Here is a 288,358-nt window from a genome sequence, read left to right as displayed (position 1 = left end):
TTATTTGTCTAATGTTAATTTAATGGGTGTTGTAAGCATTCTAAGGCATTTGGTATTTAATATGTGTTACAGGCTGACTTGCGGCTCAAATATGTATTTAATGTAAGGGTTTATTTAATTTTTAACTTGCTAGGTTGACTTGTGGCTTAGTTGGGTATAAGTAACAGGTTTAGGGGAGTCTTGAGTCATGATTCATTCAACATGGAGTAGCTAAGAGGAGCAAAGTGTAGCAAAGCTAGTAGTTGTGGCTTGGGAAATAGGGAGATTTATTGGAGGCTTGCAAGCACAAGTTTAAATCTCACCGAAGGTTTCTATCAGAGTGTTGTGCTATAGATCTAGACTAGCTAGGGTTTGGGTTGGATCTTGAGGGATCTTGGAAAACTATTACTTGTTTTGTATTTGGCTATAACTGGGAATTCCTTATAGCTCGATACATTGCATGCAATCAGTTGTTTTATGAATAAGGAGTTGGTTTTGGTATCAAATCTTGTATCTTGTGTTGTGATTCCACTGTGTGGTTTTTTGTTGAGCGTTAGGACATCTCCTTTGGGGATTCTCTGGCCTTGCACTGTGTCAAAAACCTATTACGATCCTTTCCAACACATTAACCATCGTAGAACACACTAATGTATCTTAATGTATCATAATATTAATCCCTGATTGATTTTTACATATAAGTGACAATATACTTAAGTCATTTACTTAGTTCATGCAGAACAAGTAATACATGTCAAGTATAAGTTGTCAGATAGTATATGTTGAGCAAAGGATATTTAGTATGTGTCAAGTGACTAGTAAGTGTTGAGTCACTCAAGTGTCGAGTAGACAATATGTGCCAAGTTATTCAGATGTCAAGTGATCAATGGACGTCGAGTCATTCAGAGGTCTAGTTACAACATTAAAGTTACAGTTGATGTTGAGCATTAGGGACTTCAAGTGTCAAGTTATATAGTTTTCACATAGTTGTTTTTAATGGCAAAAAAATTCTATGTAAACCATTTTTGGGCCAACTTAAGGATTGTTTTACAATCTTAGATGATAAGGACGAATCTTAATTGTGAATCCCTATGCATTACATGCATCCAATCAAAAAAAGGGAAGGATTAAGAGAGAATATGGGTGAATCACAACCGTTGATTCATACATAACCCTAAGTCACCTAGGTCTTCTTAAGGAGGACAAACCCTAAATTTTTTATGAATGTTGTAAGGAGAAAGGAGATAAGTTTGCATGTGCAAATAGAGCATTCATGGTGACTAAGGAGTTATGATTTGAGTTACATTGTAGAACTAGTTAGAGGAGAACATAGGAAATGAATAAGAAGACAACAAAGATACATCTAATCAAGAAGGATCAAGTACAATAGGAAAGGGGTGATTTGACATCAAGCAACATAGTGCTAACTGAAGGATCACTATTGAGACATTCTAATAGGTGAATCAGTTAAATCTCTTAACAAAGTAATCTTGACAAGCTATTGTAAATCCTTTAACAGGGTGCTTACTTCATTGTAAATTGAAGTCCTTTTACCAAGCACACTTTTAACAGGGTGTTGAAATCCTTTAACAAGGTAAGATCTAAACATCTTGTAAGCCTTTAACAGGGTAGACCTTTCATAGGGTAGATCATGTTTCATGATCAAAACATTGTAACCTTCATTGGATACAATTTATTACTGCAATAGTGAAGATTTGTGAGTTTCATCCCCACCCCAGTTTTACCTTCTCCTTGGAGGGTTTCTAGGTAACCAAATATCTTGTGTCATACATGTGTTGAATATTTTACTTTCATGCTATGGATGTATATGCTTAATTTCGTATTTCAGTATATATGCATAGAATATGAGATGGATGTGTGGTGAATGTTTTTGAAGTTGAAAGTTTTAAGTGTTGATTCAAACCCCTCCTCCCCTTTCAGAGTTTACTTCCCTATTGTATTTCCAACAATTGGTATCAGAGCCTTGTTCCCTGAAAGTAAAGCTTCACAACTTTGAGGAACAATTTAGAGATGGAAGTCTACAAGTTGGGAAAGACTATTGAGAACCAAAAAATTGAAATACAACTTGCCCTACATCAACTAAATGAAGCAAGAAATGAGTTAAAGCAATCATTGAAAAGAAGGAAGGAAATAGCTATTGAAGAGAATGAAACACATTATCAAGAGATTGACACTACTAAATTGTTTGTTGATGGAAACACCAATGAATTTGATGTAGCAGTTGCAGATCTGATGGAAAAGAATGGAACCTTAACTGAAGAGGTCAAAAATCTTAAGAGTGAACAAGAAAAAGAAAGCTAAAGAAGACAAAGTCATGATTGAAGATGACAAAAGGATTTTGACCAAAATACATAAAGAGAACACATCAGAGGTAAATAAGATTGCTAACATGCAATTGGAAACTTTGAGTCAAATGATGATTGCAAATCATGAACTAAATACAAAGGATATTGAGATCACAACACTGAAGTTGCAGAATGAACAACTGAGAAATGATTTGAAATGAGAAAAGGAGTTTGCTGAAAGTTCCAACAAACCTAGTGAAGCCATCAAGTATTTTGAGCAATTAACGAGATCTCCTAGATCCAACAATGATACTTCTAGATTGGGTTACACCAGTACTAAAGAAGGAGAATCATCCAAAAGTGGTGAAGAAAGAAGTAACAAATGTAAGAACTCCAAACCTAATTGCCATAATTGTGGTAAGATAGGTCATACTTCCAATGTTTACAGAACAAGACTGCAAATTAGAATCCTAAGCAAAAGTTCATGGGTCATTGGCACAAATGCAACAAACAAGGACATTAGGCACATAAATGTAGAACCAAGACCATAAGCACATAAAGATTTGAAGGATACTGCTATAATAGTCAGAAGTATGGACATAGAGCATATGAGTGCAGATCCAAGCCTAAATGGTCATCAAATAAGCAGACAAAGGTAAAGCACAATGTAAAATCTTATAATTAAGATTATAATACTAGGAATAGTTGTCACTATTGTCAAGAGTAGGGACATGTTGCTAAAAATTGCATAAGAACACATTTCAAAAGTGACTAAAAAAGATGGTTGACTCAAACTACATGTTTTAGTTGTTTGAAGACTGGTCCATAAGCAAGAATTATACAACAAGGTCAAAGGAACCAAGTAGTGAGTTCAACAAAGGAAAAGGAAAGATAGATGTTGAAAATATTAGAGATGAGATGAGCAAGACATGGAAAAGAAAGGAAGATTGTAGCACATCAAGTGCAGATGGGATCAATTCACCCAATGGGTCAGGTCATCACACCACCTCCAATTAAGCAATCAAGAGGTATATATGGGATTGATATTTAAAATATGTACTATACATCAGTTTGAAGGATTTAGTTTTGAAAATATTATATATGCATGAAGAAAGATGCAAGGTGTTGATTATAACCTAGAAGAAATATTTAAGTTTTGTCAGTTTTCATGTTACTGCTGAGAATGAGAAGTTCCAATATGGTTGCCAAGTAAAAAGTTAGTTTATGTTGAGCTATCAAAGGTGATAGTATTGACAAGCTCGTAGTGGTTGCCGAGCATAAAGGAAACTTCATAGAAAACAAGTGAGTTGAAATTTTTATTGAAGCTAAGCTTACAGTTGTGTAAGCACTGATCATTAATTGTGAGGTTTTAAGGTCTATGTGATCCATCTGGTGCATTGTCGATGATACCACCACAAGTTTTAATGGTTTAAGGCATGAGATGTTGCTACACATGCAAGGTGGGTAGCATAGATGACATGGAAATAAGACAAACCTATGGGAAACTATGTGAAAATGGAGTATTGAAAGACGAATTCAAAACTATAGAGAGAAAAGGGTTAACCTGTGCCCTAGATTTCCTGAATGTCTTCAAAATAGAATGGATAAAGATAGTTATGGTTGGATAATGTGTTGGAAATCTTTAGAATAACTAAGAGGGGGGGGGGGGGGTGAATTAGTTATCTAAGGTCCATATGTACAAATAAATTTTTCATAGGTTAGTGAACCCATAAAACATTTATCATCATGCATGTATCCATAAGATTATGCAATCAGTTAAAACTTGTAGGTTATTGTCAAATCAATTTGCAGAAATGTAAACATGAAACATAACATATTAAATAACACACTTGACACAATGATTTACATGGAAACCTAATTTGGGAAAAACCATTAGTAACATGCTACTCTTTCTCACTCTTCTGAAGTGATACCCTGTGAAAGGCCAACCCTATTAAAGGTTACAATACACATTGTTAAATGTGACACAGTTAAAGGATTTCAATCACCTTCTAAGTAGTGAGCCTTATTAGAGGACTTTAAACCATTCGCTTAGATTGTCACTTGGTTAAAGGATTTATAAATGACTGTTAGGTCAACTTTAATCCAAAAGATTTTCCCTAGACTGATACAATTATTAGAGAGTAACAGTAAGGCTTGATATGTTAACAACTTACAACTCCATTTACAGATTAAAAATCTTTGTTTCATTCTTCCATTCTACTTGGCTTTCACATACTTCAGCTCTAATAGCTTGTTCACCCTTCAAGCATCCATACCATTAGTCCTTCTTACTTAACTTGCCAATGTAGACTCTTCACTGAGGTCACTGAATGAAGCAATACCCTAGATTCCTTGTCTTCCTTAGGTTCTTGTACATGACACCCTTTTCTTCTGACCAACCATCCCTATAAATAGAGAATTAAGATATTTTTCTGTTCATTCTCCATTGTCCAATTTAGGGTTAGGATAGATTAGGTAGGATTCAATGAATCTACCCCTTATTTCATTTCATTCCCTTCTAGAAAATTCTCCTTCCATCCTATTTGAATTCACCTTAAAATAGTTTACCATGAATCCTGTGCCACCAACTCATCAATCTTATCTTCCACATGGTTAATACAATCTAAGAAAACAAACTTGTAAGCTCAGATCTATCAAATTCATGATCTTTCAAATAATGCTGACACTTGGCGTTAACTTGCTTTTGATGTTTGACACATACTGCATTGCTCAAAATCCTCTATAAAATCACTCGGCATGAACTAAACTTTACTTAGCATCAACTATTTTACTTGTCATACACTAAAATAGATTTTTACTTGGCTCCAACTGATTTTTTCTCTACTTGCACTAACTTTTCTCGGCACATACTGTTCACTCAGTCAAGCTTGGCAGACAAACTTTGTTTATCTTGTTCTTCTAAACTTGCTTAGTGTAACCAATCTTTGCAACCTTAAGTATACTATCAATGCACTATGATATCACTATCTTAGCTAATTCTTGTACTCTGTTTCATATCATAACTCAACCTTTCCTCTAGGTGCTATTATTACATCATTTGATCAATTCCTCTTCATCAATCAAATAAGTGATAGTACTTAAACCATATAAGTAGTTGTCTTACCAAAAAATAATAGGTTTGACATCAGTGACAAAAAAATGATTGAAACGCGTTTATCATACTTGTATCAATCTATTTTCAACATTATCCCTCTTTAGCATTGATAGCAAACCAAACTGACTTTCTTTAAACAGTAAGACCAACAAAATACAAAAAAGAAAATAATTTCTTGTACTGAAATCTCTTCCTCTATCAACAACTTTTAATTGACAATCAACTCATCCTTATGACTCCCTCTAAATTACTTCTTATATCTTGTTCTACATTATCTTTCTCTTACTAGGTAGATTTAATCAGTAGATACACTTTCTTTCTCAATAGTCAATATTTCTCCCTCATATTGTGCATTAGGAATCTATTTGTGTGTTGCTTAGTTATATTTCCCTCTTTGACAACAATGCCAAAGACTTGTCATCTTAATATGCATATAGGAACTTCTTAAATTTCTCCCTTTGTCACCTTGCTTGTGACTGATTTGTAGTTTTAGCTTTTTGATTACTTTAGGTAGCTCCTAAAGTAAGGTCCACTACATCAATGTGTAACATATGTCAATCAACTTGTTTGATGTAGGACACTCCTCTTGTTTCTTAGATAGCCTTTGATAGGGGTATCACCCCTAGTTTACCTCTTAGGTACTCATGAGAATCCTTAGGTAGCACTTTAGTCAAGATATCAGCTATTTGCTCTTTTGTGTTCAACATATTCCATCTTCACCTCTTTATCTTGAACTAATTCTCTCAAGTAATGATACTTGATTGCAATGTGCTTAGTCTTTGTGTGCATCACAATATTATTCGATATATTTATAGCACTTGTATTATCACAATAAAATATCACTGGTTCAATGATATCTTCCTTCTTTCCTTTGAGTAGCTATTTGATCCATACCATGTTTATACAATTTACTGCAGTAGCAACATATTCAGCTTTAGCAGTAGATTAAGAAGTGTTGTACTATTTCTTGTTAGTCCATGTAACCAACCTCTTGCCTAAGAAAAATGCTCCTCCATTGGTGCTCTTTCTATCATCAATATTTTTAGCTCAATCAACATCAGTATAGGCCCTTAATTCAAATTTCTCATTTTTCTTGTAGTATAGACCATATTCCTCTGTTCCTTTCAAATATCTCACTATTCTCTTTACAACCATCAAATGATTCTCCCTAGGATTATGAGAGAATCTTGAAACTATCTCTACAAATAGGGTCTGATGTGTACTACATATTGTAATTTTCCAATCATAGATCTATATAAATTTTTATTAGCCTCAGCTAAACCATCATTCTTTGAAAATTTATGTTCTATTACCATAGGTGTACTTACTGGCTTGAATCCAATTTTTTTTAGTATCTCCTTAACATACTTTGACTGAGTGATGTATATACCATATTTCATCTGATGTACTTGCAAACCCACAAAGAACTTGATCTCTCCAGATATAGACATCTCAAATTCTTACTTCATTTCATTTGCAAAATCCTTACATAAATTATCTTGACCTCCAAATATGATATCATCAACAAAATTTTTAGATAACAAAATACCTTTGCATTTTTGTATATTGAAATATAGATTTCTATTATCATCAATCCTTTCGAATCCAATCTTCACAAGATAATTATGAAGTTTCTCATACCATGCTCTTGGTGCTTGCTTCAAACCATATAAAGCTCTATGTAATCTACATACCATATTTTTATTGTTGACAACAACAAATCCTTTTGGTTGTTCTATATAAATTTCTTCCTCTAATATACCATTTGAAAATGTAGATTTAACATCCATTTGATAAACTTTGGAACCTTTCTATGCAGAATAAGCAAGTAGAGTTCTTACTCCTTCCAATCTAGCGATAGGGGCGAATGTTTCTCCATAGTCGATCCTTTCTTCATATGCATATCCTTTGCAGACTAATCTTGCCTTGTTCCTTGTAACTTCACCATTTTCATCTAACTTGTTTTTGTATACCCACTTGGTGCAATCACATTTTTGTCTTCTGGTCTAGGAACTAGAGTCCATGTCTTATTTTTTCTCAGTTTGTTCAATCTCTTCTTCCATGGCTTTACTCCTGTCCACATCTTCTAAGGCATCTTTCAATGTTTTGGGTTCTTTCATGCTCAAAAAACATGTATCATTTCATAAATTTTTGCTTGCCATTGGTCTAGCATATTTATCTCCAATGATTTGTGTAGTAGGATGATGTCTTTTGACATATTTAGACAATCTTGGTTCAGCTCTGGTTTCTTGATTTGGTCTCTCAATTTCTGAATCACTATGTACATCTCTATCAGGTATTTAAGTATTTCTTTTATGTACACTAATCTTAGAATCAGAATGTGCCTCAACTTCATTCTGTAACTTGGCACTTGAATGTAGCTCAATTCCAGAATGCAAGTTGACATTCATAGTATATGACTCGGTAGTCAATAAAACTTTTTGTTGGTTTGTAACTTGATTTGCATCATCTTCTTCAACAGGCATACCTTCACAAAAGTATAAAAATTATTTGTATTCTTTTGGTTCCTTCATAGGTTCAGTCTCATATACTTTTGAATATTCATCAAATTTTACATTTTCACTTTCCACAACTTTGTTGACTTGTACACGGTTCAAGGTATAGATAGCTATACTTAAAACTTCTCTCCAATATTTCAAAGTAACATTTTTCTCCATCATGAGTATCCTAGCACAGTCCATTATAGACCTATTCCTCCTTTCAAAAATTCCATTTTGTGGAGGGGTTCCAAGAGCAGATGTCCGTCTTTTGATTCCTTTTTCATTACAAAACATCTCAAACTCATTTGATGTAGATTCTACTCCTTTGTTAGATCTCAAACATTTCAGATTTTTACTTGTTTCCTTTTCAACTCTTGCTAAGTACCACTTAAACATTTGGAAAGCATCAATTTTATTTTTTTTAAACATAACTATCATCATTCTAGAATAATCATCAACAAGCAACATAATCTACTTATCTCTTTTGTAGCTTTGCACTTCAATTGGTCCACACAAGTCAGCATGAACAATCTCTAGTATTCCTTTAGAGGTATGAGTTTTACTTTTAAAACTTGACTTTGCCATTTTTCCTAATTGACATTGTTTACAAATTATATTGTTAGGCTTTTTCAATTTATGCAAACCTTTAAATTTTCTCACGTTATTGATACTAACTAAGTTATCAAAATTAACATGACATAACCTCTTGTTCCATAGCCACACATCATCAAATTCTACAACTAAACAAGTAGCATCTTCTATATCAAGGTATAATAGATTACTCCTAGTTTGATCACCCTTTCCAATCAATTTTCCATTAGTATCATATATCTTAGCAATCTTGTTTTCAAACTCAACCTTACATCCTGAATTATTCATTTGTGACACACTCAATAGATTATAGTTAAGTCCTTCCACATAGTAAGCATTGTCACATAAAATATTTTCTGTGAGTTTGATAGAATATTTTCCTTTTAGCAAATATGGTGCATCATTACCAAATCGTACACTATTTTCATCATAACAATTCAAACTAATGAACTTACTTTTATCTCCAGTCATGTGATGTGAACACCCATTGTCAATGATCCATCTGTGATTCTTGTTCACACAAGACACAAGTGTAGTTGCCTCATCTTCATTAGATTCATCCTTCATTGCAACATACACCACTTCATCATCATGTTCATCAGATTCATCTCTTGTTTTTGCTTTAGCAATGTAGCAAGCCTTCTTGCCTTTGTCTTTGTAATCTTTGTTGTCTTCATCTCTTCTACCTTTGTACTTGTCACCACCTCTATAGTTCTTCTTCTCTAGACATCTAACAACAATATGACCAACCTCATTACAATTGAAACAAATGATAGGTAGTTTACCTTTAAACTTTCCTTTACCTCTATGAAATCTCCTTGCCAATAGTGCTTCAAGTTGATCTACATCCTTCTCATCTGTCTCACTGTCACTAGACACATATTTTGTCTTCTTCTTCTTCACATTAGGTTCTTTCAATGATAGCTTAGCTTTGAAAGTAGATTCAATATTTTCAGGTTTGTAATTATCAAAGTTAGATAGCTCAAAAGTAGTGAGTCTACCTACCAGACCTTCAAGAGTTAGAATATTCCTTCGTACAAATCTTAGTTCTTGTATTGCAAAAACTCTAATAGCATATATAGGTCATAATGCTCCCAAAACTTTTCTTAGTACTGTATCATCATCTATTGTACGAGTAGCTCCTCTTATTGCATTAACAACATCTTTTATCCTTGAAAAATATTGAGCAATATTTTCACCTTCTTGCATTCTCATATCATCAAAATTACCTCTGAGACTTTTAACTTTGGCTCTTAGAACATTCTTGTCTCCTACATGGACGGTGTGTAAAGCATCCCACATTTTCTTTGCACTATCAAGAATTTTGATATCATCAAACTCAACATAGCTTAGGGTAGATGCAATCTCCACTTTCTTCTTTTTCAAATCCTCAGTAGTTAGGGCTCCAATAGGATCAACATGCTCAACAATAATGGTAGATTGTGCATGATCTCAAAGTCATCCAAGGTGTAGCTTCATCACACTTTTCCATGTAGGAAAGTTATCTCTATTAAGCTTGGGTACTTCTCATTTTGATATCTTGATCTTTGTGCTTCTAGTACCTTCAAACTAGTCCTCTTAAGAAGATGGCCATGGTACCAATTGTTTAAATTCTTTAGAATAATTAAGAGGGGGGCTGCATAATAATTTATCACCGTTAGCCACCATGACTCTAAACCCATCATGCTCCTCTGTCTGTAACCCTCTCCTGACTACCAACTGTGCATCTATGAAGTTATGTGTAGCCCTAGTGTCAATAAGAGATATCACTTTCTGCCCCTGGATAGTACCCCTGACCTTAAATGTGATTGCCTCTTGGGCCCCTGTCAAGCGTGCCAACGATCTATCATTCTTAGGAATGTTGTTGTCCTCTATAGTGTTACCCTCATCTAAATCGGAGTGCTGATACCCGCTTATTGATGGAAGATATTATGGTAAGATTATGGAAGAGGTAGAAGGTCGTGGAAGAGGTAGAAGGTTGGGGAAGGTAGGCCAGAGGTAGGGTAAGGTATTATGGAAGGTTGGGGAAGGTTGGGTAGGGTAAGTTATGGCTACATAATTGTGCAAAACGGCCCTAAAAAAAATGGCTAGATAAATAAATGGCTAGATAAAAAAGTCCCAAGATAAAAAATCCTGAACTAGAACGAGCCTAAACGAGGATGCCGGCAGTGCCCTCAACGCAGCGCCGATAAGGCTTGAGGCCCCTCTGACTCTGAATCTTCTAGTTATCCAAGGTCTAGATGTATAAATAAAAAATCACAGCTAGTGAGCCCATAAAATATTTATCATGATGCATGCATCCATAAGATTATGCAATCACTTAAAACTTGTAGGTTACTGTCAAATCAATTTGAAAAAATATAAACATGAACCATAACATTTTCAATAAAAAACTTGACATAATGATTAATGTGGAAACCCAATTTGAGAAAAATCACCAGTAACATGCTACTCTTTCTCACTCTTCTAAAGTGATGCCTCATGAAAGGCCAACACTGTTAAAGGTTACAATACACATTGTTAAATGTGATTCGGTTAAAAGATTTCAATCACCCTATTAGGAGTGAGCCCTATTAGAGGACTTTAGACCATTCACTTGGAATGTTACTGATTAAGGGATTTAAAAATAACCGTTAGGTCAACCTTAATCCTAAGGATTTACCCTAGATTGATACAATTATTAGAGAGTATTAGTGAGGCTTGATTTGATAACAACTTACAACTCCATTTGTAGATTACTAATATCTAATTTGGTCCTCCATTCTGCTTGGCTTTCACACACTTCAGCTCTGATAGCTTGTTGACCCTTCAAGTATCCATACCATTAATCCTTCTTGTTTAACTTTCCAATGCAGACTCTTCACTTAGGTTACTAAATGAAGCAATACAAAAGATTCCTTTTTTTCCTTAGGTTCTCGCACATGACACCCTTTGCTTCTAAATAGTCGTCCCTCTAAATAGAGAATTAAGATATTTTTCCATTCATTCTCCATCATCTAATTTAGGGTTAGGACAGATTAGGTAGGATTCAATGAATCTACCCCTTATTTCATTTCATTCCCTTCTAGAAACTTCTCCTTCCATCCTCTTTGAATTCACCTCAAAACAGTTTACCATGAATTCTATGCCACTAGCTCATCAATCTTATCTTCCACATGGTTCACACAATCCAAGAAAACAAACCTATTGACTTAGATCTATCAAATTCATGATCTTTCAAATAATGCTGACACTCAGCATTAACTTACTTTTGATGCTTGACACATACTACATTGCTCAACATTAACTTGCTTCTAATGCTCGACACATATTGCATTGCTTAGCATCCTCTATAAAATTGCTCAAAATGAACTAAATTTTACTAGTGCTCGGCATCAACTAAACTTTACTCACCACCAACTCTTTTACTTGGCATACACTAAAATAGACTTTTACTTGGTTCCAACTATTTTTTTTCTCAATTTGCACTAACTTTTCTTGGCACCTACTATCCACTTAGTCAAGCTTGGCAGAAAAACTTTTCTTTTCTTGTTCTTCTAAACTATTTTAGTCTAACCAATCTTTGCAATCTTAAGTAGATTATCAATGCACTATGATATCATTGTTTTAGCTAATTCTTGTACTCCTTTTCATATCATAACTCAACTTTCCTATATGAGCTATTTTTACATCATTTGATCAAATCCTCTTCATCAATCAAATAAGTGATAGTACTTAAATCATATAAGTAGTTGTCTTACAAGCAAATAGCAGGTTTGACATCAGTGAAAAACAATGATTGAAATACATTTATCATACTGGTATCAATCTATTTTCAACATAATGGACCAATGAAGATTAAAAAGAAGATTGTACATTGAGTAACAGGGTATCCAACCCTTGGCCATCCTAAAACTATGAGGAGTGAAGCTAAAGAAGTTATTGAGAAGAATACAGGGACAGTGTGGAACAAATGAGGAATGCCAATTGACACTATCTCAAATTCCCTAATTGCTTTTGTAGTGAGGATTAGAGCACACAAATTCTTTCAATCCAGTAGGCTCAACAATGTACCTTGTATTACTATTGACATGGGCTACAAGATAGTTAAGAAGGATCATACCTATGACCTTGCCAAGTTGTAGATGCAACAATTGTCAAAAAATTTGGGAGCAATAAGGAAGACCAAGAGTGCACAATATAAATTTGGTTCAACTCTTGTATGTATATTCTTTTATGTACAAAATGCATTCCCTACTTTTGTTGAAGTTGCATGGAAAACAAACAAATCTATTGTAATACAAATAGGTGAATTTATTAAGCCATTAGGAGAGAATTTTGAGTTTGTAATGACTAGCTACCTTGAAGATTTTAAGTAGACAATGAAGAAAAGACTAAGGATACTAGTTTCACTAGTTGAGAAACATTGCAATGATGTTTTCTTTCTAGTTGACAGTAATTTTACATATGTTCAAGCTATTATTCCAAGGGTAAGGTGGCTAAGGCCACTAGGTTATGAGATCAATGTGGATGAAGCCTCTACAAAATTACAACATTACTTGCAGAAGATGTAGATGCTAGGGCTACTACCTTTGGGAATTATGATGTGGCTAATTCTAAGATAACAATGGATTTGAAGACTAACTCAATCATAAGAAAGAAAAATAAGATTGTCAAGAAGTTGAAGGAGAAATTTGGTGAGGGAGCAGATGAAAATGAAGAAGAAGGTGATGATGTTGAAGAAGAAGATATTCATGCTCAAGCACCATTGGCCTTAACTCTGTTGGCAAACATATTTTTTCTTTCTAGTTTTGACTCAAAAGTGCCCTAATTTGTGAACACATTTTGATTACAATAGTTTGGAAAGTGGCTTCTTGAAGACTTACTTTCCTTTGAATTGTTAGGTACAGCTCCCTATTGTGAAATTTGCAATTAATTTTGTTTATTCCTAAATCTAAATATGGTATATTCTTAATCAGAGAACATGAGAGGTAAACTAGGCCAGTCCTATAAGAAATTCAAATTAGGCAAGAAGTAACGTTTTGAGGATTAGTTAAATCTATGAACTCACACATCTTATGAATTCATAGTTAATATGCACTAAGATTGATTGATCTATCTAGGAACTAAATTGTAGAGAAAGGTTATATTGAATGAAAACATCTAAAGGATCTCTTTGAGCTTAAAGTGACAATTCATATCATATTCAGCTCACTGTATTAAAAAAAGGGTAATAAAACTCTATTTATTCCTCATTTCAATCCAAGATAAAGAGAAACAAGAAGCAAATAACAATGATTACAAATGGAACAAAAAATGATTGATACAAAAATACCATTCAATTGACTTTGCAACATCAAGTACTTCACACCAAAAAAATTCTAACCCTTTATTAATCTTTCATTATCATACATATAGGATTCCGAGATGACCATTACAATGGAAGTTTAATCGGTTCATCTTCTCAAAAATGACAAATGGAAAAGAGCTAGTTTGCCTATTACAACGATTACATATCAAAAATGGAAGGGACAGAATATGAATTGTTTCGCCTTCTTCCCCTTTTTTGCCTTTGTCCTATAGGCTTTGGCAACAATAATGATTGGAATCAACTCTTCATGCTTATGGACATGCACATTTGTGTACTTTAAGAGCCACTTAGAATGCTCCCAAGCCAGATCTCTGATGGTGCTCAACCGGTCTTGTAGTTCATCCATGGCCACGTGTACACATCTGCCAAGCTTTTGAAGCTCAAAAATTTTGTTTTTACAACTAGATATTATTCCTGTTAGCTCATCTATGAAGTTTGTGAAGTTTTCCTACATTACAGTTACTCCAATTATTTCCTTATGTTTTCCACTAGACTATGAATCAATATGCAATCCTTTTAGCAGTTCATAGTCTCTGTCCTACTCTTTCTTTGCTTTAGCTTTAGTTTCTTTAAGTCCTTCTTCCGCCGCCATAATCATTTCAGATTTGAACTGCATACTCTGGAAGCACTCAACTAGGGGCTCATCTCCTTTGGATAAAATATTCACTTCAATGGCCTTCTTCACTTTCATGTGGATGATCATTTTCAACAAAGAGACATAATCATCACTCTTGACCTTTTATGCAGCCAAGGTGGCCCTATTTGATGATATATTATCTTTCTCCATTTCCAATCTTAAAATAGCATCACCTTTAGAATTAACTTTTGCGAAAAACATACTTCATGGGTCGAAAACCCACCGAGGAGAAGTCAATTTTGAGTTTTTTGCCTAGGATAATTTTGAGAGCCGTGATGAAACTTTAATATTTCCTGAGGTAGAAAATCATAAGGGAAAAAAGAATTTATCATAAGGTACCTCATCATCCTCTTATTGTGGCTTTTATGCATCATTTGGTGTTCTTTACAGGAAATCACCTTCATGGGTTAAAAACCCACCAAGGAGAAGATGATTTTCAGATTTCTACAAGCTTCTCTTTTCATGGAGAAAATGATGGGTTGCAAGAAAATATAATTCTTGTGAATGATCTTTGCATGTTTCATGAATCTCCATCAGATTAGGTACCAAACTACACGCAAAAACTCACAACACAAAAGGAAAACCACCCAACTATGAAATGTGGGGTAGGGGAAGATGAAAAATTTGATGAAGAGTCCTTCCACCTAAGGGGGGCTTGGACTTAGACTCAGACGTACCTAGGACTTTACTAGGACACAAAATTTCCACATTGTAGAATGGTTAAGGGATAAAAAGTGAGGCAAAAACTACCTCTGACTGGGGACTTGGGTAAGCTATGCCCAAGCAAGGAATCCAAAATCTCTGGTTTTGCAAAAGCAAAAGGTGGCACATGACAAAACAAAAGCAAGGAGCAACAAGAAACGAAAGAAAACAAGGGAAACCTAACTAGGAAACCAAAAATAGGAACTAAACTTAACTATTGTACACTACAGGGGTTACCTATTTTTCAATTTTAAATTTAATAAAGCTTCGAATCCTGACCATTGTAGGTTAGAGGTAGCACCTCACCATCTGCATATGCCAATTTAAATGAATTGTTTTTGAACGACTGATGAATAGTGAAAGGGCCTTTCCACAAACTGTCAAATTTCTTATGCATACCTTTTTGAGCTCTCTGCTTATCCCACAATAACACACTATCTCCTATCATGAATTTTTATGGCCTTGCCTTTTTATCAAATAAGTTCTTCACATGCATCTGATGTTGCGTGATATGATCTATGATTGCTTCTCTTTCTTCTTCAAGCTTGCTTAAGTACATAATCCTCTTCTCTAAGCCATCCCTATAGATATCATCTTTAATTACTATTTTGAGTCTATTTGTAGCTAATTCCAAGGGTAATGGGAGACTAGCTTCAGTCCTATAGACCAATTCAAAAGGAGATATGCCAATTGTCCTTTTAGGTGTCACCCTGTCAACCCACAGTGCCTTGTGAATTTTCTTGTGCCAAGTATTATGATTATCCAATGCCAATTTCTTGACAATATTCATCAAATTTTTATTACTAGACTCTACTTGACCATTTCCTTGTGGGAAATAGTCAAATGAATGAGTAATTGTGATTCCATGCTCGAAGCAAAAAATGGTGATCTCTATTGAGGAAAATATGCAGCATTGTCCATCACTAGTTTGATGGGGACACCGAATGTAACTAATATGTTTTCTTTAATGATTTTGAATACTACTTCAGAAGTATTTTTCTTGGTTGCTTTTGCTTCTACCCACTTGGTGAAATAATTAGTCATAGTTATCACATATTGGTGACTAGCACTAGATGCTGGGTTGATAGGCCCAATGAAATTGAGACCCCATTGTTGGAAAGGACCTTTGATGATGAAAGGCCTCAGAGGCAAAGCAACTAACTAGGGACACCCAACGAACATCTTACATTTCTCACAATTTGCCACCCAGGAGTAGACATCCTTAAACATTCCTAACCACTAATAACACTGTCTCAATATGTTGAAAGCTAAGGCTAAAGATGAGAAATTTCCTCCATAGGCTTTCTCATGAAATGTTATCAACAACTTTTCTTGTTGTTGTTTGTCTACACACTTGAGGAAAGTGCCATCTATAACCCTTTTAAACAATTTTTCATCCCAAATTACATATTTATCTACTTTCAACTTGAGATCTCTTCTTTGTCTTGCCGGCATGCCTTCTGGACATTCTTAGTAGGTCAACAAGTAAGCAATATTCTCAAACCAGGAATCTTGCATGCCCACTACTAATACTAGCTTCTTTTCTCCTAGTTCCTCTGCTTCTTCAACAATTCTATTTTTTACAATTGCTTTGCACAAGGCATTGCCTCTCACTAACTTACTAGACTTGATTTCAATACTATACTCTTGAATTTTTGCTATCCATGTCCCTCTGACATTACACCCTACATCTTGTTGTGTCAGCACACTTTTTACTACTACATCTAGGACATGGACCATTAAATGCGAGTGCAAGATGTAGAAACAAAAATTCTTAAGCACTTTGACTACTACAAAGGCATGTTTTTCAATTTGTGAGTATTTCAACTCATGATTTTTCAGAGGTATGCTCATAAAAGCTATTGGGGCTTGTATTCCTTCTTTGTTATCTTGCATAAGTATTGCTGATAAAGTGTGTTTAAAGGCATAATAGTAAATGATGAAATCCCATTTATAATTTGGATGACATAATATTGGAGTGTTAGCAATGAAAGTCTTAATGTTTTGGAAAGCTTGTTTCCCAGCTTCATTCCATTTAAAAATTGAATTCCCTTTCATCATATCTACAATACATTTAGTAGTTTCTGCAAAATCTGGGACAAATCTTCTAAGGAAATTTACATGTCTAAAAAATCACTTAAGTCCTATTTTGTTTACTGGTAGGCTTAACCTTCGAATGGCCTCCACTCACTCTGGATCAATTCTAATACCTTCTTGGGAAACTATATGACCTAGAAGCTTTCCTTCTGTAATACGGAAAATGGACTTTTTGGGATTAAGGGAGATTCCATGTTCTTGACACCTTTGTAAAACTTTCTTCAAATCTTCTATGTGATTTTTCCTTTTCTTTGAAAACACAGTGAGGTCATCCAGGTATATGACTATAATCTAATCCTTTAGATCTACAAATGTTTTGCTCATGCATCTTTGAAATGTAGCACCAACATTAATGAGTTTGAAAGGCATTCTATGGTATGCAAACTTACCCCATGGAGTAGTGAAGGTCATTTTGTGTTGATCCTTCTCTTCTACTTCTATTTGATTATACCTTGAGAAACCATCAAGCATGGACATCATTTTAACTCCAACTACTATTTTCAATAGGTAATCCATATTGGGAAGGGAAAATTTTTCTTTCAAAGATGCTTGGTTCAAATTTTAGAAATCAACATAGATCCTTATTTCTCCATTCTTCTTCCTAACTAGCACTATATTGGCTACCCAGGTGGAATGATGAATGGGATAGATAATCCTTTCTTTTAACATCTTGTCTACCTCCCTGAATATAGCATCAGCTACTTTAGGATTATAATTCCTCTATTTCTATTAGAAGGGGACTACATCAGGCTTTAGGGGAATTTGATGTTTTACCTTCCCACCCGTATAACTTTTCAAGTCCTCATAGCTCCAGGCGAATACATCTTGGTATTCTATGAAAAGATGTCTAGCAACTTCTTTCTCCTTTGGTGAACAACACTTTCCAATATTGATGAATTTAGGATTATAAACATCTCCAATATTCACTCCATACTCACCAATAGTAGGACCCTTTTCTGCCCTCTTTTGCTTTATGTAGGCATCATGTCTATTAAACAATTTCTCCAAAGATACAAAGTATGGGGAAATGATATTACCTCATAATTAGACTTCACCAGTTTGATCTTCTTTTGGCTCATGATTAGAGTCTCCATTATTGTCTTCATTAGACTAATGTTTGCAAGTAGCCTTGCTAGTTTCTAAGAATAGTTGCAAGCTCTTGTCATCTTGAAAGACTTGCCAGGATTCTATATTATCTAGAACAGAGGCTCGATACACAATCTCAACCTAGTATTTATTATCTTTGAATTCAGGATGGGGTAGCAATAGAGAAGTAGAAACAACTAAGGAGTCAAATTTGGTGTTCATCTCCCTTGGTACTGCTTCAATAGAAAAATCATCTAGGCCTTCTATTTCATCCCAAACTCTATTTCTGTAATTTTTCAACTTGTGGCTCTTTACAGAGTATTGCCCCTTAATTTGTCTCACAATAAGTTCTGCATCACCTCATGCTTTCAAGATCTTCACTCCCTTTTACTTTGTGGTTATTATCCCAAGGAGTAAGGCCTCATATTCTATGGTGTTATTTGTGTTTACAAACTCTAGTTTGAAAGCCATGGGTTTAGGTTCTTCGAGAGGTATTAACACTACACCTGCACCAAATCCTAAAGAGGAATAGCTTCCATCAAACTCTAATGTCTAGATATCTGTTGACTCTTCTTTCTCACTGAGGATTTCCTTTCTTAAGTCTCCACTTCTTTTTTCATCTAGAGCTTCCTCAGTAAACAACATATAATTACCAAACTCCAGCTCTTGGTAGAGGATCTGAGCTTTAGGATCATCTGACTTTAGCACAATAAATTTTGCCTTTTCTTCATGTTCCAATTTAACTTTCTTATTTCCTATGGGTATGAATTCTTAAGACTAGTCTAACTTTATTCGTCCTCTTAAATCTTGGCAAAAATCCTGCTTAAGAGAAGCCCATAGCTTGCTGGAATATCCGCCACTAGGATAGTCAATAATAGTTTCTTTTTTGGATGAGAAGCTAAGGCTACTTGAGCATCTTTGATCTATCCGAGCAAGGGGACTTGTTTGGCATTCATAGAGTAAAAAATTCCATGAACTTTAGTGAGATTGAAACCCAGGGCTTTAGCTATAGAATAAGGCATCACAATGTCTGATGCACTTGAATCTATTATGCAATTGCTCAATTTGCATCCATTAATATACAGTGAAATATAGAATGGGTCAAGTTTTTGCTTGGGAGAGGTTTCTAGGATAGTAGAATCCTCTTGGTTAAACATGTTAGATGTCAAAGTTTCATCCCCTTCTTCAATGGTCACATTGTGATTCAAATCTAAAGCATTTCCTTTACAATGATGTACTAATCTTTTCAACTCAGAGGGATGAGATTTCAAATAATCTATAGGGGAATATTGGATTTTTGACTCTTCATAGAATTGGATGAAATCAAAATGGATTTTTTCCTTACCTATTTGAGTCATCGATGCTCCTTGATCGATATGAATATTATTTGATGAAGAATTGGGGTCGTTTCTTGGAGCATGACTGGAGAATTGATTCTTGAGATTTTGACCTTGAGTCAACACTGTGTATGAAGTTCCATCAATGGTCACATAACATTCACCTTTGGGTTTAGAATTTGACTCATACTCTAAAAATAAATTTCCAGAGTTTCCATTTAAGTACAAATCTGACTCTGAACAAGGAGTTGGAGTATTCAATTCATTGGTGGATAACAATTGCATCATACGAGTGGTTTCCACACAACTCTCACTATCATGATCTGTTGTCAAATGAAACACACACATGTTTCCTTTCTTTGGCGCAACCTCAATCACCAACCTTGATTGTGAACTTTTTGGAAATTTCCCATCTTTATTCCTTCCTAGTGGATTTTGATAGTTTTATTGGTTAGATTGATTAAACCTAGGTAATTGTCTCTTCACTGCTACCAACTCATTTGATAGCTTTTGAATCATTTCATTAGATGATGCAGTATTACTGGAACTTCCTTTAGTTTGAATTTTTCATTTCCATTTTCCTGTAGAAATCAAGTCATCTTCAAATTCAATTGCCTTCTTTTGTGCATCTACCAAATCTGTGGGGTGTGCCCTTCTTAGGTCATAATTGATATCTGGGGGCATCACACTTATGAAGAATATTTTTAGATTAGTAGTAGTGGGTTTGTCAGTAGTGAGGATTCTACTAGTGATCTTATTGAAAGTAGCAACAAAATCCCTCATACTCATGGTGGGTTGTTTTTAATGGATGTCAGTTGTGTTAACAAGACATGTTCATCTTTTGCAGTTTTGAATCTTGTCTCGAAGGTTGTTCTCATTGTGTCCCAATTGGTGATTGAGCCATCATCTAGATGATAAAACCAGTTTGCTACACTTTCTGTCAAGCTCTCTACAAATAATCTTATAGCAACATCTTCATGTGCAACCCCTAGGATGTGAGTAGCTGCAAAAAAGGCCTTAATATGTTCATCTGTGGTAACCTTACCATCACCTAAAAATTTAAGAAAATTATTCCTTTGACCAGCTAGGAGTGGTTGATAGGCTATCAGTGCTAATGGACCTATTTCTATAGCCCAAGGAGCAGTCATAATTGTTCTAGCAAGGTATGGCAGAAAATTAACAGCTGTGGGAGTAGTAACTCCATGCAAGTCCAATACTTGGCAGGTAGTATGTGAAGAGCTTTGATTTCTAATGGGTGAAGGTGGTCTGCTCTGGCTTTTCTTTTCACCTTTCCGCTTAGGAATATCTAGGATGGGAAAACCAAGTTCTATGAGTTTATCAAAAATAGGGTTTTGCCCACCCTGTTCTTTGCTACTTCTAAGGAGCCTTGTTTGTTCCAGGGTGGTAGGTTAATTTTTTCTTTGAGCTTCATGTCTCAACTATCTTTTTTCCCTTCAGATGTCTCTCCTCTAAACAACTCTTTCTAATGCTTCCACTCTAGATTCTTCTTCTTCCAATACTTGACTAGCTTTCCTATAGTGTTCAACCTTCCTCCTATTTCTCCAAACAAATGTATTGAGAGATGAAATTATGTCTTCTTGATCGTCTTGGAAACCAAGGTTAGGTTGGAGCACTGCGATAATATTCTCATGAGGTACCATTTTTCCTCATGTTATAAGATCTATTTAATTAAGCAACTGTTTGTCTCCCCAATAGAGTCATAAAAAATTTGTTGGTAAATAGATTTATTCTTTCCAATTCTAACTCACAAGTGCCCTAATTTGTGAATAAATATTGATTACAAAAGTTTGGAAAGTGTCTTCTTGAAGACTTACTTTCCTTTGAATTGTTAGGTATGGCTCCCTATTGTGAGATTTGCAATTAATTTTGTTTATTCCTAAATCTAAGCAGGGTATGTTCTTAACTAGAGAATAGGAGAGGTAAACTAAGCCAATCCTATAAGGGATTCAACTTAGGTGAGAAGTAATATTTCAAGGATTAGTTAAATCTATGAACTCACACATCTTATGAATTCATAGTTAATATGCACAAAGACTGATTGATCTATCTAGGAACTAAATTGTAGAGAAAGGTTATATTGAATGAAAACATCTAAAGGATCTCTTTGAGCTTAAAGTGACAATTCATATCATATTCAACTTGCTATATTAAAAAAATGGTAATAAAACTCTGTTTATTCCTCATTTCAATCCAAGATAAAGAGAAACAACAAGCAAATAACAATTATTACAAATGGAACAAAAAATGACTGATACAAAAATACCATTCAATTGACTTTGCAACATCAAGTACTTCACACCAAAAAATTTCTGACCCTTTATTAATCTTTCATTATCATATATATAGGATTTCAAGATGACTATTACAATGGAAGTTTAATTAGCTCATCTTCTCAAAAATGACAAATGACAAAGAGCCAGTTTGTCTATTACAATGATTACATAACAAAAATGGAAAGGGTAGAATATGAATCACTTCACCTTCTTCCCTTTTTCTACCTTTTCCCTGTAGGCTTTGGTGGCAACAATGATCGAAATTAGGTCTTCGTGCTTATGGACATGCACATTTGTGTGCCTTAAGAGCCACTTAGAATACTCCTAGGCCAGATCTCTGATGGTGCTCAACCGGTCTTGTAGTTCATCCATGGCCACTTGCACACATTCATCAAGCTTCTGAAGCTCATAAATTTTGTCCTGAGAACTAGAAGTTATTCCTATCAGGTTTTCTATGAAGTTTGTGAAGTTTTCTTGCATGAAAATTGCTCCAATTATTGCCTTCCCTTGTCCACTAGACTATGAATCAGTATGCAATCCTTTTAGCAGTTCATAGTCTCTGTCTTGCTCTTTCTTTACTTTAGCTTCAATTTCTTTAAGTCCTTCTTCCACCGCCATAATCATTTCAGATTTGAATTGCATACTTTGGAACCACTCAACTAGGGGCTCATCTCCTTTGGGTAAAATCTTCACTTCAATGGCCTCCTTCACTTTCATGTGGATGATCATTTTCAATAAAGAGACACAATCATCACTCTTGACCTTTTCTGCAGGCAAGGTGGCCCTATTTGATGATATATTATCTTTCTTCATTTCTAATCTTAAAATAGCATTACTAATCTGGTCTATAATAGAGAGTCCTTCCACCTTGATCTTCTCACTCCACTCTTTTTTGATTTGCGCAAAATGCTTATCTTCTTGAAGTTGATAGATAAGTGCCTGGACATTTGCAACAGTGGGATTTCTAGTAATGGGCATCCCAGAAATGCTTGCCAATTGAGTGACCAATTGTCTAATATACCCATTCAATTCTTGTATCTCTACTTTCATCTGAACCTTTGACAACTTAAGACTTTCTAGTTGTCCTTCGATCACCTCGTTCATGGACTTCCATAAGCCAACTTTGGTATCATGTCTGGCTTTCCTTTTTACTTTACTTTTTGACTTATTGCTTCCTTTGAGTTTAGAGATGTCCGTAAGGGGTGTGAAGCTTCATTAGGGACCCACCTTTTGTATCATTTCCTTTAGAATTAACTTTTGTGAAAAATAGACTTCATGGGTTGAAAACCTACCGAGGAGAAGTCAATTTTGAGTTTTCTGCCTAGGATGATTTTGAGAGCTGTGATGAATCTTTAATACTTCTTGAGGTAGATAATCATAAGAGAAACATGAATTTATCATACAGTACCACATCATCCTCTTATTGTGGCTCTTATGCATCATTTGGTGTTCTTCGTGGGAAATCACCTTCATGGGTTGAAAACTCGCCGAGGAGAAGATGGTTTTCAAAATTTTGAAAGCTTCTCTTTTCATGGAGAAAATAATGGGCTGCAAGAAAATATAACTCTTGTGAATGATCTTTGTATGTTTCATGAATCTCCATCATATTAGGTACTAAACTACCCGCAAAAACTCACAACACAAAAGGAAAACCACTCAACTATGAAATGTGGGGTAGGGGAAGATGAAAAATCTGATGAAGATTCGTTCCACCTAAGTGAGGCTTGGACTTAGAATCAAACATACCTAGGACTTTATTAGGACAAAAAATTTCCACTTTGCAAAATGGTTAAGGGATGAAAAGTGGGGCAACAAACTCAAGGTCAAGGGGAAGATCAATCGGAAGAGGTAGAAATTAAAGAAGGTGCTAAGGGATAAGAAGAAGGTGAATCACCTGAGAAAAAGAAGAGGAAAGCTAAAGCCCCAGTAGTTAGCAAACCAAGGAAGGTTGTAAAACCTAAGCCTATAGTTCAAGCAACTCAAACCAGCACAAGAGCTACTACCAAAAAGGCTCAAGATGTAGAAAAGCCAAAAGAGAAGAGAGCAAGATTAGCTACTAAAGAAGAGGAGCTTGAGAAGAGACCAGAGAGGAAGTATATAGCTCCAGCTGAATCTAATGAAGAAAGGACAAAATCTAATGACAACAACCAATTCAAAGAGGTAAGTCACTATCCTTCCTCAAATTCAGATAATATATGTGAGAACATAAAGAATAATGTTTATTTATCTAGCCTCAAACATATTGACTTTGACAAACTTGGAATATTGAGATGAACCAACTAGAGGAGTCAATATATGCCATGATGGAAATATTTAAACAAACTCCAATTGTGATTGCCAACTCATTACCAAAAGATCTATGTGAAAGAGTTAAGAAAAAGTGGTAATATAGTCTCAATATAGAAAGAAAAATCAGAGAGACTACACTTGCACAAGTGATGTCAGAATTGGATAGGGAAATAATGGCTAAGGAAATAAAGAAGCACACTAGGAAATTTGCACCTAAATACAAGGCATTCTGCATATTGAAAAATAATATTGAGGATGTTGTATAGAAGACCACCCAGTTGTAGAAGTCATTATATGGTTTAACAACACCCAAGGGAATAATGCAGACACCTATTAAGGTAGGTGAGGACAAAGATGTACAACAACAAGCAAGTGAGGTTACCACAATTGACACTGAGATAGTTGCACATGAGGAAGGCACTAAGACACATTAAGATACAATGACACCAGCTGAGGATGAGCAACAAACAAAGTAGAGTGTACTAGATAAACTAGTGTCGAGTGCCAGTCCTCAACATTAGTTGAACACAGACACCAATTCTATAAAAATTAAGGATGTTTTTAATATTGTCACTCAAAATAGAAATCCCCTTACAGAGGAAGACTTGAAGAAGATACTGGTAGAATCCATTACCCAAGCAACAATTTGTGAAAATTTTGTACTAGTGAGTGTTGATGAAATTGAGAAGGTAGCCAAGGCATTTGTAGGGGGAGGAAGCTTAGAAAAAAGAGACATCTACAATCTCTCCTCAATTCACCTTGATACAACCTACATTACCCCTTGTAGTATATCAAAGGAAAGAGCCATCCATGACCCATATCAGCAAATTGGTACACACTATGTCTATACCAAAAGCTACTATAGATGCAGAGGAAACAACATAAGTTCCAAAAGTTCAAGTAGATACTCTTGCACCTATAGTACAAGATCAAGGTGCTACTAAGAATGAAGAGAAATAAAAGGATAGGACTAAAGAGATAGATTTGACTACAAAACCTTAGGATCAACTTGCAATACAAACACTGGTGACTTTAATAGAAACTGCTACTCCTCTTAGTCAAGCTCTTCAAAGGCCAAATATAGAAGTTATACCTTTACAATCATCAAGGCCGAGTCCAAGCACATACAAGGTAGATGAAGTTACATCATTTGGTGATGTGAACTTGGATATAGTAATTGAGTTACCAAAGTTTAATCTTGAAACCATCACTATTGAACAAATGGGAATACTATAGGATGCTCTTGAAAGGAAAAAGGAACAAGAACTACTCAGAAGGGAGCATAGGCAAAAGCAATCTTTGATAGATATCAAGGAAATTTTTCTTGATGCAATTGCCTTACCAACACCAGAAGAAACAAAGCCTATCATAGAGTAGCTAACTAGCTTAGTTGAGAAGGTAAATGACATAGACTTGGATTCAAATGTGAAATTACTTGAATGGTATGAAAGAAGGTTTTAGAATAAGGTCAATGAAAAGATATCAAGTGCTATTGCACTTTTACAGGTTGAGTTAGCAACCAAAATTGACAATGTGAAGAAGGTACTAGAGAAAATTTTCTCTTTATACACCAAATTGTGCAATCCAACACTCTTCATATAGGAAACTAAGAGTCACATAATGAGTTTGGAGAGTCGTATGTAGTCCTTTGGTATAGCTCTGCTAGGGTCTCTAGCCCAGAGTGAGAAACATTTCAGGAATCTCCTAAACTCCTAGAGTTAGTTCGTAGTGCTACATATAGATAAAGCAAACATTAAGGATAAACTGATTAGCATCCAGTCTATCTTGACTGCACGTATGGAGATATTGCACAAGGAACTAGCCTTTGATGAAACACTCATGAAGAAAGATCTGCATCTTTCTACTCATGAAGACTTAGTACACCTTGTTGCCAAGCTGACCATCCAAATCAAATCATTGGAGGTATCTTGTGAAAATTAGGATGCTGCTTTGAAAATTATGCTTGAGGTCCACAAAATATTTTTGGACAAACACGATATAAGTGTATAACCCTTTGACATAAGTGTCAAAAAGGGGGAGAAATAAGTATGGGGGAGATATTGGAGGAGATAATATTTTTGGGGGAGCAACTATTTTTAAGAAAGAGGGAGTCAATGATAGAAACAAAGTGCACAGATCAACTTATGCACATCTACTTAGTAGGAGGAATGATTTTGGATCAGATACATAACAACACAATTAACTCAAGGGGAGTTATTAAATTTTGAGGTATCATTGATGAATCATAAGTTTTTGCAAAATTTTGAAGTTTTGAAATTTTGTATGTAAATGGATATTATCTAAGTTATGCTTGAAAGGCTTAGAGTTATTAATGCATGAGCAAGTATTTTTTCCACTCATGTCAAAGGGGGAGATTATTAATCTCAAATTGGTTTTGACATATGAGTGACAATATACTTATGTCATTTAATTAGTTCATGCCGAACAAGTAATACATGCTGAGCATAAGTTGTTAGATAGTACATGCCAAGTGAAGGATATTTAGTGTGTGTTGAGTAACTAGTAAGTGCCAAGTCACTCAAGTGTCAAGTAGATAGTGTAAGGAAACTTGACAATAAAGAATATAATCGTTTCCACATAACCCATAATAGATCTGAAATAAACACGAAATTAAAATCCACATGCAAGAGAATAGACAACATACCCACAAAATTGTGACACAAGATATACCCTGGGAAACAAAAACCCAGCCTCCAAAAGCATCCATCATCATGTATTATTCAGCAAAAAATACCATTGCCATATAACCATGGAAGCCTTCATGGCCATAGCCACAACCGAGCAAACTATGTGAACAAGCATGAATCCACACATCCCATGCCATGCTTCCAACCTTCACAAATGCTCCCTTGGCTAACCTTTCAAGCCTTATCCCGCTCGACTCTTGCCTTTTATGTTCTCCTTGTCACTCACTCTCTATCTCTCTCTGTACAACAACTACCCTTGTGGCTGCTTATATAGTAGCAAGTCCCACAAAACCACCAAGTGGTATTACATAAACCATGTGCTACCTAACCCACTGACCCCACATTTAATATTGGGCATTTAATTCTTTTCCCCCAATATTAAATAATTACATGAAATATTTTCACAATGTTACAATACAACTCATCAAAAATATTCCATGGGAATCTTTACATGTTGCACGTCTATCTAGGTACAACATTACATAATAAAATAACAATATTATGCAATGTGTGCAACACCCATTATCTCAACAATCTCCCACTTGTTGTATACATTGCATAGGGTCAATCCATAGCCACACAAAATGAACAAGGGAACAATCCCTCCCAGCACATCCACCATCATGGATCAAAATACACCAAGTGCTCCATCCTGGTACCCGCAACAAAATCAAAGTATCAAGCATCTCGAACATGAATGATCTCACCTCCTATTATGCCACTCCCACTGGACATACATAGAAGCCATCCAAAGAGAAAACCACCCAACCTGTTGCATTAGAAGATCATAAAATCTTGTACCAACTAAAATTCCAAGCACAAAAAATCTGATCCAAAGGTAATCACATGTATCTGTAATTGTCAAAATATCCATAGCTAAAATAGCACCCACAGTAAAGTGCCAAACCCATCCAACTATCCATACCTCAAAGGTATAACAAGTGAATCTCATATCACCGACATATCCAATCTATAACCTACAATCACAAGCCTCAAGAGCAATACCTGTCACATATATACCAAGAAGCTCTCACTACAAAAGATAATGTCAAATCTATAACCAATCCACTCAACACATCTCAAAGAAGTGAATCCGTGTAGTATCAAGGACATCCACAATACATAAACTGATATCCTGCAAGAATAACTCTCATAACAAGTCTCCAATAGTCTCCCAAGTTCTCCACAACCAACAAAGGAAAGAGATAAAGAAATAACCATGTCATCTCTCACATGACATACATGAGCACAAACCAATGATCACAATCTCCAACCAATCTCAAATCCAATGTAGGCAAAATTGAACATCCAGGAAGATAACCAAGACCAGAGAAACCATGCAAATCATAACCTGTATCATGTCCTTCTACACACACCTCTAGATGTAAACTGTGCAAGTATGATCTCCTCCATAAAACCCCAACAAGAAGCCTCAACAACACCCAAACCATACCATATAACTAATCATGGATGTCAGCCTCTCACAAGAAGATCAAACTCAATAAACCATTCCTAAACCAAGGAATAACCATTCCTAATCCAAGGAAAATGCCCAATATAAAACCATCTCCCAAACTCAACCAGCATAACAACATATGCACATGGAGATAACCAATGCTAAAACCATCTCTCAAATGAACCCTCCAGAACTAACTCATGTACCATAGCTCAAGATCCATATCCATGAAAGACAAGCATAAATATAATGCAACTGAGAGAAACAATGGGCTATACCTCTCAAGTAGCAAACCGCCGAGTAGACCAAGAGTGGGGAATGAGAATGCTCATCAAGATACCCAAGTCTCCAACCAAGACTCATCTAAGAACAATATCCTCTCAAGTCCATATCAGGTGACTGCCCCTTAGACTTCCTGCTGAAACCATCAACCGTCCCAACAAATACTTCTCTAATCCAAGAGAAATCAGCGTCACCACCGTCTCTAAGTATCCATGAGCACCTATAACCAATCAATCCATGCCAACTCCAAATGCAACATAGCAATATCATGAAGTATCCAGCTTATGATCAGTATACTCAATACCAAGAAACTAAACCAAGATCAATGTCAAAGTTCCAACCATGGCCTCAGGAACATAAACATGACAACATGATCTTACCATCTCAACTAAAGAGATAACATGCTCCACATGAACACACCATAACATGTCACAACTCTAAACGCGTATCAAGAGTATACCATGACATAATAATGAAACCATCCTTTTACCAAGGATAACATGCCAAATAAAAGCATAAACCACACCTTTGCCAAGAACCTTGTGAGTCCTCAAGATGCAACCATCTCCACACACCATGAAGAAAACCATCTCCACATACTAGGAAGAACCATCTCCACACACCATGAAGATAACCAAGAAATCCATGAGTTCTCAAGATCTAACCATCTTCATACACCATGAAGATAACAAGTGCACCATGCAAATGTCAAAGACGCTTCTGCAGCAACAGGATCTAAGACAAACCTCCAACATCTGCAAACACTCAATAAATATATCAATGCCAACAACTCCCACTCAATCGTGGTACCAAGTCACCTATGGCATCATAAAATCCATCTCCTACATGAAGATCCAAATCAAACCAGGAACTAATCTTGCACTGTCACCCCATCACTGTCACAAGCTCCCACTAAACCGTGTATCCAAGCTATCCATGACATCATAATGAAAAAATCCATCCTCTAACCATGAGAATCAACCAAAACATCAAACCATCAAAGAACTCAAAGTGCACATCATGAGCTCCTCAAAAGAAACCAAATAACCATCATCCTCAACCTAGAAGATATACCACCATAACTGAATCAGCAATCCAAGCTAATAAACATCAAGGATGTACCTATATATCCAATCATGTCATGCCAAAATCCATGACACCATGATCACATCCATGAACTGAGCATCTGGCTCTCAATATGTCCAACCTGTCAGCATAGTCAACCACAATCCTCTGCCATGACTGTACCTGGTAACAACATCTCATCCCTTCTACATGAATAAAATAGTAAATCATGTGACTTAGGGCATAGACAACCCAAATCCAAGTCACCAATCTGAATATACATCAATAATGAAAGATCAATGGGCAAAGACAACCCATAACCAAGCTATAAATGCAACCTGTAAGTATAGACCGCTTACAACACTGCACAACTTGTAGACCCAACAAGTCATCATGCATATCCAAACCAAACACTGATAACCATATCATCATGAGACCAATCTAAAATATGAATTGAGTATACAATGACATCAAATCTTAAATTTCCAATGCCATAAACTCACAATGTTACCATAGTCAAAATATATCTATAAGCTGTTCAAATAAATATATCAACAAATAAATTATGCCAAACCTGCACCAAATCTAAACCAATGTGTAGAGCTCTCCAAGAGCTTTCCGTTGACTACTTGAAGTCCAAAATCCGACTTCGTATGCCCAAGTTATGCCCCAATTTGTGCTCAAAATAAATAACATATGACTTTAGGGCTCTTAAAACCTGACAAAATTTCAAAATCATAGAACCAAACCTACACCATCTTGTAGTGCTCTGAATTAGCTTTCCAACACCTATAAGAACTCTGAAATCCGATATTTTGAGAGAAAGTTATGGCCGTTTTACTAAGACAGTCTTTTTACCATTTTCAGTACGATTTTTCATTTTTTATTTTTTCAGTGACGAAAATTCTGACGGGATTAAATTTGACGGCCATCATGGGCTGAAACCAAAAAATTCTTTCATTTCCTCTGAACATGGCCAAACTAGGGCATACTATATATCAAAATTTATAGAAATGTCGACCCGGATCCAATGGTGAGGTCTGTTTTTACCCAGGAGGTCATTTCTGCATGCTACCCCCCAAAATCCTCATTTAAATGAAACATCCGAAAAACTCTTTTGTCCAACAATTTCCCATGCCCAAATCTTTTAACATCCCATCATAACAGAAAATCCAAAACCCTCAGATCTGCAATAAAACATTCATATATCTTGCCCTTTTCTTTTATCCTCTCATGCATTCCCATGGATTCAATCTAGGGTTACAATAATAAAACCATAGCTCTGATACCACTTGTAAGGAAACTTGACAATAAAGAATATAACTATTTCCACATAACCCATAATAGATCTGAAATAAACATGGAATTAAAATCCACATGCAAGAGAATAGACAACATACCCACAAAATTGTGACACAAGATATACCCTGGGAAACAAAAACCCAGCCTCCAAAAGCATCCATCATCATGTATTATTCAGCAAAAAATACCATTGCCATATAACCATGGAAGCCTTCATGGCCATAGCCACAACCGAGCAAACTATGTGAACAAGCATGAATCCACACATCCCATGCCATGCTTCCAACCTTCACAAATGCTCCCTTGGCTAACCTGTCAAGCCTTATCCCGCTCGACTCTTGCCTTTTATGTTCTCCTTGTCACTCACTCTCTATCTCTCTCTGTACAACAACTACCCTTGTGGCTGCTTATATAGTAGCAAGTCCCACAAAACCACCAAGTGGTATTACATAAACCATGTGCTAAAACCATGTGCTACCTAACCCACTGACCCCACATTTAATATTGGGCATTTAATTCTTTTCCCCCAATATTAAATAATTACATGAAGTTAAAGTTGATTCTGAGCATCAAGGACTTCAAGTGTCAAGTTATATAGTTTTGACATAGTTGTTTGTAATGGCACAAACTTTTATGTAAACCATTTTTGGGCCGACTTAAGGATTGTTTTACGATCTTAGATGATAAGGATGAATCTTAACTATGAATCCCTATACATTACATGTATCCAATAAGAAAAAGGGAAGGATTAAAAGGCAATATGGGTGAATCACAATCGTTGATTCATACTTAACCCTAAGTCACCTAGGTCTTCTTAAGGAGGACAAACCCTAAAATTTTTATGAATGTTTTAAGGAGAAAGGAGAGAAGTTTACATGCACAAACAAAGCATTCATGGTGACTAAGGAGTTATGATTTGAGTTACATTGCAAAATAAGTTAGAGGAGAATAGAGGAAAGGAATTAGAAGACAACATAGACACATCTGATCAGGAAGGATCAAGTACACATTAGGAAAGAGGTGATCTAACATCAAGAAACAAAGTGCTAACCAAAGGAACATTTTTGAGACATTCTAATAGGTGAATCAATTAAATCTTTTAACAAAGTAGTCTTGACAGGCTATTGTAAATCCTTTAACATGGTGCTTACTTCATTGTAAGTTAAAGTCCTTTTACCATACACACTTTTAACAGGGTGTTGAAATCCTTTAATAGGGTAAGATATAACAATCTTGTAAGCCCTTAACATGGTAGACCTTTCATAGGGTAGATCATGGTTCATGATCAAAAAATTGTAACCTTCATTAGATACACTTTATTACTATAGTAGTGAAGATTTTTGGGTGTCATCCCCACCCCAGTTTTACCTTCTCCTTTGAGGGTTTCTGGGTAACCAAATATCTTCTGTCATACATGTGTTGAATGTTTTACTTTCATGCTATGGATGTATATGCTTAATTTGGTATTTCATTTTATATGCATAGACTGTGAGATGGATGTGTGGTGAATATTTTTGAGGTTGAAAGTTTTAAGTATTGATTCAACCCCCCCCCCCAAGAGTTTACTTCCCTATTGTATTTCCAACACATAAGGCATCATAAATGGTCCTATGTGGTTTGATGAATCACTAGTACCTGTTAATATCCCTTGAGATGCATTAGGACCAATTAGAACACATTAAAACCTATTGATACAACTTAGACCACCTTAAGGGGCTTAGGACACACTAGTAGTTTATAATGTGTCCTTATAGGGCCTAATGTGTCCTAAGGGCTTCTAATTTTAACTAAATGATCCTTTGACCCCTTAGGCTCATTAATACCCCTTAATATATATTAGGAGTCATTATGACACATATGAACCAAGTACAACCCTTTATAACCCAGTAACCATCATAAGACACACTAATTTGTCCTCGGAGGTCATAATGGGTTCTAAATGGTTCTAATCAGTCCTAATGTGCCTATTTAGTTTTAATGGTCAATTATGTATGACACGGGATCATAATGGGTCATAAATGGTCAAGTAGGACCCCATTAACATGTTAACCATTATAGGACACATTAATAGAACATGAATGATTACAATGTATCATAAGGGGTCATAATGGATTATAAGTAGCCCTAGGACCTATTATGGCCCATTATAACCACGTAAGACACATTAGGACCAATTAGGGCACATTAGAACCAATTAGTGCCCTATAGAAATAATTAAAGGGCACATGATACACTAGTATACATTTATATTTGCCAGAAAATTGTAACATGTCCAAAGGAACCATAAGAGGTCCTATAATACATTATTATGTTATAGGACCCATAGTAACCCCTTAGGACCCCTTACCATATATATTATGGTTTCAAAAGGTCTAAATGGGTCATAAGGTGTCCTAGAACACATTAATGCATCCTATAACCCATTAAAAACCCTTTAGTAGATAATAAGGGTTCCTAAGGGATATTTAGTGGTCAGACAATACAATAATGTGTTCACATACTGTAGTGCCTACCCCTACTTTTCTTTTTATGGTATATTGTTGAATTCTTTTAGGCTAGCCTTATGGTTATGTTTTATGTTTTAGTGGTACTCGGTTACCTAATTTGATTGGATGTTGTTTCATACTCGGTTTAAATATTTGATGAGCTACTTGAAACTCAATTATTTCATGTGTTCATGTTTATTCATTCAATGATAATGCTTTGTATGCTCATACAATTATTTTAGTTGTTTCATGATGATAGTTAGATGGATGATTTATATATAGTTTTCTATGGTTACTTACCCTGTACTTACATGTGTATGGTATACATGTATGTTTTACTTTATGTTTGACATTTCTGATGTGGTTGAGGGAGGGAGTCATAGTCACCTACTAGTCAGGATCTACACAATACACAACTCCCTGCCATTCAATGTTTAGTTTAGATATATATATGCATATGTACATGTTCAACTTTTATACAGATTGCAGGTGTCGAGCATCGACTTCCTTGAATTGCCAGGATGAGCGTGCCCTATGGTAGTATCTCAATGGTAAAGAGGGGAGATAGTTCTCAAGTCCAAATCCTAACCATAGGCCGATTGTCCTAGAAATATAGGACAAGTATCTGAGTTATTTACCCTTCCAAATTCATCAAGTGACCTAAATTCAAGCTTTTGGCCCTTGGACTTGATTTAGTACTTTGTCTTTAAAATGGGTTTTCTTATTTAGGTTTGTGGGCCTGTTGTGATTTTCAGTTATAATTAAATCAAATTAAAAGAATATTAAAACTTAACAAAAATTTTATAAAGAAAAAACAAATTTTAATAATATATAATTAATTGAGAAATTAATTAAATGAAAGAATTAAATTTAAAAGATTTAAGTATGGTTCCAAATCTGGCGTAATTATATTCATTTAATTTAATAATAATTAATTTAGGAGTTTCATTTTAATAATAAACTCTAAATATTACTATTATTTAAATTAATAAATAAACTTTTAAATACATCTTATTATTTTATAAAAGCAAGAGAGAATAAATTAAATAAAGTTTATTTTAATTAAAATGTAAAAAGTTTGCACATGAAATTAAAATAAATTAATAAATAAAAGAAAAGGTTTTGCGTGTTCTTCATAAAATTGAAACCCTAAATGAGAAAGCTCTTTATTGAGAAATTGGAGCTCATTTCTCCACACATAGGTTTGGAGGATCAAATTTCGAGAAAGGGTTTCAAGAGAGGGGAATTCTTTCAATCTTTGACCATTCATCTGGTTAGCATTAGATCAAGGTAGGAATTTTGCTTGAGATTATCACAGTAGATTGCTTTGAATCTTTCCTCTGTCTTCTTCGTGCTTGTTTGAGAATCTTGATTTAGAAATAGTTTTGGGTGAAACCCTTGTATGAGAAATTGTTGTTATTCGTTATTGAAATATTTGTGTGAGAAATTAATTGAGAACTCATATTGGAAAATTAGAGTTTTAGAAAACTAAGATTGGGATAGGGTTTGAAAATGAAAACTACTTTGTAATTTAACAATTTTGATTGTTTCAATCGTCAGATCACTGGGTGTAATGAGATTTCAATCTACATCCAGAGTCAAAATTGTTAGTTCATCAGGTAGCAATCAAATTAACAAAATAGAAAAGGAGAAGAGTATTATCAAGAGGGTTGTTTACTTTAGAGGTCTTCAAGGATAATTTCTTTGACTGCCTTTTCTAGTAACCCTTTTAGATCGTATTCTTCTATAGCTAGACATCGTAGCGGATCTGCTTTTGCGCAAGTATTTCGATCAATTTCTCATTTAGCCACACACTAGAGCAGATTTTTTTTTGCACAAATATTTATCCACAAATAATCAATGTATACCCTAGAAATGGTGAAGTCTTCAATAGATTATTAAGCAAAAATCCTTTCAAAATTCCCTTCTCTTTGTCAATCAAATCAAATGGCAAGAAGAGTGCTGGAGATTCAAAAATGAAAAAGAAAAGAGGAGTAAATTTTACAAGAAGCAAAATATTTGTGAGGAGTTATCATTTTAAGCACAACAGGACTATAGCTGAGAAAATTAGGTTTTCAATTCACAAGACAAAAGTGATTATGTAGAGAATTGTGAGATATTTGAATTCCTTGGCTTGCAGATTGAAAAGATTTGAGCATTTGAAGACTGGATCTACAGATTTATTTTCTACAAAAGAGCTTGTCAATCATAGAGTTTTAAATATTTTCAAAATATGAAAAACATTGAGTAGGTTTCCTGTGCTCTTGTAAATCCTTTCTTACCACTTTAGGAATTGATTCAGGGTAAGCAGTAGGGGCATCTTCCTTTGACATTGCCTCAAAGCACTAAAGGGGAAAAAAATAAGTCAGGGAGAATGTGCATTGATAACCCTCCCTTCATTCGATCTCCATTTGCAAATTTGAGGTATGCTATGAAGACTGCAAATTCTGTTTTGGCTCTAAGACACATGTTTAGGAAAATGCAAATGTTTAGCAAAAGAATCTCAATCATAAGGCTTAGCATTACTAATCAATATTTTTTGATGAAATATTCAAAGAGATTAGGGTTTTAGTTAGTGGTAAATCCAAATGGTATTATCTGGGCCAAGGCTTAAAGGAATTTAAATCAAATCATTTCACCGCAAAATGCCTAGGTTCAAAATAAGGCAAGTAATCGTAAGTTTTATCACCAAACCTTTAATAGTGATGATTTCCATCAATTTGTCAATGCTGCTGCTCAGAAAGGATTGAAACCTAATATCATTTTTTCCATTAAAGTCTTGGTAAACAATTTCACTTTTTTAATGACACCAAATATGCTACCCATAAGAGATTTCCCCTATATACCCAGCAAATAGGTTTTCTAGTTGATCCCTATTCGAATTCCCTCATGGAACATTGTAATAAGTCAAACAAGTCAAATTTCAAACTTGCATATAACCTGGCTAAAAGATACATCCCCCCCACCGTAAGATTATTTTTCCTAAGGCTACTTCTCAATCCCCTATTCTATCCTTATCAACTCCACACCCTAATGTTAAAATTGAGGAAAAAATTCTAATTATTAGCAATCAGGATAGTGAAGATCATTGACAAGATTGCTAGAATGTCGGTGTATTTGCATTTTGGAATGAGCCAAAACAAGAAATGTTTAATCTCATCAATTGGTTAAAGGATTTCTGTCAAAATTAGGTAAGTATATCTCACCATTTGGATAGATTAGTTTACATTCATTGTAGTGATGAATATATCAAAAATGATTTCCTCTTTATCTCTATTTTTTATTTTAAAGGTCACGTTGTTAAATTCTTGGAATGGACCCCATATTGTAAGGAAGGATTGTTAAATTTTGTCATCCCAACTTGGGTCTCAATTCAATCTCTCCCTCTGAAACTTATGCATTTAGAGATTCTTAGGAATATAGGTTCATCAATTAGTAATCTGATAGGAATAGATGCTTCTTCTAAATACTGTAATAATATTAATTTTTTTTTATCAACTTAGAGACTAAAACTCCTGAACTTCAACCTATTAAGGTAATAAAAAATAGATCTATTTATAACTCAAACTTTTATAGATTTGAAGGTAAAATTTATGAAATAATCAGACTAAATAATGAAAGGAAAATTACATTTAAAACTTGTCATCCAACCTCATATCTTCCAAATACCTTCCTTATGATGAATATTAGGATCAAAAGGAATTCTAGGGGAAGAGCAACCATGTCACAACAGGGAAAGAAGTTTCAGATTTGGACGATGGAGAAATAAGAAAAGAAAAAATAGTAGTCATAACTCCAATATCAAAAATCAAATACAAAGATTAGAAGAAAGCTACAGAAATACTACTAATAGTAAAAGAAAACTAATCTCAAAGCAAAGATAAAGAAAAATCTCTAATATCAAATAACAGTAAAGACATGATTGAATTGTTAGATACGAAAGAAAGTAAAAGGCACTAGTTCATAGTTGGCATTTGATCCTACCTATGATTACCAAAGTCCTAAAGATATCAATAGAAGAGAAGGAGAAAAAATAGAACCTAATACAATTAATATTAAGATGCTAAAAATAGCAAAGAGAGGCAAAAGGTTAAACAAGAAACTAAAAAGAGCACATAAATCCAAGGATACAAAAGAAATCAATGGAAAAGAAAAAACATCAGGAAAAGAATCTAGGTTCTAGGACAAAAATATCTTAGCTAATTCTAATAGCATTCTTGAAGAAATTAAAAACAAAGGTCTTTTCTCTGATACATCTCTAGAGTGAAGGATATATGCACAAAATAATTATTAGAGACACCATTTCAATAGAAAGAAGATTCTATGAAGGAGATCATAGATCCTAATAAAAAGGGAGTCAAAAAGCGGTCCAAATTTTGGCAGACATGAGACACAACACAAGAATCTCCTATTAATAATGTTAGTGGGCACACTGTAAAGTAGAAGGACCAGAGTAAGACAAAATGAATACTAACACAAGATTTTCATGACTTCTTGAATAATGATATGTCAAAGATTAATGATATGGAAATTTTAATTTCAGGTGAGGCCAAGAAAGAGAACCTAGAACTTCTAACAGATGAGTTGATCCAATTTTTTAACCTACACAATATTAAAAAAAGCAGCGATGAACAGAAAGAGGAATTAATGCGACGAGTTCTGAAATTAGGTGGAGATAAATATACCTTTGAAGATTTAAGAAGAGATTTGTTAATCATTGAGGATGAACACAAGAGAAGTAAGGATGTACAAACAATCAAAGATAAAACAATTATAGGATAAGGAGATGTTCCTAATTTGGGTAGAACGTGGAGTACACCAGACTTAGTGAATAATATACATATAGGAGCTTAGATAGCTCTTGTAGATCAGATAATGAAATAATTAGAAAACAAAGAAAAAGATGTGGATGAAGGTAAGCAATCGAAAAGTGTAGTTAATGCTCAGGATAACATAGAGCTATTAAGTATTATGATGAATCAAGAAGGGATAAGTACTCCCAAATATGGCAGAAGGAAAGCTAAGAGAAAAGACCAACAAAAATATAAATTAGCTACTTAATCCTAGGAAGGGAAAGAACCGTCCCATAGCAACATGAAGATCGCCACCTAGAATGCTAGGGGCTTAAATGCACCTAGCAAGAAATAACTACTAAGACATAATTTAAAACAATTTAATTCAGAAATTATTATATTACAAGAAACAAAACTGAATAAGGAAGAAGGAATTAAGCAAGTCAAAAAATTAGGAAGCTGAAATGTTAACTTACATGAATCTAGAGGAGCCTCAAAGGGATTAGGAATGATTTGGAATCCTAGGAAAGTAACCCTAAATATTCTAAAATCAAACAACTCATGGATGAGTAGTAGAATTAAAAGCATAAAGACTAACTTACAGGTAATGTTATTAAACATTTGTGGTCTGAGCCAGAACACAGACAAACAATTTCTATGGGATGAAATAAGTCTATTTATTAAAAATCACAGCAATGAACTTATTCTTATAGGTGGATATTTTAATACTATTATGAATATTGACGAAAAATGTGGAGGCATCCAGCAAATTTTGTAAGCATTTGTGGAATTTAAAAAATGGATAGACCTTAGCAACCTATTTGATATACCTATTAATAATGGTAAGTTCACATGGAATAATAGAAGGAAAGACTTTTCCTTTATCACCAAGAAATTGGATAGGTTCTTTCTCAAAGGAGAATTAAGTGAACTAGATGTTGATATTCAAGCTTCAATTCTACCTATAGCAGGATCAGACCACTATCCTATTAGGATTGAATTTTGTGAACCTAATAAACCTATCAGAAATCCTTTTAAATGTGAAAAAATATGGTTTTTAGACAAAAAAAATTGATGGAGTTCATTAGAGAATGGTGGAATCAAGACAATTTTAAAGGCTCCAAAATGTATATATTTGTCTCTAAGATGAAAAAAATTAAAGAAAATATACTTAAGTGGAATAAATAACATTTTAACAATATATTTAAAGAAAAAATTGAAATCAAAGAAAGCTTAAATTAAATACAGAAGTAATTAAAGAAGGTATGAATAATTAGAACTACTTCCTAGAAAAAGAACTTCTCGCCAGATAGAAAAACATTCTAGCAAAGGAAGAAGTCTTCTAGAGGAAAAAATTAAGAGAAAAATGGCTAGAAGAGGGAGACCGTAGTACAATTTTTTTTCATAATAGTACTTTACACAATAGAGCTAAAAGGGAAATTATTAAAACTAAAGAATTGACAGGCTTTATCACTAAAAACCCTAACAGTATATCAAAGATTTTTGTAGGTCATTTCTATAATTTATTAAATAATTTTGAAAGTTTGAATATGATAGCTCCAGGAAAAATGCTTGCAGATATACCAAAAGTGGTTTCTATAGAAGATAATAAAGCATTAAATTCACCCATATATCTGGAAGAAGTCAGATCTATGTTAGTCAACATGAACCCTAATAGTTCTCTAGGTCCAGATGGATTTCAGGCTTTCTTCTTCCAAAAATGTTGGGATATTATCAGAATTGACCTTTCACTAGTACATTTGACCTCATTTTTTGACCATCTATTAAAATGTTTGAGATTGGTCGTAATATGGAAGGAAATTTTTTTTTTTTTTTAAATCCATGCCCGTGTTGGTCAAAATTTTGACCAACACAAGCTTAACATGTTCAAATGAAAAAGGGTTTCCTATTTCATTGTTATGTTTCACAAAGCATGCAGGGAGCTGCACAAGCATTCGATTTGGTTTTAATCCAGAGTCTAAGAGGTTTTTCATTACTATCCAGAGTCTTTGCTCAACTTCTTCTCAGTAGAAATGAGATTCCATTCTCAAACAACTCCATTTAATTGAAAAGTCCTAAGGGTTAAGGCTTAACCTGATTCTGTTGGGTAAGGTATAATATTGTACTCTTGCATCTTTCTTGGATGCAAGTGCTAGTAATTAATCTTTTTGAATTGGTGAATGTGATCAAGTATTACTCACAACATGATCAACTGAACACTTTAACAATATCAAGGTAGGAGAAGAAGCAAGAATTGAGGAAGAGGCCTCAATCTTGGGATTATTTCAAACTTTTTCTACATACTGACATCTTGGGCCCTATATTCCTATGGGATGATCAAAACCACTAGCTATTTTGTAGAGGGCATCTAGTCTCTCGTCAGCACATATGGCATTAACAGTTGGCTTCTTTACATATTCTCTCCACATATAGGGGAGCTATGTGCTAAGTTCCCCTTAAATCATTACCTTTTTTATTTTGGTAGCTGCTTGATAGATTACAAAGGTCACAGGTTGAGTGTTTAAAAAAAAACTATACTTGTGGAAGCTAAGGAGACTATAGAGTGAGCAGCCCAGAAGATTAAGGGCATCCTCAACATCTTGTATGCATTCTCTAGGTATTTTAATATTATGGTTTGCAATTTGACTACCTCTCTCTATCTCTAAGGTTTATGGTTTCCCTGACTTACAGCTTCTTTTGTACTTATCACATTTTTCTACCATTGTTGTTGTTGATTTAATGCAAGATTTGCATAAAAGATATCCCACACTGCCCTAGAAAAAAAAATTCTCCAAATTTAATCCTCTTCAACAACTATGTACAAGGAACTTCAAGTTTTCCAATCTCACAATATTTCAAAAGAATTTTTATCAATGAACATCACTATGAATATCTTAGACTCTCAGTAAGTTACAATATAAAATAATAGAATTTGCTTGCAATATAAAATTGTAATAGCCGGAAATAGTCACAAGGAAAGACCAAATAAGATTCAAAGCTTTCATTTTATTCATGACAAATTATCCTAGACACAATAAGTTTGCATATAAAGCAAGTGCATATGTTGCCATTACCCATAAACATGTTGCATATTCCATCATTATCTCTACATGTTGTGTGATAGGGCTGGTCAGCCTTTACTTTTAGCTTGTTTTTATTTCTTAACTTATTCTACTTATTTCTTATACCCATGAATACATGGTTAATCACTACTTCCATGTATAAATATATCTCATTATGCAAACTAGTATGGTTAAATATCACTACTTTCATGTATAAATATATCTCATTATGCAAACTAAGTCATTCAATTGCTCTACCAATATTCAATATGCTATCAGAGCAATGCAAATCCTATGCCTTGCCTGCTATCTTGTGATGTGAAGAGATTGTTGGCACTAATTGAGATGCGAGGGAAGATGCAACATTTTTTTATATGTTACATGGTGGAGCTAACCCCAATGCACTCGATTAGGCTTGGCCTTGCACTTAACTTATTGTGTTATTTTCATGCGATGTGACAAAAGGTTTTGTCACTCTAAATGTGGCCCCCACATTCTTCCAACGTGTAGCAAAGTAGTCACTACCCATCACGATAGATAGTTTAGAAATGAGAGACAAGAATACTTTTGGCAGTATTTAATATGAATTGGCACACCAGCTTTTGAGTTGGCTCTTAGTAAGAGCATTAGAAGAGGTGGTCGCTACCAATTTCTCCTAGGTATCTCAATTTGATGCACCCTAGAAAAATTGATTAGCTTCTCTGGCTTGTTCATGTACTCTAGTAGAGAAACTACTTTGTACTTGGCTCTTGCTATGCCACTTTGGGTCAATTTTTTTCAAGGTTCTAAAGCTCCATGGTCATATATGTAAGCTTCCACACTGCTCATTCATTTTTCATTTTTAATAGATTTAGATGTGATTGCTCTTGATGACATTAAATTGGTATGTTTAGTTGTCGTCCTTGTCTAGGGTGTAAAGCCCTCATTTTCCCAAGGCGATTTTTATCAGGCTTGCATTTTGCACCTACTCACAAATATTATCAGCTTTGGTTTATTCTCTCAACCAGCTGTGTATGACATTTAAAAACCACTATAATGCCTGACCACAACCTATGCACCTCTCATTGGGAACCATATCAAGTCAGCTCTTCACAAAGCTTGCATATTAGTAGGTCATTAAGTTGGCTTTTTTCTTCAAAGTGCCTAAGGAATTTCCAATGGATTGATGATACTATGTCAATGTCACCTTGAACTATACCTTTCCTCATTTAGTCATGAGAAGAATTTGACACAACCTTTCTCTCTAGGGCTTGGAATTTTTTTCATTTCTGATGTTTACCTGTCAACTCTACATCATTTTGCAACAATATAATCTATATACATGTAGCTTTTTGAAAATAAATAAATTCTTTTATTGCAAAGTCTAAAAATTATTTTCGTCTGTATTTTAGATTGAATTCATCATTATTACCTCTGAAAGTGTGATTTCTCATTTCGGCTCATATTAACTAGAAAATTATAATAAATGTGAGTTTCCTTGTAAAATTTGAAATGTAAATAATTTATACTCTTTTTAATATTTATCTGAATGATTTCAACATGTTTAAATGGTGATTGCAAGGGGGAAGCCAAGGAACTGCCAGGATAGAAAACAAGGAGGCTAGGAGGAAGCCAGTAAAAAGGTGCAAGTAGCAAGAGAGTTATTTTTATGCTGATTTTGTTTGTTGTCATTTTCTTGATTGTCAATAGTATCAAATTATTGCATAGGTGCACACACATCCCACAACGTAATTATATTACATTTGAAATATCAGTTTCTAAATTTATGATTTTATGAGTATAAATATTGTTTAATCTCATTATAATAACTTTCAGAAGGAAGCTCACATTCTATCATAAGGCCTTGTAAGATTTATGATGTTACTAAGCTATGTGAAATTTTATTATGTTACTCAGTTGTATGGATTTATGAGGTTGCATGTATTTTAGGAATAGGTCGTGACCCCTCATTTACTTATGGCTTCACTCATGACTATTATAAGAGATTTGATTTTGCTATTCACTAGTCTTGAATTTCCTTTTTGATCATTGTCTTCCAAGTTTTCCAATCTCCCTTTTTGCATACCGTGCATTACCCATTGTTCACTCTTCCATTATGATTTCACGTTATTTGTTGTTTGGTTGAATTTAGTATCAACTTTACCATCTCTAACTCTTTTCTAGTTGTGACCTATATTATTTTTCTTGTCCATGTTCCACATGTCTATCATTGTGTGTTTTGAGCCAAGAATCTAGGGTTCAGAACAAGCAACTACTTGCAAACATTCCTTTCTATCCACAATTAAGATTTGGATATGATTTTCAAGATTGTAAATAGCTTTACCAATAAAAATATCCTTTTAGGCGGATGTGTCAGCTCTGTGAATCAATTTACTTGTCTCTTCATTTTTTGAACATTTGTTAAACTGTAGGCTAGGTGAGGGTTTGGACTTTTGTACATAGTCATGTTGATCCAATTATAAGTTCAATGTTTTCTATTTGCCAAACTTGTATTTATGCACTAGCTTCTGCTTGTTTAGTTTTGTAGTCTCTTTCTTAACACATTTCTTATATAGTCTTTGTTCAAATCATATATGAAACCAACATTTGTGGTCTGGAAGAACTTATCTTTTACTCTATATGCAAAGTGATATTTTAGAGCTTCTGCAACATAGCAATTGAGAATAAGGATATCGGAGCGGATTTTGACATTTTCCTATCAGTTTTGGAATTCTGGGAATGTGAGAATGTCTACTACAACAATATCAGGGATCATAAATTCTAGGTCATGGAATTCCTTTCACACCTCCTCTCTACATTTATTGTGGTAGAAAATTGCATATACATAGCATCTTCTACCTTTGTTTCTCAAAATAGCACAGTATTGATACAAATTTTAGATTTGTGCTAGCTATTTGATACAAATTTTTGTTTCTCAAAATTGATGTGTTTTGCTATTTGATGGTACATTTCTTCAAAAAATCTCGTGTAAGTTTTTTATATCTTGCTTAGCAAATCCATCAAAGAGAAGTGTGGTTCCTAAGCTAAAAGGCCTTAAAAAAAGTATTACAATACGTATAGTAAGAGTTAATGCATGCCATGTCCATTCTTGATTATATGAATTGTAGGATTGTACGCCTTCTTTGAAACCAAATCATTTGATGAAAACCAATGAAATAAATGTATTAACTAGTAGTGAACTATAGGATCCATGTTCTATGAAGATGCATGCCATTAAGGCTCATGGCTATTTGAAAAGGAAATTACTAAAGGGCTCACTTGGATTAGGTAGATCATGGCCCTTGTCATACCAGCTAAGATTTTCGTAAGATAAAATGTATGCATTTGAACTCCCAAAAGATTTTGGAGTATCATGTGTCTGGTTATGAGATAGAGTTATTAGGTGAAACTCTTGTTATGTTTATGGTTGCAAGACAAAACCATTTCCATGATAGAATTTATGTTTGAGGCTCTCATGCCCAAAATATTTTGGTGAATCATGTTTACAATTGTAAGATAGAACCACTAGATGACACTTTAGTTATAATTGCACATATTTTTTCGTCACACAATCACACATTTTTTTTGGAGTATCATGGTTATAGTTTAGTTTCAATTGGAAACCTCATGCTTACAATTGATTGTTAGCATTGACAAATATATATTCTTTTGGATTGCTTTCACATTGGCATTCTATTTTTAAATAGATTTCTCATTTAGCTATATTAGATTTCCACAATTCATATCAATGGATTATTTTTTCTAGGTTTGATTGTACAATGGTAATGTTTTAGATGACACTATATGATCTAAAATATGACAGTGTGCATTTTGACTAATGGTAATATTAAAGTTTATCATTTTTAATAGGACTTGAACTAAGCATTGTATTTAATTTTTGCCATTGACAAATATATTCTCTAGGATCGCTTCACCATAAGGCATTTTCTTGGCATCCCATTGTTATATAATATTGAAATATGACTAATAGTTTGGCTAATTGTATTTGACATAGTTTGGGCAATAGTATTTGACAATTTGCCAATTTAATTAGTAATTGAACTGACTAAAGTCATAGATGAAACCCTGTGAAATAATAATTCTACACAAAAACTAGCAATGGAGTCAACTATGAAATAAGGATGCGAAGATGGCATGTCTGGGCTACACATGATCTTATATAGGAATAGCTATATTATGGGCTATGCCATAGTCATTAAGAGATCCAATTGCAAACTTCAACTTTATGCACTAGAGTTCTAGAGATGGTTTCAAAGCATCACGTAGTGTGCCACAACAGAGAATTATTAAGGTATGAAGTATATCATGTTGTTTCTTACTCAAGTTTGTCTCTTGTGTTTTGATCGTGAATAGTTAGAAATTAGAAGTGATTTGATTATTTTGCTCTCATTATATTATATAAGTCATCCGGAGTCTACACGATGTGACAATCTATTCAGCGAGGAAGGTTGGAATAAGGTCTATAAATTCTCTAAGATGTGTTTGATGTAAGAGAGAGACAAAGATCTAAAGAGTTGTACATGAGATACAAAGTGAAGTCAATAATAAACAATTTTCTTGAAAAGTTAAGTTTGTCGCATGATTTATTGATTCATTTGAGTAATCAAACATTTGGATGTAGTTGTGAATTAATCTAAGATTTTAATACTGACTTGAATGTTCTACTAACAAATTTCCATCAGAATTTCCATTTTGTGCTGCTGACAGATTCATTTCATGCTACTGCTTTTTTTGATTCGGAATGGTTTTGATGGTAACTAGGGCCATTCTGTGAGTGTTGTCTCTGTTTCACCTAGAATGGGTCATTTGTAACACAAATGAGATATTACTAACCTAATATATGTAGGAAGTGTGGTTTGACTAGTGTACACCAAGAGAATTGACAAGTAAAGCTAATGAATTTGAAGCCAACTAGCCTTAATAAGGGGTTTGTTTCATGTTGGAAGATGTTAGTACATGTTGAATGAATGGTGAAAAACCTAATAGCAGAGTAATTGGCCTTTTTTATTGATGCAGACAAGCTTTTGTCACAAACATGCTGAGTCTTTGTAAAAAAATTGGTGAGGTTTTAGGCATACTCTATCAGTGAAACAAATAAGTATGCCTAGTGGTAGTCCCACCAAATAACAGGATCTGATAGCACCAAATCAGCATGATATATTCTTTGCAATAATAGTACTAGGGAGACTTAATATATATGTGAAAGAAGTTATCCAATAGACCATAAAATGGAAGATTAGCACTTTTCTAGAAATTTAGACTATTGGTAAAATTAAATCCTGTTCATGTAAAAACTTTTGCAAAAATAAATTTGTGGCAAATGCAAATGGTTGAGGAAGCATTTAGTTCAAGAGAACTCCAGACTTAGCAGCAATGATGGTGGATTGTCCCAACAATTTGAATATAGGCTCTGAAAGAATATTTGGTATAAACAAGAGAACTACAGTTGTTGAAAGTATCACAATAGATTGTTGTATGTAAATGCCAAGCATATTGAATTGTCTCGTTCCAAAAGCCTGTCCATAAAATGTTCCTAGAGTAGTTCCTATTCCTAGCTAGCCTCCTAGGATTGGTAAAACCATAGAAAATGAATTATCTAATTACACTTAGTCTGTAGTCCTTAAGATAATAATCTTCAGCAACAATGATAACTATCTCTTACTCCAGTCTCAAACTGTACAAACCTCTTAATAAATTGATAAAAATATGATGCACCTATTGAACAATTTTCAAAAGGTAATGTCCATCTTCTTGGAGCACACATAGATCACATCTAATTCACATTTCCTTTTATATCTTACTGAAGAGCATATATTTCCTTGAGAAAAACATTGCTATACATTAATATGTTTCAATATTTTATTCATCTTCATTAGTTGATGCATTAATCATAGTAGTCATTGCTATCAGGATTAGCCAAGACATGTTGCTGACAACACCTGAGTAACTTTCACCTTGTGACATCTCTTTGAGGCATTTTGCAAATAATTAAGATACTTTGTCTATAACTCCACATTTTGCAAACATCTAGGCCTTCTAGAAATTATAGGATCATTTTAGTTACATTTGAAAACATTAATCAACAATTTCCATATGTGCAGATATAAACATTAACTACAACATGTCCAATTTATTTGCAGATATATTTCCTATGAAGAAAGACCATGCATGACAATATGAACCCAGAAAAAAATAATGAGACAATGGTTGCATTGTGGTCTTAGTTCCAAAGAAAACCTGATAAATGTTATTATCCTTGAAAAAAGTCTAAGGGCTTAAAGAATCAAAGAATTCTAATGACAATAGCCCAGAGTCATTGTAGGAAACATGGTCACGTTGAAAGGGGCCACAATTTTTGTCCATTACTGAATGTGGATTTCCTACTAGAGGAACATGGAGGTGTGAATATCCAAGCTGAGGATAACACTCTCATGGAAGAAGATGATAATGTGCCAGAGGACCATAATTGAAGAATATGGTATTGGGGTAGGTGATGAAGAGGCTCACAATGATAGTACTAGTGAATATGATAATGATGATGAAGATGGTCTTGATATATCTTTACTTGAGAAGGAACACGAGACCTTATACGAAGGCTCCCAAACAACTCTACTCTCAGCTATAGTGTTGTTGGTGAACTTAAAGGTTATGAATGGTATATCCAATGTAGCAATGTCACGTATGCTAAGGTATGCCATTTTTGTCATCTTCAATGTTAACATACAATTACAATTCATTATATTAACAATGCATATTTGTTGTTGTAGGTTGATAGGTGAGTTTTTGTTATCAACATCAAACATTTTTCCTTGTCCATACCAAGAATTATCAACCATTATGAATCAGATTGGAATGAAGTATCAGACAATACATGCATGTTCCAATGATCACATTCTATATCATAAACAACATGAATTTGTAACAGAATGCCCTGGTTGTCATATTAATAGATATCAGTTAGATCAAATAACAAAAAAGGTGCCTCACAAGGTTCTTTGGTACATTCTCATTATTCCACATCTTCAACAATTATTCAGATGCGCTAGCTTGGCACAATTTATAGATTACCATGCACACAATAGAAGTCAAGATGACATTATGTGAATGCTTGTTGATAGTTCTGCATTTAAAGAGATAGAAGAAACATGGTCACACTTTAAAAAAGAACCTCATAATCTAAAGCTTTCATTGGTAGCGGATGGTGTCAATCCATATGGAGATATGAGATCTATTTACTCAGTGTGGCCATTTTTTGTTATTAACAATAACATTCCTCCTTGGATGTCCATAAAGAGGGAGCACATAATGTTGTCAATGATTGTGCCAGGTATTTTTTTCATTTTATAGTTATCTAAATTAATTTATAAATAGTGCATGAAAATGGTCATAATAATTATGTAATTTTTATGTTCATTCAATTATTAGGTAAGTACCAAGTTAAAGATATGAACCTGTATATTGAGCTCCTAATTGACAAGTTGTTGAAGTTATGGAATGGTGTCACTATGTATGACATCTCTAGACTAATAGGGCATCGACAATTTCAATTCCATGTAATGCTTATATGGAAAATACATGATGCCCCTAGGAGAACTCATTTTTGCAATATGTTATATTGTTAAGATCACATATTTTTGGTCTGTTATAGTGCTTACACATTAATATTGTATTCCTAAGTTGTGCATGATAATTGTACATGATCTTTTAGGTATTTAAACAAAGGGAAAATTTGCATGTCCAGTTTGTGATTTGAAGATGAAATCTCGTCATTTGAGAAGTTTAGGAAAGCAGGTGTTTGATGAGTTTAGGAACTTTCTCCACAATAATCATAGGTATCAAATTATCAAAAAATATCTTTTCAATGGGAAAGAATAGACATCATCAAGGCCACAAAGAATGACACCTCATCTATGAAAGTTGAAATATGATCGACTAAATGATCTAGGTAATGTCCAATTTGTCATTCGAAGTTTAAAATTTGTATTTTGATATTGTCTTATATTTACTAATGTTGTAATTGATGCTCATGAAGGTTGTCAAGGCATCAATAGCCAACTTCTTAGAAGAATGAAAAGTTATCCTACTCAATTTAGTAGGCTACTGTACTACAAAGATCTCTCAATCGTGCATTTGTTTGATGCTATGCATATTGAAAATAATGTAATAGAGACACTATGGAAAATGTTGGATGGAAGGTATGATAGAGAACAAATTGCCAAAATTTGTATTGACATTCATGAATCCAATCATGCACTAAAAGATTTCATTGAATCAAATAGCAATGGAGACTGCATAAATGCAAGTGTTGTTCTTTCGTTATTAACGGAGCAACAAAGTGATGTATTAAAAGAAGTCATAAAATAAAATAAAAAATCCAACAAGATTTGTTGCCAATATAAGCACTCTTCTATCAGAGAAAGGTGATTTTGGGCTAGGGTTGAAAACACATGATTGGCATGCCTTTGTCAAGGTAAGTCATGTTCTCTATTTACAATATATTTGTAAAATTGAATGTACTATCTATTGCATTATTTAATAATATATTGAATGGTCATTTTTTAATGATTGCAGTATGTCCTACCACTCTCTCTTCCACACTAGTTTGACAATAGCATTAAACAAGTTATATATGATTTTGGAAAATACATGAGGTTAGAAGTGTTTTTTCTTAGATTTGTATCTTTTTATCTGAAATCTATTGTATAATTTTATTTGAAATCTCATTTATGTGTTTTTGCATGTTGAATATCTTTTAGGTGGTTATCATTTAAAGAAATTGATAAAAAAAAAAATATAAAATATTGGAAGAGAAAAATTCCATAGCTTATCTGTGAAATGTAAAAGTGTTTACCTTCAACCTTTTTGAATGCTCAAAAACACTACTTCATACATCAAGTTAAGGAGATTGAATTGTGTGGACTTGTACAAACTAGGTCAACGTGAATGGTTGAGAGGCACTTAAAATTTATGAAGGGCTTGGTTCGACAAAGAGCGCATCTTGAGGGTTCTATGGTAGAGGGATATATGGTATACTAAACCATGGTGTACATTAGTGAATATTTTTCAAAGTTTGTAGCAAATACCCATGTAGATCGCATTTGGGATCCCAACTCTAATGACAAATTCAAAGGGGAGTACCTGACAGGGAAAGGTAGATTGAGGAGAGTGAGAGGTAATTATAATTTTTATTTTTATTTTGTAGTTTAATAATTCTTATCCATCATCAATATATATAAATTGTTTCTAATTGGTGTATTTGTTTTCTTTATAGTTGGTCATGAGTGGGATACACTACATTTGTATATTGCAAACAATCTTGATTGGATGACAATATGGATTGAACAGTCTCAAGAAAATGGTCACTCATTAACATGGGATGGTATTGCATCGTTGGTTAAAGAAGCTCATCGTAATGGAGATCCCAATGTTACGGTAATAGTACTTGCTCTAGTATATGGCTTAAGAGATACAAAGGTACGCATAAGATTACTAATCATGAGACATAAGTTTAATATCAACTCACAAATCAATGCAATTAATCTTGACATGTTTGAATAATTGCAAGCCAAAAACCACAAAGCTATGTACTACCATGGCTATAAATTTCACACAAAAAAGTCAGATGAAATGAAGAAAACGTGTGATTCTAAGATAAGTATTGTCTTTGCGGTAAACAATCTGAAAATTGATACTATGGAATTTTGGATGATGTACTTGAGTGTGACTTTAATTCATTCAAAATAGTTCTATTTGTAATCAAATGGTACAGGCTACGGCTGAATCGAAATGATCCTGATAAGACTATTATTGAACATGATAGTGGATTTAGTATGATTAATACAAGGTCATTTGAGCTAGTCAAAGATGAACCCTATGTTCTTCCAAGCCAACGCGAGCAAGTATTTTACTTTGGTGTTCCACAAAAACTAGGTTGGTCATTTTTTGTTAGACATGACCCAAGAGGAAGGCTGATAAAGTATAATGTGATGGAAGAAGAAGATATTGAAGAAGCACAAGACGAAGTAAATAATTATCAGGAACGATAGTCACCCAGTGATGAAGAAGAAGAAGATGGTGATGATTTTGGTCATGTTGATGATAATGGTGATAATGATGATGATGATGCTGATGATGATCATGATCATGGTAATGATCATGGCAATGATGGTCATGATGATGATGGTGATGAAGATAATGATGATGGTAATGAAGATGGTGGTGGTGACGATGATGATCAAAGTGACAAGTACGATGATGGTGATGAAAATGATGATGATGACATGGATGAAGATCATGATGATCAATGAAATATATAGGTAGGATCAATGTCAACTATGATGGGGTCATGTACGACCAAAATTTTGTTTCCAAACCATATGTGCAGATATAAAAATTAAGTAGAACATGTCAATTTTTTTTTTAGATATACACATTAGTTATGTCAAATTTTTGGCTAACTTAAGACAAATTATTTACATATACAATCTACTTTATTATTAATATTTTGTTTTGGTAAGTCTCTTACTTTAATTTCACTGCTGATTTTTAAGACTTACTAATCTTTTTCATAGGGTGACATGGATGCACCATCTCACACACCTTCAACGGAGGTAAACATTAATTATTGTAATTTTTAATGTTAATATAGAAACAAATGTCATATTATTGTGTTCTTATCTTTATGGATTTGGAGTTATTTTTATGAAATTTTATTGATATTTGATGTCACAAATGATAGGAAAAAGCTAGAATGACAGTTGATCAAATGTGATCTAAAATACGAGCATCATTTCTACATGACATCGCTCTTAGTGCTGACCCTATATTCATGGCCCAGCAACTCAAACAAAGATACACTAATGAAATTCTTAACATTATCATCAAGGGTGATACAAGCGAGGAGAAAGAGGCACTGAGAAAAGAATTGGACCATAAGGGTCCAATCTTTGAAGGTAAGCAGTAATTTGACTAAAGCAATAATAGAAGTTCAATAGATGTTAATATTGTATAGTATCTTATGGATCATGATCTCTAATTTTATGTGTTCTTGTATAGAAATATGTGACAATTATGATATCACATGGTGAACATGGTGAGGGTTGTAGTGCACAACCTTCATGTAAGTAACACTTTCTTTATTTGTTTTCATCAATAGTATAACACTTACCTTTTTTTTTGGGGATGCTTCTAGCTAGTATCCCATTTGATCTTTATCCATTGCAAATATCTTTGCTAACAATATTGTATTCTTCAGCTCATGATGAAGTGCGGATGCCTCCTTTGGTCGGTAGTCTAGTATTGCCTTGTGCATTGTTGGAAACAAGGACCATGCGAACATCCTCGTCTATGCCCACTACAACTGGTAAAACCTTGTTTTGCTATATTTTGTAATGTGCTAATCATGCATTTTTTTTTGTTGGGTGGATTTTGTACTCATGTACCTATCATATGTACTAGAGTACAAAATCTAGTGATTAGTACTTTGGTACGTGTGACTAATCCATTTCCTGGACCAGTCCGTGTGATTAATACTTTAGTTCCACCATCAACAAAGCATTCCTCATCACTATTATTTTCAGCCTTATTTCTATATCGCTATGTATAACTGATGGGGACACAACCCAACAACTAGAATAGACACAATAGAAAGGGGAAATTATATTAACTGAGAAAATAAGCTGGTACAAACAGTGCAGAGAAAATAAACTCAAAATATGCCCAGCGGGCTTACAATAGCATAAATTTGGAGAATATTTCTCCTTTTAGCACCTCCTCTCAGACTCCAATCCGAACTGCCTTTTACAATGCCAGAAATCTCCTTAAATAGACCCCGGAGGGTTAAGGACTAGGAGTACATTCTAGAAAGTGCTAGTAGGCATCCACTGACAAAATAGAAGGTTCCGGAAGCTGTGTTAGAAGTCGGTGCGATTCTAGAATAATCCAGAAATGGTAGCTAAACTTTCGAGAGGCATAACTTTTGAACCGTAACTCCGATTGACGAACCGTTTACATTTTCGGAAAGCTCTCGAAGCGCTCTATAGCCCTATGGACCAGCTTCGCTCGTCCCCCATTTTTTGACCCTTTTCGAGGTCATTTAATGCCCCAAACCTGACTCTGAAGCATTCTTAGGGGGTCTCCAAAACCCGAAAAACTGCAATAACTTTCAAACCGTGGGGCCTTTTGACCTGATTCTTTTTCTGGAATGCTCTAAATCTTGATTACATTCATCTGGCCAAGTCACACCTTCTAGGTCACCAAAATGATGGTCAAATTGCATGCTCCTATTTTTTCGGGATTTTTAAATGCACTGATAGTTGAACTATGAGAGTTGGAACCTTTATTTGAGCCAAATGGGTATCCAAAAATGCAAAGACATAAAATAGAAACTAAGTCTAAGTACATTTTTTTGGGTGACACAGGATTGCCCTTATACCTCTGGATGCTCCTGCATCAGACACCCAGGGTAGATTGAAAAGTGACCCTGTCACTTTATGGATGGTAGAGGAAATCCCAAATGGGAAACCTCAGCTGCTGAAATCCAAGTTGAGTCTTCGATCGGTCGTCCTTTCCATTTGACCAAATACTCTTCATACTGCCTGTTTCTGGTACTCCTACCCACACGATGATCTAGAATGTCTTCTATCTCCTCCTTCTTAGAAGCAGGAATTGGACATGGCTCTAAAACCAGCTCCTCATCAGTACCATCATCATGATACTCTGTCAAATCTGCAATGTTGAAAATGGGAGAAATGTGAATACCATTTGGCAACTCCACCTCATATGCATTTTCTGAGTTATGTTTCTTCAAAATTTTGCAGGGGCCAAATTTCTTCATTTTCAGCTTGTTGTAAGTACCAACTGGAAATCTTTCTTTTCGTAAGTGCACCATGACAAGATCCCCTACTTGGAATTCCTTATGTCTTCTCCTTTGATCAGCCCTAGCTTTATACTCTTGATTCATCTTGATAATGTGTGCTTGGACCTCCTCATGTAGACGCTTGATGTGTTCAGCAAAATCCTCAGCTTCAGCACTTGTTCTCTCCCCTTGTTCTATCTTCCTCAATTCTGGTGCAGTCCTTGGGCTTTTTCCATATACAATTTGAAATGGTGATTTTCCAGTACTCCTATTTACAGAGTTATTATAAGCAAACTCTGCTTGTGGTAGAATCAAATCCCATCCCTTAGGCTTATCTACAACTAAACATCTCAGCAAATTGCCCAGACTTCTATTTACCACTTCTGTTTGGCCATCAGTCTGTGGGTGATGCGTGGAACTGAATTTCAAGTCTGTCCTCAACTTCTTCCATAATGTCCTCCAGAAATACCCCACAAATTTAGTATCTCGGTCAGAAACTATACTCCTTGGAAGACCATGTAGTCTTACCACCTCTTTGAAAAACAAGTCTGCAATATGGACAGCATCATGAGTTTTATGGCATGGAATGAAATGTGCCATTTTGGAGAACCTATCAACCACCACGAATACTGAGTCATTACCCCTTTGTGTCCTTGGCAATCCAAGAACAAAATCCATACTTATGTCCTCCCATGGCCTTGATGGAACAGGCAATGGCTGATATAGGCCAATATTTTGACTAAACCCCTTGGCAACTTGACAAACCTGGCAACTCTGTACAAACTTCTTCACATCCTGTGTAATTTGAGGCCAAAAATAATGTTCTCTAAGAATGGCAATGGTCTTATCCCGACCAAAATGTCCTGCCATCCCTCCACTGTGTTTCTCCTTAATCAGATTTTCCCTCATGGAACTCCTTGGAATGCACAATTGACTACCTTTGAACAACATGCCATCCTGAATCAAATAGTCTAACCACTTGGTTCTATCTACAGCAACAGGTTCTTTACAAGCTTTCCATGCTTCAGCAAAATCAGGATCCTCGGGGTACAAATTCTTGAGTTCATCAAACCCAACTACTTCAACCTGCATTGTTGTAAGCAACAACTGTCTCCTACTTAATGCATCTGCAACCCTGTTAGATTTTCCACTTCTATGCTTTAACACAAATGTATAACTCTGCAAGAATTCTACCCACTTCATATGCCTCTGATTCAATTTACCTTGGCTATTTAGGTACTGTAATGCCTGATGATCAGTATACAAAACAAATTCCTTTGGCAATAAATAATGCCTCCATTTCTTTAAGGACTGAACTATTGCATAGAACTCTTGATCATAAACAGAATACTTCTTCTTTGCATCATTCAATTTTTCACTAAAATATGCAATAGGCTTACCTTCTTGGCTTAATACAGCCCCAATAGCGCTACCACTAGCATCACAGTCCACCTGGAATACTTTTCTGAAATCTGGAAGTGCCAACACAGGCTGTTCAGTCACCTTCTTCTTCAGCAATTCGAAACTTCTTGCAGCTGCTGCAATCCATTTGAACTCTTTTCTATCCCCTCTTATTGTATCAGTTAGGGGTGCACATATGCCACTGAAATTCTTAATAAACTTCCTGTAAAAACTAACCAAACCATGAAATGATCTTACCTCAGTAGCAGACCTTGGAGTAGGCCATTCCAAGATGGCTTTTACCTTCTCTGGATCCATTTTGAGACCTTCAGGTGATATAACAAATCCCAAATAGACTAACTCCCTTTTTGCAAAGACACACTTCTTTAGATTAATTAACAATTTCTCTTCCCTTAGCCTTTCAAAGACACTACGAATATGCAGTAAATGTTCTTCCAAAGTCTTGCTGAAAATTAAAATATCATCCAAATAGACAATAACAAATTTTCCCAAGAACTTCTTAAGTACCTCATTCATGAGCCGCATGAAGGTGCTTGGGGCGTTCGTCAATCCAAAGGGCATGACTAACCACTCATAAAGACCCTCCTTGGTCTTGAAGGCTGTTTTCCACTCATCTCCTTCTCGAATCCGTATCTGATGATAGCCACTCTTCAGATCTATCTTTGTGAAGTACTGAGCTCCACTCAAGCAGTCCATAAGATCATCCATCCTTGGTAAAGGAAACCGGTACTTGATGGTTATCCTATTTATAGCTCAAGAATCTGTACACATCCTCCACTCTCCATCCTTCTTTGGTGCAAGTACTGCAGGTACTGCACATGGACTCAGGCTCTCTCGAATCAAGCCCTTCCTCAACAGCTCCTGAACCTGTCTATTTAGCTCCTCTGTTTCAGTAGGAGTCATCCTGTGAGCAGCCTTGTTAGGCAAACTAGCTCCTGGAATCAGATCTATTTGATGACTGATTTGCCTTACTGGTGGCAATCCATCTGGAACATTATCAGAGATAATATCTCCAAATTCTCCTAGTAAATCTGAAACTTCAAATGGTATTTCACTACTACCTTCTTTATCTTTTCTAGGAATCAAAGCATAGCACATGCGCTGATGTTTCATGCCATCTAAAAACTTCCTTCCATCAACAAGACAAATCCTAGCACTGCTACATACCTTTTCACCTTCCTTTTTCATGGGCTTCAATTTGTGGCGAACTCCATCCTTTGTCAGAGAGTATGTGTTTGCATGTCCATCATGTATTGCATGTCTATCAAACTGCCATGGTCTACCCAACAATAGATGGCAAACATCCATTGAAATAACATCACAAAGAACTTCATCATGGTAACTCCCAATTTTGAATTTTACTAAACATTGTTCACTTACCAGGACCTTATGATCATCTTTTACCCAAGAAATCCGATAGGGCTGGGGATGTTTCTCCCTCTTCAGCTTCAGCTTAGAGACCATCTCTTCGGATACCAAGTTATCCGTGCTACCACCATCAATGATCACATCACAACATTTATCCTCACACTTGCATTTGGTACGGAACAAACTCCTCCGTTGTCCTGGTTCATTTTCACCACTTAGTAGGACTCTTTCATTTACCAAGGTCTCTCCTCTTTCTGCATCCTCTGAATGTGATGATTGTGCATCCTCATCCACATGAGCAACCCTAGCTTGGCCCTCAGCTCTCCTATCTGTCCTTCCTTGTCGTTGAGGGCATTCAAAGGCACGATGACCTTCTTCATTGCAATGGAAACAGGTACCACGGAAGCCTCCTCTTCCTTGCCCACGTCCTCTACCTCTTCCTCTTTGATTTCCAAAATCTTGATCATGGGAGCGGTTGAAACCCTCATTCCTCTGGTTCCTGCTAGTACCCTCATCTTCATTTTTCTTTTGAGTTTCATTGCGGCCTCCAGATGATCTACCGCTTCCCCTTCCTCCTTGACCTCGCCCTCTTTGTCTTCCTTCAAACCTTTTACTCAGCTTCTCTTCAACTCGTAGGGAAAACTGGTATGCTTCTTCAACGCTGGTCATTCTTACCAGACTTAATTCCTCCTGGATGCTAGGTCGTAACCCACTAATATAACGAGCAACCTTCTCCTTATTTGCTTCTGCATGCCCCGCTCTAATCAGGAGTCGGTAAAACTCCTCTGTATATTCTTGGACTGATCTTCTTGCTTGCTTTAACCCGTGCATCTTCTTAAACAGATCAAGCTCGTAGTCCACAGGAATGAACTGCTTCTTCAATTTGTCCACCATGCGATCCCATCTTGTGATCTTCTCCTTTCCTCTTCTAAGTCTTTCCAGTTGAATCTCTTGCCACCAGATTTTGGCATGGCCTTTTAGTTTTGCCTTTGCAAACTTAACCCTATCTGGGTCCCTTATATCCTCATACTCAAAGTATTCGTCCAGTTCATTGATCCAATCGATCAACTCATCTGGTTTCAAATTTCCCGAAAATATACCCACTTCAATTGTAGGTCTTTTCCCAAACCTAGAAATGGCCCTAAAAAGCCTTTCCTCTACAGGATTCAGAACTTCCCCGTCAACTTCCATTACTTCCTCTTCATTGTCATCCTCACTATTGTCATCTGCGGCAATATTTGCTCCTCTACGAAGCTCCTCTTGCAATGCTTGTACCTGTCTCTGGAGGGCTCTAACCTCCTCAGGATCAACAGCTCTGGCTCTTCCACCACGCTCTCTTCGTGGAGGCATCTTCTAACTTGAACCCACAACCACACAGTCCCGGTGCAAACTGCCTCACAGTCGGCGCTCTGTCTACACACTCAGAAAAACCTGCTCTGATACCACTTGATGGGGACACAACCCAACAACTAGAATAGACACAATAGAAAGGGGAAATTATATTAACTAAGAAAATAAGCTGGTACAAATAGTGCAGAGAAAATAAACTCAAAACATGCCCAGCGGGCTTACAATAGCATAAATTTGGAGAATATTTCTCCTTTTAGCACCTCCTCTCAGACTCCAATCCGAACTGCCTTTTACAATGCCAGAAATCTCCTTAAATAGACCTCGGAGGGTTAAGGACTAGGAGTACATTCTAGAAAGTGCTAGTAGGCATCCACCGACAAAGTAGAAGGTTCCGGAAGCTGCGTTAGAATTCGGTGCGATTCTAGAATAATCCAGAAACGGTAGCTAAACTTTCGGGAGGCATAACTTTTGAACCGTAACTCCGATTGACGAACCGTTTACATTTTCGGAAAGCTCTCAAAGCGCTCTATAGCCCTATGGACCAGCTTCGCTCGTCCCCCATTTTTCGACCCTTTTCGAGGTCATTTAATGCCCCAAACCTGACTCTGAAGCATTCTTAGGGGGTCTCCAAAACCCGAAAAACTGCAATAACTTTCAAACCGTGGGGCCTTTTGACCTGATTCTTTTTCTGGAATGCTCTAAATCTCGATTACATTCATCTGGCCAAGTCACACCTTCTAGGTCACCAAAATGATGGTCAAATTGCATGCTCCTATTTTTTCAGGATTTTTAAATGCACTGATAGTTGAACTATGAGAGTTGGAACCTTTATTTGAGCCAAATGGGTATCCAAAAATGCAAAGACATAAAATAGAAACTAAGTCTAAGTACATTTTTTTGGGTGACACAGGATTGCCCTTATACCTCTGGATGCTCCTGCATCAATAACTATAGATAAAAGCCTGGGACAAATTCTATTTAAGACATTGGGATTTGAAAACTTGAGCTATTAAGCCTTGCATGCAAAACATACCTTTTTGACTTTTCATTTGTATCTTTAATGGCAACTTTTGTTTATGTGTTTAAAATCCTATTGAACTTTTGTAAGCCTATAGATCATTGATGCTTTCCACTACTAGTATGGATATCAACACATATTAAATTACTTTCTTTCACATGCACGCTATTAGTCAAATCTATCTACTAGAAAAAAAAAAACATACATACCAGAATAGGTTCCTCCCAACAATATTAGTATTGGATGGTGAAAAAAGAAACTAAACTAAAAAACATTGAGATACAGTGAAATTCAACATAAGTTGTGTTATGTCTGCACTCTGGTTACAAACTAGAGATAATAGTGATGCTTAATGGATGTTTCTTGGGAACCCAAGTACTCTAGATGCAGTGTAAATCAACTATTTCAATTGCTGAAAAGTAATATTAAATAAAACATTAAATATGTTGTCTCCTATAGTGACATGCTTGAGGTATAAAACTCAAATTATGTAAAACAGTTTCTGGGGAAAACTGTATATGCTTTTTTAATCAACTTTTCCCTTCCTGATGATTAGAAAAGACATTGTCGATGTATATAGCAAGCCAACCAAGATCCTGAGGTACATATAATATTGGTTTTACTGGAAAGACATTGTCCCTAAATATAGCAATGTATGCTATATCTGTAAGGCAAGATGCTTCGTACCATGGTCAGACAACACAAATTTGGTTTTATTAAAGAAGAAAGCATTCTATTGAAGAATAAAAGACATCTGAGGATGGAGGATTTTACATTCAAAAATACAATGAATTTGCATCTTATGTTTTGATCCATTAAGGCTTGATGTCTTAAAAGAAACTCAATTTCACAATCTAATAAAGATTGAGATTAAACAAAAGAGAGCACTCTCTTGGCAAAAAACTCATAGCCAGATTATTCCAAATCAACTAGTTTGACATTGAGGGAAGCATATATATAAGAAGGAATTCAGAATGTTAATAAAACCATGGTCACAAAAACAGACCTGAAATAGCAAGAAAAACTGTTTTCCAATACTGTCAATCATAAATGAAATAATAAGGAAAAGGATAATATACAAATCCTACCAGTGAATCAGAGATCTAATAATAATAAAAATATGATTTAAAAAAAATATTCATAGTGAAAAAGGGGCTCACGTTTCAATATCAAATATGGATCTTATCAAATGTCTGCAATCTCACATATATCCATTGCCTTCTAGATAGATGGGTGTGTAGTGCCCAGCTAATTAATTTGGTCAAATTCAGATTATAATGTTTATATGTTTATATGTTTTCCTACCTTGATTTTCTCACGAAAAAATTGATTAAAATGCACAAGATTTTTTTTGGATTTCAAGACGGTTTTGCAAAAGGCTCAAAAGTTATATATGTTTATTAACAAACCAATTTGAGCTCTAGGTTTTTTAGAGGCAGTCTCAATGAGCCAGGGATTAGAGTTCTCTGTCCTAGGCTTTCCTCAATAGTTCAAGCTTCACACAAGACATTTGTAATCCATTCTTAAGCTTCCAATACTAAACTTGCTTCATACAATCTCAAAAACATTTGTAATTTTTAGTCCCTCTGTCTCCCTTTTTGTGAACTCAAATTTCATATAAAACCACTGAGGTGCTTTCTTCTTAATTTCAATGGAAGAATGTACGTAGCTTCTATTTTCAAAAAAAATTAGTCTAAGAAGATTTAAAATGTAATTTTTAGAGGCAATCAATTTGGAAAGACATGGACTCACAAGAAGTTGTGTTGTATAAATGTATTTCAAAAGAAGACATGTTGTTAGTAGATATGTTTTTCTAATAGATGCTCAATGAAGAACAAGTTATTTTAATTCCATTATTATCATTCCATTGAAATGTTCAATCAATTTATTTCATTTCTATTAGATAGATTAATATGAAAATTATTTTGCTTCTTACAATTTGAAATTAATACAATAATAAATTCTAATCAACAAACTCTTTGCTATATACATGGAAAATTTGAATTATTTTGGTTCTTAAAATTTGAAATTAATATTTTAAATCTTCAAACTCGTCATGAGGAATGGTAGTAAAAAAATAGTATGGTCTATAAAAGTTATGCCAGATAGATCTTACTTTAGTCCTATTTTGTGCACTAATAGATAGACCTTCAATTGATAGAGCAACAGAGAGCAGTACTACTGAAGCTGATCCATTTCTTGGAGCAGTCCATGTGATTAGTACTGGTTCATATGCAAGGACATTGTTGTTGAACAAGAAAACTATGTTTCCATTAAAAGAACGAAAGCTTCTAGGTGCTTTAAAATTGTTATTATTTAAAGTGTAAATTTAGTTTACTTTTACATTACTCATTTTGGACTAATAATCCCTTTATAATTTTGTAGGTAATGATGTTTTCTTTGATCATCTTTTTGATATGACATTGAGACTATTTGGACCCATCATATGTAAAAGGTACGCAGTTTCATATCATTGCTACATAATTTTTCTTTTCTTCTATTTATTGTACTATATTAAAGTTATTGATCTAACAATCTAATTTTATTTTTTAAAGGTGGAATTTATAAGCTATGAAATTAAAAAATTAGTTGATTACATCTTTTGAGGAGAAATTTGGAAAAAATATTTTTGACACTGACCTACTTCTTAAAAGAGCATCAAAGCATATAAAGACTATGAGGGATCAATATAGAAGGGGTCTTAAGGAGAACCCAAAGTACGACTATCCTATGATTCCATCGATGGAGTGGAATGAAATAATTGAAGATGCAAAGGAGAAAAGGCTATGTGAAAATAGAGTAAATGAAGCAGCACAAGGCAAAAAAAGGTATGTCATGATAGTATTAAGTACCTGTAATCATGCACTAATTAGTGATATTTGTAAATATATAATCTAAGATGTTTGAAATCATTCATAGACTGCAAGACACATCCGTGGCTACAAAAGCAAGACTACAAAAGGTTGGCCAACACAAACTAGGCTCTGGTGGCTATATGAAACTTCAGTCTCGACTTGTAAGTAGGAGCAATAAAATTTCATATATTTTTTTTATATAATGTTGCAAACAATTTTGTTTAATGAAACCATAGATGGAAAAATGACGATATTAAGAAAAACATAAAGGGCACAAAATTCAATGTGGAGCTCACAAATGAAGATAGAAAAATTGCCTTGAAGGAAGGCTATAAAGTCGTGGCTGCATGCCTATGCAAAGAATCTAAGAGCCTTGCCCAAGAATCCAGTGTGCCAAATGATATCTCATAGGTAAATTAGTCAGATGAAAAGTAAATGAAATTGAATAGTTGAGAAGATTCTTTTTTGATGTTAGTTTTGAACGTAAATTGACTGCATAACAATGTGCATAACATTTTACTACATCCTTCATATCCTATCACAGAACCTGCTCGTGACAAAGGCCATGATGTGCATCATAGTGGTGGAGGTATTAATTTGCTTTTGGAAATTAATTATACAATTATGGATACAATTTAACATCTTCAATTGCAATTTTACATGTATCCTTTTTCTGAATATTTCAGAGCATGTTAAACATCATGGTGAAGGAGTGGAGCATGTTCCAAGTGTTCAACATGTTGATGTGGCGGTGGATCAAAATGTTAATGTACATGATGTGACATTGTTAGGTAAGAAAAATGCATTTTATGTTTTACTAGTACTTAATTACAGACTTGTAATAGTTAAAAAAAGAAAAAGAGTGCCAATTTATCCCATTTACTTGTTCTTGCAATAGAGCCCCCTGTAGTGCAGTAGCCATCTGCTCCTCCAAAGAGAAGGAGCCATCGTAATTTGACATTACATGTGCCAGAAGAGGGTGAGAATGAAGAAGATATGGATGCTCCTATGAGTGTTTTTCTTAAGAGAGCTAAGAAAAACAAAAAGAAGAAATGATGTTTTAAAAATGCTCATTAAAACCTTGTTGGATAATGAAAGAACTTTGTTTAAAGTAATTATCTATGAATGATGCATATTAATATTGATTTTTATTTTATATTAATGAATATTGTTATGTGTTAATGAAGTCTTGATTAGTATTGTGTATTAATGAATTTTATATCATATTAATGAATGTTATGTGTTTGTATTGATTGAATGTTATAGTTCATAAATGGATGAATGAATGAATGAAGTATGTAATTAGATGATAATGGGTAATTTAGATTGATATTAGGGGGGGGGGGGAGGGGGGGTGAGGCCAGATGAGCTTCCACCTTCACGTGGGTGGCCTTGTTAAGTAGAGAATATTATAGTATTCTTGAAACCAAGTGAAGCTCAAGTAGAGAATATTATAGTATTCTTGAAACCAAGTGAAACTCAAACTAACATACCAAGGAATCACAAAACCCTGAGCTAGGCCAAGTGGCCACTTGGCCAGAGCCAAAACCCTGAAAAAACTACAACCCTTCAAAATATTTATGTTTTCTAAATTTCTTCTCTCCACTTTAGATGTTACTAGTTGTTTAAACAATAAAATTTCAAATTAGTCATTAGTTATCCTTTTGTAATAAACATTGCAAAAGAGGTAAAGAAAAATGATTCTAGCTCTTTCCCATACATGCTTTTATTGATTTTGGTACACATTTGTGCAATTGGGGCCATCTGATTTCTAAGATTTGGAGATGACACCGAATTTGAAGGGGAAACTGTGGATATTTGGGTTTGGAACTTTTGATAGGATTATATTGGTTATTTGCGATTTATTTGATCATTGATGTTCTTCTCCAATAAGATTTATGCATGTAAGCTCTGAGATTAATAAAAGAATATCTCTATTAGAGAACCATACAAATTTTCTCATGTTTTCCAAATTTCGATAGTAATATTTAATGCATTTTGATTGTCTTTGTCAATTTACAATAGGGTTATGTTGTCACTACTATCATGAAGGTCTGCACCTTTGAAATGGAAGCTGAAAAGAAAGTAGAGCTAATACCAGAGGTACTGAAGCTCCATATATGTGTACTTTATGTCTTTTTAAATAATCTTAGAATTCATCACCTTTTGCAAAATAACTTATTTTTGTTATGCATTTTATTTCTGTGGTTATTCTTATCCAATGTCTACTTTTACATACAGGTATATACTTCTATGTGCCAAAAATTACATTACCATATTATAAAATTATATGTTGTATTTGTATGTGATTGAGGCTTTAATTGGCACTATTTGTTTGCTTATGTTTCCTTTATAAATTCAAGATTGTACCTACAAGAGATCCTCAAGCTAGCTTCGTGAACTAGCTTTTTGTAATATTTACCTTGATTGTCTGATTCATCAGTAGACTTCTGAAAGGAGAACTCATACCTACCTTCTTGTGTGTTGTTGTCTAAATAATACTTGTTCTGCATTCTATCTTGTTAACTTTATTACATAGATTAATTTATTTTGTTAGATTAATCTGATAGAGACACAGTGAAATCTGTCTTCATCATTTTGACTATAAGCACTAGCCTACAACTATTTCTAAACCTAAGAATCATATAATGTTGATCATAAAGAAGCTTATTAAACTGGATTTATAATTATCAGAGAGTAGTAATAACTTCTATATAAATTGGATATGGTGATTTCAACTTGGATGCTTTACGTTAAATATATTAATTATCATTTCACTATTTAGCTTTGATTTTCATTTAGCCGGGTGGGTTGATGACAGTATCGACAACTTCTTTATGGTTCTTTTAAAGTGAAAATGGTAGAATTCACTATCTATGCACAAGAATGGTTTATATAAGAGAATAAGAAATAAGTTATGTGACCAAGAATTATCCCCCTCCAACAACTAGCACTTTATTCTCCCATCCTAAACTAAATGAAAAAAGGAAATAAATAACTGGTATAATAAGATTAAAGTTTAGATATGAGTTTGAAACATGTGTAATCCCTACAAAAAATTAGTCATGATCATACTTGTTGGATTTGACTGTAGAACAGATGTGGCATGCTGAGTTTGAACCCAGACTTGGAGTCAACACCTTGATTTGGTAGACACTTGGCAAATTGAAGAAAGCTTTAAATATAGAGGATTTTTAGTGAAATAAATGCTTTTTTTGTGCACACTTCTCCTAATCAGCTTTAAAAGAGAAAAAAGTGGAGAATTACATGCTACCTTGATCACATACACAAGCATATATTAGACAATTGTGTACAAAAGCATATTTGAACTGATGGAAAGTTGTTCTATAAAATATTACTATTAAACATTCTCAAATATTAAATATTACTATAAAAAATTTAGGAAATAAAAAGTGGCTGCTTTTCAATTATGGGATGGCCTAAAAGTGATTTTATTTTTTGTTTTCTAGAACTAGAGTGGGATTTTTTTGGTAGTAACCCGAGGAGGGTTGAAGGCATTTGTACCAAATCTCTTAAGGTAGGTCTCTTCTTGAGTGCTGGGGATGTCAAAATTAGGGCCAAAACCTGCCACATTGTGACCAAGTAGTGCCCTTTAAGACCAATTATTAAGGAGGGTAGGATCTCCTCTTCTGGCGCTGGTTGACCAAGGGGGACATTCCTAAGGTGTACTGCAATAAATTTGACTGCAATGACTAAGCACTTACCATGACAAAAACCCTACTCATTGTGGAGTGCACCTCTATAATCATCATTTCCTGCTTTTCACACCCAATTACACAAAGGGAATAACTAACTATTTGAAATGCCTTTTAATATAGCCACTTCCATTGATTCATGCATTGATATGCCTAGAACTACTAAAACACAAATAATGCAATGTTTTAAGATTGATTGGTCTAGTGTGTTGTGATCTCCAACTAAAAAAGACTTCCCTTATGGAGTGCACATGGCTTATATCAGATTGGATCAATAGATAATGTGGCAATTAGTAGTACATGCCCAAGAATTAACAATCTTTGATGAATTTAAGTGTGATTTATCCCTTCCTCATGAATGCGAAAAATTGTACTTTACACTAGCAGTTGTAGTCCTCCATCCTTTCTATAGTGGATGACTATTCATGAGAGGAAGCCAGGGATATATTAAAATTTTAAGAAAAGTTGGGCAATTTTTCTTCTCAATTAATATGGAGGATGAAGGTAGTTGAAGCTAGGTCGGGATTGGATTCCTTTTTGGTTTGAGGTCTTCTAAATAGGTTGTGTATGTTGTAGTCTAGCATGTCTATAATTGATGCCTTATAGTTTTTCTCTATTATTGCTAGCAGCTATTATGCTCAAACTGTATTAATTTTGAATATAATTTCATGATTGTAGATATGAATCAATCTTAATTATTATTTTCACAATTTTCCCATGTAGTGTTGAACTTAGTAGTTTTCTAGGCTAATTTATTGCCCCACATTTGGTAATCATTTTTTGCCTTTCATGGATTTGTCTAATTAACATTTATTTCAAGATAAAATTCCCTTCCATAAATAAATTACTATATATTTATTTGATCGAGAGGCTTAAAATTATTGCAAATCAATTTTTATAACGTCTTTGAATAATCTAAAGCTACACTTGGTTTCTTCTTGTTGTTGAATTCATCACTTTTTAAATGTTGTTTCTAGTGTTGGACTTATCACAGAGAACTGAGATAAGTGTTCTCGTCTGGGTCAGTTTGGAGGCATTTTCATTTAGCCTATAATGCCATTCCTAAAATCTTACCACTTGAAAGTTAAATCCCAAGAGGCTATGCACATACTACATGAGCTACATAGAGATTTTGTTTTCTTTGGTTTGTGTATAGTATTTTGTTAAGGAAAATGTTATTGATCTCTAATTTATAGTTGGAAGCATCTATGAAGTAGGAAGTTAAGTCCTAGAGCCTTCCTTGCATTTCATTTTGAAAGAAATTTTATCTTTTCATTTCCCATTTTAACTTTAAAATCTTGTAGAAAGATCTAGAATTCACAGAGGCTATTCGTGGGGATAACTTAGATGCTTTTGAAAACATTCTTAGAAGACGCCATCAAGAAAGGTTGTAGCAACAACGTATATAACAGGAAGAATTAGTAAGTGATTTTTTTATTCTTTATTGATCTTGCATATTCTACTTATGGTTTTGAACTTCTAGGCTATGCTTGTCTGAATGAAGGTTTTCCTGGTGGAAAAATTAATTCTTTGCTTGCTTTGGCATTTAGATTTTCCATGGTAGTGCTTATTGTGCTTGATGAATTCATTTCAAGTTTTCATGTATTCTTGTAGATGAATTAAATAAGTGATGTTGTTGCTTAAATATGATACTAATTGTATGTTTCTCTGTTTGTTGAAGAATTTGTTTTATCATGAAAAATCCTCTTTTGATTTTGATATTTACTTAGAATGTATAGCAATCTGTAATCAGTACTTATATTAATTCTAACCTTCATCTTGAGACATACAGAGTTTTGCTTGTTTAAGGTACTGCCTCTTTTTTCTTTTCTAATTCTATAAGGGCTTTGAACATGGCAGGCACTTCTTAATGCCGATCCTATTGATATTGATGCACAACGGAAGATTGAAGAAATGATTCGATAGGTATGAATAATTTGAGCACAGTGAAGATTATAGAAGAGTCATAGAAGCATAACTATATTTTTTTTTTTATATATGGCTAGTATGCAATCATACATAGCATGTTGAATACATTATAGATAACAGTGTGAGTTAAATGGTTGCTTTAGTTAATTTACCTTATGAAATGTCCCTTTTCTGATTTTTCATGATATTTCCAACCTCTAATCAGATCTTTAAAATCAAACAACTGCTATCACAAAGATCCACCAAATTCCTTAAGAAACCCCAAATCGGGTATGTTGAAAATAGTGCTAAAAGCTTCACAACTTCACAAATTATTAATGAATCTGAAAATGGAAATTTTTACAGAACTTTCAGCAGCATAACAGCCTACAAATTGATATTTCCAGATCCGTATAGCCTTTACACAACAGCTCGAAAATGTAGGACCAAAACTATGCTCATCGGGCTCCCGAAATAGCACAAAATATGCTCGGAAACACCACAAGAACACTAATAATCTATCTCAGAAGTTTAATCACGTCCCAATATATATATTCAGCTCTATTTTAACAGCTTAAAGTATAAAATACAGCAGCAACCAAAACTGATATGAAATACTCAACCGGAAACACCAAACTCTTACAAAAATACACCCGGAAACTCACAAATCTGCACTGTTCAGCACAAAGGCAAACTCTGTATGAGCATGCACATGGAATGGCTTCAAACTCCCGTCCTTAGCCTTCCTGGAAACCTGCAAACTCCCGTTCTTGGGTCTCCCTGGAAACCTGCAAACTCCCGTTCTTGGGTCTCCTTCTCCACAGGTTTGGCAGCCTCTGAAGAATAACAAAGAATGAGTGAAAATCAAGTCTGGAATCCCCCCAAAATGCCTCCAAACCTCTTTAAAAAGGGCATAACTGTAACTCACGTCCAAGAGAGGTTAATGAAACATATTTTAATAATAATTATCATTTATTAGTCCAACGGTTTCCAAAGATTAACTCCCTTTTTCCGAAACTTCACTTTCTTGGGCCTGCCTGTCTTAGCAAAGATTATTATTTTTTAATTATTTGAAAAGGGGACATGACACCTTACTAAAATGTATATGCATCCTTGAAGAAAAATCAACAGACCACAATGATCTAACTGAAGTACTGATTTCTAGGACCTTCAGGATTTGCCTATATTTAATGTTTGAAATCTGGCCATTTTTACTAGACCCAATAGGACTTCAAAAATCAATCTAGAGGAGAGGCCCAAAATTCGCAATGTGTGATTACAAATTATAAAATTGCCTGTAGACAGACATTTCTTAAAGAAAGGTAGTACAGATTATATGCATATTTTTCCATAGCTTCTTAAAAAAACCTTGGATAAATATTTCTATGTAATTGAATCATTTCCATGATCATCTTTTGATGTTTTCTATAAATCCATTTTCTGTAAATGAAAGTTTTATTGATATATAATGATCTTTGCTGTATATTTGATTTGATCGTCTATTTTATAGTTTGTATTGCAAATATATCACTGAATCTCCTACTCGTTTCTAAAGCATTGTGAAATTACTAATCAAGATAGTTCGAGAATATATCCTAATAATAAAATGACCAAAATCAAAGAAATGATGCATCTTTAATATAATTTTGGTTCTAAAGTGGAATGTATTTCATATCTTTTGTCAAATCCAGTGGCCAACTTATTTTAAAAGCATCAATTTGTGTCTCTAATACATTGTTGATCTTTCTTTACCATTTATTTTCTTTAAAAAATCATGCAATGCTACCCCTAATTGTCGAACATTGAAGAATTTCCCAGTCCATAGCCCTTAAATAAACAATGTTGACCAAGTTGAGATTAGAAACCTTATTCAACACACTTTCACTTATTTTTTCTTCTTCGGCTTTTACATCAGCACTCACATAGGAGATAGGAGCCCACAACAAAGATGAAGATTGTCAGTGTGTGGTGTAAGTTAATCAGTGAGGAGGAGTTCTTAAACCATATTGTGCAATCAACAAATATGAAGTGTCTCACACCCTTGTAAGTATTTCAATATTCTTAGCTTCTTGAGGCATTCTATAAAATAGTTCACATGCCTTACCTATGATTTGACATTTTGCATGCATCCTGCACTCTCTCATCTGGCTAGTGATGGATTACAGAGAGTGATATGAAATGATGATGCTAAAAAACTCACACAATCAAATCCAAAATGAACTTGCATTACAGATGGATTGTGGAAATCTGATATTGTTAATTTTGCATGCATGTCTACCAAGACAATCACAACTTAAACATATATCTAATAGATTTGATGAGAATATATATATATATATATATATATATATATATATATTCTCATCAAATCTATTAGATATATGTTTAAGTTGTGATTGTCCTGGTTGACATGCATGCAAAATTAACAATATCAGATTTCCACAATCCATTTGTAATGCAAGTTCATTTTGGATTTGATTGTGTGTGTTTTTTAGCATCATCATTTCAGATCACTCTCTATAATCCATCATTAGGATGAGAGAGTGCAAGATGCATGCAAAATGTCAAATCATAGGCAAGGCATGTGAACTGTTTTATACAATGCCTCAAATAAAAATTCAACCAAGCATTGGTCAAAATTTTGACCAAAAATGGTAGTTTTCGACTAAGAATTGGTCAAAATTTTAACCAATTCCTGGTAGTTTTCTACCACGCATTAGTCAAAATATTGACCAATGCCTGGTAGAAATTGCACCAATGATTTTGATAGATTTTGACCAATGGATTGGTCAAAATTCTAACCAACCAGTGAGTTGGTCAAAAATTTGACGAGAAATTTTTTGACAAACTGGTTGGTCGACATTTCGACCAACCTAGGTCAAAATTTTGACCAATATTTGTCGAAAAATGAGGTCAAATGTACTAGTGTTTGGAAAGCCTTTGAAGTATCAAGAAATGGTGGGTCATTACTATCAAAAATTAATAATACATTTCTTACTTTAATACCTAAAAGAGATGATCCTGAAAACATAGGGGATTTTAGACCCATAGCTCTTTGCAACACCATCTAGAAAATTTTAGCCAAAATTTTAGCTAATCGAATGAAAGTGCTTCTTCCTAAACTTATAATAGAAAACCAAATGGGTTTTGTACCAAGAAGATCGATTTTAGATGGGATACTCATTATACAAGAAACATTACACTTTGACAATAAAAATAAAATGGCAAACATGTTCATGAAACTAGATATTCAGAAAGCATATGATATGGTTGACTAGAGGTTTTTATGCAAAACCCTAGAAGCATTTGGATTCTCTCACCAGTGGATTAATCTTATCTATCAATGTATTTCAACAAATAAAATTTCAATTCATATTAATGGGACCCCCGAAGGCTTCTTTGACACATCAAGAGGTATAAGACAAGGAGATCCCCTATCATCTTTCCTTTACATTATCATGGCAGAAGCCTTCGGTAGAGCAATCACCAAAGCTCACTCTGACGAAAAAATCAGGGGAATTACCATAACCAAAAATGTTTCTAATATAACCCACCAAAAATATGCAAATGATACCATTTTATCAAGAGAAAGTACAATCAATGAGGCCCAAAACTTCAAGATGATCATACAACAATATATGGAATCTTCAGGTCAAAGAGCGAATGCTGAGAAATCAGATTTTTTTTTTCATTAACACCAAACCTGAAATAGAAAGACAGATCTATAATATTATGGGATACAAAAGAGGTACATTCCCATGTAAATACTTAGGAATAGAGTTAGAAAAAGACAATAAAACTAACAAAGGATGGCATAGTATACTTCATAGAATGTATAAAAGAATAGGAGGTTGGAAAGATAAATGACTTACAAAAGCAGGTAAAGTTACTAAGATCAAAGTACTTTTATCTGCTCTACCAACATACCCCCTATCCTGCTTACCTCTATCTAAAAGTATCAATAAGAAGCTTGAGGCAAAAGTCAGAAGCTTCCTCTGGAATGACACTGACAAACAAAAAAAAATGGGCTCTTATAAAATGGGAAAACTTATGTAAACCAAAGGAATTAGGAGGCCTAGGTATCAAAAATTTAAGCTACCAAAATGAAGCATTAGGGACTAAACTAACATGGCATCTTTTTTCAAAAAGAGAACAAAAATGGGTTAAAATTATGTATAAAAAATACCTTAATGCAGCTAATCCCTACTCATTGTTTAGAATGAGGAACCTTCCTAAAGGATCCAAAAGCTAGAAATTTCTAGTTAAAAGAAGAGTCTTGATTAGTAAATATCTCACATGGGATGCTGGTAATGGAGATGAAGCTCTCTTCTAGGAGGATTCATGGGATGGCCATCCACTAGTAGATAGCATGGGCATCCCAACTATCCTTAAATAGAAATTAGTTAAACTTTGGGGGTATAAGGTTAGCAATTATAAAACTAAAAAAGATATTAATGGCAGTATAAGATGGGAATGGAACTATTTGGATAATATTGACTTGGAACCAATAGTTAAAAATGGTTTATGAAAAAATCATTCATAAGAGGAAATTAAAGTAGTTAAAGAGAAATGACAAACTCATATGGGAAACATCAAAAGATGGTAGATATAGTGTCAAAAATGAAAATAAAGTAATCACTCATTCCCAAAGGTGGGAAGAAGTGAATATTCCCCTTAAACTTTGTTGAGACTCTTCCTGTCTACCAAAGGCAGGTTTCTTTTTGTGGATTGTCTCCCAAAATAGGATTTTAACTGTTGACAAACTTAGAAGGAAGTGAAAATACTGATCATCTCTTATATAAATGTCAATATACACAATATTGTTGGGAGTAGCTCAGACATATGTTAATTGGACTGCTCTTTTACCAAAATCTCTGGATGATCTTCTTAAGGGATGGCCAACTGATAGTTATAGCGGTATATATAGCAAACTATATAATATTGGCCTATTTATCCTTGTTTGAGAAGTATGGAAAGAAAGGAACAAAAGAATATTTCATGACCAAGATATGACTATAGGTGAGATTACTAATAAGATCAAGGCATGTATTGTTGAAACCTTAAACTCTCACCTTAGGAAAAGCTAGAAAGAGGAAGGATCATTTTTAGAATGGGATGGTCTAGTAAAAAAGAGATGGAAGAACCTAATTAATCCCTCGCTCATATATAAAAAAAAGAATAAAGAGGCAAGGGAAAAATGTAGATGGTTTCCACCACCTAGAGGTTGGACCAAATTAAATTTTGATGGAGCCTTAAGAGGCAACCCTGGTACTACTGGAATAGGATGCATCATTAATAATGATTCTCGCAGTTGGATTGTGAAAAGGGCTAATTCTATAGGATCTACCACTAACAACCAAGCACTGAATTAGAAGCCCTTCAAGAAGGTCTCCGAATTTGTCAAAATCTAGGTATCTCTAAACTTATGATTGAAGGAGATTCACAGATTGTCCCAAGTGCCATTAGAAAAAGGGAGACACCAAATTGGGTTTTAAATTCTAAACTGGAAGAAGCTCTAAATCTCCTGGATCACTTCGCAAAGACTTAGATTCTACATATTTTCCAAGAAGGGAATAAAGAGACAGACCAACTAGAAAATAAAGGTGTTGACGGCATAAATATCTCAATCTATAAGTATTAGTAAGACAACCAAAATTTGAATAGCATAACTCTCATTCTTTTGAGCGAAATTAGTTCAGACAAATAAGTCAAAAAATAAGAATACTAACAAATATAACATCTCAATAACCTCTAGATATCTAGGTATACTTATGTATACAATATTGTACATGTATATATATACACAAAAATCTATATATCTATGTGATTGTAGACATGTATAAACTTTGGAGCATAAGCTCCCGTAGCAAACAAAGGGGCAATTGGAGAAGAATTTATAATTATTAATTATGATTCTGCAAGATGCAAAAATGTAATTTTAAAAATAATAATAATAAAGGTTTTTGATCTAAAAATAAAACCAATTAGACAATAGTAACTTCATAAATGAAAGTAAATTAGTGTAAGAATTAGGATATTAGTAAGTTTTTGTGGGTATATATTATTGATCCCTATTAGTTTATATCTTATGCGCGACTGCATTTTTTAAAATTTATTTTGTTATGTCAAATATGTTTTTTATTACCACAAACTTCTCATCATTGCGAGACACTAGGTTTCATTCTATATCACTAACCTTACTTGGAAGTGAGTAGTGTTTTTGATGTAGTTTCTAGCCAAATAAGGAAATCTAGAAAGGAAGGCACATTGGTGGGCTAGAGTTTCATTTTTCCTCATCTTCTCAAGGAAATATTTTGATTAAAACACTTTTATGTAAATTAAACAAGATAATGTAAACTGGGGTATGCCCCTTTTATTCTGTATAGTATAGGACTTTGATCCTGGGCTAGATTGGAGATTTTCCTACTCCGTTCTTTCCTACCAGTGCTCATTTGAACGAAGAATCCACGTAATTTTATTTATTAAATTATAATATAAGGCTTCGGTCATTTATTGATTTTTTTTAAAAAAAATTGATTGTTTCAATTAATTATCCGTATCAAATTTTATTGAAAATGTTTTTTTTTTTAAAATGTATTAATACCATAGTAATAAAATTATTACTCTGGTAATTAATACTAATAAATTTATTAAATTCATGATGTGTATTTTGTTGGAGGAGATTATTTTTAAAAAATAAAATCAATATAAAAAAATGGAGGGGTTGTGACCTCTTCCCCCTGGTTGCAATGGTAGTGAACGCTGCCAAGGCAATGACTGCCAAAGCAACTAGGCCCACTAAGCAGACACCCCATATTTTGGGATTGTGATTTTATAAATCACATTGTGTTTTATAATATATTTTAAATTATATTAATATAATAATTATTATTATACTATTTAATTTAATAATTATTGTTAATAAATTAATATATATTATTTTATTAATAATTTTTATTAAATTTTAATAATAATATTTAATTGTAAGCTTTTGGTTATATAATCTATTATTAAAAAAAAGATGTGTTTCAATCTTATTTAAGAGAAAATTTTCATTTAAAATTTAGGTTGTTATTTTAAAAATGGTTCAGTTTATATGAAAATAGTTTTTATACAAAGGAATTTTTATTATACTTGTGAACTCAAAAGCTATATCAAATGTGACGCTTTGAAAATGAAAACTTGAACACATTTGTATATTAAACTTTTATGATTTCAAACTAAATGAACTATGAAACTACACTTGTTTAAATACTTGATGTGATGTACAATTTATTTTGTGTTGGGGTTGGGTTTAACTTAGTACATGGACTAGTTTTAGATGTTTACCAAAGGCCTGGGAATTATTTTTTAATGATGATGTATGTGATGTCATGGTTATTTGATTTGATCTTTGAGATATGGATCAATATTTATATTGTGATTTCCAGTTGCTTGTATAAGACTGGTGTGGTTATTGTGACTTGTTGATATTTTTTCTTATGAGCTTAGGGTATATTATCTTTATGTATGTTGGGAAGTGGCTTGCAATGGAGGCCGGAGCCCTAAAGATGTTGCATAGGTAACCAATTGTAGGTTGTATTAATAAGAGATAATATTTCATTAAATGGGTTTAAAATTAATTAATAAGAGTTAGTAGATTACCTCGCCCATGCCTCGAGTGCTAGTACAAGTTACGATGGGAGTAGAGAGGATTCTTGGTTGTGACCTTGCCTCGTTAGTATGTCTTGTCTATTAGAAATGATAGTGTTATCGTATAGAGTCACAGGGCGTCAGAGTCCAGAGAGGCTGCTAGGGTAACTTTAGAGTTGGCTCATGCAATGACACTTGCTCACTTCGTAGTAGGTTTCCTACGTGTCTTTGTTGCCTCTAGGATATGTTACTTGTGTCTTGGAACCTTTGAGATAGATTGCTATCAGTATTTCCTTGACCTAAATGATGGTTATGATTGTTGGATTGTTATCCGTATGGGACTTGAGATTATCTCCTCAACATAGTGAGAGTGGGTCATTTAGGTTCCATGAGGTCGAGTGGTAGTGTTTCTTATACCATTGAGATCCAATAGTTGGATGTACTTGTGCAGTTGTTCTATTCTTCTGATCTTGTGATTATGTTCTTTGGTCATACTTTGATGTATTGTACTTGATTATTGGAGATCTTATGAGACATTGTATTTATTCATGAAGTATATTATTTTAGCATTTCATACCTTGTGACTTGTATAGAGGATGATTATGCATTTGGGGCTTATGTATTTGTATATTATTTCATTTGATTCATACTTATGGATATTCTATGATGTGGATTTTGTTGTGTATCAGTTTTAATCTTTATAAAACATATGTATGTGATTCAACGTCATGGAACCCTTAAGAGATGTAATCTATTTATGGATTATTTGTATGTATATGAGTTATTGCTTCTGCTATATTATCTCTTGTTATTTTAATCTTTAAAAAGAAATGTTTGGCAAACTTAGTGACATATTAGGTTAATTTCTTTTGGGTTCCTTGGTTTGGTGTTACATATACCCCTTATGACCCTTGAGGACCATATAGCATACACTACTACATGGTAGGGTGTTAAGAAATTGTAGGAATTACTAATGTGTTCTAGGATCCATTAAGAACCCTTGAAACCCCTTATTATACATATTAAGGGGGAAAATCATGACATATTAATGTGTCTTAGGACCCCTGAGGATGCCTTACCATGACTAATTTATGGTAAGTAGTCCTACGACATCATAAGGGGATCTAAGACAAATTAATGTGTTCTAAGATCCCTTATTGCATGTTAGAACTACTTGATCTAAATCATAGGATTCTTATGAGTTATTAGGGTTCCTTAGGACCCATTATAACTCTTAGTCCACCCCTTACTTTACACTAATAAATTAAAATGGATCTTTAAGGTATTGTAAGGGTTCTTGAGAGCTTCTAAGATTTAATATTATGTTGTAGAACTTAAGACCCCTTACAATCTACTACTATACACTAATGCATGGTAATGGGTCATGAAAGGTCTGGAGGTTGTAAGAAACATTAATATGTTTTAGGGACACTTAAGACATCTTACCATACATTAGTGTATGGTAAGGGGTCCTAAGATCCGTTATGACCCCTTTAGACCCCTTAGGAACAACAACAACAACAACACACACACACACACACACACACAAATTGAGTTGTTCTAAGGTGGATAGGGAGGGAGGGAGGGAGGGTGGGTGGGAGGGGAAGGGGAGGGAGGGGGGGTGGGCTTAAGGTTATAATTAGTAGTTCACTAGAAATCATGCTAAAGATAATGTTTCAATTTTTGAAATTTAATTGAGTCTGAAATCTCTTTAAAATACTCAAAATCCAAAATATTTATCTTAACTCCTATGAAGTTGAAACCACTCTCAAACATCTTGGAAGTACATACATAAAATTTAACATATGCAACTTACACTTAAATATTACATTTTATGTATTTGATCCCTATGCTAAAAGTGGCATTAGTGAGACCTATTTAAAAAGGTTTCCTAATCTTTATTTATCATTGTATAGGACATCCACACTATAGCATGTGCACCCTATAGTGCACACACACTATTTAATCAACTAGTTTTGATAGTGCGCCGCTCACACTTTTGGGCAAGCACACTTTTTAATGCATTTGGTTTTACCAAGCCAAGGACTTGGATTTGCCTTGGATATCCAATCCAAAGGCTTGGTGGAGTCAAACATGTCTAAGATGTGCTTTCCAACAAACATAAAAAATTTGCTTAACTTTTCTTTTGTGCTCTCCACTAGGTTTCCTCATGGATGAGTATCGATAAAATCAGGTTACATGATATTGTAGATCGTTAGCTATCTAACCATATATTTTATTTTGAATTTAGACTATATTAAGCCTTTTAACTATAATTTCTTTTGAATGTATTTCTATTTTTGTTGAAAAACCACCATGCAGTATTTGGAGGTTAGATTTTGGCCTGTTTGTTGGATTTTGCAAAAAGTTAGTTTTTTTAGAAAATAGACTCCATTCTACACAATTTTTTAAAAAATGATTTTTTAATTAGTTTTCAATAGTTTCTAAGGGGAGCACACTAATATTTCACATTTTTGGGATGTGTCCACTTAAAAAAAGATACACTAAAAACTACCCAAAAATATGGGATAAACTACATGGTGTTAGGTAACTTCTGACAAAAGTGATTAACGAATTTCAAAAGTAAAAGTTAGCATTTTAGGGAGACCACACATGACACTATGTTATGTTTTTACTGAAAAAATAGTAACACTTTTTGTGGTCCATTTTTTTAGGCTCTTAAGATCCACAATTTCAAAATAAATATTAGTAGTTTAGAAACTAAATTCAGAGGACTAAAATTTTAATTTTTGTCATATCTTGAAAATTTGAGTGTAGCTATCTTCAAGGTCTTGTTGAAGTTTAGAAATTGTTAATTTTAGAAAAAAAAAGTTACATCTTATACCCCCTTTTGGTACCACAATTTTGGGCACTTACTCTAGTGTATTTCTTATGGGTACCATCCCCACTGAGGCTTTCTCTTGGCTAGGATTTTCCTAGTTAACAAACATAGTGTAATGAGTTTATGGTGTTGTGTACTTTATATTTTAATTTATTTACTAATGCATGTGTATGGTTAAGAAATTGGATTAAAAGTGGTAAAAAGTGTTAAATACTAATTTACCCTCCCCCTGCCCCTTGCCCACCCTGCCCCCTCTCAATATTCCCTATTTCTAACACATTTCACTCCCTAGGAATATGAATAAAATTAACATATTCAGAAAAACCATAGAAAGTGAGATTTAGCTAGCTACCAACTAACATCACCTAACCATTACTTATTCAATAGGGTCACCATCACTTGAGAGTCAAATTCACATATAACCCATTTGTAGCGAATGAGACAACATCGCTCCACAACATACAAAACGGAAAGAGCCTTCACATACTTATTTTGTATGAAACTATTATTGATAGAAAAAATAAAATGTTTATCTCCAATGCTATCATGTCCTGCTTCATCATTACCAATGTGACCAAGATTTCCTGAGAAAAGACATCAATATCAATTTTCAAAGCTCCTTGAGGAGGAGGGATCCACTAACCCTCCTAGTTAATGTTATGCAAAGTATGTTTGCTTATATTCCTCATGACCAGCCCACTAGTCCTCACCCCAAGAAAAGGATCACTTCCTCAAAGAAGGAAATTTAATTGAGCACAGATATCAACATCTTCAAGACCCACACCTTGCTAAGATAGTCTCATGAATAGGATGAATAATTTTCTACCCTAAATGTTAAACAACCATCCTAACATCATGAATTGCCAAGATAGTCTCATGAATAGGATGAATAATTTTAAACAACCATCCTAACATCATGAAGATTCTTTTATTCCTATAACCTAAGGTACCTAAAAAAGTTCAATGTTAACTAGAGGCTATTATTTGTGTTGTTTCTAGATTCAAACATATGAGATTCTTTTGCATTGATGTTTTAGACCACACTCCATGATACATCATCATGATGTAAACTCTCACACAATAGAATCCATAATCAACACAAACAATTTCACTATAGATTGCAAAAATTTAATGCCTTTAACTACTATTACTGAACAATTTTCCTCCATTCCAAAATTTTGTAGGATAAAATTCCTTTTAACTTACATTCTCTTTATATTTAATTTTAACAATATATAAACATATGTTCTTATTCCATATCATTTAATCAATTCAATACCAAATATTGATTGATAAATAGGACTATCATTCTCATAAAAGATAGATAATAGATCCATAAATTTGACATGAAAACTACATAACTAAATCAAAATACTTGTTATATATTTTATTTATATTTTCAAAAGGAAAACCATTCCTCCGTTTTGTGCTTCTCTTGACAGTAATCTTATTGCTCTAATTAAGGAATTAGCTAAACATTTGTATAAATCTACACCACCGTTTCCATCAACTTTGGTTCCCATGTTTTTCTTGGTTGGGCGAGAGGGGTGTCGGTTCCATTTGGGTACACACCGAATGGTTTCTATACATAGAGCGATAAATCGTGAGCAAACTTTACATAATACGGGAAAAATTTCTCTTCAACCTTGAGAAATCTCAAGAAATTCATTTGCTCAAAATCCACATAGAACAGAAAGAACATAAGATGTCTGCTACTGAACCAAAACAGAGCATCACTCCCCCTTCCCCTGATCAATGTCTTGATAGAGCAAATGATGAGCAGTTGAAGGTACGAGTGGGGGCAAGAATACGTCCATTCCTTCCCAATGAAATTAAGGCTGCCAAAAGGGAACCCAATTCTTGCTTGACTCTAACAAAACCCAATGGAGATTCAGAAATGGGACATTTACTTCATGTTGAGGAACATGAAACCAACATTAAAACGTCTTATAAGTTAGATTTTTGCTATGGTCAAGAAGATGAGGTGACTCAAATTTTCAGCAGAGAAGTTGAAGGCATATTGGAAGGGCTATTCAGGGGTTGCAATGCCACTGTATTTGCCTATGGTGCGAGTGGTAGTGGCAAAACACACTTAATGCAGGGGGACAAAAGAGCACCTGGTCTCATGCTCTTAGCAATTAGCAGCCTTCTATCAAAAACCCATAACTCGGAAATTAGACTAGAGATTTCCTACTATGAAGTTTATATGGACAAATGCTATGATCTATTGGGCCCCAAGAAAAAATCACAAGTTCCCATTTCATTGCTTGAAGATGGTGAGGGTCATGTACAACTCTTGGGGCCTAAAAAACAAGAGGTTTCTTCTATGGAGGAATTTGAGAAAATACTGAGTTATGGGTGTCTTGGTAGGAAGATTGGTCACACGGCTTTGAATCATGTGTCAAGTCAAAGTCATGGAGTTCTTGTCATTTGGGTAACTTGTGGAAATGTTGTTGGGAAGTTCAATCTTATTGATCTTGCAGGCAATGAGGATAATAGGAGGAGTAAAAATGAGGGACTTAGTCTCAAGGAAAGCTCCACCATAAATCAGTCACTTTTTGCCCTTTCAAATGTTATTCATGCTTTGAATGCCAATGAGAAGAGAGTTCCATATAGAGACAGCAAGTTAACTCGTATATTGCAGGATTCATTGGGAGGAACGAGTCGTACTTTGATGATTGCATGCTTGAATCCAAGTTCCTTCTCTGAAGCCTCGCATACCCTCAACCTTGCAGGGCGTTGTACTCAAATTGTAAATCATGATGTCAAAGCCAAGGTAGACTGTAAGATGGTTAAACCCAAACAAAGTTTGGGAGCAAAAGAAAAATCATGCCTTGAGGTTGAAAGGTCTAAAAGTGACGGCAACTACAAATCTAGTTATCCTAGTTCAGATCTCAATGACAATGGCAATTTAATTCTCAAGACTGAATATACAACATCTAAAGAAAAATCACCCCTTAACTTTAGAAGGTCCAAAAGTGATGGTAACTACAAATCAAATAATTCCAAGACAAATTTCAACACCTTACATCCAACATTTGTAAGAAAATCTTGTCTTGATGTTGAAGGTCCCAAAAGTGATGACAACTCCAAATTGGATCATCCCACTTCAATTTTCAATGCTCCCCATTCAACACCCAAAGGAAAAAGAGATTATGCTTGGGACATATTTGCCACAATTTACAATGCGGACCATCTTTACAAGATGATGTTTAAGAATGGCTTTAAAGAGAAAAAGATTTTGTGTAAAGCACACTAAGGAGCTCTCCTCATCTTTAAGCATAATTAAACATAGTTTTTAGATATTTATGACATATTTTTGAATTATGTTTCTATTTTTCTAATAAGGTCAATACTTGTTTACAGAAAAGTTCTCATGATTCTTTTGACCTTCCTTTCCTTTATTGATTTCCTAAAATTGTATTATAGATTTTTTAGGCTTGGAAATTTGTATTTTCTCAAACATTTTGTTTAACTATGCAATAAAAAATTTCATAGACATCGACCCTTATAAAAATTTGGAGTTAATTAACATTGAAATCAATCTTTTAAAAAGGCAATATATCTTAATTGTTCACAAACTTGTTAGAAGAGCTAATCCCTTTAACATAATCTTAAAAATTCTTAACCTTGTTATTACTATAATCATACCTTGACAAAAGCCATCAAGATATACTCTATCTTTCAAAAAGGATGAAGGTTGTTTAATAATTTTGGAGTAGTGAAAATAATAGAAATATTGGGGATAAAACCTAACCTATCAATATTCTGATGCTTTAAAAATAATTATATCTAGCTTAAAAACCTAACCTATCATTTACAATCATTATTACTTGCCTATACTTAGCTTAAATAATGGGAAAAAGTGAAAAAAACCTATCGATTACTCATCTAACTAATTGAACCATCAAAGAAAGTGAACACATAAGCATTAGAAATTTTTTTTGTATCAGTATACCTACTAGATCTGAATCTCCATAACCATGAATATGAAGGAAATTATTTTATCCTATCAAATTACCATGATAAAAAAAAAATACTTTATAGTACCAAGAATATATCTAAAACCTCTTTTAACAAAATTCCAATGAAACCTACTAAGAAAGAACTATATATGAAAAGAATTACCAGTGCTTGGGAAATGTCTGATCTAATATAGACCATAACATACATCAAAATTCTAACTATAATCTAGTAAGGTAATCTACAAATGTCTTGGTGTAGGGAAATGTGAAATAGATAGCTTAATTCTAATTGTAAAAGGAACACATAATGGACTATAATATTGCATTTTGAACCTCTATAAAATTGAACTCACATACTTATTATGACTGATTTGTATCTTTTTGTTAACTTTATCTCTTCTAATTTCCATACCAAGAATGTGTTTAGATGCACCAATCTCTTTCATTTCAAATTTAGCAATAAGTTAAGATATTAATTATGAAATCATGCATTCCCCTTTTCCAACGAATAACATATAATGAAATGCATACGAAAGAATCACCATCATATAAATAAAATGATCTAATTTACAATGCTTAAATCCCAAATTGAAAACATACATATCGAATTTTTGGCAACACGTGCTAGGAATCTATTTGATTTCATAAAAAAATATTTTAATTAAAAAACCAAATTACTTTTACCTCTTACCACACAGTTCTTTGATTATTTCATTGTCATCTAATAATCATGATGGAAATTATTTCTAACATTCATTTCCTTAACCTCCAAATTATATAATAAACAACAACAAAAGAAAAAATCCAATGGATTCTATTTTTGCAACAAGAGAAAATTCCCCATTATGATCAATCCTCTCAACTTGATAGTAGCCTTTACGGAAAACCTTTGTTTACACTTATCAATACTTTTATATGAACCAATCTTTTTCTTGAGCATATATTTGCAATTAATAGGTTTTTGTCATTTCTGCAATAGTACATGATCTCGTGTATCATTCCTTTTTCATGCTATGATTTCCTCATGCATGTAATTTGTTTTACATTATGTATGATTCATACCTAATGCCTCTTTTAAAGATCTAGGCTTGTCTCATTGTTTCCCCATCCCCTTGTCCCCAAGGCGGTGTAACTACGAAAAATACATCTCTAATCACCAAGCGAATACCTTTCAAGTGGTTGTATATGCCTTGTAGAAAATCAAATTTGAACATTATAATGTTGGCATTGGAGATTGTATTGGGAGATCATCTAAAGGAGAGATTAAATTGGCATTACCTATTAGAGATATTACTCATCTCTAACAATACTAAAGGAGTGAAGAATTATATGGTTTTGTCATTGATGGTAATCCATAATATCCATAACATTGATTGGTGATAACTAAGTCAGTTTATCACAATAGGTTAAGTAGTAAACACAAAGGTTAATTGGTAAAGGAAAATACCAGTGATCAGATGAGATGATTAGTGACTATAGAAAAAAGGTTGAAAGGGTTAAGAGAATTTGCAACTGGTCAAGGAAGAAGATAAATCTAGAAAGCCAATCACATTGGATAGTGAGATATAATAAAATGGAGGGTGAGAGATGTCTACATTGGATCATTGGATCAATACAAGGAAAAGGCACAATCTTACATTCGGAAAGGTAACACATTTTGACTAGTCCAAAAGGTTGATAGGTAAATCAAGTTGGAGGATGACATATGATGAAGAGTAAATTGGAATGAGTCTTTGAGATATGTGTGAAGCTTAGATAGATGGTTGGGAAGCTTAAATATTTGAATGGATGGTCAGGATTAAGAGGCAAAAAAAAGTATAGGTAAACAAATAGGTTCTAAAATGGAATGAGTACTATAGAAGTAGTAACGAAAAATATCAAGTGGTGAGAAAGTGAGCAAGTGGTGAAGAAAGTAGAGAAGAGAGATCGAGCAATTGCGATCAAGACTTTGAGAAGAGAAGAGAAATGTTTAGTGGTAGAAGATGATAGAACTAATTGGATCTGACAAGAAAGGAGTGCCACAAGTACTAGATTAGAGATTTTAGTTGTTTCCTAGTAGTAACAACTAATAAATCCCTAAATTAAGGGAACCCTAATAGGCTTTAGTTGTAAATTCCCTAATAGGATAGACTCTCAAAATAGTTGTGAAAACCCTTTGGCAAAGGTAGATCCTAGTATATCTATTTGTACTTCTAACAAGGACATACACAACCACTCCTAACATGATGAATCCCCAAAATAGGTAATTATATGCTCTTAACTATGCATCTCATTTATTGTAGTAGTGAGCTTTATGGGGATTATCCTCATTGCATATTTTACCTACTAAAAAGGATTTCCAAATAACCAAAATCTTTGTGTTATGTGTGGTGGTTTGATATTTTTATTCTTTACATATTGATACCAATCATATCTTTTACTATTCAAAAGTTAGTAATCAAGTTTTTTAGATTGGTGGTTAAATTTTTTAGTTACCTATATGTATTGATTCAACCCACCCCCACCCCCCCATCCAATATTTCATAATCAAAACAAATAATATAAGATCTTTGGTCCTCTTGATAAGCATAACAAATTGAGGGAAATATTTTTCATAATGGAAAATCATAGTATGAAAGACAACTTGAAAAAACTAATGAGACTATTCAAGAGTTATAGAAAAAGATGAGAAAATCCATAGCTGTGAGAAGGGAACTCACTAAATGGTTGAATGAAATTCATGATGATATTGATCAATTTTTTGAAGGTTCCATGTCTGAAGATTTTGAGAAAGCCATTGAAGAGTAGATAGAGAAAAATAAAATTCTGAAAGAAAAAATCAAAAACATGAAAAAAAAATTGGAAAGCCAATCAACCATAATGAGTGAAGACCTACATGGAAAAAGAGTTGTTAAAGATGTTAGGAAAATTTAAAAAGATGTTAAGACAAATGAACATAATTCACTACTTGAAAAGGATGAACAAATTTTCACTATATCCTAGGAGAATGTTATCATGAATGAACACTCACATGCAAAAACTATGGAAAGTTAGGTGATTATAACTGAGAATCTAAGACTAAAAGAATAAATTGAGAAAAAGAACCATGAAATGAGAAGGATACAAATGAAAAATTAAAGAAATAAAATAAAATATTACAAAATCTTGAAGAGAAACTAGAGAATCAGAGAAGACACAATGATACGATCAATCTTGGATAAAAAAGGTAAGAAAGAAAACATGATCGGTGAAATAGCTAAAGGTGAATCCAAGAAGGAAAAAACATAGCTCAAAGGGAACTACAAAAAAGTAGGTAATATTCTTAACAAATCCACTTATTTCAGTTGTGGAAAAATAAATCATACTATAAATGTGTGTACAAGAAAACCAGTCAATAAGTCAAATGCATTTAAAGGTCATTGATATAACTGTCATAAGTAAGGACATGTTGTATATGAGTGTAGATCCAAACTTAAAGCTAGTAGTAATAATTTTAATGGTTATTATTATGGTTTCAATAAGTATGAACACAGAGCTCATGAGAAATGTAGGTCCAATGCAAAAATCCCTAGATCACCAATTCAACCAATGAATTCCTATAAAGGGAATGACAATTCAATCCCACATGTCTTGCACGTGGAAAATCTAGGCATGTAATAGAAATTTACAAGTTTAGAGAACATAGAGACAACTCTAGAGATTAACTACAATTACTATGTTTTTAATGTAACAAGACCAGGCATATTGTAAAATATTGTAGGTTTAGGAACCACTCACAAAAAGGAAAAATAAAGAGCCATGTGAGTCTTGATGATATCAAGAATGAAATGAAAAAGACTTGGATTAAGAAGGGATATAAACTAACATCATTGACTTCTAGCACAATGAATTCATCTTTAAACTATGCACAACACTTCTTGTTGGAATTCTTTAGAATAATTGAGAGGGGGGTGAATCAATTATCCAAGGTCTAGATGTACAATTAAAAAATTTCATAGCTTAGTGAACCCATATCTACAAAAAGAATTTAATTAGGCATGCATCCATCAGATCATACAATAACTTAAACTTGTAGCTTACTATCAAATCAACTTTGTAGAAATGTAAGCATGAAACATAATAGATTCAATAACACATTTGACACAATAATTTAACGTGGAAATCCAATTTGGGAAAAATCACTAGTAACATGCTACGCATTCCCACTCTTCTCAAGTGATGCCTTGTGAAAGGCCAACCATGTTAAAGGTTACAATGCACACTATTAAATGTGACCTGGTTAAAGGATTTCAATCACCCTATTAGGAGTGAGCCTTGTTAAAGGAATTTAGATCATTTACTTGGAATTTCACCCAGTTAAAGGATTTACAAATGACTATTTGGTCAACCTTAATCCAAAGGATTTAATCTATATTGTTAGAATGATTAGAAAGTAATAGTAAGGCTTGATCTGATAACAACTTACAACACATTTTCACATTATAGATCTCTATTTTCAATCCTTCATTCTGCTTGGCTTTCACACACTACAGCTTTGATAGCTTGTTCACCCTTCAAGCATTCATACCCTTAAGCCTTCTTTCTTTGATTGCTAATGTATTCTCTTTTCTTAGGTCATTGAATGAAGCAATACCCTAGACTCCTTGTCTTCCTTAGATTCTCACACATGACAACCTTTGCTTCTGACCAACCATCTCTATAAATAGAAAATCAAGATCTCTTGTCATTCAACCTCCATCATCCATTTTAGGGTTAGGTTGGATTAGGTAGGATTCAATGAATCCTACCCATCATTTCATTTCATTCCCTTCTAAAAACTTCTACTTCAATCCTCTTTGAATTCACCTCAAAATAATTTATCTTGAATTATGTGCCACCATCTCATCAAGCTTATCTTCCACACGATTCACACAATCCAAGAAATCAAACTTGTCAACTCAAATTCATCGAATTCATGATCTTTCTCATAATGTTGACACTTAGGATTAACTTGCTTCTAATGCTTGACACACACTGTGTTGCTCGACATCCACTAACAAAATACTCGGCATGAACTAAAGTTTACTAGTGCTCAACATCAACTCAACTTTACTCAACTTACACTAAAATTGACTTTTATTTGCTCCAATTGATTTTTTGCTCAACTTATACTAAATTTTCTTAGCACCTATTGTGCAAATTGTTAAGCTTGGCAGACACAATTTGTTTAACTTGTTCTTCTGAACTTAATCAGTGTATCCATCCTTTGCAATCTTAAGTAGATTATTAATGCACCATAATATCACTGTCTTAATTGATCCTTGTACTCCTTTTTCATATCATAACTCAACCTTTCCTCTAAGTGTTGTTGTTACCTCATTTGATCAAATCCTCTTAATCAATCAAGCAAATGATAGTACTCAAATCATATAAGCACTTTTCTTACCAGCAAGTAGTAGGTTTGACATCAATGACAAAACAATGATTGAAACCCATTATCATACTTGTATCAATCTATTTTCAACACTTTCTTAGGGGGAACATGTACAAAAGAAACTTATGTATTGATGCCCATAGTTGAAGAAAGGAAACATGAAGTTGCAAGATATGGTGCAAAGGTATGTTATGTTGATTTTTGAAAATAAACTAGAAATCTTGACTAGTCATGGATTGAATGCTCAAAGATTAAATAAAGTTACCTTCTATATTTTTAACTAGTGATAATTGTTGAAGTAGCACTAATTGATAACTATTTGCTAACTGGTGACAAGATTTATTCCTACAATTGGTAAAGGTACTTCTTAAATTGTTGGTGGCTTCAATGTCTATTTCATGATGATATTTAGAATACAAGAGTGATACATTTCACATCTTTTACTTTCAATTGTATTCAAGAGCAACATTGAGAATTTTCAAATGATTGATTGAGATGTGCATTGATATTTATTAAGAAAATTTTCTATTTGCTATTGTGATTTTCATGAGCCCTAACGGGTTTGTCATGAATTATTTGTTTAACATTTTGATCATCTAAGTTAAAGAAATAATGGCAAAGTGGTGAAACAATTTCCCTAATTAGAAAGGAGGAAGAATCTCAACCAATTTACACACCACAAGTGAATAGAAAGTTTGAAGTGGACATGTTTAGTGCATTGTCTATTATACAATTGAGAGTCTTGATGTTGGACAATATTCAACCATACATCATATGCAAGATTGTAGAATTAGGATGTGAAAATATAAAGAAAAGATATGAGAAGATGTGTTCTAATGGAGTGTCCAAAGATGAACAAAAGAATCTACACACAAAATCTTTGACCTATATGGTGCACATTCTGAGAATATTCCACTCAGAATGGATAATATTTGAACTCAATCAAGTCCATGATTAGTTCATGTGGTTAGATAAACCACAAAGATTTTAAAAAATAATCATTCATTGAGTAAAATGTTTCTGAGCTAAGGGAGAGAAGTGCACGATAAAGAAAAGTCAACAAATAATTGACCTAACTAAATCAAGGTATGATGGGAGAGCTATGATAGTCAATCATAGATTATGGAGAAGTTTGTTTTGTGTCAATGGTGATGGGATATTGAGTTTACTATTCAAGGAGAACCAACAATATCCTGAGTGGTTTCACTCTTGTCACTTACCAAATTGTGAAGAATAATGTAGCCGATGACCTGTGTGAGATGGTTAAAACACAAATACTAGAGAACTTGAAGAGAATAAAGAGAGACAATAAGAAATCATTGAAGTTTGGATCCTTACTAGTATATATTTTATCTTACATTCAAAATTATTTTTTAACAAGGCCACTCTTGATAGGGTAAATCTCCTAACACATCCCTTGACCAAGTGGCACTTAACAATGTCTTTGTAACTCCTAACAAGGTATACTTCAAAAGACTACACAATTTGTAGGTATTGATTCTCATCGTGGTTTTCACCCAAGTTTGGTTCATGAGACCAAAATATTTGTTTTAATTATTGCAATATTTGTGGACATGTTTACATATTTAATGCTTTCATTTGTTGTTATTAGGATTATGTTGTGATAAGGGTTTAAATGGTTGGAAAGTTTCATAATTGATGTATTACTAATCAACCCCCTAGCAATATAATCCCTTAGGACTAACCAAAAGATCTTACAAAGTGAGTGTACACATTTTAAGATTGTACAACTACTTACTTTTCTTGCTTTCTTTTCATCTAGTCTTTCTACCTAACAATAAATATTATTTTGATTGGTCAAATTTTCCTATAGTTTAATGTTTTTTTACAACCACATGGGTGCTTGAAGAAGATCTCAAGAAAACCAAAAAGAAGGTCCTTAAGTAGGGATTTCAATGATAGAAACCATATTATTGAGATTGTTTTTGGGAGTTAAATAAAGTATTTATTATCTATTGAATCATCCTCATTGATGAAACCAAACAAAATGACTTACTTCGGAGACGGGGATCTAGAAAAATATTTCCCGATCAAGGATAGTCACCCATCTTGATCTTTTTTTCAACCAATTGACTAACTTCATGGTGTGTGTATAGATTCACTCAATGTTGGACCAAGTATTAGTTGTTTTTTTAACATGATTTCAAAATGAAAAAATGAAGAGTATCATGAAATAATATAAATATGGAAATATGGTGTTCATGTGGGTATAGGGCTAGATGATGATGCTAGATTCCATGTGTAACATTCCCATTCAAGCTAGATTTTTTCTATAGATTGAAGAAAGACTTGTATGGATTAAAGAAATCCCCAAGGAATTGGTTGGGGGATGGGGGATATCTTCAACAATAATGATTAAAATGAAGGATTTGAGCAATCTGCAAAACAAATCCACGAAGCCCTCGAATACTTGCATGTAAAAAACCTATCACAGAGAAGAAAAATACAAGAAGAGGCAAGGGTTTTCTCTAAAAATATGCAAATTGTATTCTCAAAAATGAAAAAGATGAGAGATAATTACAAATGATCTATCCTTATAGAAGGAGATCGAAACCCGAAAAGGGTAACCTAAAAGGTAAAAGCCATTTAATAATTACTAATTAATTATTAAATGTGAATGCAAAAGTACATAAAGTGAAATCTTAAGAAGGGAGAAAAGGTAATTTAATTAATTAAATTAAATTAACCTTTTTCTCTAACACCCTCCCCCCTTAATATGAGCAACAATGCAGAAAGAGAAAGGAAACTACAATGCATTGTTTCATAAGGGGGGTGTTAGAGAAAAACATACTCCAAAAGTTCTCAATGACGAGTTGGAGCAGTGAAGGTGTGGTGGACAGGAAGAATGGATTTAAAATGTCAGGGGGGAAATGAGATAGAATCATCTAGATCAGGAGTGCAATCAAGGACAATAGGGGACATTTCTAAAAAGGGGAAGGATCCTAATGATAGTGAGACAATGGAGGATCCGGGGGGGGGTGGCTAGCTGGTTGTTGTTCCACCAAAAAAATGGTCAAGTCTGTTCGGCATCAAACTAACAGGAAAGTCCTCCTTGCCACCGGTAAAGAATATTTCTTTGAATGATAAAGGTATGTTTACACTGGAAATTCTAGATCAAATCATTGATCAAAATATTTCTAGGATGGACTCAACCTTGGTTGGAAGGTTCTTAGGTGCTAGGCCCAACATTGAGGTTGTTAAGGCCTTTGTTCAAAGGAAATGAGCTCTAAAAGGCCAAGTGGATATTGATGTGATGGCAAAAGGTTGCCTTTCCTTTGGTTTTTCTTGTGAAGAAGATAAATGAGAGATCCTTTGTAATGGTCCCTGGGTTGTGGGTAAACATACATTGATTCTATAGAAATGGGCTCTAAACTTGTATTCTCTATATGAATCTAGGATTCAAGCTCCAGTTTGGATTAGATTGACAAGGCTACCACTGGAGTTTTGGGTGGAGGATGTGTTTCAAGGTATTGCTAGAACCTTTGGTGAGCTCCTCTCTATGGATCTAGTCATAGTGTCGAGGAGAAGAATGAATTATGCTAGAATCTGTGTGGGAATCCTTCAAGGTACAGATATGCCAGAAGTTATTTTGCTCAAATCTAAACTTGGTATATGGAAGCAAAAAATTGAGTGTGAGACAATTCCCTTTTCTTTTTTCCATTGCAAAAAATCTGGGTATTGGGCTAAAAATGTCCATCTTTGAATGGAGTTCCCAAAAAGGTTTAAAAAATTTGGGTTCGCAAAGTATTGAGTGATCAAAATGGAGCTGAGAATAGTAGCTACAAGGAAAGGAACACCCAAGAGGTTAGTGGTTTGGTGAAGGGAACTTTGGTGGTTGATGAAGAAGCATCTTAGCCAAAGGTGAATGTTGAAGGGGAGAATCACATAAGGGTTCCACTGGATCACAGTAGTGAGGCTAAAGTTTTGGTTCATGATGGTAGTGGGATCATTCCTAATAAAGGGGATGAAGAAGAAAGTGGGGAGATCCAGATTGATAAAACTATTGAAGATGTTTCTGTATCATTTGATGAACCCGATTATACCATCATGAGTAAGGAAACTCAATATCTGACTGAACCTCTTGCAGATGTTATTTCCATAGAACGTAACCAAAGAAGGGGGTATGTTGAGAAAATCTCTAAAGCTCTACAAGGGGCAGAGGAGGAATCTATTGTAGACTAGACTCAAGTTGGGGGTAAAAGAATCACTAAATCTAAAAAGAAAAATGAGGTTGTATCTTCCAAAAATATTAAAGAGAATGCTTTCTTAAATACCAACAGTAACAAGAAAGGAGATTTCCCTAGCACACCTTTGGGAAAAGGCAATTAAAAAGGTGAATTTAAGAACAACAAGGCCAGGGACTGTTGTCTACTTGCAACACCATCGGGTAAAGGTTTTAAGGTTGGAGATGTTGGTTTATCTCCTTCTTCAGTAGGTAGACCATCTAATGTGCAGAGAAGAATTGTTGAGACTAATAGAAGTATAGCAGATGATGGACTATCTTAGACTCAAAAAAATTCCATAAGAAATGAAGTTCATATCACGGAATATCAGAGGATTAAATAATCCTCACAAGCAAGATATTATGAAAAATATGATTAGGGATAACAAACCGGATATTGTACTAATTCAAGAAACAAAAATGTTAAAGGATAAAGTGGAAAGTCTCTTGGTTTTTTGGGAGGCAAGATTATTGGGAATGATTCTAATGGGTCCTCAGGTGGTATGGCGATATACTGGAATGACAAATGTATTAATGGGAAACTTATCTCTCAAAATAGAAATATGATGAACATTAGATTTACTGATTCTAAAGATGGCTTTGTATGGGTGCTTACTATTGTTTATGCTCCCAATTCTAATTGGGGTAGAAAGGCACTTTGGGAAGATATCACCACTTAGAGAAAAACTTTTGTGGAGGAGAATTGGATCATTATGGGGGATTTTAATACTCCTTTGAAAGAAAATGAAAAGATGGGAGGAAGTCAGACTAACTTGGATAACAGATTGGATTTAATGGATTTTATTGACTATCATCTATTGCATGATATGGGTTTGCATGGGATTGATTATACTTGGACCAATAGAAGAACTAGAAAGGAACTCATTCAGGTTAGGTTGGATAGAGCTCTTATTAGTAGTGATTGGTTTTTAAAACATAAATGCTCTCTTTCTACTTAGTTTCGTATTGGCTTAGATCACTACCCCATTTTTCTTGTGGCTGATCTATTATCCTTTAAGAAGAATTATCCCTTTAGGTTTGAAAAAATGTGGACTCTCCATCCAGGACTGGAAAATCTTGTTAAGGAATGGTGGAGCATTTGAGTGGAGGGTACTGCAATGTTCAAAATTGCAAGTAAGTTGAAAAATGTTTAAAATAATATCAGAAGATGGAATAAGGATACTTTTGGGAACATTTTTTAGAATAAAAAGAAGGTTTTGGAGGAGCTTGAAAAAATTTAGGACAGTATTCAGGTTGATAAATATGGAACTATTTCTAGGGAAGAAGAGTGTGAAATTGATTGAGATACATGATATTATTACTAAGGAGGAGATGTTCTGGAGGTAGTGATTTAGAAAAAAATAATTTAAAGGAAGGGGATCGGAATACTAAGTACTTCCACATGACTACTTTGAAGCATAGGGTGGCTAATAGAATTTCTAGACTCAATGCTAATGGGGGTACTACAGAGGATGAGGAGATCATTAAAAGGGAAGCCATGGATTTTTTCAGACACTAACTGCAAGGTGATCCCAGTTTGGACAAGGAGAAGTAGAATATGTTTCTAGACTATATCCCAAGCTGTATATCTAAGGATCAGAATAAATTCCACACTTCTATTCTGTCTATTAAAGAAATTGCCAAGGTTGTTTTCTCCTTTGATGGAGACAAGGCAACATGGCTAGATGGGTCTCCTTTCTTATTTTTTTATAAGTATTGGTTTATCATTAGTGTTGATGTTTGTAATGGGGTTAAGGTGTTTTTTGGTTCTAGAAAAATTCTTAAAGAATTGAACGGTACCTTCCTTGCTTTGATTCCAAAAAAGTCGAGTGCTAATAGTATGGACCATTTTCGATCAATCAGTCTTTGTAATTCTTTTTATAAAATTATATCTAAAGTGCTAACTCTCAAAATTTTGTCTCTTCTCCCTAATTTGATTTCCAGGCAATAGAATGGTTTTGTTCCTAGTAGGTAGATCTTGGATTCAATTATCTCAATGCATGAAAATATTCACTCTCTCACTTTATCCAAGAAAGAGGGGTTCCTCCTTAAACTTGATCTATCCAAAGCTTATGATAGAGTGGACTGGGCTTTTTTGCAAAGAGGGCTCGAAGCTTTTTGTTTTAACAAGAGCTTTAGGGAACTGGTCCTTATGTTGGTTTCTTCTGCTACTTTCTTGGTGCTAGTGAATGATTTTCCAACTCCTTTTTTTCGAGTTTCTCGTGGTTTGAGGCAGGGGGATCTTCTTTTGCCTATCCTCTTCATTCTAATGGTTGAATGTTTGGGAAGATTTGTGGGGAAAATGGTGAATGTGGGGGATTTTGTTGGTCTCAAACCCTCGTCTAAAGAGCTGATTTATTCTCATCAACAATTTGTGGATGATTCTATAGTGATGGGAGAAGCTTCAGTTAGAAATGCTAGAAACATAAAGAATGCTCTGGAGGATTATGGGCAAGCTTCTAGTCAAATTATTAACTGCAAAAAAAGTGTGATATATTTGATCAATATTAATGATATTAGATAGAATAAAATTAAAAGAATTATTGGCTGTGAGATTGACACCTTACCAGTTTCTTATCTGGGATTACCCCTTTGTATGGACCCACCTGAGATCTTTTGGAGTTCACTGATTGATAAAATTCATTCAAAGTTAGTAGGGTGGAAAGGTTCCCTCCTTAGTCAAGTTGGTAAGGTTATTATCCTCAAATCCATATTACAGAATGTTTCACTCTATAACTTGAGTGTTTTTAAGATCCCTAGAAAATTTGCGCTAGTAAATGAATAAATTCAAAAGCTTTTCTCATGGATAGGTATCGAAAAAATTAAAACATTTCCCTTGATTGCCTGGGAGAAAGATTGTATGCCTTTGAATAAAGGAGGCCTTGGCCTTAGAAGAGTTACCACTATGAATGATTATTTTCTTGCCAAGTTGTTATGGAGATGGCATAAAGAGGAAGGTGAATGGTCTGATATTTGGAACGATAAATACAATAGGGAGAATCAAGTTCTTAAACACTTTCTTAATAATGAGTCTTTGCAAGGGGGTTTAATGATTTGGAAACATGTTCAAAAAAATAAACAGATTATTAAGAAAGGGGTCAGATGGAAGGTGGGAAATGGGAGGATTGTTCATTTTTTGGGATGATATTTGGATTCTTGATCACCCACCTAGTGCTGATCAAAGGTGGAATAGTTTTATGGAGCAATGTAAGATTCTCTTCAGGATTTTTTAAGAAGACTATTAGGAGGAGAATAATTGGTTGGACTTCAAGAGAGTGGATATAAACCTGAATGATCTCAACAAGATTTTGAATGTTGTCATTTTAAGCCATGAGGAGGATGCTCCGATATGGAAATATAATCCTAATGGATTTGTTTCAATGTCTTCGGTGTATGCTAAAGATTTTGAAGAGCATCATGAGCCCTGTTGGTCTAAGTTTGGTTTAAAGGTATGACTCCCAAAGTTAACATTTTTTTTTGGATTCTTCTGTAGGAAATTTTTTTGACAATGTATAATTTATTGAAGAGAGGGTTCAACATAGTTAATAGATGTTATCTCTATAAGAATGATGTTGAATCGGTTAACCATATGACTATTCAATGTTCTTATACTAGAAGGGTATGGGAAAGGGTCTATGGTTTGCTAATATTACTTGGGTTTTCCTTGTTACAATTCAAGATTTTTTCAATGGTTGGAAGTCACCCTCTACTAACACCTTGGTTATGAGACTATGTGATTTTATTCTCTTGTTCCTTTTCTGGGGTGTTTAAAAGGAACGTAATGATAGGGTGTTTAGGGGTGTTGAATCTAAGCTAGATCGGTTATTCTATAAGATTAAGAATATGGTGACTGAGAATATCATGTCCTGTGGAAAAGGACAACAACCTCAGAATGATTGGGAAGAATCTGTGTTTTAGAATTGGAATTTAAATGGTATCAGTTTGGTGCAATTTGGTCTTAACCTTAGGGATCTAGCTAGATGGGATTACCCCCCAATGGACTGGTATAAGATAAATTTTGATGGGGCCTCAAAGGGAAAACCAGGAATTGTTGGCTATGGTATCATCATTAGGAATTTGAACGGGGATAGAGTGGGTGGAATAGCCATTCCTATTGGAGTTCAAATTAACCATGTGGCAGAAGCTAGTGCAACCCTCTATGGTCTTAACTATGCAAAAAGTTTGAATTTGAAGAAGATATGGCTTGAAGGGGACTCCTTTAATATAATTAATTATCTTAATAAAGTTACCAATTCTTCTTGGACTATTAATAATATTATAGGTAAGGCCATAGATCTTATTAAATCCTTTGAAAAATTGTGTTGTCACTCATAATTATAGAGATATGAATCAAGTTGCTAACTGGGTAGCTAATGTGGCATATAAGAGTGATGAAAAGGTAATACAGAACCACAATTATATCATACCTATTGAGGGGTGTTTACTAATCAAACATGACAAAGCCAAAAGTAAGAAAAAGTGTTTCATTAATGATGAATATGCCAAGAAGGAGTAATTATTATATGGGCAGAATTGGGAAGCGGTGGACTATTATGAGAAGGATAGTGTATTACCAATCAATACCACATGAATTGTCGACCTTTTTTCCCACAAATTTCCTTGGCTACGATATCAAATATGTTTTTCTATTGCAGAGGGTTTTTTTGAGAATAGAGAAACTTCGTCTTAGAGAGAAGAAGATGAGAGGAAAGCAAAAAAGAATTGAACTGGAAAGTTGCAAAGAGTAGAGGAAGAAGAGGGAAATCTGGGGTAACTAGAGCAAGGGAATTTTACTATTTTTATGAAGAAATTGAAAGGAAGCAACCCTGCCATTACCCAACATTTCATAAAGACTTGGAAAGAAGGGAATTTTTTGGTGGAAAATCAAAGGATGGAGGTGTCTGAAGACATCATAACTGAAGTTATGGGGCTGGATATGGAGGGAATTAATTTCTACCAGGACAGGAAGCTCTTAGACCAGGCTGTCGATGAGTTTACAGATTCAGCTAAGGAACGCAACAGATTGGTGAAAATAGGTAACTCCTACATTAGCCCAGCCTCCATTTCGCACCCTTGGAGATTTTTTTATGTTTGTGGTTATTGAGCATCTTACTTTAGATGGGCACTTCACTAAGATTTATGGTCATCATTTCATGTTAGTCAACTATTTTAGGCATGGGGTTAGGATAAATTTTTCTTTTTACCTCAGATAATCTTTGGCTAATTTTATTCTTGTCTTTCAAAATGATCCTAAGGGAGATCACGCCTGCCACGAGAAGTTAATGGTTTTAATAATGAACCTTCTAAAGTCAAAAAAGGTGGATAGGCCTAGACATAGTAAGATATTACTTCATTATGAGACTGAGGGCAGTGATTCTAAGGAGGATTTTGATAAGGATACCGATGATTAGGTGGGTGGGGTTGATTTGAAGAAGAAAATGAAAGGGGATTTGGGAAGCTCTTCCAAGAAGAAATGGAAGGGAAAGGAGAGCGAGTCAGATCAAGATAGTGATTACGAGGAGTAGAGAAAGGGTTTTCAGAAGAGAGGAACCATAGGGAAAGTCTCGAGAAATAGGAGAAAGAATGCGGAAAGGTTTTGTCCCCTCTAATGATGAACCCTTAATTAAGAGGATGGAAAGAAAAAGAAAAAAGGTGTTTTCTCAGGATGCGGGTGATGACAATGATCTCAAGGAGGTGGACCTAGATAGAAACAAACAGGGGGAGTAGGAGGACTACTTTGAACATAACATGAAAGAGGATGAATAGGGGTTCCTAAAGGGAATCATGGGTAACCTAAGGTCAATTATAAAGGATATTGGTACCCTTAAACAAAAAATGCAAGAAATTTCAAAGGACTTTGATCAACTTGGCAAGATGGCAAGGGGGGGGCAAACGTTGGGTCAGCACATTGATAGGCTCTCTAGGGTTATTGGCAATGCGAAAGAGGTAAAGAACATGATGAAGCATGTGCCAACAATTGAAACCAAAAATAGGTACCTTGATCAGTTTAGCAAAGATATTCAAAAAAGGATGGATAGTCTGGATGTTAGAGTTAGTAACATGGAAAAAATAGTCAAGAATTTGGTAGATCAAAATTGCAGTATTTTGAAAATTGTGGCTGATAATTTTAATACCTTGCTGAACAAGATGGAACAAAGTAAAGGCCAAGACTCCCTTGTTGTGAATGAGGAAGTGTATAAGGGCCAATTCCAAGAATACTAAAGAAATGGAAGCAAAAAACCTGGATGAAATGAAAGCTTCTACGAAAAATATGAACATTCTGGCAGATCAAGTTGCGGACTTGCTGAAGACTCTGTAGCTGTCCAAGAGCTATCTTTTAGTGCATGGTTGTACTTTTGCCTTCTATTTATGTGGTTGTTTATATGTTCTCTGAGGCCTTTTATTATCTAAACTTTTATGTTTGTATTTCTCTGATACTTTGTTAAAGGTTTCGGTCCTTTAAAACTTATTTTTACGTAATCAAGACAATATCTAGAAATTTTCTAAAAGGAAATGCAAAATAATTTGATTTATGTGTCAAATTTTCAGTATTACATCCTAGGACCCTATTTGAGGCCATACACACATTTCTTCAATTTATAAACTATGAGATAGTTAATTGCCGGTCTTCAAAGATTTGGATCAGTGGTCTATAGGATGTGATCAAGGAAAGGAGTTGTCACAAATCTCTCCACTTTAGGGTTCTCAAACTAAAGAAGGTGAGCTTAATACAATTATTATGTTCATCCTAATTTCTCTTTTATAGATATTGTGACAAAAATATTACTTATTATATGCAATCAAAAAAATGTGGGACCTTCTCTTCTTTTTGGATCCATATTTTATTTTTCAATGCTTGAGGGCTTGGGAACAAACATCTTAATTCTAAATTTAATAATTGAAATAATCTAACATAAGTCAACATGAAGTAAAAGGATATTTTTTTGGCTTTCTCAAAACTAAGATTGAGTAAATGAACTCATGAGTTTTTTAGCTTCTATCCTAGGGCTTGAAGCGTTAGGAAATAAGTCCAATCTTACAAATATTGAAACACAAAGATTAAAAAATGGATCTTCCTACTTAATTGACACCCCATATTAACTAAGCATGTGAAAACAAATAAGTTATATATGCTACTCATATACACATCTCACAAGATTTGTACAAATTATTTAATAAATTTAAATTTAGTTATCAAAAACCATTCACACAATTATAATAGAAAAAGAGATAAAACAAAAAAATCCTTAATTTATAGTTTTGTAAAATCTTGGATACACATACAAGAGCAACTATAAAATCATCTAATCTCATTTCAAGTTATTTCTATAATTGTAAATCTTTTAAAACAAGGACGCAAAGCGTCAAAGTTCTTGCCTAAGTATAGTTTTTGCATATGACAAGTAGCAATTTAGATAGTGTTTTATACATTGGATATGCAATAGGATAAATCATGTGATGCAATTTTCCCTTGTATTTCAATAATAGTTTACATTATCAAAGAATCTACTCAAGCATGTTATACAACTTGATAGAGTAAGAGTATGTCTCATTGCATATCAGTGCATATACATTATTTCATTATACATATATGACATAGAGAGTGTACTTGGATATGAGACTCATGCATATACATTATTTGATTATATGTCTTATTTTATATTGACTAGTGTCTTTTGTAACTAGCGTTAATTATAGCTTGATATTCCATTATAGCTATCCATGATACCTGCAAATTCCACTTTGTGCATGTTAGTATATTGTAATTATGTCTCATAATAACTTGATTTTCATATTTTGAATAACTGCTAATTTGTGACTAGTCATATTTACCTTTTTTTGTGAACAATTGTTCAATATCCATTTGTCACGACATGATTGGTGGCATTGTTGTGGTTAAGTGTAAATTGACCTTTCACAGTGAAATCTCAAAGGATAAAGATGAACTTTGATTTGTCTTGTGTGTAATCCTCAACTTTTGTGTCTTTTAGGCTTGGTAGTAGTTGTTCAAAAATGGACTTGTGTATTGAACACTGGATGATTTGTTTGTAAACAGTAGTGATGATAGTCTTTAGGTATAGTGAATATACACATACAACCTGTTGATTGCATCTATTGAAATGAGATGTTTTGTCTTCTAGCATTCCATAATCCTCAAATTTTAAGTTGCATTGGGAACAAAATGCATGAAATGGATTTGAGAATGAGTTGGCTACTTTGAGAACCTCATCAACCTACAAGATATGTTTTGATATTAATGTAGCTTGTGTATGAATTAATTAGTAGTTGAAGTATTGAATTATCCAAGTTTGATTACCTAAAGTGTTGTTTTTAGCAATGCATTCAAGACATCCAATATTCTCTTGTCTTTTAGTGTACAAATGTATGTAGCAACTCATGTGCAAAATGTTTTGTCCATGTCATTCTATCATACAATGTTTCTGAACAACATTGTAGGAATCTCACCTCTTTGCAATTGGATTGCTATTTGCATGGATTCTTCTTGGAATGCAGAGTTGATTTGGAGCTAGTCATTAACTAGAGATTTTTAATTTCTAATTTTAGAACTTTGTACTCACTAGAAACATGACTATTGTACATGTTGCATAGAAACAAGAGGTGTTTAGTGTGGTTTTTACCTATACTTTTTCATCATCATTGTTTCCGTCTTTTATGTCAACAACTTATTGGGAGGCTATCTATCATCTTGCAACTACTAGTGCACCTATTGTACCAATGACACAGGTACTTGTTCTTGTGAGTAGTTTTTTTATTGTGGTGCTTGGTATGAATTTGTATTCTTGGAAAAGTCATGGTATAGTTTAAATTGTGCTTGACTCTTGGAGTGTCAAGATGCGATCAGAATCTCCATGGTTGTCTAATTTGAGAATTCTTTCCAAGTTGGGTTTTTGCTTAACATCTTCCACTTGCAATTTGTGTGCTTTCAATTGTCCCTTTCATATTCTTATCCACATTGTGGAAAGTACCTTTTGTACCAATATCTTGATAGTCTTGAAGAAGATATTTGTTGTGTGGTATGCATAGTACCTTTTTGATTGGCAGGAGTTTCCATTGTGCAATCTTTTGGTAAGAAAATCTTTGAACGATGTCTTCTTCACATGGTTTTCCAAAGAATAATGTGGGAAAATTCATTTCCTTAGAATATTTTTCTTTGAATATTCCAATTGGGTGGTGCTTTTGTGTAGGTGCCACGTCAATTATCTTGTCCTACATTTTATGTGTCAATCTAGATTTAGTGAATCCATGTACCAAAGTTTTTGAAGGCTCATTATGTTCTTTGTCATTGTCTAAATGTGTTGCATTTTCACTAAGTGGAGAGGATGTTTTGTCTTCACAACTTGAATATGTCATTTCATTATCAACATTAATCTCAAGAGCTTCTTTCCAATCATCTTTTATTTTAACATTTTCCATTATGTATAGTGGTGTACTTGTGAGTTTTGAGAGCGCTTGCATCACTACATTTGGCAGCACCATTCCTATTTGAAATGCATTTTTGTATTTCAAGCGCCTTTTGAGAGAAACACCAATAGTTTTTGTGCTATTGGTTGCTTGTGGAAGTGCATTTTGTATGATGTTCATGTTCATAGGAACATTGATAATAGAGCCCATCAGTTCGACTTGTGATCTTTTGAATCCTAGTTCCCATATTTGATCAAATGCAATTCTCACTGAAACTAGCCATTCTGCTAGTTGTGATAGGATTTGCACATCTTTTATTGGTTCATTAATTCTAATATTTTTTGGTGTACTATATGTTGGGAGCTTGAATTGTTTCAATGCAAACAAGCATGTTTGACAAATGAAATTATTTGGTGCTTCATATTTTAGTTATGTGTGAGTATAGTAGTTGTTCTTTTCCTTTTGTTTCATTGGTCTAATGTCTTTCCTAAAACATAATAGTTGACAAATTGACCATGTGTGTTTGGTGTATAATGGATTGTTGTTTCAAATATCTCTATTGGTGACAGTCAAGTTTTTGTTTTTTTAGTAGACAATGTTGTCCTGCCTCTTTTTTTTGCTCTTTTGATTCCACATGTGTATGTTGACTTGTTTTGAGTGTTTTTGCTTTGATTTGCATTAGTCATTGTATTAATTTGTGTATCTCTAATAAATTTCTTAAGATGACATAGTCAAAGTGCATCTATCGTATTTGTAATAGTATTACTTGGAGAATCTCAGATAAATCTCTTGAGGTGACATAGTCGAAGTGCATGCTTTCTATTAGGGTTTTCTTGTTTGATATTTTTAATGTACACCTTGTGATGTCCTATATTATTTTTGTTTGCAATGTCTACAATGTGTTGTGCCTTATGCTCTTTTATAAATCTCTTCAATTTGTTGTATCACATATGTGCTCGATGAATGACTTTTTTTATTGTAATCTTAGTAATGGTTCAAAGTGACCAGCAATAGGATTTGTATCATAAAAGAGGATTGAGTATGCCTCTGTGTGTATTGATTCATTGAAGTGCAGGTACTTTTTTCTCGTTTTCATTGACCAAAGGCATATTTATATATTTAACCACTTGTATAACCAATGAATGTAGAATATATCTGCCCATAGTCTGACTTCTCCATTGTGTATGTTTTTCTTTGCAGAAAGTTGCATTCAACACAAATATGTTTCTAGATCATGTACTTGGTGTAGTTCGTATAGAGTTGTGGATGAAGTTTTGTACTATATGAATGCAATGCTTCTGATTCACCTTCTTGTTTGCATTGTAAGAAGTAATCAATGGTCCCATTTATTAGCTCAAGTGATGTATATCTATAATTTAGTAGGAATTCTAGGGAGTCAAATAAGAAGTCTCCTATGTTGTGTACTTGAATGTTGGTACTCTACATAGTCTTTCATTCTCTAGTATAATGTCAATACTGCAAGTTCTATCTTGACCTGTTGGCTTGTAATGCTTTAGGTCTATGATTTCTATTTCATTTTGTGTTTTTATTTGTTTCAAGAAGGACTAGTACTACCTTAGTTTTCTTCTCACTTGTATACTTGCACAATGTTTCTTTCCTATGTGCGGATATTTCTTTCCTGCATGAAAAGATGCATATTTTCAATATACTATTTTTAGTTATCTTGGATTGTTGACTTTGATTTTTCTATTCTTTAAAATTACACATGCCATAAGAAAATATACTATACATTATAATATTTAGTCTCATTTATTCACAAGTATCTAGTATGACACAATTCAACTTTCATAAAATGAATTAGATTCGAACTATGGTCATCATGAAAAGAAAAGTGTATTTCCACATTGATATATTTATATAGGAATAATTGCATACACTATTTCACAATGATAAATGTTAATCTGTAGACACGTAGGCAGTACACAAACTTACATTTCTCATCTCTTCTACTATCACATATTAGAAAAAGATAGATTATGATACTAGACTAAAAAAACAAATAACATGTCGCATTATTAGAAGTCATTGATGAAATATTCAAAAAAGAAAAATTCTAATAGAAAACACAAGTAGTGAATATAAGAATTGCTACTCCTCTTGGTCTTTGGTCATGTCTCCATGTTATCTTTATGCTTTTTTCACCTTTCCTCTTCACATCACCACCACAATATTAAACAGTCATCGATGAAATATTCAAAAAAAAAATGCTAATACAAAACACAAGTAGCAAATACAAAAATTGCTACTCCTCTTTTCTTTGATCATGTCTATATGTTATCTTTATGCTTTTTTCACCTTTTCTCTTCACATCACCACATCAAATAGGATATGTTGACTATGCCATCAAGAAATAGAAATAATGTCCAGAATGCTTTATGTGTGTACCATTTGAATCATAAATTCAATGGTGAAGCGCAATGACATTATTATCACTTAGACCATGACATTCAGGGCCTATATATTCTGATGTCACATGGAAACTGGAAAAGTCAAATGTGACATGGTTAACAACATACATGCCTATATTGTTAGGATTGGTAGCAAGATTGTTTAGAAATGAAGGCACATTTTCATTAGGAACATTACTATCATATTTTTTGATAATTGAATCCATGTTGAGAACTCTAGCATTGTATTTTTCATGACACAGGTGCATGGGGAATCTTGTTGCAATAGTTGCAACATGAGTTTACCAAATTTGCAATATGTATATTTTGATAACTCATTTCAAAATTGGGTAGTCCAGTTGCACTAGGATAGGTTAATTCAAATAATGGATAGTAAAATTTTGTGTCAATTTCTAAAGAATACATGTTATCTATGCTAGCAACATATATGGAATTGATATGTTCTTTCGATGAAAGATCTTGTACTAGATTTCTATGAAAAAATTCAAGGATGTTAGGTTTCATGTGCATCATAATTGGAAAGTGTTGGTTCTCACTGATAGGTATTCTATGACCAAAATGATCATTAGTGTAGACCATTGACAATGGACCATTTCTTTTTGTTTCTATTGGACATTGTTCAACTTGAAGGGTCAATCCAAGTTAATCTCTCTCTAAGTGAGAATTACTTTTTGTTTCATGTATTTCTGTATCTGGACACACAACATTTGTAATGGCTTTGTATCCTTTGGAGGAAATTACAGCCGTGCCATATGCGATAGCAACCTCCTCTTTGGTATCAGATGTTCCTATCCATTTTTGTTTTTGTTGTAAAAGATTCCACACTTCTACAACATAACGACCACTTGAACATTTCCTAACACCTCAATATGACTTTTCTTTTGGATAGATTTTAGATCCATTACAAAATGACATATATTCATTGCTTTCTTCAACTTTTTCAGTACGTTCTTGCAATTCATACAACTTCATGAATTTAGTTTTCTTCCTATTTGATCTCATTATAGTTGAGATCTAAGTGTTCTGCACATTGCAAGGTTGATTATGAGGTGTACAGTTGACATGGAAAAAGTTTTTGTATGCATTGTTGCCTCTCATTGACATGATGGTCATGTCATATGCAAAGGCTGCTTGTTCTATTGTGTCAAATGTTCCTAGCCATTTTTGCCTTCGTAGCTTGGGGAATGTTATCTTTGCTGAAAATTGACCAAATGCTTGCTTGTGAACACCCCTATATGTCTTCTCCATTTCTTCTTTTGTGTTTCTATATCACAATTAAAATTTTATTAAGATGTTGTAATACACATATATTTATCACATTACATTACAAATGACCAATCCTCTCAAACAAAAATTTCAATTCTAAAAAAATGAAAACCATATGCAATTCTAGAAAATAATAGAAAAAAATGTTCATTGTCATATTCTTCATAATCATCTTTTGTCAATACTTACTTGTAGCTTATCTTGATTATAAAAATTCTTTCTATTCTATGATCAATCGCAACACTACTAGCCGATAAATACTAAACACCATTGCTATCATTGTGCGTTGCTCGGTTACATACCAAATGCATACAATATGACTATCGTACTCACTAGAATTAACGTTACAAACCATGGAGTATTCTCCACTATGAAGAATAGTGTATAATCTACCAATATTATCAAGATTAGTACCATCCATGCCTTTGTTACAAGTTCATCATACGTAGGCACATGCTCAGTTTTGTTCTCATCCAACTTAGTCATCATGTTTTGTGGATATGCTCCATTCACTACAAGGAGGTCACCAATCCAAACACATAATTCAAACATTAGAAAACAAATTCTCAGATTGCGGGTGGTCTTGACCTACAAATGTATATATGTGTTCTAATCTATTCTGAGGTTCTGATTGTAGATTTCTTAAGCTTCTCAAGAAGGCAATACAATTAATAAGCTTGCATCTCTGAGATCTATTCATGACACTGTTTCTTTGATTTTTTTTGTTAGCAATCATTACTTCAAACAAAGAAACTTATGTCAATAAAGTTCTTATGAAATGCTAACATGGATCTTAAGGAAAAAAATTTAGAAGGAAACAAGAGATTTCGAAAACTTGTAACTTTACTTCTAGATTCTAATCAAATGTATAACTTTACTTACTATTTTGTTCTTCACTGAATTGCCAAGCTTGTGTATTTGATCCTTTTTGATGTTCCTAGTTTGCAATCAAAGTATAGTATTAAGAAAATTATAATCAAACCTTCACAACATTAGATGTAATTAATTAGGTCACTATTTCTTATTCTACATATGCCAAAATAATGTATTGTAGCATACTCATTGTGCACACATTAAATGTAGTAGATCACACTAATACTAGTTCTTAGCAAGCTTTGCAAAAATATGGTTAGCTAAACAAAGCTATCTATACGTTTGCAACAATCCAAGTTAAAAAAAACTTCTAGTATATTATAAACTGAGATGGGGGTTACCAAATACACATTGTAGTACATTTTTTGAAGCTTAAAGGGCTACTTCACTAAGAAACAAATAACATGGAAATGACCAAATGCATATTATACTATGTCATAGTGGAAAATATTATAGCTTTTACGTGCAAGTTGTGACTTCTCATTCACAGTAAGCATAAGCCTATACATCATCACTATATACTTGTGGTGGTTGTCATCTTGGAATAATTATTTCATTAGTAAAGAAGGTGTCATCTCCCAATATCCACTATGAGATGTATGCCTAGTGGTGTGTAACTATTCTCAAATACAAACAAATAATGGGATGAGTAATGGTGTTTTACAGTCTTAGCTGCCAAGGCTCTTGTATCATTATCATACCATTGCCCAAGAATCTATGCGTTTTCATGCCTTATAATCCATTCGAGTGGAAAGGTTGCATATGTTACTATGAGGTTTATTATGTATAAAAGTGTGTCATCTTCAATAACTGTTCTAAATAATGATAGTTCACAGAATAATGTCTTGCAAGATGGATTGAAAATGGCCATCAATTCTTCTACAATGTGATTTCTAGGAGGTAAATGGCTTATGATATCCTAACAATGAAATATGATATGGGCCTCCCTGTATTCTCGCACCAGATGTTTTAGGTAAATTAATTGTGCATTTGTCATGAATGGGGATAGAACACAAATTTAATTGGTGTTTGGCATTGGTTGAATGTCTCCCCATCCATCATATCTGAACATGACAACATGCTTATCATAAAAATATTTTTCTTTGGCATTCATCTAGAAGTTCTAGAAGTTTTTCAAGAATACTAGATTTTGGACTTTTAGGGAGGTGATCTATATCACAATCTAACATAATGAATGCATCAAGAAAATCCATACTTGTGCAATGTGGAGATGAAAAACCTGTTTGCAATGGGGAATGTTTCTTAGAATTTACTAAGTATCAGTTAGTTCTAAGATATATCTTCAACTCAGTGTCATTCTTTCATCGATATACTTTTTATGACAATAGTAATACAAATATCATTAATATAAATGATTCCATACATACTATTTAATAAATGTGCAATGAATGACTATCATTTACAATGTTTAATTTTGCATCAATGCATGTCTTAAATGATAATGCATTCCACTATTCATTGCATGTTAATGGTATAATTAGTATTCAAGTTCTAAAGTTCTCTATAGTAATTATAGTATCCTAAGTTTACAAACAATTAGATTCATAGAAAAGGTAGAAGAGACATTACTTTCATAATATTTTTATTCATATATGGATACAATACTCATATTACTTGTACATACTTGTTCATTGATAGCATAAAGTGCCCAGATAGAGCACCTAGTCTCCACAATATTCTCCATACTTTGGAGATACATGTAACAATAGGAAAAGGACAATAATCTCTGTGCTATTTTCCACACTTCATACATACATGTAACCATAGGAAAAGGATGATTTGATAATTGAACTAGGACATTAGTACTTTCAATTTATGAGCAGAAGTCAATTTATAGAACTAATAGAGAATCAAATAGTTTATGAAGAGTTTGTAGTTGAAGGAGTTGGAGCAGTCAAATCTGCTTCAATTGAGATTTGTTACTCAGTTGGATGCTTATGTTCACATGGAACACTAGTTCCCTTGGGTAGATCTGTGTACAAAGACATGAATGCATTATACACATTTGTCACTCTTGTCACAAGACGTTCACCCAAGTGAGCAACATGTGCATTTAATGCATGAACTAGAACAATATCACATTAATTAGTAATAGCTACATGCATAGCACTATAAAAGCATGATGCAACCTCACATTCTTCAAGTGCTTCGTGGAAAAAGAGGCCACCAGCAATAGATGCACATTGAGTTGCTCGATATGCACAAATTTCTTCATGGTATCCTTTCAATGGTACAAAGTACTCTTGTACATAAGCATTTTCTAGTTTCTCAATGACTGTTGCTTCTTGTACCAAGTCCATACAATTTGACAAGAATCGTGAAACAATATCAACATAGAAGATTGTTCTTGAAGCATTTTTCAGAAAGTCTTCACCTATTAGTGTCCTCAAAGATTGCTCGACACATGAATAGTCAAATAAGAAGACATGTCACATTGTAGTTGATTTAGTTGGTCATATAATGAGACAGTCCCACTACAGCCTTGGAATACATACTTGCTTATCCATTTTCAAGTTGTAAAGTCTATTATCAACTTTCCAATTGTCAGATCCTACAGTCTTCTATTTTGAAATTTATAAAGCTAGTTATATTAGCTACTAGTATAATTCTCTTAGTAGAGGAAGTAATTGCTCAAGATTTTGAAAAACATGTTGCAAGTATTGTCTATAGCACTAGCTTTCATGATTGAAAAGAAAAAGAAATAAAAATCAAGATGCACAATAATACTCTTTAGTTTTGTGTTGATTTTGCTATGTTTTATTTATTATAGCACCAAATCTAAAAGGGAAAATAACTTCATTTGACTACAATTCTTATCATCTCTAATTCATGATAAGGTTTTGAAGATGTTTTATATAATGTTATCATCTTTGATGAAAAAAGTATTTAAATGTGATGTTATCGTTTAGGGTTTGTGGTGCCGGTAGTTAGCTTTTTTCTGTTAATGATAGATTTTTTTTCTGCATCGGGATGGGACCAATTCAACATCTTTGTAACATAGTTATGAGACTACTTGTAGCCTTTAATGTGCCCCTTTGGGATTTTAACTTGGATATGTACAATGACAGCTCAAAATTTCAACTAAGCCTCGTTAATTTATGAATGGGACAAACTAGTTACAATGATTACCTGCTTTTTGTAAAATCCAAGGATTGACTAGTTTTTATGGGTTATAAATATATTTATGGATATTTAGTATTTATATATAGGTTATAATTATATTTATGATTTTAGGTAAAGTTACAATGAGAACTCAATATTTAAACTAAGCTTGATAACATATAATGAGGCATGATGACCTACAATTAACAATGATTGCCTACTTTTTGTAATCCAAGTATTGACTAGTTTTTATGTGGATTATTTATATATATATATATATATATATATATATATATATATATATATATATATATATATATATATATATATATATATATATATATATATATTATAGTAGTTTTAGAAGTTCTATAGGAAATTTGGATATTGGGCACCATAAAAATCAACATATATACAAGAAAAAGAAGAATAAAAATTGCATATTTGTTTTGGCTAGCACTGAGCCTACAAAAGAAGATAGGGAGTCCCAGTCAATTGAGCTCTATAATCAAATTGAAAGGTCAGATTCACATGTTCGTATTATTATCTTCCCATATCCATGCAGTGCAATTGAACAAGTTTGTATGCAAAATTGGATAAATGATATAAAAGGGCACTTCTCTACTTATTAAATCCTTTGAAAACAAATTAATCCGCATGTCTCTATGTCAGATGATGTTTCTAGAGGTGAGGGTATTACAATGAAGTAGCTATCGACCAATGAAGTATCATTTCCTCTCTAATCATGAAGTATAATTATACTACTCTTATTCTTTGTAGTTATAGTGAAATAGTTATATATCAGAGCTAGAGTGAAGTAGTTATAGAAAATGGTTATAATGAAGTAATAAGTTATAGGAGAATACTTCTTTACAAGTATACAAGAAATAGACTTCACTATAACTCTTGGTTAGTACTAAATTGTATATGCCATTACCTAGACTGAGCTAAACCCAAGTAGGAAAAAGCCCAAAATTCAAATGAACAATGAATGAGATTACCTCTGCAGAGAAGCAGTGAATTGTACAAGCCCTCCTGCTTTTTCGACAAATAAATAATGGTAGAAATGGACCAATGAGATCCTACATTCTTGAGAAAACATAGCTACTCATTTTTATGAGACTAGTGTCATGGTGTGAATGAAAACATCGATGCAGAAAGAATCTATTATATCAATTGTTATGTGATAAGGTTGATTGTGGCCAATATGTGCCTACAAGTTGAATGTGCAACCATTTGAAATGGATATTTTTTATTGATGTGTATCAAACATTTGTTTCTCACTATTGTTCGATATGAGCTGGAATGTGGAAACCTAAGAACCTGTTGGTGTTTGAAAATGTTGGAGGGTTTTCAATTATCCCCATGAGAATATGACATATCTAGGGGCAGCTAACTCCCATTCTTAACATATCATTTCAAACACAGGGCCAACTATAAGGCTTGACCCTTCTTCTACTTTAACATGCGTGGAGTTTGGTTATTAGCTGGGTTCTCTTTGTTGCGCAGACCTCTGTTATATGGCTGCATCTGCTCCTTTTCATTCCACACGTGCATGGAGTTGGGGTTTCTTTTTAAATCTGCATGTTGGTTCTTGTGGCGTGGGCAGTCTCCTTATCTCCCATGTGTAAGCGTTGAGACTGCTGCTCCCTTAGACTTCCCTGTTCCTTGTTCAGCCATAGACCTTTCCATTTAGCGTGGATGGCTCTTTTTATAGGCACGGCTTTGTTATTGGAAACGTGAGCCTCCTTTTCCTTTCAACGGCTTCATAGTCCCTTTTTGATACCCTGCACTCTTCTACCGTGGGGCTACTCTTTTCCTTGACGTGCTGCTCTGATGGTGTCTTTCCATTATGCGTGGACTTCCAATTGACTGGCCGCGGGTTTGAAATGACATGGCCCCTTTGCTATGCGTTTTTGACTTCCAACGGCTCACTCCTTATTTCTTTCTAGACGTCGAAGCTACCATATAAACAAAGCAATCCGTAGTCTTTGGATTTCCATCACAAAGTTTTATCTCGTACCCATCCAGGCAAATCTCCCGCTATATCCTCACTTGAAGGTCGTCTCATAGTCAACAGTTCAAGAAGCAACACTCCATAGCTATATACATCTGATTTTGTTGTTGTTTGCTCTGATCTCTTACATTCTGGAGCTGCATATCCATACAATGCTTCTTGAAAAGCAGGAAAAGAGTCAAAATAGTTCTCTATCAGAGAAGCAATGCCATAATCGCTCACAAGGGGCTCCTGGTTTTGCATATTCACAAAAACATTGCTTGGGTTTAGATCTCCATGAACTCATGAGCTCTTCTTATTAACTCTAAATTCAGCTTGGTGCAAATAAGCCAATGCACGCGCAGTTCCAAGAGCAATTTTAAGGCGGGTTTCCCAGCTTAAACTGCAAGGATCTCCTTCAAGAAGATAATGATGTAGACTCTTGCAATCTACGCACTCCATAACTAGTTGCATGTAATATGAAGTTATTATGGATCCCAATACACGTACGAGATTTTGATGTCGAAGCTAAATTAGCTCTTCTGATACCCTTGAAAAAGTTTGTTTGGCTTCCTCAGAATTGTTCAAATGCAACCTCTTGATTGCCACCATTAAACCATCTTGCAAAACTCCCTTGTAGAGAGAACTCCACTGTGAGTAGTTCGTTAAGTTGTCTTCATGGTATTCTCTGCTTGCAAAGCTCAGATTTTGTGCTGTAAATCTTCTTGAATTGCTATTGGGTACTGAAATAGTAGTACTTCTTTTTGAACAAAGATTACAGTTCAAAAACCATATTCCTAGAACAAGAAAAGTACCCATTGCAGCACCATAAAGTAAGAGTTGTTTTGAGAATGACAACCCGCTATTGGGTTTTTTTTACCTCCTTATTCCCTCTGATTCAACCGAAATCTCCTTTACAAACCCTTTTCTATTCAATCTGACGCAATTAGTTGGGCCCCAAAGTGGGTCCAGCTAAAAAAAAAATTCCTTTCCGAACAACTGAACCTTCAAGCTAGCCCATTGATTGTCTTGAACTAATTAGAATCAAGTTCGATCACTGAACCAACAATTAAAACTCATTTTATCACTTTCTGCAAAGTGTCAAATTTATGTCAAGAGGTCCGTTGACTGGCCTTAAAAATTGACTAGAACACCTGATCGAGCTCTGAAAACTGGCACACTGACTCTCTGTTCCACACACTTTTACCATGTCGAATCTCGTCTTATGACGAATTCGGGGTCAAAAGATATTGACCATCAAAGTTGACCTCTCAAAACTGCCTGCAAGAAAACATGTTAGAAAACGCTAAATTGGGTTCGGGTTTGGCTTTGAAAATTGGGCAAACTAACACTTGGGAAGACGAAAATTGAGACATTGGTTCACTGTCACAAGGAGAGTATAAATCTGTGATTTGGGCTCATGAAAAATAACAGGGCGCAAATGGCAAGCGGTCAAAGTGAGCTACTTGGAATTTGTAAACTGGAAACACTGACAAAAAACATTTTCTGCGAATGGAATTGACCTGGAAAACTGTGCATATGGATTCGTCAAGACTTGCAACTAGGCACACTTCAAAAAAATTTAGAGTACTATACAATGGTACAATCCATTCATTCTAGCCAATCACGAATTTTGAATTATGATATCACGAATAGGGGTACTAATCAATCTGCAAATGCTGACACCGGTAAAACTTTAGAAATTGCATTTGGAATCGCGTTTGAAAACTGATCAAACAGATTCGTCATGAGGTGAAACTTGAAACATAACAAGTCTCTAATATCTATAATGCAACGCAAGAGGAAATTCAACATTTCGTTCAATTGGTCAAAAGCTATAACACGTCGAACAAGGCCTCCCAAAATTATGTGCAAAGTGCAAATGCATGAAAATAGTAACTGACCAACTATGAGGGATTCAAAACCTAATCAAATGGACTCGAAACGATTCGAAATCTGAAACTTAAGTTCTCTGTTATGGATACTAGACACTCCCAAAGTGGCAAATCATGAAACATTTCTAGGTGTGAGATATTCAATGGCAAACACAGCCTCCTGTCGTTGTTTGACACTTGGGGTAAGAATGCAGATTTGGAATGTGCTTGAAACAAGACTTCATGAAAAGGCTCAGAACGTCAATTTAGCTTCATGAAACAAGTAGGCATACTAAATGAAAGGCGCTAGAAGCATTAAACACCTCTTAGGCCTCAGACTGACAATCAAGTACGTATGCATTAAAGCATTTATAGGGTTTAAATTTCTCAATGGTACTAAAAATTAGGAAGGCAATTTTGAGCGCCAGCATAACCCATGTAGCATTTTAGTAGCACAATTTGTGGAAACAACTCCTAGGACTTACAAATAATATTATAAATTCAAATGTACTCCCTGGTTCAAATTGTATCAAAACTTACCTACAATGGCATACACCTATTTGGTTAACAAAGGAGAAGAAATGTTGCAAGGTATTCCACTCGTTTTCTGATAAAATATTGTGAAACCAAGTGGGTCTTTGGAAACCATTATTTTCATTTGTCTTTTGCATTTGTTTTTTATGTGGTAGATAATATTCAGTCGACATAGATTATGATGGTAATTATAGACCGGTTCGACTATAAATATGCTTGAGTGTAACTGAATGCATGCATTACAATGGACCGAGATCACAAAGTTTGAATGAAAACATGGATTTTTGATAAAATTAATGCCATGTGCAATATAATTTGCAAACTTGGTTTATAAAGATTTAAATTGAATCTAGACAAACAATTTTTTGGAAACTAAATATGTCTATGACCAAACATCAAGTAAGGGTAAGCAACATATAATTTCAATAAAAATAATCATCTTATCTTCATCCCTTGCACAGCGATGGATTCAAATGTTGTGTCATGTATGATTATATGGTGTGTAAGTTAAGAGGAATGTGAATAAGCTTGCGCAGGAGATAGAATGTATTCTGCACAAGTATTCAGACCTTATGGAGTAGCATTTAGAAGAGCTCGCAGGCTTCGAGACCACTGGGAGAACAAAGTTCCTTCACTTTATAGAGAAGGACTCAAAGGTGGATGGGCTTGTATCTTGAAACATCTCTCATGTTTAGAGGTGAAGTGGATTATGTCGGATCTGTATCCTATAAATATAGTTACACATCCAAAGAGGCATTTACACAAACAACACATTTACACAAACATCACTAAACATCAAAAACTCCAATCACAAACCGTACTCAAGTTCCCAATATAGTTTTCCACAAAAATCAAAAGCAATATATCAAACACATTATATTTTTCTAAATTTTATCCATGCACAAAATTATTGTGATAAAAAATATACGCACAGATCTTGGCAAAAAAAAACTCAATTCTTTTACAACAAAATTGATTCTAAACAATAGATTTGGACAAGCTTCCATAAATAGATTTCACTTGTATCTTGAAAGATTTCTCATGTTTAGAGGTGAAGTGGGTTATGTTGGATTTGCACTAGATAAATACAGTTAAACACTCAAAGACACATTTACACAAACAAAACAAAGGCAACACATATACACAAACAACACTAAACATCAAAAACCCTAATCACAAGCCATACTTAAATTCTCAATATAGTTTTCTACAATAATCAGAAGCCATATATCAAGCACATTATATTGTTCTATACTTTATCCATGCAAAAATTATTGTGATCTAAAATATACGCACAGATCTTGGCAAAAAAAAATCAATTCTTTTACAACAAAATTGATTCTACAGAATAGATCATAGATCTCAAATTTTGAAATAAAAAACTCAATTCTTTTACAACAAATTTGATTCTAAACAATAGATTTGGACAAGCTTCCATATATATATTTCATATAAATATGATGATCACAAAAAATAATACAACTACAACACAACATGTTTTCAACAATAGATTTGGACAAGCTTCCGTAAATAGATTTCATGCAAATATGATGATCACAAAAAATAATACAACTAGAATACAATATAATCTAAACTAAAAAAAAATAGAAGAATCTTAGACATACCTTGTACTTCAGTAGGAAGAGACGAAAGCCTTTAGAAATGTGAACTAAAAACAATCAACCAATGCGATAAATAAGAAAAAAATAATTCTAGAGGATTCCATAATCAATGCTCACATAAGACAAATGTTGACCTCAAAATAATTTATAAGCCACAACTATAAAGAGAAATATCCCTTGACATCTATTCCAAGCAAACTTATGCAACACAACAATCATAAAGGACAAGAAATGTCATCTTTCTAATTTCTTATCGTGTTGTCTTGTTTTGTTTGTTTGTGTTAATTTTTTAAAAATGGAATACAACTGTAACCATAATCTATAAATGTTTGAGAATATGTATCATTATTATTATTCTTCTTAGTATTGATATCTAAAGTTTGGTAAAAGAGAAAAAAATAAATTATTTTGTGTGCAAAAAAAATGTAAAACTTTCAAACTCATGATTGTAGCACACATAGGCCAATCAAAGTGCATAAAAATAAGTTTCACTCCATAAAGTAACACATTTTTCAACATATCATGACATCCTAATTTAATGGCCCTCTCTCAACTTTTACAAGAATGTGATATTATAAAATGCATCAAAAGTTGTAGAAAATGGAATGGACATCTAGGCTTCTCAAATCAACACACCTTTCTTCTAAACCAACTTAAATCTCTAAAAATATTTTTTCCAAATGTCTTTTACGAGACTTTTTTCCATAAAAAGTCTAAGATTCTTGAATTGTCTTATCACACTTCTTCCACAAAATGCATGAAGGTGATCGAGTCCTTCCAATTGTTATGGTTCGAGCTAACTCAATTTGAGTTGGTTGGGATGGGGCTCGTTGGGAGGAGAGGGGGTGGGTCAACCTTAAAGCTCAATACTCTTCTATTCATTATGTATTAACACACAATTGGTTCTGATCCTATTTGTTGTGACAAGTAGTGGAATGTCGAATCAACCTATTCACAATTCAATGTATTATTATTTCATATTATCGTAGCTTGATTCTTCACCAATCGTATTCAATTGATTTGACTAAAAATGTATAATTTAATATATTTTACCAAAGAAATAAAAGTAGAATATATATATAAATAGTTTATTGAAGAATGATTCCTAAACACACAAAACTGAAATTCTATTCAAGAGCTTATGCTTGAACACATGTCACTCGTGTAATAATACGAGGTAATAGAATCTTTGATGGTGTTTTCTACTAAGGATTGATCTTTAAAATCCTTGAAAGAATTTGTTTGACCATTGATTTGCAAAGTTGGAGACTCAGGATGTGTGGCAAATGAAAGGGTTAGTATGATGCCTAATTTGGAGCACTTTGAAAAGCTCATAAAACATCTGTGAGGAAGGTGGGAGTTCATGAGTAGAAACTACAAACAAATTCTTCCTTGGAATTGGCAGCTTCAGCTCACTGAATAATACCCATATAGCTAAATACTTGTAGTTTCATGTAACTGCAGGGCAAACTCCAAGTGCCACACCACATCTACCATGGAAGGCCTCACTTCACCTTCACCTGTCAAACACTTCTCTCCCACCTCTACAAATGTTTGAAAGGAATTTGAGGCTATGTCACCTATTAAATTAGGGTCTACTATTTTCTCCATAGCACCATCTCTCAGATGCTTCGGTACATAGTCAGAGAGATTTGTCTTCTCCCCTGACTCAGAAGACATACAATAGGTTTTGAACACAAGACCTCAAACAACACTACCCCAAAGGAATAACCATTAGATTTCTTAGTAAGAGCCAACCTGAAGAAGTACTCGGGATCTATATATCCATAGCTCCCTTTCACCTTAGTCATTACATGGCTCTGATCAGATTTGCCCACTATTTTGGAGATCCCAAAATCAGAAACTTTGGTACACAGATTTTCATCTAGGAGAATATTGGTACTCTTCACATCACAATGTATGATTGTTTGGAATGCACTAGAGTGAAGGTAGTCAAGGCCCTTTACAACACCAATGCATATCTCCAGCCTCTTCTTCCATGACAAAAAACTTCTTCCATGGGCGTCCTTGCCATGGATATGCTTCTCCAATGTTCCATTGGGAACATAATCATAAACAAGGCACATTAATAGCCTATGAGGAATACCAAATTCTTGTGCCTAAGCCTTGACAATAGGTCAATCTCACTCCTAAATTTATGTCCTGGTTTGAGATGGTTGCATTGGAATTCATATCCTAAGATGTTTGCCATCGGAATGGTCTACAAAATATCTAATTGTACTGGATTTGAGTTCTAACATAAAGGGTTTTCCTAGTGAGTCACAGGAATTTTGGTGTGAGGGACCTCTTTACAAGGTAGATTTTTTTTCAACAAAATTAATTGGACCAAAATAATAAGACCACTCTAATTGTAGGCATTGGTGATTCTACTTCAACATTTCATAATATTGTGATTTGGTGTACTTTTGACAAGAATTCAAATATCCCAATGTGCTTTAGCTAAGATCTGGTCAATATCTAGAGAGGCTTTCACATTTCTCAATTGTCCCAGCACTTATGGTGTTGGATCTAGAAGATTGTCCTAACTTGAAGAGTATAACAAACTCTATTGGTATCCTAGAAGGACTCAAGTGCTTAAATCTTTCCTGTTACATAAACTTAGCAAAAGTTCCATGTCTCTAAGCTCTCATCATTCAAAAAAGGCTTTGTGCCAAATGAATTTAGTTATGACGTAGTTAAAAATGGCCTTTGCAAGGAAGGAAACACAAGAGAGGTGAGACACCTCTTCGAGGAAATGCTTAGTAGAGATTTAGCTCCCACTAATAATATGTGTTATGTAGTAAAACTACTTGTCTACATTTAACACTTATAACAAAGCTACTACTAGGTTAGACAACTAGGAAGAAAAATTGTAGGAAGCTGACAACCTTCTAAGTAAAATGGAGAATCAAAGTTTTCTTCTTGATCTCAAATTTGACAGATTTTAAAAATATATTAGAAATACTATGAAACCCTATTGAATTTTGAAGCGACAAACAAACACACACAAATATTTTAAGAAGAAAATAGTTGACAGATTTAAAAAACATAATAGCAATACTACGAAACCTTATCAAATTTTGAACCAAGAAAAAAACCAACAATTATATTTTCAGAATAAACTAGATTTCGACCCTCGATCTGAATTTCAAACCAATTATCCATGCACAAACTTATTTTAATATAAAACATATGCATAGTTCTAAAATTTGACAGATTTGAAAAACATAATAAAAATACTATGAAACCCTAGTGAATTTTGAAACAAGAAACAAATCCACAATTATATTTTCAGAATAAAATAGATTTCTCAAACATAAATTTGAAAAGAAGCTTATGATTACAAAAATAATGCAAAAAAATATGTGATAAAAATAAAAGTATTCAATACTGACATACCTTCTAGTATTGAAGGCAAAGATGAAAGCACTCAAGAGATGCAATTAGAAAACTGCCACGCAATGCTATAAATAGAAAATAGATAATAGATATCTACAAGAATTCATAATTAATCCTTACATAGGACAAATGTTGACCTAAATTTGTGCCACAATTATATCAAAAAAATCTCACTGAATCAAATTTCATGCAATAAGACATATAGTAACAACAAACCAAGTCCCCACATGCACTCCAATAATGTGAAATGGTTGGTAGATTTCTTTAATTGCTTGTCTTTTTTATTTGCATTATTGTTTCTTTCTTTTTTCTTGTTATGGGAATATTTTTATATCCCTATAGTTTGGGTGAAAATAAATGTCTTTTAAAAACAAAAAATATATATCTCTCATTTAATATGATTCCATGCAATACAACAAACATACAAGACAAGCAAGATCACCACCTGCACTCAATAATGTCTTGCTTTTTTTGCTTGTTTTTTATGTGCTTGTTATTGAAATATTTTTTATGGCTCTATAGTTCAGGGGAAAATAATTTTTTAAATTTTTTTTTATGTATAATACAACTTGGAGAAATAAATTAAATGAATTCATTTTTGTACACAACAAAACATAAAATAAAAACCACCAAACTCATGACTATAGCAACCAACCACCAATAAAATGCGACAAAAATACTTTATATGAAATTGGAGAAAAATTTACAACAAAATTGATTCTACACAATAGATCATAGATCTCAAATTTTAAAAAAAATCGATCTCAAATTTTGAAAAAAAAAACTCAGTGCTTTTACAACAAAATTGATTGTAAACAATACATATGGACAAGTGGTTGGAATTTGCAAGTGGGAAGATACATTTCTGAGGGGGGGGGTGAATCAGAAGTATCTAAATTCAACCTTTAAAACCTTTTTAGCTGAAAACATTCACATGCATCCAATCCATCTAATAAACATGAAAGTAAAGACATGCATGAAAACAAATAACACAAGATTTGGTAACCCAGAAACCCTCCAAAAATGAGAAGGTAAAACTGGGGTGGGGATGACACCCACAAAATATCACTACAGCAATGTGTAATTATTCAAGGTTACAATGTTTGACCACTTCCAATGGTCTGCCTTGTGAAAGACCTGTCCTGTTAAAGACTTTACACCCTATTAAAAGTGACCTAGTTAAAGGATTTCACTACCCTACTAAAAGAAGGTCTGGTTAAAGGACTTCAGTACATTCACTTGGAATGCCACCTTGTTAAAGGATTTACAAATGGCTGCTAGGCCAACCTAAATCCATAGGATTTCCATTATCTAATACAATTGCTAAAGAGTATTAGAAAGTCTTTGACCTGATAGCTTTACAATATTCAATTGCTAATTCCAGATCCTTGTTCTGCTCTGTCTGACCTGATCCTTGCTTGATCTGATATGTCACTCTTTGAAGTTTTGATATTCTATTCTTGTTCAACTAAATGCTGCAATGCTGCTCTATTTTTCACTGTCTTTTACTCTTCTCTCTAAATTTCACTATAGTTCACCCATACACTTCTCTCTCGCACGCATGCAATGGGGTTTCATCCTCCTTTTAAAGAACTGAAAATTGTTCGAATTGTAGCTTTTGTAGCCACCACACAAATCATATATGGAACATTGATCTCTGGCTCAAGAATAAAAGATGCTCCATTTATCATCATTAGGAAAATACATGCTTGAAATCCTCCACACTCAACTAGAATGAAATGTGAGAGTGCATTCTTGATAGTAACCTACGTATATGTGAAATACAATCCAAAGCTCATACTTTCAATGTTGATATTGTATATGCTTATGTCTACCATTTCTAAAATTTAACTAAAAACATTGTCCTCTCATGTTCCACTTACCCAATATTGTACATAATTGTTCTAGGCTAGGATGAATTGTTTGATAGTAGATTGATCCAACACATAGGAAAGGAACTTCCCCAACACATAGGAAATGAACTTCCCCACCCTTGTTGTTGTGTGCAATAGTGTGTTTGTTCATCAAGCCATCGATTGCTTCTTAGTCTAGGGTCCTATGGGCACCCACTTCCTTAAAAATAGAGTGGGTGTCACTGAGAATTTTCAAGAATATCTAAAAAGAAGTGGTCTCATGAATTTTATATGTGAATCAACTTTAAAAAAACAACTTCTAAATTCAAGGAAGCTTGTGGTGTTATAAATTTTAAAAATAAAAATTTAATTTCTTCATAAATTTATTTGGTGAGATTATATCATTTTGGTGGGAAAATGAATAGTAGGTTTTGACAAGTGAAAAATTCTTCCTAAGTTGGTGGGGCTATTTCTAGCCCCACCCCATTTTCATCCACTCAAATTGAGGGGGCTCAAAAGTTGGAGTTCCTATTTTATAGGAGTAGATTCCAAATAAACCTGTAGCCCCCCTTTAAAAATTATCATGGGGCCACCCACTCCACAAAATTAGAGCCCAAGCCTCTCCCATGGAACCCCTTCCTTACAATGAATGCTCCCTTGCTCCATCTTTTTCATCAATTTTTTTGTTAAATTTTAGACTAGAGGATAAGTTTCCCTCTAAAATTTCCCTTTAAACTCTTTGGTTACATTGTAGTCCCCTTCAAAATGTGCTACAACATGCAAACACTAGATTTTTTCAAGATTTGTGCTAATCTTAGGTGAAGTGCCCCATGACTTTAAAAAATTAGGTTTATATTTTTCATTGATGGATTTTGGGGACAGATTTGAAAAAATTATGATTTCTCTGACAATACATGTCTTCTCTCATAATGAGGCCTTGTAATGTATGCTTTAGAAGCTAGGGTTTGAATATTCTTTAAAAAAATGAAATTTAGTTAAGCCACAGAGTTTGCATGACACTTTTGAAACCAAAATTATCAAGCATGCTTAATATGTAGCCTTTTAATTTCCAATATTTGAGTTCAAATTGAAACTCAAAATATTGACAAGAATAAAATTTTATATATCAAACTTTTTTCACCATTTGTTGTAAATGGAAATTCCAACTGTGAAGTTGTGTTCCCAAGTTTTCTATGTACTAACAAATTCATTTGCTAGTCCCTTGAAATTTGAGATAATTGTTATCTTGCTTAGCATTAATCTAGATCGTCTAATCCTCTTTTCTCTATTTGTCATGTAGATAGGTTGATTCTTTTTCAATTGATATTTTCATTTTTAGTTAGATATATCAGGGGTCCAAAATAAAATTTTGGATTTGACATATAGCTAATACCTTTGGTGTGGATTATGGGAAGTCCTATGTAATTTTAAGTGATTTGGAGACACAAAAATGGATTGTTTACCAATGGCCCTTGGACTTTTGGTGAAGTTTAATGGTTCTGAGTGAGTTCACTATGGATTAAGTATTTTTAGTGCATGGCTCCGACACCCTAAGAGATGAGGTCCAAATTGCGCCCCCAATGGATGTTGGTGAAATGGACATCCCTCGATCCTTGGCTCTTAGCTAATGAGGTGCTCTAACCTTTAACAATAAAAAACTTGACTATCTCCCCAATTATAGACTATAAAATCATCTATTTCAATGTTTATTTTCATTTGCAAAAGTCTAACCATTATCTTTTTCATTGCCAGGCTACACTTACATCTTTTCAATTTGTAATTTTTATTCAACAGATTTTTTTTTTCCAAGATAGACATTTTGAATGCGAAAAGACATTTAATTACAAAAGTAGAAGAGAAAAGGGACATTCTATAATTAAGAAATATTCTATTTAATTATTACAAAAGATATTGTTCGAACATTGAAATCCATTCTTAGGTGAAGTTAGAATGATTGTGACTAAGCTCGTCAGTAGTCCTATTTTCTTGAGTACAAGGGGCCTTGATTGGTTTGGGGAAACTCCACTTCTTTAGAATGGAAAATCCCAATTTTCTTTTCAATCTAACTCTATGTTTGTCATGTCTACAATCTCTTGTGTGGAATTACATTCGATAAATTTATAGTTCAAATTCTTGATAGCATCTATGTTGTCATTGTCAATAAATGAAAGGGACTGAAATGAATGTATATTTCTCAACTTACAAGTTTTTCTATGTCTGATTTAATTTTGCATTTAAAAAATATTACTATTTTTGAACCCTTAAAAAGTTTATAGTTGTAGAATTTTGAATCAGTTAACCTCCTCCTGTCATGTTTTAGAAGGGCACTATGTAAAGATGTTCAATGTTCAAAATAGAACCCTCATGCCATATTGTAGTACGACCTTTTGATGATGTTATGTGTAAGGCATAAATCTCCTACCATGTTCCCATTTTGGTGTTGTTTAATGCACAATGAAAAACCCACCACCATACCTTAGAAGAGAGGTCTCTAGCAAAGTCCAATGCACAAGGTGGAACTCACTTGTCCAATGTACACCATGTAACTACTTCCATCTAAGATGATGACAATATCTTGGTTGTGTAGCATGATTATGAAGCAATTATGTTGCAAAATACATTCAACTTATGAACATGTAATAAGTAAGGTGGAAATAGCATTGAAGAAACCCATAGAGAGAAGTTCAAAGTACCAAGGACCAAAATTTTTAACAGATCAAGTTTAATAGATTGATTCACAAACTATTACTACAAATGGTTGGATAATTGTTGTTGTGTGATACAAATAGATTATTCCACTTGAAATATTTTTTGTTGCCCTATCTTATTTCCCATACAAATGTGTATCCCCAAAAGGTTCTAATAAACTCTAAACCCCACAAAATTGCCTCACAAAGTATTTTAAAGGTTGCGGATAAAGGTTTGTTGTATTGTGGTCATGCAATTACCATGTAAACTATAATAGATGATCAGATATCTACTACATTGTAGTGGTGCAAGAAATTATGAATCATAAACTATGAAGGAAAAAATATGCAATTATATGAATACAAATTCTACCTAGTTTTGACCTATGCATTTTTTTTGCAATCTTAAGATGACCTCTATGGGTAGTAATTTATGAATTCTACTTCCCAACTTCATTGAGTAGTAATTTACAATATGACATTTATTTCCTCACGATGTCAGGAACAATAACAATATAAAGCTTCCAAATTAACAGAAGCAACTCAAACTATTGTTAAAATAAAATCAACATATGAATTAAAGATTTATCTTGTGATATTTCTTAACCAACATAGTTTCTTAGATGCAGAACAATTACACGAGTTTTGAGTACTTAAGAGATGAAAAGAAACTAGAGTAGCATATATTCACATCTTTAACTTAATCCTTTATAGGTTTTATTTCTTTGAAAGTTTGGCCCTCCAACATAGTATCAGTTAATATGTTAAAACTATTAGATACAATGATTTGTTTGACCTTTCTAAAACCAAGTCATATTACTAAAACCAATGAAATAACTATTAGATATTTGTTGCAACAATCAAGCACAGGGAGTTAGGTGAATAATGAGATTCCATTTCAATAGGGCTTCACAACATATTTCCATAGGATTCACAAAGGTTTTAAATGCTAGTTAAGATAAAAACCACATTGATCAAAGCAGGGAGCTAGGTAGTATAGTATGTACTAAAACATTGAGCAAAATTTCCTATTTTAGCACAAAGGCAGGGGCTCTCATGTTGTACAACAACTCTTCTTAACATACTTGCACTACTATATTTGGGCCTTAATTGCGACAGCCACCCATTGCCTGAGCGACAATACCACGAATTGTCTCCCGTCGGACAGGTGTCAGACAGAGCATCTATCATAATTGCGACAGACAAAGTTGTCATAACTTGGGAGAAGGCAAGGGAAAGAGTTCATCTTCATGTCGTCACAATTGTAACAATAAACCATCGCAAAGATGACACCTTAGGCCTTCACTCTATCATCCCAATTGCAACAGTTGTGCGACATTGGTGATGTAGGAGCAATGGCTATCCATTGAAACATTCTCTCTCAATTGTGACGGGTATGCGACAACAATGTTGTAGGAGCGATGACTATATGTTGGAACAAGCCATCGCAATTGCGATGACATGTTGAATTTTAAAAAAATATTGGCAAAAAACATTGAATAAGCATTCCCAAATTCCCCACGAGGACATCAGAAAGAGGCTCAAAGTTAGCTATGATGCTCTAGGGAGGCAAGAGAAGATGTTCTTGGATGCAGCATGTTTCTTCATTGGAGAAAGAAGAAGTGCGGCCATTGCAGCATGGGACGCTGAGTTTTATGGAACAATTGGTTAGCTAACTCTTTTCAAAATGTCTTGTTAAGGAGGACGAAGATGGTCGGATAAGAATGCACGATCACTTGAGGGACATGGCGAGGGACATTGCAAATAGATAGCCACCATACCGCCTTTAGTCTCCAAAGAAGGTTATCGAGGTGAAGTCAATGCCTTCTTGTATGGATTTATTAGTCATGGCATGGTTTCCCCTTTGGTCTCGAGATATTCCCCCTCGATGGGTGAAGTCAATGCCTTCTTTTTATGATTTTAATAATCATGGATAGGCCACCCAACTTCTCCAGATATAATGAGCTCTAAAATATTTCTTATGTTTACTTTGATAATTTAAGAAGCAATACGAGTTTGAGGAATAACAATAGATTCACACAGTTAGTTGTCATGCAATCATAGGTTAATGTTGAGCTTCACTTGATTTCAAGAATAGTTTAATATTCTCTACTACTCAGGACCAACCACATGAAGGTACTGCAACTCATTGAATTGGGTACTGCAACTCATCCACTTGAAGGGTTGTACACTCACTTCCCCATCTACCTATAGAATGGTAGGGTATACGGCAACAATGCGAGACACAACCTTTAATGATCTGGCAAGCTTATTAAGAAGCATATACGACGCCACTTCCGGAAACTGCCCTTTAGGGAATGGATGGGCATTCAGAGTGATTTGTTATTGGTGAGTCCGAACAATGAAATTATTGAGCGATGCACTTGTGAGCTGCAACTCGAGTACGTTGGGCACCACCGATGTGAGAGTGATGGAAGCGGGGGAACCAACTGAAACAACTATCATCACCATATTCATAATTTGCATAGGGGCAAAGATGAGAGCAGTGGAAGCGGGGAACCACCGATGTGAGAGGTGGGGACAGATCGACAACCTGTCTAGTCTTTTGGATTGTTGCAGTCAAGACATTTGGCGCACAAATTTTCTTTCAAACTTGGATAAGCATCAGTAGATTATTTTTTTGGATAGAACGTTGCAAAAGGTTGTAGAAGAGAAGAACATTCCATAATTATTATTTTTTATTTTTGATATCAAAAAAATTAATTTAACTCTTGATAAAATTGTTTATGACCAATCAAAAATTTGAATTTGCTAATTGAAAATTAATTTAAAAATAAAATAATGTTGAACCTTTACTAACTCATTAATTTTGATTGCAAAAAATTAATAGTGACCACCACTGAAAACATTAGTTCCCCCAAGGACTAATAATAATAATTGTTCAATAAGTTCAATTACATATCTATATCTAAAATGTTTTTGAAAAAAGATACTTCGGAAAAAAAATTATACGACAAAACACTTTTCATTGCTTCCCACATTTCAAGCTCTTGAAAGTAGCGACTACATTCCTTCTAATCTTATCACTCTTAAAAAGAAAATTAATTATAAATTATAATCTCAAACACTTGTTTATAGCTTGAAGCCGACTTTAATAGGGTGCCTTTGGTTGCGCCTAAATCTATATATGAACAATAACAGATCACAAAAGCTAAAGGAAATACAAAAACACAGGAATTTCTTGTCACGAACAACCTCATTTTCTCAGAATCATATTGACCACTAAGAGTGAACATAAGGAAACTAAACATGTCTGCTCCAGAGTCAAACCAGAAGAACTCTCATCCCACCCATGCTCAATGTCTCAGCAAAGCAGATGATGAGCAGTTGAAGGTACGAGTGGTGGCAAGAATACGTCCATTCCTCCCTAATGAAATCAGGGCAGCCAAAGGGAAGCCCAAATCCTGCCTAACTGTAACAAAACCCAGTGGAGATTCAGAAATGGAATATGTACTCAATGTTGAGGAACATGAAACAAAAGCTAAAGCGTCTTATAAATTAGATTTTTGCTATGACCAAGAAGACGAAGTAGAACAAATCTTCAGTAGAGAAGTTGAAGGCATATTAGAAGGGCTATTCAGGGGCTACAATGCCACTGTTTTTGCCTATGGGGCCAGCGGTAGTGGCAAAACACATACAATGCAGGGAAACAAGAAAACACTTGGTCTAATGCCCCTAACAATAAACAGCCTTCTATCAAGGGCCAGGGATTCAGAGACAAGATTAGAAATTTCATACTATGAAGTTTACATGGACAGATGCTATGATCTCTTGGCGCCCAAGAACAAATCACAGGTTCCCATTTGCTTTTTTGAAGATCTTGAAGGTCGAGTCCAACTCTTGGGGCTTCAAAAACATGAGGTTTCTTCCATGGAGGAATTTGAGCAGATACTGAGTTATGGCTGTCTGGGTAGGAAGATTGGTCACACTGCGTTAAATAATGCGTCCAGTCGAAGTCATGGAGTTCTTGTCATTTGGGTAACTTGTGGAAATGCTGTTGGGAAGCTTAAACTTATTGATCTTGCAGGCAATGAGGACAACAGGAGGAGTAAAAGTGAGGGCATTAGTCTCAAGGAAAGCTCCACCATTAACCAGTCACTTTTTGCCCTGTCAAATGTTATCCATGCTTTGAATGCAAATGAGAAAAGAGTGCCATACAGAGACAGCAAGTTAACTCGTATATTGCAGGACTCACTTGGAGGAACAAGCCGTACTTTGATGATTACATGCTTCAATCCATGTTCCTTCTCTGAAGCCTTACACACACTCAGCCTTGCTGCCCGCTCTACCCAAATAGTAAATCATGTTGTCAAATCCAAGGTAGACTGCAAGATGATTAGACCCAAACAGAGTTTGGGTGCAAAGAGGAAAACCTTTCTTGAGGTTGAAGAGCATAAAACTGATGGGGAGTATAGGGCGCATCATCCAATGCCAGTTTTTAATGCTCTCCATCCAATGTCGCCCCAAGGTGGAACAGATGATGTTTGGAAAATATTTGTATCAATCAACAATATGCACCACCTTTATAAGATCAACCTGTGTTCCAGATCAATGAATTCCGGACAAAATAAAACACAGCAACATTCAAAATCATGTGTGTTTAATGATGATCTTAACGATGCGAAAACTGTCCGAGACGATGAGAAGAGCTCCTCTTAAATATTCTTTGTACAGAATTTTCACTGTGGGTGCTGCAAATTTCTAGATTCTCTTCACCAACCCCGTATAATTTTCTCCTAAAATAATGACCCCTCTTCTGCAGAGAATCAATGAGATGAATGAACTCTAGAACTACATCCTTGAAAATAGCTTACAGCCGGATGGCGTCTGTACTTAAAATTTTGGATATGGACAAATTAAACGGTTTATTATATATTCTTTGTATGTTGGGACAGGCTAATTTCCATCCAATCTCCATCTAAAATACACTAAAGACAAAACAAAGTCAAACCTCTTTTTTTTTTCTAGATTCACGAAAACATAGTTTTTTTTTTTCAATTTTTTTGTTGTTTTCGACTGCAAACTATATAGATCATGAAGATCAAACGCTGAATTTTTTTGAAAAATCCATGATGTTTATGATTTTTTGAAAATTGATCAACTGTACAGTTTGAATGGAGGATAACCGCATCCTATTTTATTTTGTATGAAAATTATGAAGTTGAAAATGAACTCTTTGTTGGTTGCTGATTTTAATGTGTAGTCATATAATTTATTTTTATTTGACCGTGGATACAAATATCCTCAATTATAGTAAAGTGTTGTTTCTAAGTATAAAAAGTGTGATTAAAATTTATTTGAAAATATTAAAAAACTATGGTATTGTGTGTATATATAAGATTGGAAATAAAATTATCAATTTATCATGCACTGTGTAGGAACAAAATTATATATTTCATTAGATTCAAATAAGATGTCTTGAATTTAAACTTCAATATTGTTTTTCTTAGTCAAAAGAGTTAAATTTATTTTTTTTTATTAATAAAAAATGTTATTTTACTTCCTAAATTGGATTTCATTATTCTTATTATTAGTTTGCAAGAACAAAAATAGTTCTTATTATGTTTCTGGATTAGATATAAGTTGCTTGGCCAATTAAATTGTATTGAAAAAACACCTTACCAATCGAATAAGACCTCAAATGATGAAATTTGTAAAATAGCTCAATGAAATCACAAAGAAATGAACTTTTACTTGGGAAGGATACACTTTATTAGCTCAGTTTATTAGTATTGGAAATTGTAAAATGCCTTTAATGCTTTTAAAAAGAATAATTGATAAGATATTCTACGTGACCTATCTTTTGGTATGAAATATTGTTGAATATAAAAAGTGATGGCCTACCTTTTAATGCAGCTTTAAAATAGCACATACACTTTAAAAACGTGCAAAAAAGCAGCAGTTGACCCTCCCTGCTGATATCTAGAGATCATAGCAAATGAACATGTTCTGTTGAATGATGTGAGTGTTGATTATCAGTATAGAAAACAAACTTTACTTATAAGACTTTTACATAAACCAATTCTGAAAAACATTTGTTTCCTTAACTTATAGAATTCACAGCGCCTCTATTTTAAATTAGTGTAATCACTTGCATCGAAACATTTTGATGTGTATGAGAAAAAAGATTTTTCTTCTATAAAGAAAAGACAATGTATATAAATTTTAGACTATCCAATCACAAAAGGATGTCCTTGCAAGTGTTGATTATTGTTGAATATAAAAAGTGATGGCCTACCTTTTAATGCAGCTTTAAAATAGCACATACACTTTAAAAACGTGCAAAAAAGCAGCAGTTGACCCTCCCTGCTGATATTTAGAGATCATAGCAAATGAACATGTTCTGTTGAATGATGCAAGTGTTGATTATCACTACAGAAAACAAACTTTACTCATAAGACTTTTACATAAACCAATTCTGAAAAACATTTGTTTCCTTAACTTGTAGAATTCACAGTGCCTCTATTTTAAATAAGTGTAATCACTTGCATCGAAACATTTTGATGTGTATGAGAAAAACGATTTTTCTTCTATAAAGAAAAGACAATGTATATAAATTTTAGACTATCCAATCACAAAAGGATGTCCTTGCAATTGTTGATTATCACTACAGAAAACGAGCTTTACTTACAAGACTTACATAAACCAATTCTCAATGACATTTGTTTCCTTAACTTATAGAATTCATAGTGCCTTTAAAAGACGTGTAATCACTTGCATCAAAACATTTTGATTTGTGTATAAGAAAACAGTATTTTCTTCTATAAAGGAAAAACAATGTAAATAAATTTTAGACTATCCAATCACAAAAGGACGTCCTTGCCCTCACTTCATGGGGTTGCAGGATGAGAGGGTGTACTTGGTTAATTTCTTTTAAAGAGAAGGGTTCTGTTTATGTTCACCCCAGATCTATTTAAGAAGGAGATTCAATGGGTTAAAGACAAAGGGGTTGCTGGCTTTGGTGCTCTCTAGAAGCAAAGCAACAACATAATTTTCTTCAAGCAAATCTGATATCTTCTAGTTCCCTCTTAAAAGCCCACATAATTTTCTTGGAGCAACAAGTCTTCTAGTTCACTCTTTAGAAGCCCCCCTTAAGCATGAGAATGATTTTGACATATATATTCAATATTTTAGTCAAATTAAATGTAATAGTTTTCTTGTGTCATTTTATACAGTATAAAAATTTACCATGTCATCTCATGCAAAGATCACATCTGAGCGCAAAACATACTTCACACCATTTGAGACTACCCGAGCCTCATGCAACATGCATTTGTCTCCGTGGATGTGGAAAAGTGCCATTCCTGCAATTGGAACCACCTGAGGTCGACATTAAATAACATGCCAATAAGTAAGATTTAAAAGTTCATAAGAAACACATTATGTAATTCCTTCTAGGTAGCCTATTTAAGTTTACATTTTTTTGTGTGAAAAGAGAACATTGCATTCAAGCCACCACATAGCAAGAAAAAATAGAAGCTTTTAAGAAAGTATATATGTAAAACATGCTGAAAGTTAATGCTATGTGCCAAGGCATTTGATATTAATATGTACAAAAGACTATGGAGCAGCCAAATTTTTGAAGTCAATATTATTTTATCAAATGGATAACATGTTTAATCCAAGATGCAATCTGTGCATTAAGTATTTAAATCTTCCGACTACCATTAGATGAAAATTTACAGGGACATCAGATACATTACTTGGTGATCTTGTAAAGTATTTCCTTCTAGAAGGAGTATTATAAGGTGTAATCTACCATGTGATTGAAATGAGAGATGTAAAGATGTTGACGAGGAAAAAAATTGTACAATTGGATAAAGTAAGAGTGGCCTCCGAATTTGATTCCTAGTTGAAGTAAACTTAATATTGCAGGTTCTTGGGTACATGGAAAGAGTGAATGGCATTGTCAACATAACCCAAGAAATACATGCAACTTCATCAACGCTGATTTGGCTAAATAGCCATAAGTTCAAGTAAGAAATATCTATTAGAGTGGTGGTGGTCACTGCACCAAAAGATCGACCTATTAATGCTTGATACAGCCACTAGACTTATAGAAGACAGAAAAGGTTGGTGATTAGTCTAACAATTCCCCCTTCAATGTCACCCAAGAGGGTCTGAACCTGTGACCAAGCTCTAATACCACTTGTTAGAGTGGTGATGGTTATTGCACCAAAAGATCGACATAGACAACCACTAAACTTATAGAAGACACAAGAGGTTGTTAAACCATGTCACAAATGCCGAAGGGAGACGTTGGCGATTAGTCCAACAATATCAAATATCAAATATAAAGGAGAGTGTGCAAGTTTTTGAAAACTGATAGCTCAATATGCAGTTTATGCACAAATTGCTTCACATACAGCAAAACAAAAGGTGCCTATATTTAGAATTTAACAACAAAAGGTCAATGAAAACCAAAAGGATACAGTTGTAGGAGATACACAATAAGGAATCTATAGAAAAGTGTGAAGAAGAATATAAAAAATACGATAAGGCAAATATTGAAAAATATAAAGAAGAGAACTCAGAGGAATATGAAGGTGCACATTGTGAGGTTTTAGATACTACTGACAAAACTTCTACACTTCACGTGGGAGATTGGGTCAATGAGTTGAAAGTTATATTTTGCAGTAATTCAGTTACGTGTTACACATATAATGTGTGGCTCAAGTGCTTCCATAACCACCCCTATCCGCCTATTTTTATTAGATGAGAGGTTATACAGAAAAAGGATCATATCATTTTAACTCATGAGATAATGAATATATGTTTGCCCCATTAGGAAAGTACTGTAAGGTGTATGCTACCTCAAAGATAATGCATTAATTTCACATGTTCTTATGTATGGCTATGTGTGTTGGAAGAAAGGGAAACTTTCTCATATGTAAGAGCATGGAGGCAGGGGAAGAACAGGGGGAAAAAGTATAAGAGATGGTTCAGAAAGCAGATGGATGGGGTAGGATTTCTAACAGAACGAAGGGTGATAATATACACATAAATAAAAATAACAATAGACACAAGTTTATTTTGTTGGCAAGCAAAATTGTGAATCAACTTAGTGAATCAACAAGTTTCTAGGACCTTGTCATCGTCATACAAATCAACACAAACAATTACCCACGTTAAAAAATATTAAACTGCTCCAAGATAAATACAAATTGTAATCACTTCAAGGTTGGAGTTCTAGCTAAAAATCGAGATAAATGTATGCTGTCCCACTTGAATTAAACCCCATATTGATTAGAATGAAAATTCAGCATTAAAGATGGTATTTTTAAGTGCTGTGAGCAATACCATTGTTGCATTACAAAAAAAAAGACATTGCAAAACAACTATCCCATTGTGAAAAAGACACTAGAAGTAGCAAATATTCTGCTTTCACTCCTTGCAATTATAATGAGCCTAAATAGAGCATATTACAGCAATCTTCTTACAGCTATACTCTCTTGTTCTATAGACTCACTATTTATCTTCCTACAACCAACTACAACTTTTGAATCCTTCTTGCACTCATATTCTTCCATTGGACATATGGTCCTTACAAATATGTTTTATTGGAGTTGTCCTTCATGGACTCGAGTACCTCCAACACCAAAGAACATAAAGAAGCTTCATTTTCAGTTGAGACTCTTATCTTATTTAAAATAGCCAAAACCACCACAAACATCATGAGAACTACCATGCCACATACACAACTACCAAGAAAAATGCATATCCACCACTGCAAAAGAAAACAGTTTTGGCATGTTCAAAATCACCCTATCAAAATGCAACAATCAGTGTGGCACAATTTTTTATTCAATCGGTCTGTTGTAATTTTCTCTTTTTAAGGTTATGGCTAAAAATAGCCTAATCCAGTTTTAACAAGAGATATTTTTAGCGTGGGATAAAAATAGACTTCTAGATAAGCAACTCTTGATGACTTTTGATGCAATCATAAATGGGGAGCCTATAGGACTGTTCAACCATTAAGCTTAGAGTTATAACAAAAGAATATATTCAATATGGATAAGCAACTAATCATTGATTCAATATCACAGAAAGTCTACGACTGGTTCATTGACCTATTACATGCAAATACAGACTGGCTCACAGGCTGCCACAGGCTTATTGCAAGCTGCTTTGCAAACATATGATCTTAACAACTATTATTGCTCCACTACTCTACTGCATCTTTTTCAGTTGTCTTGTTGCATCCTTGTGGATTCCAGGGATGTCTGTGTCAGCTCCAAGCTTAAAATATGATCCATGTTGTCCACAAGATGTTCCAAATCTCAATGTTTAATGTAACATGTAGGTCAACCAAAAGCCGCTGGTGAAGCATTGAGTGTTGAAGACACTCAGTGCAGTTCTATGTCAAGGTCCCTCTAATCTGGAATCGCCTTGGGATGTGTTTAACTCCACAAAGCATGGAAAGATTCGACAAACCTCACTTGATGAACCGAGCAGTGTATGTTGTAAGCTGTGATCTTCTGACAATGTTAACTTTTTACAATTTGCTCCAAAACTCCTGAGATTTGGACATGATGTGTATGACTTAGTTTAGAACTCTAGTTCTCTATTTTAATCCAAAAATGTAATATCCCCATCCTAATTTATCGTAGAATTTTCCCTAAAATTACAATTGCAATTTGCAACAAACCAGGGTTTTGGTTATATCTTACTGAATAAATCAGTCCTCATAATACAGCCTTAGATTTGGATCCAAAGACTTATGCAATATATATATATATATATATATATATATATATATGGTTAATCATTAGGGTTAGTCAAACTACATTAGATTCATAGAGTAGAAATACACTTGGGGAAGAGACATGATGGGTGTTATATGACCACACCAGCACAGAATAAACTGCCAAAAGACACTCTATTCTCTTGATCAAAGACCCCCCATATGCTAAAATTGCAAAGACCGTAAAGGTGACTCCAAGGTTGCGAACATGTACTTTATGTGGATATGAGCCTGTTTAGCTTGATGGATGCTAGTAAAGTGATTTTTCAAGAAGACTTTGACAAATTTAACCTCAAAAAGTATTTGAAAATTTTGGCAATGAAAAGTACTCTAAATGTTGCAACAGAATATGCTGAAATTAAAGAGGATGAGAGCTGAAATATTCTATTCTAAACCTAAGAACGTGAAAGATAATGATTATTCAAGTGAAATCTACCACACTTCGCTTCACCAAATCAACCACACAAAGGAGGTGAAGTGCAATCTTCAAAGGCTGTAATAAGAATTTTCACATCATCAATGAACACCATCAAGAAGAGCAATGCACATTAAATGATTGAAGTTGAGCATCCACAGAAAAGATCAGACCAAGCTTACACTACGCATAGAAATCATCTATTTGCAAAATGTGTGAGCAAATGATTTCACCATAAAACAATACTATCAGTCTCGTTCATCTAACTTGAAAGAAAATCTAATTTAAATCAGTCTTGTTCATCTAACTTGAAAGAAAATCTAATTCAAATCAGTCTTGTTCATCTAACTTGAAAGAAAATCTAATTTAAATCAGCCTTGTTCATCTAACTTGAAAGCAAATCTAATTTAACTAAGGAACAAGAAACCATGCAAAGTCCCAAACAATGTAAGTAGTCACCCAAAACATCAATGAGCTACTTGTTATTCTAGTGGTTTCTAGCAACAATTTCTCTAAGTTACTCTCATTACGAATTAGAAGTGTCCCTTTTATAGGCCTCAAATGACAATGAACAACCAAGATCAAAACAAAATCAAAGCCTAAGATCTTGCCTTACAAGCCCTAATTAGTGTTCAACCATGAATAACTTTCATGTCACAAAGGAGTGGAGCCACATGGAGCAATGAGAGAATAGGACACCCACCAATAGGAGAGTGAGTCAGGTTGACCAATGAGGAGACAAGACACCCACTAGGCATTTTATGGCTTATCACCCTAAATAGCTTGTTCCTTATTCCCTTCTTTAAATGTAGTGAAACTAGATATTATTATTTCTAGCTCATCCACAAAACACTTGGCATGGTCTCGTACTTGTACTCCATAATGACTATGTCCTTTTCACACCTGCTGAAGTTTTTTTTTTCTCATTCTGGTGTTTATTCCTAAATCTTGTGCATATTGCTTGAGAATATGGAAATATTCTCCAACTCATCCTTTGAGAAAGAACTCATGCCAAAGAATTCATCCAGCCTATACTTCAAGCCATCTGTTTTCATCTCTTCGTCAATTAACCTCTTTGTGAACAATTCTTCAATTACATTAAAGATTCCTTCCTGAATATTCTTGATCACTTTCCTCGATCAAGTTGACTCTCTATTGGATTTATCAAATAATTCCTTCCCCGTGATTACTAGACCATATCATCGAGGAAGTAATACACCTCATTTCCTCTTAGCACTCCACCAGTCATCAATGTTGCCTATGAATTCCATCAATGCCTCCAAGTGTGTAATGGTCTTGTCATGGTAAATGTGTATCATCCCATGCTTAATCTATGCATTGTATTGTGTCAAGAATAGCCAGAGATCTCCCATACATTTGAGTTTTGCTATGTCCCCTTTTCAAGCCAGCGAGTTTTGTTGCGCCTTCAGCGCATTTTGTCTTGGTCCCATTGGTAAACCAAGTTTTCTATATGATCAGAGCAATTTTTGGCCAAGGTGATTTCAATTGCAGGCTAGTCAAGGTTTCTTCAATGGGGTTTCCTGACACTTGCTATTTTTAGTAAGTCAGTTTGCTTAGCATTCTTGGCATGGCAAGGTTGGACTAGGAGCGTCTTGTCGAGACCTTTTCGGCGAGCTATCACATAGGGATATATGATTCTGGTTGGTTAGAGATTTTTATGCTTGAAAATTGGACTGATTTATTATGAAGTTACTTTTAATTTAAGTTCATATTGATAATGTCACTTAATTATCTATGGGCGCTTTATTTCCTTAAGTGGGGGAAAAGAATTATTTAAAAAAGGAAAGAATGAAACAGAAATCAGAATGCCAAGAGTCACCTATTGGTTCTTAAAATGGAAGATGGAGCTCATTTCCAATACACTTAGTTCATGATTTGGATTTCACTTACTCTCTTGGAGACTTATTTTTTAAAGCTTCAGCTTTCAGCAGGTGAGAGGACGTGAACCCTCAACTTGGGCAGTAGACGGAAAACCATTGTCAGTTGGAGACATCGCATAGGTGTTTCACATTGTATTCCACGTTCATATTTTCTTCCATCCAATCTTGTTGTAATTATTGCATTAATGATTGGATTTCTTGATCATTTTGCTGAAGAACTTAAACGAAATATTGTATTTGAAAATGTATTTATGTTAGAGATTCATTGCAATAATATTTTGAGACTTTTATTTATCGGGTTGTTTATTGGAGTTTTGCTAGAGAAATCTGATTTGCATTGCATGAATGTTTTTGCTTAAAATTTATGAGATTTTGTTAAGAGTTTTGAGATAATATCTGGTTGGTTATATTACAGTGGTATCACAGCATCGATCTTGCGAGCTTGTGGGTCATATTTGAGAAGGGTTTATGAGGGCATCGATCTTGCCATCTTGTGGAGTTTGTGAAAAAAAAATTTAAAATTACAGAAGTTTTATCAAAATATTGACAAAATTATTTTTTAAATTTTGTCCAGAAGCAAATTTGTAGAAAATTGATATTCAGAGGCTTCGATAGTTGTTGAAAATAAGAAGAGATATTCCAATGGGCCTGCCTCAATAATTTATGCTTCATTTCTTATAATAAAATAAAGGTAGCTTGATTTCAAAGGTTTCAGAAAATATGGGCGTCAATGTGACTACTTATCGGGCCATATAAGCAATACTTTAGTGTGAGATGAGATCAATGTTTGGAGACTATAGTCAATCTGTAAAGATTGCTTTTTTAATTTTCTTTTGTGTCCGAGTAATAGATTAACTCAGCAGCTACATTTGGGGAATATATAGCCAGCCCAAGGAATTAAGGTTTGCATTTTCAATAACAGGGGATAGTCAATGGTCTGATTCAATGAAGGATAGAGACATTTCTAATGAAAATTATTTGCAGTGAAACATAATATCACTCAGATTATTTATTTTTATCAGGTTTGACATTAAATCACCATTGGGAAACTTTTAAAATTTATCATGTAATAGAGAACACACATCTGTAGGGTCATTCTATTTCGTATTTGAGCAGAAATATTGAAAGTTGGAAGAAGTATTCCTCTGAACAACAACGTATAAACAGTTGATGTGCTGCATTAATTGTTTATATTTTATTTTGAAGCAGACCCATTTCATTGTCAAGTGTTCTTTACAAAACATGCCTCTCAATGGTGACAATGCTCTTCACTCTTGAAACAATGCTTGCAGTCTTATATTGATAGGAGAGATTTAAATAACAATGCTAAGCAAATAATAGTGTTGAAGCTGATAATAGTTCTGCTATTGTGGGAATTGAAAATATTTGGAGACAGCGTAAATATTTATAATGTCCCATTTTTGGCAAGCTTCTACAGATGATCGAGTCAGTCCATTATAGCAACCCTCGTGAGTTGACAGGGTGATTTGGGGTCTCAGTGGTGGACTTACTATTTTTAGTAAGTCTAAATCAGGTGGTTGTCATATTTGGCAGTGCAGATGGTGGCACTCGCAGTTGGTCATTGCCTGCAGTGGATTGCGCTATTAATTGCATGGGCTTATATTTATTAATTAGTTATTAGAGTCTCATTATGATTATAATAATAGCACTTTATTATGATAATGTTATATAATGATGTAGTATTGGTGAAACTACTTAAGTGAAGTCGCATTTGGGAAACTTTATGCCAATAGGGATTATAAATATGAGCTCATTTTGATGGAAAAGCATCCAAATATTTTTTTTTTTTTGTTGCTCTATGCGAGAAGTTTCTGAGTTTACTGACTTCATCCTTGCTGTGGTATAAGGAGTTGAAGTTGAGTGTGCAATTCACAGCAGAGGTATTGTGAACTGACTAGTGATTCACTTTGAATTTTGGTTGAATCTTCCTTACTGTCTTTACTGTTGTTGGGAGGTACTTCTTGTTTGGAAATTCAATTGCATTTCTATATGCAAATCTGAAGAGTTCGAACTGGACATCTGGAGTTACTGAATTGTGGTGACTGGGCACACCTGCAATTTACTGGAGGGTTAACAAAAATCAGAATCGGATCGGAATCGGCAAGGCCGAATCAAATCATGAACCAGCCATGAATCAGAATTGAATCGGCCACGAATTGGCAAATTTAAAAAACCCTTGAAATTTAGTGAGAAACTTAATTCATAAACCCTTTATCGATGATTCAATTCACCGATTCACAAAAAATCTTTTGGCTTGAATTGAATTGCCAAATTGCATGAATCACGTGAATCGCACATCTGGAGTTATTGAATTGTGGTGACTGGGCACACCTGCAATTTACTGGAGGGTTTCGATTTGTATTTAAAGAGCTAATCAATTTGGATGAGATTGATTCTGTAATTAATTCTCCAAACCTGTGATTCTGCATTAAATTGGAGACGCCTGTATGACTGCCATAATCATCGTGAGGCAATGCTTTGAGTCTGTGCATCACCTACAAGCTACTCTTTGACGGCAATCAGAATTGGAGGCTGCGGCTAGGGGTTTGGGTGACAATTTGCTAATGCTGAGGCCTGCATTTATTCCCATGCCCTGCGAATTGGAAGAGAAAGCTGTGTTTAATCTCCTGTAGACCTGCAGTCACATTTGCTAGGACTGCACAACTGTCTTGGGATCATGACTCATGCTGGAGGGTCTGCAATCGATCTATATGATCTGCCATTTAAATTTGGAGAGCAACATCAGGTGCTAAGGAGGCCTGTAGTATCAATTTTGGGCTGCAATCTGTTCACAGGAAGTTGGCATTAATTCCAGTGGGCTGCTACAGCTAATCTCCAGGTTCTCCTTTATGCAAATTTGTTAAATGCATTTCCCAATAAGCATTTGAAATATTAAAAATTTACATCGATTGAAGCAAGCTATAAGTTAAAGATTTGTTTATTTCAAGCATTGCATTTTATTGGTGTTCAAATTCTCAAAGAGACCAAAAACCATATATTTCTAAAAATCAAAGTATTTACTTAAACAAAGGAGAAATATCTAATTTACAGACCTTCAGCTTAAACAGTGTGAATTGGTTCGGGCTTATTTTCAGTGGCAATTAGTTGCTTAAAAAGTTTTTATCTAAATGCCAAACATCTGATTAGTGAGAAAATTGGTAGGACTAGTATTCATTTAAAATATAACCAGGCAGGGTTATTACAATATTGGTGCCGACAAATTCATTTATTCATAGACTTTGGCACAAGTTGGGCGTCTACATTCTGATATCATGCCGCAGATAGTGGCTACAGATTATAATTGAAAGATAATCAGGACTTTCTACTGGTTCGACCTTTGCCGTTAATCATTGTTTGCAATGCCACAAATGACCACAGAGACCTGAAGATGTCTATATTTATATCTGTGTTTGTCGTGGAAGCAACCTTCACAACCACACAAATTTAGAAGGTTCTTGGAACTGCAGGATATCCATATTCTTGCCTGGAAGGATGTGAAGGGACTTGGATTGAGCATGTAGATTCCTGAGAATATTGAATGATCAGCATTGGAGCCAAAACAACACGTCCTGCTTCTCATGAGTTTGAATTCTGTTGGAACCTGTGAGATTTGTGTTTCATATTATTTGCAATACTGTATGTCTTGTTGAAGGGAAAAGTAGCAGACAGAAATTTTTGTATCCTGTATATTCAATGAAGGCATAAGCAATTAGCATATTCAATGAGATTCAACTCTGGATGACTGAAACACAACTCCACTCTTGTGGAATCAGCTTGTTGTCAGTTGAAGTTTGGGTCTGCAGCAGAAATGATTATTTGGTTACTGTTTCTACTTCCATTAGCAGGTATCAGGAGAGTTTATACACATTCTTGGTGAAGCTTAAAAACAGAGCTTATGACAAATCAATTCTAGTCATTCCATTCTTTATTTTCACCTTCAACTGTTTACTATGAATCTGGTCTTGAACCTGTGTTTCTAAAGAGTTGTGCAAAGATAGCATCTGATTATTGAGCTTCCCGCAGAGACAAGATTATCTCAGTTGAAATATTTCAGACAAATGGCTGCTTAATAACACAGCACATGAAATGGCTTTAAAGTTTTCAGGTTATTCTCATTACTATTTCATTTTTATATGGGTTTGTATTTCTGCTGTTCATTGGTGTGTTGAGCTTCTGTAGACTTGTAGACTCCTATACACACTGTAGCTTTCTTACTTCCAGTTCCAGATTTGGGCTGGAAAAAGATCATAACTTTGCATACCCTACTCACATTAATTTGTATTATTCTTTTGCAGACTGAAATCTACCAAACAATGTTCATGAAAGCTGTAACAGCATGCAAGTATACTGTTTGACAAAATGCCCTTGAAGTTTTGCAAAAAAAAATAGTCTGCTGGTTAAGCTAAGTGTTAGAGGGAAACACTTAAAGAATTTTGAATACAAGTATTGGAAATTAATATTGTCAGTTTGCAACTAGTGTTGTCATGCAGAAAATATATGGTTTAGGAAAAATCAGAATGGATCTTGTTAAGTTACAGCAGAAGATAGCTCAGATTTCCCAACCCGATAAGATAACTGACATACTCGACATGTATGAAAAATATAACAAACTCCCTCCACAGGTTCAGAATGATTTACCCTTCATTGACTATATGGACTTTCATCCAAAGATACAAAACTTGAATGATGTGGCAAAGAAGAAGTATTATGAATTGGCCTAGGATCTTCTTGCAAACAACAGGTGCAGAAAATTGTATGAGGAGTTTTCAGCAAACCAAAATCAGCTTACAAGTGGTCTGGAAAAAGAAGAGCAGCCAACTACCACTAATCTGCAGCCTTCTGTCACAGAGTTCACCGAATTTTAGACATTAGAGTTGAGTTTCGGCGAATTCATAAAAAATGAAAAAATCATTAAAATTCAGCTTAAATTCGTACGGTTGGAAAAAAAGCTGTTGCTTTCTGCAAAAGCAGGAGCAGGTTCAAAGCAAGCAGTTTCCGTTGATTTTGTTCAAGCAAACCCAGCTGTGGCAGACGCCAAAAGATCATCCCCCTTCGTTTATGTCCTATTTGTCATCAAGAAATCTGGTGATACCAATATCTTCTTGACAGGAAATGGAGACTGTGCCATCTGCCCCTGGGTGCTAATAGTAGTGGCTTTATCCGCAGATCCATCCTTCTTGATCATGAAACCGGAAAGACCAACCTATCATCTCCTCGTTTGTGCAGAGGCAGCTGCAGTAGATGATTATACTAAGTTTCAATTTATTTAAATTTATGGTGTATTTGTTTAACAATATTATGGTGTATTTATTTGTTTAACAATATTAAAACATTTTAGGGTTGTTTAGAAACTAGAGTATTAAAAAATCTATTTATTATATTAATATATTTTTTTGATCCGTAGTATATTAATATTTAGTATTTTGTATGTTCATTCATTATTATTTTTATTTATTGTTAGATTAGTTTATTTTTATATATTTTTTAATTAAAACATTAATACTTATTATTTGGTATTTCTATTAATAATTTTATTTCAAATCATTTTGCAATGATAAATTATTTTGATAATTTATTGGATATACGTTTTTTGAAAATCATATAAGATGAATTTAATGTCAATTTTTTTTTAATTTTTTCACCCTTCCGAACTTCATAGTTGCCGAACTCGAACTCAAACCTTGTGACTTAGCTCATGATCATGTAGAAGATGTTAAACATGGTAGAGGTCTACTGATGGGTAGTAAGGAGGTAGAGGTTTCTTGCGGGGTTGCTGATACTAATTCTCTTGATGGGCATATTGATAGTGAATTGGAGGAGACTAACCAAGCAGCCAATGATGAGGACTCAACATCTTTTGTAAGTGCTGATGTTGATTTTGAATCAGACTTAAGGATCTCCACATACGGTATATATTCTTCTTGTGATGAAATTATTTGTAAATACATTGTTGTCCCTAATTCTTTTTCACAATTGGGTGTGAAAGATGGTGTTAATTGTGTGGATATGTATGATGAAACACGTTCTCCCACCTCGTGTTTTTGACTTATCTCATACACCTACTAGTTCACCTTATTTGGAGAGTCAAATGAAGTGACTGAAAATAAAATAGTTGCAGCTCTATCACACTTTGATGACATATATGGTATATTTGAAAAGCATCTTTCGAAGGAACAGATGGAGGGGAACAAGGGGAACTTAAAGAGGAATTTCCATAGCTGTTAATAATCCAAGAAGGGCTGAAAACTATGAAATCAGATTACCTACACCATTCAGATTGTGATCGTCTGCTTGACCTCGCACAAATTCACTCAAAAGCACTAAGTAAGCAAAAGTAGATGGATGTGTATGAGCTCATGAATGCCATGGACATCCTAGAGGCTGTTTTAGTGGCATTTCATGAAGCAGAAAATCAGCTCGGAGTTAAATCATTAAGTAGATTTCACACATTCTAATCCAGCCCAACATTCAGATATGATCATTGAGGAGGTTGTCAGTGATGATAGCACGAGGGTTGACCAGGTTGAGTAGGGTTCATCTACTTCAAGTGGAGAGATTGTACTTTATGATGAGCCATTGACAAAGGTTGGAGTTATTTATTGTGACTATACAATCACGAGTTCTTGTCACTTGATCCACACAGAGGATTTGATGAGGCACAAATGTCAATTAGCTCCGAGTTGGTATCATCCGTTGTGGGATGGTGGTTTGCCATCACCGCAAGATGGGACTAGAGGTTGCAAGTATCCGAATCAAGTGATGATGAGAGATAACTTACAGGGGCACCAATCAGTTTTCTACTATAGCAATATGCATCTGAAGGGATTGGTTACTTCTATGTCACAAAGGTCTCATGTAGATACAAGTTTATAGGGTGGTTATGGTGTCAGTTGCAACCTAATAGGTTATGTGCAGAGTCTGCACATCCATAGGAGTCTTGTAGAGGTTGGATGTCGTTGTGAGATTGTAGATTCCTTCAATGGTTTGTATCTCCTTATGGACAATGGATGTAAAAACAATTTGCTTTGGGACCCGAATATTGATAGATAACAATATAGCTTGGTTGGGTTCCACTGGGCTTCACCAATCCTATCAAGGTGAAGATAAGATTAGAGTCGTGCGAAAAAGTTTGATGATTTTCTTGGATATATGTTTTGATTTTGATGGATTCCTCTTGTGCGTGGAATTTGGATAGTTGGTGTGGTGTATGTCCTTGCACAGTTGAGGGAGGCTAGATGGGATAGCTTTTTGAGTTGCCCACTTTTGAGATGTTCACTCTTCTGACTCCTACTATTGAATTGCTCCACAATTTCCAGCATGGTGGTGTGGTTTATGAGGTAGGTTGGTGTATATTATCCTCTTCATGGGCTCAGGTATTACAGGAGTTAGTGGGTGATATCAAGGACATCACACTATCTTCACTCAAGATCCAAGTGGAGCTTTTACAAAGTTGGTTACAGATCAGGGAGTCAGGAGTGATTTGTTGCATTCCATTTTCAATAAAGATTAATATATTCTTGAGCTTCAGCCACCTTGTGTTATTAGAGGTGTGTGTGCAATTATAGCTAGAGTGAGGTACTCAGTTGGGTAGTGAGCACTTCCTTTTATGATAGCAGCACATGAGATGTTTTGGATGTCAAATATCCAATTGATTAGTGTTTAAGTTCATGTTGAGTTGTTTTACGACTTTGGGGTTAGAGATGTTTACATTGGGTTTTGATTGATTTTTCACCTCAAAAATCATGGCTTTTTGCAATTTGTTTTGGAGCATTATGCTCATCTACAAAGTTTTGGAGCATTATCCAAAGTACCATTAGCGCTTCTCAGCAAACATCTTCTGCTCCAGATTTAGAAGGCTCCTAGAAGATGAACATTCAATGCAACTATTGCCACAAGTTTGCTCACATTAAGGTTGAATTTCGCAAGCACTTAGCTGCCCTATCTAAGCAATCCGGTTCACAACCCACAACAAACAGTGCGGAGCCCCTTGAGCAAACAGAATCTATCTTTTATGCTTTTTGACAGCTTCATGCTCTAGATAGAGTAACCATTAAGGGAGGGTATTACGATGATAGATAGTTTATATTATCTCTGTTTAGTATGTAATGGTTATCTATTGTAATCTTCTGTAAATATTAGAATGTTTATAATATTTAGTTTTCATTTTCTAGAATAGAATGTTTCTATTCTTTAGTTAGCTATAGATAATAGTTAGTTTTCTCTTAGCTAGAATAAAATGTTTCTATTATTTACAATTGTTTCCCAAGGAAACATCGTTCAGTCTCTTGTATAAATTGATCTCTTGATCATCATTAATAACAAGCAAATATTTTCCAATTACTTTGTAATAAACATCACACAGGCATTTCAAATTGTATTCTAGGCTCATCTTTTCTTTTATCCAATCTTGTTGTAGTTGTTGTATCTATAATTGGATTTCTTGATCATTTTGCTAAAGAACTTCAATAAAATATTATATTTGAAAATGTATTTATGCTAGAGATTCATTACAATAATATTTTGAGACTTCTTTTTATCAGGTTATTACAGGGGTTTTACTTGAAGAAATCTGAAATGCATTGCATCAATATATTTGCTTAAAATTCTGAGATTTTGTTAAGGGTTTTGAGATAACATCCAGTCAGGGATATTACAATTGTATCGTGTCAAGGATAGCCAAAGATCTCCCATAGATTTGAGCTAAGTCTTCGATGAATTTACATGCAACATCATAAACATTTTTTACCCACCCTTTGGTGCCTTGGATGATTCTCCTGAACTCTTCAAGGCCATCAACTAATTCCTTTGGAGAAGTTGTAGGTAGAACAAATGTTTGATCTTCCTACCTAAGTGGACGAGTTAGGCACTGTAGGTGTCCAGACAAGGCTTTGTTCTCATTTTTCAATCTTTAGTACTTTTCTTCCATCTTCGTCATCTTTTTTTTCAATGCCTAGGTGAAATCATCAAATTCTTCAATCTCTTGTGCCTTACTTGCATGTCCCAGGTCAATTGTTGTTACACTATATTTGCTCTAGAGTAATTTTATCCTTGGCCTTGTTAGTCCTTGGTAGTACTAGATGTACAATTTTGGATCCCGACTCATCCTAAGCGATCTTCAATAATTTATTCGCCTTATTTTTCTCTATTAGCTTGTTTATTCAGCTCAGAAATTCATGTAATTCCAACACAAGATCAATTTCTTCCCCATGAACCTTCTGCATTCTCTCTCTTAATCATTTAGGAGAAACCGTCTATCAATCATACACTTGTAACTATTTTGGCTCTTGCATTGTTTCCTCATGGAATTCTTCATCAGAATGAGAATTTCTAGATCTCCCAAGTCTTCAACTAACATTGTATCAAGGCATTCGTGGTTATGAAGATCCATTTTTGAAGAAGGTTCTTGCTCTTAATTTTTCTAAGTAAATTCTCTAGAATCATTGGCAATTTGTTTACAATGTACTTGTAGAGTTATTTAATCTTCTTCTTGTAATGCTCTTCTTGTGTTGGATCCAATCTCCTCCTGTAAACATATTAATTTCTTGTATACTTGAGGAAATTCTAGGGTATGACTATGTTACCTCCAACCTTTCTCTTCTTTGTGGGGGCCTTTCACTTGAGACATCTTGTCTTTTCTTTGAATTTATATCCTGAACAATACTCTTCCCTTTTGCACAGTCTACCTTTTCTTGTGGATTTTTTCCTTCCTCAATTCCAACTTCTGACAATTCCTCAATTCTACTATCATGGGTTTGTCAATCACCCATCAAGTCATAAGTCATGCGAACATTTTTCAACTTTCAGCTTGCTGATCTGATGCTTGACCCACCATCTCGTGAATTTTGTGACTAGCCCCACCATCTCATGAATTTTGTGACTAGCCTAGATAGTGTATCAAGATTTGTTATTTCAAGTCCAGACCGATTGGGTAGTTGAAATGAAATTCTTCTCTTCAAAATTGGGTTGAACAGTGTTGGAAGGATTCTACATTAACTGATTATCTTAAGTGGTATATTGTAGTACATACTTTTGCTAATTATATTATCATCTACTGCATTGGCCCAAAAGTCTTCAAGTTGCATCTTGTGTCTATATTTTCTGTCAGCCACCAATTTTAATCTAACTGTAATAACCCCAATAGGTTATAACTTCTTCAAACACCAAAAATCTTTATACTTGAGTTGTTTGACATTTCGTCAAACACTTTGCAAGCAAGCTCTAATACCACTGTAATAACCCTCCTCAAATCTGCCCTCAAAAATGCTGATGAAAGCTCAAGGAATTTCATCAAACAATTCACATGCAAGGGACATATGACTGATATAGTATTCCAGCTAGTTTCAAATGACTTTTTCTACAATTTGCATCAATGAAATCTTGTGCTAGAAGACTACAATGGACTACACAATGACCTAACATGATTGTGCTACTAATTTTGACAATATTCAATGCATATATATGAGCTAAGCATGAGAAATGAACACCTACAGCCAATTGACATTTTTACAAACAGTTGGTATGCAAACTAACTAGCTGACAAATAATGATATTAAATTTCTTAAATGACACCAGCAACTATTATCTTCTTAATTGCAATGAAAAAATACAATGCTCATGAAATATGGCCAAGACTTTGGCATTTACATGGATTACAAAATGATAATGCTGGTATAATGCACACTTACAGCTGAAAGTTTATAACACCCTAAAAAACAATACTAACAAAAGAACCTAGTTGTAGATGGCTGTAATAATTTCCTTCAATGCTGCCCCTTCTGCTTTGCTTTTTACGAACTCCTTTTTCGGCCTGCTTTTTCAGCCTACTTTTTCAGACTGTTTTTTCGTACCTGTTTTTTCAGCCTGCTTTTTCGGTTCCGCTTTTTTCGGATTGCTTTTTCGACTGCTTTTTCGGATCTACTTTTTGGACTGCTTTTGCAGACTACTTTTTCAGTTCTGCTTTTTCGTATCCGCTTTTTCGGATTGCTACTATGTTAAATCTCAATACCATATCTTTCAATGGCGTCAAGATTTTCAGCTTGAAGGGATTTTGTCCTTCAAACTATTGAGATATAATCTCCAGAAAATTCCCCAATTTCTTTGATACTTCCAAGCATGCATAAAAGAAGCTCTTCCATTTCTTTTATAGTGTTCTCACAAGAGCTCCATCCTTCGTTTTCTCAATGTGGGATAAAACATAACTCCCTTTATGTAACTTATGTCTCCAATGTGTTATAAAATAAAGGGGACTCTTTTAATTTAAATGTTTCCCACAAACTATAGTCTATGCATTAATAAAGTTAAATATTAAAATTTAACTTTATAAAATAGTTTTATCAATGCATAACAAATCTTATCAGTGATAAACAAGTCTTCTTGTCGATTTTAAACAATTACCATCGACATACCGTTGCCACTGGATGTCCGCCCATGCCCAAGATGACTTACTATAAATAGCAAGTATGCCCAAAGTTGCCTCAAAACCCCTCAGAAAGACCTGCAACTGAAACTCTCTAGGCCAAATGGCCTCTAAGTCCCTTTAATGTCCTGGTTAGCCTATGGGAGCGTGGGGAAATAGGCTAACGACAACATCATGCTATGAATGCTAAAAAGGGGACATTACACTAACATTATGGTCAACTTTGGACCTTGCTATTAAAAATGAGAGATGGTAAACTCATATTTCTTCTACTGACAGTGATGGGCATACTTAATAAAAATTCCCATGAATATTGGGAATTCAAGTCCACACTTCCCCTTCCTTTTGCATTTTATCGTAAACTGTCAATTGCCTCATCACCTCCACAAGCACCATCTTATCAGTCGAGTAGCTAGGAAGCCTAAAGGGATGGGAAGACAATCCTTGAAGTCAAAATATAAGTGAATGTTGGGAACTAGATGAACCATGAGCCATATTTTTCTATCAATTTTATTACTTATTCTGAAATTACTATGTGAATGTCACTCTAAAGAGATCTAACAATATGCACAGTGAAGGCATCATTGGCTCTCAAGAAACTAATTGTATTAGACAAGTATAGTTGATGATAGCATTCATTGTACATACACCTTGAGTTGTCCTAGGCTACACCCTATGGGTCCTCTACATCTCATACCATCATATCTAGTTAGTCTTGCTAACCTATATATAATAAAAGAGGTCATATAAAAAGACCCAGAATATTCCAAATTCCTCAATTGCTCATTTAATTATTGATTAATATTGACCAATCCACAATCTTTACTCCATTCCTTACTTCTTTGATGAAATAGAAAAGTTTCGAAGAGGAATAACTATGGGCATCCCATGATTATGCTCAACAACATCAATATGTCAATTTATTCCTATCTGAAGTCCATCCCAACAAGCTACTTGGACCTTTGCATCCACTTGTGATTGATGACTTCTGCACATCCATCCACTCCAACCTCATAGAACCTTAAAGCTCTCTTCTTTGTCTTATGTAACATGGAATGATACTTTGTAATCCTAAATGCCAGACTTGATCTTTTCTCAAAATTATAGTACTTTGCATATTCAACAATCAAATTTGGGCACTATAGAACAAAAGGGAAACTAGCTGATGCCACAACTCCAATTTTGGATAGCTTCTTAGCTAAAAATGATGGAGGATGTGTTTCATAGCCAAACATTCTTCTTTTAGTTTCATCCAAATTGAGAGATCCTAGCTTGGCGTTGCCGACCTTTCCAATTTGAGATGATCCATGACTCAGGGAGAAATCCTTTTAGCTTACTCTTGTTTTGTGATTGTCTTAGCATGATTGCTAACTTTGACTTTGCCATATAACTTGCTTAGAAGAAAAGAACTTCTTGACTTTTAAACTCACTCCAAATTTGTTTATCTTCTTAAACTCGCATGCCCTTGCCTAGTACTCTTCAACCTGCAATGTCAAAAAATAAAACTCTACATTCCCTTATATAGAGAATTCACTCACTCTACTACTAAGTTGGCAGTGGACTAATTTTAGCACCTTCATTTAATGATTTCCAAAATATTCTTTCGGTTTCCATTTTGGGGAGGATTTGAGTTGTCTTCTCAATGACTACCACAAGTAGCTAAATATTACCCACTCCTTAATTTCTACAAGTCACACCCCTTTTTTTTGAAATATCATCTTGGGCATTTTAATTCATTTCTTTTCTATTCCAATGTTGGAGGCATACTAGAAAAGGAAAAGGATTTTCTTTACAGACTATTTCAACATTTCATGCAGCTTTACACCCTGAGCACTATGGAAGACATAAATGCAGCAAGTCAGATAGCAATTCTGGAGGTAGAGATCAAGGATCTAATTGTCGATACTGCAAGGATGCATATAGAGCGCCAGATGGTAGTTCAAGATCGCAACTCGCTCTAAAAAGATCATGCACTATTAGCAAAAGCTCATAAGTAGCTGAGAGCAGATCATCAAGTGTGGCAAGGAAGTACCAGACATTGGTGGTGGAAGGGTGAATCAGAGTAGCATAACGGAAGTCGATGGTGTCAAAGGTTGAATATGGCAACTTGGGGAAGTGGAAGTGGGCGATTTTTGGCACAATTTTGTGTAGGATTGTGTCTAGTAGACTAGTACAATGCAAGTACTAGGGGAGGCACAAGGTTCTAGAAGTGTATCGGTAGGTAGGTGTTGGTGGTCATTTTGGGTTGCAGTCTTGGAGACAAGTCGGGTGTAGGGCATGCTAGAGGGTCGCTCAACAAGCAAGCAGAGTGACACAATTGGAAGTCAATGAGGCCGAGGGTTATGTACAAACTTGGGAAAGCAGTTTGCTTGTGCAACTAGGTTGTGGCAAGCATGTCTTTCAATGGAGTCAAAATTGGTTCTTGGGCAATCAAAGGTGGAAGACATAATTGGGGTGTTGTCGTCGGATGACACAAGGTGGCTAACTGGAGACAGAAGCACTTTGTGTGCAATTCTCAAGGTGTCATTTGGTATGGACAGCTCAGTGGAAGTCAGACATGGAGTGAACTCATGTTGTGGGTTGACATTTGGTATGCTAGCCAGCATCAAGTATGTTATGGAAATCAAAAGGGTGCAATAGTGTAATGGTGATGATGAAAGTCAGTGCATGCTACACAAGGGCATTTATAGATCCCTTTATTAGGTCACAAGGGTGTAGAGGATGGTTTTCAAGTCGATGGGTTCCAGTCTCAAGGACGTTGTCTATTTTACAATGGAGGAGGATGTAAGGGGTTGTCTATTCACAAGATGAAACTCTAAGAAATCTGATGGGATTCTTCTCAATCAAGGAAAATACACTATTGATATTCTAGGGAGATTTGGTATGTTAAATTGTTGATCAATGTCTACACCCATGGAAACCAACTTACATAAGTTAAAAGAGGCAACAACAAAATCTAGATTTGCAAATCCTACTCTTTATAGACAAATAATTGGATCACTAATGTATCTAGTTAGCACTCGACTAGATATTTGCTATGCAATGAATGCTTTGAGCCAATTTATGTGCAAACCACGAGAGATACACCTTGTTGCTACAAAACTTATATTGAGGTACCTTCAAGGTAGTATTGGATATGGTCTCAAATATGGAAAAGTTGATATAGATCTACATGGATAATCTTATTTAGATTGAGCTGGAAGTGTAACTAAATGGAAAAGCACATCAAGATGTTGTTTCAGTTTGAGTTCAGCTATGATCTCTTGGATAAGTAGGAAACAATCTTCAATAGCACAATGTTTGATAGAAGATGAATACATTGCAGCCTCTATGGGAGCAAAAGAAGAAATATGGCTTCAGAAGTTAATTTTGGGACTATTTGTTGAGCCCCTGAAACCTACTACTATCCACTGCGATAATCAGAGTTGTATTAAGCTCTCCATGAATCCAGTGTTCCATGATCAATCAAAGCATATAGAGATTTCTTACCACTATGTGAGAGATATGGCAAGAAGGAACATCATCCAATTGGAGTATATTAGTACAAGCGATCAAATAGCAGACATTCCAACCAAGCCTCTCTTTAGAGTTAAAGTTGAACACTTCAAGAAGAAACTTGGTATGGTTGACATGTAAGTTATTGAGACTAAGTCTCAAAATTGTTTATTCATACTAATATGTATATTTAAAAGATGTTTGATGTGTAAACTCTTTTTTCATGTGTGTGACTCTATGACTTTATGGGTATCCTGTGTACATTATTGAAAGGTGACGATCTTTCTGATAATATACACTTGTATCCAACATTGTAAGGTGACGACTTTACAATGTTCACTATCATGATGATTATCTTGTGACTTGATATTCATAGACATGTCATGGTAGTTAGTTATCTCTTGGACATTTTGATGGATATCATGTGACTTGATATCAAGTGTAGATCATTATGTTCTTCATGAGATAACATGGTGGATATTATGTGACATAATATTAGTGGATATGCCATGACTTGTTATGGTAAAACATCACGAGACTTTATGTCAGTGCACATACCATAACTTGGATACTTTGATATCATGAGTTACATGATATCTCCATTGATATATACTTGATTGTCTTCCCTAGCTAAGAGGCGGTGATGATACATGGTAGCTTCTAAGGAATGATACCTTGGAGATAAAACTATCATTCTTGTATTCAATTGAAACTCTATGCATCATAACAGATCAAGTATACTGAAATCTGTACCAGCAGATTCTAATATTATTTATCTTCTCTTGGCATAGATCGAGCAATGATCATATGTATTCATAGAACAGATCAAGTAATGATCAAATGTATTAATGTTGAACCACATTATGGATTGAGCAATGATCTATCAAATTACATGCAGATCGGTGACTTGCCAAATAATATTTGGTTAAGTAATAACTAACCTGATAAAGGTTATGTCATGCATTTTTTTTATTGTGAAAAGCCATGTCATGAGCAGACATGGCTCCATGTTGTGGAGACATGTTGTCTCAGGACATGTCTCTTAGAAACAATATATATATTCATGTCGATAGACCAAAAGAGGCATCGAAATTTATTAATGTTCTCTCATTTGGTATTCAGTGATTCCAGACTTATCAAATACTCAGATTTATATTCATATTGCATTCTTATTGATATACATATTCCTTCAAGAACAAATTCTGATCATAACCTGCAAGTAATAAAAGGAAATTAGTACATTGCAATCTGAAAATAAGAAGACATTTATCAGTCTGATAAGAAATTTAATTTACATTCACAAAAACAATATTAAATAAATAAAACAAATGCATTTAATAAACTTTCACTCCATTGCCCTCCTATCAACAAAATCTTGTGTTTTTAAATAAGTCTGCTCTCAGAACACTGCACAAAAGTGGTGAAGAATGGAAGAAATTAAAGAAGTTGATGCAAAAATCAAATTGTGACTATAAAGGCATATTAATGATAATGATGTAAAAAGCCAACTTGATAATGTGAGAACGATCTAAATGCAAGAGATTAAGTATGGATAGATCAACCTGAATTCTAGGGGCCTCCAAATGTGTAATGTCCCCACTAACTAGGACATTAATACCTGCAAAACCAATGTTAGAATTTATACAATAATAAAATATATCTTACTGTTCTACCCTGTATCCTAACCCAACCTTAAAGACGTCTCTAGATCGGGTTACCTAACCCTTAGTTATTCAACCGTCTTTTTTAGAGTGCACCCTTTAAAGTTCACATGTGCATATGTTGACACCATTAGAATATTCCTTCCATTATACTTCCTCAAGCATGTTGGTCAAATGGAGATAATTCTTGTATACCAACATTATAGAGGTTGTATCCATTATGTAGTGTTTTTGGCCAAATGGGTGTTACAACCATCTCTGATACCAACACTTTACCATAATCTCTATTGTGTCAGCCAAACAGTGTAATGGGCACCCCTGGATGTCCCATAAAACTAAACCAATTTGCTGAAATGAATTTTGTCAAATAGTTTGCATGCAACCTCTTAAAACCCCTTATAACTCTGGAAATCAAACGTTTATTTGTTTGTTGTGTTTCATGCATGGAATTGGTATCATACAACATAAACAAGCAAGAAACTACAATAATATGCAAAGTGGAAATGAACTGCTGCTAATAAAATGTTATTTTCAGAATTCATAAAACCAAATACATGGCAGATTTATCAACTCACTAATTACTTCAGCAATATTGTCATAATACTCCAGCCCATGCTTACGAACTTGCTGCTACAATACTTTGTCCTCCAATCAGTCCACTACCTTCATAATACCATTCCCTCCAAGCGGCATAAGCGTCGGACAAGTAGTGAAGAAGATATGAGCAAAATATCAAATCTGCCTGTAGCCGGAAATGCAACTAAACTGCCTGATAATGAAGCCAATAAGAAAGAATTCCAAAGGCCAAACCCCAAGGGAATGACGTCTAGAATGTTACAAGAGAGGATAGACGTCCTCAAATGCCAAGAACAAAGCTGCAACTCACACACCAATTTCTTCTCATATTCAACCTCCCTAATGAAGCCACAAATGCTTCCTTTTATTCTATTCCCACGGGTCCGCTCAACTCATATGGGCAATGTGGGATAAAAGATGTGTAATATAAAACATATATTAAAATACCCCTTATGTCTCCCTTGGGTACACATCACCATAAAATAAATATTAAAGTAACACTTTAATATTTTACAATTAAATTAGACGTTACTTTAATAAAACTTCAGGCATTAAAATGTATTAGCAATCGGACTCCAAATAATGTGAGTGATAGCTCATCGGAAAGCTCTCACCGAGGAGTATCGAATCCAATCACCAAAATTGACCTGCACTGTGTCCTGCCGACTTACTAAAAATAGTAAGTATGACTGAAACTGAGTAAATCAACTTCGTTTTGGCCCAAACTGGAAATGACTAGGCCAAAACACTCCAGGATCCCATTAAACCCTTCGTTAGCCCTCGGGACCATGTAGAACAAGGCTAACGCACACACACTTGGTCAACTGCTAAAAGATGGGATCATTACAAACAGGTAGTACCTATCTTTGATACTGACACCAAGAGCTTGTCATTTACTTCATCATAATTGTCAAATGGGAATGAACCCATCTCTGATACAAAATACGTGAAGTGATAACCTTGGATCATTCCATGACATTCGCAATGAATGCACTCCGCCAAGTTTATACTTGAATTGTATTAAGACATCCGTAAAGAATGCCCTCCACCAAGTTATACTTGGATCGTTCTCCACCAAGTGCACTTGGATCATAATATGACATTCATATCGAATGTCCTCCACCAAGACATGCTTGGTCATATTATGACATTCTCAACAAATGTCCTCCACCAAGACATGCTTGGATCGAAGATATTATATCTATTCAACCTTTTATTACTTTTCATTATCAATTTTATATTATTATATTATAATATAAAATATAACTAATATCTATATTCATTATCCCAAATATAAGGAAACTTAAAATAAATGCTTATTATTATTATTACATAATTATGGATTCCAAAAAATATATGTATATTTGTTAGATTATTAATAATTTAGAAGGATCCTTACATACCTTCGCTGGATGTGTGGACCTTGATGCTTTTAATACGAGCTAGGGCCCACCCTTTTCACTTTGGCCGTCACCTTCCTTAATACTTTCTTCTTAATATACGGGGTCTTCTTATGTTTGCTCTGACTAGTATTTTATTCAAACTGTCGTAGAATGGATTGTAATATGATAGTTGGACACCTTTACTCCACGGTTCAGTTGGGTCTGATTGCTTATGATGCACGATCGATACAATATCGAACGACGTGGATCCTTGGTAGTTAATGGTCTATTAACCTCCGATGTTCGATCTACTTCCTCTTTGGTGATGGTGACATGGATTGCCTATTGGTAATTGTTGATCCCGTTCTTTTCTCCTTCATATGTACACCTGTCACAAGTCTCTCGCACGCTACAAGTCCACGTGGATTGTAATAGTCAAGCAGTCCTCCATGTTCTTCGATCTGTCCCTCTATTATCCCTATTACTCAGTGCTGCTCTATATTGGATGTCTTTTTCCCCATTAATATTTGTTTCATGACTTGTGTAAGGGTCATGACATTAGGTGTATCTGATTGGGATTTATTTAATAAACTAATAGTAGTAGTGTATTATTAATCCCATTGTTTAGTTATAGTTTAAAATTTATCCAATGTCTTTAGTTTGATATATAACATTCATTTAGTAATGATTATTTATTAATTATTTATTAATTGATTTAGTTATTAATTAATCAACAAAATTCACATATTGAATCACTTAGTCATTTCATTCTATATATATATATATATATATATATATATATATATATATATATATATATATATATATATATATATATTATATTTTAATTGACTTCTTAGTTAAATGGGGGCATCGATTATAATTTAATATTAAATTTCATCATTTGAGGGGGGTATTACAAAATGGTAGAGGTATTTTTATAGTTATCTTTATATGGGAAATGAGTTTGGGGAGATGTCGGATAAAGAAAAGGTAGTTGGTAGTGGTTATATATCACATATCCCACATTTGGTAAGTGGTGAAAATAAGTGGGTTGGAGGAATTATAAATAAGAGGTTTATAATATGATTGAGTTTTGGAGATTATATAGGTTGGGATATTCATTAAATAAATAGATTTGATAAATAATTTGATTTAATGAATATGAATAGTTTAGTGATTAAATGAATAAGTAATAGAAAATATAAATGAATCAATTAAATAGAAGAAAAGTATCCCTTTAATTGATGGAAGAGAAATGATTATTTATAAGGACATTTTTATGAGTCTACAATATAGACTGCAATTATTGAGCATTTGATCTTTTCTTTGATAATGTGCATCATTCAGCACTAAGCATACACCTACTAATTGTGCTTTCAACCTTAGCATTTTATCTCCTTTATAAGTGCACACTTTAAAAAAATCATTTTAAATCTAAGTGCCCTTCACTTAGGTGTACACTTCTGAATGTAACTTACATTTCAGTTTTCCTCCTCAGAGATGCGGTGTGGATAAACCTCACACTCCCATCAAAACTTATGAATGTAACAAAGATTTCACTTTTCCCTTTTCAAGTGTGCAGACCGCATGCTTTCATGAACACCTAAAAAAGATTATTAAAACTTTGGACTTTACCTTTATCAAGTGTACACGTCTACTCTAGGTGTGCAATTCAACACCCTACTTAGCCCTTTATTTATTAGAACATCTTGTCCTCAAAGGTGCACCCCTAAACTCATGCCTTGACCATTTTCTCCAAGTTTAAACATGACTTTGGTTTCCCCTCATAGAGGAGCAAACACTTCAAAATGAAAACTCTAGAGTTGAATTTGGATGAGTCTTCTCTGTGAAGCATGCACTTGTGAGTGCATTTTGAAACTTGAATGTCTTACCTATGGTGTGTACCTTATTACTGATCTAAAATTAGGCTATATCATGTGCACCCTTCACAATGTGACTTTGGTTTCAATCCACATTCCTTTCACATCCACAATCAAGTGCACACCTTGATATTAAATTTCACATTTATTTTTATCAAAGGTATGCACCTCTTTACCATCTATCATATTTGCTTCACACTAGTGCATTCTTGGAAAGTCATAGCCTTTTTTGATTTTTGGAAACATAGTACCTTATTCCTATATCAAGAGCGTGATTAGTCTTTTAGACTTGGCAAAAATCTTTAACAACCACCTTCTTTCTCCAGCAAGATAGATGACTACGAAAGCTTTGTTCCATTATCCTTTGACAATTCACAAAGGGCCACAAAGACACCATAACAAACAAACTGGACAGAACATGATCATGACTAGCACCTGGGAAACACTAGACTTGAGCTTTAATCTTGACACAATACAAAAATTCCACATGGTTACAAAATGTTTCATGGAAAGAACTGTTTCATGACCTCAGAAGCCAAAGCCTGAGGCATACCACTAGCATTCTACCGGTTTTGGCTAATGCAAACAAGTGATTCTCAGAAGGATTGATAGCATAGAGTGACATGATTTTCCCAATCAACCAACAATCCCCACAAATTAAAAGGGAGAGATTTCTAACAATAAAGGGAAGAAACTAAGGAGCCCACATGAGCATGTTCCTTGGAAACTATAAAAAAAGGCATGCCAGAATCCATTCATCACTTTGGCCAATGCACACAAGTAATCATCAAAAGGGTTAGAAATCTAGATTAACACATTTTTGACAGTACAAAAAATTGCAATAAAGTGAATGGGAGAGGTTTCTAACAATTAGAGAGTCAAAATGGGAGCTTTCTAGAGATTGCAGACAAAGCTGCAAATGATTTTGGGAAGGGCCAAAGATGATCTCAAGGGGTATCCTATTACTTCCAAGAAGACTAAAACCCATATTGAATAGTATACCATAATAGTAAGGAAACCAACGTAACATTCTAAGTGTTAGAAATAACAGTCCACACAACACAAATGGTGGAGGGGTGAATCAGTTGTGTGCTATATTTATAAACTTTAAAATTCTCAACCAAATCACCAATAAAGAATACAACAATGCTAAGCAAGATGAGCATGATAAAAGTCAACACCATAAGACACAAAAATTTTGTTCTTGAAGCAAACCTTGTTAAGGGAAAAACCCCGATGGGGATGATACCCACAAGATTAAGTACTAATATGAAAATGTTCCTATTAGGAGTTGATACAATGCATTTAGTACATCAGTCCATGTTAAATGACAAGTCCTTGTTAAAGGACAGAACCCCTGTTAAATGATTCATAGCCCTGTTAGGAGTTGATTGAAAAAACAAGGCTCACTACCTAAGCACACTGCTCAAAGGGTGAAGGTTAAAGCCACCTTCAAGTGCTCACTGCCCAAAGGAAGAAGGTTAAATTCACCTTCAAGGACTTACTGTCCAGAATAGTGAACTGACTAATGACAACTCAATTGCCTTTACAGTTCTAATAAGGTACACAAGGCATGATCACAAATTTCACTCATACCTTTGTCAAACCATCTCACCAACTTTCATCTCCTCTCTGATAGCCAGCATGAAGGCTCACATTCACATTCATTACATTCTCTTACATTAAAACAAAGGAATTACTTTCCTTTACACAAGTTACAACAACCAATAAGGTCAGCCTATTAGGACTTCCCTACTGCATAAACAATTACACTAACCAACGCTAAGGTACACAATACCTATTACAAGTGCATAACAATTAAAAATATTAAAACACGTGTCATGATTCATAATCAACACTTGTCAATCGTTAATACAGGTGTATCATCCAGTCAGCTCCCAAAACAAACACTAGCTACCAACACAACATGACTCAAGTGAGTCCTAAATCCTGTAACATGCTCTAATCCAAGTCTTCTACCATGCATTACGCTCACATACCAAGAATCCATGTTGCCACCAACTTATACTCAAAACACAGTAAGCATCTCTAATATAATACCCTATTACTAGTTTGTGACCAATCTTCACCAAAACAATTGTAACTCGCACAGATCAACACATAAAACTCTATGTTCGTAGACATAAGGTCTACACTCACACTGAAACATATATCCAAGCTCAAACACGCTGAAGTGTTGTACATTGTGCGTACTTCTCTATTCAACAACCTGTATCATCTGGAATCATAGTTTGTCTAACTCGTCATATGAACATTTGTTGACATCAATGACAAAGTTTGAATGTCAGCATCCCTATAGCAATAATTCCAATCAAAATCCCCCCAATATCCAACAATCACCCCATTTTGCATAGATGGCAACATGCGTGAAAAACCATCAATCCAAAAGTAGCATCTCAATACAACTTTCTAAATATCCTCAACAAATCTCCCCCTAAAATAATACAAGGTTTTTTCACATCTCTCTCCCCTTTTGACATCAATGGCAAAGGGTGCCAAACAATGTCAATCTTTGAAACAATTTTCTCCCCCTTTTTACATCAAACTACTTTAGGATATAGATCTCTCCCTCTGTCATTTTAATATTTACAATTCCTCTAATCCAAGTAGCATACTTGCTATCAGGTGCATCCAAAATCAAATGAAGCGCCACATAACATTCTAGGTGCTATTGCAACAATTAATTTAATTTGTTGCATTAGCTTTGTGATTAGCTGAGTGAGCGGAGTTGGGTTTGGCTCTACAACTAGGGTTTCAAATTTGGAAGGGGATCTGGACGAGGAATCGAACGAGGATGAAGATACAGTTATGCCTCTACTCTCTTGCAAGTCTATTGTTTTATTGTTTTTAGAGGGGGGTTTCATTGGTGTTGTGGGTGGGGGTTGTACGCCTCAGCAGCTACTAGTTGTTACCCCTGTTCTTATGATGTTTTGGTCAATGTCCATTGCAGAATGCTATTTTCTTGGCTGAGTTTGAGGGGGGAGTCAAGTGTTGTTGGCTCTCTTCTCTACTTGAGCTATCGTAGCTTTGCCAGATGGATCTCTATGTCTTGAGTTTTTTTCCCAGTTCAATGAAGGGGCTACTAAAGTTGTGGTTGAAGATAGAGAGGAGGTTTCTTCCCTTGGGATGGCAAGTTTGGTTGTTTCTTCCATTGATGTCAGTAGCTTCCTTGCCGGGGGGCCTTTGTGTTGGTTGGTAGTCGGTTTGGCTGCCAACAGTTTTTCTCTGCCTTCTGTGGTGTCGTGCAAACAATTATGGGTCTGGTTAGTGTGGTTTCAAGGAGGACTACTCTTCATTGGTGCTGGCTACAATGATTTTGAGTATGGCTCTTGCCATGTGGTGATGGGTGTTGACGGGGTCTAGCTATCTACTGGAGGTAAGCTTGTTGCTCTAGGGTCTTGTTCTATTTCTCAAATTGATCACTTGGTTGAGCTTTATCCTAGAAGAATCAAACAAAACCCTTTGTGGGTTCCTTGTGCTTGGCTCTTACCTTGCAAGGTTGTGCCTTTCCGAGTTTTAGGTCTTTTGCCTTTTGTGGAGTCTGGTGAGTTCATTTTTCTTTTGTGGGCTTGGCTCTCAGGCACCATGTAGCAGTTTCTGTTGTTGGGTTCATTTGGATCCAAATGGAAAGCCTGGTTGTGTTGGATCTTTCGCTTTAGTGCTAGAGTGAAAACCAATTTTTTCATGGCAATCCTTCGTTGTCCTTTTTTTGTTATGGAGACTGGCTGTTTGGGTTGCTCTTGCAAAGATTACTACCCTCTAGGAGCTTACTCTAGCAATGCCCTGAAGACATTGATTGTGACTTCGTTAATGCCCTTCCCAACTACTTTCCTATTGTGGTGGAGCTCTGGCATCCCAAGAAAAAGAGGTCCTATTTTTATCACCGTGTTATGGTTTTCATTTCTCTAGTGGTGTTCAAGTTGGAGATCTAATGGTTTTGTTATTGGATGAAAGTTGGGAAAGGAAGTTTTATGGGGGTGGAGAGCTAATGGAGTTTTGGTGTTTTTGCATGAGTGGTCTCCTATTTCTTCACATCCTTGTTCAAGCGCTAATGGTTCTCCCTTTTGGGGACTATGTTTTAAGGGTATGTAATCCCTTTCTTTTTTGAAGACTAGTGTCAGCAAGGGTTTTGACTCTCTGTTGGAATCTTAGAGCTATTATGTTTTCTACTCTTTGTGTTGTTTTGTTTAGAGATTTGTTTCTCCACTTTAGTTTGGTCTCATTTTGGGTTGTTGGTGCAAGACAGCTTGTTATTGCTTTGGATTTCGTTAATTTTGGTTTTTTTGCAGTGGTTGTGAGGCATGCTATCAAATTTAAAGGGCATTTTCTAGTTTTCTATTGTTTTTGGTTGAAAAGTTATGGTCATTTTGGAAAGCTTGGAAGATTTAGAAGGTTTGGGGTCCTTTTGAAAACCCTACAAGCTTTTGGGTTCCTTTCAAAAACCCATCGGACTTGGCTTTGGAAGCTTGTTTCCTTAGCTAAGCTTTCGTTTGTTGTAAGGTGGTTGTTGTATTATGTTTCAAGAGCTTGCCAATCCCTGCCCTTTTTAATCAAAAACATACTAGGTGGTAAGTTCAGCAAATCTTCTAATCCAAAGAGTTCTCACGCTTAGCTCTTGACCACTACGACTACCCCCCCTCAGTTACAAGCAACACCCAAGCATCACATCTAGACTTATGATAATGCTTTGATAACCTCTAGACTAATGCATTCCTACATCATTTAATTATCACAAGGTGGGGCCATCACCCCAAGCATACCCTAAGATACTCAAAGGTCTCTTTAGGCAAAGGCTTTGTGAAAATGTCTGCTATTTATTCCTTTGTGCTTACATATTCAACTTTACTTCTTTTCTTGCAACTTTCTCTATCAAAAAGTGGGTACTTCATTGATATATGCTTTGTCTTTGAGTGCAATATTGGATTCTTTGACATGTTGACTATACGTGTGTTATCATACTGAATAACAACAGGATCTTCAATAATAATCTCAATATTTTTCAACATTTGTTTCATCCAAACTATCTAAGTACAATTAATTGCAGCAGTAACATACTCCAACTCGGTAGTAGACTGAGATATGCAATCATGTTTCTTACTTATCTAAGAAACAAGTCTTCTTCCAAGAAAGACTGCTCCTCCACTTGTACTTTTCCTATCATCTACACTTCCTACCCAATTAGCATTAGTAAATGCATGCAAAGTAAAATCATTTGATCTATCATACCATAATCCACAATCCAATGTTCATCTACAATATCTAAAGATTCTTTTTACAACCGCCAAACGAGTCTCTTTAGGTTTTTCTTGAAATCTTGCAATAATTCCAACTACGTTAGATATGTTTGGTCTTGTATGAGTTAGATATCACAATCCACCAATCATTGACTTGTATCTTGTCTGAAATGTATCTGGTGAATCATAAGTAGAAGATAGCTTAAAACCTATAACCATAGGTGTTCCTACATGCTTATAGTTCTCCATTCCAAACTTTTTCAAAAAAACTTTACGATAGTTTGAGATGTAATAAATTCATCTTTACTCTAAGTGATTTACAAATCTAAGAAATAATTCATTTCTCCTATCATAGACATTTCAAGTTCACCCTCCATCTCATCACCAAATTTATTATTCATTTCATCACTTTCACCAAATATAATATCATCAACAAATACTTCATTAATTTATATACCATCCGAGTTAGTCCTTAGATACAAATTGTTGTCTGCACTTCCTTTCTTAAACCCAAATGTAAAGGTACCTGTCTAGTCTAGCATACCAAGTCTTTGATACTTACTTCAAGCCATACAAAGCTTTCTTCATTTTGCATACCATATCTTCCTAATCAGTCAATGGAAATCCATCTGGTTGTTCAATGTAAACTTACTCTTCAAGTTTGTCGTTCAAAAATGTTGGTAACATCTATCTAATACACTTTGAAATCCTTATGAGATGCATAATCCAAAAGCAATCTAACTGCTTCAAGTCTAGCCACGGGAGAAAAAGATTCATCAAAATCAATACCTTCCCATTGTGAATACCCTTTACATGCTAATCTTGCTTTGTTCATCATAACTTCACATTGTTCATTCATCTTATTTCTACAAACCCATTTAGTTCTTATAACATTCTTATTCTTAGGTCTAGAAACCAATTGTGAAATGTAATTCTTTTCAATCCGATCTAATTCTTTTTGCATTGCCTTGATCCAAGATTCATCTTTACAAGCTTCATCAGTAGTCTTAGGTTCAACTTGTGAGATCAAGCACAATTCATTCCTAACCTTTGATCTTGTCAACACACCTTTATTTGCATCACCAATGATTTGATCTTCAAAATGATTCAATAAACATACCTTGGAATTTTAGGAGTTTCACTTGGCTCTTCAATACATACCTAAATCCCATTATCAATCTCAAAGAACTTGTTTCCTTAGTTACCAGATTCGTGCCCTAGAGGCCGGATCCGGATTCGGGTCCGATCCGGATCCAGATTCGTGCCTGGATTCGTGCAGATCCTTGTTTTACATAGTGGATTCATCCGGATTCATGGCCCACGAATCCTGACGAATCCACTGTGTAAAACAAGGATCTTGCCCGGATCTGCATGAATCCAGGCATGAATCCTCAAGGATCGACAGGTTTAAGTGAGTCTAAATTATTTAATATGACTTTTTTAAATATATTTTTTTGCTTTCTAGTGCTAAAATGACCTTTTTATGCATTATATATACTAATAAATGAGAGAAACAAATATATATATATATATATATATATATCTGTTACTAGTTGGGGCTTGGGCAAGATCAGTAATATTTATATATATATATATATATATATATATATATATATATATATATATATATATATATATTCACGAATCCTAATTGGGAAAAAAAAAATCATGAATCCACGGATCCGATTCACGTGCCCGAATCGGATTCGTATCCCGAATCGGTAACTAAGCTTGTTTCGGTTCGTGATCCTTATTTTAATTTTGACTTTGACTTCTAGATGCCTAATTACCTTCATTATCTAAACCACAATCATTTACTCTATCTTGAATCTGAAATCTCTCATTAATCTTAACATTAGCACTGTCAACTAAGCTCTTCAACCTGAGATTATAACATTCATATGCCTTACTCTTTGTAGAAAAATCAAGAAATATCCCTTCATCACTTTTAGGATCAAATTTTCCTAACTCGTCATCTCTCCTACTGTAGCATTTACTACCAAATGTTTAGTGGTGAAATGAAGCACTTTAATGTGATGTAGGCCTCCACTTAACGCCACTAAGCCATTCAAATATGTATGTGTGGCAAGGGGAGAATCACCAAATATGATTCCTTTTTTAAACCAAATCAGATTAGCAAGACCCAAAAGGAAGGGATGCCAATACTAAATTTGAATTATAAAAAGGAATGCAATATAGGGAAACACTCTCTTTGGCCCATGTGTGATAATGTGTATGCAAAATTGAACTAATTGATTAAGTAATGTAGATCTAGATGGTGAGTGTGTGCAATCAGCCCAATTAAGATACAGATCTATGTTAAAATTATGAATGGAAATGAAATATAAAAGATTTAACTTTGAAATGCATAGAGGAAGTTGTATTTTAGCACTAAAATGTGTGGATCTGGACCTGTAACTGAAAATCTAATTGCAAGTCTCTAAACAGAATAAAAAACCCAGAAAAACCCAAAAACTAATTTCTCGACTAAGAAGCAGAGAATAGGTCAAACTAGTGGTAACTATTCTAGAATGATTCTCGCAAGGTCACCGTGTTCCCGGGGCACTGTAACAAAGTTGACCCAGATTCTTCGGAAAGTTATTTCCAGATTTGCAATCACAATTTTGCTATCCTGCCCCTTCACACATAAAATAAAGGTTTTTGTTGTTTGGTGGATGAGGGTTTGCCTTCGTCAAACCTTAGTTTGAGGAATCAACCTTAAATTGAGAAATGTAAACGTATGTAACTGAAACAAGATAAATTTAAGTATTCACCTTTCTTGTAAAAACCCTTGTCAAAGGATTTTGCCTTGATGTATGTTGTAGATGTTGAATTCAGTATGTAAATGTAGGATATCTCCACAAGTTGCAATGGCTCTGATGGAACTCAAATTTTTTGCAAAATTTAGATCTCCATTTAAGAAATAATGTTGAGAATTTGATAAAAGACTGGCAATGTATGAAGAAAATGAAGACTGGAAAGAATGTGCAAGATTTCAGGCACATATCAATTTGGCAAGAGCCCAGAATAATAAATTGTAAGCAGCTGGGTGAATAGAGAGATTACAATACACTAATCATAATAGGATGGATATGAATGATACTGCAAATAAAAATTTAATTGACATTTCTACGGAACCAGCCCAGGAAATACAAAAAGACAGTAAAATTGCTGGAGATCATGAAATGTTTGCAACCAATGAACTTCCCGAGAGTATTGTAACACCACAAAATGTTCATGGTGCAGGATCAAGGAAAAACTTGGAAGTTGATATTAAGGTGCAGGTGGAAAGATGCATGCAGAGTATAACAGGGACAGCAGCATTGTTGAACAAGCCCTTTCCTCTATTAGAACTGTGTATTCCTTTGTTGCTGAAAAGAAAGTTATGGCCAAGTTTGAATTTGCACTAGAAATAAGCATGAAACTTGGGATTAAGCAGAAACCAAAGGCTGACATATGCAGGCCCCCAATGTCATTTACTGAGAAAGCAAAGCTTAGGAAGAATCTTGAGGAGTTATCTGTTAACATGCCAGAACAAGTGTATACTTTCCTAAAGAAGCATACAGGATTTACCCAGTGTGATGATGAAGTTGAGGTTGATCTTGAGTGTTTCAATGACAATAACTTATGGGAGCTTCAGATTCTTGTGAGCAATTATCTGAGAGACAGAGGACTAGGAGCAGAATGTTTGCAAGTTTCAGAGCCTGTTAGGTTGCTTGCAGATTCCAGGGAAGTGACAGCTGCCAGCATCAAATCCAGTAGTTCCACCAGCAGCTCAAGCAGTGATTCTGAATCCTCCTCTAATGATTCTGATTCTGAAAGCTCATCAGATAGTGACTTGATTACAGATGAAGTGCATGATGCAGAAGCACATCCCGAGGGAGGTGTGGATTTCATTACTGGTAACAAGCAGATGGTCCAATCTGATCCTGAGAATACCGGTGTGAAAAATACTGTCAGTACAAAGTGACAACAAAATTACAGGCGCATCATACAAATACAATGCTACAGAAGCCATATCAAGGATAATAAGGAATTTATTAGAGAATGATGGCTTGTTTAATCTTTCAGATAAAGAATTACGTTCTGTTTGCAAAATTACTGATGGTTATTTTGGATCTGACATGAAAAAATCTTGTGAAGGATGCTTCAATGGGACCACTCAGAGAAGCCTTATGTAACGGGATTGATATTGCAAATCACAGAAGGGTTGCATCAGAAGATACGTAAGTCACGTAAGCCAAAGACGACACACGATCGGCAGTGAAAGCATTCACATCATCCCAAATCAAAGCAAACCGTATAGATATGAATGATAGAAGTCTGAAGAATCAATTAGTACGATCAATTAGTACGATGATATATAAATTAAGGTCAAAAGCCGAGAAGATGCGATTAAGGAAACTGACGGAAGCTGCCTTCGATATCATTGGTAATTGAATTAGTTTCGCTTTGGATATATCGAGACGTGACTTAGAACGATCTCCATATGAGTTGACGGTAAAAGTTTGGAGGCTCGATAATACAAATTTGTCCCTATGCAGAATATCAGCAACAATCATAATCCAAAAAGTCTTTGATTCTAGGTGAACGTATTCGAAGTAAATGGTGGACGGAGATACTAAGCATGGTCGGGCAACATTGTTTAAGAGAATTTTAATATAATGCCCGGAAAATCAATGGTCTCGATAACAATTGAGATAATGGTGAAACTATATAATATCAAATCATAAGTCTATAAAATTAGTTGCGATTAAGAGGTATAATTTATTTTCAAAGGGATGTGACTTTTTCAAAAGTCACACCTTTTCATTTTCTTTGCTAAGATATAAGTATGACTTTATTATTTAAAGAGAGACCAAAAAAAAAAAAAAAGACATTGTAACATTCATCATACGAACATTCATTCAAATATTGAGAAGAAGCATTTTATATTCATATTTATTGTAAGGAGGAATAAGGGTTCAATATGATTTTATAATGAAATTCCATTATTTTATTATTATAAAATTATTTTATTTTAATAATAAAATAAAAATGTATTTTGTTTACCTTTAATGGCGTGGAGATTTAAACTCCAGGCGAATCGTCCTTCATAATTATATTTTAAAATTCTGTATATAATTTTGATATCAGATAAGTGGGACATGGTCAATTAGCATTTTAGATTTGATCATCACAAGTATTGTGAAATATTTAGTTGTTTCCACAACTATGTCCAGTTTGTCTTAGTGGAGTTAAAATTCAATCTGGACTAATTTAAGATTGCATTATAATTGGTCTGTTGCATCTGGATTATTGAAATTGTTGGCAATATAAGGGCACTGAACATTATGAAGTTGTACGTAAAAGTTCACCGAAGTTGACTCTATCACCCGGATGAGCGAAGGCACTGGTCTTTTTATTGAAGTCAAAAAATCTGCATATTCCTTCTACAAGCATCAATTCCATTATTTACAAAATTTATACAAAACATTCAATTATCAAGTATTCAGCATCTACTGGAGAAGTGGCAGGCTCTTGGACTTCCAATCTGCAATTTTGGGAACCAACAGGCTCTACCATAACATCATGGAGCTATGGATGTAAATGTGCATCATTGACGAAGATGATGAATGCCTCAATGTAGATCTCCTCCCTTGATGACCAACAATATGTTAGATCTTGAAGAGGAAATGCTCACAAAAAATCCTTCAATGCTTGATGAAAACTCCTTTTGCTTGAATGCTTGAATGCCTTGAATGCCTTGTATGCAAGGTTTCGGTGTAGCTATCATGAAAGTGTAGGATGCAAAATGAAGCCTCCATGCCTCCATATGTACTAGTTTTTAGGTGGAAAAACAGTACAGGTTGACAAGAGAGCAGGAGTTAACACTTTGGAACACCGAGGATTTTCAGGCCCTGAGGCCCACAATTACTGGGGAAGAGATCGACCTAGATTGACCTCTTTTGGACTAGGTCGCCATAGGTCAACCTGTTCCCAAGGAGGGGAACAAACAGGCAACAAAAAGTTAAAGAGAAATGTAGAAAGATTCAAGAAAAGGTAAAGGAAAACAAGAGAGAGGGCATCGAGCATAGATCCATTCATGGCCCAAGAAGTCACTATGAAACGAGTGCTGAAAGGTCTTATAAGACAAGTGTGTCCATTTTAAGACAGTACACCAAATATTTTGAAATACTTAACAAAGGGTACATATGATCATATCATAACTCATATTACTCTTACCAGTTCCATGTCGGATCTAAACTATATTCAAGGTATAGATTGTGGTAGTGATTGCATTATCCTCACAATGTCTAAAATTGTTATATTCCTTCTCTCTATTTCTCCATTTTGTTGCGGAGTCCTAGGTGTAGATGTATGCCTATAAATCTCATGCTCTTCACAAAATGCTTTGAATCTATTTGATGTGCTCTATCTAATCTTGAACACGTGATCTCCAAACCTAATTCATTCTCGACCTTTGCTTTGTAAATTTTGAACTTATCAAATGCCTCAAATTTCCCTTTAAGAAAAGCAACCCACATCATTCTTGAATAATCATCAACAAAGAGTATGAAATATTTCTCACAATAGTATGACCTTGTCTTTGTAGGACCACAAAGATTTGTATGAACCAAATCCAATCTTCCTTTAGCAATATAAGTCTTGCTTTGAAAGCTATTCCTGGTCTATTTTCCCATAATACATTCCTTATGCATCATGTTAGTGGCTTCACTATCTTAGGCAAATCTTTGATAGCATTAATGTTGCTGATCTTCACAGTGATATCAAAATGCACATGATAAAACCTCTTATGCCATAATTGTCGTCTATCTTCACAACAATACAACTTACATCTGATGGGTTCAACTGAAACACATTATCTCTTGTTATTTTATTTGATGCAATAATGTTTTTTGATACTCTAATTATGCATTTTCCATCCTTGAATTGCAGATGATAGCCCTTGTCAACAAGTTGCCCAACAATCAATAGAATATGCTTTAGTCCGTCAACAAACAACGCATCATCAATATTAGTTTTACCATCAAGAGTTATAAGTCCTCTTTAATCAAACAAGGAATATTGTCACCAAATCTAACATCTCTACCATCATACTTATCATTGTCACCTATCATATGATGTGAGCATCCACTATCTATGGTCCATTCTAATTTCTTTTCCACATGTGAAAGCAAGGCCCTTTCTTCATTAACTCTAGCATAAAAACATTCCTTAGGATATTTGGACTTATAAGGCTTAGGCTTATACTTTGACACTCTGGTAGGACATCTAGATACAAAATGACCTATCGTATTGCATGCAAAACATATCAGAGGTAACTTGCCTTCATATTTCCCTTTACCTATGTGTTCTCTTTTAGCGACTAGTGCTTCAAGTTCCTCCACCTTCTTTTCTTCTTCCTCTATATTTGTCCAATCCTCAACATATTCACCAAGATATGCACAATTACTATTCTACTAGTGCTCGCAATTTTTGTTAGCATCCTTTTATGTTTATGAATAGTAGCCTTAAAAGAAAATTCAACTTTAGGTAAAGCATCTTGTAATCTAGGAGTTTCAAATGTAAATAATTACCAATCAAATCTCGCTTGTGAATCCCTTAGTGGGCGATAAGATTTCTTCTATCGCCAAGACCTTGTTCTCATATGTTGATATCAAGGATCTCAAGATCTTTGGAGTGATTCCATCTTCTATGATAACTCCTCCTGAATTCCTAATGCTAGTGAAAACCTCTATTATTTTTTTAACATATGTTTTGATAGTTTCATCTTCTTGTATCTTTTGCTTTCCAATTTTGTTTTCAAACTCTGTAACTTGGCTTGCTTGGTGTATTTGTCTCCTTCGTATGGTGCTTCCAACTTTCCCCAGATCTCATGTGCAGAATCAAGCTCCTTAACCTCTATAAACTCTGTCTCTAAATGATGAGTACTTCTCTGGCAGATATATTGCAAGAAAAAATCTTCCTTTCAGCTTCTGTACTGGATTCCAATTCATCTGTCTTTATATCTTCCTTGCTCTTTGTAATCAACCAGTACTCAATCCCTGAGTAGATCAGATGAATTCTCATCTTGTTCTTGTAGTTGTCATATTTCACACCATCAAACTTTGGACTGTCTTTCCTGTAACTTCTCATTCTAGACCTCCTCAAGTGGTAAAGTTTTCTCCAAGAGGACCACAAGCTCTAGCACCAATTGTTAGGAATAACAATCCACACAACACAACTAATGGGGTGAATCAGTTGTGTGCTATATTTATAAATTTTAAACTTCTCAAACGGATCCCAATTAAGAGTACAACAGTGCTAAACAAGATAAAATTCACACCATAAGACATCAGATTTTTGTTCTCAAGGAAAACCTTGTTAAGGGAAAAACCCCGGTGGGGATGATACCAACAAGATCATGTACAAATATGAAAATGTCGCTATTAGGACACATGACCCTGTTAGGAGTCGAGACAATGCATTTAGTACATCAGTCCCTATTAAATGACAAGTCCCTGTTAAAGGACAGAACCCCTATTAAAAGGTTCACACCCTGTTAGGAGTTAATTGAGAACAAAAGGCTCACTGCCTGAGCACACTGCTCAAAATGTGAAGGTTAAAGCGACCTTCAAGAGCTAGTTGCCCAAGGAGCTAGTTGCCCAAGGGAAGAAGGTTAAACCCACCTTCAAGCACATGCTGTCCAGAATGATGAACTGACTGATGACAACTCAATTGCCTTTACAATTCCAATACAGTACACAAGGAATGATCACAGATTCCACTCATACCTTTATGAAACCATTAGACCAACCTTTGACTCTACTCTGATATCTAGCATCAAGGTTCGCATTCACATTTTCCATTCCCTTATATTACAACAAAGGAATTACTTTCCTTTATACAGGTTACAACAAGCAATTAGGTCAGCCTGTTAGGACTTCCCTAATGCATAAATAATTACATTAACCAATACTAAGGCACGCATAGTACCTATGACAAGTGTGTAACAATTACAATCATTTAAACATGCACTATGATCCATAATCAATGCTTTCCAATCCTTAATACACGCTACATCATCCACTCGGCTCCCAAAAGCAATTATCCAAATGCCACAAGCTAGTGACCAACACAGCATGACTCAAGTGAGTCTCAAATTCCATAACATACTCTAATCCAAGTCTTCTACCATGCATTATGCTCGCATACCAAGACTCCAGCTCGTCACCAACTTATACTCAGCACACAGCAACCACCTCTGACATAATTCCCTGTTACTAGTATGCAACCAATCTTTACTAAAACAACTGTAACTCATGCAGATCAACACATAGATTTCTGGAACCATAAACATAAGGTATATCTCACTCTGAAATATTTATCCAAGCTTCCATACAAAGTGTCGTAAACTGTCTGTACTGCCCTGTTCAACATCCTATATCATCTAGAATCATAGTCTGCCCAACTCATCATATCAACATATGTTGACATCAATGACAAAACCTGAATGTCAACATCCCTATGGCAACAATTCCAACCAACAGTCTCCCCAATATCCAACACTAAGTGTATCATATTTTACATTCAAATATCCCAAATATTCAAATTCAAGGAGGCATTTCTTCCACAAAGATCCAAAAATGTAAAATTTGGTTGTTTGCTTGTTCCCTATTCCCTTTTATAGGTAATAAGCTTCACAAATTTATTTTGCTAGCAATTGTACATTACAGTTATATCCTGGAAACAAGATTGTGTAGTCATGATGAAGTGTCCATGGAACATGAAATTAAAAAGTGCTTACCCAGTTTCTTTTCAAGAATTTTCTTTGTGATAACAAGCATCAACTATGGAAACTTTAAATGGGTGAACTCTTAACTATTACAGAATTTTGGGAATCTAGTATTAAAATATAAACTATACACACTACTGACAATTCGAAAGAGGCGGAAACATATTTCTTACCTCTGCAACAATACCCTTGCGAGGAGCATAAAACACTGTTTCCCCACCAACCAGATGCTGTTCAGAAGAATTATCTCTACTGCCTTGAATTTTATTTCCTTTGCATCTTGCACTGCCACTCAGATAAATCAATAATGTATACTCTGTTTTATTGCCTCCTCCAAGATCAACACTCTCATCAATATGCTGACCAAAGTGTTGACCAACTTTATACCTACTCATGGACACATTAGTTTTGTTATTGTTTAGATTGATTGTTGTACACTGGATACAATTTCCTCAAAACATCAAAATCTGGATACAATACAAAAAAATCATATTTGAAGCAACAATATTACTTATAGAATCTTATATTAGGGTTCAACCCCACCGCAGATTTTCCTTGCACTTTAATGTCCACAAAGAAGTTGCATAGACCAGCTTTCCAAATCTTTTCTGCAAGAATAGTATCATGCACTGAAATGCGATCATTGTCTCTGAAAGCTTCTCCATGTTTTGGCCCCAGGCTGCCTTGATGTGCAAAACCACGGGATTCTGCACCTCTGATAAATGCCTCACATTCAGCAGGACTTAAAAAATTTGCAACCTGAGATTCACAACCATTATCAATTAACAGATATCAATATGTAAGAAAAGAGATCATCACTACAAATGAAACAGTTCGCAACAACGTGACCACCCTCCCTCTGGATGAAAGGAAGAATAAGCATTAGATAACAATTAACAGTATGCACATCAACCAATTTTCAGAATAGTGCTCTTCAAATCTATTTTTCATCATGTCCATGAATAAAACAAAAAAAGCAAAAAACAGGTAAATCCCTTCAGCTATGTTTATACTGGCTTCAATATTCCTTCTTTAAAAGAGATAAATGGAAATCTTCATGAAACTTTTACGATAAATTTGCATGACCAATCAGAACCTCAAGCAAGGAGAGCAGATTAAGTCCAATAAGGTTTAACACCCTACAGGTAGTACCGGAAAGGGGCCAAACTGTTACACATTAGTAAAATTGACTTTCAAGAATTAAAAGACATCCTGGGGGCAGTCCTTGACTTTCCACTATATCATCAAATATGCTGCTATCCACAGGATATTCTGTGCGCAAAACAGACCCTGACATAATCAAGAGAGAGAAGAGGAAAAAATGCATTAACATGCATGAATGACCAAAATAATTAAATGGCACTGAAATTATATGGTATGCATGCAACCATGCATCATAAACATACACTGATGATAAAGTGCCTTCTGATATGATTTAAAAAGACATGTAATTGTGTGATCGTTTTTCATCATTCATTCGCAAATATCCTCTTACACACATTTGCAAATATCCTTTATAAATTTAAGATATGTCTCACAAACTATAACTACTTTTTTTGGGAACAACAAATCAATATGTTACTAATGTCGAGAGGGTTGGACAAGATAGAACATGAAACTGAAACTAAACTTACAGGAGAAGCAAATAAAATTAAATGGCTTATAAAATGTGCTGAACCGTTTGGCTTTGTATCTGGTTGTGTCAAAAGGTCTACTCTTTCATGTACAAACTAAGGTACACCCTACGATATATGGGACAAATTAGAATCTTTTCTTTGTAAAACTGAGGAACTAAGTGGTCATCAACTAGAAAATGATCTCACAAGTCTTAAAGTAACTATCTTTGACAACATACAAGATTTCATCACAAATTTCAAATCATATGGAACATGGTTGAAGGACTGTAAAATTGAAAGAAACTTTCAATTGCTATTTAATGTGCTCTGTGAACTTGGACTCCTCCGTTGCAATCCTCCTAGAAGAGAGACATAATTAATCAGTGTTTGTCTCTGTAATTTATGCTACAAAGACTGTCCTAGGCAGAGTTTAAAATGCCTGCCTTGATACATTTCAGATGCACGAACTAGGGAGCTAGATAAACTAATCCAAATGAACACAATAAGATCTTCTAAGTTGATAATGTCAATTGTAGCTATGGTCGGATTCCTTCAGGTTGACATAGATAACATAAGCTTGTGATATATAATTTATTGAAAATATAATTATTGTTGTAATATAATTATATTGATAATATAATTACTATAAAAATATAATTAATGGGGCCAACTTGAAGATTGGCGAACCTTGGTGATTGGGCACCATCAATAGGTATAAAAGAAGATTGAGTCTTCATCTCTTGGGAATGAATACACACAATCCTACAGTAGATCAAATTAGGAGAGTAGTGCTCGGTGAAGACAATAGCCATTTACTGTCTATGGTTAGGAGGGCAACGAGGATCTCTATCATTGCTCATGATTAAACAAGCACAAAAACAAAATGGTTTTAGAGCTTGAATATGAGTCTGGTGCAGGAGGAAATGATTACACACCACAAAGTCCTTCGTATAGAATATATTGGAGTATAGTGTATGAACCATGCATTCTGCAGATAATCAAAGCTCTGCCACTAGATTTCCGACATGTTTTGCACCCCAAAAACAGCCACGTTACCGCCCAATGGTTATGTTGGCAATCAAAGCAGGTTTGGTTGTTACGTTGCTTCTCCCTATGATCATGTGTTGTAGGAGAATTCCAGGCTGCCATTTTCTATGAATGCCAAGACAGCATCAATCAGCCGTGTGATCGTTTGGTTCTAGATTGGGCATAACAGTTTTCTGTTCCCTTCAGCTTGAAGAACTCTGATTTGAAGATGTTCTTTGGGGATGATTTGGCTTGCCTGCCAGTTAGAGTTTTCCCCCATGGCTACGGTGCCTTCTGCAGCAAAAATACGATTCATTGGAGATAAAGCCACGAGGAGCACTATAAAAGACAGATCTTTTGGACTACCCCCATTTTTTGAGGCTTTGAAATTGAATTAACCAAACTAGGTCTTTTATTGCCAAATTGGGGCATGGCGCAAAATTTGAACTATGCTTCTGCTCACAGGTCCTATGGGATTGCATGTTTTACTACTCGAAACTCAAAATCCAGATCCTCCCTCACACACGGATTTGTTCTTTTGCAATGTTGATGTTGTGCGGTCAAATCAAGTCATTTCTATTTGTTCTTGAGATGCAATTCTGTGTTTTGTTAAAACCAGTCACTTATGCAAGGAAATAGCCACAAAATGGTGAAGATTTTCTACACTGGAGCAAGCTATGTTGAGGGGTCAACAATGGCCATGGCTGTGAGCAGGGACCTGAACATGATGCAAAACAATGTGCACCTCAAGTGAGGACAATGACCCACCCAGCAGAATCCATCAACAGGTGTGGCACAATGAATGAGAACTAAGCCACGATCAAGGCAATCCATGTGGAATTGATGGTTGCACTTGGGCAAAACTCAAATCTTTTCTCCAGGGCAGAATTCTAAACAGATTGAGCATTCCTTGATGAGTTCATCAAGCAGAGGGGATGCTGCAGACATGGCTGAGGAACTGTAGATTGCGATGGACAGCCCTCTGATGGCCTTGTTGCTAAGCTCCGTGTTGGCCATGTGGATTGTTGCTTTTTTGGCTATAATTTTTCACCCTCAACACGCATTTACTCATCTTAGAACAGAATTGATCCTCGGAGGGCAAAGCACAAAGCAGAGCCAATAGAATCACCACTAAATTTCAATCGAATGCATTGTCACCCATGTCGGTTGGCGCAAGCAGTGGTGGAATGAATGCCCCCTGATGATCCCCTTTTTGGGATCGTGTTTGTGCCTCATAGAATTCAATGCTTGTGAGTGTTCTTAGTTCCTGCACAAGTTCATCTCTGTTGGGAGCTTGAAATCAGACCCAAGAATTTGTCAACTTACCTTGAAGAGGTTTTAGACTGAGGATTTGAGATCAAATCTAATTATTTTGCTAGCTTATGTAGAAGAGATTCCAGTCTAGAGACTTGAAATCAAACCCAAAATCTTTTTATGCGATTGAGGTTTTTGCCTAAAGATAGAGTCCTTTCTATCATACAACTTTAAAAAAAATTGTGTGAATGATAAGCTCTTCTTTCCAGTTGGCAACTTCGTATCTGTAATGAATTTGAAATCGAAATCAAGAATTTTAGAAAATGGGGAACATATCTGGGTTTATTTTCTGAGAGATGGGATTTGACCAAATGGATAAAGTTTATTGTTGGTATTGTAAGCAAGGAGTAATGAATTGGAGTGGTTGCAAAGCAGAGAGAGTAGGGCCTGCAGACAAAATTTAAATGATATCACCGTTTTGAATTAGGGCCTCTCTTTTCTTATTACTGCCCCAGTCTAGCTTCTGCCTGTTGCAATTGGGGCAAAAAGAAAAGATAAGGATTCGATCTGCCACTGTTTGTTGTCAGCGTAAAATAAAGAAAGCTTGTCAATTTATGCCAACAAGCTTTCGGTGCATTTTTATCCATGAGAGCAGACATTTGGGCATAAAATTTCTGCCCAACAAATACGACAAATAGGGGATTCCAAAGGCTAAAGTGATTTGGAATAAGGTCTACAAGGGAAGTCCTACACACTCAGCAGCAGCAGCGGAGCAGGCGGATTCCCCCATCATTGGACTCATTGGAGACAATTCAAACCTAATTGCATTCTCGGAGCAAGATATCTTCCATGATTGTGACCATGTGAGCAGGGTATGCTTCCATGATAGAAGGAGTAGCTAGAGGATCTGCTTCAGTTGACAGCTGACAATCTTGGTCATATTAGTTTAGAGGGAGGGGACCATGTCAAGATAGTTTCTCTAGTGATCAGGTGTACTTCCATTTGGACCATGTCTTCTCAAGTTCGGTCATGAGATGGACGTTGCATTAGTGAGATATGATGATCGATCTCCTCTTTGAGAAATTGTAGCAGTCAAAGGACTATGATTCATGGGATAGAGTCCCATGTATGTAGGATGGAAGGCCTCCATGATGACACCTAGGTCGTGACATTCTTGGATGGATGGATACTTGGTGAGTTTGGGATTCGCCAAGAGTGATGCAAACTCTAACCTTGTATTTCATGATAGGTCAAAGCATGTGGAGATCAAATATAGCTATATTAGAGATACAGTGCAAAGGAATGTTATTCAACTGAAGCACATAAGCATTGATGATCAAATGGTCGATACTCTCACCAACCCCTTGCCACAATAAAGTTTGTGCATTTTCGAGACAAGCTTGGAATTGTGGAGAATGAAGCCCTTGCTGAGAGGGAGTCTCAACATCAGTGACTTCTAGAGATGTACTCTAATCCATTCTTCTCCGTGAGAGAGAAGTTTAAGGTGAAATCCCTTGAGAATGCATTATTCTTTGTAAAATATAAGTATGAGGTAGAAGCCCTTGTTAATGCGTTCTTCTTTGTGAAAGAAGTTTGAGGTGCAAGCCCTTATTAATGTATTCTTCTCTGCAAGAGAGAAATTTGAGGAGAAAGCCCTTGTTAATGCATTCTTCTCTCCCTCTGAGAGTAGCCATGATGAATGTCATGTGAGAGACTCCATAACTTAGCACTTGTGTTTATTCACCCTCTACGAGTAGCCATGGCGAAGGTCATGATGAGATGACGACATCATGCTGAGCACTTGTGTTCATTTGCATTTCCATTCATGGAAGTAGCCATGATGGACTCACCCTCTAGGAGTAGCCATAATGGATATTACTACATACCTCAAATATCGAGAAGGATTCCTCCCTAGCTAAGGAGTGTTAATGTTTTTTTTAAAGGGAGTGTTAATATTAATTGTAGCTATGGTCAGATTCCTTCAAACCGACATAGATAACTTTAGGGTTGTGATAATATAATTCTATTGATAATATAATTATTGTTATAATATTATTATAGATGGGTACAAGATTATTTCATGATGTACTTTATGTACCTTTATTATCAACTAATCTCCTCTCCATCTATCAAATGATAATCACCCACAGTGGGATAAGTAAAAGTAAAAGATTTTCCTCTTAATTTCATCCTAATTAGAGAGCTACAAAGCTAAAACATTGGTGTGGTGGGGAAGGCTAAATAAAACTCAATGGCTATGCCTTCTTGCATTTTGTGTCAAATTCCCTTTTAACAAATCTACATACAACACAAATACGAGCAATTTTTGACATAAGTAGTATGGTCACTAAACCTGGCATAAATTGAAGTTCTTGTGACACGCACTAAGATCCCACTACCCCTATTGATTCTATACAACTTCAATTTGCCTCAAAAGACTTTTGCTTCTTCGTGTTTTTTAGATACAACTATTTAAGATACTTGCTTAACAACTCTAAAACCTTTCATATTTGTTTGTTGAGTCTCATCTTTGAGATCTAGGCACACACTTGAGAACTTAACTTTCCTCTTTGATGACACTGCTCAAGAAGATGCATCTTCATCACACTTGACACTCATTCCATCTCATCATTCGTGCACCATTGAGACATCACTATCTATAGTTATACCTAAGACACCTTATCAGACATTGGCACCACATAACACCCCCAAACATTAGTTCATAATCTGAGGCGTTCTTCCCTCGTCTCCTTTCATGGCTAGGGAGGACATTCTAAATATACCTTTGGGCCTACTTCTTGAGGGAAGGAATGCAATTTGACAAGGATAGATCTTCATTAGTTTTAAGTATAATTAATATTTATTTCTTTACTATGCAAGAGGCATCACATTTGGAGGGCTACCTAGCTCATATCTTCATTTTCTATCTTTGGGGGTTTTCTATCATTTAACATTTGAACCTAACATGGCCTTGTCGTTGGACCTATTTATATGTCCTCTTATGTTAGACAAAAGAGGTTTTTGATACAAATATTTCACTTCGTCTAGAATAGTATTCATCCTAAGCATAACATTGCACCTAGATATTAAGTTTAGTTATGAATATTTTATTATCCTCATCTCAGTGGCTAATAATGGCACGTGGTAGAGATTTCACTCCGTCTAGAGTAGTGTTCATTCTAAGCATTATATTACACCTAGATATAAAATTTAATTAGGAATATTTAATTTTCTCATCTTGATAGCTAATAATGGCTTGTGTTCACCTTAACTTGAGGTACACCAATGACATCATTGTCTCATTAGTCCTATTTACGTTTAGTAGGCAGCCTTTGTCTCAATTTGCCTAAGTTAATTCACCACTAACTTGCGAGTGATTGGTATTAGTGTAGTTTTTTTATTTCCTAGTGGGATATTTATTTTTCCCTATATTGCTAGGTTTTTCCTACACTTTTAATAATCTTGTTTAGGTTAATAAAGCATGTCTTATTTAGTAAGTGGTTGCGAGGTGTCACCTTCCTACATGTGAGCATCAATTAGCTATCTTAGGAAGATACTTTGCTATCTTTAGTCTGATAGATGATTACTCCTCATTGGTTGGTGTTGCCACCTCCTCCCTCTTCCCAGTCTATATAAGCATGCTATCCAACTTGTATTTGGAATCGATTTCTTTTGCATCCTCTTAATGCTATTTTGCTTCTAGCATTTGCATTACTCTCTTGGAGATTAACTCTATATTACTATTTTGATTTTGTATCATTTGCATTCATAGTTTAGATATCTATTTTGTGCACTAGTTTTCTGGGTTATTAATCTTTTCAAATTCTAACATGGTATTAGAGCCTTTCTATGTGGAAGAATAGATATTAGTTTCCTTATTTGAGAGATTCGGGGGTGGGAGCTTAATAAATCTTATTGTAGGTTTTTGAAAAACCTAGTATGCTCTTCTCTTGCATCTTCGGATGATCTTGAGAATCAGAAAAAGTTGACAAAAACGTTTTTTATCTTTGGGGTTTCAATCTCAAATCTGACAACCACCTTGTATATTTGGTGTTTTCAATTAGAATTTCAGGTTCCAGCATGTCATTGATTGACTTAGTTAGCTGATTTAACCTTTGCATGTCTTCTTTTGGTTGTTGGGGTCGTTATTTAGTTGTTGAGGCCGTTTTTTGTTGTTAAAGGCATCTGATTTACACTATAGCTATATCTTCTGTACATCAACAAGAAAAATGCTTTCAGGGTCTTGTTCGCAGCACCGGAAAACCATCTGGGTATTTTTTAGTTTTTGCATGCAATATATATGTTTTGCAGAATTGAGCACGGAAAGCTACAACCATACCCCTCTCCGTTGGCAATCGCAGATTTGAACGCAATTTTCAAATGCCTCATCCTTGCTCATACGGACTCCAATTTCAACGATTCTTGTTATGATCTTGGCTATTTTTTTGTGCTCTACCCACTAGTGCAGTTGTTTTTTGATTTTCATGCATAAATTTTTCAAAAATTGAAAATTCTCAATCGTGACTTTGCATAGTTTTCGTTTTGGAAACTCGGAGGATCATAACTTTCTCATACGACCTCATATTGAGGCGATTTTTTTTGGAAGTGCATGATTTTTCGAGTGTATCGCAGTGGTGTTATTTGTTTCCTTGAGTATTGTGCCCAAGTTTCACTTTCAGCATTGCTCTTCGTGAGGGTTTTGTAATACAATGAAATCAAGACCACTTAGTATTTATTGCTAGTGGTAGTTGTAAACGCACTAAAATAAAGTGCCAATTCATATTTCTTTGGGAGGGTTCTTTGATTGAGTAAAAAGGGGGGGGCATTGTCGTGGTTGGGTTCTCTTCTTTTTTTGGCATTTCTTCATCATGGATCAAACATATATTCCCATCCTAACTCCATACAATTACTTTGAGTGGAAATCATACATGACAATTCACTTAAGGAAAGCTGGATTAAATAGGATAACTATGGGACTTGAAGCTAAACCTGATAAAGATGAAGATAAGCCTAAGTGGTTTAACAAATGTGATGAGGCATATAGAACATTGTGTTTTTCTGCTTCTCCTGACTTGTTATTTCACATTAAGTCTTTGGATACACCAAATGAAATATGGACAAAGCTAGAAACACTATTTGGCACACAAGATTCAATGCGGGGTCATATGTTGGAAAATGAACTAATTAGTTTAAGTTCAGGCAGTTTCAACACAATCCAAGATTTTTTCACTAAATCAAAATCACTAAGGCTGCAGTTAAAACAATGTGGAATTGAAAAGAAAGATGAACAACTGATTCTTAGTATTCTCTCTAAGCTAAGTTCAGAATATTCTGTGTTTGTCTCTACCTTCTATGCTACTAAGGGTGCACTTGGTACTCAATTCACCATGCCATCTTTAGATGATTTCGCTGTCAATTTCACTCGAGAATAGGACAAGCTAATCCAGATGGGCACTCTTAAGTCCTCTAAGTCACATGCCTTGGTTGCCAACCAAGACACAAAAGAACAAAAAGGACAAAGTAGTAACAACAATAGTAAGGATAAGAAACAAAAGAATAGCAAGGAAAAGAAGGATCAGATATCGGTTGCTTCAAAAGCAACTATTGATACCCCATTTTCCAAGGGCAATAAGCCTAAGAAAGAAAAAGTCCAATGTGCCTATTGTAAAAGACCCAGTCACAATGAACATAAATGTTTGAAAAAACAAATTGATCACTTGATGCACATTCTTGAGAAGAATAATATCAGTGTTCCTGAGTCTATCAAACAAAGTTCTAATGAAGGGTCTAACAAGGCAAAAGAAAACAACAAGGGGAAAGGAAAGGGCAAGGCCCTTGTTGCAGTTGCTTCCTGACCATCCACTTGGGTTCTTGATTCGGGTGCTTCGCACCACATGGCTTCATCTAAGGAAGAACTTGCATCCTTGGAGCCGTGTACTATGCCTTCTATTTTGATGGGTGATGACATGTTAGGAACCTGTGTGTTCCTTCTGTTTATTTTGTCAGAGTAGTGTTGTTGGACGCATATGCTTTGTAAGTCGTCCCATGAGTATATTTTATTATCCCACATGCATAGGTAGTATTACTTTTCTAGATCGTACTCAATATATAAGAATAGGTTGAGGCCCTTGATGGGTACGGACGAATTTATTATATTGAGCTTGCTCAAAGGAGGTTACCCCCTCGAAGTGGCCTGCGATCAGTAGATTCATTCTGAGTTCTGCTATCACTTTGTATTCTGTTATTTCGAGCATTCTCACGATATTGCTATAAGGAGGTTCATCTCATCTGGTATCAGAGCACTCTCTTGGGCTCGCTGGGTGGAAATTACATCAAATTTTTTTTTCTGTCGTGGCCTTCAGGTTCCTCTCACTTCTAATATCTCTTGTTATTGCAATAACTCTTTTCAGTTGTTCTGTCTGTGAGTGAATTTTTCTAAGTCGACTGTTCAAAAAAAAAAAAAAAGAGTAAAAATTTTTCTGTTTTTTAGTCGTAGCTTCCTTGTTTGCTTTCTGTTTCTGCTCATACTTCCGCAGACCGTCTGCAATATCATTTCGCATACTTCCTTCCTTGGCGACCCAACCCCAAATTTTACATATCAAAGCCCTAAATCCCTCATTTATCTAATTTTAGGGTTTGCCCTATCTTTTTCACCTCTCATCCAATCGCCACCAAACTGAGCCACAAGATTCAATTCCTCATTTTGCTCCCTTATCCCTCTTGGACTGTTCGCCTCATTTCGCCTCCCTACCCTTGAAACCCTCATTTTTCTGTTTCCCTTGTCCCCAGATAGTCTCCCACCACCCGTCGAACACCCATTTCCTATCTGAGTTTTACCCAAATCCAAGTTTGCCGTAACTAAAAAAGTTTTTGTTTCTCATCTTCTACCCATTCCAAAAATTTTTAAAAAAAAAAAAAAAAAAAAAAAACCTTGCTTTATGGTTGTTACGCGTACAGGAGCAAAAATCATGGAAGAAGAAATGGCATCCCTCAAAACCAAACTTCAAGATCTGGATGACAAAATTCTGGGTCTTAACTTTCAGCAGTCAGCCATGAGCCGAAACCATTCAGGCGATACTGGGTCCTCTTCTGGCAATTTCCGTGGCCCAAAGCTTGATTTTCCACGCTTCGATGGTTCTGATCCGACTGGATGGATCTATAGGGCAGAGCAGTATTTCAGCTTGCATAATACTTTGGATAACCACAAAGTCCCCCTTGCATCTTTTCATTTGGAACATGAAGCTCTTCAATGGTTCCGTTGGTACATCAAGGCTAATGTAGGCCCAACATGGAGAGAATTGTGCACCCTCATTTTGGAGCGCTTTGGCCCTAGTTCCTTTGATGATTTCACAGGAGCACTTACTAAACTGCGTCAAACAGGCACTGTAAGAGAATACCAGACAGAGTTTGAAAAATTAGCTAATCACACAGAGGGCTTGTCTGATGAATTCTTCCGTAGTTGTTTTGTCAGTGGTCTGAAGGATGCACTTCGCTCAGAAGTCAAAATGTTTCGACCTACTACAATGATGGAAGCCCTTGGGTTGGCTAAGTTAGCAGAAGACAAGATTAGTGCTCTACAACGCTCCAGATCTAATTTTGTTCCATTCAGAAATACAGGTTCTCACAACCCTCCAGTCATACCAGCTCCCAGAACTACTCCGATCAAGCACTTGTCTGAAACAGAGATGCGAGTCAGGCGAGACAAAGGGCTTTGTTATAATTGTGATGAGAAATGGTCTCGGGGCCATAGATGTGTTCAGCAAAAGCTCTATCTCTTGGATGTGGATTCTCCACCGGAACTGGAAGAATATGTAGATGCTCAGGAAACAGTGGATGATGCGGTTGAGCCTCACCAGCCTGAACCTCCTTCACCAGAAGCTCCACCAGAGATATCTGTCCATGCTTTGGCAGGAGTCACTACTCCACAAACCATGCGGGTCCAGGGTTTCTTCAAGAAGATCCCTCTTACTATACTCATTGATTCTGGTAGCACTCATAACTTCATTGATCCACGAATAGCCAAACAGGCTGATTGCTTTATCCATCCCTGCTCTAGCTTTGAAGTCATGATTGCCAATGGGGGCACTTTACCTTGTAAAGGGAAATGTCGCAATGTGCGTCTCTCTATTGGAGATTATAATATGCGCTCTGACATGTTTGCCTTACCCTTAGGTGGCTGTGATGTGGTTTTGGGTGCCCAATGGTTACGCACTCTTGGCCCCATTCTCTGGGATTTTGCTGAACTTTGGATGCAGTTTTCAGCCGAGGGGCACCAACACACTTTGAAAGGCTTACAACCAGGGTCTCTCAGCATCATCAGTTCACACCGTATGGAAAAACTTCTTAAGAAGAATTCACATGGTGTCATCGCTCAGCTCCATTCCATTCAGATGCAGCCATCAGCAGTCTCTAGCACTCCTGCCGATCTCCAACACATTTTGGACAAGTATTCTGGTGTATTTGCTGAACCTGTGGGATTACCTCCTTCTCGTCCAGAGGACCACCGTATTCAGCTCCTTCCTGGCAGTGTTCCGCCCAACATCAGGCCCTACCGCTACCCATTTCATCAGAAGACCGAAATCGAGATACTTGTCCGTGACTTACTGAAGCAAGGTATTATTCGCCCTAGTACCAGTTCCTTTTCTTCTCCAGTTCTGCTTGTTCGCAAAAAAGATGGGTCATGGCGACTCTGCATTGATTTTCGAGCACTTAATCATCTCACTATAAAGGACAAGTTCCCCATTCCAGTTGTTGATGAACTTCTTGATGAACTTCATGGGGCTCATTTTTTCTCCAAGTTAGATCTTCGTTCTAGGTATCATCAAATTCGGGTTAATGAGGAGGATATACCTAAAACTGCCTTCCGCACACATGATGGTCACTATGAATTTTTAGTCATGCCCTTTGGCCTCACGAATGCTCCTTCAACATTTCAGGCAGTGATGAATAACATATTTCGACCATACCTCCGGAAATTCATTCTGGTCTTCTTTGATGATATCCTCATATATAGCAAAACTTGGGCTGAGCATCTCCATCATCTGGAGCTTGTCTTGCAACTTCTCTCTGATCATCACCTCTGTGCAAAACTATCTAAATGTGTGTTTGGCCAGGAGGAAGTAGAGTATCTCGGGCATATTGTTGCACACCATGGAGTGCGGGTGGATCCTACAAAAATAGATGCCATGAAAACTTGGCCGCATCCTAAAACTCTCAAGAGCCTTCGGAGTTTTTTGGGGTTGACTGGCTACTACCGCAAGTTTGTCAAAGATTACGGGAAAATTGCAGCACCATTGACAGCTCTGTTAAAAAAGGATGCCTTCTCCTGGACCCCTGTTGCTGAGACTGCATTTGAACAACTGAAACAGGCTATGTGCAGTACACCTGTTCTCGCGATGCCAGATTTTTCCAAACCCTTCACTATTGAGAGTGATGCTTGCGGCAATGGATTGGGTGCTGTTCTCCTGCAAGATGACCATCCTATTGCGTTCACTAGCAAAGCCCTCTCTGGTAAGAATCTAGCCCTCTCTACTTATGAAAAAGAAATGATGGCTATTTTGCATGCTGTACAGAAGTGGCGGCCATACTTGGGTTCTTGATTCGGGTGCTTCGCACCACATGGCTTCATCTAAGGAAGAACTTGCATCCTTGGAGCCGTGTACTATGCCTTCTATTTTGATGGGTGATGACACTGCTGTTGAGGTGTGTGGGAGAGGGTCTGTTGATGTTGGGGATGGCACATTCCATGATGTTCTTTGTGTACGCTCATTATCAACTAATCTCCTATCAGTATACCTGATCACTCACACAGGTTCAGGCAAGCGGGTTGAGTTCACTCCTGATTCAATGGAGATACGTGAGTTGCATAGTGATTCTACAGTTGCAATTGGGAGAGCAGATCATTAGTCACAACTCTATCTGTTTTCTCACTTTGTTCCTGATCCTCCTTCGACTATTTTGCTCACTCACTCTAATGATGTGAGTAAATTATGGCATGAGCGGTTTGGCCATCTTAACTTCTGCTATTTACATCAGCTCAACTAGCAAAACATGGTCACAAGGTTGCCTTTGGTTCAATTCTCAGGCGGTTTTTGCCAAGGTTGCATTCTTGGTAAGCATCCTAAGGGAAAGTTTGACAAAAGTAAGGTATGGAGAGCTTTACAAATACTAGAATTAGTTCACAGTGATTTCGCTGGTCCATTTCAGCATCCTTCTTTCAGCAGGGCCCAATATGTCCTCACATTCATTGATGATTTTTCTCGATATACTTGGGTGTATTTTCTCAAACAAAAGTTAGAGGTATTTGATCATTTTTAGGACTTCAAAACTTTTGTAGAGAAGCAATCCTGGAAAGCCATCAAAGTTTTGCGCACAGACAATGGTGGTGAGTATGCCAACCATCAATTTGAAAGATTTTGCACTTCAGAGGGGACTAATTTACAACATTCAATTCCATACAATCCTCAGCAGAATAGTGTTGTAGAACGAAAGAATAGATCCTTGAAGGAAATAGAAAACTGTATGATTCACTCTAGATCTCTTGCACCACAGTATTGAGCAAAGGCCATTCACTGTGCTTGTTATATCCAGAACCGTATTCCTCACCAAGCCTTGAAGGGAGTTACTCCTTTTGAAGCTTGGAGCGGTTGGAAACCATCAATTAAGCACTTTCGAGTTTTTGGCTCTCCTGCATGAGCCCACATTCCTGCAGAGAAATGCAAGGCCTTGGATCCGCAGAGCAGACCTTGCATATTTGTAGGTTATCCTGATGGTGTGAAGGGTTATCGGTTGCTCCACCCTACTACACATGAGTTGTTCATTGAGAGGAGTGTTCAGTTTGAGGAGGGATCTTCAAGCTCACTTTCTATCACTTCTCCAACTCCTTCTACTTTGACATAGGAGTCACTTAGAATACATGACAGATCTTCTGATGAGTCAGATTCACCTAAGCAATCTTCTACCTCCACTTCTGATGCAGAGAGTGATTCAGAGATCTCACCTCCTTCCTCTCCTAGTCATCATTCAGAGTTTAATGATTCCCCTCCAAATTCTCCATCTTCCGGTCCACTTTGGGCTAGACAGACCTTGCAGTCTGTAGGTGATTGGGTTGGGGATCCATCAAACACTAGGCGGACTCATTCACAATTCCAAGATGCTCCACATGTCTTCATTGCTACTGCCTCAGATCCATAGTCCTTTCACGAGGCTTCTGGTATTCCTGAGTGGGATATAGCTATGTAGGAAGAGTATAGTTCCTTGATGAGGAACCACACTTGGGATCTTGTCCCTCTTCCTAAGGGAAGAATACTTGTTCGATGTAAGTAGATCTATTGGACAAAATTGCAGCAGATGGGTCAGTTGACAAGCACAAGGCTCGCTTGGTCGCCAAAGGATTCTCTCAGGTTCCTGAGATTGACTACTCTAAGACTTTTGCGCCAGTTGCCCAAATGAATTCCATTTGACTTGTTCTTGCCATTGCTGCAGCTAATTGTTGGGAAGTACATTAGATGGATGTGAAGAGTGCTTTTCTTCACGGTGACCTTCATGAGGAGATCTACATGGAGCAGCCACAAGGTTTCCTTCAGGATTCTTCACTTGTGTGTTGTCTTCGGAAGTCTTTCTATGGCCTCAAACAAGCTCCTCGAGCCTAGTATGCCAAGATGGACTCCTTCCTTCTCTCAGTTGGGTTCACTCGGTGCCATTTTGATCCTAATGTCTACATTCTGCAATAGGGTGTTTCACTTCTATTTTTGGTTTTGTATGTTGATGACTTGCTGACCACAAGAAGTTCTTCACCCACCATTAAGGCTATCAAAGTTGCCCTTCAGGACAGCTTTTTGATGATTGACTTGGGCTTGTTGCATTACTTTCTCAGGATTGAGATCTTTTAGTCTCCTTCCGGGATCACCATTACACAGTCCAAGTATGCTCTAGATTTACTCTCAAGGTTTCATATCACTGACTGTAAGCCTGCTCCGACTCCCTTCCTTTTTGGAGTCAAATTTGAGGCTCAGTGTTCTTCTCCACTTGTTGATGGCACCTTGTATCGCCAACTTGTTGGGAGTCTCATTTATCTAACTCATACGAGACCCGACATCTCATATGTTGTAGGCATGGTCTCTCGATTCATGCAGGAGCCTCATGAGTTGCACCGAAAAGCAGCCAGGCGGATCCTTCACTACATTCAAGGTTCTCACAATTATGGGATTCACTACGCATCAAGTATTGAGCTTGATTTGGTGTGCTACACAGATTCAGATTGGGCGGGTGATTCTCAAGATCACAAGTCTACTTTAGGTTATAGCTTCTCACTTGGTTCAGGTCCTTTTTGTTGGTCGAGCAAAAAACAATCTACTATTGCTCTATCTTCTACTGAGGCTGAGTATCTGGGGGCTATGAATGCCGCCACTAAGGCCATTTGGCTTCAACATCTTCTCACTGAGTTTGGCATCCAAATCAGAGGGCCATCAGTCATATTTTGTGACAACCAAAGTGTCATTCAAATCTTGCGGAATCTAGTCCATCATCAACAGACCAAACACATAGAGATCCACATGCACTACGTCCAAGAGCTCATCCATGGTCATGTCATCGACCTTCGCTATTGTCCGACTTCCGAGTAGGTTGTTGATATCTTCACCAAACCCTTCACTGAGAGAAAGTTCGTTCATTTGTGAGCTTTGCTGGGGGTGCAGGATGCGTCATCTTTTGGGGGGGCCTCTTCCTCTCGCTCAGAGTCTTGACTTTTTGGGGAGTCTCTTTTCTCTCTCTTTTAGGGGACTTTTATGTACATGTGTACCTCATCAAGCCTGACTTGCCAGGACCCATTTCTACATTCACCTAAGCTTCGCTTATGGGGGGTGTTAGTGTAGTTTTTTTATTTCCTAGTGGATTATTTATTTTTCCCTATATTGCTAGGTTTTTCCTACACTTTTAATAATCTTGCTTAGGTTAATAAAGCATGTCTTATTTAGTAGGTGGTTGCGAGGTGTCACCTTCCTACATGTGAGCATCCATAGCTATCATAGGAAGATACTTTGCTACCTTTAATCCGATAGATGGTTGCTCCTTATTGGTCGGTGTTGACACTTTCTCCCTCTTCCTAGTCTATATAAGCATGCTACCTGGCTTGTATTTGGAATCGATTTCTTTTTCATCCTCTTAATGCTATTTTATTTCTAGCATTTGCATTACTCTCTTGGAGATTAACTCTATGTTACTATTTTGATTTTGTATCATTTGCATTCATAGTTTAGATATCTATTCTTTGCACTAGTTTTTTTGGTTATTAATCTTTTCAGATTCTAACAATTGGGAGTTAAAGGCTTAACGTCTTGGCCATGTCATCTCCTTGATTCATGAATCCAATAGGTCTACATTTGTCCTTTATTCTTTGTAACAATGCTATATCATATTCAATATGGAAATTATTTATTCTTTTATTAGGTTTATTATTAGCTTGTAGGCTGTAATGTCCCTTGTCGAATAATAGAATATAATTACTAAGTTTGATATTTTGATGTCACTATACTTCAATCTGTAATGGCATACTTTGTACTCTGTTCTCCAATTATTTCTGATCTGTTCTACTAAGAGAAATTTTGTCAAACAGTTTGCTTGCAATATAAATACTTAGTTTTCTGACTTACTTATGGTTTGCTGATGTACTTTGATTGTTGTGGTTTTATAGGAAATGGTACACAATTTATTTAGAGCTAAACTACCACAACACTGCCCAGGTCAGATTATAACTTCTGAGAATCAAAATCAGATTAAACAATTCTCCACTCCACTTCACCAATGCATCTGATGTATAACTCGATCAATTATATATGGATGGATAGAATTTGCATTTATATTGGTGAAAGCCTCCAGATATACGGATATGAAAGTGAAATCTGTATTCTACTTGTTTTTCCCTTTAACACAACAGCTGATTGAGCCTTGTCAACTGCTTATATATATATATATATATATATATATATATTCCTTTGCTGAGTCAGTCACCCATTCGATTCATTTCTAACGGTATCTGTGTTGACTTCTTTATCTCCGTCCTGTTCTTTAGATATTAAAAATAGGTAAGCGTACAAGTTTCCCTGCCTAGTGTGTACTGTAGTTTTCATCTGCCGCCAATTGAGAGTATTATTATTGAATATATATCTTTGTTATATAATTCACTATCTGCTTCCCATCCTTTTCCCCCACCTCCCCCTTTCTATACTTGTGGTTTGATACTTAAATCATTTCTACAGAGCCTGAGTGTATATCCCTTTTTGTTCTGAATGAATGCCTTCATATATCCTTTGAAATACAATAGGTTGTGATCAATAGACGCATCTATACTAATCGTACCTCTTAGCTTTCACTACTAGAGCTTATTTGCAACCATTCGATCAACTCCATACTAATAATCATACCTGCGTGATAAGAATTGCCATTTGGCATTGGTTATGTTTTGCTAGACATGTCAAAATCCACCATGGCCTTGGGAAATTATTTAAATTGATATCTTATATGAATGGCAATTTCATAAATACATAGATCACATCTTGTTTTCCATTAATAATAAGATGTTCTAGTTTTGCAATGTTTATTTGGAGTGATTTATAATTGTGGAAGACGTTCATGTCATTATATTTAGCCATTCCGGCTTAGTCAATATTCATCCATATCAGTAGTAGTTAATAATCGATATTAAATTCAACCTTAAATAACACTTCAGTTAATATCTTCTAAGTAAAGATTTAGGTGTCATTTAATTTAATATTTTATATGGTTTTACTAATACGTTCAAGGTGTAGCAAACATTTGTAAAGATAATATATGTACATTCATATATATTATTTCAAATGTATCTTGTTGATAAATGCGGACATGTAACACAATGTTATACACTGTGTTAATGGCAATATTCATCTATCATCATTGTTTATTACATTAGGTAACGTATCAAATTCTTATTTATTATCTATTATATATTGGTTATTAATAATTAGTTTTATCTAAACTAATTACCATTTGTCATTCATTTATTATATTATAATCATATATAATAGATGATATGATTATATCGATCAATATGTATTATATGTTCTTAGTTTCTTATTATATTAATAATAAGTCATAATAAATTATATTATAATTTATTATTTATTCTATTATTAATTTATTTATTATAAAATCTTATAAAAATGGGGACATGACATAAGCATTAGGTCATAGTACAATTATTGTTTCTGACAAAATTCTAACACTAACAAGCAAACATGGGAGACCACTACAAAGAGACGATTTAGAGCATCTACAAACCTTTGTGTCAAACCTACAATGTGAGCCTATTATATGAGAATTTCAATTAAAAGTAGCCTTGACAAGAGAAAGATTCCATTGCAAAAGTTTGGCTACACCTGAATCATACCATAAAATTTGAGGCAATGCAAGAGGTGGAATATGATTATTGGAGATTGATTGAACATCAAGGATGACTCACATCAACTTCTACATTCGAGAGGCTGCAGTTGAAGCGTCCTAAGCTAGGAGATTTGGTAACCATGTGGTAGGTTGAAGCTCTAGAGGTACAGGGGATAGGGAACCTTTCAAGTATTGAGAAGCAACAGATACTAAAGATGAAACCTAAGGCACATTAAAAAGAGGTGTTCATAATTACCCTCACTAATAAGGCACGTCAAAAAGAAAAAGATAGGAAAGTTTAGGATGTCATTTAAAACCTATGTTCCCTGAGTACGCGTACCCGGCCTAAATCCTGACGTTTCGGGGACGAGGACGTCCCTAGACGGGGGGACGGGTATGAGACGTCCCCCAGCCGTCCCCAAATGACCTTTTTTTTCAAGGGACGTTTTGAAAACTTGGGGACGTGGGGGGAACAAAAGGGGGACGGCCAGCCATACCCAATATGGAAAGGGGACATCTAGCCGTCCCCTAACCGTACCAGGTACGGCCGGCCGTCCCCCTTTTTCATATGCTCAAAACTTTTTTTTAAAAACATAAAAAAAATATTTAATGCCTCCTTGGTCGGCTAGTGGGCCCCACTCCTCCAAAAACTCTAAAATGTATATAACTCCACACATTTAAGTTGTTTTAACAATTGTTTGGTTTTCATTTTATGTTGCAGCCGGCTGAAGTTTTCATTTTGCAAGTAGAGAAGGTAATATTTTTGCTTCTAAGAGCTTGACCAAGGGTTTGATCTTCTATTTTGTCCACCAAGTAAGTATAAAACTCTTTCATCTATCATTTTTTTAATAAATTTGCAACTTGCAAAGTCTGAATTTTTTTTATTTTTTCATTGTTTCAGCTCATATATCTATTCAATTGCATATTTAAACACAATGAGCAGCAGTGGGAGTACAAGTAGTAGTAGTGAAGAAGAAAATGTAGGGGTTGATGTTGCTAGTATTGACACTAGGCAAAAACCCAATCCTAAAACTGATTTGTTTAAATGCCCTTCCGCCATTATGAAGAATTTTGTAAAGGGTCTTTTCAATAGGAAAAAACCTCTTCTCCAATATGTCACACCTCGGCCAAAAGATAAAAAGAATTCGGGAGGGACTAGGGTGTGGGATTGCCATGTTTGTCTTGATGATTTTAGGGGTAGCTATACAAGAGTGAAGTCACATTTTTTAAGTGTTTCATGCCAAGGAGTCAAAGCTTGTCCTAACCTAACCGATGAAAAAAAATTAGAATGTCAAAGATTGCACTTAGAGGCTGAAATGGAGGGACAAAATTTGACAATGACATCAGCATCCATTCCCTCGCAATCATCTAGGCATATTTCATCCGCCATTGGTACTAGTGGCAGCCCTAGTGGGTCTAGAGGGAAGAGAAAGATAAGTAGTGGTGAGAAGGGCTCAGTAGAAAGTATGTTTAATGCACAAGCAAAGGAGAAGTGTGAGGCATCCATTGGTAGATTCTTTGTTGCTAATGGTATCCCATATAATACAGCCCGTTCCACTTATTATAAACAAATGGTGAAAGATATTTTGAGCATGAATTCCTCATTTGTACCCCTCGGTGAGCATAAGCTACGAACCACTATCCTAGATGAAGAGTACTCAAAAGTTGTTTTGTTATTTGAGGATATGAGACGCACTTGGGTTAGGACAGGCTGCTCTATCGTGATGGATGGGTGGACCGATGTTAGACATCGGCCACTCATCAATATCATTGTCACATCCCCTGCTGGCTCTTATTTTTTAAGAGCCATAGATTGCTCAGGAAAGAAGAAGGATGCAAATTTCCAGTTCACTATTTTGCGAGATGCCATAGAGGAGATTGGGCCCTCTAATGTTGTACAGGTTATCACAGATTCTGCACCTGTGTACAAATCAGCTGGTTTGATGATAGAGGGTGCTTATAGGCACATATTTTGGACCCCTTGTTGTGTTCATTCCTTGAACAATGCATTGAAGGACATAGGGAAGATTGAATGGGTGAAACAAGCAGTGCTAGAAGCTAGAGAAGTACAAATGTTTATTTGCAACCACCACACTTCACTTGCTCTATTCAGGTCCTTCTCTAAGAAGGAGTTCCTCAAACCAGCTGAGACAAGGTATGTCAATCATAATTATAGTTTACTTTTAGTTTGTTTTAACTTTAAGTTATTTAAAAAAATTATTTATAAGTTTATCTACATGTGATGCTTTTTGTTTTAAATTTTAATCATTAATGTTTAAGTTTAAATTTTTAATTTTTAATTGTCGTTATAGGTATTGCACATATTTCATCTTGATGGAGAGGATAATTGAGGTGTATAAGGCCCTTCAATTGATGGTGGTGAATCCAGAGTGGGGACGATGGTCTCATTCTAAGTCTTCTGAAGGAAAAACGGTGAGGCAAAGGATCCTTGATGAGAGTTGGTGGTCCACGATGAAGTAAGTTGTTGATTTTTAAATTTACTATTAGTCTTTTGCTTGCTGATTTTCTTACTAATAATCTTAAAATTCTTAAAATTCTAATTCTGATTTTTATTTTTGTTGGCATCTTGATCTTGCAGATATATTTGCTCTGTCATAGCACCCATTGTTGATGTCATTAGATATGCTGATACTAATGCTCCTAGTTTGGGAGAGATCTATGAGACTATTGACAACGTGTTGGGTAAGATGAAGAGAATTGTTGCGGCAAAGGATCCTACATTGGGCTTTTATGAGGAGCATATTAGGCCTATTGTGACGTGAAGGTGGAATATGATGAATACCCCACTTCACATGGCAGCCTTTGCTCTAAATCCCAAATGGTATGCACAGTTGGGCGGAAGGGGCCTTCCATGTGATGATCATGAGGTTTTGGATGGCTTCACAAGAGCAATTGATAAGATGTATTCAGCTCAAGATGCCTCTACTCTTCGTGCATAGTTCCTTGACTTCACCAACCTTCGTGTCCCAAACTTGGGTAAGCCACAAGCAAGGTTGGATAGAGTTGTTTTGGCATAGAGGAATCCTATTTGGATGGTGGACCTGGCATGGGAGAGATACACCTGAGTTAAAGATACTTGCCAGTCGCCTCCTTTCACAGGTTCCTAGTTCCTCAGCTGCAAAGAGGAATTGGTCCACATATTCATATATCCACTCTATCAAGAGGAATAGACTTACCTCTAAAAGAGCCGAGAAGCTAGTGACAGTGCATCATGCGCTTCGACTTCCCGATCATTAGACTCCAAAGTATAGGCAGACACCAACTTTGCGATGGGATGTTGAGCCTGAGGATGTGGCCCACATAGATGAGGATGACACAGCACCAGGACTGGTTGGGGTTCCATTAGATGAGACTACGCTTCCTGTGGAGGATGACAGTGAGGAGGACTCTGATTTTGATGCCATGGAAGTAGAGGCAGAATAGGAGCAGCAATTTGCTTCATTTTCTATGTTTTGCTTTTTGTGTTGAACATGAACATGATTATGATACATTGATAATATGATACTTATTACTTTATGACAGCCCTCTACCCTTTGGGCCTATAGCTTTGGGCATATTTTGATTTTGATTTTCAGATTTATCATGCTTATCATTATGAGTTTTATGATATTGACAATTGTTAATAACTTAATGTTCATTGTTCAATGTTCTCTGATATTGTATTAATATGCATTTTGACAATTAGGTACTTAAATAGTAAAATCGCATATCATTTCGTAGATGGCATTCAAATTTTGTATGTTATGGTTCTATTATGTTTAAATGACATGCTTTGTGCTTAGTTTCATATGAATGACATGTATGTTTACAAATTTCAATGTATATTTTAAAATTTCCCTATATATATATAGCTGTCCCCCACCGTCCCCGTACCGGAAACTCGGGGGAACATAGTTCAAAACCAATGATTTGATAATGAGAAAAACAAAGGAGTGGGTGACCATATGCTCCTTCAAGAGCAACAACAGGGAGCAAGTTTTTCTTGATTAGATACTTCCTAATCCATAAACTAGAATGGATATTCATAGCTTGCTAATTACAGATTCAAAGGAGAATTGAACTATTCTAGCATTCAAACAAACAACTAAACATGAAGGTACAAGAGAAAGCAATGGAAGAATGGAAAATAGAAGCATTATTATGCTACACAAAATTCCAGCAAAAGTGAGATCTTATTGGCCTTCTTATCCACTGTCTCCAATCTACATAGAATATTAGTCATCATGCATCTACAACAGACAAAACATTCAATGTTCTGCTTCTAAGATCAATCACTAACTGTCCCACTTCCCTCTTTGTTTTGTTGGAGCCTACTTACAGTAAAAAACGCTCACTCTATGACTTAACTCTTCAACCTATACATCTCTTGGATGCTTGGGATTGCTTCTGCCCCTTATGTATTCTACAAGGATGATGATTGTTTATTGTTTAGGTATCATCACTGCAAATAAAATACACTGCCTGTGATTTCTGTGTATCCCAAAGGCGGCAATCTCTCTTGTGTTTATATTGTGGATGAGACAAGGCGAGACATGTCCCATGGAGGGACATGTCTATTCATTAATACATATTGTTTCATTATTTATGATTAGTAATTATTAGACAATTGTTAATTTTATCTATAATTATATAAATATATATATATATATGCACATTAATTGTCTAATGATTAATTACTAATCATAACAATGTATCTCATGGTTAAATCAATCCAACTGAAGCTACAACTTTAACACTCCCTCTTAGCTAGGGAGGATTGTTATAGAATTGACACACATTGCCCTCAAGCAATACAGAGAGATATCATCTCAATATGATATTCTCAGAAATGATGCATTTAAGGATATGAACATATACACACCAAATTAGATGTTATCTTTAGATATCATCAGAAGTATGATTCAACAAGGAATATTGACCATATGATATTCATCATACCTATATTTTCCTAATATGTGCACTGGCATAAAATCCCATGATGCCTACCAAGAAAATATCTGCACATGGTATCTCCAATACTATGTCTCATAGTATACACCATGCCATATCTCAAGTTATCTGTGAGAGATTGTAAGGCATTTCCACAGATATCTTGATTTGGAGATATCCACCATAATAATATCATCTCATGATATTAGGAATAATGGCCTACACATATCAAGTCTCATGATATTTACCAAGTACTTGGAGTAATGACATACAAATATCAAGTCTCATGATATTCACCGAGTACTCAATATATCCATTAGGTATGTGCACTCGTATCACCTAGATGATACTTACCATAGGGACATCAAAATCATGGCTTGTCCATGGATATTAAATCCACCATGATATATCTATACAATACAACTCATAAATATCTATGTGAACACATCTCTCTCTCAGTTGATATTGATTTACAAGATATAATCTATCATGATCTACTTAGATATCAACCATATGACATTCATCATGATAGAAGGTTAGACTATTGTAAGATCGTCATCTTACTGTAGTAACCATAAACAAACATCAATAAAAGATCATCACATTCCATGATGTTTCAAAAAGTCATGTAGTAACTCACATGACATCCACGATGAACATTTCTAGAGGGTGGAACAAAGGCTTTCACCTCAAACTTCTCTCTCACAAAGAAGGATGCATTATAGTACATCTTAGGTAATCGTTGATGTTGAGGCTCCCTTTCACTAAAGGCTTTGATCCATTACTTCAAGCTTGTCTTCAATAATGTACAAACTTCACTTTGGCAAAAGGCTTGGAGAAAATACCAGTTGTCAGATCTTCAGTGATAATCTACTCTGAATGAATAGTATTCCAAGCTACGGTTTGGGAGTTTGCATAAAGACCTTTTAGTCTACCCATATGGAACTTCACCTCATGAATATTGCTACAATTTCTTGATCACTAGAGAATCCATCTCAACATGGTCTACTCCTACATAAATACGATCTAGATCCTCAAAAGTCAACTGAAACATATCCTCTATTTCTTCCCTCTATCATGAAAGCATACCTTGATCCATAATAACATGAGTGAATGTACTAAACTATGAATTTATCCTCAGGCTTGGCAACATTAGATATTAAGATAATGTGGTTCTCTTAAGTATGTGTATTAACCTCCTGACCTCTTTGTCCAAGGTTGCCTCTAATGAAATGTCATGCTCCCTCTTGATATAGAAGGATACTCATAATCTCAATCATCAAAGATATTCGCTTCAAGAATCTCACTTTATCTACAATGATCATCAAATGACTAATGAATCCTAGATCAAAACTTCTTTGGAGCTACCATCATAAGATTCGGTCCAACACAATATTTGGTAGCATGCCTAATGTACCAATCTTCTTTTTCTAGAAGAACATCCATGCATATCCTTGATGATGTCTCTTCTCTGACATCTCCCCTCTAAGGATGGTTCAAATGGGAACAAAACATTGTTTATTATTCCCACTCTTATATAGTCAAACAATTTTGCATCACATCAAAATGGCAAACTTCTTTTTGTTCTTTGTTTTCTTTCTTGTTTGTCATTAATGCTAATTTGGCTGCATGTCATTTTTGCTCACTCTCTCTCTGTCAATTCTGGTGCATTTGATTTCAGTATCCAGATTGACTTGCTAATTTGTAGGAGCCTATGCAATGGGGGCCCCCTCTTTTCATTTAAGCAGCAGTAGTAGTAGTAGTGGTCTTAAGTGGGTTTAGTTGGCAAAATTTTCAAGTTTCCAAGTCAAAAGGGTGAGCTTGAGCAATTTTGGGTTGCTGGGAAGTCAAGTCTATCAGGGATATGCACAAAAATCGGGCTAACCAAGTCAAGGAGATGGAGTTCAAAGCAAGTAATTTGTGATGAAATGAGTCAAAACCTTTTGAAAATCCTTGTTCTGACTTCAATTTGACCTTAGAGGGCCAGGATAGGTTGTAGGAATTAGCCATGCTAGAGGCTTGCTGAATCCTAAAATTTGGCTAAGTCTGAAATTTTTTGGAAACACCCAAAATCTAGAATCTTTATTATACTCTTGTGAAGTTAACACCTCTCTCAAACATCCTGACATTATATATAAATATAACTTAAAGCATAAGAAATGTCTTCTTATAATTAAATGTTATATTTATATAAATCCTCCTACCTCTTGAGCTAAAAGAATGATTAAGTGATGAATTGGGAAGTTAACTTGCAAGCGAAATTCCCCACATTAGGTCAAAATCCGACCATGTCTTGGGTAAAAATTGTAAACAAGCCCCAGAATTCCGACCCTTTGAAAGACAATTTTGAAGTGCAATTTAAGGCGAAAAGTGAAAGAAATGTGCAAAATGATGTTTTTTGATGAAAATTTGTTGAAGTTTTGGGAGAACAATTCCCAAATCTCAAGGATTTCCCAAGAAAGGGTGGGTTATGCCCCCTCCTAGGAAAAAATATGCAACATGAGCAAATTGCCCCCAACCCCTCCAAGTAGAGAATTTTTCTTATCACAATCATACCCATTATCATTGCAAGGCAAGCTTGGCAATATCTAGATAAGGAGAGGTAAAATTAATTAATTGTGGGTAAAGTGAATGTTTGAGTATTAAAATTCCCAAAAGAGGGCAGAATCCGCCCTCTTCTTGGGAAAATTTCCCAAAACCCAAAGGAATCCGATGCCTCGTGGGGAAAATTTCCCAACCTACCTTTATCTCTGCCCCATTAAATCATGTAAATCATCTATCTTTAAATGCAAGACGGGCCAATTTTGGATGTTTGTGAGCAAATTAGAAGCGTAAATTGGTTGAGAAATTAAGTTTGAGAAGGAGAAAGAATTCCTCAAGAGAGGGCAGAATCCGCCCTCTAATGGGTATAAAACCTTCAAGGCACTGAAATTCCGCCCCCATTGTCCTCCACCAATACAAATCTTCCCCCAACACATTGGTGAATACCCATTTCCTTACAATCTTGGCCTAGGCAACATTGGCAATTGAATTTAGCTTGGAGTTTAACTTGGAGGGAAGAAGTAAATTTGAGCGAATTTGGAAATATGAAGTATTTCCCAAGAGAAGGCAGATCCCACCCCCTCCTGGGGATTTTACCCCCAAAGCTTACCAATCTCTGCCCCTCTTGATCTCAGGAATAAGCAGCTAAAAATGCCAAACTCCTCATGCAAGTTGGCCCAGCATTTGGCATTAGCTTTGGAGAAATAAGCATTTTTTTGTCAATCTGCCGCCTTAGGCTAAGTCAGCCTATGAAGGCCCAAGAACATTTCAATAAAACATTTTTTAATTGGTCCAATTACTCCCAGGTCGGCCTCTAGATTGAGGCACGTCATCCCTCATAAAAGAGCACACAAAAAAGACCATTTTGAAATCAATAGTCGCGAATTTTGCCCTCTGATTTTATGGGCAGCAAAATTGCCCTCTAAGTGAGTGATTTTATATTTTCACTGGAAAGAGCAATAAATTTGAGAAGGATGATCTTTCTCAGCAGATAGGAGCTAACTGTAAATTCGGGGTGAAAAGAAAAAGGTTTGGATTCACAACATTTATATACTTTCAGATTTTGGCATGATGCCAGCATTCATATTGCAAAATCAGAACTGTAATAAACTAAATTCCCAATCTTCTCATATTTAGATGATTAAAATCTTATTAAGATGGGATTTATTTACAGGTGTATTTCACAAAATTCTGAGTTTTCCTTTATTTGTCCATTTGCTTAATAATCTTACAATTGAATGCCCCTTTTATTTTGTTTTAGCAAGATGAATTGCATAGGAGAGAGTGAGGAAACTCAAAGATGCTCAAGATTTTAAATGGACATCAAACTCAGCCCCAAGACACATGAATGTTGAATGAGAAGGTGAATTCCAATTAGATTGAAAAATCAAATGATCAAAATTCTTCAAGTAGATACAAGAAGTTTGGGTGCAAGGCCAAGAAAGGATCGAATCACATAAAGACATCATCAAGTTTACAAGTGCAACCAGATCCAAATCAAACTGTGAGAAAACTGAAGAGGATGGAAAAGATCTGAAAATGAAGCAACTTGAAGGTATGAACCATCACATCAATCCTCCAGGAGTTGATAGTTTTGGAAGAGTTAATCAAGGTTAGAAAGGTTGAGTATCAAGAGATATTTTCTATTCATAAAGAAATGTCTTCAAACAATCGAGCAAGAAATATTTGCAGTTTTAACAAACACCTTCTATAAGCCTAAGATTCAAAGCACAAGTTCTTAAGTAAATCTTCAGGATAAGGATGATGATGTGGTGCCTAGTTGTCTTCTCCAATCAAAAAATTCCAGATTCTAGCACAAGCAATCAAATCATGCCAAATGTCCTATTTTTTCATTGGCTGAAAAAATCATTGTAATTTTCTTACTGGCCCACAAGGTGGTACCTTCATGTAATTGGTTGTAAATTTGGGAATTCTAATTAGGGTTTGTAGGGATCAATCCTGACCCTTGATCTTCAATCACTCTTGGCCCTTTATGGTATTTGAACATCCATAAAAGGCCAAGGCCTTCTCATTTGAAATTCAGCAAAATAGGAGATTAGAGTGGGCTAGCTAAGGGAGAGACTTGATCAAATTGTTGCTATGATGTTTTCAAAGGGATTGATAATTCATTGTTTATTTTCATGGTGAATTACTTAATATTGCTTTGAAGTGTTGCATGATTTCCTCATCTTTCACTTGGAGTAGATTCGTTTTCATGTTGAAGTAGAATGAAAGTGATTGTGGATGTTTACTTGATTGACTCAACAAATTTGGGCCACTAGCCTTTACTAATGGTAGGAGTGCCTTGTGTAGCTAGCCAATGATTGGAAGCACTTAACTTCAATTGGTATTGAATCTTTAGTTTGCATCCATTTGATGAGATTGAAGAGGAGATGTGGATTTGAAAACCATTTGAGCGTTTCTTAGTAGCTTGCACTAGGTGGGTAGAGTCGTTGATTAAGCTACATCTAGTAGAGTCCAAAGTCATTCATGATTTCTTGCATTCATAGTTAGAAATAGAAGTTAAGTTTAAATTTGAGCTGAAGTGGAAAAGTTGGAGAATCATAACTACATGTTCTTTGTATGTTGTGAAGCCAAATCATTAGATGTGTAGAAGTATGATATCCATTGAATGAAAAGTGTTAGTCCCCTAAATGATTACCAACAAATCACATTATTCCACTGAGGGAGTATCCAGAGGTAATGGAACCTTGAAGTCATTTCATGATCTTACTTTGCAAGCTTAGCATGAGAGATGGCCTTATATCGATAGAGGATTGAATATTTGATGTTTCACTTCAAAACATTGAGGGTTTGATTTTGAATGTTGCAGTGGAACTAAACTCAAATAAACAGAACCAAGGCATATCTGCATTATTTTTTCTCCCTACATTTTTTCAGGGGTTATATGCAGTAGTGTAAGAAAGAGTTTGATGTTTTCAAATGTGTCTAACTGCACACAAATTAACAACCCCTTCTATGAAAGTTAAATTTCTCAGCATTACTCGTAAAAAAAATTTGATTTGGTTTTCGAAGGTGCTCACATCTGTCCTTGAGTCATCTGGGCAGATGATGAGGGACAAATCAGTGCCTTAAAGTAGCAAGTGCGCCTAGCCTCATCCACACACTCCGGGGAGATTTTAAATTATATTTCTAAGCGTAGCTTGTACAATTTATTTTTTGTGTTTGGATATGCCAGATTACAATTGTCCTTGGCCTAAGTAGCTGAACATTTAGGGGCTAATCAGTGCCCGAATGTTTAACCAATATTTTCACCTGCCTCTACACAGCCACTCCTGAGCTTTTAGAGCTGGGTCTCGGTATTAATATAGGCCCATCACGAGTCACTGAGGTGTGACCTAGTGGCTTAATGAATTATGTTCAATTCTGTAGTTACTGCTTTTAATAGGTACGCTGGACAGAACTATTGCATTATTCCCAGTCTGAAATTGGCATTCTTCATTAAACACCCAAATACTCTAAACATATTTAACTGCAATCTGAAATGCACTGATAAAATTCAGGGTCAAGAGGTAACAAATTTATTCGAGCAGCAATAAGAATATGAACTTAAAGGTACAATCCCCTGACTGTTATATGAAATATTCAATTCCGAAGGAAAAACAAACCGTGAAAAGGTGAGAGCCTTGAAGTTTTTTGGCCGCGAGATTTGCTTTGAGTTTAATTTCGGGCCAGCTTATGGCTTTCTCCGTCTTCGAAGACTTATGCGCCATTTTTTGATATCCGGGCGCACTGAAAACCAGTTAATCGATTTGGAAACGTGGGTATTTATTACATGTTGCTTTTTAAAGTATGCTAACTTGCCCTTGTCGTTACCCGTCTTTCAATGCACCCATAAAGTATATCAATGCTTGAATGATTTAGTGGCACCCATATGAATGATATTAAGGGTCTAGTGTGCTTTTATTCCATGTAATTATATCAAGTGTATCCATGGTGGAACCTGCAAGTTCTCTCTTCTCATATTTTGTTGGGCTTTTTTACCGATCCCTCTCGTCCCGTCCCTCGGATGATATGATCTGTTGTACTACTACTAAATACTTACAATTAAATAACATAATTGCTAACATACTATTGTTTGTTAGCAATATGTTTGCAAATTACTAGCGCATATTAATACAATTAACTAACATAATTGCTAACATATTATTGTTTGTTAGCAATTTTTTTTTTTTATCAAGGAGCAAATATGTTGTTGCGTAGACAGTGCCTTACTTTCCCTTCAATGGATGCCCCTAAATATGCTTTCTCTCCATGTTCTCAATTGAGTTAAGGGCTCATTTGGTTGCTGGAATACAATTAGAATAGGAATAGAAAATTAGAATTCATTTTTAATTCTTTGTTTGGTGCACCAAATTGGAATTAGGAATAGAAATACGTATTCCCATTTTGCCCCAAAATGAGCATTTGTCCATTCTCCAAAATACTTGTAATTGGAATTGCTTTTCCCATTCCCAAATTAATTTTTTCTTATTTGAAAATGTTTTTAAATCCACTTCATTATAACTTCTTGTTGGAGCTCCCCAAAATGAAAAATCATGGCAATTTTCAAACTGATGATACTGAATATATATATATATATATATATATATATATATATATATATATATATATATATATATATATATATATATATATATATATATTCCTCAGATTCTACTCACGGAAGACCAGTGCACAGTGGCCAACAAATCGCTCAACAGCGCAATTCGATCGCTCGATGTGGGGATTTGGATTCACCTGCTTTACTATTTTTTGCTTCAAATTCTTTTTGTAAACACCATGAATTTGTTAAAAATAAGCGTGTGAGAAGATGAAACCCTCTATAAATTATGTTTTTTCTTTTTCATTCATAAAATTTGATGGGGTTCGAACCTTCAATCTTCAATTCAAGTTTGTGCAACCAAACAAGAGATAAATGGAATTGGATTGTAATTTCCTATTCTCATTCCCCATTTCCATTCCCATTCAAATGTTATCTTCTAATTCCCAATTCCTATGCTTGCAACCAAACGGGCCCTAAACTCTTTGATGTAGTATACTCTTTTTCAACTAATGTGATTAGTCTCAATGGAACACTGAAACTTTTCTATTACAAACTTTATTATATCCTCATTAATATTAGACACTCATACAACTTGATGTTTCATTTGTTCAACCACTATTTGTTTGGTTTCATCCAAGTTTTACTCCTAGGGTCAATACCCTCTTCCATCGCAATTTTGGGCTAGCATTGGTTGTTAGTTTGTGGTGACTAATCAGGAAAGTACTATACATACTTCATAAATTCTTTGGAGTTCAGGGCAGTGCCCGAAAAAAAAAAAATTGGCCCGTGGCCAATGTATGGTTGACATATAGCCAACATGTTGTAACCCTAAAGTAGCATAAAAAATACTTGTATAAAAGGGCTTAGGGTTAGGGATTGTTATATTGTTGTGATGCAAAAATTGGTTCTTACGGTAGTATTGAGTTGTAAGGGATTACGGATTGTAATCAGGTTGTAATCACTAGATTGTAATAATATTGGACTTGTTGTTTGGTGGACGTAGCCGAGGGATTGGGTGAACCATGTTAAATCTTGGTGTCTTGTGTTCTTTTCTGTGTGATCTATTATTTTCTGTTATTGGTTAGATTTGCATGTAATTGTTATTTCTGTCTATGGTTTAATCCTAACAAGAGGTATCAAAGCAAGGTTGTTTTTCAATTATCCTCTATAGGAAAGTCTCACGATTGAGTGGGAGTCTCAGTTGAGTGGGAGCGATGGAAAACGAGGGTAAGCTGAGGGTTGACAGGTTTAATGGGTAGAACTTTCAGTTATGGAAGATGCAAATGGAAGACTATCTTTATCAAAAGGATTTATGGAAGTCGTTGGAAAGTAAAACCAAGAATCAGGGATCTATGTCAAATGATGAATGGGATCTTTTGGATAGAAAGGCATTTGGAAGCATTTGATTATGCTTGGTACCATCAATGGCATTTAATATTACAAAAGCAAAGATGATAGAAGAGTTGATACAAACCCTAGTGAAACCGTATGAAAAGCCCTCTACTTCAAACAAGGTATTTCTCATGAAGTGTTTATTTAATATGAAAATGGCAAAAAGTAGATCTCTTGTGGATCATTTAAATGAGTTTAATACTATTACTAATCAGTTATCTTATGTGGGTATCAATTTTGATGAAGAAATTAGGGCTCTCTTGATTTTGTGTTCTTTGCTTAAAAGCTGGAACGACTTGGTAATGGCTGTAAGTAATTCTGTTCCTAGATCTAGTACCCTAAAATATGATGATGTGATCAGTGTTTTTTGAGTGAGGAAACATGTAAGAAATTCTCAAGAGGATCTACATCAAGAAGTGCTTTGAACGCACAAAGCAGAGGCGGAACAAATGAAAGAGGAAATAATTTTATAAATCATGGGAAATCAAGAGGAAAGTCAAAAGGGAGGAGGTCTCAATAGAGAGAACCAAATGAATGAAGGAGGTAAACCAGATGGAGACAAGGAGGCAAATGTGATAAGTAACAAATCTGAAGAGGATGCTTTGCTTTTGTCTTTAGAAGGTGTTGATGATTCATGGGTTTTAGATTTTGGTGCTTCATTTCATGCTACACATCATAGAGGTTATTTCATTGATTATGTCCAAGGGGATTTTGGGCTTGTTTATTTGGAGGATAATGAACCTTGTTAGATTGTTGGAAAGAGAAAAATTAAGATTAAGTTGTAGAATGGGAATCATTGGCCACTACATGAGGTAAGACATGTTCCAAGGCTAAGTAGGAATTTAATTTCAATAGGGCAACTCAGTGATGAGGGTTATGTAGTTACTTTTAATGATAAAAATTGGAAAGTTTCAAAAGGTTCCCTTGTAGTAGCAAAAGGTGTGAAAGTAGGCACCTTATATCTTTGTACAGGTCATGTTGTTCCTTCTACTTTAATTGTTTCAGAGAAAAATGAACGTTCAAGAACAATTGCTGGAATTGAGCAGGGAGAACAAATAGCTACTATAAATTCTAATACAACGTTGTGGCACAACAAACTTGGGCATATGAGTGAGAAAGGTATGAAAGTACTTCATTCTAAGAAAGTTCTACTAGGTCTGAAATGTGTTAATATGGATTTCTGTGAAAATTATGTGTATAGAAAACAAAAAAGAAAGAGTTTTGTGAAGATTGGGAAGGAAAATAAAAAAGGAGAAATTAGAGCTTGTGCATATTGATGTATGGGGACTAGCTTAGGTATCTTCCCTTGGTGGCTCTCATTATTATGTTACATTTATTGACGACACAACTAGAAAAGTATGGGTTTATTTCCTTAGACAGAGATCTGATGTATTTCAAACTTTTGAGAAATGGAAATGCTTGGTTAAAAATGAGACTAGTAAGAAATTAAAATGTCTCAGATTTGATAATGGTGGTGAGTATTTCAATTACGAATTTGAAGATTATTGCTCTGCTAATGGTATTCATAGATAGAAAACTATTCTAAGGACTCCATAGGAAAATTGAGTGGTTGAACGCATGAACAAGACTACAATGGAGTGTACAAGAAGCATGAGGTTGCATGTTGGGCTCCCTTTACACATGTGGGTGGAGGCTATCAATACTGTTGTATATTTGATTAATAGAGGTCCCTCTACTCCTTTGGGTTCTAGTATTCAAAAGGAAGCATGGACTGGTAAGAAGGTGAGTTATTCTTTTCTCAAAATGTTTGGTTGTGAAGCATTTGCTCATATAGATTCTGAAAAAAGAACCAAGCTGAAAACTAAGTCAAAGAAATGTGTATTTGTTGAATATGAAATTAATGAATTTGGTTATAGGCTTTGGAATTTTGAAAATCATACAATTGTAAAAAGTAGGGATGTCATATTCGATGAGAAAGTGTTGTACAAAGATCTATTGCAGCAACATGAGAAAAAAGAAGATGATTATGCAATGTTGGATGATACTCCAAAAGATGATGTTCCATCCATTTCTCATGATGTGCAACAACCACAACAACAAATACCACACACACTAGTGAATGTTAGATGGTCAACAAGAAAACTAGACCCCCATAAAGATTTTCTCCCTCTTTGTATTCTATTTTACTTATTGATGTTGGTGAACCTGAATGTTATGATGAAGTTGTGCAGGTGGATACTAAGATTCAGTGGGAGTCTGCAATGAAAGATGAAATGGACTCTTTGTTGAAAAATAAGACATGGGATTTATGCAAGTTGCCTATGGGTAAAAGGGCTTTACTGTTGGTGGGATAGTTGTGAGTTGGGTTTCTAGGTTTCAGAAGGTCAATGCTTTATCCACTACAGAAGCAAAGTATGTTGCTGCTACAGAGGCAGCTAAGGTATGGCTTCAATTCTTCTTGGAAGAATTGGGACACCCTCAGAGGGATAATTATTTGTTTAAAAATAGCTAGAGTGTCATTCATCTTGCCAAGAATTTAGCTCTACCTTCGAAAAAAAAATTTCATTCAGTCAATGTTGGATGATTTACAATTAAAGCTGGATAAGATACATAATAATGAAAATCTAGTGGATATGTTTACAAAGGTAGTGACAAAGGAGAAGTTGAATTCCTCTTCAACTTCGGTTGGTCTTCTAGACTTAACATGAATAAAAGAACAACAGAGTCCAAGGTGGTTTGATCTAGTGGGAGCCCCATGTGGTAGCGATATTGCTACAAGATCAATCTCCAAGTGGGAGATTGTTGTTTAGTGTGGAGTTTGATCAGTCCCCAAGTGGGAGATTGTTAGTTTGTGGTGACTGATTAAGAAAGTATTATATATACTTCATGAATTGTTTGGGATTTGGGGTAGTGCCCAGAAGAAGAAGAAATTCCCGTTGTCGACATGTTGTAACCCTAAAGTGGCATAAAAATACTTGTGTAAAAGGGCTTAGGGTTATGGATTGTTATATTGTTTTGATGTGAATATTGGTTCTTGTGGCAGTATTGAGTTGTAAGGGATTACAGATTGTAATCAGGTTGTAATCACTGGATTGTAATAATATTGGACTTGCTATTTGGTGGACGTAGCCCAGAAATTGGGTGAACCACATTAAATCTTAGTGTCTTGTGTTCTTTTCCATGTGATCTATTATTTTTTTGTTATTAGTTATATTTGCATGTAATTGTTATTTTTGTTCGTAGTTTAATCCTAACATTGGTTATCCACATTTTTAACCTTCTTTAAATAGCTTATTAATTGGGTTACTACTAATGCCTTTGATGAAAAAGTACTTACTTTTGCTAAAATAAATTCATACAGTACAAAGGTTTGAAGCTTGAGACTACTTGTGAATAGTTGCTTCTTAATTATTTTTGTCTCCATCCACAATTTGACATACTGCCCCCAAATAGTCGAAGTACCCAACAAACCCAAAATATATTTTTTTGTTTTCTAATCCTAAATTTCAACTTCATTGTGCCTAATTTAGAGTAGATATGATTATTTGTGTCCCCCTTCTATCATTGTCACTCTAAAAGTCTCCTAACTAAGCTTATAGGATTGGAAGTAGGGAAAAGTAGGATGTGGGTCCCATGGAGTCAAAGTTGTACAAGTTCATTGTATTTGTAGAGGAGAGGTTTATGAGAAGATAAAAATAATTGATAAGTAGGAGATATTTTCTACAAGTCAAATTGTAATATCAGTATCAAGATTCAAGTGTGTAGTTTTTGAGTCAAACTCAATGATCCATGTTTTATGAGTAGTGATTTATAATAACGCATCTCTCATGAGAATGAATGAAAAACTTAGCACTCATTATATCTAAGTAGTGCTCACAAAAGAAAAGCATTGAGTTTTCCTAGGAGCTCACCCATCCCAATCCATCTCAAGTGCACTTAACCATAGAGTTCCTTCTAAGGTTAAGCCCACGTTGTTTACAAGCCCCTTTATAAAACCTTCAGCAAGTTGTGGACCTTATGAACCATTCATTATAAAACTCTTAAGCTCATCAATTGATAAGTAGGAGATATTTATCATAGCAAGCCAAATTGTGATATTGCAAATAGATTCAACTTTGTAGTCTCTGAGTCAATCTCATTGACTCATGTTTCATGAGTAGAGATTCATAAGAACCCATCTCTCATGAGAATGAATGGAACACGTAGCACTTATTGCTTCTACGTGATGCTTACAAGGGTGAAGCATCAAGATTCAAGCACACTTAACCAGTGAGTTTCCTCTAAGGTGAAGTCCACTTTGCTTGCAACCACAAAGTTTCTTCCAAGGTTAAGCTCACTTCATTTGTAGACCCAATTAAAAACCTTATTAGGGGATATTTTCTATAATAATTCATATTGTAATATTTCTATTAGCATGTTTAACTATGTAATTTTTGAAATTGATAAGTAGGAGATGTTTTCCACAGCAAGTTAAATTGTGATATTGTTGTCAAGATTCAATTATGTAGTTTTTGAGTAAAACTCATTGACCCGTGTTTCATGAGTAGTGGCTCACAAGAAGTCGTCTCTCATGATAATGTATAGAACACTTAATGCTCATAAAGATGAAGCACTAGGACTTCCCAAGAGGTCACCCATTCCAGTAGTACTCTAGCTCAAGTGTGTTATACCAAGGTCCTCCAAGGTTAATCCGACTTTTTTTTGTAACTTCATTTACAAAACCTTCAAGAAGTGTTGAGCCTTGTGAATCATTCATAACAAAGCTCCTTACGCTCACCAATTGATAAGTAGGAAATATTTTCCACAACAAATCAAATTGTAATATTTCTATCATGGAAATTATATTACAAGATATATTACAATTATAATATTCTTTTAAAAGCATCTTCAAATGTGCTTGTCTATATGTTTAGAATGTTATCTAGTTGGGGTACTTATTCTATAATTTTAAGATTAATTTTAGTCAAAATATTTAATATGAACATTATTTATATTTTAATAACATTTGATTACTTTTAGTATAAAATTTTATACTTATAATTATAAATTAATAATTAAGGATATAAAAAAATTAGGGTTGGGGCTTAGCTTGTTTCGTGAGAGCTTCTTGTTATGAAGCACGAGATCATAAGGTCCAATCTTTCCCCAACTCATGTGGTACTAGAGGACATGTCATGTCAACATCACAAATACATTAAAAAGTTTAACTAATGCACTATAGACTATAGGGTGTACTATACACAACCTATAGTCTAAAACAAAATAAATTTTAATATTATTAAATCATTGACAATAGATTATGCTTTTCCTTCAATCTCTAACACTCAAGACACTGAGAAAACAAATCATCAATATCATGCCTCATTCCATCCCAAAAGTACAATTATTTAAGACCCATGTGCATCTTCTTCATGCTAGGATGTGTGCACAATATGATGATGTGTTTTTGACAAAACCAAGGAATGAAGATCACTTGACAATCACACACAAATACACTAGTGGTATTGCAAGAGCCCATCTAAATCTATTGAGTAACCAGAAAATCATCCCACAAGGTTAAGTCTAAACTCAATCTCTATTCTAACCTCCTAATAATACATGTTACTAGGAAAAACATGTATGACACTGCTACACAATTCACATCAAGTGACACAATAGAAATCTCATGCCTTCTCATTCTCAAGGCATTCATGACAATATTATCTTCCCCTTTGATGTAGTGATCGTTAAAATCATACTCACATAGGAACTCCATCCAATCACGTTGTTGTGCATTCATTCTTAGCTAAGAAAATATATCCTAATGCCCATGCTTGATCGTCGCTTCTCATTTGGTGAGCATGTGTTTCTTAGAGTTCATTTGAAAAGGAGTGCCATCCATTATGAGAAAGGCTCTAAATGTACATCACATTATTTCAAACCTTTGAGATCCTTGAGGGGATTGGTCCTATTGCTTATCACTTGGCATTACCACCAACCTATCATGCATCCATGATCTTTTTCATGTTTTGGTATTGAGATAATATATACCTAATGTGACCCATGTTCTTGACTAGGGTACTTTACAAATAAAGGAAAGACACATTTTTTGGAGTCCATCCATATTCTTAAGTATCATATATTGACCCTCAGAGGTCAGGACATAGAGCAAGTAAGGGTCCAATGGAACTCGAGAAATGAGACTTCCTCGCATGCAAGGATGTTTCACAATTAAGAGTTTTACACCCTTGTCTTTTTGTAAGCTTCCAAGAGTAATCTTATGCCTAGTTGGGGAGGATGTAATGCCTCCCATGTTTTCATTTTTTCATGGTTATTTTGATCCAACAAATACCCTAGTCATTATTATTTGATTATCTATATGATGAGAAGCATCGATGATAGTTCATTATTTTGAGTACCAATATCATTTCTATTAGATGTTAGACTATGTTGTTATTTCAGTTTGATCATATCTGCATGATAGCACTAGTAATCTATCATGGTTCTATATGATGACATTTGGTTTATTTTGTATTCAAATTATGGACTATGCATCTAGATGATGTTTATCATACTCATAATTATGGTTATTAAATGTTGCAGATATCAGTCTTTTACTTTTAGTTGATATATGATCAAAGTAGCCTAAAAATTATTATTTAAATTCTTTTGATTAATGTAATATTTTTATTATTTTATGTTGTATACTACTTTACCACATCATTGCTATTCATTTTCCTCTTGGTGACAGTACGAAGCGAGATGGAGTTGTATTTTCTTTCGAGATCTATGAGATGTCTTGTTCTCCTTTGCTGTGATTATCTTATGTTATAAGTCATTCAATTATTTATGTATTAAGCATCCACACTTGACCTTTGTGCATTTTAGTAAACAAGTGCTAGGTACATTCGTTGTGAGCTACAAGAATTGAATTTGTACCTATATTTCCAACAATGGCGCCAGAGGATAGTAACTTTGGCCTTGCACACTAAGTCAATGTTGTTTGTGTCTAGATGACATATTTGTGTCATTGATATTGTTGTCCCTCTAGTACTTGTGGTAATTTTGAACTTCATAAAGCATTATTTAACTTGACCTATGAGTATGTCTGTGCATTTAGAGCTCTACAAATCTTGCAGAAGGTGTTTAGTTTAGATGCTAATTTATTGCTTTTGGGGAGAATTTAATTATTTGATTATATCATGTCAACAAATTTTCCATAGTTGAGTTCTATATGCTTAGACTCCATTTATTTAATTTGGGTTAAGGGACCAATATATTAAATAAGTATTTAAATAATCTAGTTTATAAGTCACTTTAGTAAAAGTCCTTATATTAGCAAATGTGAGTTTTTTATCTCACTTTTTCTTTTGTCCTTTTGATTTTTTGATATTTTTGCTCCAAAAGTACTTGGAGAAAATCTTGATTTGTTCTTTGGAGTGATTCGTGCATCAAATCTTTGTGAGAAGTAGCTCGTTGGATTATGGGTAGCTTTCCTCATCTTTGTCAATGTTTCAATCCAGTTTGACAGAGTTTTCTTTCCATGCTACATATTTTTTTCATTATTTTTCTTGAAGTAGGGTTCTTGTCATCTTTCCCTACACTTTGTCTTTTCAATTGAAATGGATTTATTTTGAATCTTGGATTGAGAAATAGTGTTCTTCCATAAAGTTGTTTAATTTTATTGTCCAATTTGTTAAGAATGAATATTTTATCTTTGTGTCTATAGGGTTTGAAGTTCTAGTATTGATATGCTATTGAATTTTTGATACATGTCTAAGAATTTTAATTTAAAGGGTTTTTGGTAATTTTGACATAAAAGAAGTATTGTGTTTTAATTTTGTTGATTCTTGATAAACTTAAATTGTGGGCACTTTAATGTTTGCATCATTTTGTGTGCTGTACAATTTTGTTGGTTTCTTGATTCAACATTTTCTATGAGTTGGAATGGGTTTATTCTCATAAAAGGAGTAATGGCTTTTGATTTTGTTGATTTTTTAGAAGTTGAAATTTTGGGCATTTTAATGTTTGCATTATTTTACATGTTGTACAAATTTATTGGTTTCTCGATTCAACATTTTCTATGAGTTGGAATGGACTTTCCTCCATGTCATTGAGTGTTCCATAACAAGATCTTGTGAGACCCATACTTTTGGCTTGAGGCCAATCATGTAGTGTCTCTCTTATTTTCATCCTGCATGGCATCAAGATGGATGTGACTTTGATCTTTGTTTTTATTATTTGAATTTTGCATGCCATAAAAAGTATCACATCGTATACACCAATTAGTGTAGGGTACCTCTAGGTCCTATTAGGCCTCGTATAGGTAAAAAGGTAAATTTTGAGGATTTTTTCTTAGTTTTAATTAAATAATGTCTTGTAAGGTCATTTTAGACCATTTCTAATTATTTTCCAAAGTTGCAAGATTTTAGGCTTTAAAATGAAAAAGTTGCTCAAACTGGCAAAGTTGTAAAACTCCATATTTTTACAAAAAATGAGGTAAAAAACATATAAAAGAAGTTGAAAAGTTACCACATGAATGTGGATCTGTTACATTAAATTATGATTGCATTAAATAAGCCTTTGGGCTCCACTTGTATGGGTTGATCAAGATTTGAAGTGAGCTTTTCAATGAATTTTTTTTAGTTCCCTTCTTTTTTTGAGTGTAAACAGTTTAATAATGGCTCATTTTGATTCATCGCCATGAACTCTAAATATACTTTTTTTTGGCATTTTTTCATGTTATTTCATTGAGGTTTCACTAAGATATATTTTTTTGTGTTAAATGGTTAAAACCCCTACCTAGGATAACTTACAAGCTTGTAAAATGTAAAATTTCATTTAGCATGAAGAAACATGCACAAATCTTGTATATTAGTATTTTTTATATTTTTTAAATTGTTCCATAGGTGCATGGTATGAGGACTTTACATTGATAATTGCAATGAAAGAGGTCTAACATTTCATATGTTTCATTCAAAATAGTAAAAGTTTTTAGCTTGTACGTGTGAGTGATGAAGATTAAATGGTATTGGTTTGGAAATTCCAAGGAGGTTAAGTGAGGACCTTAAATACGTGATCTTACCATGAGGTTATTTTGGGTGTGTGATAATCAAGTTTTTTTTTTATGATTGTCCTTATGAAGGCGATTGTGATGGTCATAACAACAACATATAAAACATATGTTAAATATTTATAAATACTTTTGACTCAAGGTTGCATGCATATGGAAAGTGTTCCTAGATTTGTTAGGCTCCTAATAAATGTGAAGACAATAGAAATATACCATTGTTCCATTGGGTTAATCTAGAAGTTGTGATTGTCTAGGTTTTTTCTAGACTAGTAATTCCTTATTCTTGTATGTTTCAGTGATTTATACACTTTCATATTGAAGTATTGAGGTATGCATGTCATATGTTTTGAAATTTTATCTAACCTAGATTTTTTATTCAAGTATGACTTATTTCATTAAGAAATGAGTAAGTTATGCCCAAATTTATAAGGACATGTTTAGATTTCAATTTTCCAAATCTATAATCTAAAGAATATGTTGTAACGGCTATGTATGGTGGACCAAGGACCTGAAATTTGTTTGTGGGTAGTGTATCATATTTTAAAAAACTTTCATTCCTTCCAAATTATTTTGTTTTGTGATTTGAGGGGCCAAAGAAACCAATTCCTTAAAAATGTCCTATTCATGTGGTTTCATGTCATTGTTGCTATAAAGGTGATTATGTGTTTTCTTGGTGACCATGTATGGTCTTGGAGTGTCTCATTATTTATTTAAAATTTATCTCAAGGTATTTTCTTGCACATTTTGAATACCCAAATCAAGTTTTGATTTGTAGCCATTTGTTGAGAAGTATGCCCATTTGGCATTAGCTTGTTTCCAAGTTTTGGGTAAACCTTTTCCTCTACATTAGATTTGTATTAGAGATCAGAAAGTTTGGAAAAATGTAAGTTTTTGTATTTGTGTATTGAGTTTGTACAATCTAAGAAGATAAGTTGGTTTCCAAAAGACTAGGTGGAGGGGGGAGGCCTAGGTGAAGCAAGGACATGTTATGGTAGAAGGGCATTAACTTGATCAAATGAATGTACAGTTTGAGGAACTATTTGTGTGGTGAGGTTTGATGGAAGAATAAATAATAAGAGAGGAAGGAGAAAGAGGAGGAGAGGAAATTATAAGAAGAGGAAAAGAGGAGGATAAAAGAAGAAGAGAGGGAGAGAGAATAGAAGAGAAATAATACTTCAAATATGCAAGAGACTTAGCATAAGTAAGAAAAAAAATTGATGAATTAGAAAGAGGGATGGAAAGAAACTGACTTGGCACCTAACACCTAAGAAAAGGGTACTATGGCCCATTCAAAGGATAATCTAAAGAAGAAAGAAGTAGGTACATATAGAAACACAAGAGATAAAGGTAGAGTTTGAATCCATTGTTCAAGTTGAACTAGATACATTGCAAATGCATATTGATCCACTTGTGTTTCAAGATGAACAAATTTCTTTACTTTTTGATGAATCAATGAAAGGACATATTGATATTAGGATTTATGATGTGTTTGATGTTAATCGTCAAGTTTTTTGTTCGATTGTGTTGATGTGTTAATCAAAAGGGATGGAACTATGAATGTTACCACTAAGGGTGACTAGAAGGACAAGTTAATGCATATAGTGAGTATACTAATGAGCATATAATGAGTATACTAATGAGGGTGTTGAAAGTTTTATTTCTAATGAGTTACACAATGTACAATATTTTGATGCAAGTGAATATGTTCTATTTTTAGGGAAAAAGTACCATGTGTAAAATAATTAGAAGGATATATAGAAAGAAGAATTATATTAAAATATATTGTGGTTACAAGTGAAGATAGATGCTCAACAATGATATCAAATGCAAATTGGATTAAAAGGAGCAAGAAGACAATAATAAGAGTATACTAGAAGTACCTAATCAAGTGGAGAGCTCTACTAAAAGATGATTCACCTTGGATAACCAAAGAAGATATTATAAAGAAAGGATATAACCTTACAGGTCTTAACTCGGTGAGAACTTGAGCTCTTTTCCCGAGGGAGTATGGTGCAAGGCTCCTCTAGGTCCTATTAGGCCTCATACAGGTTAAAGGTGATTTTGAGGAATTTTATGTAGTTTAAGTTAAATATTGTTTATAATTCCATTTTTTACCATTTCCAATTATTTTCCAAAGATGCAAGTCTTTAGGCTTTAAAATGAAAAAGTTGCTCGAATTGGCAAAGTTGTAAAACTCTATATAAATTGCAAAAAAGAACAAAAAAATACAAAAGAAGTCAAAATATCGGTCCATGAACTTGGATCAGTTACACCAAATTATAATTGACTTAAATAAGCCTCTTGGGCTTCATTTGTATGGATTGATCAAGATTTGAAGTCAATTTTCAATGATATTTCTCTAGGCTCCTACTTTTTCTTAGTGTAAATAGTTTGATAATGGCTCGTATTGATTCACTTTTGTTTATTGCCATGATTTAAAAATTATTTAGGTTGATATGACAATAAATCTACTTTATTTTGGCATTGTTTTCATGTTATTTTAATCATAATTTTTTGTGTTGAAGGGTCAAACACCCTACCTAGCGTAACCAATGAGCTTGTAAAATGTAAAATTTTCATTCGGTATGGGGAAAAATGAACAAATATTGTATGTTAGTATTTTATTTTTATTTTTTAAATATCCCCATAGCTTCATGCTATGAGGAAGATATTTAAAATGATTTTTTAGATGAAAGACGACTGATATTTCATATGTATCAAGCAAAATAATGAAGGTTTCTAGCTTGCATGTGTGTGTGGTGGATGAATATTGAATGGTATTGACTTGGTAATATCAAGGAGGTTAATTGTGTACCTTGAATGCATGATCTTACCTTGAGATAAACTCTTGTTTGTGATAAGAAAATCTCTTTTTATGATCGTCCTTGTGAAGGTGACTATGACAGTCATAACAACAACATACAAAACATTCGTAAAAGAACTATACATTATTTTGGTTCAAAATTTTATGCATATGGAAAGTTTCCCTATATGTTTTATGGTACTAGAAATGCTAAGACAACATAAATATACCATTGTTACATTAGGTTAGTGCTAGAAGTTGTGATTGTCCCAGTTGTGTCCCAGAATAGTAATTCTCAATTCATGTATGTTTCAGTGCTTTGTACTCTTTTGTACAGAAGGATCAGGGTATGAATATCATATATTTTTAAATATTATTAAATGGACTTTAATTATATTCATGTATGACTCATTTTTATCATGAATTCTATGCCCATTTTTGTCAGGATAACCTATTCAGTTTTTGGTTTCCCAAGTTTGTAGTCTAAATAATATGTTGTAAGAACTATGTATGTTTTGATAAGGACATGAAAATTGGTGTGTGGTAATTTTATCATGTTTTGAACAATATTTATTCATTCCAAAACAAAATTATTCTTTTATTTGATGGATCAAACAAGCCAATTCCTAAAAGCTATCCTTTTTGTGTGGTTTCTTGTCAAATGTTATTGCTACAGCAAGGTGGTAGAACTTTGTTATATGATTATTCATGCTCTTCATGACCATGTATGGTCTTGGAATTTCTTTTTATTAATTTGAAAAGTCTCTCAAGGTGTTGTATTGTAGGTTTTGAATATCCAAATCAATTTTTGGTTTGTAGCCATTTGTTGAGAAGTGTGACCATTTGGCATTAGATTGTTTCCAAGCCTTTTCATCATTGATTCATGGTAAAATATACAACAATATATGAAATATAAGAGAAAGTATCCAATCATTATGAACAATAAAGTATAACTACTGCAAGGATCATCCAACAAAGGTATAATTCCATTAAAAACTCGAATAGTAATAGAAACAATACCACCCAATCGCATGGAACTAAAGATACACTCTCATTGTGTTGAAGAGATTACATTACGTCCCACAAATAATAATAAAGCACAAATAATTCTAAATAAAACTATCACATGTAGGAAACCTATGGTGCACATAGGGAGTGTCATCACATACACCTAACCCTTGAGTTATCCTCATAGCCTCTTTGTATCTCAATGCCCAAGTGACTATATGTGGCTCAACAAACCTCTTGTGCAAACAAGGTTACTAACTATGTTATATCTAGTACCCTCAACACGACAATAATCTTCCCCACACCATCCTCACATGTACTAGTACTCAAGGCATGAGTGAGATACAAATTTATCTTATTTGTTAATCTTAAAAACCTCCATTTAATGTATTGCGTTATCACTTAATTGGATCACTTACAATTAGTTATCCTAGCAGCCACTTTTGGACCTTAACGACTATTGCAAGTCACTCCCCCTCTATACACATACACAACGTACCCTAGGCTCATGAGTCATAATTAAATCTTATTAATTACATAAAAGCATAATTATCATAATCAGCTCCACAAAAGATAACTGGAACACACTTTAATCCTTGAATCTTAACATCATCAAAGAACTCTCAAAAGTTACCTTACATTATAAAGTTGGGTAAAAATATTGAGATGATAATCAACATCACATTACACACTATAAAAAACATGTAACATAAAAAATAAAAACCTAAAGCCTTTGGTTTGCATATCCTAAAAGGTCAACTTAGTTTCCCAATAACATTAACACATATTACAATGAAGCATACAAAAGCAACCAAAACACAATTCAAGTTCCAATTGTATAAAACAATCAATTCATTATATGAAATCCAACTTGACTATAATACATTCATATAATATCACATGCATATTTACCTACCTGATAATAAGGATTTAAATAAAATATCCATGCATGTCAAAACACCAAGTATTTGATGCTAAAATAATAATAGTAATCTCAAATATAAATAACATCTCTACTTATATAAGTTTTCTCAGTATTAAATGTTATATTTTCCTATTAACTTCCTTAATATTCATTTAAAATTTTACTTTAAATTAAATATCAATAAATATTAAAATCATATTTAATTTCTATTAATTATTTAAAAAAGTTATAATTTGAATCCATCAACATTAATAAATGTTAATTAATTTAAGACAAGAGCCTTCAACTCAATAATAAGTCATGAACATCTCATCTACGAGGTTTTGGGTTTGAGTCTGCTCGAGCTTAACAAAAAAAAAATTATTTCAACAAAGTAATTATAATTATTAAATAATAAATTATCAAGGTGTTTGCCCACTACCTTTTAAAAAAATTATTAAATATTAATAAAATTAAAACTTTATTAGACCTATGAATGGGTCTATTGGGGTTAATCCCTCCTCTCTTTCTACTTCGACTTTGATCCAATGGGGAAAACCACAATCTATGGGTGGTGGAAATGAAATTTTGATGTTGCCTTAAAAGGGAATCTAGGATCATCTAGGGTAGGATTCATAATCAGATATGCAAGTGGAGACCTTCTTATATAGGGTGGTAAACACCTTCAAGATGGAACTAGCAATGTTGTTGAACTGACTCTATTGGCTATCAACATTTCTATAACACCCCATCATGTGGCCCAAATTTTTTTTACCTAATGTTTCAATAACTTTGACAAATATTTTTTTAAAGATAAAGATACAACAACAATTATAGAATAGCAGAAGCAATTAAAATACACTCATACATCAACAACACATAAATAGGTTACAACTCTTAAGGGTCTCATGACGTTGAATCACATTTAATTTTTATTAACACTAAATCCAATATATAACACATCCACATCAAAGAATAATGTACAAGTATGATTCTAGTTAAATAATATACAATTATATAAGATTCCACTTGACAATAAACATAATGCATAATCATCCACTTTATAGTTCACAAGGTATGAAAGGTTGAAATAATATACATCGTGAAATAAATTACATCATCTTGTAAGATCTATGAAATCAAATCAAATACACTAAGTATAACCATCCATCATAGAAATATAGGAATAGATAGAAAGGAACATCTGCATAAACACATCTAGTAGCAACATTCGATAGTAGGATCTCAATGGTATAAGAAAAAAGCACTACCACCCGACCTCATGGAACCTAAATGGCCCACTCCCACCATGCTGAGGAGATAGTCTCAAGTCCCAAATAGGATAACAAACTCAAAAGTCAAAAACCAACATCTAGGTTCAAGGAATCACCTGAAAGAAAACTATCTCAAAGGGTACCAGGACACAAGTATCAACTAATCCCAGAGGCAACACAGACACGTAGGAAATCTACTATGCAAGTGGACAAGTGTCATCGCACGGACCAACTCTAGGGTTACCAGGCTAGTCTTTTAATCCTCTGGCCCCCTAGTGACTCTATGCAACACTAGTATCCTTTTGTACTAACAAGGAAGACTAACGAGTCAACTCTAAGATTACCTACCTAGTCTTTTAATCCTCCAGCCCCTTAGTGACTTTTTGTGGTACCAATATCTTATTAATTCATTTTAAACCCATTTAATGAAATGTTATCACTTATTAAATAACCTACAATGGGTTACCCTGGTGGCCACTTTGGGCCCCGGCCTCCATTGCAAACCACTTCTCAACTTAACATATAGATAACCTACCCTAAGCTCAGTAAAATCAAAAGATCACAAAAGACCACATACCATACATCAATTCTTAAACAAGAAAGTAGTAAAAATCACTTATCACAATCACAAAGTCCACCAAAATGATCATCCCAACAAGATTGATCCAAGAAAGTAAACATAAAACAATCCATGTCATAATATGACATCACCAAGAACAAATCATACAAACACCTCAGTCTTATAAAAGTGACTGGAAAGCAATCCAAATACATCTAATTGAAGAATCAAAGGTTACATCAGATAGGTCACACCATTCACCTCAGTTTCACAAAAGAACACTGGAAAGCAATAAAAATCAATAGATCAACACACATCATAGAGCATACTAGACACATTACCATGGTTGAATATAAAAGATCAAATCAAAACATCATCATGACATCACAAAACATAACTCCCAAGCCTCTGGTAAACATCCTAACTAGTCAACGCTAAGTCAACCAGACACCCACTAGTAAAATCACACGTCATAAAAAAAGTGCATACAAAAGTGAATTTTGTAATTCATTAGGTTTTGAAAACCCTAAAGTTCAATATTTACTAAGGGTTTTTAGATTAAATCACACATAGTTCTATAATGGAAATCGATTTCCTTAAACAAGGGTTTCAACCCAGAGAAATTCTGAAAATAGAAACACAACAGACACGGGGAAGATAGAAATTTGAAGAATGAGAAACTACTGCATAAACCCACAAGATCCTACCTAGATTTGATGCTAAAACAATGAACATACAAACATGCAAGAATCTTCCTTTTCCTTTGAAAACCCTCTTTTCGAAAAATTGGCTCCTCCAAACCTCTGTGTATAGAAATGAGCTCTAATTTCCTCAATAAAGAGTTTTTTTCCCCCAAATTAGGGCTTTGATCATGCAATCATTCAAAAACTCTTTGTCTTTAATTATTATATTTTAATTTTCATGCACACACTTTATGCAATTTAACTAAAATAAACTTTATTAAATTAAAGCTTTCTCTCCCTTATTAATTTTCGAAGTGTTTTTAATAATATATTTATTAATTTAATTAATAATATTATTTAGAATTTATTATTAAAATAAAACTCCTAAATAAGTATCATTAAATTAAATGAATAACTACACCACAATTAGAAGCATAACTTTATCTTTAAATATTCTTTCTTTTATTTAAATAATTCACGAGACATTTTTTTACTAATATTAAAATAAAACTCCTAAATAATTATCATTAAGTTAAATAAATATAAACATGTTAAAAATAGAATTTTAATATAGTCTTTTAAATTTAATTTTTTCATGCACATTTAAAGATCTTTTAAATTAAAATATTCTTTTATATTTTATTTTCCTCCACTTTATTAATTAGTGCAAACACTATATAAAGCATAGTTTATTATCTAAATTAATAACAATAATTTAAGCTCATTATTTAAATGCAACTCTTATTTAATAATTATTAATTAAATAATCAAAATAAAACAATATCAAATCTTTAATCTTTTAATATTTTAATTATCTTTTATGTTTTCATGCACCTTTTTTTTGCAATATCAAATATCTTTATTAAATTTATTTGCTTTCTCTTTTAACTAATTTATTATATTTTAATTTCACACATAAGCTTTATGCAATTTAATTAAAATAAATTTTATTAAATAATTACTTACTCTCTCATATTAATTTATTATATTTTAATTTCATGCATACACTTTATGCAATTTAATTTAAATAACTTTATTAAATTTATGTTTTCTCCCTCTAGTTAATTACGAAATGTTTTAATAATATATTTATTAATTCAACTAATAATATTATTTAGAATTTATTATTTAAAATAAAACTCTTAAATAATTATTAATAATTTAAAGAAATATAATTATGCCTAAAATAGAGCTAAAACTTTATCTTTAAGTTGAATTCTTTTATTTAATTAATTCACAAGATTTTTTTTAATAATATATTTATTAACTTAATTAATAACATTATTTAGGGTTTATTATTAAAATAAAACTCCTAAATAATTATAGGCAAGAGCCTACAACACAACGATAAATTGCGAGCCTCTTATTGAAGAGGTCTTGGGTCTGAATCTACTCGTGTTTACTAAATAATAATAATAAATTTTGGCTTCAGCCTCTTACCGATAAAAAAAAAAACTCCTATATAATTATCATTAAATTAAATAAATATAAATACGTCAAAATTAGAACTTTAATATAATCTTTTAAATTTAATTATTTTATTTTATTAATTTCTCAATTAATTAAATATAATTAAATATCAAATTTCTTTATAAATCTTCCATTAAATTAAATCATTAAATTATCCTTTAACTTGATTTAATTATAACAAAAAGTTACAACAGACCCACAAAACCAAATATGACAACTCATCATACAAAACATAAAACTAAATCAAACACCAGGGTCAAAATCATGAATTCACATCACTTGACGAATTTGAAAAGATGAAACTAACTCAGATACTTGTCCTATTTTCTAGGACAATTGACTTAGGTTAGGATTTGGACTCAAGAGTTATCTCCCCACTTATACCATTGAAATACTGCAATAGGGTACACTCATCCTGGAAATTCAAGGAAGTCGATACCCGATACCTACAATCTGCATAAAATTCATGCATGTACAAAGAATTCTAAACTAAACATGCAATGGCAGGAAGTGGTGCATCATGTAGATCCTGACTAGCAGGTGACTATGACTCCCTTCCTCAACCACATCAAAAATGTCAAACATAAAAAAATCATACACTCACACCATACACATGCAAGTATGGGGTAAGTATCCATAGAAACCACATAAAAATAATTCGTCTAACTAACATCATTAAATAACTGACAGTCACTAAATGAACATATATATCACCATTGAATAATCATGAAATAACTAAAATAACTAAGTAACTCAACAAACATATATATATATATATATATATATATATATATATATATATATATATATATATATATATATATATATATATATATATATATATATATATATATATATATATATATCAACTGAATATGGAACAATATCCAGCAATCTAGAAAACAATGTCACTAATAACATAAAGTTTGCCTAAAAGAGTTTGACAATATAATATAAAAAGTCAACTAGGGGTAGGCATTACAGTTTCAAAGAAGTTGAGGGTTACAAAACTTCATGTTTATGGGGACTAACTAATCATAATCAACACCATCATTAAAGGGGACATGGATGCATGAAACTTACAGAACTATATCCATAATATCAATTTTGAGTTGGCTACACTAGAGGACTTTAGAATCAGACACATAAAAAGGGTCTGAAATAAGGAAGTTGACAAAATATCAAACATTTTATTGATGTTAGGTAGGATGATTAAACATTCCAAATATTTATTATTTTCCACCTCATTCAGACACAACTAAAAACTCATTTATGCAACATATAATTGGGGAATGCTTCAAGTTGCCATTCCCAAGTAGTACTACTTTGCATGTGACCACCATTTATTACATGCCATAATTCAACACCCTTATTTTTTAATGTGATATTTCCTTTCATGTACACATGCTCCTCTAGTTGTAGAGTATTTATAACTTTCAAACCTCTGGTGTGGTGAAAATAGAGTGTACCTTCACCCTGCAATGCTGAAAGCAACAAAATCCTTTCCATGGCCATAGAAAGAAAATCATAGAAGACAATATGTTTAAATTCATCGACCCTAGATTGATGGGTGTGGTTGACTAGATTTTGGGAGAAATGTTTTATTAGTTAGAGAATCATTACTAAATAAACACAAACATTTACTCAATGATTTTAGCTTGGGTGCTATGATTGGGTAAAAGAAAGGACATTGCCCATTTTATGATGCATCAATTAATCTCAATGAAAGCCTTTGTAGGGATCAAGGAGATGCAAGCCACCTTTTTCCTGGCATTGGAATTAACTATGGGGAAAAGGTTACTGGCATTGAAAATATCCTAGGCACAAAATAAACATCCTTTATGTGTAAGGTTGTAAAAAAATGGAGGCACAAGAGATTTAAAGAAGCAAGGAAGGCTTGATTTTCCCTTAAGTTACTATTACTAAAACACATCATTGATCAAGAGATCTCTCAGATAAAATTTATGGTTGGATGGACAACCATAGACGAGACACACCTTGGAGATTGCAATGAGTTTGAGAGGAATCAAACAAAGTAGAGGAAGAATTATATCAAGCAAAAATCAATGCAATACTATGAGCAAGGATTGAGGACTGCATTTCATGAGCTCTACTATAAAGCAAGGTTATACTATTGGTGGGGTTATGGGTTAAGTGTTGTTGTTTTTCTTTTTAACAAAAAAAGCATTTTCTTTGTTTCCTGTTAGGTGGACGGTTAAGTGGTTATTTTGGTTTTGCTGGGAAGTTGCCACTTTAAGGGAAGTTTGAACTGTCAATTTTGAGGCTAGAAGCTTGGGAACGAGGAAATAGAAATCCTAAAGATGAAAATAAGAATTTGTAGTGCTCTCCTTTGTTTCAATTTTCAAGGATAATGGTGACTAGTTTTTGGTGACAGAAAGTGTCTTGTCCATGGAGGTAATGATTTCAATGTACCTGGTGGACAATTTTGGTTTCTCTTTGAATTTCAAGTACAAATTTGAGCATGCACATTTGTCTACAATTTTTGGGGTTTTTGACATGGGTTAGATGGAATAATGGGTTTGAAAAAATTTGAAGATCAAATGAGTCCAACCTAACACATTTTTTCTCTTGCTATTGTTGATAGAAATTACTGAAAAGAATGGTAGTTATCAGGACATTCAAAGGTTGTTTTTATTTTGAGTTATAGTATTGTTTTCATGCATTTTCTCTCTTGTTTTCTAATAGTTTTGAGCCATAGCTATTAATGCTTCTTGGTTTACTCCTTTTCTATTTTGAGTAATTAGTGTTGGCTCTTTGTAAGTTTGTAAAGATCATGTAATGATAGTTATATGCATCTGTTACTGATACTAGAAGGATGGTTAGGTGGTAGAGGTCATTTAGGATGTATTGTTCACTAATGAAATCCATTATAGTTTTACTAGTTTCTTTTGATGTACTTCTTCATGTAATGTTATTAATGCTTCAATAAAATCAACTTATTACTGAGAAAAAACATTAAAATTCTATATAATTAAATATAATAGCCGATAGTGGCATGTTGTGATGGTTAAGTTGGTGTGTTGTTATCCTTGCCATCAAGGTTCAAATCTCATGGGGATGAGGTCCCCCGTTTGTGGCCTCACTGGTTCATAGCTCCAGGTCAAAGCGTTTACCCCTCTTTGAAACTAAAATATAATTAATTAATTTTATTATTTCAAAATTAAATAATATATATTCTTTAAAAAAATACATAATAAAATGTGTAAGTTGGGGGGAGGGGTTAAACCAGGCCCCACACTACCCATGGTAGTTTCAACCTACGACAACATACTTGTTGATGACATGCATAACTTGTTGTAGCGACAAACATGTCGTGACAACATATGTTGTCAGGGTGGGGGTTTAGCCCCCTACCCCTTTAATTTTCTATTTTATTTTTACTAATGTATATATAATTTTATTTTATTTTTTTCTCTCATAAGGTTATCAATATGTACCTTTTCTAGTAGCATTGTATATATTTTTAAAATAGATCTTTGATCATTTCAAAGAAAGCAATGTTAAATTGGATTTGTTAAAAAACTTAAGTTTTCAATGAGAAAATTTTGGATAATTCTACCTCTAGAAGGAATTGGTAAAAAATCAGGGTTTCTTCTATCCTCTCCTATGGGTAAGGAATCACACCCCCTTTGCTTGTCATGCAACAATATAGATGAGGAACCTTGCAGCTAAATATGCAGAAGTACATACCACTTGAGTGCTTCAAATGGGTAGTAGGGCAAAAGTACACACACATATGTATAGGAGAGGAACATTATTAAGATATGTATTTATATCATTATAGTAGGGGCTCTCTAGTAATTAGATAGTTTGATCCAATAACTTAGGATTTGCATTACTACAATTAATGGCCCCCCTCTCTGACGTAGACCCAAGATCATCCCCTTACCCCCTTCTAATAAGTTGCCCTTACCCCCTTCTAATAAGTTGTAGGGAAATAATTTAGGATCAATTCGAATCCTCCCTCCCTCGGTCCCTACTTATATGGAGGGGTGGGAGGGGGTGCAGTAGGGAACCCACTTTTTAGGTAGCAAGAACACATAATCAACCTCCATATCTATATTATTTCCAAAATTTATACATGCAAGAAAACCAAATAATTATTTTTTCTAAAATTCACTAACAAGGCCAATTCAAAAATTCCAACACTCAAACTCATGCACAACTTGGAAGACACAAGGAAGCCAATCTTTTAAAAAGAAAAGATTATAAAATGTTTCAAACCCTACCTTGATTCCACTAGTTGATTTATGAAAACATAAATGAAAAATGTAATTCCAAAATATTCATCTTTAAAATAATTATTTATTTCAAAGTAAACCTCGAGAAACTTGGAAACTTGTGTGCCTAAAATGACCAAAAAATGGCTCTTATAAAGACAATAATTATCTCATAGTTATTTTGATATGTCTTGGTCTTTCCTCCCTTGTTCAAAGTATTTTCAAGCCTCTCTCTCTCTCTCTCTCTCTATATATATATATATATATATATATATATATATATATATATATATATATATCTATATATATATATATTAGATTTTTTTCTCAAATAATTTCTTCATATTTTTATCCAAGATTTTTTAAGCATAAATGTAGGTTAACTCTACCTTAATATCTTCTTCTATTTATATGTTATTTAGTATTTTCTCTACTAAAATGCGTGGACCTAAATTTACAATTATTCTAATTTTATTGTCTCAAAAAAATTAGATATAAAAAATATTCAAGTCATTTTACTCAAATTTTCCTCTAAAATCTTGAAACCTCTATATATTGTATCCAATTTTATCTTTTTATTTCATGATTCTCACTTTTGGAATGCTTAAAGCACTCTTTCTTTCAATGTTTATGAGATTATATAACTTGTACTCTTTATTCTAGATTAAATATTGTCATGTGCCACTTTTGAATTCGAAAGATTGAATGCCTTGAATCAAGCCTTCACATTTAAGCTTCACAATTCTAAGAATGAACTCTTGTTCACACATGCCAAATATGGAATAAATTAAAATAGAAAATTATTTGGTTAAATACGAAATATAAAATCAAGTATGTATTTTGATCTTTTGAACAAGAAAATTGGCTTTGTGCAAACAATAAAGAAGTCTCTTTCTCTATCAATGCATTGATAGAAATTATTAGTACCTTGACATGTGACATATTGACCTGTTAACATTTGATGAGGGCTAGAAAAAAAATTAGTTTCTAGTACCTTTATGTGTGTTATATTGATGTTGATTAAGTATTTATTATGACCTTGACATGTGACATATTGACCTATTAATGATTGATAAGGGCTAGAAAAAATATATTTTCTAGTACCTTTATGTGTGCTATATTGATGTTGATTAAGTATTAATTATGACAAGTGTATACTATTGTGAATGTACTAACAAGAAAAAAGGCTTCATTTCATTGTTATACAAGACAAATTTTCTTGTTCAACATGTCAAATTATAGACTTGACTCTATATTTCCTATTTAACAAATATGATTCCATGTTTGGCATGTATGTATCAAAAATTCATGAGTAACCTACAAATCAGGCTACAAGGTTATGCCCAAACTCAATATTTGTTCTAACCTCATGATACTATGTATCACTAGGAAAAACCTCTAAGATATAACTACACAAATCTACATTGAGTGACAAAATGGAGATCGCATGCCTTCTCCTTCTCAAGGAATCCATGACAACATTGTCATTCCCTTTGATGTAGTAAGCATCAAAATCATATTCATGTAGGAACTCCATACATTTATATTGTTGTGTATTCAAGTTCAATTGAAAAAAGATATACTAGTTCCCATAGGCTTGACTGCCACTTTTCAGTTGGTGCCCATGTGTTTTTGAGAGTTCATATATGGAAGAGACCCATCCATTATGGGAAAGGCCCTAAGTGTATGTCAAAAAATTTCAAACCTTTTGATATACTTGAGAGGATTGATCCTATTGCCTATCGCTTGGATTTTCCACCTATCCTATCACGCATCATGTTCTTTTTCATGTTTATGTAGGAGATAGTGTATATCTAATGTGACCCAAACTATCTATTGTGGATATTTATAGTTAAAGGATGGACATATGTCTTTGGAGCCCATCTCTATTCTTCAGCATCAAAGGTTGACCCTCAAAGGTCAGGACATAGAGCACATAATGGTCCAATGGAACTTTAGTGATGAGAATTTTGCCACATTGGGATGCTTCATAGTTGGGAGTTTTATGTCCTCCTCTATTTTCAAGATTCCAAGAGTAAGATTATTCCTAGTGGGGGAGGATGTAGTGCCTCCCATGTTTGCATTTTTTTAATGGTTATTTTGATCTAACATATACTCTAGTTTTTATTGTTGACTATCTATATGACGAGAATTATCGATTACAATTTATTATTTTGATTTCCAATATCATAATTGTTAGATTTTAGATTAGGTTGTTATTTTTGTTTGATGACACTACATGATGGTGCTAGTGATGTGACATGATTCACTATAATGAGATTTGGCTTATTTTGTATTTGGATTATGAATTATGCATCTAGATGATGTTTATTAGACTTATAATTATGGTACTTATATGTTTCAAATACTATTCTTTTACTTTCAATTGATATATACTCAAAATAGCCTAGAAATGATAACTTCAATTTTTTTGATTAATGTAATATTTTATGATTGTGTGTTGTATATTGCTTTACTGCATCATTACTATGTATTTTTCCCTTGGTCATGGTACAAAGTGAGATGGATTCATAGATTATTATGAGATCTATGAGATGTTGTGTTCTCCTTCACTATGATTACCTTTCATTATACATCATTTATTTATTTATATATTGATCTTATGTACTTGATCTTTGCACATTGTACTAAGAAGGTACTAGGTACACTCACCACGATTTGCAAGAATTGAGTATGTACCTATATCTCCAATACTGACACTAGAGGATAATGACTTTGGCCTTTCATGCTAAGAAATTTTTTTCCCTATATGGATAGCATATCCACATCATCAATATTGTTCTCCTTCTAATACTAATTTTAGGGTAAAGTTGGGATCTATTTTGATGAGTCTTTTGAGATATAATTTGGACTAAACTACCCTAAGATTGTCAATTTAGGACTTGTAAGTTGATGAGATATATAGTGGCTATTTGTCCAAGGGATGAAGATAGTAGACCAATTCATTACGGATGCAGTCTAATTTACACATTAAGGAATCAAATTAAAATCTTTCAACTAGTGAATCAAAATGCACACTCCAAAGAATAAAACCCTCTTTCATAAAAGAATCCACACTTGCAAAATGAAATCTACCTTCACATCTTGATCCAATTAATTAGTTGAATATAATATCATCATATTAATCAATTACCAATAGTGACAAGCACAACTACTAATCACACCAACTCAAAATATCAATATTAAAAATCATCATTCATAATCATATCCAATCAATTAAATAACACTACTGAAAATTGATCTTTAAATGCTCTAATATATTTATTAAAAATGAGGATTAGAATGGATTCTATCTGCTATAGGAAGTTCAATTATGATAGGAAGTCTTCACAATAATAATTGGTGGATAAAATGATAATGAGTGACAAGAAGTCTTGATACAGAAAGTGGAAAATATTGGATTGCAACAAGAGGTTTATAATACTTGTGAAAGAGGAATTCCATATATTGGCGACAATATAATGAAATGATCAGATTTGAATGGAATCCAGAGGTTGGAATTCACTTGTGCTCATGAACTCTTATCTTCCTTTCACAAACATAACAAAAATTACATTCTTAATATCCATCCATTGTTCTACATGTATCAAAATGAAGTCACTTTTAAACTAGAACAACTAAATAAGATAAAATTGGTGAAACCATACAAAGCAGGTATGAATACAAACAAGGTACAAATGAAATTGCACAAACTATACAAATAGTAAACAAAATCATCAAGATTCTTGGGAGGGGCCCTTTGTCTAGTTCTTGTGGTGATCAGGGAATTTAATCACTCAACTACTGTAACTAATCCAACTCCAATCGATATGTCAACACTAGAATATTCTATAACATATTTTATAATACACCAATATCAAACTTAATGTCTTATGAAAATACATGAGATTATATAGTTTCAAAAATACAAAAATAGAGCTGGATTGGGCATTCAAGATCATAAGCTATTATCTAAATTGTATATTATGTTTTGGCCTTCTACCACTAGTTTCAAAACATGCAAGATATATTTAGCATATAGTTTTTGCCTAATTCTATATGGGCCCTCAAACAATAAAGTCTGAATAACTAAGCATCATCCTGCCTAACTCTAGGTATCCAAAATCAAAACTTGATCTTCTTTAAATGATCGACTAATTTTCTTCTCCTCCATCAATCCTACATCCTTTCCCTCAAGTTAAGTTCCTCTAGAAAAGAATTAATCCAGAGTGTTGTCGATTTCTACCTTTAGTGGCATATTTCAAACATTACCCTCCACCTTACACTTTATCAAATTTACTTTATTCTTCAATAATTAATGGCACAAAAAGGACTAAGGAACAATAAAACATATAAAAAGGATATAAAAGGAAAAGCACGTTACACATCCATCACTTGTAGCAAATTCAAACTTCATAAAACATTAGGTAACTTGATTCGTGAGTGTGCCTACGTATTTAGAGCTCTATAGCTATTGTGGAAGGTGTTTTAATTTAAATGTTAATTTTATTGATTTTGGAGAGAATTTAATTATTTAATTTTCTCATGTCAACTAATTTTTCATACTTGAATTCTTATGCTTAGAATCAATTTATTTAATTTGGGTTAAGGGGAAAATTAATTATTTAAGAATTTAAATAATCTAATTTATGTCACTTTAGTAAAAGCACGCATATTGGCAAAAGTGAGTTATTTTATCTCACTTTTCCTTTTGTGCTTTTGGGTTTTTGATTTTTTTTCTCCAAAAACTACTTGGAGAAAATCTCTATTTGTTTGTTGGGAGTGATTCATGTATTAAATCTTTGTGAGAAGTAGCTCATTGGATTTTGGGAATATTTCCTCATCTTTTCTAAGGTTTCAATTGGATTGTGTTGACACAAAAGTCTGTACCCTTGCTTAAGGTATGACCCTTAAGTGACCTCGTGTAACATGGTGTTGAAATATGACTGGAGATATTATTGATTAGAAAGATTGTTATAAGGGAGATTGTTATGTGTTTCAATCATTGTTTTGTCATTGATGTCAAACCTACTATTTGCTGGTAAGATAATTGCTTATATGTTTCAAGTACTATCACTTAGTTGATTGGTGAGAAGGATTTGATCAACAAGATGTAACAAAAGTACCTAGAGGAAAGGTTGAGTTATGATCATGTAATGAAGTACAAGGATCAGTTAAGACAGTGATAACATGATGTATTGATGATCTACTTAAGGTTACAAAATGGCTAGATACACTTAGAAAGACCAGAAGAATAAGTTAAACAAAGTTCATCTGCCAAGCTTGATCGAGTGGATAGTAGGTGCCAAGCAAAGTTTGTTCAAGCCGAGAGAAAAGTTAGTTCAAGCCGAGTGAAAGAAAATTCTAGTGGATGTCGAGCAAGACAATAGATGTCAAGTAAATTTTAGTTGATGTCGAGCACTAGTAAAATCTAGTTAATGCTGAGTGATTTTACAGTTGATGCCAAGTGATGCAGTATGTCTCGAGCATCAGAAGATTGATACTGCCGAGTTGCTGCATTATGACAAAGATCGAAGATTTGCCAAATAAAAGCTAACAAATTTATTTTCTTGGAACTTGTAAACTAGGAGGAAGATAAGATTGATGAGTTGGTGGCACATAATCTTATGTAAATTATTTTGGAGGTGAATTCAAATGGATTCTAAGAGAATTTTCTAGAGAAGACAAGATATGGGGTAGATACATTGTATCCTACCTAATCCATTCAAAACCCTAATTTAGTAGATGGATAATGAGTGGGAAAATGTTCTAATTTCCTATATATAAAGATGTCTGGTCATTTTGGTCATGAAGCAAAGGAGAGTTAGAGAGTTTAGTGTGAAAACCTAAGAAAGAGAAAGGGGTTTTGCTTCATCAACTAACCCAAGAGAAGTGTCTACAATGGCGTGCTAAGCAAGAAGGCTTAAGAAGATGAATGCTTGAAGGGTGAACAAGCTGTAAAAATTGTGAAGAATGAAAGCCAAGCAGAATTGAGGACTAAACAAAGATCTGTAATATGCAAGTGAAGTTGTAAGTTGTATTAGATCAAAGCTCTACTGTTACTTTCTAACAATTGTATCAGTTTAGGGTAAATCCTTTGGAGTAAGGTTGACTTAACAGTAATTGGAAAATCATTTAACTGGGTGGCATTCCAAGTGAATGGCCTAAATTCCTCTAAAAAGGCTCACTTTTAATAGAGTGATTGAAATCCCTTAATAGGGTCACATTTAATAGTGTGCATTGTAATGTTTAATAGGGTTGGCCTTTCATAGGGCATCACTTTAGAAGAGTGAAAAGGAGTAGCATGTTACTAGTGGTTTTTCCAAAATTGGGTTTCCACGTTAAATCATTGTGTCAAATATACTGATGGATGTGTTATGTTTCATGCTTTACATTTCTGCAAGTTGATTTCATAGTAACATATAAGTTTTAGTTGATACACAATGAATGCATGCTTGAGAATGAATGTTTTATGGGTTCACTAAATTGTGAGAAAAGTTTTATTTGTACATCTGGACCTTGAATAATTGATTCACCCCCCCCTCTCAATTATTCTAAAATATTTCCAAAACATCCATAAATAATCTCCAAGATATGGCACTTAAATTGTGAGATTGAGTCTCCGGAGAAGGCCAACTTCCTTACAATTAGGATGCACCTAACTACTACTTTGAAGGAAAAGGGAGAATGAGATACATGAAAGTCAAACTACCTATCCTAACCTAGAGGGGGTGATGCACCTAATTGAAATGGTTACAACTCTGCCCTTATATGCACAACAATCAATGAAAAGCCCAAATACACAAATCTCAACTCTATTCTACTTTCAAAGAACCACATGTAGGTTTAGAATTGATCAAGTGTTGAATGGAAATGCATCTTCATAATACAACAATCATCAACAATTTGAACACTACATACAAACCTTAAAAAACTAGAAAGAAACATTCAAAACAAGGCAAGATATATGCACAAATAATGAATGGCAAGAAGGGGTAAAGAAGAGAACTATTTCATTAATGGAAAGTAAGGAATACAGTTGTAGAGCACAAGGCTACTACAAGTAAACATGATAAAACAAGGAAGAACCCCTAAAACATATTTACAACTACCTTTTATAGAGTTTAGGCATAATTTAGATGTTTACATTGAATTCAAACTCTAATCAGGTGGAGTTGGATTGTAGAGGAGAGCAATGATTGAGGATCGGAAGAAAATATGATCATATTCACGTCTCCGTGTATAAAATAAGATCTTGCATGCAAATCAAGCCCTGAAGAGACAAAAATGATGGGCATAACTACCCTAGCTGAGTAGATGGATAAATCACATGGCAGGAGGATAAAAAATTACATTTACCAGGCATGGGGAATACCAAAAGTGGTTGCAGACAATCAAAGATCTGTTCACCATTAAAGAGCTACTCGATACCATGTTCGCAACCATGTCAAGTTAGCTATGTCATCATTTGATATAAATTGTCAAACTCACCATGTGGCCCTATAACATTTAACCATTCTGCCACCTTGCCCAACCTTCTATCTTTATGTTGACTTGCGACTACCCTTGTTCATGAATTTGCAACCTATTTCTCTCATAAATTGTTTGGCCACACAAAACCTTGATCGCTTCATCTTAAGCCTTTATTGCTACGTGGTAGCTTGAAAACACTTTAGCCCTCTAACTGTTGTGACCCTACGAACATCATGAAATTGGCCCTCTTGCACCATTGCCATAGTTTGGACCTACCAATATTTTAACTATGTGATGATGCAAAGTCATCTATTTTATCTTTTTCACCCCTTCGCAACCATTAGAAATCAAGCATGTTTTAACCTTGTGATGTCGTGAACACGGTTAAGCTAACCATCATCACTAGTTCCTAGCTTCACGACTTAAAAATTGACTGCAACTTAGACACTGATGATAGTTCAAAGACCACAAAAATTTGACTATTTCAATACCCTTCACAACTTTGTAGCCATTTATCTTAATCACATATTAGACCCTACAAAGTTGTGAAAACAATCCTTTAATGTTGATATCTCCATCGCGACTACCTGTTGCTCCTTTCCACTAACCACTACGACTTTGTGATAATAGCCTTACATACACTTGCTCCCACCATGACATGTGTCCCATGCTCATTTTCCCACTTTGGAAAAACTTCACACAACTTCAGAAAGAGGGAATATGCTAGTTGTCACTCTACCGAGATCTGATGATCGTAATATAACTGAAGTTCCCTTGGCATAGTTAGCATCCTCGACCAATCAGACACTGCTATCTTGACAACCTACCTTGACATATTTCCATTTTGTGGTCCACTGTCGAGTCTAGTCTCACCAAGTCCACATGGTGAATGCTCACTTTTCCACTTTGGTTAAAACTTGAGCACTTACAAAATGCAGGGAAGTGACGGTCGTTGATCTTCCTTTGATCTAACAAACGTCAAGAAAATAATAATCCTTCATCATACCTAGCACATAAAACCAATAGAATCATGCCACTTGGACCCTATGCTGACATATTTATTTTTTTCCGGCCCACAAACAAGTGTGGACCCATCAACTCCACATGGCAGCTGGTCACTTGCCTGCTTTTGTTAAAGATAGTGCATCTTGAGAAAGCAGGGAAATGCCAACCATTGATCTATTGAAATCTGATGGTCGGGAAGAATAAGTGTAGATGCCCCTTGACCATTGCAACCTGGTCCCAACATGACACATGGTGAATGCTAATTTCCCTACTTTCATTAAAGTTCATGCATCTTGAGAAAGTAGGGATATGCTAGATGTTGATTAACTGAGATCTGATGGTTGGGAAGATCGTGGGTCCTTGAGACATTCTTAACTCAAAAATAGTCTATGATGTTGCAACTAACTGCTTCTACTCCTTCACAACATAAAATTGAATGCTAGTGCTAACCAATACGAAGTCGTGCCAACTGTAAGCTTGACCATGTCATGCCCTTACAACTTACTTGGTAGTTTGATGTTAAATTAGAGCGACAATGTGATGAAAGTGATGTAATAGTGATCAATCGAAGGCTTCAACTAAGGGGCAACTTGGTGAGCTTGGAATCCTCCAATACCAAAGGAGAGGGTTAGTACTACGCTACTTATCACAAGTATCAAAAATGGACTATAAGGAAGGTTATCACAACCTCACAAAATGAGGAACCTAATCATTAGGTTTGCCAAAGTCCCACACCACCAATATGTAAGGATTCAATAAGAGGCCTATTAAGGGAACAAACACTCAAACCCCAATGGAAAGGGTTCAAAGACCATGGATTGAAACAAAAACAATCCTCTAGCCTATTAAGGTCTATTTACAACAAATTCAATGGTTCTTTTGATCACAAACAACCCATGATGCATAGTTGCAATAGTTGCACATTCCTAGCTTGTAGCCCTTCCTATAAGGAAAATTGAACATAACATGGAATTCTTCCACATGGAGTCCAAGTTTGATTTTATATTCCAACACCCTTTGTGAACATACAAAACATGCCAAAACATCAAAAATTGGAGTGAAATGATAGTCATGTTATTGCAGCATTTAGGTCAGGTTGCTAAGCCTAATTAGAGCTGCTATTACAATATAAGTGCCTTTTTACTTATGCCAAAGCACAAAGTGACTATTATAACATGTTGGGGCATGCAAAACAAGTCTAATTTCAAGTTTTTAGGCCTTTGAAAGTCCCCAATCAAAAGTTATGATGATTGTTATAAAATGTTGTAAGGTGCATGTATGGTGGCAAACCCATTCTCCTACTTTTCCATGTCTGAAACCTAAAAAATCTTAAATTTAATTGATGAAGCTTGCATTCCACCAGGGGGCACTGAATTCCCATGGTGAAAGTGCCAAACAAGCCAGCCCTAGTTCAAACCCTTGATTTAGGCCTGAATTCTAGGCACTGACAACAAAACTTAAATAACTTGCAAACTACAAATGATCAAAGCATGAAACCAATTGCATATGAAAAAAAAATCACTTCTCTAACCTTTAGAGTCATTGGTACATGTCCAAACATCTAGAAAATTCCATACAACACCTTGAAACTTAGACTTTTGTAGGATAAATATGTATTTTTTATTGATTTCTCGCCAAAAGTTACATTCATATCCTATCACCCACGTATAAGGGCTATATAGAATGCTCAAAATGGTTACATGGTTGGTTTGAACCAAATAGCCATTTGGGAGAGGAATTTTTAAAGTCTTAACAACTTTTTGGAAAGTTGCTCAAAGTTGCTTAACAACTTTTTGAGCAACTTTGACATATTTTGCAATGTTGCATATTTAGCAACCAAAATTTGTCTAAGGCCTATTTTTATGATCCCTAATGGATCTAAACATGGAAATGAAAAGAAACATGAAAATGCCTATGCCTAGGGTCTGGGATCATTTATGACCAATAGTTAGCCAAGGGCTTATAAAATTCCAATCTTGGAACTATGGTCTTACATTAAGATCCAATGTCAAATCTATTATTCCTAAGCATGACTATAGACTATAATGACCTTAGTGTAAAACATTGGTTGCTTGTTAATGGTGGAGTGGGTGCTCCTGCACCATACTTCCCTGGATGTTGAAAACTCAAATCCCTACTTGAAAGTAGATGTTCCATTGATGTACCATGCTACTGTATTTGATCTTTATTAAGCCAGGTGACATCAATATTTGGGAGGCCCTTCCATTTGACTAAGTACTGCATGTACTTCCTTGATCTAGTTTGCTTTAGTATCGTGGAGTCTAAAATGGCTTCAATCTCCACCAGTTTTCTTTGTGGAAGGTTAGTGACATATTCTTCATCTTCTTGCTAATTGTTTGAACGTGCTATAACCTTGTATGGTGTAAGGTCTACAATGTTGAAAATTGGGGAGATTTGCAAAGTTGGAGGAAGGGATATCTCATAGGCACTGTCACCTATTTTGTTCAATATGCTGCAAGGTCCTACCTTTTTCATTTTCAATTTGGAATACCTACCCTTGGGTAGTCTTTCCTTTCTCAAAGGAATGCCCAAACTTTGTCTCCATCTTTGAAGTGTACCTCTATCCTCTTCTTGTCAGCATTTTCTTTGTACTTCAAGGCATATTTTTGCAAGGTATCTTTCACTTGCTGTTGCACTTTGGTGATTAGTTCTACTAACTCTTGGCCTTGAGCAATAATTTTGAAATTAGATGGGAGTTTCATTAGATCCAATGGTCCCTTGGGATCCAAACCATACACTTCTTGGAAAGGAGTTGTGCCAGTTGATCTATTTATGGAGTCATTGATGATAAAATCTACTTGGGGCAATATGGTTTCCCAAATTTGTGAATATTGCTTGGTTAGGCATCTTAAAAGATTTTCTAGGGACCTATTTATCACCTTGGTCTGCCCATCTGTTTGAGGGTGACAGGCAGAGCTATAGTGAGATTTGTGCCTAGCTTCTTGAAAAGTGTCCTCCAAAAGTGCCCTTGAAACTTGACATCTCTATTTGATACAATTGTATGAGGTAAGCCATGAATTACAACTACTTATTTGAAGAAGATATGGGCTATATGAGATGCATCATAGGTACTCTTGCATGGCACAAAATGGGCCAATTTGTTGAATCTGTCCACTATGACAAACACACTGTCAAATCCTTGCTTGGTTTTGGGTAGTCCCATGACAAAATCCTTGAAATAGATTCCCAAGGTCTTGAAGGAATTGGTAGGGGTTGGTAGAGTCCTTGATTTTTTTTCATCCCTTCTGCTTATTGGCAAATAGTACAAGACTCAATGAACTTCCTAACATCCTTATTCACCTTGAGCCAAAAATAACTTCTCTTTACCATCTTTGCTATTTTGTCAATGCCAAAATGACCACCTAGGCTACCACAATGCTTTTCTCTAATTATTTTTGCTCTCATTGAGCACATTGGTATGCATAATTGTGCTCCCTTGAATAGTAGACCATTCTAAATCAGATATTCAGAGTAATCAGTGTGATATTTGCCTTCCATTTTTGTGCAAATATGATATATCTCTGAAAAATTAGGGTCATCCGGGTATAGGTGCTTAAGAGACCCAATTCCCACACTTTGTAGTTGAAATTATTCAACTAGACCAATCCTCCTACTAAGAGCATCAAAAACTTTGTTTGCTACACCCTTTTTATGTTGAATGGTGAAGATATAGGCTTGCAATTGCTCTATCCATTTGAGATGCCCGACTGAAAGTTTTTCTTGTGAATTTAAGAAGCTTAGTGCATGGTTGTCAGTATAGACTACAAACTCCTTTGGAATCAAGTAGTGCCTCCATTTCATGAGGGCTTGGACCATGACATAAAGCTCTAGGTCATATGTGGAATACTTCCTCTTGGCCTCATTCAATGTCTCTGAAAAGAAAGCAACTGCCTTGCCTTCTTGGCTTAGGATTGCTCCTGTGGCCGAATTGCTTGCATCTATCTCCACAATGAAGACCTTGTTGAAATCAAGGAGGACCAAGATAGGATATTGAGAGACTTTATTCTTTAGGTACTGGAATGCATCATTTGCTTCCTTTTTCCATTCAAATTTAGTCTTCTTTCCACCTTTGATTGTTTGAAGCATTGGTGCACATACATGACTGAAATTTTTGATGAACTTCCTATAAAATGTAGAAATTCCATGGAAGCTTCTTACATTACCTTGATTATTTGGTGTAGGCCAATTAATGATTTCATCTATCTTCTCAAGATCCATCTTAAGGGTACCTTGTGAAATGACAAAGCCTAGAAATACAAGTTCTTTTTTCATAAACATGCATTTTTCCAAGTTGATTACCAACTTGTGTTGATGGAGTCTTCTTAGTGCCTATTCTACATGATCAAGATGTTCCTCCTTGCTATGACTGAATATTAGTATGTCATCAAGGTAAATAACAACAATTTTTTAATAAAATCCATGAATATCTCATTCATAAGCCTCATAAAAGTGCTAGGGGCATTACTCAAACCAAAAGGAATTACTAATCATTCAAAAAAACCTTTAGTAGTCTTGAATGTTGTCTTCCATTCATCTCCAGGCTTGATCCTGATTTGGTGGTAGCTAGACTTTAAGTCTATCTTGGTGAAGTAGCAAGCACCTCCTAGTTGATCCAATGGGTCTTCAATTCTTGGCATGGGAAATTTGTACCTTATTGTGATTTTGTTTAGAGCCCTACTATTAGTGCATAATCTCCATTTGCATCCTTTTTAGGGGCCAAAACTATAGGTATTGCACAAGGACTAAGACTCTTTTGAATGAGTCCTCTTTCTAATAATTGAGTGACCTATTTTGCAATCTGTACATGTTGCAACGGTGTCATCTTATATGGTGCCTTATTAGGCAGGGATGAACCTAGTATGAGGTCTATTTGATGGCTAATGTCCCTAATGGGAGGGAGGCTAGTGGCTAGGTCACTAGCAATGACATCTTTGTACTTTTGCAGCAATTTTAGGACTTCATTTGGTATGGGCTCCTTGTTATCAGTTTTGATGTTGTCCTTGGGCTTTGGGATCAAGACAAATGATTCATCATCAGATTCTTTCAGAGTTTTTAACATCTCCTTTTCCCCTGTGATAATTACAATGGGTTCTTTTTCAACTTTGTTATCAAGTAAGGGCATCATAGTATATGTCTTCCCATCTTTGGTGATGGAGTAGGTGTTTTTCCTACAATGGTGGGTGGCATCAACATCAAATTTACAAGGCCTACCTAGAAGAATATGGGTTGCATCCATCTCAACAACATCACAAAGAACCTTATCTTTGAAATCAAAAATAAAAAACTCTATACAAGCTTGTTCTGTGACTAGAGTTTGTTGGCCTTTTGTTAACCATGATAAATGATATGGACAAGGATGTGGCTACTTAGGCAAGTTTAATTTCTGAACCATTTCACAAGACACAAGATTTTTAGTTGAACCTGAATTAATAAGGAGATTACATACCTTTCCATGGCATTTGATCTTTGTCCTGAAGATATTCTTCCTTTGTGGAGGTTCTTGGTTTTGTGTCACTTGAAGGAAGACTTGCCTCATCATTAGACATGTTCCTTCTTCTTGTTCCAATTCTCTAGCAACATTATTGTCTTCTTTCTTATCTTCTTGGACAAGTTGTGCTCTCCTCTCACCTTGGTTATTGTTCCTCTTCTCAGGGCATCTTGCTGCATGATGTCCAAATTGATTGCAATGGTAACATTTCAATGGTCCATTACCTCTTCCCGAGTTTGTCCTTCCTCTATTGAAGGGTCTTCTTCCTCTATAGTTTCCTCTTGAATTAGAGTCACTATTCTCCTTATCTCCTTGGTCAGTGTTCTTGTTGTTGCTGCTATTGCTTTGTCCCTTGTTCCAAGAGTTGTTTTTGCCTCTAATACTCTTCCCACTACCATTGTTCTTGCCTTTACCAAAGTCCTACTTTCTATTCTATTTTTCCTCTACCTTAAGTGCCATTTTCTAGCACCTATTAACTTTGGTAGGGTAGTGTAGACATTATTCTTCTTGAATGGGTATTTTTAGGCCATCCATGTAAATTGCTAGCTTCTCTTCTTCACCTTCAACTGTATTGGTCTTCATGCATAGTTTTAAAAACTCCTCGATATATGAGGCCACATCTATGTCCTTTTTTTTAAGACTTTGCTTCCTCCTATGGAGTTGTACCTCATAGTCCTTAGGTACATATGCCTCCTTGACCAATGCTATCATTCTATTCTATGAATTGATCATGCTCTTCCCATTCTTCACCCTCTCTATCTGGATGAAGTTCCACCAAGGGTGCTCCCTTCAACTTGGATCTTGAAATCTTTGCCCTCTACTTTTCAAGGATGTCTTTACATTTAAAGAATGTGGTTAATGCCTCTATCTAATCCAAGGCTAGATCAACATTCATCTTGCCATTGAAAATTGGCAAATCCATCTTCTCCTCGATGGTTCTCCTTCCAATAGATTTCAATGCATCTATGAAAGGTCTCTGAGCTGTAGGGATGTTTTGAGTAGCATCATCCTCCATTTTTTCACTCCCTTCTTCTTTTTTAGACTCATCTTTTTCCTTGGCATCAAGCTTTTTCTCAAGCTCTTGAAGCCTCTTGGTTAAAGCCTTATTTTTAGATGTTTGTTCTCTCACCATTCTTTCAAACTCAATGTTTTTTATCCTTCAAGTATCTCTTCATTCTCAAGAGTAGACATGGCTCTGATACCACTTTGATGTAGCAGTGGTCAACAGAAGCCTTCAGCTGAGGAGAAACTTGGTGAGCCTAGAATCCTCCAATACCCAAGGAGAGGGTTAGTGTTGAGATACTTATCACAAGTATAAAAAATGGACTATATGGAAGGTTATTTCAACCCCACAAGACAAGGAACCTAATCACTAGGTTTGCCAAAGTCCCACAACACCAATGTGTAAGGATTCAATAAGAGGCCTATTAAGGGAACAAACAATCAAACCCCAATGGAAAGGGTTAAAAATACCATGGATTGAACCAAAAACACTCCCTTGGACTATTGAGGTCTATTTATAGAAAATTCAATGGTTCTTTTGATCACAAACAACCCATGATGCATAGTTGCAGCAGTTGCCCATTCCTGGCTTGTAGCCCTTCCTATAAGGAAAATTGAACATAACATGGAATTATTCCACAAGAGTCAAACTTTTATTGGAGATTCCAACACCTTTTTTTAACATACAAAACATGCCAAAACATCAAAAACTAGAGTGAAATGACAGTCATGTTATTGCAACATTTAGGCTGGGTTGCTAGGCCTAATTAGGGCTGCTATTACACTGTAAGTGGCTTTTTCCTCATGCCAAAGAACATAGTGACTATTGTAACATGTTGGGGAATGTAAAAAATGTCTAATTCCAAGTTTTTAGGCCTTTTCAAGTTCCCAATCAAAAGTTATGATGACTGTTATAAAATGTTGTAAGGTGCATGTATGGTGCCATACACCTAGGGTATGGTGGCAAACCCATTCTCCTGCTTGTCCATGTCTAAAACCTAAAAAATCTTAAATTTAATTGATGAATCTTGCATTCCACCAGGGGGCATCAAATTCCCATGGTGGAAAGTGCCAAACAAGCCGGCCCTAGTTCAAACCCTTGATCTAGGCTTTGAATTCTAGGCACTGACAAAAAAACTTAAATAAATTGCAAACTACAAATGATCAAAGCATGAAACCAATTACATATGAAACCTAATTAACTTCTCTAACCTTTGGAGTCATTGACATGCCCACATGTTTGTATAAGTCTATATAACACCCTAAAACTCAAAATTTTGCAAGATAAACAGGTAATTTTTATTGATTTCTTGCCAAAAGTTACATTCATATCCTATCACCCACCTATAAGGGCCATATAGGATGATCCAAATGGTTACATTGTTTGTTTGAACCAATTAGCCATTTGGGAGAGGAATTTTTAAAGTCTTAACAACTTTTTGGAAAGTTGCTCAAAGTTGCTTAACAACTTTTTGAGCAACTTTGACATATTTTGCAATGTTGCATATTTAGCAACTAAAATTTGTCCTAGGCCTATTTTTATGATCCCTAATGGATCTAAAAAACTGAAAGGAAACATGAAAATGCCTATGCCTAGGGTTTGGGATCATTTATGAACAATAGTTAACAAGGGCTTATAAAATTCCAATCTTGGAACTATGGTCTTACATTAAGATCCAATGTCAAATCTATTATTCCTAAGCATGACTATAGACTATAATGACCTTAGGGTTAATCATTGGTTTATTTTTGATGGTGAAGTGGGTGCTCCTACATTAGAAAGGCAATCACATGATCACGACTTGAGATATTCATAAGAACATAACATGCAATATGAAGAATTTAAGACTTAGGGATATAAAAGAAAGGAACCAAATATTTTCATGTATCCTTTTTATGTTTGCATGGAAAATATAAATAATTCAAAGGATGTAGACATGGCCATCACCTTGGGTTTTTAATGAAGGTGTCAACATTGCAAAAAATGAGGGGGGGGGGGGGCGATGGTCAAAATTCCTGACAAATCAGAGGGGATGCTTTCCTGCTAATTATGGACCAGTGGCCTTGAGAAACCCATTGGGCTATAGGTTCTCAAAAGATGAAACCTACTCTATAAACAACTAGAAAACTACTGCAACCTCTACAACTATCAAAATTTCAAAACCTACTATTTCATAGAGAAATAGCTTATGCTTGTACACTTCTTGAAAAATTGGGAAATACCTAATCTAATATGTAAAAAATTTTATAGAGATGGAAGGTCAAAAAAATCCATTGACTGGTTTGTTGAGGTAGCTGCCCTTCCTCACTAGTTGATTCCTTCTTTCATGCATGTGGGCAACTAAAAATAGTAGCAAGCATGACAAGCATGCTACTGCAACCTGAAGCATCTTCCTAATATTGAAAATAATGAAGCTCTCTAGCACTAGGACATTGTCTTATGGAGAAAACATGCTTACTCCTCTTTGTAGAATTCTCCCTCATGCTCATGAGTAAGCATGACCGGGGGCAACTTGTATGGCTACAAAGCTAGATACCTGATAGGGCATCCTCTTGATGGTGTTGGGTCTAGGAAATCAACCTTGACCACATTGATGTGCTCTGCGATGGTAGCATCCAACTGATTCGGGAGTGGCTCCTCTCCCTATGAAGAAAAAATCTCCATCTCATCTTCATTATGTTCATGAGCCATATCCTTGGGAGCTACTAGTCTATTGTGGCTCTTCATTTGGTGCTACTAAAGAACATGCTCTTCATATATATGAGATGATGATTCAACATCTATGGAAGAGAAGATAGCATCAAACTTGTCCAAAAGATCATCCTCATCATCAATCTCCTCCATTATAGCTACAATGACATGCATAGGTTAAGGGGAAACCTTAGGCATGTTAGCATGTTCCTCCTCAAGGATAAAGCTATCCTTGGGATCCTCCTTTTCATCTTCCATATCATAAAGGGCTACCTGCTACAACATATGTTCCTCATATAGGGAAGATGACTTTTTAGATAGACACGAGGCCTCAAGCTCATAGAAATCAATCTCCCCCATCCATTGTGATGTCCCCATGCCAGGAACAGTCCCTATGATGGATTGAAGAAGAAATAAACTCTTCTTCTTGGATTTTCTTTTTTGTTGTGATATTACAGGCAGGCTAAGGAGCAACCTCATGCACATCAACGTGTTCTTCCTCAAGGACAAGGATTTCCTCCTGATGTTCTTCCTTTCCAACCTCCTACTATAGCACATGTTCTTCAATTGGTGGTTGATCATTTATTGTCTTTAATGTGGATGAAAAAAATCCACTTCTTTAGGAACTATAAAGAAGGGACAATAATCATGTTGGGGTTCACCATCATTGACATGTGGAGGTGTCTGAATAGTAGGTTGAGGTTTAGGGCAACTTGAAGTAGAAATCAAGGGAGGGCTACTTAGTTTGAAACTAGCAAGCTTCCTCCTTGGAGGCTCTCTCACTTCAGATCTCTTAATTTTGGAAAGCTTGAGCTTTGCCTCCTCCTCAAATTTCTTCATTTGTCTCTCCCTTTCTTGTAACTGGAAGAGAGCCACCTAAGCCTCTCTACAAATATCATAGGTCTCCTCTACCAAGCTGCAAACATAAGGATCATTTTCCCACATCTCCAATTCACTATGCATTGCCTCCACCCAAGAACACACGATGAGCTTAACATAACTAAAATCCCTATAGTTTGTATCCTCATAATGATTGTGAGTAAATTCAAAGATCCTTCCTATGTCAGAAAATCTAAAGCCCAGAGAATTTAAGCAGTCATAAAGCTCTCCTACCTTTGACCTGAGATCACTATAGGGTTCTAAGGAAGATAGGGTAGACTGATCATCTGATATTGTAGGGGAGACCAAACCTAAGGAGGGATCAATATATGGGCTTGATTTTTTCTTCCTCTCTCGTTGCTCTTGGATCTCCTGGACTGAAATGTACCTAGTGGGGAAATTCTCACAAGTTCAAAGCTAAAAGTGACATGATGGGTTGGAGTAAAATTAGCCTCTTGGTGATTTGGGTAATCATGCCGGTCATAACCTGGCTGTAGCTAATGCAGAGAATGGGAGGAATGAGGAATAGCCTCTTCATGATATGGGGGAAAATGGGAAGTATCTCTATGAAGTGGGTCCATCATAAGGCATCTAAGAAAACAACATCATAGAAATATTAAGGAAACATAAAAACTTAAAATCATACCAGCACTTGGTCTGTTGAAACTGGTAGATGTATAGAGTCCCCATGGTGTTAGGTGAATTCCTCCAAAGGATGATGGTACTAAGAAAAACACCCAATTCCTTAGTGAATGGATCTTCAAACTAGCTAACCAAATGAATTATGAATCTAAATCTATCCCACCAGGCATGCCAAAAACTATTGACACAAAATTTTGCACCCTTTCTTAAGATATGACCCTTAAGAGACCTTGTGTAACATGGAAAAAATCTCAAAGCTATGGGACTTGAACTATGAGATTGAGTATCTGTAGAAGGTCGAATTCCTTACAATTAGGATGTACCTTACTATTGCTTTGGAGGAAAAGGGAGAAGGAGATGCATGAAATTAAAACTACCTATCCTAACCTAGAGTGGAGTGATGCACCTAATTGAATTGGTTACAACTCTTCACTTATATGCACAACACGTCAATGAAAAGCCCAAATACACAGATCTTGATTCTATTCTACTTTTAAAGAATCGCATGCAGGTTTAGAACTAATCCAGTGTTGAATGGAAAGACATCTTCACAATACAACAATCATCAACATTTTGAACACAACATACAAACCTTAAAAAACTAGAAAGAAACATTCAAAACAAGGAAAGATATATGCAAAAATAATGAATGACAAGAAGGGGTAAAGAAGAGAGCTATTTCATTAATGGAAAGAAAGGAACACAGTTGGAGAGCATAAGGTTACTGCAAGTAAACATGACAGAATAGGAAAAAACCCTTGAAACATATTTACAATTGCCTTTAATAGAGTTCAAGCATAACTCAAATGTTTACATTGAGTTCAAACTCCAACCAAGTGGAGTTGGATTGTAGAGGAGAGCAATAACTAAGGATCATAAGAAAATCTGATCAGATGTACGTCTCCATGCAGAAAATTAGATCTTGCGTGCGAATCAAGCCTTGAAGAGATAGAAATGGTGGCCATAACTTTGGCTAAGTAGATGGACAAATTAGATGGTGGGAGGAAAATTGCATTTACCAGTCATGGGGAGGTTGTAGATGATCGAAGAACTGTTCGCCATTAAAGAGCTGCTTGATATCATGTTCACAACACTGCCAGGTCAACTATGTCATCATTTGACAAAAATAAACTATCAAACTTGCCATGTGGCCCTATAAAATTTAAGCATTCTACCACCCTGCCCAACCTTCTATCTTTATGTTGACTTGTGACTACCCTTGTTTGCGGCTTCGCAACCTATTTCCATCATTAACTATTTGGCCACATGGAACTGTGACTACTTCATCTTAAGCCTTTATTGTTGCTTCGTAGCTTGAAAATACTCTAGCTCTTTGACTATTAAGACCATGTAAAAATCATGAGATTGGCCCTCTCACACCATTGCCATAGTTTGGACCTAACAATCTTTTAACTGTGCGATGATGCAAAGTCATCTATTTTATCTTTGTCACCCCTTCGTGACCACCAGACATCAAGCATGTTTTAACCTTGTGATGTCACAAACATGGTTAGGCTAACCATCATCACCCTTTGCAACTTCACAACTATTTATCTTAATTGTAGATCAGACCCCATGAAGTTTAAAAAATAATCCTCTAATGTTGATTGCTCCATCACGATTGCCTGTTGCTCCTTTCCACTAACTACTGTGACTCTATGACAATAGACTTACATGCACCTGGTCCCACCATGACACACATCCCATGCTCATTTTTTCATTTTGGCTAAACTTCATGCAACTTTAGAAAGAGGGAATATGCCAGTTGTCACTCTACCAAGATCTAACGATCACAATATAATTGAAGTTCCCTTGGCATAGTCAGCATCCTCGACCAATTAGACACTACCATCTTGACAACCCACCCTAAAATATTTCCATTTTGTGGCCAGATTTGAGTCTGGTCCCACCAAGTCCATGTGGTGAATGCTCACTTTCTCGCTTTGGTTAAAACTTGAGCACTCACAGAATGCAGGTAAGTGATGGTTGTTGATCTTCCTTTGATCTAACAACAAGAAAATAATAGTCTTTCATTATACTTGGCACATACAACTAATATAATCATGCCACTTGGACCCTATGCTGAAATATTTCTTTTTTGTGGCCCACAAATAGGCATGGACCCGCTAGCTCCATGTGGTAGCTGGTCGCTTGCCTATTTTCATTAAAGTTAACACATCTTGAGAAAGCAAGAAAGTGCCAACTATTGATCTGTTGAAATCTGATAGTCGAGAAGAATAACCACAGATGCCCCTTGATCATCACAACCTATTCCCACCACGATATGTGGCAAACAATCACTTCTCCACTTTTATTAAAGTTCATGCATCTTGAGAAAGTGAGGATATGCTAGACATTGATTAACTAAGATCTAATAGTCAAGAAGATCATGGGTCCTTGAGACATTCTTAAGCCAAAAATGTTCTGTGATATTGTGTCTAACTTCTTTCACTCCTTTGCAACATGAAATTGAACGCTAGTGCTAACCGCTATGAAGCTATGCCAACTGTGAACTTGACCATGTCACACCCTCATAGCTTACTTGGCCATTTGATCTTAAACCAAAGTGACAAGGTGATGAAAGGTAGTCGCATGATCGTGACTTGAAATATTCAAAAGAACATAACATGCAATATGAAGAATTTAAGACTTAGGGATATAAAAGAAAGGAACCAAATATTTTCATGTATTCCTTTTATGTTTGCATGGCAAATATAAATAATTCAAATGACGTAGACATGGCCATCACCCTAGGTCTTTAATGAAGGTGGCAAAATTGGAGAGAACAAAGGCGGGAGGGGGGGGGGATGGTCAATAGTTTGGATAAGTTTTCTTTCCATGCTTCATTTATTTATCATTTTCATGGCCATCACCTTGGGTCTTTAATGAAGGTGGCAACATTGGAGAGAATTGGGTGGGGGGGAATGGTCAATAGTTTGGATAAGTTTTCTTTCCATGCTTCATTTATTTATTTATTTATCATTTTCATGAAGTAGGGCTCTTGTGATCTTCCCCTACACTTTGTCTTTTCAATCGTGTTAGGTTGCTTTTGAATGTTGGGTTGAGAACTAGTATTCTCCCATAAATTTGTTTAATTACATTTCTTGATTGGTTAGGGATTAATATCTTATATTTGTGTCTATGGGGTTTAAATTCTTGGCATTGATATATTGTCATATTTTGCATATGTGCCCAAAATTTTTGTTTTATTGGATTTTTGGTAATTTTGGCATAAAAGAAGTAATGTGTTTTAATTTCACCAATTTTTGAGAAGTATAAATTTTGGGCATTTTAATGTTTGCATCATATGTTGTGTTGTACAAATTTGTTGGTTTCTTGCTTAAACATTTTCTATGAGTTGGAATGGATTTTCCTCCATGTTTAAAATTGTTCTATTGTTTTACTTTGTGGTTTTTGGCTCCTATCAAAGTGCTCGATTGAGTTTGTCATGTACATGTCTTGAGATGTTTTCCATCTTAGCATTTAACCTTATTTCTTATGTTGGGTGCACTAATATGTGTGTATATGGTCTTTGAGACCACATATGAGAACATTGAGCGTGTCATAACAAGACCTTGTGAGACCTATACTCTTGACTTGAGGCCAATCATGTAATGCCTCTCCTATTTTCATTATTCATTCCATCTTGATGGATGTGACTTTGATGTTCATGCTTATTGTTTGCATTTTGAATGTCATAAAAGTATCACAACTGACACGTTGATTTGTGTAGGGTTCCTCTAGGTTCAATTAGGCCTCATATAGGGCATAAAGTGATATTTGTGGAAATTTTATTATTTTTAGTTAAAAAATATTTTGTAAGGTCATTTTAGACCATTTCAATTATTTTCCAAATTTGTAAATCTTTAGGCTTTAAAATGGAAAAGTTGCTCAAATTGGCAAAGTTTTACAACTCCATACTTTTGCTAAAAAGAGGAAAAAAAGATGCAAAAGATTTTGAAAAGTCACCCCATGAATGTAGATTTCTTACATTAAAGTGGTATTGACTTAAATAATCCTTTTGGCCTTCATTTTTATAGATTGATCAAGATTTGAAGTGAGTTTTTCAAAGAAATTTCTCTAGTTCCATACCTTTTATAAGTGTAAATAGTTTGATAATAGCTCATTTTGATACAATTTTCTTAATCATAATGATTTCAAAGTGATCTGGTTTGGTAGCATTCAAATATAATTTATTTTGGTGTTGTTGCATGTCATTTCATTAAGCGTTGACTAAGATATCATAATTTTGTGAGTTGAAGGGTTAAAAACCTTACCTAGAGAAACTCATAAGCTTATAAAATGTAAAACTTTCATTTGGCATGGGGAAAAATGAACAAACATTTTTAGTTAGTATGTATTGAAGGTTTTCAACTTGTGTGCGCAAGTGGTGGATGAATATTGAAGGATATTGATTTCAAAATTTCAAGGGGGTTGAGTAAGGACCTCAAATGCATGATCTTATCTTGAGAGAAGCTTTCATGTGTGATAATCAAGTCTCTTTTTATGACTATCCCTATGAAGGCAACTGTACCACTAATAACATTAACATATAAAATATTTGTTAAAAACTATAAATCGTTTTCATTCAAGGTTTCATGCATATGGAAAGTGTTCATAGATTTTTTAGTGCCCTAAAAATGTAAAGACAATAGAAACGTACCATTGTTACATTGGGTTAATGCTAGAGTTATGATTGCCCTAGTTGTGTCTCATACTAGTAGTTCCCAATTCCTGTATGTTTTAGTATTTTGTACTCGGGTAAAAGCACATATATGTGTCACCTTTTAGGACCTCTAAACCTATTTTGGTTAAATATCATTTCTCTAACAAAACTCAACTTATTTTAAAAACTAAAAATACCATTTTATAGATCTTGGAGTCAATATCATGATTAGTTACAATATGTTATAATTTCAAAATATTATATGGAGGTATTTTGACATTTTAGAAGATGCTACCTCAAAAAGGGAAAAGCATAGTAAATCATGTCAAATTCAAAACTTATATTCATCCCTAGAGGAGAGAGTCCTCTACAAGAATATGCAATTTTTTTTCAAAAAAAAGGTGTAGATTTGATAGGGAAGTTTTGACGGGAGGAAAAAATTGTTGGTCTCTAATAAGGTCAAATTCGTGTACTTATAACAAAGAAAATATACAACAAAGACCAATATTTAGTTTTTGTTCCCTAGTTATACATTCCATCTATAACATATTTTCAAATTAGGGAAAAAAAAGATGATTTGCATATGCTTGTTTGACAAGAACTACACCCTATATTTTTCACAGTTAAAAAAAGGACTTCAAAACTTAAAAAATAGAAAATAAATTCTTACTCAAAAATAAAAATAAAAATATACACATAAAATTTATCCAATTTCACACATTTCAATAGTTTTTATCATCTTCAAATACTAAACACAAATATAATTTCTATGTCATTAAAGGTGAACAATTTACGTTCTAAGAACCATTTTCTTTATAAAAAGTGATACATGTTTGATCTTTTACCAACTCTTTTGTATAGAGGTATTGGGGTATGGATGTCATATTGTTAGAAATATTATTTAATATAATTTATTTTTCTTCAAGCATGACAAATTTTGATCGAGAAATTAGTAAGTAATGCCTAGTTTTATAAGGATAACCTATTTAGATTTTAGTTTCCCAAATCCACAGTCTAAAGAATATGTTGTAACAACTATGTATGGTTGACTAAGGACCTAAAAATTGGTGTATGGGTAATTTATAATATTTTTACAACCTTCCTTTTCTTATAGAATTTTTTTTTTGATTTGAGGTGTCAAACAAACTAATTCCTAAAAAATGTCCTATTCAAGTGGTTTCCTAGCATTGATGCTACAGGAAGGTGGTAGACCTTTGTTATATGATTATGTATATTCTTTGTGACTATCTATGGTCTTTTAATGTCTCATTAGTCATTTGAAAATTGGATCGAGGTATTTTTTATAGGTTTTGAGTACCTGAATTGAGTTTTGGTTTGTAGTAATTTGTTGGGAGTATGCCCATTTGGCATTGGATTGTTTCCAAGTTTTGTGTAAAACTCTTCCTTCACATCATATTTTTATCAGAGATAAAAAGGTTAAGAAAAAATAGGGTTTTGGTATTTGTGTATTGATTTTCTATAGGTTGAGAAGAAAACCTAGATCCCAAAATACTAGTTGGAGCATAGAGGCCTAAGTGAGGCAAGGACATGATGAGGCAAAAGGAAAAATATTTGATTGAAGGAATGTACCTTTTAAGGGACTATTTGCAAGGGGGGGTTCATAAAAGAAGAAACAATAAGTGAGGAAGAGGAAAGAGGAGGAGAGGAAAATAGGAGGATAGAAGAAGAAACGAGGGAGAGAGAAGAGAAGGAGAAACAATACTTGGAATATGAGAGAGAGTTAGCTAAAACAAGAAAGAAACTTGATGACTTAGAAAAATGAATTGAAGAGAAGAAAATGATTTGACAACTAGAACTAAATAAAAAGGTAGTATGACCCATTCAAAGGCTAAATCAAAGAAGAAATAAGTAGGCACAAACATCAATACAAGAGGAAAAGGTATAGTTTGATTCTATTGTTCAAGTTGATCCTTATACATTACAGATGCATGTTGATCTACTTTTGTTTCAAGATGAACAAACTTGTTTACTTATTGATGAATCAATGAAAGGGTATCTTTAAATTGGCATTCAAGATGTGGTTGATGTTAATAACAAATATTTTGGTTTTATTGTTGCCTATGGGTCAATCAAAAGGGATGGCATTATGAATGTTACCACTATGGGTGACATGGAAGTGTTAATCTCAGATTGGTTTTGACATATGAGTGATAATATACTTAAGTCATTTACTTAGTTCATGCTAGACAAGTAATACATGCTGAGCATAAGTTGTCAGATAGTATATTTCGAGTGAGAGATATTTAGTATGTGTCGAGTAACTAGTAAGTGCCAAGTCATTCAAGTGTTAATCATATAGTAAGTGTTGAGTTATTCAGATGCGAATGATCAATGGGTCCCATGTCATTCAAAGGCTGAGTTACAACATTGGAGTTGCAATTGATGTCGAGCATCAGGGACTTCAAGTGTTGAGAAATATAGTTTTGACATAGTTGTTTGTAATGGCACAAAATAATATATAAACCATTTTGGAGCCGATTTCAGGATTGTTTTGCGATCTTAGATAATAAGGATTCAAATCTTAATTGTGAATCCCTATGCAGTACATGCAGCTAATCATAAAAAGGGAAGGATTAATCGACAATATAGATAAATCACAATGATTGGTTGATACCTAAACCTAAGTCACCTAGGTCTTCTTAAGGAAGACAAAATATAATTTTTTTATGTGTGTGGAGAAAGAGAAGAGAGAAGTTTGCATGAGAAACAGAGCATTCATGGTGACTAAGGAGTTGTGAATTGAGATACATTGCAAAATTAGTTAGAGGAGAATAGATAAAAGGAATTAGAAGAAAACAAATATACATATGATCGGTGAGGATCAAGTACACATAAGGAAAGTGGTGATATGTTATCTAGCAGTAGAGTGCTAACTACAAGATCATTGATGAGACATTCTAACAGGTGAATTAGTTAAATCTCTTAATAGAGTAGTCTTAACAAGCTGTTGTAAATCATTCAACAAGGTTCTTACTTCATTCTAAGATAAAGTCCTTTTACCAGGCACACTTCTAACAGGATTTCAAAATACTTTAATAGGGTAAGATCTAACAATCTTGTAAGCCTTTAACATGGCAGACCTTTCATAGGGTAGATCATGTTTCATGATCATATATTGTATTATTAATTGGATACACTTTATTACTGTAGTATTGGAGATTCATGGGTGTCATCACCACCCCAATTTTACCTTCTCCTTGGAGGGTTTCTCGATAACCAAATATCTTGTGTCATACATGTGTTGAATGTTTATTTACTTTCATACTATGGATGTATATGCTTAACTTGGTATTTCAATTTATATACATATATTATGAGGCGAATGTGTGGTGAATGATTTTAAGGTTGAAGTTTTAAGTGCTAATTAACCCCCCCCCTCAGATTTTACTTTTCCCATTGTATTTCCAACAATTGGTAGTAGAGCCTAGTTCTCTAGAAAGTAAAGCTTTACAACTTTTAGGAAAGATCTTGAAGATGGAAGTCTACAAGTTGGGAAAGACTACTGAGAACCAGACAATTGAAATACAACTTTCCCTACATTAGCTAAATGAAGAAAGAGATTAGTTAAAGAAATTATTGAAGAGAAGGAAAGAGATATCTATTGAAGAGAATGACACACATTACCAAGAGATTGACACTACTGAATTTTTTGCAGATGGAAACACAAGTGGATTTGATGCAGTAGTTGTAGATTTGATGGAAAAGAATAGAGCCCTAACTAAAGATGTCATAAATCTCAAGATAGAACAAGAAGTCCAATCAATATTGCTATGTGAGGTGACCGCACAAAAGAAGAAAGATGAAGAAGATAGAGTCATGATTAAAGATGATAAGAGAATACTGACCAATAGAGTGGAAAAGAAAATAGGATTGCTCACATGCAATTGGAAACATTGAATCAAATTAAGATTGCAAATCATAAATTGAATGGTCAAGATATTGAGATCACAACATTGAAGTTGTAGAATGAACAATTGAGAAATGATCTTAAAAGAGAAAAAGAGTTTGCTAAAAGTTTCAACAAACCTAGTGAAGCCATCAAGTATTTTGAGCAATTGGTGAGATCTCCTAGATCTAATAGTCATACTTCTAGATTGGGTTATACTAATACTAAAGAAGTAGAATCATCTAGAAGTGGTGAACAAAGAAATGCCAATGGTAAGATCTCAAAACCTACTTATCATAATTGTGGTAAGATAGGTCATACTACCAATGTTTGTAGGAGCAAGATTGCGAATCAGAATCCTAAGAAAAAGTTCATGGGTCACTGCCACAAATGCAACAAACAAGGATATTAGGAACATGAATGCAGAACCAAGACCATAAGCACAGAAAAATTTGAAGGTTACTGCTATAACTGTCAGAAGTATGGACATAGAGCATATGAATGTAGATCCAAGCCCAAATGGTCATCAAACAAGCAGACAAAGGTAAAGAATAATGGAAACTCTTATAATTGGGATTATAATACTAGGTATAGTTGTAACTATTTTCAAGAGTATGGACATGTTGCTGAAAATTGCATAATAACACATTTTAGAGGTGACTACAAAAGATGGTTGAGTCAAACTACATGTTTTAGTTGTTTGAAGATTGGTCGCATAATCTAGAATTGTCCAACAAGGTCAAAGGCATCTAACAGTGAATTCAATAGAGGAAAAGGAAAGGAATATGTTGAGAATGTCAGAGATGAGATGAACAAAACATGGAAGAAAAAGGAAGATTGCAACACGTCAAGTTTAGATGGGATCACTTCACCTAATGGTTCAGGTGATCACACCACCTCCAATTAAGCAATCAAGAGGTGTGTTTGGGACTGATATTTAAATGATACACTATACATCAGTTCCAAGGATTTAGTTCTAAATTTTTTATATTTGCATGAAGATAGATACAAAGTGTTGTTTAGAATCTGGAAGAAATCTTTAATTTTTTTCAGTTTTCATGTTATTGTCGAGCATTGAAAGTTTCACTATGGTTGCCGAGTGAAATATTGTTGATGTTGAGCTAGCATAAGTGATAGTTTTGACCGAGCTTGTACTGGTTTCCAAGCATAAAGGAAACTATATGGAAGCCAAGTGACTTGAAATTTCTATTCAAGCTAAGCTTACAGCTCTATAAGCATTGAGCATTAAATGTGAGGTTTTAAGGTCTATATGATTGATTTTTAACTTATTTGACATCATTCAAATTTGGAGAAAGTACGAAGAGATAAAGGATAATTAAAGAGATCATTCCAATATTTACAGAGTGAATTCAACCATCGTTCGACACCATTTATTAGATTTGAGAAGGTATTTATTGTGTGTTGAGCTACACTGTTTGAATTTGTGAAAACCCTAGGTATTAAATATGGCATCTAGTTCTTCTGCTAGCTAAGGTCAAAGAGGGAAAGGAAGTTTTAAATGTTCACTTGATCAACAATGAAATTAAACAACCAAATTTCAAGGAAATTTTTGACATTGCTTATAAACAAGACCCATCTGGTGCATTATTTATGATACAACCACAAGTCTTAATAATTCAAGATGTGAGATGATGTTACACATGCAAGGTGGGTGGCATAGGAGACATAGAAATCAAAGACCTAGATGAAAAAATGTGTAAGAATGGTATACTGAAGGAGGAATACAAAATTGTAGAAAGAAAAGGGTTAACTTGTGCCCTATATTTTCCAAACATCTTTAAGATAGAGTGGATAAAGATTGTCTTGAGCAGAATTCATGATAATTTTGTGTGGTTGGAAAATGGACCAATCAAGATTACTAAGAAGATTATGCAAAGGGTAATAGGGTATCCAACCCTAGACAGACCCAAAACCATGAGAAGTGAAGAAAAAGAGGTGATTGAGAAGAACACAGGGGCTGTGTGGGACAAGAGAGAAATGACAATAGATACCATCACAGATCCCCTAATTTCTTTTGCAGTAAGAATTATCTCACACAAATTATTTCAATCAAGCAGGTTGAATAGTGTACCATGTATTGATGTTGATGTAGGATACAAGATAGTGAAGAAGGATCATACTTATGACCTTGCCAAGCTACAATTGCAACAATTAAATTTGGATCAATACTTGTATGTATATTTTTTTATGTGCAAAACACATTTCCTTCCTTTTAAAAATAGTTTGGAATACTAACATGTCTATTGTAGTACAAATAGGTAAATTCATTAAGTGAATGGGAGAGAATTTTGAGTCTATTATGACTAGTTACTTTGAGGATTTTAAGAACTCTATGAAACAAAGACATAGAATTCTAGTGTCATTAGTTAAGAAACATTTTAATGATGTTTTCTTTCTAGTTGATATTGATTTCACATATGTGCAAGTTGCCATTCCAAGGGTAAGATGGTTAAGACCTCTAAGATATGATATTAAAGTGGATGAGGCATCTACAACAATTACAAATTTGCTTGCAGAAGAAGTAGATACTAAGGCTACTATCTTTGGAAATTATGATGTTGCAAAATTAAAGATTACTATGGACTTAAAGAAAACAATAGAGTTAAGAACAAAATGGTTAAAAATCTTAAAGAAAAATTTGGTGAAGGAGTAGAGGAAGATGAAGAAGAGGAAGAAGAGGAAGACAATGAAGATGATGAAGAAGAAGATGTTCCTACTCAAGCACCACTTGCCCTGACTCAAAGACAAGGAGAAGATCAAGGTGAAGAGGAAGCTAAGCTTGAAGAAGGTACTGAGGGAGAAAAAGCCAGTGAAACACCTATAGCCACAAAGAAGAAGAAGAGGAAAGCTAAAGCTCCAATAGTCAGCAAACCAAAGAAGGCTATAAAACCTAAGCCTGCAATTCTAGCTACCAGAACCAACACAAGAGCTACTGCTAAGAAAACTCAAGAAGTGGTAAAGCCAAAAGAAATAAAGGCCATAAAAGCTATACAAGTTGATGAGTCTGTAAAAAGACAAAGGAGAAAGTATATTTCTCTAGCCAAATTAGATAAGGAGAGGATAACATCTGATGATAATAGCCAATTCAAAGTGGTAAGTCAAAATCCTTCTTCTGATTTGGACAATCTATGTGAAAATATAAAGAATAATTTAGATTTGAGTGGATTTTCACATATTGAATTTGATAAGCTTGGAAATTTAGATATTGATAAGGTAGAAGAGTTAGTATATGCCATGATGACAACATTTAAGATGACTCCAATTGAGATTTCCAACTCTCTACCAAAGGACTTATATGATAGAGTTGAGCAAAGATGGAAATATAGTCTCACAACAGAGAGAAATATAAGAGAAACTACACTTGCAAGAGTGATGCTAGATTTAGATAAATATAAGATGACAAAGGCCATTAAGAAGTACGTAAGTAAATTTTCTCCAAAGTACCAAGCTTTTAATAGTTTGTAGAATAAAATTGAAGATGTTGTTCAATAGAGTATTCAATAATGGAAGGTAATTTACGGGTTGACAACACCCAAGGCAATTGAGCAGACAACTGTTGAGGTAGGAGATGAAAATGATAAACAAGAAATAATTGAGGTTACCATAGTTGATATTGAGAAATATGCACTATGTGGAAGGCACTAATACAAATGAAAATACACCAGCAACAGTTGAAGATAATCAACAAATATAATAGAGTATATTAGATATACAGATGTCGAGTGCCAGTCCACAACATGTGACACAAGCAAACAATGAAATTATACAGATTAAGGATGTTTTTGACAATGTGCCTCTAAACATTTATCCCCTAATAGAGGAGGACATGCAAATAATATTGCTAGACACCACCACCAAGGCACAACTGTGTAGTCATCCTATATTGGCGAGTGTAGATGAACTTAAAAAGGTAGAGAAGACATCTATAGAGGTGGAAACACAACATATATCAAAAACCCCTCAATTTACTATGATAAACCTACATTACCCCTTGTAGTGTATCAAGCAAAAGAGCCATCCATGACCAACATTAGCAAATTTGTGCACACTTGTTAGTACTAGAAGTTACTACAATTGCACATGTTGGAACACAAGTTGAAGGTGCAATTGACGTTGAAAGGAAAGAAGAGGAGAGGACTAAAGAGTCAGACTTGACTACAAATCTTGATGAACAATTAGCAATAGAAACACTGGTTACTTTTCTAGGAACTACTACTCCTCCAAGTCAAGCACTTCACAGGCTGAGTGTAGAAGCTACACTACTGTAGTCATCACAACCTAGTCCTAATACATCCAACGTAGATGAGGTTACATCATTTGGTGATGTAAAATTGGATGAAGTGATTGTTTTACCAAAGTTTGACCTTGCAAAAATCACTATTTAACAAATGAGCATACTAGAGGATGCACTTGCATAGAAAAAGCATCAATAATTGCTCAGAAGGGAGCATATATAGAAGCAAACATTGCAAGACATCAAGGATATCTTTCTTGATGTATCCAACCTGCCAATACTTGAAGAAGACAAGCCTATAATGGAGTAGTTGGGTAAACATCGTGGAACAGATAAATGATGTAGACCTAGATTCAAATGTAAAATTACTTGAATGGTCTAAGAGAAAATTTCTAGGAAAGGTAAATGAAAAGATATCAAGTGCTGTTACACTTAGTCAGGTTGAGCTAGCATCCAAGATTGATAGTGTAAAGAAAGTCTTAGAGAATATTTTCTCACTTTACACCAAGTTGTGTGAGACAACTCTATTCACACAAGAGGTGCAATGCCATATTGACAATTTGGAAGGAGTTATGAAGAAAATAGGTACAACTCTACCTCATTCTCCAACTCAAAATTAGAAGCATTTTAGAAATTTGATGAATTGCCAAGGTCAGTTAGCAGCTCTGCATACTCAAGATGCAAACATTTGAGCTACAATAATCAACATACAATCCATGTTGATCCCTCACATGGTAATACTTCACAAGGAGCTAGCCTTTGTAGAGAAATTAATGTAGAAAGATCCCTATCTTTCTACACTTGAAGGCTTAGTTCATCTTACTGTCAAGTTAGCCACCCAAATCAAATCATTGAAGGTAGCTTGGGATAACTGGGATGCCGCTTTGAAAATAATACTTGAGGTCCCTAAACCTTTCTTGGACAAACACACTATAAAAGTACAACCCATGACATAAGTGTCAAAAGGGGGAATATCAATAAGCTTTGGGGAAATAAATGAAGGGGAAGAATGAAGAAAGGTTAGAGAATGCATGAAAAGGAGAGATAAGTTTAGAGATCAAACAGAAGCAGAGTCAGCAAGTCAACATATGAAGAATCTACTTAGAAGGATTATTTAGTTTTTATTTTAGAATGGAACAATCAACACAGGGGGAGTTATTAAATTTTGAGGTATGAATGATGATTCATAAGTTTTGCAAAATTTTGAAGTTTTGAAATTTTGTATGTAAATGGATATTATCTAGGTTATGCTTGAAAGGCTAAGGTTATTCATGCATGACCAAGTATTTTTTCACTCATGTCAAAGGGGGAGATTGTTAATCTTAGATTGGTTTTGGCATATGAGTAACAATATACTTAAGTCATTTACTTAGTTCATGTTAAACAAGTAATACATGCTGAGCATAAGTTGTCAGATAGTATGTGTTGAGTGAGAGATATTTAGTATGTGTCGAGTAACTAGGAAGTGTCGAGTCACTCAAGTGACGAGTAGATAGTAAGTGCCAAGTTATTCAGATGTTAAGTGATCAATGGGTGCTAAGTCATTTAGAGGCCAAGTTACATCATTGAAGTTGCAGCTGATGCCAAGCATCAGGGACTTCAAGTGCTGAGTAATATAGTTTTGACATAGTTGTTTGTAATGACACAAACTACTATATAAACCATTTTGGAGCCAACTTAAGGATTTTTTTGCGATCTTAGATGATAAGGAAAAATCTGAATTGTGAATCCCTATGTAGTACATGTAGCCAATCAGAAAAAGGGAAGGATTAAGCGATAATATGGATGAATCACAATTGTTGATTCATACCTAACCCTAAGTCACCTAGGTCTTCTTAATGAAGACAAACCCTAAACATTTTATATATGTGGAAGGAGAAAAGAGAGAAGTTTGTGTGCACAGAGAAGGCATTCATGGTGACTAAGGAGTTGCGAATTGAGATACATTGCATAATCAGTTCGAGGACGATAGAGAAAAGGAATTAGAAAACATCAGATCAGTGAGGATCAAGTACACATCAGGACAGAGGTGATCTATTATCTCACAATAGAGTGCTAACCACATGATCATTGTTGAGACATTCTAACAGGTGAATTAGTTAAATCTCTTAACAGAGTAGGCTTAACAGGCTATTGTAAATCCTTTAATAGGGTTCTTACTTCATTGTAAGTTAAAGTCATTTTACCATGCACACTTCTAACATGGTGTTGAAATCCTTTAACAGGGTAAGATCTAACAATATTGTAAGCCTTTAATAGGGCAAACCTTTCACAAGGTAGATCATGTTTCATGATCAAATATTGTAACCTTCATTGGATACACTTTATTATTGTAGTAGTGAAGATTTGTGGGTGTCATTCCCACCACAATTTTACCTTCTTCTTGGAGGGTTTCTAGGTAACCAAATATCTTGTGTCATACATGTGTTGAATGTTTAATTACTTTCATACTATGACAAGTTAATGCATATGAAGAGTATACTAATGAGGGTGTTGAAATTTTTATTTCTAATTTGTTATAAAATTTATAAGATTTTTATGCAGGTGAATATGTTGCTGCAACATATTATGAAAACATCAATGAAATTGATGAGATATATGTTGAAGACATTAAATTTTGGACTAAAACGATTTGTGTGGTCTAGTGGTTAAGGCAAGATTGTTGGTGGTAATTGGTTGTGGGTTCAAATTCCATTAAAAACTTTTGCCAATAGTGGCATGTCGTGATGGTTAAGTTGTTGAGTTGTTATCCTTGCGATTAAGGTTCAAATCTAATGGGGATGAGATCCCCTATTTGTGGCCTCATTGGTTCATAGCTCTAGGTCAAAAGTGTTTACCCCTTTAAAAAAAAAAATATTGAATTTTGGATTGCGAAGGTTGAGAGCCTACTAAATAAAAGAAGGCACAAAAAGAAACAAAGGGAGAAAGTACCAAATATAGTATTAGGGACAAAATACCATGTGAAAAATAATTGGAAGACCAGGAAAAATAATTCCATTAGAAGAGATTATGGTTGCAGGTGAAGAAATATGTTCAATAGTGATATCATATGCATATTGGATAAAAAGGAGCTCAAGAGGACAAGAATAAGAGTCTACTACTAGTACCTAATCAAATGGAAAGGTATACCAATAGAGGATTCTCCTTGGATGAATAAATAAGACATGATCAAGAAATTATTTATTGTCATTGGTCTTAACTCAGTAGAAACTTGAGTTCTTTTCCCAAGAGAGTATGGTACACGACAATCTAGGTCCTAGTAGGCCTCATATAGGCAAAAAAAAAGGTGATTTTTGAGTAATTTTTCTTGGTTAAATAAATTTTTTTAAGGTTTTTTTTATACCATTTCCAATTATTTTCCAAAGTTATAAGTATTTAGGCTTTAAAATGCAAAAGTTGCTCAAATTGGCAAAGTTGTAAAACTCCATATTTTTGCAAAAAGAGGGAAAAATGAAAAATAAGTTGAAAATTTACCCCATGAATGTAGATGAGTTACATTAAATTATTTTTGACCTAAATAATCCTTTTGGTCTTTATTTTTGTATATTGATCAAGATTTGAAGTGATTTTTAAAATGAAATTTCTCTCGTTCCTTGTTTTTTAGTGTAAATAGTCTGTTAATGGCTCATTTTGGTTTAGTTTTCTTTATCACCATGATTTCACAATGATTAGGATTGATATTATTCTGAATCTACTTTATTTGCATTGTTTTCATGTTACCACATTAAGTTTTGATTAAGATATTGCAATTCTTTTGTGTTAAAGGGTTAAAAACCCTACCTAGGGTAACCCGTAAGCTTGTAAAATGTAAAAAATTCATTCAACAGAGGAAAAAATAAAAAATTGATGCATATTAATATTATTTTATATGCTTTACATTGTCCCATAGATACAGGGTATGAGTAGGATGTTTACAATGATTTTTGAGATGAAAAGGACTGATATCTCATATGTATCATTCAAAATAGGAAAGGTTATTAGCTTGCATGTGTAAGTGGTGGATGAATATTGGATTGGAAATTCTAATAAGATTGAGTGAGGAGCTTAATTTCATGATTTTACCTTTATAATATATTTGGTGTGTGATAATCAAGTCTCTTTTTATGACTATCCCTATCACGGCGATTGCGACAATCATAACAACAACATACATAACATCTATTTTAAAAATATGAATCATTTTGATTCAAGGTTTTATGAATGTATAAAGTGTTTCTAGATTTTTTAGGGTCCTAAAAACATGAATCTGGTAGAAATATACAATTATTCCATTAGGTTTATGCTAGAAGTTGTGATTGTCCTAGTTGTAGCTCAAACTAGTAATTCTTGTTTCCCGTATGCTTTAGTGCTTTGTACTCTTTTGTATGAAAGTATTGGGGTATTCATGTAATATGAATAGAAATATTATTGAATATAGTTTCCTTTTATACAAGTATGACTTATTTTCTTTGAGAAATGAGTAAGTTACACTGAGTTTTGTGGATAACCTATTCAGATTTCAATTTCCCAAATATGCAGTCTAAAGAATATTATTACTATTGACTTGCCTCCATTTTTGGCGATACTTTTTTGGGTCCAATTTTTTGGGCCCATCTAGTACCACTGCATGATCTAAGTGGCACCAAAATCCTTAGCCTATGGCTTAGTGGTTCATTGGAAATAGATTTTTATTGGATGCCAACATAGTTTATTGGTGGCAATTTTTATGCATGGCACAGTTGGCCCCTGTCTCACTTTGTGTGCCACCCAAAGTGAAGACCTTTTGGGCCCATGCCCCATTCTTTCTCCATCCTCCACATTGCTCAAATCTTTCATGATAGATAACACCCTTGTCAATTATGTACTAGCATTATCTAACAGGTCTATGTTCTATCATAGGGTACAGACAATCAACAACCTTATTGGTGGGTATGTTTTGGAGAATGAGAAAAAGTTTGGGCATAATTTTGGGTCCCACACTTTGTTGATGTACAACTCCTCACCTATCAACCCTCATTGGGAGTTAATTTTTTGTTGGCCCCTCCCCTTGTTTTTGGGTGTGAGCCTTGGTGGTTCACAAACCTCCTAGTTAGTCAATGCAGGTACAACTTATGCAAGGACATGAATTTTTTAAAGGATGCATTTGCATATTTTTTGATGCCTGCACTTTTTTCTATGGGCTCTTTTGTACCCTCACCCTCAATTCTAGGAATGTGGTTTGATTTTTTTCTTGGCAGTATTCAGGATTGATAGGAAGTTTTTTGCCTTGATGATGGTGTTTTTTTGCCTTTTCTAGAAAATCCTTTTTCACCACATGCTTTTATTGCCCACCATATTATTTTCTAGCACCAACTATTTTTTTTGGCACATTGGTTTTCTTGACAAGTTTCTTCGACAACCTAGTCTTTTCCCTAAAACATTAATTTTCTGGCAATAATAATTTTCTGCCAAACTGGATATTTTTCTAGCTATTAAGATATTTTTTGGATTTTTTTGCCATAATGATCGTCTGACCATCAAATTTGGGTTGATTACTTGTTAACATCAACATTGAATCATCACACCTGATTGCCCTTTTGGCTATGTTTAGACCCACCTTTGCAATTTTTCTCATATCTTAGGCATACAGACTCTATTTTCCACAAATAAGATATTTCCAGAAAGATAGTTCTGAGCCTAACATATTGGTGCATGTAATACTCATTTTTTAATGTTTTTTTTACAGCTTTTTTTTTTTCTATCAAAGTCAGGGTTCTTTTTTTCACTCAAAGAGAGATATCTCGAGCATATAGTCTCTGATTTGGAAATTCTTTAAATTGTTAGAAAAGTCTTTCTATACTCTTTCTAGTGATGCTAGTTGTTTTTCTAGCTTTTGCTCCAGGGACATTCTATTCAGTGTTTTGCATTTTTGCATTCTGATGGATATCTTGGTTATTTTAGGTCTAAGGATCGTTTTTGTTGCTTTAGATGATTTATCATGGGTTGTACTATCTATTATATCAATATTATGTCTCTTATGGTCTTCGAAGACATCTATTGTATGTATTTTTACAAACACACTAAGATAAAGTGTCATATTTCATTTGTAATTTTGTTTTAGTTATTTTTCCTTCTGATTCGAGCAATATCATTTGAGGCCACTCACGTAGATTATTTTATTCTTGGAATTCACCATATGTTGTGCCTTATTATACATGGACTACTTTAATTAAAGTGCCATGGGGAGTTGATGTTTTACCTTTGTTTGCCATCTTCCTTTGTCCAGTGAGATTCCCTTTTGTGACATTAGCCTCATGATGTTTTTGAGATTGATCACCTCAATACACACACATGTATTCTTTTGTGCATCTTAATTTTTTGTGCTTCTTGATTTTGGTTCATTAAAATTCAGTTCTATTAGCTCACTTTTCGAGTTTCCAATCACCTCACCCTTGTTTGCATTATGGGGGGTTCTATTGTTAATTCTTATGCTTCCTTGGTTTGATGGAGTGATCTATGTATTTACTATTTGTTCCTATGCACTAGGCAGATGCAATGGATGGGTACCTATGCATTTTGGTGAGATGGATCATTTACCATATAGATATTGTTCTTTTTTGTTACTACTTTGGTTGTAGCCTTCCATGTTTGATTGATTAGCTCTTCAGGCTTTGGTATTTCATGTCATCTATATCTTTGATTTTAGCTGTTTGCTTTTGTGTCCTCCTAATTCAAGTAGTGGCTTATGAGTGCACTCATACATATTATAGTCTTCTTTACCTGGTCAGGTTCTATTTCAATGGAGGTTCTTCATATTAGCAGTTACTTTTTGACAAAGCTTTGCAACTTCTACATGCTTCATTGGTGTTCTTCATGATCATCTTTTTGTTCCTATCTTCTAGGACATTCTCTAGTTTGGAGGCTTTTGTATTCCTTCAGCACTTATTTTAACATTCTTTCCATGTATTCTTGGAGTAGGGTTTTTTCCATGTTGTTTTCTCTATTTCTCCTCTTTACAAAGATTTGGTTGTGCTTGGGTACCTCAACAGGCCTTGTTCTCAGGACCCAAATTTACTTTCAATAGTAGTTTCTAGGTTTTTAGCTACTCCCTAAGTTTATCTTAAGGGAGGGTATTAGAGTAATAAGGTATTTTATTATAATCTCTATTTTTATTAAGCTAAAATTTAGGCATATAATAATTAATTCTTTTAGCTGTTTAATCTTTGTAGCTCCTCGATCTCGCTTGAATCAATATTGCGGCGATAACTGATTTTTGGATTAGCAAGTGTCATGGCAGTCATTTTTCCTAGCTTGAGCATAGAAGAAGGCCTCAAGAAACTTGATCAGTATCTCCTTTCGCGCACCTATATTACTAGGCATCAAGCTACACACGATGATATTACAGTGTTTGGTGCCTTGAGCAAAGATCCTGATCGAGCTTCCCCAATGTATCTTGCTAGTACAATCATATCAACGCACTTTTGGCTTCAAGCTTTCTAGGAAATAGTGCTGGTGTGAAAATAGAGGGAGGAGTTGATGCACCTGCTCCTCTAAAGGCAACTAAGGCTCCTAAAGAGGATGAAGATGATGATGATGATTTGGACTTGTTTGGTGAAGAGATAGAAGAATAAAAAAAGGCAACAGAGCAACAAGAGGCAGCCAAAAAATCATCAACTAAAAAAGAAAGAAAGATGAAAATCCTCTATTCTGTTGGATGTCAAACCATGGGATGGTGAGACTGACATGCAAAAGCTTGAGGAGACTGCTAGGAGTGTACAAATGCCTGACTTGGTCTGGGGTGCTTCAAAGCTTGTTGTTGTTGGATATGGGATTAAAAAACTTTAGATTATGATGATCATTGAAGATTACCTTGTGTCTGTTGATGATCTTATTGAGGATCATCTCACATCTGAACCCACAAGTGAATACATTCAGGGTTGTGATATTGTTGCATTTATCAAAATCTAATGATGCATCAAGACTTTTTGGTAGGGGGAGGCATAACAACTTTCCTTATTAGAGTTCTGATATTCTTTATTTGCAACTACAAAAGGTTCCACCAAACAAAGTGTGTATTAGAAAAATTCCTCGACATGCTATGAGCTTTGAAGCAAATTTATCCTTTCACTGCAAACTCTATAAAATTTATTTTTGTATAATGAATTAAAATATATTTGTTGTTGTCTTAAAATAAGGAACTCTGAAAAAGATAACAAAATTGTAGAAATGAATTCCTTCTACTCTTTTTTTCTTTGAAGCATTAGATTTCCATTAATTATTTATCGAAGGAAACTAATCTGGTTTATTGCTTTTAAAAAAATAAAAAATTAAATTATTTTATTAATTATTATCATGCAACCTAGGTTTTACCTTTTGGAGTTTTTGATCTCCTTTACAAGAATGGACCTCTCTTTGTAACAACACTTTTTTGATTCAATAACAATTTCTCTTTTTGCTCATCAAGAATGTCTCCTTTATGGATCTATGAATTCCAACCTCCATAGCTTTTGCATCTCTCTTTCCGTGACAGGTGTTTGCATGCAGTGATTCTTGGGAGCTATAGGGTTGAGCTTTCATCCAATTCAACATTAAATAATTTTGATTTCTTCCATAAAAATTCACTTTGTGATTTGAGGGGTGAAACAAATATGTTCCTAAAAACTATCTTATTTATGTGGTTTCTTGTCACTGTTGCTACATGAAGGTGGTAGCACTTTGTTATATGATTATTTGCACTATTGGTGACCATGTACGGTCTTGTGATATCTCATTATTCATTTGAAAAGTTCCTTAAGGTGTTATCTTGTAGATTTTGAATATCTAAATCAAGTTTTAGTTTGTATCTATTTATTGGGAAGTATGGCTATTCGACATTAGATATTTTCTAAGTTTTGCATAAACCTTTTCCTCTACATCACTAATGCATGGTACACTATACAAAATTGTATGTAAGATAAGATAGATTATATAATCATGATGAACAATAAATTATAACTACTACAAGGATCATCCAAAAAAGGTATAAGTCCATTGAAACCTCAAATGGTAATAGAATTACTACCACCCAAGCATGTAGAACCAAAGGTCCACTCCAACCATGTTGGGGAGATAAAATTAAGCCCCACTTGGATAATAAAGTACAAAGTAAATAACAATAGAAAACTAGGTAAGAGATCTTGAAATCTCTCTATTACATGCAACACTACTCATACAACAAGGGTAGACATACTAAACCCAGAGGAAACCATCCCATGTAGGAAACCTATAATGGATATAGGGAGTGTCATCAGATATGTATAACCCTTGAGTTATCTTGGTAGCCTCTTTGTACCTCAGTTTCCAAGTGACTATATGTGTCTCATATAAACCTCTAATGCAAACAAGGTTACTAACTATGCTACATACGATATGCTCATGATGACAAGAACCTTCCTCCACACCATCCTAACATGTACTAGCACTCAAGCCATGGACAAGGTACATAATTATCTTATTTATTTAAATCTTCAAACCCCCCATTTTGTGTGTTGCGAATCAAATTTTAGCAACATAATTCTATAGTTTACATTTGACAACAGTTTTCAAACAACACATGAATCAAATCCTATCAAATTAGAATTATCCTACATATTTCATTCCATAAATTTGAACAAACAAATTTTAGCAACATGGAAGACACGGGGTAGACAAATATTCCAAAATAATTTCTACAAAGGAGTTCTCAAACCCTACCTCAATTTGATAGTTGAAATTTCAAACAATGCGGTGAATACATACAATCCAAATACTCTTAAGCTTTCAACAATTCTTTAACTTCAATTCCCAAATTTCTCTCATAAAAGTTGTATATATAAGAATGAACTACAAACCCTCTAATAAACAACTACTCTAACTAGGGTTTTTTGTTGCCTAATTTCAAAAAGCCACTAACTTTAATAAAATATAATTGTTTAATTCTTTCATACACACTAAAAGTTCTTTTAAAAAAAATCTTTTTATTTTATTTTCTCCACTTAGTTATTTGTGCAAAGCATTTTTAAAAACAAAATTTAAATGTAACTCTATTTCAATCATTATTAATAAAATAATTACAACGAATCAATATCAAATATTAAATATTTTAAGACATACAAAATCACTATTAAACCCTTTGTCCCATGGCTTATTATTCTATTAACCTCTTTCTAACATGCATTCTTGAGCTTGGAATGATTGATAGCATGCAAAACTTAAGGAGTGATGAAATCAATAGCAAAGATATCACAAAGTGTCACCTATATTGGATATATTCAATATAATTCCGCACATGAGAGAACAAAAATAAAGGAGATGCAAAAGAGGGAATGCCCATCTAGTCCCTAATAGAGACACAAAAAACTATGTAGAACAACCTAGGAAAGGAATATGCAAATGTAAATAAGGGTTATATTGAATTTATAAAATTGTGGTATGCCCCTTTTAATTTTTGTAATTTCTATGTAGGATGATTTTCCTAGGATAGACTAGAGGTTTTCTTCTTTGTTCTTTCCTACCAATGCTTGTTTTAATGAAGACAATGTAATATTTTTTTAATTAATAAAGTTTATATATCTTAGGCCTTTTACTGCTAATTTAATTAATTTTTTAAAAATCATTTTATCCAATTTCTCAAATTAGAGTTTTTAATTGAATCTTTTAAATTAAAATACATATTTGATTAATTGCTAATTAATTTAAAAGCATCATATTTTATTTTCTTTTTATTCAAATAATATTTAATTATTCTAATATCATAAGATTAAGCCAAAAGTCATAGTTAAATTATTTACCAAGTAAACCACATAGCCAAAACCACATAAAACACATAAGCAAAACTGAACAAAGTCAAAGTCAAACAACACACACAAAGAAAGACTCACGAGTTTAAAAAGGTAGGCGGTTAGATACTATTAACCTCATAATGGTTTTTGACACTTGAGTGCTAATACACTTTACCACTTTCTATATTGGAGCCGAGTACACCATGTATGCCGAGCCACAACATGAGCCGAGTTAGGAAAGACTTTAGGTGCCGAGTGAAGATAAGGTGCCGAGTGAAGTTCAAGTGCCGAATGACTCTAGGTGCCAAGCATGATACAAGTGCCGAGTGATATTTAAGTGCCGAGTCATAGATGATGCCGAGCAATACAGAAATGCAACAGGAGCTGAGTAAGCCAGTTTGATATTAGTGCCGAGCATCTAGAATTAGCAAGTGCCGAGTAACACAGAATGTACATATGAGTTTGTAACTTCATAGATTCATATGTAAACCGTTTTCATGGCTGACATATGACGAATCTTGAAGGATTAAATGATAAGATCAAATATTTTTTATTTTCTATGCAATCTACATGCAACCAATAAGAAAAATGGAGAAGGCATGCAACCAATAAGAAAAGTGCAAGGAATGAGCAGGAAGCAAAGATTCAATATGGATCGTAGATCCATGCCTAACCCTAAGTCTTGGAATGTCTTTATAAGGAAGATGAAATCTCATTAGAAAGAGAAGTGGATGAACAAGGGTGTGGAAGGAACACTATTTCAGAGTAAAGAGTATCAGATCTAAGAGGATCAAGATTAGAGAAAGCAGATCAAGTGCATGTATTCAACAAATGAAGGATTGTAAGCTATCAGGTTTATTGTACCTAATACTCTCTAGTAATTGTATTAGAATGAAAAACCCTATGGTGATAGGTTAGCTTAATAGCTATTTTGTAGATCCTTTAAATAGGTGATTAAATCCTTTAACAAGGTGACACTTCATGTAAAGTGTTTGTAAATCCTTTAACTAGGTCACTATTGATATAGTGTAAAGCCTTTAACAGGGCAGACCATCAGAAGTGGTTAAATATTATTACTGCAGTGATTTTGTGGGTATCATCCCCACCCCAGTTTTACCTTCTTATTTTTGGAGGGTTTTTGAGTTACCAAAATCTCAAGTGTTATGTGGTGATGCTTACGTGTTTCTCATAATTGTCTGATATGTTCATATGCATGCAATCTACTTTTAGTTAAAAAGTATTAATGATCAAAATACAGTACTTCTGATTCAACCCCCCTCTCAGAAGCATTCTTCCTATTTGAATATTCCAACAATTGGTATTAGAGCAAAGTTCTCACAAGAAGAAGTCTAACAACTTGGAGAAAAAGATCTAAAGATGGAAGTCTTCAAACTTGGGAAGATTATTGACAATCAAGTGATTGATGTGAAACTGGCTCTACACAAAGTAGAGGAAGCAATGGAGGAATTGAAAAAATCCTTGAAGAAAAGGAAGGATATAGCCATAGCTGAAAATGATATAAACTACAAGGAGATTGATACCACAAAATTGTGTGCCAATGGAGACACCAAAGAGTTTGATGCAACAATAGCAGAACTGATGGAGAAAAACAAAGTTCAAGCAAAAGAGATAAGATCTCTCAAGATGAAACATGAATCACAGGCCATAATGTTATGTGAAATCACTAAACAAAAGAAAAGAGCAGTTGATGACAAAGTCATGATGGCAAATGAAAAAAGAAATTTTGCAAACAGACTTGAAGAAAAATGTACTGAATTAACAAGGATCTCAAACATGCAGATGGATACACTTGCCCAAATGAGGAACCTTCATCATGAACTCAATATGAAAGATATTGAGATCTCTACTTTGAAGATGCAGAATGAACAATTGAAGAATGAATTAAACAGAGAAAAAGAGGTAGCAGAGAATCTCAACAAGTCAAGTGAAGCCATCAAGTATTTTGAATAGTTGCTGAAATCCCCAAAATTCGCCCATGATACATCAGGACTTGGATACAACAGCATTGAAGTTGGAGAATCATCAAAGAGTGTTGAGTAAAGAAGTGACAAAGGTAAGGATTCTAAACCTACTTGTCATTATTGTAATAAAAAGGGACATACTGCTAATATTTGCAGGAGTAGGAGATTCAATCAGCCAAATACACCCAAGAGCAAGGGTTACTGTCACAAGTGCAACATGCAAGGACACACAAAACAAGATTGTAGATCCAATATCACAAGGACTCAAAGATTTGATGGACATTGTCATAATTGCAAGAAGTATGGACATAGAGCATTTGAATGTAGATCAAAGCCTATGTGGACATCAAATCAACCAGCAAAATCAAAAGGAAATGAAAGTCACTATCATTGGGATTGCAACACTAGGAATAGCTATCATTATTGTCAGGAATATGGACATACACCCCAGAATTGCATAAGAACACATTTCAAAGGTAACTATAAAAGATGGTTGAGCCAAACTACATGTTTTAGTTGTCTGAAAACTGGGCATACCAGTAGAAACTGTCCTACAAGGTCAAAGGCACCCAAGACTGAAGAAAATAAGGGCAAATAAAAGATTGATGTCGAAAAGATAAGGGGGCAAATGAATAAGACTTGGAAAAAGAAAGATGAGTGCAACACATCAAGTGGAGGGATCACTTCAGCCAATGGGTCAAGTGATTACACTTCATCAAACTAAGCATGAGAAATATATGAGACTGATATAAAAAGTTATATCACACATCAGTCCCAAGACAAAGAAGCAATGCAAAGTATAAATTTGCATGAGACAAGATGTCAAGACAAGATCTAAATGATGTTGTCGAGCTGTCTTTGGATGTCGAGCTAAACTCCAACACATGCCGAGTTCCTAACAGTGACCGAGTTGATAACTGATGCCGAGTTGGTTAACTCCAATGCAAGCTGAGTAAAGTGGAAGTGTAGTACAAGCTGAGTAATGTTAAAATCCATCAGAAGCTGAGTTGGCAGTTGAGCATTTAATGCGATGAAAATAGGGTATATTATCGTGATTCCAATTAGTTTTCCTCATTGTGATCAAGAAGCAAAGAAGAGAAAGAGAGAAGAGTGACTTCATAGCAGAGAATCTAGCATTTCAAGTAGATTGCAACATCTCTCAACACGTTTTCATTGATCTTGAGGTATTTTTATTTGTGCCAAGCTACACAGTTTCATATTTCGTAAAAAGGAAACCCTAGTTTGCATAAATGGTATCAAGTTCCAAGAAAATCGAGGACAAAGGGTCGTTTGAAGTTCAGTTAGTGTCTAATGAGGTCAAGCAACCTGAGTTTCGTCCCATTCCTGAAGTTGCATACAAAAATGACCCAGCCAGAGCTCTCTCCCAAATACCCCCAAAAGTTGTAATGGTTCAAGACGTGAGAAGATGCTACAATTGTAAGATAGGAGCCCTAGGAGATATGGAAATAAGGCAAGCCTATGAGAAATTGTGCATAGATGGAGTCTTAAAAGATGAATTCAAAATTGTTGAAAGAAAGGGTTTGACCCGAGTTTTGAGCTTTCCCACCATATTCAAGACAGAATGGGTTAAACTTGTGTTAAGCAGAATTCATGGTGGAAGTCTTTGGTTGGAAGATATTCCCATCAAATTAACCAAAGGAATCATACATAGGGTAACTGGGTACCCTACCCTAGATTGGTTCAAAACCTTGAGAAGTGAATCGAAGGAAGTTATTGAAAAGAACACTGGTGCTCAATGGAATAAAAGAGGAATGATAATTCACACCATTCAGTATCCTCTAGTTGAGTTTATTGTTAGAGTCATTGCCCATAAGTTCTATCAATCCAGTAGACTCAATAGTGTGCCATGTACTGCAGTAGATGTAGGTTATAAATTGGTGAAAAAGGATCACACTTATGATCTTGCAGAACTGCAACTACAACAGATTACTGAAAATCTAGCTACCATAAGAAGGACAAAGGGTGCTCAATGCAAATTAGGAGCAATTCTAGTTTGTATATTCTTTTATGTTCAAAATGAGGTTCCCTCTTTCGGCAAAGTTACATGGAGGAATGATAGAACTATCATTGCCCAAATCAATGAATATATAGAACAGATGGGAGCAAATTTTGATACACTGATGACAAGTTATTTTGAGGATTTCAAGAAATCCATGAAGCAAAGATCAAGAATACCAGTTTCCTTAGTGGAAAAACATACTAATGATTTGTGCTTCTTAGTTGACATTGATTTTACCTATATTCAAGCAGTAATTCCAAGGGTGAGATGGCTAAGGCCATTTGGATATGAAATCAATATAGATGAAGCTTCTACAGCAATAACTGCATTATTGGCAGAAGAGACAGATAAGAGTGCTCCGCACTTTGGCACTTATGATGTGGTAAGATCAAAGATAAATATGGAGTTAAAGACTGCCTCCACATTAAAGAAGAAAGAAAAAATGTTGAAGAAGATTAAAAAGAAATTTGGTGAAGGAATTGAGGCTGAAGTAGAAGAAGATGAAGATGACAATGATGATGATGAAGATAAACAAGAACAAGGCCCAATGGAATTGACCCAAGGCCTAGGTGAAGACAAGGAGGAAGGTGCAGAGGAAGAAGAAGCCAAGGAAGCACCAACTGAAGCTGAGTCAAAGAAAAGGAAGGCAACAGAATAGTCTCCAACTCAGCAAAAACCAAAGAAATTTTCTATGCCATCACCTCAAAAGCCAATAGCCCGAGCTACAACAAGGGCCTCCACTAAAAAGGCTAAAGAGGAAGCTACGAAGAAGAAACCAATCAAGGAAACACAGGATGAGCCGAGGAAAAGAAGAAGATATGTGGCTCAACCTGATACTGATGAAGAAGATCAATCTGAAAAGGTAAGCCATTTTTCAGTTGATACTTTATGTAAAAAGATTGGAAATGGTGATTTAAGCAACTTAAATAAAGTTGATTTCAATAAATTTACTAAAGAAGAACATAATAGGACAGAGGAAATAGTTTATGGAATGATGGCACAGTTCAAGTACACTCCTCTTGAACTAGATGGACAATTTCCAAAAGAACTGTCTAAAATTGTAGAAGACAAATGGCATTTTTGTTTGAAAATGGAGAAGGAGATGAGGGAATCAACCCTAGCAAGCATATTGCCTGATTTGACTAAGGAAGAAATAAAAAAAGTGGTCAAAAGGCATAATACTAGGTTTACACCTAAGTATAGGGCATTCTTCATTCTCCAAAACAAGATGGAAGAAATTGTTCAAAGAACAATGAAATCATGGAAAAACTTGTACAAAAAGATTGAAGATTTTCTTGAAGAAGAATACAAGGAAGAAGTTACCGCTCCACCAGAAGAAAGAAGAAGAAAAGAAAGAAGAAGAAGAAAAGAAAGAAAAAGAAGAAGAGAAAGAAGAAGAAGAGAAGAAGGAAGAAGAAAAGAAAGATGGAGAGGAGGAAGAGACACTAGAACAAGATGTAACGGCAATAGCTAAGCAAGAGCAGCAACCAGACTAGAGTGTGCAAGACACACAATTGCCACCCTCTAGCCCTCCTCATGTACCCATCACACCTGCAGAAACTATAATTATAAAAGATGTTCCTGACACTTCTGGTCAGAACATCAATCCATTAACTGCAGAAGACCTCAAAAGAATCCTTAACCAATCTATGCAGCAAGCAAGATTGTGTATAGATCCAGTATTGGTCAGTATGGATGAATTACAAAAACTAGTAGAAATCACAGTTAGAGAAAAGGTGAATCCACAAGAACCACCTTCCATCATCTCTACAGCTACTAGTGGTCAACCTCAAATGCCCATAGTTATTTCATTAGGCATAGTTGACACCTCAATACAGAAGCCGAGTGTAGCTGTAGAAAAAGAAATAGAACAAATAGGACAGACTATTACATCTGATCCTACAACACAAACACAAGGTGCACTTCCTAAGATTACCATAATTGATCAAGGTAGTAGACAGTAGGAGGAGAAAATAGAGGAAACCCCTAAAGAGCAAGAGGCAATACAAACATTGATAAATTTTCCTACCTTGGGAACTCCTTCACAATAGCCATTGCAAATATCTGCACCTGGATCTAGTACTACAAAAGTTGCAAGGGTACTTCACTATGGAGACCCTGAATTAGATGAGGAGATAGTCATACCAGGATATGACTCAAAAACAATAACCATTGACCAAATCAATGAGGTGCAGGAAGCACTGAATAGGAGAAAGAGACAAGAGATACTCAGGAGGGAGTATAAACAAAAGCAAACACTACATGAGATTAAGGACATCTTTATGGATGCCTTCAGTTTGCAGTCACCAGATGAGTCAAAGCATATCATTGAGCAATTATTAGATATTGTTGACTAGGTGACAAATGAAGACCAAGAGACAAATGCAAAATTTATAGAATGGTCTGAAAGGAAATTCCAGGGAAAAGTAAATGAGCAAGTATCAGGTCAAATTGCACTCTCCCAGGTTGAATTGGCAAAGCTAATAGACAAAGTGAAAAAGGTACTTGAGAATATATTCTCATTGTACAAAAAGTTGTGTGATTTTTCATACTTCACATAGGAGACAAGCCAAAAGATACTGAGCTTGGAGAGAAATTTAAATATTACAAGCATGCAGCTACCAAATGATCTAGCTCAAAGTAAGAAGCATTTTTCTCAATCGCTTCACACTGAAAAAGAAATAGTTGTATTAATAGCAGATGAGGCCAATATCAAGGCAAAACTGATACAACTCCAGTCCTCCATTACCCCACATTTGGAAATACTCCATAAGGAACAAGTCTATGCAAAAACTGTTCTCAAGAAAGATCCCAATCTTTCTACTTCAGATGGACTTATTCATCTTGCTGCAGAGACTGCCATCCAACACAAGTCACTGGAAATTGCTTTGAACAATTGGGATGCAACTCTCAGAATGATTATGGAGGTAAACAACACATTTTTGGCCAAATATGGTCTTAACCCTTAAAATCCTTTGACATAAGTGTAAAAAAGGGGGAGATATATATCTTATTAATTAAGGGGGAGATATTATAAGATGCATGGGGGAATGAGAGAATGGGGGAAATAAAACCAAGGAAACCAAGGGGAGCATGATATACAGATAATAACACAAACAACCAACTCAGGGGGAGTTACAATAATTTTGAGGTATATATATTGTAAGTTACACAAATTTTGATTAAAGGTTTTTAAAACCTTTGTATATACCAAGCAGATTAGTTAATGTACTCATAAGATCGGTTAAGTGTTTTTGTCACTCATGTCAAAGGGGGAGATTGTTAACCTCATAATGGTTTTTGACACTTGAGTGCTAATACACATAACCACTTTCTATACTAGAGCCGAGTACACCATGTATGCCAAGCCACAACATGAGCCGAGTCAGGAAAGACTTTAGGTGCCGAGTGAAGTTCAAGTGCCAAATGACTCTAGGTACCGAGCATGATACAAGTGCCGAGTCACAGATGATGCCGAGCAATATAGAAATGTAATAGGAGCCAAGTAAGCCAGTTTGATATTAGTGCCGAGCATCTGGAATCAACAAGTGCCGAGTAACACAGAATGTACATATGAGTTTGTAACTTCATTGATTCATATGTAAACCGTTTTCAGGGCCGACATATGACGAATCTTGAACGATTAAATGATAAGATTGAATATTTTGTATTTTCTATGCAATCTACATGCAACCAATAAGAAAAATGGAGAAGGCATGCAACCAATGAGAAAAGTGCAAGGAATGAGCGGGAAGCAAAGATTCAATATGGATCGTAGATCCATGCCTAACCCTAAGTCTTCGAATGTCTTTATAAGAAAGACAAAATCTCATTAGAAAGAGAAGTGGATGAACAAGGGTGTGGAAGGAACACTATTTCAGAGTAAAGAGTATCAGATCTCAGAGGGTCAAGATTAGAGAAAGCAGATCAAGTGCCTGTATTCAGCAAATGAAGGATTGTAAGCTATCAGGTTTATTGTACCTAATACTCTCTAGCAATTGTATTAGAATGAAAAACCCTATGGTGATAGGTTAGCTTAACAGCTATTTTGTAGATCCTTTAAATAGGTGATTAAATCCTTTAACAAGGTGACACTTCATGTAAAGTGTTTGTAAATCCTTTAACCAGGTCACTATTGATATAGTGTAAAGCCTTTAACAGGGAAGACCATCAGAAGTGGTTAAATATTATTACTGCAGTGATTTTGTGGGTATCATCCCCACCCCAGTTTTACCTTCTTATTTTTGGAGGGTTTCTGGGTTACCAAAATCTCAAGTGTTATGTGGTGATGCTTATGTGTTTCTCATAATTGTCTGATATGATCATATGCATGCAATCTACTTTCAGTTAAAAAGTATTAATGATCAAAATATAGTACTTCTGATTCACCCCCCCCTCTCAGAAGCATTCTTCCTATTTGAATATTCCAACAGATACATGTCCCCCTTCTCAGGACAAGTAATTCTACTTTGGCTATGATTGGACTTGAACATTATCTCCTCATTTTTACCATTGAGTTATACTGATAGGGCACACTCATCCTAGCAATTCAGGGAAGTCGATGTCTAGTACCTGCAACCTGCATAAAAGATGAGTGCATGTACATGTGTATGTATATCTAAGCTAAATAGGAAATGATGGGGATTAGTAAATCTTGTAGATCTTGACTAGTAGATGACTATGACTCCATCCCATAACCACATCAGACACACTAGACATAAATATAAAACAAACACACACCATACACATGCAAGTATGAGGTAAGTACCATAAATAAATCATGAATACAAATAACATTAGATTTCACTATAACAACTCATCATCATGAAGATACAAAAACCATCATTCAGAGACATATCATATGGTATCATCAAGAAAACAATTACATTTACATATTGAAGCATTTGCATTCAAATATCACTTAATGGCTAACACGTTTGCAGGAGATTCAACTAGAGCTTGATAGAGAATACACAATGATAACAAAAATGGATGGGTATTACATACAACCCTAAAAAATTCCAAGTTGATTAATTCCATAGGTACATTAGGAAGGCGAGTTGCCCTATCTACTTTAAAGTTTTATAATTTAATATGGTTAAATTTAGGTTTCCAATCTAAAAATGTGAACTCATAATCTTTAAATATAGGCCTATTTCTATTTAGAAAATTATTTTTAATATTTGAAGAGTGACATTTCAAAAGATAAAATCATTAGAAAGAAAATCATTACTTACCTGATAACCATAATTAGACTTGAACCGATCAACAATTTCTAGCCTAGGGGTGTCATATCCATTACATCTAGTGAAAACCCCATATTTCTTGTAGAAATATACTACTTTCTCTATGCGACTTGATCTCATTTCCATAATAGAATTTGTTCTAGGTTTCTCTTCCTCAATTCCAGGTTTGTTGAGTTTAGGGTTTTACAAATTTTTCCATTTGATGGTTTGATTATCTGGCTAGATGAATAAATTTCTGCTCCTTTGATAGGAAGTATTCCTTTGATGTTTCCTTTATCTTACCATTATCCATCCATCCTCTTTATCCCGGCCTTCACTACAATCTTGAGATTGGTGCATTTGGCTTCTTATATTTTTGGCATATTTTGTTTGCCTAGAAAAGTGGATCTATGCTTCAAGTTTTTCAACAGTGAAGAAACTACTCTGCAAGGAGGAGACTTGAACCCTAGGCGTGTCAGATGGGTATTTCTGGTGTTGAGAATAACTGAAGCCTTGGTCTTTGTTCATCCATCAATTATTGCTAGAATTTATGATGACGGGTTGTATTGAGGTTGTTGTGAGGTGTTAGAGGAGCTTGGAATTTGAGGTCCATGTTTCTTACTCCATCTTTTGGATTGTGAAACAAGTAGTGAGATCTCATCATCTTTCAGAGAAGACATGGGAAGAAATGTATTCATGCATCTAATCGCCTCTTGTCCAGTGTTTAAGATTGTATTTTTTCTTCTCCAAGGATTCCTTTTTTCTATCAAAAAAAGGTTATTTAGGATGTTAGGAATGTTCAATATATTCACACAATTCATAGATATGATAAATATTTAATATCTCTTAATTATTAAAATATTTTAAAATTTAAATCTAGTAACATTAATAAATATTAATTGCATACAAATTATTTAATTCTATATCTATTAAATATAAATACAATTTAAAACTTTGTTAAATATATAATATAATATAATATAATATGATATAAAATAGAATAATAAATTAATTATAAAAAACAACAGACACACACATATAAAAATAACACTGAGGTTATGTATATTGTGTAGATCCCACAAGTAGGTGACTATGACTCTATCCCTCAACCACATTAGACTAATCAAACATAAAAGTAAAATATATACACCGACCATACACATTTAGATATGGGGTCATTACAACCATAACACAAATAATATCATAATATACAAATAATCACAATAATATACCCCATATAAATAGGGTATCAATAGTATGCATCAATGATAGGCGTTGTAACACACTAAGGCATCATCAAATATAACTTAAGATGCAACATGCATATAACAAGTAGTCTAAAGGAGTTTAACGTCACCAACCAAAATGATAGTAAATGGGTGGGAATTATAGTATAATAGTGAAAGAATATCTTTACAGGCCTAAATGGACCACATTCCTTCCAATGGAACATGAAAGAGGAAATAGGGCTTAAGAGTCAATCTCATTAGCTTATGTTCCTCTCCTTTCCATCTTCCACCCCCTCCTTTTTTATATTACATGTTGATAGGTATTCTTGAATGAACAAGGATAGTACTCTAACAAGAGAAGAGAAAAAATGGAAATAGGTTGACTATACACGAAGAAAAGAAATTCCAACAATCTACTCAATAATCTTCCTTAAAAATGACTACCAAGGCATCCATACTTATCATAATTATAAGGCTAGGCTCTATCAAGTGTGACTCAATAAAGATAGGAATGAGGTCTTATTCCTCAAAAATAAAATTATTAAAAAACGGTCGTACATTTAAGGTAATTTAACAGTTTAACGTTTCTAGTTCTTTCTTCATTGTGTTTATTCTTTTTTAAATTGTAAATGGATAAATTAAATAACATGCACATACAATGGATTAATCAGTACTCAATATTTCTTGAATTTTGATTATGTAAGGTCACATTTTAATTTATTTAATTATCTTATACAATCCAACAATTGAAGTTTAAATTATAAATTTATTATCTTATATTATCCGAATAAAATTTCAAATTATAAATTAATCATTTTATATAATCGAAGAATAAAATTTCAAAATTTTCTTTTTAAGAAAAGATTATTGTTGATACATTGCTTTTATTTCCATTTCCCCACTCTTATTTTTAAAATAATATTGGATAAAATACTTGTAAACCACAATCCCCCTTTTTAGTCTTTACAATAATTATTTCTAAATTCTATTTTCTTAGATTTGATACATTTAATTTATTACAGTATTTCACCCTTGATGTATAGGATTGGGTTCTTAGTATATTAGGTTTAAAAAAGAATCTTCATTTTAGTAAATTGTCATAGTTATTTTGATGTCTTAATTTTTCCTTTTTGTTTAAATTATTTTCTAGTCTAAGTTTAAAAAAAATAATAATAATAATTATTATATTTTTAGAATTATATTTTATTATTTTCATTTCAGATTTTCTTCTCGAATAATTTCTTCATATTATTTTAGAAAAATTTTTAAACATAAATTTAGACTAGCTCTACCGCAATATCATCTATTTCTATGTTATTTTCTCTACTCAAAGGTGTGGACCTAAATTTACAATTATTCTAATTTTATTGTTACATATTAAAAAAATCAAATAATTTTACTCAATGTTTCTTCTAAGTTCCTAAAACCTCTAATATGTTGTACTTTTTAGTTCGTGATTCTGTCTTTTAGAATGCTTAAAGATCTTTTTCCCTTAATGCTTATGAGATTCTATAACTTGAGCTCCTTAAACTAATCAAATATTTCCATGTGCCACTCTTGAATTTCAAAGATTGAGCGCCTTGAATCATGGACCTAAGGAGACTTCACATTTAACTTTCACAATTTTAAGAATGAACTCTTGTTCAAACATGTTAAACATGGAATCAATTAAAATATAAAAAGTTTTGTTTAAATATGAAATATAGAGTCAAAGTCTATAATTTGATGTTTTGGACAAGAAAATCTTCTTTTTGCAACAAAGAAATGAAGCCTCTTTCCTTGTCAATGCATTCATGGTAGTTTTAAGTAGCTTGACATGCGACATATTGACCTGCTAACATTTTATGAGGGTTAGATTTTTTATTAGTTTCTAGTACCTTGATGTGTGACATATTGACATTGATTAATTATTTATTGTGAGAAGTGCATACTATTGTGAATGCACTAACAAGGAAAGAGGCTTCATTGCTTTGTCAAACAAGACATTTTTTCTTGTTCAACATGTCAAATTATAGACTTGACTTTATATTTCCTATTGAACCAAAACATTTTCTATTGTAATTGATTTTTTGTTTGAAATCAATATAACAAAAATTCGCTCTTAGAAAAAGATAAACTTCTCGTGTTTCTAAAACTAAATATAAAACCTCCTTAAATCATAATTAAATAGAATAAGAATAAACAAAAAAACTATTGCTAACATATATTTTTTTAATAAAAATCATAAAATTGAATAATCTAATAATTTTTGAGATAAAAAGTATTATGAGACAAGAGTTGTTATACAACTCGAGTCATTGCCTTTGTGTGAAATGAGATATTTTGTTGAATGTCTTGCTAAACTAACTAACTCTTGCTTTTATTTAGCAGTGAGCTAAAATAATGGCCCATTAATATGCTTAGTGGATGACAATTTTTTTAAAAAAGTAATAATGTACAAAGTACGCATTTTGGTTAAATAACACACTTGATTCTATAGTTTGTTTTGAGGGAATGGTGAAGTCACTCCTCTTTGACAACTTGGTGCAGTTGTGAATATTGCATATATAGATGCTCCAAAATTTAGGAAAGAAAAAAAAAGGTATTAGTTGGTTGAGTTGATGAGTTCTCATTGAGGAGACCTTGGTTCAAATCCTAAGAGGGACATCTTTGTGGAATTCTAAGTTGTGACTCTTGGTCTTCTATTGGTTGTATTTGTCTCATTGTAAAAAAGTGGATTCTAAGTTGTGACTCTTGGTCTTCCAAATATTGTTTCTAGTGTGGTTGCTCAAAAGGAGCTTGAATAAGCTTGTAATTCTCATGTTATTGCTTGAATGAGCACAAGATTTGTAAATGATCTCAATAATAAAAAAAAGAAAAAAAAGGGAAATTGATCAAAAAATATGGTACCAAGCATACTAAAATTCATTCTTAATTTTAGTAAAAAGATCATTCAATTAGGTTTATAAATTTTAGTTTTTATCATACACCCATCATTATCAACCATTATCTATTAAATTTTATGTGATTTCTCCTTTTTTATTCATTGTGTTTATTAGTGAAGTGTTCATCACTCAATATTTTTGTATAAAATCAAGAAGAGGTGGACTCCTTGACTTTTGCATAGTTTTGTAAATTCTGCAAAAATCTTGAAATCCCAACTGTTTATTATGTCGTAGTGTTCAAGAATTTTTCTATAATTTTGTATTTTTAGAAAAAAACACCAAAATCTTGTGTAGTGTTGAAGTGGTCGGAATGAAAATGTTTTGTTGCATCTTTAGAATATTACCATATGTGCAAAAAAGGCAAATTATGAATCCCTATAATTTATATAGACGATGGATATTCAAGTTATAATAGTAATAAAACATCACGATGAAAAATTACAAGTTGAAGATGCAATAGAAAATATCACTTATAGAGAGCTAATATATAAACACAATTCTAAAGCCCAAAAATAAATAAACTTATAAGCATAATTTAAAATCACATAATTTTCTTCATAGAAAATCTTAGAGATATGATCCCACATAGTGGTTTGAATATAGGTTAAGCAAAGTTGTGGAGACTTGTACACATTTCTTGATTATTGTAGATGAACTTTATGGAGAAAGTATTGTCACACAAAAACTCATGACCAGTAAAAATATTGCAAATAAAGAATGCACATTAAGACAAGTACTCAGGAATCTACTAGATAATGCATTTTTATGAGTACCTACTAGTGGTTGGGTTAAATTTGTCTTACAAAGTGTTGTCCTTGTAGTGATTGATGCAAATTAATACATGACTCAAATCAAAGTTATTGTGCCATTTGGATCCAACCTCTTTTTTTAAATATTAGTGTAGATAGCATCACAAGAAACTATGTAGCTTGAATTTTTATTTCTTAAACATGAGCAAGATATGTGCAACATTTCGCAAGTACCTTACCTACCTTTGTTGATCAGGAGTTCTTATATATGTGTGTGTGTGTATGTGTATACATATATATGTATATGTGTATACATATATATGTATATGTGTATACATCTATATGTATATGTATATACATCTATATACATACATACATACATATATACATACACACACACATGCATATACATATACATATACATATACATATACATATACATATACATATACATATACATACACATATACATATACATATACATATATATACACACATATATATGCATATACATATACATACACATATACAAATACATATATATACACGTATACATGTATATGTGTATATATATGTATATGTATAGATATATGTATGCGTGTATATATATGTATATGTATATGTGTATGTATATGTATATGTATATGTGTATGTGTATGTGTATGTGTATGTGTATATATATATATATATGCGTGTATATATGTATATATATATATATATGTATATGTATATGTATATGCATATGTGTATGTGTATATGTGTATACGTGTATATACATATATATACATGTATACGTGTCTATATATGTATATACACGTATATATGTATGCGTGTATATATATGTATATGTATATGTGTATGTATATATATATGTATATGTGTATGTGTATGTATATGTATATATATGTATGCGTGTATATATGTATATGTATATGTGTATGTATATGTATATACATACATACACACACACACACACACACACACACACATATATATATATGTCTATGTGTGTATATATATGTGTACACACACACACACACACACACACACACACACACATATATATACACATGTGTGTGTGTGTGTATACATTGCACTTCACAAATTTGAAACTACTAATTGATCCAAGGAATCCTTGTGCTTTATCTATTGTTTTGGAGTCACTCAAACACCATGAGAGACAACAATTTTTTTTTCTTTTCCCTATTGAATGAAAAACATTTTTTAGAGATCTCCCTTGATTTCACATTACTAATCTCACTCTTTATTCACACTAATAAATAATAAGAAAGTTGTGTCTCGCTCTTAAAAGCATATTTTTTAGAAAAAATGTCAAAATAATAATTGCTTCATATATTAATGGTAAAAACTAACTACACATATTAGTGGTGCAAAATCATAGAATGTTAAACCTACATATATTAGTGGCATTTATTTGTAATAAAAACATATTAAAAAATTGAATACAAATGAATTCAAATACACATACAACATATATCTAAGAGAAATTTTTTTAGTCTGGAGTACAAATTTAGGAAACATGTATGGAAGAGGAAGAAGTATCTTGAAAGATTATATTTGTGTAAGGTCAAAGTATTAAGGTGCATATTTTGTTTCTTAATTTAAAAATTGTGGTGTCTATTGTGAATTGATTCAATAAATCTAAATGTGCTTCCAAACCTGTCTTTCTCTTTCCAAATAGTTGATTCATACAAAATCTAAATATTTGGAATGGATTGATGATGTTCATGTTCATGAGGTCCACACATTCTTTAATCAAGAATAGTTGATTGCATCTTGATTTAAATGTATAACTTGTTAAGAATCTTTCAAAAAAATTATGATATATCAAAATTAAAATTCACTAGATTTATGAAAAAGGTTTATTAGAGGGCATAAATTGAAGGTTTGTATTGTATTCCAACGTACACATAAATGGACAATAAAAATCCTCCTCATAAGTCCTTTAACATCCTTTATGGAATAATTATAGCAAGTGGATGGGAAAATATAGTTTTATTGGGAGGGCCTCTATTATTCCATGGTTGGTGCTATCCTAATGGAAATTGGGGTGGGGGCTATAAAATCGTTGGGCCTTATCATTCTATGGGTAATTGGTAGTTTAATATGTTTTTGAAGTTAGAAATTAGTCAACTCGTTATATCTCTTCTAATTATAGGAATACACAAGCTATAGTTTTCCACCCACACATTATCTAATGACATCTACCTCGCGAGCTTCGTAATCATAAATGATCATAAATAAGATTATAAACTTGAATTAAGACCTTTAAGATGAAAGGTTCACAATTTACTCCTCTATTATAGGCTATTATATGATAATAAGGTAAATTACTATTAAAAAATTAAGCGTTACCAAAAAAAATTATATAGTGTACAATATTTATTATTTATTAATTATAATTTATTTGAAACAAAAAAAATTTAGAATGTAAAACCTAAACCCTACATTTCTATAGTAATTTGTAAACTCTAAAATACCATTTTTCATATTTGTTTATATTAATTAAATTAATTAAAAAAAAAAAATTACTCAAAATTTCAATGCTATGAAATTACTTCACTAGAAATATAGTTAAAAATAACTTTTTAAATTTTAGAATCATCATCTAAGTTAGGTCACAAAATATAAAAAATATTTAAAAGATTTAAAAATATATTTAATTTTTAATGTGTACCATCATTTTTGAAAGTACACATACTTTGATGATTTTGTTTTCTAAAGACTTTTAGTATTTGCACCAATTCCATAATATAGGAAAACATTTATCAATTTTTAAATTGAAAATTTTAACATAGCTTAATTAAATTGAAGAATTTGTGTACAATCTATGTAGACTCATTAGCCATAATAATAAAGAATGTCTTTAAATTTTAAACTATTATAATAAAATTTAAGATATTTAATATCTAAATATTTTTTTTCTCAAAATATTCAACAATAAAAAGTATATATTTCATAAGTATAAAAATAAACTTATAAGTCAATAAATATTAAAATAAAGGCAAGATCCTACAATACAACAGTAACTTGTGAGTCTCTCATGTGGAAGGTCTTAGGTTTGAGTCTACTTGAACTCAACACATGCTATTAATTAATTTCAATAAATAATAATAATTAATCTTAGCTTTGACTAATTACCTATCAAAATAAAAAGATGAGAATATTAAATTACAATTTGAAGTTAAATTCCTAAATATTTTACCCCTTTCAAATAGAGTTAACCATTTTATTCTAATTAAAACAACATATTAAACTTCAATATTTAATATAAAGTAAAATTAACCCAATTCAAATAAAAATAATATTTATAATATAATATACATGTTTAAAATAAATGTGTAAAATAATAATATTATAATACTCTTATAAAATATAATAAGATAAATACATATTTATTACACTAATATATTGTTAATATGGGTAAAAAAAAAAATCTAGATATCACCTTCTTGGCTCAAATCAAACCCTCTTTGCACTAATAGTAGGAAAAGACTAGGGGAAGAGACCTAATAACTAATAGAGGGTCCAATAATCATGACAATTTGTCATAGATCCCCTAAATTACTACTGTTAAAAGAGTCCCCAAAAGTGAAAACATATGTACTAATAATCGATCACACATGTACTAATAGTCAACATTTTAAAAGCTTTTTAAAGCTCAGTGACTAACCAATTTGTGCATCACTATTGGGACATTTCATAAAGACTATAGAGGCATTTAATCACAAGTACTGGTATTTTTTTGAGTGAGTGACTACTGGTGCATGAACATAGTAGGTACTTTTGGAACGCTTTGCACTCCACAATCCTTATAGAGAGATCTGTGAATACCCAAAAGTTGAAACCATAGCTTTAAGGTCTTCACTCACCTACATAAGTATGCTAGAAAATGTTAGCATGAATGTTGATGATACTACATTGGGGGAGTATCCTAAGCATTGGAGAGTATTAATATGTTGCATTCATGACTATGTTTGTCATTGATGTCAACATAGCAACGTTTCTGTAAAGACTAGAATAATAGGAATCAAAGATCTTATGTTGCACAATAATTGAGTAAGGGCTAGGTGATGCACAGTTATGGACATGTTCCTAAGAGTGTCCTAATGATGAGGTTAAGAGGACAAATTCTGAATCGAAGATGTATGACAATTGTATATGATTTACTGCGAGCAACGCAAAAACATAGTATCTGTTTGGTAGTTTTAGATGTTTGCATTATATCTTTTAGCCAAGATATAATGAGGTGAGTGTGCAGTCAAATAGTGACAGAGGATAGTTAGGTGATGACATCAACGAGTATGCAAGACCTGGAGTTGCATGTGTAAATTTTTGTATAGACTGTGAGCCGATAGTGCTAGTATTAATTATATATCTTATTTTAATTAATTGGGAAAGCCTTAAGGCCAATTCAAGGAAATATTATGAAGATATGATATAAAGGAAAGATGTTTTCCTTGATTGTAAGATGTGAGAGTATTGAGATCATTGTTGAAGTGTGAATTGCGAAAAGGAGCAGAGTATTGATTGAATGTGTGTAAGTGATTCAAGTGATTATTGGATGTGCAATTCGTGATCTGGTTACAAGATCAGAAGGAGTAGAAGTCCAGTTGATAGGACAAAAATAGAGGAAGCAAGTACAATTCAATTATATTATTCTACAAGGAATAATATAGAGATCATTTGGACAATGGGTTCATTGGTCTTGCCTTCGAAGTTGTTTGGGCAGTGGGTTCAATTGTCTTCCACAACTCCTAATAGGGTTGGAATCTCCTAACAAAGATTCAAAGTCCCCTAACAGGGACTCATAAGTACTGAATGTTGTAACAGACTCCTAACAGGGTCTATCCTCTAACAAGGAATATTTATATTAGTACATCATCTTCTGGGTACCATCCCCACCGAAATTTTTCCTCTGATCAAGGTTTTCCCTAGTTAACATCTCTGGTGTTATTGTGTATGAGTATCTTGTTGTGGTTTCAGTTTACTTTACTCATATGGCTAAGATTGTTTAAAGTTGTTATTGGTGATATTATTCTTATAACCAAACCCACCCCCACCTGCCCCCAGT

The 288,358-nt window shown here is 34.4% G+C and overlaps 3 protein-coding genes and 3 pseudogenes across 11 annotated transcripts; 3 read left to right on the top strand and 3 right to left on the bottom strand.

Annotated features, from left to right (window-relative positions):
- The first annotated feature begins 80,110 nt into the window (after nucleotides 1-80,110).
- Nucleotides 80,111-81,664, top strand: LOC149556414 (kinesin-like protein KIN-10C). Its single transcript, XM_089829839.1, has one exon. It carries the CDS (start codon nucleotides 80,111-80,113, stop codon nucleotides 81,662-81,664), a length of 1,554 nt encoding a protein of 517 aa, XP_089685965.1.
- A 23,590-nt stretch (nucleotides 81,665-105,254) lies between these two features.
- On the bottom strand, nucleotides 105,255-129,453 carry LOC149556412 (uncharacterized). Its single transcript, XM_089830713.1, has 5 exons — nucleotides 129,344-129,453; nucleotides 128,950-129,054; nucleotides 115,149-115,192; nucleotides 106,006-106,060; nucleotides 105,255-105,635 (listed from the first exon to the last, which is right to left on the bottom strand). The coding sequence occupies exons 2-5, from the start codon at nucleotides 128,975-128,977 to the stop codon at nucleotides 105,418-105,420; spliced, it is 345 nt and encodes a 114-aa protein (XP_089686839.1). The 5' UTR covers nucleotides 128,978-129,054; nucleotides 129,344-129,453; the 3' UTR covers nucleotides 105,255-105,417.
- LOC149556410 (2-oxoglutarate (2OG) and Fe(II)-dependent oxygenase superfamily protein) lies at nucleotides 126,052-202,460 on the bottom strand. 8 transcript variants are annotated; one of them, XR_016364699.1, is made up of 5 exons: nucleotides 202,063-202,259; nucleotides 172,144-172,391; nucleotides 171,806-172,019; nucleotides 130,294-130,409; nucleotides 126,052-126,517 (listed from the first exon to the last, which is right to left on the bottom strand). XR_016364699.1 is itself a non-coding variant. In XM_089830707.1 (5 exons), the coding sequence occupies exons 1-4, from the start codon at nucleotides 202,165-202,167 to the stop codon at nucleotides 130,303-130,305; spliced, it is 690 nt and encodes a 229-aa protein (XP_089686833.1). In that variant the 5' UTR covers nucleotides 202,168-202,460; the 3' UTR covers nucleotides 126,052-126,517; nucleotides 130,294-130,302. The 8 variants fall into 8 exon arrangements, 5 of the variants coding, with proteins under 5 accessions (XP_089686833.1, XP_089686836.1, XP_089686835.1 ...); XR_016364700.1 differs by having other exon boundaries at nucleotides 126,052-126,513; XM_089830707.1 differs by having other exon boundaries at nucleotides 130,294-130,425; nucleotides 202,063-202,460.
- On the top strand, nucleotides 126,355-128,899 carry LOC149556413 (kinesin-like protein KIN-10B pseudogene; annotated as a pseudogene). The gene has a single exon (XR_016364698.1). The product of XR_016364698.1 is annotated as a kinesin-like protein KIN-10B pseudogene (transcript).
- Nucleotides 174,963-176,187, bottom strand: LOC149556411 (putative E3 ubiquitin-protein ligase ATL44; annotated as a pseudogene).
- A 63,165-nt stretch (nucleotides 202,461-265,625) lies between the features above and the next one.
- LOC149556409 (elongation factor 1-delta pseudogene) lies at nucleotides 265,626-266,326 on the top strand (annotated as a pseudogene).
- The last annotated feature ends 22,032 nt before the right edge of the window (nucleotides 266,327-288,358 follow it).

Source organism: Cupressus sempervirens, chromosome 5, assembly GCF_028749045.1.
Source record: "Cupressus sempervirens isolate cs-2001-9-10 chromosome 5, ASM2874904v1, whole genome shotgun sequence".
NCBI classification, from domain to species: Eukaryota; Viridiplantae; Streptophyta; class Pinopsida; order Cupressales; family Cupressaceae; genus Cupressus; species Cupressus sempervirens.
This window is presented reverse-complemented; position numbering and strand designations above follow the sequence as displayed.

Bases quoted from the DNA above. Each gene is read 5' to 3' on its own strand.
- LOC149556412 (XM_089830713.1), bottom strand. From the start codon at position 128,977: ATGTGCTATTTTAAAGCTGCATTAAAAG. The intron at 115,193-128,949 runs GTAGGCCATCAC...GATTGTTTTTAG, and splicing joins TTTTAAAGCTGCATTAAAAG to TTCACATTTCTAAAGGCTTT. The intron at 105,636-106,005 runs GTAAGTAAAGTT...ACCTCCTTGTAG, and splicing joins ATTCAGTGAAGAACAAAATA to TGAATGGAGCATATCCACAA.
- LOC149556414 (XM_089829839.1), top strand. From the start codon at position 80,111: ATGTCTGCTACTGAACCAAAACAGAGCATCACTCCCCCTTCCCCTGAT.
- LOC149556410 (XM_089830707.1), bottom strand. From the start codon at position 202,167: ATGGCGCATAAGTCTTCGAAGACGGAGAAAGCCATAAGCTGGCCCGAA. The intron at 172,392-202,062 runs GTTTGTTTTTCC...TGTGAATCTCAG, and splicing joins AAGGCTCTCACCTTTTCACG to GTTGCAAATTTTTTAAGTCC. The intron at 172,020-172,143 runs GTAATATTGTTG...GTCCATGAGTAG, and splicing joins CCTAATATAAGATTCTATAA to GTATAAAGTTGGTCAACACT.